At 50.5% G+C, this 221628-nt stretch overlaps 14 protein-coding genes across 42 annotated transcripts; 9 read left to right on the top strand and 5 right to left on the bottom strand.

Moving 5' to 3' along the window:
• Positions 1–7411: 7411 nt before the first annotated feature.
• CDK3 (cyclin dependent kinase 3) lies at positions 7412–11846 on the bottom strand. The gene is made up of 7 exons (XM_049813203.1): positions 11719–11846; positions 10672–10749; positions 10189–10309; positions 9481–9651; positions 8953–9054; positions 7933–8136; positions 7412–7537 (listed from the first exon to the last, which is right to left on the bottom strand). The coding sequence occupies exons 1-7, from the start codon at positions 11844–11846 to the stop codon at positions 7412–7414; spliced, it is 930 nt and encodes a 309-aa protein (XP_049669160.1).
• Positions 11847–13861: 2015 nt separating this feature from the next.
• On the bottom strand, positions 13862–18425 carry TEN1 (TEN1 subunit of CST complex). 2 transcript variants are annotated; one of them, XM_049813217.1, is made up of 4 exons: positions 18340–18425; positions 16371–16477; positions 16091–16248; positions 13862–14768 (listed from the first exon to the last, which is right to left on the bottom strand). In XM_049813217.1, exons 2-4 carry the CDS (start codon positions 16454–16456, stop codon positions 14632–14634), a joined length of 381 nt encoding a protein of 126 aa, XP_049669174.1. In that variant the 5' UTR covers positions 16457–16477; positions 18340–18425; the 3' UTR covers positions 13862–14631. The 2 variants fall into 2 exon arrangements, with proteins under 2 accessions (XP_049669174.1, XP_049669173.1); XM_049813216.1 differs by having other exon boundaries at positions 18270–18364.
• A 23-nt stretch (positions 18426–18448) lies between these two features.
• On the top strand, positions 18449–38968 carry ACOX1 (acyl-CoA oxidase 1). 3 transcript variants are annotated; one of them, XM_049813175.1, is made up of 14 exons: positions 18449–18639; positions 19765–19924; positions 25695–25855; positions 30695–30802; positions 31320–31439; positions 32004–32119; positions 32324–32493; positions 32825–32987; positions 33715–33905; positions 34149–34328; positions 34977–35082; positions 35166–35309; positions 36205–36411; positions 37433–38968. In XM_049813175.1, the coding sequence occupies exons 1-14, from the start codon at positions 18525–18527 to the stop codon at positions 37481–37483; spliced, it is 1992 nt and encodes a 663-aa protein (XP_049669132.1). In that variant the 5' UTR covers positions 18449–18524; the 3' UTR covers positions 37484–38968. The 3 variants fall into 3 exon arrangements, with proteins under 3 accessions (XP_049669132.1, XP_049669131.1, XP_049669133.1); XM_049813174.1 differs by lacking the exon at positions 25695–25855 and adding an exon at positions 28742–28902; XM_049813176.1 differs by lacking the exon at positions 18449–18639 and adding an exon at positions 28742–28902 and having other exon boundaries at positions 19812–19924.
• Positions 38969–40880: 1912 nt separating this feature from the next.
• On the top strand, positions 40881–57637 carry FBF1 (Fas binding factor 1). Of its 7 annotated transcripts, none has more exons than XM_049813154.1 (31): positions 40881–40999; positions 41687–41807; positions 42143–42170; positions 42865–42906; positions 43239–43329; positions 43766–43826; positions 44342–44392; positions 44532–44676; positions 45231–45311; positions 46096–46209; positions 47083–47236; positions 47463–47596; positions 48037–48139; positions 48258–48653; positions 49320–49397; positions 49663–49757; positions 50471–50529; positions 51298–51342; positions 51434–51568; positions 51769–51869; positions 52310–52516; positions 53041–53148; positions 53467–53606; positions 53888–54006; positions 54138–54260; positions 54665–54850; positions 55601–55777; positions 55978–56115; positions 56219–56351; positions 56678–56847; positions 57441–57637. In XM_049813154.1, the coding sequence occupies exons 2-31, from the start codon at positions 41805–41807 to the stop codon at positions 57522–57524; spliced, it is 3501 nt and encodes a 1166-aa protein (XP_049669111.1). In that variant the 5' UTR covers positions 40881–40999; positions 41687–41804; the 3' UTR covers positions 57525–57637. The 7 variants fall into 7 exon arrangements, with proteins under 7 accessions (XP_049669111.1, XP_049669112.1, XP_049669108.1 ...); XM_049813155.1 differs by having other exon boundaries at positions 46111–46209; XM_049813151.1 differs by having other exon boundaries at positions 40882–40999; positions 46090–46209.
• Positions 57638–58229: 592 nt separating this feature from the next.
• On the top strand, positions 58230–62899 carry MRPL38 (mitochondrial ribosomal protein L38). Its single transcript, XM_049812404.1, has 9 exons — positions 58230–58321; positions 58546–58725; positions 59324–59452; positions 59536–59744; positions 60128–60200; positions 60770–60815; positions 61197–61355; positions 61741–61877; positions 62248–62899. Exons 1-9 carry the CDS (start codon positions 58255–58257, stop codon positions 62382–62384), a joined length of 1137 nt encoding a protein of 378 aa, XP_049668361.1. The 5' UTR covers positions 58230–58254; the 3' UTR covers positions 62385–62899.
• A 1885-nt stretch (positions 62900–64784) lies between these two features.
• TRIM65 (tripartite motif containing 65) lies at positions 64785–69851 on the top strand. 3 transcript variants are annotated; one of them, XR_007507491.1, is made up of 7 exons: positions 64785–65378; positions 65881–65976; positions 66051–66284; positions 66770–66941; positions 67271–67351; positions 68192–68546; positions 68725–68811. XR_007507491.1 is itself a non-coding variant. In XM_049812402.1 (7 exons), exons 1-7 carry the CDS (start codon positions 64938–64940, stop codon positions 69255–69257), a joined length of 1629 nt encoding a protein of 542 aa, XP_049668359.1. In that variant the 5' UTR covers positions 64794–64937; the 3' UTR covers positions 69258–69851. The 3 variants fall into 3 exon arrangements, 2 of the variants coding, with proteins under 2 accessions (XP_049668359.1, XP_049668360.1); XM_049812402.1 differs by having other exon boundaries at positions 64794–65378; positions 68192–68263; positions 68725–69851; XM_049812403.1 differs by lacking the exon at positions 68192–68546 and having other exon boundaries at positions 64803–65378; positions 68725–69851.
• Positions 69852–71377: 1526 nt separating this feature from the next.
• On the top strand, positions 71378–81632 carry TRIM47 (tripartite motif containing 47). The gene is made up of 6 exons (XM_049812401.1): positions 71378–72096; positions 73961–74056; positions 74621–74851; positions 75441–75636; positions 76349–76423; positions 77666–81632. The coding sequence occupies exons 1-6, from the start codon at positions 71386–71388 to the stop codon at positions 78289–78291; spliced, it is 1935 nt and encodes a 644-aa protein (XP_049668358.1). The 5' UTR covers positions 71378–71385; the 3' UTR covers positions 78292–81632.
• Positions 81633–83943: 2311 nt separating this feature from the next.
• Positions 83944–92133, top strand: WBP2 (WW domain binding protein 2). Of its 2 annotated transcripts, none has more exons than XM_049812636.1 (8): positions 83944–84055; positions 85859–85967; positions 86503–86638; positions 88208–88300; positions 88605–88721; positions 88948–89070; positions 90225–90301; positions 90479–92133. In XM_049812636.1, exons 1-8 carry the CDS (start codon positions 83997–83999, stop codon positions 90530–90532), a joined length of 768 nt encoding a protein of 255 aa, XP_049668593.1. In that variant the 5' UTR covers positions 83944–83996; the 3' UTR covers positions 90533–92133. The 2 variants fall into 2 exon arrangements, with proteins under 2 accessions (XP_049668593.1, XP_049668594.1); XM_049812637.1 differs by having other exon boundaries at positions 83956–84060.
• Positions 92134–95468: 3335 nt separating this feature from the next.
• Positions 95469–116544, top strand: UNC13D (unc-13 homolog D). Of its 4 annotated transcripts, none has more exons than XM_049811413.1 (32): positions 95469–95616; positions 103270–103302; positions 103575–103682; positions 104075–104134; positions 104401–104467; positions 104551–104728; positions 105093–105137; positions 105577–105645; positions 105844–105913; positions 106257–106361; positions 106697–106789; positions 107048–107151; positions 107416–107533; positions 108140–108264; positions 108537–108627; positions 108924–108980; positions 109320–109417; positions 109645–109696; positions 110611–110741; positions 111083–111203; positions 111795–111938; positions 112132–112230; positions 112646–112852; positions 113027–113095; positions 113438–113517; positions 113752–113857; positions 113932–114003; positions 114126–114209; positions 114508–114628; positions 115223–115346; positions 115629–115834; positions 115946–116544. In XM_049811413.1, exons 2-32 carry the CDS (start codon positions 103270–103272, stop codon positions 116050–116052), a joined length of 3144 nt encoding a protein of 1047 aa, XP_049667370.1. In that variant the 5' UTR covers positions 95469–95616; the 3' UTR covers positions 116053–116544. The 4 variants fall into 4 exon arrangements, with proteins under 4 accessions (XP_049667370.1, XP_049667368.1, XP_049667367.1 ...); XM_049811411.1 differs by lacking the exon at positions 95469–95616 and adding an exon at positions 97360–97433; XM_049811410.1 differs by lacking the exon at positions 95469–95616 and adding an exon at positions 100910–101114.
• A 5409-nt stretch (positions 116545–121953) lies between these two features.
• On the bottom strand, positions 121954–165212 carry UNK (unk zinc finger). 5 transcript variants are annotated; one of them, XM_049811417.1, is made up of 17 exons: positions 165074–165212; positions 146285–146494; positions 144440–144616; positions 143866–143996; positions 143599–143734; positions 141909–142026; positions 140829–140913; positions 138795–138937; positions 137437–137484; positions 136385–136585; positions 132053–132121; positions 131184–131358; positions 129935–130036; positions 128254–128442; positions 125140–125237; positions 124307–124564; positions 121954–123900 (listed from the first exon to the last, which is right to left on the bottom strand). In XM_049811417.1, exons 1-17 carry the CDS (start codon positions 165169–165171, stop codon positions 123745–123747), a joined length of 2394 nt encoding a protein of 797 aa, XP_049667374.1. In that variant the 5' UTR covers positions 165172–165212; the 3' UTR covers positions 121954–123744. The 5 variants fall into 5 exon arrangements, with proteins under 5 accessions (XP_049667374.1, XP_049667372.1, XP_049667375.1 ...); XM_049811415.1 differs by having other exon boundaries at positions 125140–125321; positions 165074–165211; XM_049811418.1 differs by lacking the exon at positions 165074–165212 and adding an exon at positions 162069–162088 and having other exon boundaries at positions 125140–125321.
• A 3793-nt stretch (positions 165213–169005) lies between these two features.
• Positions 169006–170834, top strand: LOC126043788 (histone H3.3A). The gene is made up of 4 exons (XM_049812643.1): positions 169006–169135; positions 169658–169799; positions 169884–170037; positions 170134–170834. The coding sequence occupies exons 2-4, from the start codon at positions 169672–169674 to the stop codon at positions 170260–170262; spliced, it is 411 nt and encodes a 136-aa protein (XP_049668600.1). The 5' UTR covers positions 169006–169135; positions 169658–169671; the 3' UTR covers positions 170263–170834.
• A 356-nt stretch (positions 170835–171190) lies between these two features.
• LOC126044021 (uncharacterized) lies at positions 171191–179089 on the bottom strand. Of its 3 annotated transcripts, none has more exons than XM_049813129.1 (16): positions 178551–178640; positions 178025–178132; positions 177868–177940; positions 177565–177721; positions 177420–177465; positions 176436–176494; positions 176294–176329; positions 175189–175241; positions 174780–174912; positions 174485–174681; positions 174218–174263; positions 174052–174117; positions 173485–173544; positions 173240–173357; positions 172985–173079; positions 171191–172144 (listed from the first exon to the last, which is right to left on the bottom strand). In XM_049813129.1, the coding sequence occupies exons 1-16, from the start codon at positions 178585–178587 to the stop codon at positions 171755–171757; spliced, it is 1674 nt and encodes a 557-aa protein (XP_049669086.1). In that variant the 5' UTR covers positions 178588–178640; the 3' UTR covers positions 171191–171754. The 3 variants fall into 3 exon arrangements, with proteins under 3 accessions (XP_049669086.1, XP_049669087.1, XP_049669088.1); XM_049813131.1 differs by having other exon boundaries at positions 172006–172144; positions 173240–173322; XM_049813130.1 differs by lacking the exons at positions 177868–177940; positions 178025–178132; positions 178551–178640 and adding an exon at positions 178860–179089.
• A 156-nt stretch (positions 179090–179245) lies between these two features.
• GALK1 (galactokinase 1) lies at positions 179246–184423 on the top strand. 3 transcript variants are annotated; one of them, XM_049812900.1, is made up of 8 exons: positions 179246–179426; positions 180216–180405; positions 180740–180859; positions 181383–181564; positions 181937–182118; positions 182347–182517; positions 182955–183117; positions 184227–184423. In XM_049812900.1, exons 1-8 carry the CDS (start codon positions 179250–179252, stop codon positions 184296–184298), a joined length of 1257 nt encoding a protein of 418 aa, XP_049668857.1. In that variant the 5' UTR covers positions 179246–179249; the 3' UTR covers positions 184299–184423. The 3 variants fall into 3 exon arrangements, with proteins under 3 accessions (XP_049668857.1, XP_049668858.1, XP_049668859.1); XM_049812901.1 differs by having other exon boundaries at positions 181383–181518; positions 182367–182517; XM_049812902.1 differs by lacking the exon at positions 182347–182517.
• A 1078-nt stretch (positions 184424–185501) lies between these two features.
• ITGB4 (integrin subunit beta 4) lies at positions 185502–216263 on the bottom strand. 6 transcript variants are annotated; one of them, XM_049812826.1, is made up of 41 exons: positions 216200–216263; positions 210047–210138; positions 209657–209739; positions 209035–209136; positions 208384–208588; positions 207745–207841; positions 207121–207292; positions 206184–206447; positions 205698–205787; positions 205402–205524; positions 205084–205251; positions 204724–204800; positions 204358–204569; positions 203966–204069; positions 203697–203795; positions 202915–203041; positions 202655–202774; positions 202047–202153; positions 201687–201720; positions 201040–201228; positions 200401–200504; positions 199891–199949; positions 199227–199250; positions 198922–199070; positions 198662–198841; positions 197927–198075; positions 197366–197570; positions 196307–196467; positions 195756–195936; positions 195398–195535; positions 194665–194847; positions 194330–194461; positions 193110–193310; positions 192019–192192; positions 191356–191529; positions 190258–190407; positions 189398–189586; positions 188965–189120; positions 188346–188510; positions 187767–187883; positions 185502–187159 (listed from the first exon to the last, which is right to left on the bottom strand). In XM_049812826.1, the coding sequence occupies exons 1-41, from the start codon at positions 216226–216228 to the stop codon at positions 187017–187019; spliced, it is 5628 nt and encodes a 1875-aa protein (XP_049668783.1). In that variant the 5' UTR covers positions 216229–216263; the 3' UTR covers positions 185502–187016. The 6 variants fall into 6 exon arrangements, with proteins under 6 accessions (XP_049668783.1, XP_049668784.1, XP_049668787.1 ...); XM_049812827.1 differs by lacking the exon at positions 216200–216263 and adding an exon at positions 214974–215530; XM_049812830.1 differs by lacking the exon at positions 216200–216263 and adding an exon at positions 214694–214737 and having other exon boundaries at positions 210047–210135.
• Positions 216264–221628: the final 5365 nt, after the last annotated feature.

A 221628-nucleotide genomic window follows, 5' to 3' on the forward strand; every position in this document is an offset into this window, starting at 1 on the left:
AATGGCCCACATAGTGGGCACTAGGTTTGTCTGCTACACTCGAGGTCACAAACTAACACTTCTTCTGCTTTTTTAAACACCAAATTGGCCCAGTCTCCATGACTATGCAAATAATGACTACTCCCCAACGTTTCGTGCCCTTTGACAAGCAAGACCTTAGCTGCATCAACTTCCTTTTGCAAACAGCTGTCACACCAGTGTCTGGCAAGCGACACCAGATGCCACCATTCCTTCGTACAAGTATAGCAAATACACAAGACCCAGGGTTTACAGGTTGCACAAGAGGTACAAACTATTTCTGTAATAGGCATTTCCTTGTACCCGCTCATAGAGTTCTTTTCTGCTTATGTTACTCCTTCTCTGTTGTCTTGGTCCTTTTCAAGAGATTCTCCACTTTGCTGCTCAGACGGCTGGTCTCGGTGATCCAATGCAGGCCTCACCGCTCGGCTGGGCACCCACACTGGACCACGATCTGTGGAAACGCACATATAACCTCGACCATTAAAGATCACAGGAACAGGTCCCTCCCAGACTCCGGTGGCCGGGTCTCTGTACATCACTTTAAAATGAGGCAGGGTCGTTGCGTTAATTAAACTTCAGGTTTTGATGATGTACAACCACTGGCAGTTCTTCTCGATCACCCATCAGACACAAATAATTCAATGTGAAAAGTGTTCGATACAGTCTCTGCTGTGCATCGGTCTCTGTTCCCTTTTGTTTGTTCAAACAGTCCTTTAATACTTGATGAGTACGTTCTATGAGTCCTTGCCGTGTTGGTGAATGTGGAATTCCTGTGGTGTGCTTAACGCCCCACTTCAACAAAAATGTCCTTAATTTTTGACTAATGTATGCAGGCCCATTATCTGTTTTGATTTGCTCAGGTACTCCCAATACAGCAAAACAAGCAAGCAAATGTTTATAGACATGATGTGCCTTCTCACCAGGCAAGGCAGTAGCCCATATCATTTTTGAAAAGGTATCAATGGTGACGTGCACATACTTTAAACGCCCAAATTCTGGGACATGCGTGACATCCATTTGCTATAATTCTAATGCCTTTAACCCTTTTGGGTTTACTCCTTGCCCTATTCCTGGACCGTGGCTCCCACATTTAGGACAGGCTTGGATAATAGAGCGGGCTTTGTTTTCTGTCAACTCAAATTGCCTTTTTAATCCTTTAGCATTTTGGTGAAAGTTTTCATGACTCTGTCTGGCTTGTTGGAATTTGTCTACAGAAGGCGCATGACACGCTGGACTGACCAGGCTATCAGCAAGCTGATTACCTAGCCCTAGTCCAAGATTACACTGGTGACTACGCACGTGAATGATACAACAGGCCGCTGTTCGTTGAGCCAGTGTAGATTTTAACTGGATAAATAATTTTCCTAGCCTAGGGTTAGTTGTTTCCCTAAGCAGAGCATCTTCTAGTCGTGGTACCACACCAGCTACATACAAAGAATCAGTTACTACATTTAAGGGATCATTCAACCAGTTGGTTAAAGCCCAGACCACTGCAGTTAGTTCTAACAAGTGAATCATGGGTCTGTCCTTGCAATATATGTTGGCACCATCGACCCTTCTCTTGCCAGACATAAGCTGCTCGACACAAACGTTTTCCTGCATCTGTATACACTGTAATCCCCTCAGCTAATGGCTCCTTTAGAACATTAGTTTTCTCTAGCCATTGATTACATTTCAAGATCTGCCATAACTTTCCTTTCGGTTGCTGTGAATGCACCTTCCCACTGTAGCCCAACAAGGCCTCCTGTATGGGAGATGCATTCCGTAGCCACCACTCTAAATCCACAGTGTTGACAGGTATACTAATATTATGTGGTTCCTGTCCTGTCATTTCAATAATTCTTGTTCTGCATTTCCGTATTAATTCACCTACTGCTTCTGGCCGTGTTTGAATGCTAAATTTTGGTTGTACACATAAGAATACCCATTCTAACACACGAAACAAATTGTCACTAGATTCATTAGGGGCATCAGTGCATTTGTCAGTGGCACGGATAGACGAACTGCAGGATGGTAATTCCTCCTTCTTGTTTTGCCACTGGCAAATGATGGCATGTGGTGATTCACTGGCATTACATATTAGTAGAGATAGAGGTAGGGCCAAAATGCGTCTGGCTGACCAAGCTGCTTGTAACTTCTGTACAATGTGTTGTAATGCTGTTTGTTGTGTCGCAGACAAGCTGATGATGGCGCTGGGATGTTGTCCTCGTGAAAGTTCAGTTAAGGGCGCAATTTCAGTATTCGAAATACCAACACAATTGCACACCCATTGGATGTCTCCAAGTAGTGTTTGTACGTCAGTTAATGTATGCAACTGGGTCGTTAACTCTAATTTCGGCAGTCGGATTTTCGCATCAGATATGGACCACCCAAGATATTTCCAGGGGGCGGTTTGTTGTACTTTTTCTGGAGCAATAACGAGTCCCTTGCTCGATAAGATAGTAGTTAGTTGCTTCAGAGAGTTCTCTGTAAAAGGTTCTTGTTGACAGCAAAGAATATCTTCCATATAATGGTAGATTATCGTGTTAGGCCATTGTGCTCTGAGTGGCTCTAATGCCCAGGCTACATATAGTTGACACAACATTGGTGAATTTTTCATGCCTTGTGGTAGAACTACCCACTCGTAGCGGTCTGCAGGTGCTGCCTTGTTTATAGCTGGTACAGAAAAAGCAAGTCGCTGAGTGTCTTGAGGATGCAAAGGAATGGTAAAGAAACAGCCCTTTAAATCTACAATAAGTATGTGCCATCCTTCCGGCAACATGGCGGGGGAGGGCATGCCTGGTTGTAGGGCTCCCATAGATTGCATTTGGTCATTTATTCTGCGTAAATCATGCAAGAGGCGCCATTTTCCATTCTTTTTTGGAATTACAAAAATAGGGGTATTCCACAGACTAACAGAGGGTTTAATATGGCCAGCTGCAAGCTGTTCAGCTACTAATTGTTTTGTTATTTGCAGTCGCTCTTCTGCCATGGGCCACTGGTCAACCCACATGGGCTCATTAGTAAGCCAAGTCAATGGTGGGTTGGGCGACCGCTCTCCAGTGCCCATGACTAAAAATGGTTCGTAGTCAATACGGCTCCAATTTGACTTAGAACATCTCGGCCAGTTAAGGCTTCTAGTGTTCCCGGTAATTGTAATACGTATATTTTAAGACTTACTTCTTGTCTTTCAGGGAAGTGTAGGCACACAGGATGTTTACTTACATAGGGTGTAGACTGTCCTCCGATGCCTGTGATTGACGACGTGGGCAATTCTACAGGCCAGCACACCAGCCAGATAGATTTGTTTATAATTGTGATATCAGCTCCGGTGTCTAACATGGCGACAATTTGTTTAGACAAGTTGTTTTGAGACAGACCTATGTTCATGGTGGGTCGATGATCCATCCTGGTAGTAAAACATACTGCAGGTCCAGTGGAGCCAAAACCTTGATCTCCATGATAACTCTCTGATTCCGGCGAATGACAAAGCGGGTTGTTCAAAGCCACTATTTGTGCTATTCGGCTTCCCTTCGGAACAAACAGAGCGGGGCAGATGGCATAAGCCATAATATAGACACATCCGGTATAATCAGCATCGATAACTCCAGGGACGACAAGCAGTCCCTTAACACCTGCGGAGGAACGCCCTAACAAAAGTCCTCCTACTACACTGTCTTGGCTAATTAAAGGCCCCATTGCATTACTGGGAATTTTATGAACTTCAGTACTGGTGAGAGTGGCGTCTACTGCAGTCTCCACGTCGACTCCCAGGCTGCCCCTGGTTGCGGCTTGGTGCTGTTGCAAAAAACCTTTGTTTCGCTTTGAGGATTCATTTGTTTCTGCACGTGGCCTCTCTCTGTGCTCGCTTTCCAGTTTCCCGTACAGGCTTTTGTTGAGTGGGTGTTTTTCTGACACTTGTCACGCCACACCGCATTACGACAATTAAGCTTGGCATGTCCAGTTTCTCCACATCGAAAACAACTTCCACGGAAAGGTTGATCCGAGCACTGAGGGCGCTTTCGTTGAATGACATCTGCAAAAGGTTGGATAACTTCTCTGACTGCACTCTGCACTGCTGCTGCAACTGTCTCATTTTGGTTTTGCGCACCAGCTCTTTCTACTCTCGATAACATTTCTTCTACCCCGGCACCTTTTGGCAAACTGGCTAGGATTTATTTTGTAGTTTTGTTAGCATTGTCAAAAGCCAATATTCTAAACTTTTGTTGTTTATTTTCGTCGCCTAAGTCCAGATGATTCATCACCGCATCCCACAGTCTGTCGATAAAATCGCTATATTTTTCGGTGGCTCCTTGTACCACAGTCCCAAACGAAGGAACAGAAGATCCGGGTAAACTAAGAAAGGCGTCTAGAGCAAGTTGTGCTGATCGTTGTAGCAAATTAGCGGGAAACGTTAATTGTACATCTAAATTTGCATAATGCCCCTCTCCTGTGAGCATTTCTGCTGTCACTCCATAGAGTGGGTCTCCTTGTTCTTGTCATCGAGCTGCCTCATTTACCACTCGTTGGGTCCACGAAGATCCCCATCACAAGAATTGTGTAGGGGTTAACAGCAGCCTCATTAGGCTTCGACAGTCATGTGGGCACATTAAATCAGCAGAAAAAATCCAACTGACGATCTGTTGAGTAGCTTCAGATTTTACTCCATATTGCGAGATGGTATTTCGGGCTTGTTGTAAAATTCTCCAATCGTGTGGTTCCCATTTTGCAGTGCCATTGGCTTGCACTACCGGGCAAGCTAGAGGTGGGGCACCTCCCAGGTTGGCGGCTGCGTCTCTTATGATGCCGCTCCATCGTGTAGGCCTTACTGGTGCCGGTGGGCCTGCAGGGCAAGGTGAGGGGTTGGCTTCTTCTCGTCGCAAAAAGGGGTTTGTTGTTGACGATCCTTGTTTTAGACGCAGATCTAAATCATCGAGACGCTGGAAGACCGTTCGTAGCAGCCGATCCGTATTGTCTTGGAGTGGTTTTTCATGGCCGCCGCTAGGTGGGGTCACTGGAGCGGATGAATCACAGGAGGGCGGTAACGGTGGGTACGGAGGCGGAGCCGAGGGCGGGGGCCGACATCCTTCTCCTCCCACCTCAGGAGGCGGACGGGGCGGTGCCGGCCACGCCTCCTGGGGCGTTCCCCGGGGCACTACTTCCGCATGCGGCTCACAGCTCCGCCTCGGTCTAGTGGCGGCAACTTCCGCTTTTTCTAGGTCCTGCGGCGGGCCCGGTGCCACTCCCGCTCTTTGTGGGATCGGGACAGAGTCAATACTTGCACGAATCTCGGCAGCCGGCTTACATATAGTCCCGGTCATCCCTTTTACTGCCGGTAACCCAAAAAATCGTGCAAAAACCCCGGGCTTAGGATCATTGTCTTTAGGTTTCTCTGGGGCTGGCTCAGGAGTTAACATTTGGGCCGCGGCACAGGCTACTTCTCGTTCTGCTTTCATGGCTTTCAGAGTCTCTAATACTGTTCGCCATAACTCGCGGACAGCTTTTATTTCCTTTTTGTCTTTCTCGTCTCCAGTTATAGTTTTCTGCCGCATTATCTCCCCGAATTCACGCCATTCCGTAACAGAGAACAACATGTGCGTGTCTTTAAAGCGATCCCATCGCTGTCCTAATTTAATCAGTTTGATGAGTTGTTTTACCGTTGTCTCGATCCCTCTCCTGGAGAGGATACTTGCGAGCAACGTCGCTGCAGCTTCTATTTCCATCGCTGCGCCTTGTCCTCTGGGAGATGAGAAGCCACCTCGAACCATGTCTGCTCTGACGATGCACCCAAGCAGCACTCGTCCCAGCCGTTTTAGTTTCCCACTCCCCTCCTCTCGCTGCTTTACCGCAGTCTCGGAGAATTCAGTCGTGCAGAACCATCCTCTGCTACCAGATGACGGAGTGGGAGAACGATCATACTCATATTGAGACTCCGTCGTTACTCTGGGACTGTCTCCTACTCCGTCAGGAAGCTAAAGGACAACAGCTTGGCTTTAGGCAGGCAGGTCTTGTGTTGAGAGGGGCTTTTTCAGGAGGCACCTAAAGGTTTCTCTCCCCTGTGCAAATTCTCTGGTATCTAGTAGGTGAGGAGGGAGGTTTGTGCTACAGCCAAGATGTGCAGCCACCTCACTACTGCATTGTTTATCTGTCATGAAACTCCAGGAATTTGATAGCTTTGGAGAGCTGTCAGATTATGCTGAGGTCACTTCCTCGGATCACTGTTATTAGGAGAGCGCGTGTCTGCACATGTGTGAAAAACAGAAGCGCAGAAGTTTGGCTTCCCTAAGTTAAAAATATCTCTTTTGAGTATTTAAATAAGCAGAACATAACTCTGAACTGGTTTGTGGCAACCTTTGATGGAAAGAAAGCACAACTTGCCATACCGAGGCAGCACTGGGCTGCAGAACCATCAGCCCCTTGTTCCACAACAGAACTGAGAGTATATTTCTGTACCTGCCAAGTATTTGAGCTGGAAAAGATAAAAGAAAGAGTGCAGGAGACGATGAAGGGAAAAGAGCTCTGTGGAAAAAAGGACCTGCCAGACTGTCCTGCATCACTAGCCTGATGGGCCACACCAAACAATAAACACTGAGGTTTCTGAACAAATGACAAGCCTTTATTTTTTTCTGCACTGAAAGAAAAAAAATGAAGATGTCAAAACCACACCAAAAGTTAGTGAGAATTCTCCAAACGTTTTAACAGGAAAAAAATTTCCAAGACAATAAAGCAAAGGAAATAGCAGTACATCTGGACTGATGATGGAAAGCCAGTGTTCTAGCTGTTACTTTTTCCAGCCACATGCAACAAGTGCTTTATGCTGACTGGATCTTTTGGCTTCTTGATCCCACGTAAGGCACAAATTAAGACACCTGATAGTGCTCTTCAGCTTGTGAAACAGCAGAATGTCAGCTCTGTTAAATAGCTCAGATTAAACAAGTTGTCTAGGGCTGACAAGCCCAATCTTTGATAACAGCAGCAAAGGGCTGAGCAGAGAAGTGCTCCCCTACCCAAAGTGGAGCTCCAGCACACCCTGGTGTCAGAAACTGCCATTGACAGAACTGGGGGTGCTCCAGTGTTGGAGAGACAATCACTGTGTGTCACTTTAGCTCGCTGACTAATGCAAGGACAACCTTCTGAAAGATGCTCGCTCTTCTCTACATTTCAGCATTTTGTGCTGATAAATACACCCCACCCTTTTGCACATGACCTCTTCAAAACAGCTCTACTGGCTGTAACCTAGACAAACTTTCCCCCAGCAACAGGCTGAGAGTCTCTAAATGCAAGAATGTCCCCCTCCAGGCTCCTCAGGAGAAGTGAGACCCTGGGTCCCAGCCAGCCCCTTGCTAAGTCCCCAAAACTAGATCTGCAGTGCTACCCAGAGGTGCAAGTGCATGGGGAGAGCTGTGTCTTCTCATCTGCAGTGTCTCTGCAGCACACGCTGCTCTTCAGGGTTCCGAGGGCTTCTCCAGAAGAAGTACTTGTGATTGAGGGCTGCCTTGGCTGAGATGCGCCTGCTGGGATCATACAGGAGCAATTGCTGCCAAGAGAAAAACCCAGCAGATTTAGGATTTTAAAACACAGATGACTGATTGCCCCTGCATGTGGCTGGGCCCAGATGCAGATGTTGGTCCTGCCTTTTCCCCTCTCTGGGCTTCAGGAGTAACCCACAGCTGAAGTTACTGGGGGGATTATGCTAGAAGGGTTTCTTGGCCCTGAGTGTGGTGGTTTCCTAGAGGCACCTGCAATGACAGTCCTGCTTGAGAGCCAGGACTGAGCCCTATTCGATGATGCGGTGTTTCTGCAATGGCAGAGATTAACATTAGAGCCAGATCAGCTACGCTTCCAGGTAGATCACTCCCAAATATTCCTGTTCTTTGCCCACTTTGAAAAGGTCCTGTCTGTCCCTGGGTATTGTTCTGAGCTCTCACTCACCACCAATAAGTCTCTACCATCTTGATCTAAGTTGGGAACAATTTCCTTCATCTCCTTCCTTGCCCACTGGGGAAAGTCGTCCTTGTAGTCAGGCATCTGGGTCACCCCAGGCCAGGTCGCCTCAGTGGGAGTGCCCAGGGTGCGAAAGATCCGGAAGAGCTGATCGATCTCAGAGTCCCCAGGAAACAGGGCCTTTCTGGTCACCTGGGGGGGGGGGGGGGAAGAAAAAAAAAAAAAAAAAAAGCTAGTTCCCACCATTCCATCAGCTGTGTGCCCTATTTCCTACTACAAGCAACCCTTTGACCCAGCAGATGTAAACAACTGCACAGACAAGGGCAGTTACAATGCAGCGATTCTGCCAGGCAGTGGTTGGGAAAGTCACGGTTGTCTGACTGCTTGTCTCCAGCTCCTCTCCATGGGTCCATGCTCCCCTGAGGCTGTCCCTTTTTCAGCCAGTCCCTTATCCCTCTTTGTCTTCAGTTTCCTAACACCTACGCTGGCAGACTAGCTTCTTCCCCACCTACTTGTGCAGGCTCTGCTGCTCTGCAGCTCGGGGGCTTTGGGAGCTAGGGATAGTGCTATTACACTGCAGGAATAACAAGAGTGCTTCAGAGTGGAGTATGGACCCCCTAGGAGATCTGCTCTGCCATGCTCTGAGTGTGCTAGTTCTCTGCAGCCCACTGTGGGGACATCTGCAAGAGAGTCATCTCCTCCCAGGATCAAAATGCTGCAGCAACAAGACTGAAGTTACCCCTTCTGCAAGGAGAGGCATCACATTCCCATGTACCTGGAACTGCAGCTGGACTACAGAGGGTTCTTTGCCTCCTGTCAGGCCACTGCTGGTGGCAATTTCTTTCTGAGCCCACAGCTAAGGGTCAGCTAACCCTCAGGTTGGACTTCCCATAAAACACACTGCAGCACAGAGTATCACAGATGTTCTGTGTCTTGTTCCTCTTTCCCCACTTCCCATTGCAGCTGCATTCCCCTGCTCATTAAAGAGGCTATTTAAACCCATTCTACCATTTCTGCAAAGATGCAGCCGATGCTCCAGATATCCACAGCAGTCGAGTAGTATTTGCATCCCAGCAGTATTTCAGGGGCTCGGTACCACAGAGTCACTACCTGGTAAGGAACAAACAAACAAGCTTTGTCTAGTTTCCCTGGGTGAAACTAGAAGCATGGGATCCTGTCTTCTCTTCTGTAATGCAGTAACTGTACAAATCAGAGTGTGCCAAGACCATGCTGAATTAACAGACACCTTAGTGACAGCAAGGCTGGGTTTAACATCATTCTTCAACAGGACACTCTGGAACAAATAAATATACCCTATGCAGAGACAGAGGGAACACAGCTTGCAGACGGGCTAGGGTAGAAGCAATCAGCATATTTTGTGGGGACATGAGGTAACCCCTTAGCTGCAGGTTATGTTAAGAGCACATGCCTGGGCACAGCTGTGCCTCTGTTATGGCTGTGTAACTTGTGATGCTGCTGTTCACCCACTATGGATTCTGTACCCCACTCTCAGGTGGCAGGGAGCCTCAACAATACCTCATGAGTGTATGTGCGCAGGGGGACTCCAAAAGCTCTTGCCAGTCCAAAATCAGCCAGCTTGATTGCTCCTGCTTCGTTAATGAGCAAGTTCTGTGGCTTCAAGTCCCTGTGGATGACTCTGTGTGAGTGGCAGAAGCTCACACCCTGCAGCAGCTGGAAAAGGTAGTTCTAAGGAGAGAGGAGATTTCAGACAAGGCCACGATGAAACCACTTTGAAGGCTGGATTGTGTGAACCAATAAACTTTTAATAATTTTTAGACCTGAATGGGAAAAAAAGACCTTGCTATAATGCAACACCAGGCTTGCCGGCCACTACTCAGAGATGCACACAAACTGTTCCCACCCTACATGGGGACAGAGAGACTCCAAACCAAGCAGTGGCAGTCCCTTCCACCTATCTATTACTCTGTACAAAGGCAATTAGCAAGAGATCCCTCAGTTGTCCTCTTAACAGCAGTTTGTTCTGCAGCAAGATGGGCTGGAGAGCCTGGAAACAGCTGAGAAATAAATGCACTGAGCGATAGTGCCACGAGGTTTTCCCAGCTGAAATGTTTGAGATCTGAGAGGTTGAATGCCTCTAGCCAAGGATGAATCTCTTCCAGATGCAGTCTGGGTAAGAGCAGCTCGGTGCTGGCTCTCCCCAGCAGAAGGCAGCAAGGACACATGCTCTCTGCTCTGCCTGTTAGCACTCCTTTCATGCTGTACCTTGACCAAGCTTAAAGGAAGCTCTCCAGTTCTGGATGAGTCCATGTATTTCTTCAGGTCCTGATTCAGATACTCAAACACCAGGTAGAGCTTCTTCTGGCTGTGTATGACATCCAGAAGCCTGCAAAAGCAGTGCAAGTGCTCCCTTCAGTACCTTTCAGCACCTTTTCCAAATCTTTGCAAATACCCAAACATCCCTCCCCCCACAGATGCCTCTGTTCTGTGAGTCCCTTGGAGCAGAGAGGCAGATATAAAAGCAGGATCTAGTATGGGGCAGAAGTGGCTTGAACCAGCTTGTGTTGCTTGAGTGCAGTGGCAGTGCTGTGAGCTATTGCTGAGAACCAGGGAAGTGCAAGTGATTCCTGTATTTTCCTGTTTATTTTGCTCTTGTCTGTGCAGTCAGGGAAGGACAGGAAAATCCCTCTTGCTACCTGAGCAGGAGCTCATCAATGAGCTGGTGGGGAGGGTTAATCCATGTCTTACCTGACTATGTTGGGGTGCTTCAGCTCCTTCAGCAGTGAGATTTCTCGGATTGCAGTGCTGGGGACGCCCTCCGTCTCCCTGTGGCAGAGATGGGCCGTATGGCACCCTGTCCCCCAGTGGGATCCCACAGCCCATCAGGGTGCTGTGTCCCTTCTCCCTTCCATTGTACCCCATCGCCTGCCCAGGGGAAGGTCTCTAACACTGAGCACCCCGATTTGGGATGGAGCCGTGTGTGGGGTGGGCTGGGGCTAGGCAGGGGGAAATGGAGCTGTGGGGAAGGAGAGGGAGGGGGTGACCTAGGCAGTGCAAGCTCTGGGGCAGAGCTTGTTTGGGAGCACCTGAGGGCACATTTGGAGAAGCAACAATGGTTTAAATGTCAAAGCCTCGCTTTTCAGAGGTGGGGGGGACATGAAAGCTCTTTGCCCCTCAGGCAGCCACCTCCACTGTCCTAAGGGGCCACCGTGGGGTGCAGTCCCACCACCATGGCCCCCAGTCCACACTGACACCCCTCACGGTGGAGACAGCCCAGGGCCTACCCAGGGGAACAATAATAAACTTTTATCTTCTCAGTCCCCCCCACCCCCCGGAGGGGCTGAAGCTCACCCTGCTGGGAGGCTGAGCCCTGAGGGAGAGGCCGCCTCCCAAAATGGTGGCTACTTGCCCCTGACCTGCACCATAGAGCCAGGGCCAGGTAGCACTGGGTCAGGCCCTAGCTGCTTGCATGGGCCGATAGAGACATTGTTTTCCCTCATGGCAGGCTTTTTTGAGCCTCTCACACCGTTTTGGACACTAGGCTGGGCTCAGGGCCCTCCTGCTCACTCCCATGGCAGGGCTGGGGCACAGCTGGGCTCAGCTGGCGGCCATCTCCCCACAGATGGCACTGCCGGCCCCAGAGGAGCCATTCACCTTCCTCACCCCCCCTCTCGCCTTGGCACCCTATTGCCACTGCGCTGAGGAGGCAGCCGGCCTGGCACCATGGCGGGCCGGCTGGGTGCTGGGCTGGGCCGGGCCATGGCAGCCCCAGGACCGGGGCTCTGCCCCACTCACGAGTCCAAGCGGATCTTCTTGAGGGCCACCAGCTGCCCCGTGCGCTTGTTGCGAGCCTTGTACACAACGCCATAGGTGCCCTCCCCGATCTTCTCCACCTTCTGAAACACCTCCTGGAAGGCATCCATGGTGCTGCCTCAGCCTTGCGATGGCAGCAGGGGCGGCTGGCACTGCTTTCTGAGGTAAAAAAAAAAAAAAATGGACCCCACCCCCCAAAACATGCAGGTCTTTGCTCTCCCTGTGTGTCCCCTGAGCTGCTTTCAGGGTCTGGGTCCCCACTTGCTTCCCCCCCAGCATAGGGACCTGCCTTGAACTGGAGCAGGCAGACAGGGCTGCCTGGGCACACTGGGGGGTGTCTGGGGGTGTGGGGATTGTCTGGGGGGGGCTTTGGACAGACCCTACTTACCAAACACGCTGTGCACCAACTGCTCAGGACTGGTTGCTTGTGACCCAGGTTGTGTGGAGCACTGGCTAAAAGAAAAATAGAGCAAAATGGATGTGAAGAGATGCTTTGGGCCTGCGGGAAAGGCAGCAGGCACTGCACAGGGCCACTGTGCAGTGCCTGGCATCAAGGGGATGCAGTATGTAATTAAGGTTCCTTGGGACCTGCTCAGGTCAAAGACACACCAGAAATGTCTTTTTTTGGGCGGGGGGGGGTTGGGTGGAGTGGTGTGTGGGGGGGTTGTTTGTTTGTTTGGGGGTTTTTTGGTTTAGTTTTTTGTCTTGCACAATTGTCCCTTGAACCTTCCCACTGTGAGCTGCGCTGCTTGGTCAGCCTTTTGGAAGATGTCCTTGGCGGGTGGGATTAATCATTGACTTGACAGCTGACAGAAAACAAGATTAAAAAAAAGAGTATGCATCGTGGCACCAGGAAAGGCCATCATGGCCACAGGAACTGTCTTCTGGAGGGCTTGGGGGCTCCATGTCTCTGGGTGGGCACAGCAGGACATGGCAGCTGACTGGCTGTGTGGGTCCACAGTGCAGACCCCAACTTTTAGGTGATCTAAAAAGGACTGATGGAGCCCATTGCTGAGCCACCAGCTCAAAATCTTTTTTCAATTGATGCTGATTTTGGCAGTTTTTGAAAAAAAACAAAGCATGGTTGCTTTGTGGCTGAAGGGGGATCCACATGGCCACAGCAAACTCTTGTGTGGGTTCTCTGGTGGCTTGCGAAGGTTGAGTTTCCACTCACATTTCCATCTGGGGTCATTGCTAAATTTGTTCTCTCTTCCTGGCTGGTTGGGTTTGTGGGTGTCTTTTTTCATAACACTTGTAGGAACCTGGTATTTTGGATATTCCCAGTCCTGGTATCTTGGATATTCCCAACTCTCTGGCAAACATGGCCATTTGGATAAAATTTAAGCAGAGGGAGGAAGATAGAACAGACAGGATATGAGGTATAAACATAAACACATCATGACAGAGTCATAGTTGTCTCTTACAGTAAAATAGGTTAGAATCTTGAGATCATGTCTTTAGACTTGGGCTGAACAGAGAGTTTACTGAGTCAGGGCTTTTGGATCTCCATAACCGCATGGAGAAAAACATAAGGCTCAATTATGATTAAAGCTTGTAACAAGCACTGTAATTACTGAGCCATCTCAGGCCCTTGAATCAAGCCTGCTGGTAGCAGGTGACTTTGCCAACACCTGTTGCATTTTGATCTGCTGCTGTGCATTGTATGGCTTCAGTCCTCATTTTCTGAACATTTCACCAGAGTATCTGAGCAAAAAGCCGAAAAGGCTGCAGGTGGCTGAATTCCCCTGCAAACCACAGTCCCAGCTCACTCCAGGTCTGGGGATTCCTGTAGCACAGAAGACTCCTCTCTCTTGCACTAACATTTTACTCTCATCTCACGTTACTGATCTTCTGTCTTTTTGTTGACGGTTTAATTCTGCTAGGTGGGCCTGGCACCAGGTTCTTAAACCAGTGGCTCTGATGCAACTTCATCTCCTCTTCTTGCAACTTTTTCAAAGCCAAGCACTTTGTTACACACCCAGTACTTAGGAGAAGGAAGAAAATTGCACATCCCTACATTTTCTTACATCATCCATAGGGTCTCTGCAGGGCCTAATACATTTGCCTTAGCAAGAAAGAGGTTTTTAATCAATAAAAAGCGAGGCTGTCTTCTGTTTTCATCTTTATTTAGGGAAATATCAATCAAAACCTTTACATGCTTCAAAAAAATAGTGATTTAAGGTCTCCTAAACTTAAGTTGTGTGAAGGAAGAAAGTCAAGTGGTGATTCTCAGGGCACTGCAAATACTTATTTTAGAGCTAAAGTCAATCCCCCCTCTTGGACACCAGCTCCTGAAAACCCAAAGAGGCAGGTGCTACTGAAAATAGTGACTCTTTGTTCTTCTTGTTTCTTTCTTGGTCAGTCCAGGTATGTGAGTGTTTTGCCAGGAACGCTCCCATGTGGCAGCTGAGTCATGGTAACCAAATGCATGGGCTCATGGACCCACAGCCACACAGGGCTAATGAACCTTGCGCTAATGCCCTTTACCTCTGATTTGCCAACAGCCTGCTAATCTGCTGTGCTTTAGTAGTGGGTCTGGGTGTGAACTGTTTAACTCAAGATTCGGAGGCTTCTCCTTTTTCTGACATCTCCAAGCCTTGAATTACAAAAGGACCAGTATAACTCAAGCACTCCCTTTCCTTAACCACCCTTTCAAACAAACAACAAACCTGCTTCCCAGACTTATTTTCAGTGATGACACCTGGCATGAACGGACAACCCACAGTCACATACTGACTCACGGTCTTCAAGTGTTTCCCAGCTTAGTGACTTCACTTTGCTATGTGCCATGGCGAAAAGTAGTATGTTGCAAATGCACCTTCTAAATTTACTTTTAATGTATTTGTTGCAAATGGTAGTGCAAGGACCAGCATATGGCTGGTCTCAGAGCTGCTGTCAGGATGTGCTCTTTCCCATCCGCTCCTGCCTCTCGTTGAAGTATTTCCTCTGCTCCTCTATGGCTCGTTCCAGCAAGGGCACATTCAACCCGTCCACGCAGGTCAATATTCGTGCCTTTACGACGGGACCTTCACCTGGGAATATGAACAGGAAGTTTCTGTAAAAAGAAAAACAGACGGAGCAGCTTGGAGGCAGTGAGGTTCCCTCAGGCAGCATATGGCTCCAGCTGGCCAGATAACCATAGCCTGAGAACGTGCAGGAGACCAGACCAGCTGCATGCTTTCATCGATGTGAGCAGCGGGCCCGGGAGCAGGTTAACTCAGGGACATGCTTTCCCTCTGCCCTGTTGGCTACAAAATGCTGGTGACTGACACTGCACTCTCCTTGCACTGGGCAACACTGAGCCCAGGACATGGTGGTGCCGGTGCCTGCCATGCAGCATCTGTGCACTTTGTGGCTGGATTAAGTTTGGGTTCCCCTGTCTAAAAAGCATCAGGGATGGGCTTAAGCTCATTTCTGAATGCCTCTGTGCAGACAAGAAGAGGACAGAACAAAGCTAGGCTTAGAAGAGGCTCAATGCTGACTATAACCCACAGTTCATCGGTGGCACTCAAATGGTAACACAGAGCTGCACAAAAGGGGCCAAACCTTGGTGACACAGCCACATCTCAGCCTCCTCCCCTTCCACCCCGGCAAAATGGGGCCAACTCACTCCCAAGCTGTGTTGACTGAAATAGGATGTCTTTCTAAAGGAATTTTGCAGCAGAGGCTTAGCAGGTCACTCACAAGATGCCACGTGCAATGTGGCTTTCCACATGCCACCGAGGATTTCAATGGCATGAATGCGACTGCTTGTTAACAGGTGTGGCCAAGACAACACTTGGGATTTGCTTCCCAACCCCACAGCCCAGCCCAGATCATGGCTCCCCATGCAAAACACTGTGCAGCTGAAGTAACGCTCAGCGCACCCCAGGAAAGGACAACAGGGTGCCCTGCATGACAGAGCCTGCTTGCATTCCTCACGCCCCATGTCTGAGGGCAGGGATATAATTAGAGACTTTCAAGGATGGCAAAGACCAACCCAGCCAGCTCGCAATGAGGTATTGCTGCAATCAGCCACGTTTGGAGCAAAGACGATGTGGTGGCTGGCAATGGTGCCAGAAGGCCTTAGCACAGGTTTCACATGCTCAGTGATGTTGCTGAGGCGCTTCCTGTTTCTAACAAAATCTGTGCCAGAGCCCCAGATTTTCACCAAGATAAGGGTGGCTCTTCTCATGGTCAATGGGGAGAGACAGGCTGCTCCTGTCCTGAATCACCAGAGGCAGCCGTGTGAGATGAGCCTCCCTTGGCCAATGCTAACCTCTTGCACTGTGTCTCACCATGCACTCAGGGAGCCACGAAGGAGCTGATGAACCATGAACAGCAGCAAAGGGCTGCAGGTTCTGGGAGCATTTACCTTCCCTGTGTTCAACTTCTCCCAGGAGCATGTAGAGAGATCCCAGCTGGGCTTGGAATGGCTCCACAAACTCGGTGTCGACAGAGACCCGGTACTGAGTTGAGTGGTGCTGAGCAGTGAGAACAGCTTCGGACCGGGCCAGGTCATAGCAGCATAACCTGGGAACAATTGATTTGGGAAGCTCAGCAGTGCAGGGGTACAACAGTTACAAACACAGGGAGGAGGGTCAGCCAGTGAAGGAAAGGCTTGGTTTGCAAGGAGAGCGAGGTACCCTTCTCACCTGCCAAATGTCCTCAGCGCCTCCCCCTCTGGCACTGAGCTGTTGATCTCCCATGGGAAGTAATAGACACCAGCACTTGGCAGCATCTCACACCAGTGCCGCTGGGCCTGCAATAAAGCAAAAGATGTGAGTTCATGCCACCCCAGTACCTGATCCAGATACTAGGTGACACTGCCCCAAAACTCCTTCCTTGCCCAGGGTCCCCCAAGGGGGCTGCAGGAGCTTCACAGCTTCCCTGCTGAGCCCTGTTTGCAGCTCAGTGCCTATGCCAAGCCCTGGGCATCCTGGCATAAAGTGGGGCTACCTTCCCCCACCACAATCCAGCGCAAACAGCAACAGGCAGCCCACCAGAACCTCCAGGTCTCCCCCAGGATATGGATGGGTTGAGAAAGGTTGAGGAAGTGGGAAAAACGGTGACTGAGAAGTTCAGAGAGTGTGACGGACCAAGATGCAGGAACAGATCCAGCTGCTGAGGTGATGGGGTACCATGCAGCAAGATTCACGGTATGATCCTGAGTCTGTTCTCATGCTGCAGGATAAGAAATTCTGGCAGTGTTTGATCCTGCAGCTGGAGAACAATTACTTGGACACAAGCCAGCCTGGTTTCCTCAGTAGTCTAGTAGGGTTCAGAAGACAGCCGTGAGTGAGAATGATTCACCCCAAGACAAGACTCAGGTGGGACCTGCTGGGAGGTCCAGTGGTGGAGCAGGAGCAGGGCTGGCACAGGCAGGCCAGCCACAGCACAAAGCACACAGAAAAGCAGGAATGCAGAGCAGCTTCAGCAAGATTTTAATTCTGCCCAGCCAGTGCTGTAGCCAAGCCGCTAGCTGTGCCCCAGAGTGGTTTCTTTTGGCATGATTTTCTCTCCGATCTCCCTTGCAGGGTGCCTGTGTTTGGCGCATTTCCGTGCTCCATTTACTGCTTTTCTCTCTGGTTTCTTGCACTGCTGGGGTTTCTTGCACCCCCAAGAGCTGCACAGTGGCCCAGGCAGAGACTCCTGCAATTCAGACAGGTGGGGCCACTCCAATGGGTTCAAGGACCCCCAGTATTGATTACGCAGCCATGGAGACATGCTGAGCTGCAACCCTGTGGCTTTAATGTGTGTGGGCTTGCCCACCCCACATTGCTCAGGGGGCTGCAAAATGCCCCACCACCATTCCATGGAGGACTGCTGTGGGAGGCCACTGAAACCAGCACAATCCTGGCTGACCTAGTCTCTGCACATGCCTGAACTCCAGGTCTGGCTGCCCTGTGGCCCCATGCAAGGCTGTGCACACCCACGGCAGGCTGCAAAACCCCTCTGGCAGGGTCCCAACCAGCAGCGACAGAATGGGCACTCTGCAACCCCCTGCATCTCTGCCTCACCTAACCCAGATTTAAAGAGCAGGTTCAATTCTGGACCTCCTGAGGAGGGCAAAGGTCATCCTGTATCACTCAAGTTTTGCTCCTGAATCACGCTGTGCAGCGGGACAGAATCAGCCAGGAATGCGAGATGCTCAGTGTGCATTTAATGCACTTTTTAACACATGCCCAACCCCAGCTGCAATGTGCTACGTGCCCATTCAGGGCACCTTTTAACGCACGTGCAACCTCAACTACAGCATGTTACGTACACATTTAATGCACGCTTGGCCCTAAGCGCAGATTTATATGCAGATTTAGCGTATTACCTAATGCAGTACTTAATGCCTGACCAAACGCAGCATGCTACATGGGCATTTAACGAACTGTTTATTTAATCAACTATCAAATGCCTAGCTGCGGCACGTTACGCGCGCACTCAACGTGCTATTCAATGCATGCCTAACCCCAAAGGCAGCCCGTTATATGCACGCCCCATGTTTTACTTAATGCATGCCCAGCCCCAGCTGCAGCCCATTATAGGCCTATTTAGCGCACCGTTTCACGCCCAGTTTAAAGCACGACGCCATGCGCGCCCTCCCCAGCTGCAGCCCGGCCCGTCCCTCACCGCTCCGCCGCCTCTTCCCGCGGGAGGTGGCGGTCACGTGGCCGGGCGCGACGTCTCCGCGGCGTGACGTCACGGGGAGCGTGACGTTGCGGGGGGGGGGGGCGGGGGAGGGTGTGGATCGGTAGAGCCGAGGCCGGTACGGGCGGTGGCGGGGAAGGGGTTGAGCGGAGCCGACGACGACGACGATGATGATGAACGCGGACCTGCGGAGGGAGCGGGCCGCCGCCACCTTCCAGCCCGAGCTGCTCACCCACATCCTGGACGGCGGAGCCGAGCGTACCCGCCGCCGCAAGGAGATCGGTGAGGGAGGCCCCGGGCGTCCCGCCGCCTCCCCCGGCCCGGTCACTCCCGAGCTGAGGGGAGAGTGTGAGGGGGGGGGGAGGGGGGTCGGGGGGCTGCAAAGGAGGAGGAAGTTTTAAGAGAGGGAAAGCGGGGGGTGTGGGGAGAAGGGGAGACCCGAGAGGGGGCCTTCGGGGAGAGGGAAATCGGGGTAACGGGGCGGGGGGAGCCCCGGGGGTGGTGCGGAGGTTGTGGGAAGAGGGGGAGCCGGGAGGGTGTGGGGAAGGAAGAGCTTTTGGGGAGAGGGGAAAGCTGTGAGGAGAGGGCTTGCAGGTGGGGGGGGGGGGGCTGCCTGCAGGAAGGGGTTTTTGCTTAATGGGTTAGAGGGGAGCAGGAGCAGTGTGATGTCCCTGATCCCCTCTTCTCCCCTTCCCAGAAAGGATTTGGGGTGGTCCTGATACAACAACAACCTTTTACCTCTCTTTCCTCTTCCTCCAGAGAGTAAGGGGCAGCTTCCTGTGGGCATTTTTCTTGGGCCCTCTCCCCTCCTTTTTCCTTCCTAGTATGCTCTTGCCCAACAGTACAAATATGACCTCTTTCTCACCCACCACTACCATGATATGTGAGATTAATGAAAAACCTCCATCCTCTTTCTTTTCCCAGCCTGCGCTAGGGTGGGACTGTCAGAGGCTGGTGGTGTGTAACTTGCGTGTCAGAGGGGACACAAAGTTGGTGGCCTCTGGGCGCCTTGGTTTCTGCTTGGCATATTGGCAATAATAGCTGTGCCCTTCTGCAAGGAGTTGTATGGGGATCAAAGTTCGTGAGGCAGTCTGATGGCAGTAACGATGGCTATTTGAGGTTGTTGTTGAGGGGGCTGCAGGTCTTGCGTCAGTAAATTAACCTCCTGCCAAATCCAGAGTGCTCTGAACTTAGTGTGGTTTGTGTGCGGAATGGGAGAGTGCCCTGTTGCTAGAGTCCTTCCCTCCAAGAGCTTTGACTTCGTTCAGATTTCATTAACTTTTAACTTTAATTTTCTGATATCTGTACCTTAAGGCACAGCAAGTGAGATGCTGAATTGTTTCTCACCTGCTGTCTGTTGAGGTTTGTGGAAACTGAGTTTGTTTTCCTCTTCTGTTCTGTCCCTAGAGGCTTTAGTTATTAATGACCCTGACTTCCAGCATGAGGATTTGAACTTCCTGTCCCGTAGCCAACGCTATGAGCAAGCCATCAGGAAGAGCTCTCTGATGGTGATGAAATTAAGAGAATATGGAATTACAGATCCGGATGAGATCTACTGGTTTAAAAGGTACCTAGCTGTGGAGTTTATTTCTTGTATGTATTTTGGTCATCACCAAGGACATTAGAGTTGTGCTTTTTTCATATGTTTGCTGTCCAAAGGAAGTTAAAGACCTGTATGAAGCCCACTGAAGTCTTGGCTTCAGTGAATTTCAGATGAAACTGTGATTTCCTGAATATTGTGTTTTCTTAGATTTTTTTACTAGAAATACACCATTAGTAATTACACCCTTTTTTATTATAGATGGTGCAGAAAGTAAAAAATGGGATTTGCAGTCTGATTTGTTTTTTTCAAAAGCAATAAAAAATATACTGAAATATTTGCAACATCATCAGATCTATTCAGATTCAGCTGCTAATGAAATCTCTTAAAGCTGATTACTTCACTTTGCACTTAGACCTAATAAAGTTGCATTACAGGCATACTTGAAAATGTTCCAAGGTAGTGTATAAGTTCTTGTTTATAACTATCTGTCCTGTCTCCCTCTTTCAAGCTCCTGGTATTATAGAGGTTCCCTTTGACCTACAGGCTTTTTGTTGTATCTGACTTCCTGTTTATCTGACAGTATTACCCTTGGATTAAGTTAATAAAAATAAAACTGTCTTTACATCTGAGTTTCGTTCCTTCCAGCTTGCAGGGAACTTAGTTCTTGACTTTGACATGTTTCTCCCCTTAGTTCTATTAAACTCATTCTGATATGATCAAACAGAAACTGTTCTTAACAGAGAGATTGCACAGCTCTGGAAATCTGGATGTAATACAATTAACATGGCACAGTAAATGATGCACTGGTAGAATCACAAGCCCCCTCTGACTGGATTTATGGAAAAGCTGTCATTGGCCTCAGGGCATGAATATTGGGACTAGTTAGTTAAAATCATCTTGTTTGCTGTAGTTTTAATTTCAAAAAAATTGGTCTACACTGACCTGTGTCTTAAATTCTCATGGAAGAAATGTAAATGTTCTTCTGAAAGTTGGCATCAGTAGACAACGATAACAAGAAAAAAGTTCAGTGACTGTATTAGATTATTCAGATACTGCATGGCAGAAGTTAATAATTAATTTTTCCTACACAAGGGTTGTTGGAGGTGACAGGGAAGTTTCTTCTATTATTTTTATAGGGAAAATTCAGAGAAGTCCATCCAGTATATCAGCTGGCAAATTTCAACAAAGTTTGCAATGTAAATGCTGTCTTTTGGTAGCAATACTGACAATATTTTATGAAAATAGGACTTTTTGGAAGTAGTCAAATGATAGATTCTAGTTTTGTCTTTCCATAAACTTATTTGGGAGTTAGCAATTCTTAACTTTAAATGGATGAAAGCTTAGTATTTCATATAGGTACCAAATAATACATCCATATCTTATGTGATATAAATAGTCAGGTCTGACTAGTCAGAATTCATGATCCAAAATCAACTAAAACAATGGGGAAGGCACACTTTTCAGAGTCAATTCTAATTGCAGACATTCAGGATTTCAAAAGATAATTGCAATTACTTTAGACTGACTGTATTTTCCAGTGTCTTCTGTAATAACATGTAGAAGAATGAAGAGCGGTACATACGCTTCTTAATCACAAGTTAGTCAGGATTTGAATTCTTTAATGTCTGGTGTTTGCAAGGGAGGATATTAGCTTACTGCTGCTTAATAAATGGAAGAAATGAAAGATTATTTTTTCATCCTTTGATTTCATTTGCATTTTAACACCTGTCCCCACTTTCTTACCTGCTGAGTGTCAAACATTTTTTAAACTTAATGAACTCCACCCAACTTGCAAAATTAACTTTATTTCTATCACATACCCAAACATGCTAATTGGTGCTAACTAGAAGAGACTTCATTTGTGTAAAAGCTGGCCTTGAGAAATTGTGTTTGGGTTTATTCATTTTTCCAAACTGAAAAATTGAATGGATATGGTCTTGTGACATGCTGTGAATGAAGTTTATGAAATAGATTGAAGTCCTTGATTCAGATGTCAAGCTGTGTTTATTGTGATGTACCATCAGATTTTTACATATGGAAGCTTAAGATCCTTTGGCAATAATCCCTCATGCCTTGTGACTATCCCCAAACAGCAGGGACATATTTATTTACATATGCAATTTTTGAGAATTTTGAGCCAATTTTTTTCCTGTAGCTTTTGTATACTGCCAGAACTTCACTAGGTAGCTTTGTATCATGACTGACCAACTTTATAGCTTGATTTATGAAAGGCAAGGAGAAATGCTTCTTCCTTTAGCTGCCCTGGAGATACACTTAAACAGTTGTTGCTGCTGTGACATGTCAAACTGAATGCTGCTCATTCCTGTTTCACAAAGGCTTTGTTGGACTCCACAACATAAGAGAATCTATTAATTAAATTTAGAAGCCATTTTAATTGCTTCTTATCTAGTCAATTCTTCCTGTGTCTTAACATGTGTCAACACAGCAGTTGCTGCTGTGACTACAGCTTTTGAAGGCCAGAAGCCTTAAAGTGCCAATATTTAAGATTTCTTTTACGGTCTAACTGCAGCAAAATTTAAGTCAGCATGAAAAATGGGAAATTGTTCTGATGTGTAATGCTACACAGCTCTTTGAAGAGAGCAATCTGGTCAGTTTTAATTCACCTTCAAGTTTAAATAACCTTTATTGAGAAAAATGGGATTAAATAAAGAAGTGAAAAACAGTTGGGAGAAACTGGGTCACAGAAGAAGAGAAGATCCGAGAGCTGCAAGTCAATACATGATTCTTGTGTTCATAAGCATTGCATGAATGTGCACTTTCCCTGTGAGAATTTGCCCTTACTTCTCATTTTGACACTAAAGCTAGGACCTGGAGTAGCTTTCAGCAAATCAAACCAGGAAAAACTGTAGTAGGGGCCCTGCTAGCCACTGCTAAATTAATTTGGAGTGGATGAGTCTGACTTGGGTTTTCTGATACAGCTAGAAAAGTGAGTTCATTTCCATAGCATTTGTTAACTCTGAAGCCCAGTAAATACAGGTCAGACATACCTCCTGCTCCTTCTCCACTGAGGCAACCCTTCATGTTCTTCCTTGAGAGAGTTACCTCAAGAACTGCAAAAAGCTAGAAAAGTTTGCTTGCAGATTTTGCTTTAAAGTTACTGACCCTATTTTGTGACCCAGTTCTGCAGCCTGAGAATATCTTTGCAATTGTTCATTTAGCTTTGGAGTCTCTGAAAACAGACTTTGCTTCTCTTTTACTCTGTTCACTGATAGATATGCTGTCAAACTCATCTGTCAAATACAAGTGTATTTTAGTACGTGGGTGGCATTGGATGCTGTGAAATGTGGAAAGATCTATATTGCCAGAGTAGCATATTACTATACATCTTCTCCTGTAAGTGGATTTGGAACTGTAGCCCTCCTCTTGACTGACTGATTGTTGTAGCAAGTCTGACTTCAGACCAACAAGGCGATCATTGGTCGTTGATCAAAGGGCTAGTGCTAGATGCAGCTAGCCACATTCGGTCTTGATGTAGCAAAGTACTTGAACAGTTACAGGATGCAGCCTTTGGAGAACAAGCTGTATAGGTAGTGGGAGATGCCAAATAGGAATGCAGAAGTTGGGAGGGGAAGGAGTAAGAGCTTGAAGAAAGAGAAAGAAGGAAAGAAAACCTGTTGTTCCTCCCTTCACAGCCAGTACTTCTGTTTGCACTGTGTCATGAGGAAAATGGGATTCTCTGTTATTCAAGTTGTTAAAAGGCATGTTAAGAAAATCCTAATCATTCAGTGCGGAGTATGCAGAGACAAAAAGTTTCTGCTGTAAATTAGCTGGCTTTCAGTTCTGTGTTCAGCCTTGTTAATGCAAGAAGCCGTTAAAATGCTGCATGTTTAGTTGGTGAAATAGTATGACCTTCTGACACAGGGATATTAAAGTATCCTCTTACAAAATGTCATTCTTACTCCTATCAGAGAAGGTGCTAGTCAAGCATGAAATATCTGGCACTTGCAATTGAACTTAGTGATAGGCAGTGAAAGTTGCTGGTGTGACCTTTAAGAAGACTTTTTTTTTGTAGCGTTGCCTTCAAAGAAGCAGTGTCTGACCTGGTTTTTCTGACAGCAAAGCATGTGTTGTACCTTTTTCACAAGTTTCTCTCAATGGCTTCTGAAAAATATGCGAAGAACTATACAAGCTCTTCCCAAGCTGCCCTGGAACAGTGTATTTCAAAGTCGGCACTCTTTTTCTCCCTGTAGGTTTGTCCTTTTTGGGCCCAAGGAATAGACGCACAGTAATTTTGCTGTAGCCAGTGAGGAAGTAAAGGGTGCTACTATTGCTATATGGGTCCTGGACTAAAAGAATAACTCATGTAGGAAACTGTAAGAATGCTGAAAAATATTCCTTCTCGCTGTCCTTGTAGCATTTTAAAGCCCTCGGTTACCCTGATAACTTTGGCTTTGTAAACTTATGCTGCCATAGGCAATAGAATGTTTTCTGGTAAGAGAACTGTCTGCCTTGATTCCAAGAACTCTAGGCACTGTACCTGCATTCACACCAGCTTAAAGCACAGTTGATACATTAATCACCAGTCTAGATTACTTGATTACAATAGTTTTCCTCTGGAAAAATCTGTGGTTCTTTCAGTCTTGTCCATTTAAAACCCATTCCATTTAAAATAAGTGTCTTCAACATGCAGTTCAATGGTGTCAAAGAAGCTTTGTCCTGCTTTCTCTCGCCCTAAGGCTGAGCTTCACAGTTTGTATAGGGATCTGGTTTTGAATTATCAATTATTTACTCTCTGCTCCCACTCATTCCAGGCATGGTGTAAAATGCCAATCACAAATGCTGCTGTAATTTGACAAATTAGATGCATAGCATCCGCTATGCAGTGCAGATCTGTGTTGGCAACAAACTCTTAAATGTGCTCCCTGGGCAGGTGTTAATACCTCAAGATGGAAGGTTATATTTCCCTTGTAGGTGTCTTGGGTAGGTGGCAGAGAACTTTTATGTAGGTATTTATGCAGAGTGCTCATTTTTTCCTCCTCCATCTTAGAGTTCGGATGCAATAAGCATTCATGTTCAGTAGATTGAAGATGAATAAACTGTTCAGACTGCAGAATGTTGAAGGGAAGATGCTGTCATTTGCTACATAGCTTTTACACAGTGAAATTTTCTGGCACGTTTGCGTTACAGACCTTGTTTTAATTGGGAATGTACTTTGCCTGCCATCATGGCTACTAAATGAATAGAGCTTTCTGTCATGAAATAATTTCTGTTGTGATGAAGCACACCTAAAATGTCTGATTTTCCTTGCATTCCCTCCAGCACTAGCCTGTAACAGTAATTTTAATTGAAGGTGAGTTCCTGATCTCACAACTGATAGAACCAGCTACAGGTAATACAGAGCGCTCCTGACAAGCACTTGCTCACCTAAGAAGCCTTTTTCTTTTCAATACATAGTGCTTCTAGCTAATAATGGCATAGTTCTAGGCTACCAGCAGCAGTGGGATTTATTCCCACCAAGCCTGAGAGAAGGGGGAGAAAATAATTTGGTTTTCATGTCCTCAGTTTTAAGTTCCCCATGAATCTTTGTAGAATAGTATTTTTTCCAGTTACATAGCAACAGCAGGATTCATGGGGTGAAGAAAATGCCTGAAAGAAACATTTATTTCCCCATTAGCATTGCTTCTGATGCCTCTATATTTGGAGGTTGCTTGGAGGACAAAAAAGGGTTGAAATAAGCAGAGATTATTTATCTTATGCTACAGTTGGAGAAAGCCTTTCAGGATCACAGTAACAGTAAGACTGAGATCCAGATCCCTCTATTTCTCTCCTGTAGAATATGCTTGGGCAATTTTCCTGAACCTTTCGGTCTCCACTTCAGCATGTTTCAAAAAACCTTAGAGACACAAACGACTGATGCTCAGAAGGAGAAATGGCTGCCCCTGGTCCATGGAGTCAAGATAATTGGCACCTACGCCCAAACCGAAATGGGACATGGTTAGTTCCCTTCAGGGATCAATGGGTAACCTCTTTTCTCTAACTCCAGTTTGTAAATTGATGATGCTCGCTAGGTAAATCTCAAAGGGGAAAGGTAAAATAGTTGGGTTAACTGTTGATATTTCCTGCTCTGTAGCCAGACAGCTGCTTCATTTCACATCCCAACAATCATAGAGTTAGTTTTTTCTTTTCCAGAATGCACCTCTTAGCCGATAACTGATTTTGTAGTTGTTTTTAAGCCCTGGGAGTCTGAATTTCACTTGAACTGGTTGGAACATGTCAGTCAACAGTACTGTGGTTTTTATTTTTGCCTGAATTTGGGGCATGTGTATCTCAGAGTTCTTAGTGCACAACTGGCCTGCATAAACAGGTCAGAAGTATACCTTTAGATGCAATGTAGCATGGTGAGATTGTACATTTATGTTTTTGAAAGTAAGGTATGCTTTGCCCCAAGCACTTTTTTTCCAGATGCTACTCTGTTGCAGCTATACAACTTCATGGAAAGACCTTGGTTTCAAAGAAGAAAAACATCTTATTCCTACTATTGTTGAAAATGACTTTCACTTCTTCAAATGGAAGAACATTTAATGGAAAACAATCTTTTGGCCCAGAACCTGGAATTACGGTGGTTAGATCCCAGCAAGAATAGTTTAACAACAAAAGACTCCAGTGCTTGTGCTGGCATCTAAACTTGGAAAGCATGATATGTACAAGTCTGGACAACTGCAAAAGTTAGATGGTAATGCCAATTGCCTGGCTGTTCAGTTACAGCTACTTATGGTAGCTGAAGTGTTTGTAGAAGATGCAATAGAAGAAGTTCTGTCATCTGTTCTACTTGAGGGAGATGGAGTGAGCAAACCTAGCTCAATACCAGAAGCTGAGAGACAACTGGATGGCAACAATAAATGCCTGCTGACCTTGTTTGCTTTTTCACACCAACTTCTTTAAATCAGACACACATCCACACCGAAGTGATTTGTTTTACTTGCTATTTCACATTAGATCATTGCACTTTCTTGCCTGGTGATGGTCTGGTTTACTTATAATTCTTGTGGTGTTTGATGGTAAAATTAGTATTTTGACACTTAATAGAACTAATATGGTGATAGTATGGTAAAGTAAATATGCTTTCCATGCTGAATAATTAAAATGCAACTGTTTGGCATTCCTGCTGTGAATGTTGACTAATTGTCACTAAGGTCTGCTTAATTTAAGCTGAGCTTAAATTTAAGCAAAATAAAAATCCTGATGCTTAGAAACTGGTGATGGGGAAACAGACCTCTGGATTATTGAATTGAATCCTAGCCTGCATGGGTAGTTACTCAGTTTTATCTTGGCGAGTACCTACTTGATAGCCTGTGTTGATTTTAACCTATTCCATAGTGAATAAGTCTCGAAAAAATAAAAGAAGGAAAAAGCACGAGTAGCACAGGGCTGAAAAGGAAGCAAAAATAAGTAATGAAAATACTGTACAGTTTCTACCTGGTTTATAGTTATTGCTAGTAAATAAGGATTTTCTTTCAGTCTTTGACTGTCAGCTGTGTACTTCTCACTAGTACTGAATTCACTTAAAATCTGGTATTCCTGATAACTCATTAGCCCCCTGTTGAGCTTGGTCATTGTTAGTCAAAAAGCTTAGAAAACATTTCTACTGGGTTTATTAGTTGGTTGAATTTATTTGTAGGTGCCTGAGAATATAAAGGAAAAGAACTACAGTTCTTAGGAAGCTCTAGGGATAGAGCTAGTTCATAGTAATGTGTGTTTAGAGGTAACGCAAGAATGCATTCTTCCCACTTTGATAAGAATGCCAACTGAGTTTGAGCTAAGCTCAGATCAGTGCTCTTTCCATAATGCATATCTCATATATTCCTGTTAAAGACCAATTACATTATTTCATACACAAATGGGCCAGATGGACAACCTTGTAGAGAAGGTACTGATCCTCAGTCTATATCTCCAGTATTTTAATACTGAAAGCTATCAATATTTAAAGATTTAACAAGCATTTAATTCTTTATATCGAAAAACTTAATAGACCACTTAACAATCTAACAGTGGTGTTTGACAGAACTTGGAGGAAGAGTAGTTCTAATGAAACATATTTAATTGGAGAGACTTTGTGCTGGTGATACACAGGTTGAAAAATGTTGGCTTTCTTTCCAAGTTGTTTATGTTCACAGCTTTGACTTACGCATGCAGAGCACTGTCTTTTTAAGAGAGCTTTTAAAAATAGTAGAAGTTGAAGGGAGTTGAGTTGGAATGTAATATACACTAGCTGTGTCTGATCTTTAATAAATAAAGTAGTGAAGTAGATAGTACAGACAGCTAGGACTTTCCTTTTTTAAAAAAAGAAAGTTCAGAGAAAACCTAGCTCATTCAGCTGGATAAACTGGGACTTCTACCAGGTTCTACCCTCAAACCATGGGGGGGGGGGAAAAAAAAGTAGACTTCATATCTTTGGGTGAAGGCTTGTTTCATCCGGCCAGATCACATCTCAACAGACATTCTGACTCGGCCTGTTTAACTTAGGGATGCTCTGGTTTCCAGACCATAGTGAAGATCTGGTCTTTGGTTTGGATTAATCCTTTTTTAAATCAATCATGGTATGTAAAAAATATGGGAATATTGCAAATGCATTTTATGTCTGATTAGAAAGAAATGCATTGCAGCATGTTTATTTCAGACTAAGTGTAATTTCTTACTATTCAGGCGTGAGAAAAGGACAGTGCTCTGGCTTTCTAAAATACACGTGCCGAATTCTGATTTACACATGAATAATTTTTTTTTCTTTTTGTCTCTTCCTGAATCTCCACCATGAATCCTCATGCTTGCTTCTCTCCCATAACATTCCCTTCACGCTCCCATCCCATGACACTTCTTTCACAGCTTTGTTCATCGTGGACGGCCTGAGCCTCTGGACCTTCATCTGGGCATGTTCCTCCCCACCCTTCTCACCCAGGCAACCCCAGAGCAGCAGGATCGCTTCTTCATGCCTGCCTGGAACCTGGAGATCATTGGCACTTATGCCCAGACTGAAATGGGCCATGGTACAGTACATTCACTAAATGCTATTTCTAAGAATGGCTTTGTGTACAAAGGATTCCCTTGCCTGGGAAAAATGGTGTGTGTTTACCCCACAGTCTTTACACATGCATTTGTGGCTACAGGGAAAAGTGGACTGCCTCTGAAATTTTTAATAGATCATTATGCCACATGCTGCTTGCCCTTTTTTTCTCCTATGGGAGAGTTTGATGTCTGTAGTTCTATATATGAGCATACAGAATGCCCCTCTTGGGTGAATCAAACCAGTATAAATTACTGCATATGGCTATGGTGATGTCAGTGTGACGACATCTGTTCATTTCTACACTTACCATTCTTTCCAGTGTGATTTCTGCTTTGCTCTACTTAACATTCAGTGTGAAGACAAAAGGACAGAGTTTTAAGGTACTGAGAGAGATGCCAAAAAAAAAAGTAAGAGCTGCTTGTCACCTTGGGACTGACCTTGGATCAGAGAACACATGGATGACTTGGTTCCGATGCTCATGTTTTGTGGGGAGCTTTATTCCCCCAGTTTTTTAGTTCACTCCCATGTGTTCTTTTTAATTGGACCATGAAATGTCTTTTTTTTTTTCCTTCAAATTCTCTGTCTCAAGTAGACTTTGTTCTTCATTGCTATTCCTTTGCTTTCAAGCTTTGAAATGGATTTTGATAACTCCAGCAGTATTGTGATTGCAACGCTTCTAATCCAAGTTTCAAAGGGAGGATACTATGCCCTGGGAAACTTTTATTTTGACATCTGAGAGTTTCAGATGAGAATTATTTTCTGAAGGTGGGCAGGATTCACCTTTTGTGCTGAAGTGAAATGTAGAGACTGTATGAAGCATAAAGTAACTGCAAGTCTATGGAGAATCTCTTGCAACTAGTGAGGTTTGAAGATCCTTTACCAGCAAAGTAAATCTGTGTTAAGCTGCCTGTGGAAGTCTACCTTTAACTCCATGCTTTGGAAACGTGGTTGCATCAAGGTGATATCCTTTTTCATGTTGACGCTCTTGTGTAGAGTCACTGGCTCTTGCCTTGCTCTGTCAGTCCAGACTATCAGGAGTGTTCACAGCTTGTCTAGTTTAAGCAAGTAGGGCTGGTGATTATTATTTTTTTAATTATTATTTTTTTTTAACATGCATGCATGGACAATGCCACTGCCAAGACAGGTGTGTGCGAAGTAAGGAGTTGGGAGCAGAAGGCAAATACTGTTTCTGGAATTATTACCTTCATCTTTTTGCAATCTCTTCATCTACCTGCATCAGTACCCTAGCGTATGCATGCCATTACTTGCTGTCTTGGAGCTAATGGATGATCTCGTTACTGTTCCATCAAGTGAGGAGAATGTAGGCCTGATGAGGGAATGAAGAGACGATGGGTACCACTTAATTCATCTTGTTGCTGAAAAGTATATGATTTTTATTTTGCAATTTAATCAGATTTCAGTTTTGGTGAAATCCAGGTGAGCATGTTTTTGTGGACCCTTTTAAGTGAGAAAGGGCTTCTGGTGTGTAATAGCAGAAAGGTGTCAGATTGGAGGTGCTTGGAAAACTAGCCTTAGACCACTGGGGAAAAAAACCAACATGTTTTCTAAGAACTGGCTTCAGGTCCCAGAATATGGTCTGACTCTCACTTGTTCTTCCTTAATTGATTGATATTTAGTCCTTTATATAGCCTAAAAGCAAAGTTAAAATTTGTACATTACTACTGGAGTTCAACTTTCCATTGTCCAATTCTGTCCTTGTGTCTGTTTTGTGACTGACTTTCTGCCAAAACAATGTGTTTGCTTATTTTCAGGAACTCATCTTCGGGGTCTAGAAACTACAGCTACTTATGACCCTGCTACCCAGGAATTCATCCTCAACAGCCCCACTGTGACCTCCATTAAGTGGTGGCCAGGTGGACGTAAGTGCATCACTGTGTGTCTAAATCTGGAAGATGTATGGAAAAACTTAGGGAGGGGATGTCGTGTATTATATCTACATAATGATGATTGAAAGTTCATCCAAAGAGTTGGCTGAAAGGCAGTTACTCTTGCACAACAAGTAACAGACTTACAAGAGCCTACTAAAACTTTGGATTATCTGTGTGCTCTGAATTGTTTCTCAGAATCATTCACACTGCATGGATTTATTGTAATTTTTGATCGGTTGTATCAAAATCTTTATAGTTCCTTCAGCTCCACTGGCAGGTTTGCCAAGGACTTGGTATTGTATAATCAAGAGAATCATATTGTGCAACTTTCATTGACTTGAGCAACATTGTCTAGCTGTAGAATTCAGATGATAACCTGTGTTGTAAATCTGGTTTTCTAACACATAATCTGGTTAAGGTAATCTCAGATCCTGCTTTAAGGAAAGAGATTCTGTGTATATAAGTGTTTGACTGTTTGTTTTCCTTCTGACTCCATCTCCTTTTGCAGTTGGAAAGACGTCGAACCATGCCATTGTTCTGGCTCAGCTCTACACTCAGGGCCAATGCAAAGGGCTGCATGCCTTCATTGTTCCCATACGGCAGCTGGGCACCCATGAGCCTTTGCCAGGTAAAAATGAATGTTAAGGGTTTAGCACTCATGGAATATGTTAGATCTGTTTCTCTCCAGCTATATACAGCTGCATGTGTCTTTTTACTGTACATGACTTATTTCACTAGCTGATTTCAGTGAGTAGTTGGTAGGTCACAGGGCTTAAAGGTGTATTTCTGATTGAACTACCACTAAATCATCTTTCATGTCATGCTTTCCATATGAAGATTAGTTTGCAATTTGATTCTGTCCCAGTGTTTTCCCGCTATGCATTCTGGGAGGCAGTGTGTCCTACTTTCTGAAAGGGAAAGAACACCTTTCATCATTGTCTAGCTAGAAGTGAGCTGGATGATCTCTAGAGACAGCTCCCCCAGTGACTGGGTCGTAGGACTGCACGCAAATTATGAAGATCCTCATGTTTTGATGTCCACTTTTCCATCAAAGAGATTAAGGTCCTAGTTAGCTGTTACTCCTAACAATGCCAGAACTTGCTAGAAAACTGACCAGTCTATTGGAGAAGGCTTGAACCTCTTGTGGGGTTTAGTTCCTATTTCTTAACGCACGTGGCTTTGTCTGTGGCAGGTATCACAGTGGGTGACATTGGGCCAAAATTTGGTTATGATGAAATGGATAATGGCTACCTGAAAATGGACAACTTCCGAATTCCTCGGGAAAACATGCTGATGAAATATGCCCAGGTAAAGCAGTGAATTTCAGCATAAGCTGTTAGAAATGGACATTTCAAATGCTCTTGTGTGGTTGAATAGCATGCCAACAAGATTGTAGGTTGCTTGTGAGTGCTACGTGATGAGTTTAGAGCTTGCCATGTCAACATGTAAAAGGGAAGAAACTTTGAAAATCAACAGGCTGTTTTGGGTTTTTTTTTTTTTTTTTTTTTGTAGGTTGAACCAGATGGCACCTATGTGAAACCACTCAGTGACAAACTAACGTATGGGACCATGGTGTTCATCCGATCTCTCATTGTAGGCGATTCAGCTCGCTCCCTGTCCCGGGCTTGTACCATTGCCATCCGCTATAGTGCAGTGAGACACCAGTCTGAGCTAAAGCCAGGGTAAGTGCCATGAAATAAAAGAGCAGCCTTAAGTGCTGAGGGAAAATTCTCAAATACTGGAGGGAAGAGGGACTGTGGTTGATGTTGTTTGCTTTGGCACTTGATAGTTTCAAAACACTGTTCCATCCTGGGAAGTGAGTCATCTTTCATTCTTGACTTCCAAAATGCCTTCCCCCACTGCCAGAGGCTTTTGCTGTATGGTCTTAGATAGTCTGGCTTGATACAGATGCAGCTTGTGTTATCCAAGTGAAGAACCTACTTAGAGGTGAATGGGACTTCTGCAGCACTTTGCTAGCCACTGGCATACTAACTCATCTGTATTTTGCTCTAGGGAACCAGAACCCCAGATCTTGGATTACCAGACTCAACAATACAAACTCTTTCCTCTCCTGGCAACAGCATATGCTTTTCATTTTGTGGGAGCCTACATAAAAGATACCTATCATCGTATTAGTGGAGACATCCATGAAGGGGATCTGAGTGAGCTGCCAGAGGTACTGTGTCCTCTGGAAGTCAGAGGGGTGTTTGTTGATTTTATGTAAGGTTTCTTTACAGCGTGGGAGAAAAGACATCAAGCCTTTTTGGCTTTCACTCATGAGACTTATTGTAATACTTTAGATTCAGAGATCCCAAGCCCAGTATGTGCTGGTGACTTTTACTTCTTTATTTGCACTATTCATTTAGCAGCTCTTTATAAAAAACAGGGAGTAATGCACAGTGAGAAAGCTACTGTGAATATATTTTTTTTAAATGTGACTTTTCAGGAATGATGGCATATTGCTTGAGAGTGGAGTTAAGACTGGTCTTATGCTTGTGCTGTAGCTTCTTGATTGTTCTTCCAAGTGACTAGGGTAGAACTGGTGTGTTGGTCAAAGGTATCAGTACTATACTGAGAGGTTAGGGTTGTAAAATGTTAGTTTTCAGTTAGGGATTCTGTCTGAGAACGTAATGCGACAATAGGCAATTGAAAACAGTCTTGTACATACAATGCCTAGAAACAGGAAGAATGGGGTACTTGGAAGTCTTCACATGTACAGAGGTTTTTATATAAACAGTTTGGCTCAGGAAGGAGTTCCTAAAAGAAAAAGAAGACCCTATGGGACTGTGGAAGGATGGTGTTGACTCTACTTTTTTCTGGGAGCTGCAGTACTTGGCATGTATGTATGCAAGCTAAGAATGGAAAATAAAAAAAACTAAACTGGCTTTGCTTTTGTCCCTCAGCTCCATGCACTGACAGCAGGGCTGAAGGCATTCACTTCCTGGACTGCCAATGCTGGTATTGAGGAATGTCGGATGGCATGTGGTGGGCATGGCTACTCTCGATGCAGTGGCATTCCTGACATCTATGTCACGTTCACCCCGTCCTGCACCTATGAGGGAGAAAACACAGTCATGATGCTGCAGACAGCTAGGTATGGTAGCTTCTGTCTAGAGACATTCTTGCCGTGGCATTATGATCTTCGTAGTTGAAGTGATGAGCAGAAGAGTATCCCGTTACCATGAAATTGGTCTTTTATGTTTCTGTCCCTTGCCCTATTTTTGACAGAAAAGTATGCCTACAACTATTCTTTGCTAGTCTGACCCTAAGTAAGATGACTTATCTCCATTCAAACAACTCATGAGTAAGAGTTGCTATTTGTTGTTTCTATTTTCAGATTCCTTGTCAAAAGCTACACCCAAGTTAGTTCTGGGCAGCAGGTTACTGGCATGGTGTCCTACCTGAATGATCTCTCCAGGCAACGCATTCAGCCACAGCATGTGGCTGCTAGGTCTGTGGCTGTGCGTATCAATGATCCAGTCAGCTTGGTAGAAGCCTACAAAGCACGTGCTGCCCGGTGAGTTCACACGTATAAGACTGAGCCAAGCACCAGTAAAATTGTGTGTGTTGGGAGATGGTAGTGATGCACTGCCCTGTTAATGTTAGATTCTCAAGGTATGGTTTACAAAGCTTTGCTCCATGTGTTGCTTTCAGGAAGTGACACACTTTACTAGATTGAGGTCAGTGTTAAGTGTTTTGAGGTTACAAGAGGCTATGTACAGCTTATGCATAGCCTAGATACTCTGCTCTGTTCCATTTTGAAACATCTTTTTCTTATTTAAATGTGAAATATATTTGAGTGTGCAAATACCAACATTGTTCAAAATGCTCAGAGATCTATCTGAAGAGAAACAATCCTGATATTAAAGCCTGTTGTGAAGAAAGTGTGAGAGTAGAACAGATGCCTATGTGTGAATAGGTATTCAGGCACCACATATGTGCTGTCAAATGTCGTCCTACCCTTCTGTAGCAGTGTTCTAGCTGCAGCAGTGGTGATAGGGGTTTTAGAGCCACAACTGCTCATTCCAGGCAATGTATTCAGCCATGGCACATGACCTCTGAGTTCTTCTGATGTGTTAGACTGAAATTCATATGAATTCAGTGCACATAATCTTGTTAATGTGGTGTTACTGTGTAATCTGTTTTTCTTCCTTTTATGAAATAGGCTTGTAGAAGCTGCAGCAAAGAATTTGCAAGCTGAACTGAACCACAGAAAGAGCAAGGAGGATGCCTGGAACAGAACTTCTGTTGATCTTGTGCGAGCATCTGAGGTCAGTGATGTGCCTGGTAAAGAAATGTGCTATAAGAGCTGCTCATCTCTTCATGAACCTGATTCACCTTTAATTTCTTGTAGGCACACTGTCACTATGTAATAGTGAAGCTTTTCACAGCAAAGCTGGCTGAGATTAGTAATGCGGCTGTCCGTGCTGTCCTGACTGAGCTGTGTCTCCTGTATGCACTGTATGGGATCAGTAAGAACACAGGGGATTTCTTGCAGGTTGGTATCTTTCTCCAACACTTTAAATCTCTAGAGCCAGAGTCATTGTTTGCAAAGATTTTTAAAATGTAAAGCTGCACAAATGCTTAGCATAAGGTCTTGACTGTTGACTTCCAGAAGGCCGTTAGCAGTGCAGGTCTGATGGAAGGCTCTTGGCAAGTTTCCCTTGTGATCTGCCAAAAGTGGAGTTGGATGATAAATGGTAACATAGATCTGTCTAGGTTAGCTTAAATGTTTTCCAGTTGGTGACCAGGTGTTGTATGTTAAAAAACAAGGAGTTAATAAAGGAGATGTAAGTTAGACATGCTCTGAGAGCTGTATGCATTTGTAAATTAGTACACAAAAGGGGGATATTGTACTCCAAATCTTAACCCATCCTTCAGTGAATGGGCTTGAATTGTCAGGCATTACTTTTCTTCTCTTCATTCTTTCAGTTTGAGAATGTTATTTGAGCAGCAGTGTTTTATTTTGTCTTCAGGGAGATGTAGTATGTTTTTTCTTCCCATTTTCCTCTTTGCTGCTTACCAAAAAGTTCCCTGAAACCAGAAAGAATTTAATATACACATAAGTGCATTCTTCAAGAGAACTTGCTATTGAAGTTAACATACAGCCACTCTAAAGAATGAGTGCCCCATCAAAGAAAAAACAGCTAGGCAGTATGGTAGGCTATGCTGGGCATCTCCTTTTGCTTGTACACTATGGCTAATTGCCAATTTGATTACTTAGCACTTCAAAATAAAAACCTAGTGTTTTATGAACAGCTGCATTTTTGTGGGGGGGAAGGCTGACCTATGTTAGACTGTAGGGGAAGGGAAGGTTCTTGCGACTTGTGTACTCTTCTGATGATCTCTTTTTTTTCTCCCCTCCCCTCACCCCCCCACCCCCCCTCCCCAAGGCGGGTATTCTGACTGATGCCCAAATTACTCAAGTGAACCAGCGTGTCAAAGAGCTCTTAGCTATAATTCGTCCCAATGCAGTAGCGCTGGTAGACTCCTTTGACTTTCATGATGTTCATCTTGGATCTGTGCTTGGCCGGTATGATGGCAATGTCTATGAGAACATGTTTGAGTGGGCAAAGAAATCCCCACTAAACAAAAGAGAGGTAAAGAAACCTTATTTCTTCATCTTTAGGTCATGTGTCCAGAGAAATAACCTGATTTAGGGTATTTTTATTTTGATTCAGTGATCTTGGCATGTAATTGATGAAGGGGGGGAGAAAAGACTAGTGGTAATGGACCAAAACTAGCAACCTACTTCTGCTCCTCTGCTTTCAGCATACCTTCTTCAGTTACTCTCCCATGTGTACCTCCCATGCATCCCTGTGGGATACTACTGAGTTTCTCAGTTGAGGGAGGAAATCATACTCTCCCTAGAGAAATAATTGAATAATCTCATTCCATTTAAAAGAAATTATCAATTGCTGTTAATTCTGCTTAGTGACAGTAGCTGTGAAAGCCTTACCTGTTTTCTGGCAAATCTTTCAGTGCCTTCAGGCAGTAGTAGTGACTGGAGAAGAAAATAAATTGCTCTCATGTAGTACTTAAGTGTCAGGTGTTGCATATCTGCCCTAAGGCTGTAGCTACAGCTGAGTGAATAAAAGAAACTGAGCTGAGAAGAGTCAGTGTCCCTCTTCCATCAGCCAAAACAGAACTCTAAATCCTGTCTTGGTGGCCTTTACTACCTTTATTTGATTTGGACAGCCTGTCTCCTACGACAGGCTGCCAGAGGCTGTGATTGTAGTTAAATCCCACCAGAACTTAATTTTTTTTATGCTTATGAAGTCAGTGGGGCTTAGGAGCTTCTTTACAGTCCCCTTAGGAAGCCTCTGCCAGTTTTCTTTGAATTAAAATGCCAAAGAATTGTCTGTATGGGTATAAAATGTCTTGCATTCTTTTTTTCTTACAAGAAAGGTAGTGGGGAAGCTATTTGTTTTGGCTTATATTCTCATTCTTTCTGTCATATAGATGCTCAAATACAGGATTTAGCTGGCTGGTCTTAAATCCCCAAAGTGCCTCTGATTCAAGTTTCCTTAGTATAAAAACACACTGCAAGATGTAAAGAGCTGAAACTGTTTTAAAGCTTAGCCCTGACCTTGTTGTAACCACTGTCTTGTCCTCTTACAGGTTCATGAGTCTTTTCACAAACACCTGAAGCCAATGCAATCCAAGCTGTGAAGCCTGCTGTTTTTTTAAAATGCACACTTTTTCTGACCTGAAAACTGGGTGTTTCCAGCCTTTCTTCAGGCACCTAAATCAAACCTTTCAAATCCTGGTAGCTGTAGGACAGTGAATAATTGTAGCCTTTCTTTCCACTTCTATAAATCAAGGAGGTGTTTGGGGAGAGTGCATAGGGATTGATGCCTGTTTTTAAAGTGCAATTATAATGGTAAAATTAACCTTTTAAAAATCTGGGAAAGCTTTATGGATTCATACAAGGATTGCTTTGGTGAAGCTGCTAACTAGAGAGAAGTTACTGTCAGCTGGAAAGGTAGCAGGATTTTACTACTAAGTAGTTAACAACCCTCAGGCAATAGCTTCTAATGAGCAGTTTTGTCCTGCAAAAAGCATCAATGTCTTGATTTTTATTTATTATTATTTTTTTTAAGATTAGCACCATCTCTCTCCTTGCTATCTAAAGCCTCCTCCATAGTTTTGTGCACATGAATCTGCATGTGGCACTACTTTCCTGGTGTAGCTTTGAAGCTCCTTCTCTGGAGCTCTGTTTTATTAATCTTTCTAGAAGACATCTTCATGTTTTCCGATACATCCTTCTTTCACTGCCCTGCAGAAACTCCTTTTGCCTGTGTGCCATCTTCAACACTGGCACCTTACTCTGTTAATAGGAAGTCAAAGGAGAATACAGTGATGCTGCTCTGAGGAAAAAAAACAACTAGTAATAATCAGCTAGGTGCTGATAATAGATGTTCTGCCCTTCTTTTAACTGTTAGTATTTTCATAGCACTATCTCAAAGCACTTTACAAATGTTACTTATGGTGATTTGATGTGAAAAACCACATGTAGTGGTACAAACTGCAAATTTGACCTGGAATGATGAAGCCAGTATTTGAGGGCAGAAATCAGTTGACCAAGGTCCTTGGGTCTTCAGATTGTTCTGGGATGTTCTTCTGGTTTTTAAAGGCATTCTTCAAGAAAACGACAATCCCAAGTGAAGTGTCCAGATTTTTTTCCTACCCATGTATTTCCAAGGAGCTTTCTCTGATTTGCTTAATTTTGTTTTTATATTGACTTGGGACTTGCACAGTGCTGTCTGGATTTAACAGGTGAAAGATTTAGCTTTTAACAGAACCTCCTGATACCCAGTGAAATCAGTGCAACCGCAACTAAGCAAAATCATTGCTGTTTTTCAACACCAATAACTCTGTCCAGTAACAATAAAACCTCTCTTCACAACAGATAAGAGCAACTTTGAGCTTAAAATGGTAAAAAGCTTCAACATAAACCCAAATCCTGCAGTTCTGAGGCAACATCTGAGAAGCAGGTTCTCTGACAGCTTTGGTATCTGTTAGTCTCTAATTTTGGATCGCTTCTCGTGGATGAGTTTTTCCTGGCACTAACAATGATCAGACACAACGTTTGGCTCCACTCATAGTAGCTGAACAGAAAGAAATGTTTAATTTTAAATAAAATAATCAAACTTGCCTTTTGGCTGCTGAGTCTTTCAGGTTGAATGGAACCACTGCTGTTCAGGATACCAAAGGAGGCAAAGGGCTTTGCCTTCTGTTTATTCAACAGAGCAGACTGCTGACCTGGGGAGGGATGTTGGATGAGCAGGTTAAAAATATGCTAATGAGAACAGTACTAGCTAACTGTATGTACAGATTTAATAAATTACAGAAATGTGTTTTCAGACAAAATGTGTTTCTTTCATGCATTGCTTTCAGTGGATCTCAAAGTAATGGGTGAAGTAGAATGAAGTATTCAAAAGACCTTAAATTAGTTGGATTTTATTTGTCTTATTCGTAGCCTGACCTTTCTGGCTTTGCTGTGCAGTGTTCTAGGGCAGCCAACCCAGTCCCACAGCTATCCTTGCCTCTGCTGCTGCTCACAACCACAGGAAAAATAAAACCTGTAGAGAGCAAAGCTGTCTGTGGTACATTGCTTGGTAACGTTATGGCTCATAAGCCAGCAGAAGCTGGTTGATCACTGCCAACATCAAACATTTAACAAGTGTTTGACAGCAGAAGCTATAATTCATAGAAGCTCTTTCTTTAAAACTGTTCCCCCTGGTTTTTTGGAGTAGATAGTGATGTAACAGCAAATGCTGTACTTCCTTGCTGTTGGTGAGGATATTGCACACTTTTTTTCATCTTGCTGCTGTTAGTGGTAGGTAATACCCGAATGCCACAACCTGGTATGACTTGCCGTGTCTTGTGGTCAGCAAACAGTGTTTAAACTCTGTCAGATGGCCCTGAATCCTCATTAGGACTCATCCATCTTTTGACAAAAAGTGATGGTACCATTTCCACGAGTGTTGAGCCTCTTCTGCTCGAGTAGAATGTACAAGTAATGACACTTGTAAGCTACACCATTCTCCCTGAAGAGTACTGAAATGAGTGGTCTGTGACCATGTTTTCCAGTCTGATTTGAATGTAGGACTTTCAGAAATGCCACCTTTTGGTGAAGACTTCAGAAGGAGCCTATGTTGCCAGGTGGACTGGCAGCATGCATGGTGAAAGCCACTAGTAGATGGGTCCACATGTTATAAAATCTCAAAGGCAGGCACTTCCCCAGGGCTTTTCTGGAAGTAACAACTCAAGTACAAGCAAATGAGGCAGGAGCAGGCCTGGCTTTGTCCTGTACCCGGCTTTGGTTAGCGTGAGGGGTTTTTTAACCTGAACTTCTAATGTTTCCAATTAGCTGTTTCCAGCAGTGCTGGTGTGGCTCGCTGCAGAGGCTGCTGTAGTTGGATTTGCTAAGTCTTGTCCCTTTGGAGCAGTGGTTACTAATTAAGTTCATCTAGTAAACCGTCCCAGGTGGGCTGCAGGCAACAGTTCCAGCCGGGCTGTGCCAGGTGGCAGTGCCAGGTGGGGTATTCATGGCTTCTCCTGGGGGTCCCCGGACCCGGCCTGTATCTCCTCCTGCTGAGCTGGAAGAGGTGGCTGCCGGCTGACCTGGCACAAGGGCTGTGCTCTTTGGAGCTGTAATCCCCCAGCGCCCGGACTCCGGCTGGCGCCTTCTGCCCGAACTAGGTTCTGGGTGTCTCGAAAGGTGGGCTCTGATTGCTCCTTATCAATTAAACAAGACAGGGCTGTAAAGCCCAGGGGGGCTGATTATTTGTGCCAAAACCGGCCCGCTGTCTTTGAAGGCAAGTCTTGGGGTTAGCAAAACCCCAGTCCCGGGCTGTCCTCGGCCACCCGGAGTCCCCCCGAGGCCCCGTGGGGAAACAGCACAAGCCTGCCGCTGCTCTCAGCCCTTCCTGCCCGGTGGCCGGGGCGGGTGTTGTAACCGTCGGGCACCTCGCACCGCCCGAGCTCCTCCCGCCACCTCCGGGGCGGGGGGTTGCGGAGCCGATGGGAGCCGCCGTACCCCGGCTGCCGGGGGGCTGTAGTTCCCGGCTCTCCCCCGAGCCCGGCGGAGACTACATTTCCCATCGTCCCTCGAGGGGAGGGGACGGGAAGGGACGGGCCTTCCCGGGCCGGGGCCTGCGGCTTCCCCGGGGCGGGAGCCCGGTGTGTTGTGGGCAGGGGGTTGCGGAGCTCCGGGGGCGGTCGGGGGCGGCCGGGGATGGCTGCGAGCGGGGGTCCGGGACGCGGCGCCTGCTGGGGCGGGATGCTGGGAGGCAGGGGGGCAACGGGAGCGTGGGGGGCCTAGCGGTCGGAAACCTGGGGGGCTTCTTTCATCCCGAGAGGTGGGTGCACCCCTCGTCTCCAGCACCACTTCGTTTTCTGCGTGGGCCCCACGGCAGCAGCAGCCGTCCCGCTTGTTTGAGATTCCCCCCCCCCCCCCCCCCCCGGGTGCTCGGGACCCAAAGAGATGAGGTTTCCTTCCCCCCTTCCCTCCCCAGCCCCCCCCCGGGGTGTTCGCCAGGCTTTGGGCACAGCAGGAGCCACCCCCTGGGCTCTACTTGGCTCCACACAAGTGGGGCAGAGCGGGTGGTACTTGTTTCCCTCTCGGGTTATTTTGCAGAACGATTTCTTGGTGTCGTTGTGATATTCCCCACACAAACTGCTGCAGGAACGCAAGGCTGTTTTGGGGAATGGGGGGGGTGTTTTTAAGACTCGGATTGAGCCTCGTTTAGAGTGGCTTGGGGAGGTCCGAGCAGCACGGAGCCAGCCTGGCAGGCTGCAGAGGGAAATTGTTTAAGAGAGGTGCCACTGGCTGTAACAGCAAATCGGAAAATCCTCCTCTCCCTGCAGGTAGGAGGTTGGCGTGGATGTGATCAACGGTGTTGGATCCCCCTCGGCAACGTGGAGGTGGAGGTTGGAAGAATCTGCAAATGGACTTGCTGGAGCAGGGGAAGGCTGGCACGCCACGATGGTGAGTGTGATACGGTACTAAGGCAGGCCTGGGAAATCCAAATTTGATGCTCTGCCACCTCTGCTTGGAGGCAGAAGTGATGCCGAGGGCCGGAGGCTTCTGCCCAGCTGGCAGTCAGGAGGGACTGTGCTCACTGGCGTCTCTAAAGTTGTCAATATCTCTGTGGTTCCCCCACGTTTCATGTGCCATTTCCCAAACAGCGTGAGCAGGAGAAGGGCTTCACTGTTGCTTATGGGATGCTCTGGAGAAACCTGCCTCTGGCTTTAGCGTGTTTTAAGAAAGTCCAGGTCAGACCTGCTTCATTTTCTAATGAGAGAATTTGTCTTTCTCCATAGGCTACAAAACCGCAAAAGAGTTTAAGAGGTACGTATACTCACATGCTTTCCTTTTACTGTCCGTAGGTGCTTTGGTCTGCTGGGAATGTATGGGACAGAAGAGGGGGGACACTGGGATCAGGTGGCAGCCCTGGCTACTGAAATGTTTCATGATCCTTGTGTGAAAGCTACAGTTGAGTGAGTTGTGTCATTCCTGAACCAGAGATACTCACTTGCCTCTCGCATCAAGTGGATTTGCTTATTGGGGTCCTATATTCCTTTCTTGTGGGCTTTCCCAAATCCAGGGGAGAATATATGCATTTATTTCAGTTCTTCTCCTCACCTAATCCCTAACTGCTTGTTTGGAGGCCTCTTGCAGCCCCTGATACTGAAGCAGTGCTTTTGGGGTTGCCCAGGGGCTCTGAGATACTGCAGGGTGAGAGCTCACACAGTAAGTGCTGCCTGTGGCCGGTGACTAAGTGAATAGAAAGCAGCTAGCTCACTTCATAAAGATATCCCATTTCTGACTAAGTGAAGACAGATCTTTTATCCACAAAATAGTGGATCAAGACCTGGGAGTTCTTTCTAGACCAGCAAGAAAGGCCTTGTGCTGTTGATGCTTGAGACCAAGCCTTTATTCTTGGACGATTTCAAAAGTGCAAGCCGTGTTGAAATTGGGAGCTTTTTTTACACCTGCTTGGTGAGCACACCTGCCTCAACACCTTTAATTTGTCTCATTTCAGGTTCTATTGATGATGTGCTTGATGACCTCCTGCGATATGATGGTAAAATGAATCTTCTTTGCAACTGAGAGGGCAGCATCCTTGTATTCTTACTCCTCTCCTGGGAGCAGGAGGTGCTGGTGCAACAGCCATTGATCTCCAAGGGGCTCCAGTTGTGAGGGAGGGATGAACCAGGCAGCAGAGCGGAAAGCAGGGTATCCCAGAGTCAGAGGCCACTGTATAGGCTGGACATCAGGTTGGGGAGGTGAAGTGAAGTCCGTCTCCGATTAAAAGCCTCTGCAGCTCACAGGGAGACAGCAGATCCCCTTTTGGAGTGCCTAGAGTAGGAATATGCCTGTATCTATCAGCCTAATCTCTCCCTGTCTTGTTTCCAGATGAACCCCCCGTTACATCTGCCAGAGCTTCCCAGCTGGCTGGGGGCAGCAGTGGGAGAGCCCGGGGCACCAGCTCACAGGCCAGCAAGAAGTGAGTGCTTTTCAGACGTAGCCTCTCCCACTTGGAGATCTTTATGTGCTCCCCAAGTCCTTCTGACCTGCCCCATCCTCAGCTTCTCCGCCTCGCTCCCTGCCCTGATAGCAATTGCCTGGGAAAGCAAGTTACCTGCGATGCCTTTGGGAACTGGGAGCCCAGAGCCTGAAGCTTTCCAGCAAGAGTTGGGTGCCCCCAGCCCCATACATCTTCTGTAAATCTCCCTTATGACAGGTGCTTGCTTAAATATAGCAGTGCTAGCACTACTGTCTTTCATCCTAGTGCTATTCTAGCCTAGTTTTCTGTTGTATGATGTGGCTGCCACGGTGTGCCCATGCGGTCCCCTCCACCTCCCACCAACTGGCCTGGCTGTCCCCAGGGCACCCTTGCCAAGCTCGCATGTGGTGCTGCTAACCCCCGGCTTGTGTCATAGGTCCTTTCTAGAGGATGATTTCTTCAGCAAATTCCCTGCAGAGGACATCAAGGCTGCAGAGGTGAGCCCAGATTTCAGGAGAGGCCCTGGGTGTCCCGAGGGCTGGGGCTGAGCCAAGCCAAGGTTGCTCCTGGTGTCAACCCCATCCAAATCAGCAGTGGGATAACAGGGATGAACTGTGAAGTTTGAATGAAGACATAACCCCTCTCCAGCATCCCTGTGGGGTGGGGAAGATGGGACAGGGGAGTGGGTGGATGGTGGGAGAGGGTCTTCCAGGTGCCCTGGATCAGATGGAGCAAAGCCAGGGGGGCATGTGCTGCTGCAGCCCAGCCTTCCTGGGTACACTTCGGGCAAAGCAATGGCCCTGGGTTTTCCTGATGCTTCTCCCAGAGGCAGCAGGACCTCAGCAAAGGAATCAAGGCACAGGGTTTCCAGCAACGGGGCCACCAGGAACAGTTGGGCATGTATTCTTCCATTCCATAAAATGAGGAAAACCAGGGGCTGGAGCGTGGAAGTGAGGGGTGAGGAGTTTCTGAAGGCTTCTTGTCTCTGATCTCTGCCCTCCTTGGCATGCAGGGATCCAGTGCCTCCGATGCAGACCCACAAGCTCTGCTGCAGACCCTAAAGGTAAGTACATAAATACTCTCCATCTCAGCCCCCCATGCACTGCAGCCATGGCCTTCAGCACCAGCCTCCAAAGGGAGAAGTAGCACTGAGGCATTAGCAGCACTCACCCTACTCCCATCCTCGTCCAATTGCTTTCCAGGACATGGACGACATGGAAGCTGATCTCCTGGGAATATCGAAACGCACTTCTGGGCCAGGGAAGACAACCGTGAAAGGTCCTGGGAAATGTGACTCCGTGGGAGGAGCAGTAAAAACCACAGGGAAGGTGCTAGCTCCTGAGAAAGGTAACAAGGAGATCCTGCTCTTCTTTTCATAGCCTGGTTCCAAATGAGCAGCGGGTATTTTCTTCCAGGATAGGGAACAAAAAGTGGATTGGTTCCCGAAAATCCTTTTCCTGGTCCTCTCTGGGGCTGTCCCAGACACAACATGTTATTCTGGCCATGTGTTCTTCCTTGGGAGATCCCTGGCTTAGCCTCTTGTCACGGTGGGGTAACAGTAGCAGCAACAACGGCCAGACTGCAGCCTCCCACCAAACACCGTTTGGCCATTCACTGCTGCAGGTCAAAGACCAGGGATCTGCTTGATCTGTGTGGAAGGAGAGCCAGAGGGGTTCCATGCCAGTCTCTAAACTGCCTTGCTCTTCCTCAGACCCTTTTCTCCTTCTCTGCCTGCACGGAGGCCCTTTTAGAGAGATTCCCACCCTGTAGGGCTGTGGGGGTCCTGTGTGTCACAATATGTGCTTTTAGAGGGCTGCTGCCAGAAACATGACCTTCAGCCGGGTGGGACAGGGACATCTCTGCCGCACCTTGTCTCTGAGAGCCACAGCCTCTCTTTCTAGGAGAGTCTGTACCTATGATGGAGAAGAAGCCACTCTCATCCCCCCCTGCTTCCCGACAGTACAAGAAATTTAACTTTGAAGGTAGGATGTTGCTTCACTTCAGCACATAGATGCATGGGGGCAGCTGAGGACTCTGCTCTTGCTCTTTGCCCATAGCTTGCCTTTTCTGTTAACTGAAGGCTTGGCTGGTTAATGATACACAGTCCTTCACCCCTACAATGCAGGTGCAAATCTATTCCTTCAGGGGTGACCAAAGGAAAAAAAATACAGCTCTGTGTTTGAGTCCTTCCCCAGGACAGGGCTGGGAGACAATTCCTGGGGGTATTTGCATTTTCACATATGCTTTGTTCTTTAGTGACTGTCTGTGACACTTGGGAGCCCTTGTGTCAGAAGGGATTCTGTCCAGCTTCAAATCGGGGGGTGGGGGGTGTATGGCAGTTTCCTGGCACAGCTGAGATCTGGTTGTTAAACCCTGTGCTTTAACCAAGATCAACATCTGTTAAAATCACTAATGGGCTTTAAGTGATTTAGGTGGGCTTCCTTCTCCCCTTTTTCTTTGCCTAAACACTGTTCAAGCGTTAAAGCACCCAAATTTTGACTTATTTTCTTCTAGGAGAAAGAAAATGTGGAAAACTGAACAGAAATGTAACTCTTGAGTGTTTGAAGTTCAGGGAGACTCGAGGGTATCCCAGGTCCCTGCAGAACCTGCCTTCATGGCTTTGGGCAGATATGGTCTCCTGTTCCCATGTGCACATGGTGGGGAATAGTGCTTAGCTTAGTGCAGAACTGTTTTTCTAAATTACATTGGTTTTGTTTTTATTATTATTCTCCTTTTCTGCCCCTATGGGGTAATTCCCAGATATAGATGATCCTTTGGCAGGGCTTTTGTCTGATGAGGAGCAGGATGCTCCCAAGAAACCAGCTCCAACAGGCACTAGAAGCAGCTCTGAGAAAAAAACAGAACAGAGCAAAGAGAAAGGTAAGCAGGGTTGCTCGGTGCATCCTCTTTGTATTAAATGAATCAGCAGCCTGGATTAGTTTATGTGAGGTCCAAACTGATTAAATTGAAAACTGCCTAGTCTCATCTCTCATTAACTAGTATTGTCATTTATAGAGCAACTTGGTAACAGGGTTAATTGTGGCACAGGTCACTGAGTGCTTGATATTTCCAGTGTGCCACAGGTTACAGAACTGACCTTTCCTTTCTGGGAATGGAGACTCAGTTCTTACCTTTGACCTCATCCAGCCTGTTCTACACATTGCCAAATGAGAATAAATTTTCTGGGTCAGGATTTGGGTGGCTGAGAGTATCACCGGTCTATACCAAACCACAGCTGGGGCAACCTCTGGGTGGGATCCAGCTGCCCTGTGGCTGTGTTACAGGCACTTACCCTCTTGTTCCTGCTGCAGAGATGCTAATGGGTCTGATAGTCCCCTAAAATAGCCTTTCGCCCCAATAAATCCACTCTGGACACAAGCAGCAGCTGGTGGGTTAGGGCAAGGACTAAGATGCATCATTGGAGCAGGGACTTTGGGCGAAGGGGGACAGGAATTATCTGACTGGAAACTTGCAAAGCTAAAAAAGCTCTTGGTGTTAACCAGAGCTGGAAACCCCAGTGTTAGTGACACCCAGCAATGTCCCATCAGTGGACGCATGGCCACAGACCAGGCAGTAGTGCATTGCCACTTTGTCACTTCCTGTGAGTTTTGGTCACTGAAAAGAGTTATTTAAAAATTACTTGTAAATGGTCCTGAGAGATAAAAGCAGGCAGGGCTGCTTTGATCTGTTGTTAATAATAAAAAAAAAAAAAGCCCTGATCAAACCTCCTATCATGTGTGATCCCATCCACAGAGCCACCCCCACCCCAGACACCCCTGCACACCATGAAGCCAGTCCGGAGGAGGGAGGAGCTCACGTTTGAAGATGATGGTGATGACCTGATGGATGCACTGGGATTTGGCAATGGCCCTAAAGGAGATGAGAAGCAGGGAAAGGCGGCAGAAGAGTAAGGGCAATGAAGAGGCAGTGGGAGTAAAGCAGGGGATGGCTTGTGTGTTGAGATCATGCCACTGTGACGGGTGGGGGATGCTGGAATTTCTGCCTGTGGGTCCCAGAAAGGGGCAAGGGCAGCCTTATTTCACAAAGAAGAGCCAGAGCATCCTGGCAAGGATGTGAGATGAGGGACAGCCCTACCTCTTGAAGAAACCCATCTGCTGCTGTGTCCCCAACAGAGAGGAGCTCCGGCCAGCCCGCTCCAAGCTGGACGAGTTGCTGGGACGAGGTTCTGTGGCCAAAATCCTGGAACAGCCAAGCATGGGACAGCACAGGGAGTTCAAACTGGATAAGAAGTACCAAAAGCAGCCAGGTGAGCACAGCTGAGGATGCAGGGAAGGTCTGCAGAGGTGACAGAGTTGGCGTGGGACAGCAAGATTGATTTCTAATGCCCTTGCAGGGAAAATACCCTTTCTGTAGTGGTGAACGGGGTTGCTAATGGGCTTTCAGTCAGCGCTGGGACAGGGGGAAGGTGGCTAATGCAAAAGTGGTGTACTCTGCCCTCGTGGCAGCCTGGGAGCATTTGCACAGTAGCCGTAACTCAATTGCCTTTGGACGTGGGCTGATTCCCAGCAAAGAATATTTTCCCAGCCACACTGAGGAGGCATGTCACAGGTTTCTGGGGAAGATGTTTCCAGCTGTGTTTTCCCAGAGGCAGCAATCCCAGTGGGAACTGCAGGGGAGGAGGAGGGCTGGTGTCTTTGCAGGCAGCTGCTCTTCTGGGCACTGACTCAAGGCTGCTTGTCTGAACAGAGAAAGAAGAGGGTCGGGACGAGGAGGATTTTGTCTTTGGAGCGTACCAGCCCACAGTGGCATCCATGCCCGAGGGCCGGCTGGCAAGGAGGCAGTCTGTGAGGTATTGTGCTCTGCGTGTGTCTGTAGCTTCAGCCACCAGCCGTGCTGCCCCTGCGGTGGAGCAGGCAGGGTCCCCAGGGTCCCCTCATAGGCAGGTATGCCACTGCTTCTCCTTGCAGCAGGTTTTCAGCCGAGAACAGCAGTGAACCGAAACCAGACCCCCACTCCAGACCTCCTCCTCCAGCCCGCCGGAGCCCTGTGCGGGGCAGCAGGGCTGGAGGTGACTGGCTGGGCTTGAAAGATGAGGATTTTATGGATTCGGAGCCGACGTCTCCAGCAAAGGCCAGTCCCGTGGTGAGCTACGCCAGCCCTGCCGCAGCCAGGCAGCCTGGCCCCACCAGCCAGCTCCCAGCTGCAGAGGAGGCAGCAGCTAAACCCGACCCGCTGGAGGAGGAGAACTGGCTGAGCGCTGCCTTATCTCGCAAGAAAGCCCAAGCACAGGCAAAGGCCCAGGAGAGAAATGTCAAGCCCTTGGAGGCCCCAGGTGAAGGGCTGGATCCCTGCTCTCCTGTCAGGTAAAGGCAGGGTTGATGGCCCCAGTGCTCTCATCTGCTCCATGTGTAGCTTCTCCAGCAGGGCCTCTCAGAAACCCTCAGCTCAGATTTAATTAATTTTAAGCACTGTCTTGTCTCGGGTTGGGGTAATAATGTGGAGCTTTCTCCCACTGATCCAGCCCACAGTCCCATCACAGCTCGGGGCTCTCCTTCCAGTTATGGCCAAGATTGCACACACTGCCTCGGGTACCGTGGAGCTGTCCTGGATCAGCACGCCCCCATGAGCTCCCCCTGTACTCCTCATTCCCACCTTCATTCCCCTTCATTCCTCCTAGTACCAGGCAAACCACCTCCTCCAGCTGAGTTTACATGGATGCAGGTTCAGACTTGGGCCATTCGAATGGGACTCAGAAGTGAATTGCAGATAAACAGCCTTGTGTCATGTGCCGGGGTGTGTTAGCTGGGGCTGCTGCTGCCCTGGGGAAGGGGGTGGATGCAGCAAGGAGGAATGCCAGTGGTGGAGGTTTTGAGGCATCTTTGCTCCCTCTGCAGCCAAAAAGCTGAATCCTGCCACAACTGAGTGGGACAGAGGCTTTCAGCTGCATGGCAGGAACTGGTGTTGGGGGAAAGGATCTTGGTTTTCACTGCCTCCTCGGCTCTTCCACATGGGATGCGTTTTGCTTGCAGCCAGCCAGCCACCTCCACAGGAGCACCGCAGCAGGCAGCTGCCCTGCAGGACAAGGCAGCGAATGCAGATGGCTCTGGGTAAGGTCTCCTTCACCTTTCGGGCATCCTCCATGGGAGAGACATCCTGCAGAAAGCCGTCATGTGTGTGAGATGAGGGAACGGGGCGGGCTGGGACCTCTGTAACTGGGAGGAAAGGCAGCTCTGAAGGATTGTTGGGCTCTTGACTATTTGATCACAGTGGGACAGCCAAGCTTTAAAGAAATGCCACGCAGGATAATGTCTGTGCACCTCTCCCTGAGCTGTGACACTGCTGTGCATCACTTGTGTCTCTGTGCCCACACAGGCAACTGGTCCCTTGGCTCAGCCCTGCGAAACAAGCCTCAGCTCATCCGTCAGAGGCTGCAAAGGCGGATCCCTCCAGAGATGCCAGCGCCCTGGGTGTGTTTCGTGTGGTTGTACAATTTGGGCAGCAGTATGCAGAGAGGGTCCCCCTGCCCTAAAAAAAAAAAAAAAAAAAAAAGGGAAAAAGGTAGGAGCCACAGCATCACCCTTGGCCATGTGAATGCTGCCCAGGCTTTGACCAGCCATTGTCGGAGTGGGCTGCCAAGCTGCAGGATCTCACCATCCCCATTTCATGGCACGGTGGGGACATCGTGTTGGGGCACACCGAGCTCCGCGGTGCTGCCTTTGGGATTTCAGAGGGCTGCAAGGGACTTGCTCTCTGAGCAATGGGTGGGCGTAAGTTCGTGCTGTCCCTTCTCTCTCCCCCTTCCTTCCTGCTGCCCCCACATTCGTCCCCACTAGTGCCGTGTGCTGGAAGACCACCTCCTGCCCTGGGCTGAGGCTGTGCACCAGTTCAGAGGCCACTGAAAGTGGTTTAGGGGACCCAGCCTCTTCCCTAGGTGATGGAGGTGGAGAAGGAGCTATGCTTTGCCCCCACACCCACTCTGTAGAGCAGAGTCCCCCCATTGTGTGTGTGGTGGGGTAGGTGTGCAGGTATGGACAAGCCAGTCTGACCTTCTGTCCCCATCACCAGCCTCCAGAGTGGAGCAGGACCCTTCTTGCTCTGCTCAGGAGACCCAGGCCCTCACCCTCTGGGAGGGGATGCTTCCCATTGCCATATCTGAATCACGGATTTGTTTAATTTCCAGTCCCCACATCCTTGTTCCCAGAAGAGAAGGAAACACAGACCCCTGCCATGCTTGCTCAGGTAGGTCTGCTGGGCCTGTGCCCCTGAGAGGTGCAGGATCAGGGTGGTGATGGTGAGCCCTCCTATGCTGACTCACCATCATCCAACTCTCTCCGTGCTTCTTGGACAGGAGGAAGGATGTGTGCCACTTTGCATCTCTGGGAGCCTGTGTTCAGGGAGGCAAAGTGTTTGGAGAGCCCCAAGATGCCACAAGTTGTATTTATCAGGCCAAAGCATGTGTGCTATGGATGCTTTGTAAATCATGTGCATTTACAACCCTGCGTTGTCTGAACAGCATTTATATAGTTCCCCAGACATATATATATATAAAAAATATTAATTAGACAACAGAGGCTGCAGTTGGTAAAGGACTTCTTCAGCTGTTTTTCCCCAGTATGGTGGTGATGTTCTGAGATTTGTTTCTAGACAACTGAAGGGGAAGCAGAGCCTCTGACAGAGAGGGCAGCTCTTGCTTGGTCTTCGAAGCCTCCATTTCTCACCTAACCGGGCCTCCTTACCCTGCCCTGGTGGCAGGACACACGCTGTCTCTCAGAGGACTTGGTCCTAGCCTTGAGTCTGTCCCCAGAGAAGTAAGAGCCCAGCATGCTTGTGTCTGGGGTAGGGGCTACTGGGTATCACCTGGGAAGAAGAGACCCAGGCCAGCAATGGGGCTGGAGAAGGGCAGAGGAGGGACTGCAGTAGGCTGGGCATGGATGGCCATTCCCAGGCTAGGAGGAGATGTTCTCCCCAGGGCTTTACCTCCCTGAGAGCATCCCTGTGTCTCTTCAGGTTACCACACCCAGGGCACATCTCCAGCCTGCCCCGCAGCTGCAGGTGAGGCACGTGCCTTCATTTGGATGCTGATGGCCACACCACAAAGCCACTGATCCTGAAGGGCCTCAATTTTCTCTCTCCATCCCTATAGGCAGAGTCCCCAGCCCTGGGCTTGCTGCATGAGAGGAGGCTGGGGGCTCCCACAGCCCAGCTCTGCGAGGATGCATCAGGCTGTCAGGCAGCACTGCTCAGCACCCAGGCCCGAGTGGCAGAGCTGGAGAGCCAGGTGAGCCTTGTCGCCTGCTGGATGGGGGATCATGGGTGACCCAGGGGGAGGGGAAGGGGCCATGCCCACTCCAAATATCATCAGGGTGACAGGAGAGAGGAGAAACCTTCCTGTCCAGAGATGCCTATGGCCACCAAGTGCTGCTGTAGGAGCTCTGTCCCTGGGACAGCACAAGGACCTTCTCCTTGGGTGCCTGGCAGGTCCGGACGCTGGAGCTGGAGCGGACACAGCACAAACTGTTGCTGGAGAGTCTCCAGCAGCGGCACCAGGAGGACCTGGATCTCCTTGAGAGCGCCCACAGGTACCAGCCTCTTGCCTGTGCTCCCCTCCTCTGTCAGGTCCTTGCCTACAGCCCTGTCCATCCCCTCTGGGGTGGGAGTGCTGGAGCATTTCCCAAATCCATCCCTGGGGTGGGCAGGCATAGAACCGTGTCGATGTGGACCTGGTGGAGGCAGAGAGCAGCCCCATGGGTGAGCCAAGGTGGGGGTCCACTCTCACCAACACTGTCCCATGGGTGACAAGGAGGAGGGGCCAGTCCCATTGCCAGCATGTCCCTAATGAGGGCACCACACTGGGCAGTAGCAGGAGGGTTCACGGCTCAGACTGCGGAGCGTCTGCGTCATTCCCCATGCACGCAGTGACACTGATCTGCTCCTAGATCCCTGTGTGCGCTTTGGGTAGAGAGTGCCGGGTATTGCCATGAAAGCAACACTTCTTCCTTGCTGTGACCTCTCCGGGCAGGAGCCGGGTGAAGGTGGTGGAGGAGACCTTCGGGCAGCGGGAGGAGAGGCTGCGGCGGGAGAAGGAGCAGCTGGCGGCTCAGCTCCTGTCACAGAGCCAGGATGCAGAGCAGGCACGGGCAGAGCTGCTTGCACAGCACCAGCAGCGTCTGGCAGCGCTGGAGCAGCAGAGCACACTGGAGCTGGAGCGGCTGCGAGAGCTGCAGAGGTGAGAATGGCACGAGCAGCTCGCATGCGGGGCTAGTACCCCCGGTCTAGGCAAAGGAACCAGGGAATGGTTTGGGGACATGGTGAAAGGAGAAATCACATTCCAGAGGCACTGAGTTGTGGACAGCTGGGTGGCTTTTGGAATGGGGATTTGCTTTGTAGGTGGACACAGGGAGATCTGGCTGGAGACATCATTTCAGAGTGAATGCATTGTATTTTGAAAGATGCTGAACCCAGTGTTTTATTTCCCCCAAATCCCTTTTATTCAGGTCAGTGAGTCACTGATGTCCACATAGTTTGGGTCAATGAGAAATCGATTTCTGGTAGAGAAGCCCATAAGCCCCAGATGTTGTCCATTGCAAATGTGGATGCCTGTCAGTGAGATGCCCCATGACAGACCATCATGCCAGCTCAGGTCCTGCGACCTGGTTCTCAGCCCCATGACCAAGCCTCTTCCATGGTGCCTGTCACGGTGAGCACTGGTTTGTAACAGCCTATGGTGGGCTCCTGCCCCATGTCCCACAGAGTGTCTGTCCAGGAGATGCGCAAAGACCATGAAGAGCAGCTCCAGCGGCTGAAGCGGCTGAAAGACCAGGAGATTGATGCGGTGACCAGCGCCACTTCGCACACCAGGTACCAACCGCCAGTGTCATATCCCCACATTGGTCCCTGACCGTGGTGTTCCCTGTTCTATGGAGAACCAGCCTCGGACCATGGTAACAGGGGCCATCCCCTCTCCCACCTGCTGCCTCGAGGGACGCTGAGCTGTTTAATATCTGTCAGTACTCCCGTAAGCACCAGCTACATCTTCCTACTGCTCTGCTATGACCCAGAGAGGTTTGGGACAGGGCTGCCCAGCCTTTGGCCCACCACACCACACATCCTCCTCTCCATCGCAGTGTGATGGCATGTGTCCCATAGGGGTGAACCTCCCCTTGCTCCTCTCCACAGGTCTCTGAACGGTGTCATCGAGCAGATGGAGAAATTCTCCAGCGACCTGCATGACCTCTCTCACAAAGTGGAGGCCACGCACCACACCACCTCCCAGGAGCTGGCCATGGGGGCACAGCAGCGGGACAAGCAGCTCAAACGTACGTCTGCTATTCCTCTGCACTGAAACGGCTGTGGGGTCTCCCCAGGGCTGGGGACACCCAGAAAATGGGGAGAAGTTGCTCCAAGTCAGCCGGCGACTGGGAGCTTTGCCTGCCTTGGTCACTGGACATCTCGGGGTCTCCTCTTTACAAAACAGTGTCCTGGGGATGTGCAGAAGGCGACGAGCACAAACGCATGCAGTTTTTCCATTAATATGGTGTGGACAGAGGGGGGCTTCCTACCTCAGGCTGCTCATGACCCTGCTGCTGCCTCTCCCCAGTGCTCCAGGACAGGCTATCGCAGCAGCAGAGGGACATGGAGGAGGAGCGGAGCCGACTCCAGGAGGTGATTGCTAAAATGGAGGCCAGGCTGGGTGAGCAGACTCGGCTGCTGGAGCAGGTGAGCCCATGCTGTGTCCTTGGCCCGGGTCAGCCCTCCTGTCTGGATATGGGGTGTATGTCTTGCCCACGGGAGGTTCCTGGCCTAGAGCCTGTGAATGGCATCTGTCTCTCCTCTGTGACTGAACCCAGGAGCGATGGAGGGCGACGGCAGAGCAATCCAAAGTGGAATCACTGCAGCACTCGCTGGAGGAGCAGCGGCGAGTCATGACCCAGCAGCTCTCCATGGAGCGAGCAGAGCTGGAGAGGGCGAAGGTGAGATGGGACAGACATCTCCAGGTGCTTTTCACATGTCTCGTGAGCCTGACCGGGGCTGTGCTGCAGTGTGTGGTGGAGGAAGGAGCTAGATGCTGGGCTGCAGCATCCTTCCTCTGCCCTCTCTCTCCTCAGTCTCACACCCAGTCGTACAGTGAATCACAATCGGACCAACCCTCTGGCATGTGGATGCAAGAGGCTGCTGTGCGCATGCATGATGCATGCTGGTTCTTGAGGAGCATGGGGCCAGAGCTCTCCGTGCAGGGTTCACGCCAGGTGCAGTGGGCTTGAACCAGCCTCTAGATGTTGTGTGGAGTTTAGTGGCAGGATGGGTTAGAGGAGAAAAATCCTACAGCGAATGGGACTTAGTGCTTTCTCTCTCCCTCTCTTGTGATGCTCTCCAGAGCGCTTTGCTGGAGGAGCAGAAGTCGGTGATGCAGAAGTGCTCAGAGGAGCGACGGAAGCTGGCAGCTGAGTGGGCTGAATTTCACACCCGGCAGCAGCTGAGCAAGGAGTGGATGGAGCGCGATATGGACCGAGTCCTGCAGATGGACTCTCAGAGAGAGGGCACCATCATGAGCCTGGCCAAGGTACCACAGTGGAGCCCCTTTCTGTGGCCTCCAGCACTGCCTGGCAGGCTCACAGATGGGTCCTGCCCACAGGGGAGACGTTCAGCACTGCCTTCAGGTGTTTAAGACAGAGATGTCACTCCAGGTGGTGAGAATCAGGCTGTTCTAGGAACAGCCTCCACCAGCCTGTTTTAGACGATGACTGAAGCATCAGTTGCCCCTGTCTCTCCCCTTTGCCTGTGAGGAGTTTGGGTGGCCAGACCAGGCATAGCTGCCTCCATTGTAAGTCTGGTGAGAGGAAACCCCTGTGGTGGGTTAAGCAAAACCTCCCCATGCCGTGGGGACATGTTCAGAGCCAGTTCTGCTCCCCCCTGGGGCTGTCTAGCGGGGATATGTAGCACAGACAGTGCAGCAGAGCTGCATTTTTAAGGGCTACCAGGGTGGAAAATAACCATTTAGGCTGGGTATTTCCACTGCTGACAAACTGCTGTGCCTTGAGCATGTTTTAGGATGTGCAACATGATGAGGGGCTCTGTCCTGTCTGGGGAAGGAGTGTGTGTGTGTCTGTACAATCCCAGCTCTGCCAGCCCTGGTCCCCAAGGGTGGGTGGGTGAGGGCACTGCTTGACTACCTGGTGATGTTGCTCTGCACCCCAAACTGGCACACATGAGAAGCTCAACAGGGGCAGATCTCTCCCGTCACTTGGGAAGATGTGAGATAGTGTCCAGGACAGGGCAGATAATGCACTGGTTTCCTCTGTGCCCATCCTAGGAGCAGGCAGAGCTGAAGATCCGTGGCCGTGAGCTGAAAGCCAAGGAGGAGCAGCTGGAGAGGGACAGGGAGCTGCTGGATGAGGCCTGGCAGGAGCTGAGGCTGGAGAAGGAGAAGGTGAACGGGCTTGCGCTGCGCATCCGGCAGCGGGAGGAGGAGATTAAAAGCATGACCAAGGTAAGCAGAACATCTGCACTGCAATTCACAGCTGTACACAGGCTGGCAGCAAAGCTGGGGTTTCACAGCCCTCCTAAAGTTGTGAATCCTCATCTTGTCCTGGGAGGGGAATAAGGCGATGTATGAAGGAGCCTTGCCCCAGGGCAGTGAGGGTCTTTGACCCCAGCCTCCCCAGCCTCCCCAGCTGCTCTTCCTTGCAGCTCTCATCCCAGAAGTATGAGGAAGGGGAGCGAGCCCTGCGCGAGGCATGCAAGATAGAGTCTGAGCACCAGACAAGGCTGCAGGTCATGCAGCAGCACTTGGAGCAGCTGAAGCAGCAGGAACAGTGTCTGCACCAGGCAAATACCCCCTCGCCTTCCCTTCCTGGCCTGGGGCTGCTATGCCAAGGGCCTGAACCTTTGCCAACAGCTTCTCTCTCCCTTTCTCCTGGGGATGGGGCAGGAGCGGCTGAGCATGGCTCACCAGAGGAGACAGCTCGAACAGCTTCGTGAGGAGCTGCCCAACAACCCCATGAAGCTGCTGACTGCAGACCAGGACCTCAGTGCCCCTACAAAAGGCCTCCCCAGCATGCTGTGTAAGGATTCCTGCATGCTGCTGATGGGAAGGGACATGCTGGGGGGCAGCTGCACTTGCATTCCACTTCTCAGGAGGCTTGGGATGTTCCTGGGTGCTGTTTTAGTTCCCCTGTATATGAACTTCAGATGCGAGTTGGCTGCCTCCTCCCCTGAAGGAGCTCAGTGGAGCTCTCTGAGCCAGGGCAGTACCAGGAGGGGGGAGAAGAGGCAGGAAGGGAGAGGCAGGTGGGTTAAAGCCTGTTTGCACTGCGAGGTTGGGGAGGACAATGTTGCAGGGACATGCAGGCAGCAAAAAAAAGGGATGCTCTGTTGTCTCCGTCTGCAGTTCCTCTAACAGTGGCAGCATCGCACAGTCAGGCTTTTATTCCAGGCTTTCCGCCTCCTGTCAGGGTGCTCCCTCAGCACAGCCCAGGGGGTAGCAGGGAAACCCTGGCCATGGCTGGCCCCACCGAGCTCTACGCCAAACTGCTGCTGTTGAAGCACAGGGCCCAGCAGGTGAGCCATGGGAGACCAGGGCTGGAAGGGGCTTCAAACCAGCTGGGTGGGAGCAGGGCTGGGTGAAGCCTGATTTGAGCCTGATAGCCACAGGGTGTGGGGTGTCTCCTAAATAATTACTGAGCCACTGGGCTGGGCAGGCTTGCAGAAGCCATGGACACCTAGAGGAGTGATACCAGAAGCAAGGACGGATGGATCCTTACCGCTTGTCTCGGGTTCATTGATAATGTCCTTGGCTTGATGGGGTTACCCCTCTCCTCACCCCATCCCTGGGTGGGAGAAGCCAGCTCTGCTGGGCTCTGGTTTCATGATGTCCCCATCCTCCTATCAGTCCCCTGCTTCTCTGCTGGGTCCTTGCCCAGGCAGGGATGCTCTTTGAGGCTTCCTCTGTGGGTCTCGCTCAGAGTGTGAGTTTATGGGCCCTGGGGGGGTAGTCCATACACCCCAGGGGGTATCATGGATGGGTACCTGCCCACCACTGACTGCATGAAGGAGGGTTTGTGATACTTCCCTCGCTCATGAGTGACACCATGGACTGTGACCCCATTTCTGTGGCACGCTGATATCCATCCCATCCATCCCTCTCTTCTCAGGACCGTGATTTCTTAGAGGATGAGCAGTTCTTCCTGGAGACCCTGAAGAAAGCATCCTACAACACTTCATCTCTGTCAATCTGAGGAGGTGGCTTCCCCACGCACTACCCACAGGATGGCTGTGTCCGTCTTCACAGGAGGCTGCTGTGCCCTCCACATGGGGGAGGAAAACAAACAATAAATAATCCCAGTTCTCAGCTGAGGAACTATCCTTCTCTTTAAAAACAATCTCGGAGTGTGAAATCTATCCCCATGGGCTGTGAAGCCACAGTTTGTCTGGTGTCCATCCCGCAGGATGAGTGCCACCGGCTGCCCAGCGGGCACTGCTGGGGGGCAGTTGCCCTCGAAGGGGGGATTCAGTTGGCCATGCTGATGGCTCTTGGACGGGCAGCTGCCTGCTGCTGGGCTGTGACAACCAAAGGCGTTAGGGAGGATCACAGAGGTTTGGCCGGGGTTCAGCAGCACCCCGAGGATGTTCCACAGCTCACAGGCAACTCTAGCTTTTCCTTTTTCCGAAGAAATTTGGCTGTTGTGCTGAGCTTTACCTTCCCTCCCTCCTGCCCCGGGGTGGCAGCAGGGCCGCCCTGCTCCCTTCAGCGGGATCTGCCCTGGGGACAGAGGAGCAAGGGCGGAGATGGGGAGGGGTATTTGGGGCGAGGGAAGAGCCCGTCACTCGCGGGGGGATGTTTCTAGTCAGGCCCTGCTCGAGACAGCCCCGTTGCTATGGCAGCGAGGGGGCCTTCCATGCCAGGCGCGGCGCAGCCCGCCGTCGCTATGGTAACGGGGGGGCCTTCCACTGAGGGCGGCGCGCACCATGGCGGCGCCCTTGCTGAGCGCCGCGCTCTGCGGCGTCCGGGGCGGGCGGGCCTTCGGCACGGCGGGTGAGACACGGGCCGGGGAGCCCCGGTTCCCCACGAGTGGGCAGTGGGAGCCGTTTGGAGGGGAGTGGGGGTGGGGGGAGAGCTCTCGGACGCCTGGGTTCCCCAAGCGTGTCTGGCGGGGATGGCACCGGCCCGGGACTGCGCTCCCGCTCTCCGCCCGGCCCGGGCTGCCTCGGCCTCGTTTCTTGCTCTCTGTGTAAAACGGGACCGCTCTCCGCTTCCAGCTGCGCTGTGCAGGCGGGCAGCCCCGCTGGGACCGATGCCCAACGAGGATATCGACGTCAGCAACTTGGAAGCGCTGGAAAAATACCGCAGTTTCACTCGCTACTTCAGGCTGGCGGAAAAGGAGAGCAGGAAGCCCCGGTGGTGGAAGACGTACCGGCAGCACACCAGCCCCCCGGCAGGTACTCCTGGAAGGAGCTGCACCTCACGGGGTTTTGTTGCTGAAGGTCAGGAAAGCTGTCGTTGGGGCCACGGGTTTGCCCCAAAACCTGCCCCGTAAAGAGCTGCTGAAGTGCTTTGGCACGAGGTCGGCTCTTTTCTGATACAGAAGTTTGTAGAGCACAAGTGTCTTCAGGGGAAATAGATGGCAGTTTTCCAGAAGGAGGGAGACTGGCCAGGACCTGCCAAAAGATGTGGAACAGTGTAAAGAAGCGATTACTTGGAGCCCCACTAGTATCAGAGAAAGCAGACCAGGACCTAGAGCTTTAGACCTGCAGCAAATAATACAGTTTGGCTGTTCTGCTGAGCAGCCGTAGAGAGACCAGGCCTGCTCGCTAGCTGGCAAACCTGTGGGTCTGGGAGTGTGAGGAGTTGGGGAAGGAGGAGGGAACAGAAGGGTGGAGGTGCAGAGGGAAGGCAGAGGTGGTAGAATCAAGTCTCTGAGGTCTTGAAGTTTGCATCTCTTTCATACACTCTCTAACATTTTGTAGGGGTTTTGTGCTTGGGTATTTTGGGTATTCACATTTTTCACTTTTATGATTTTTTTACCCCTTTCTGAAGAGCCAAAGACCGACATCAGCCTGCCGCGTGATAAGCTGCTGCGGGCAAAGGAAATCAAGGAAAGAAAAAAGATCCTGAAGGAGAACCATCAGAATGCCGAGATGGAAAGAGCAGCGCGGCTCCGGACTGGTCTGTGCCCTGCCACCTCCTCTCCCTGCCCTGGCAGCTCTGGGTGCCCAGCTGCTTCCTGCAGTGTTTCTCTCTCCTTGCAGTGCTGATTCCCCTCGATGAAGTCAGAGCTGAGTGGGAGAAGACCAGTGGCCCGTTCCACAAGCAGCGTGTAGCAGAGCACTGTGGGATATTTCGTGACTTGTTCAAAGGGGCCACATTCACCCCCTGGGTTACCTTGAGGGTGGAGTACAGCCAAGAAGATGAGCACTTCGTGCCAGTCTACTATGGGAACATGGTGACTCCGTCAGAGGTGTGTGAGGAGACCTGGGAACAACCTCAACCCCTGGGAAGCCTGTGTGTTTCTGTCAGATGCTTCTAATGGGCATTGTTTGTTCTGGGGGATTTCTTTTACAAGGGCATTTCCTCTGTGATGAAGGAAATATGTTTCTTGGGTATGATAAGGACAGAGCTTTGCAACAGGATTGTTGTCTGCCGGCAGGCTGGTGTTTATTAACGCTCCGGGGGGCTCTCCAGGTGGAGCTGGATTACTCGGTGGCATGGCTGTGCCCAGTCTGTGTTGCATCCTGGCCGTGCCCGTAACAAGTTCATGGTCTTTGCCTTGGGAATCATGATCTGTTCTTAATGGTGCCTGTTGTTTGAGTGATTTACATTCTCTTTATGTTGCTCTTCTAGGCTTCCAGTCCTCCTGCAGTGTCATATGAGGCAGATAAAGGCTCCCTCTGGACTTTGCTGCTCACAAATCCAGGTAAGTAATGAGTTCTTTAAAAAAACATGTTTAAACTGGGTTGTTTGATTCTGCTTTTAATTAGCTCCTGTTTCGTTTGGCTGCACAGCCAGAGATGATGTGATATCTGCTAAATAGGGACATAGTACTTATGTAGGAAAGACTGTAGCCTCCCCAGATCTCTAGCAGTTGAGAGATGGGACAGTGATACAACAGGACCTGTGTCACAGTGTAGAGGAAACAATTCCCTGACTCCCATCTTTTGTTTATCCCCAAACTCTTCTCTCCCTTGGCAGTCTGCCTAGGAAGTAGGTTAGCTGACTCCGTTCACCCTGAAAAACCAAGGCGCAGTGAAGTGAAGCAACTGACCAAGAAGTCCTTTTAATCTTGGAATTATATCTGTAGAGTTCTTTGCTCCTCATTTTAAGCTCAATCCTATAAGAATGAGTTACTTTTGTGCTAGGAAAGGAACGCTGGGAGATCTCGAGCTGCCCCCTCCTTTCAAAGCGGGTTTGGTCATTTTCACTTTGGGGTTGATGCAAACACCAGGGTGTCCCTAAGTCACTTTTCTCTGTTGTGTGCGTTCACAGATGGACATTTAAGAGACACGGACTCGGAGTACCTCCACTGGCTGGTGTGAGTACTGCACATCAGAGCCACGTGCTGCCTTAGCTCTGGGAAAGCCCAGGCGGATTGGGCAGAAACGACTCTTGGGAATAAGAGTTCGCTAAGGCGGTTCCGTGGCTTTCTCTGGTGCTCCTGCCATTGGCTTCTTTACCCCTGTGTTCTGGGTCCTGCTAAAGATGCAGTAGTTCCAGGTGTTGCTGCTGTTTGGCATTCAAATCACTGGGTGTGATTTTTGTTCCAGTGAAAGCAGCCTCTACTATCTGTTCACTTGTCAAACAGGGCATAAGTCATGTCAAAACGTAGCACAGAGTGATTTGCAATCCTGGGCGTATCTGCTGGTCCTAATGGAGGGAAATGAATATATAGCGAAGTAAACTTCTTTGTGTTCAGGACAAACATCCCAGGCAATGACATCAAGTTGGGTAAGGAGATCTGCCATTACTTACCCCCTTTCCCTGCCATGGGAACTGGCTACCATCGCTTCATCTTCCTCCTCTTCAAGCAAGACTGCCCCATAGATTTCAGCGAGGATATTCGGCCGATGCCATGGTAATTCAGGCTCTCACTGGGCAGTTTCACGCTCACTTGGCTTGGCTGTTACTGCTTGTTATGATCATGTGCTTGTTACTGCTGTAGGAGAGCAGTTCCTTTTAATCTGCAGGATTCTTCAGGGCTGCTTTGAGTTTGTGTGTCACCTGAAGCTACAATCCCAGCCCTGCAAGTCCTGTGGCTTTAAAACAGGCTGTTAAGTTGTTTGCCCTGCCTGGGGCAGAAATGTGCACAGAGCTGGAGAAGCTGGGAGATTTTATTCTGGTGGCTTCCTTTTCCACCTCTGTTTTATAAACTCTGGGGTGATGTGGGGAAGTAGTTGCCTACCAGGCTGCTGCAGGAAAAGAGGTTCACCTCGGCTCTTGTGCTTGTGTCTTGTTTCCAGCCACAGCCTCAAGATGCGAACCTTTAGCACGTTTGACTTCTACAGAAAGCACGAGGATGCAATGACCCCAGCAGGGCTGGCGTTTTTCCAGTGTCAGTGGGACAGCTCTGTTACTTGGGTCTTCCATCAGCTTCTCAGTAAGAAATGCAGTGTGCGGGGAGGGGGCCTGTTTGTGGGCTGGGACATGGCCCTGCGGGTAATGCACAGGGACAGTGAGCAAGCTGTGGCTATAGGCTCTTGCCTCATCCTAGCACCTGTCTAGGATCTGTTACAGCACAGACTGGGTATTTATTAAGCCATCTTCCACCAAACTAACAGCAGTCTGAGGAAACAACCTCTAAAAGACCGTTTTGTATGAGCATTTTAAAATAACACCAAGAGCCTTCACCAAGGCCTGCTTGACCAGCCCTGGTCTCGTGTGCGTGTGGGGGCCCTTGCTGCTGAGGGGGAGGGCCTGGGCTTTGAATCTGTGCTGTTCTACTAATGTTCTGCATCGCCCCTTTACAGATATGAGAGAGCCTGTGTTTGAATTCGTGCGGCCGCCCGTTTACCATCCTCCACAGTTAAAGTTCCCGCGCCACCAGCCTCTGAGATACCTGGACAGATACCGAGACACCAAGGAGCCCACCTACGGCATTTACTAGGGACCTGGCCTTCTCCCGAGGCACTCTGGTGTACGCTGGGATGCCGGCCTGGCAGATGAGGCTGCTGGGGCTTCCCTGCATTCACACAGCTGTGCAGCTGGGAGCTGCCTGCACCTCTGGAGGGAGACAACAAAGTCTCAGCCCCTTGGCTCCCAGTTCCCCTGTGCTGGCAGTGCTGGGAAGTGTGCAGCTGAGGGCAACAAGCGTTCGCAGTGCTGGCAGCTGTGTGATCAAAAGGCTACTTAAAGAGGACATTCATAGATGAAAGCAAATCTATGGCCAGGCTGAAATCTTGCTACTGATTCTGTAGCTGAGCTGATCAGTAAGGGAGGCAGGGTATTGTCCCTGAAGATGATCTGCCTTGCTTCTCTGCAAGGATCACAGTTCTCCTTTTGCCTGTTTATGGAACAAACAGAGCCAGGCCAGCCTGAATTTCCTCCTCTTGCAGCACTGCGGTTCAGGACTGTGTTGGCTTTCATTTGTGCAGTCCTCTTAAAGAGATGAGTCTGATTAAATGCACTCTGAGCGATGCTGGCAGAGCTGTCTTTATTGGGAAGAGCTTGGTATCCTGACCAGCTGGTGCAGAGCTGGGGAGCTCAGCAGGGTGCAGGGGAGAAGGGCAGCCCTTTACCTGGCCTGGGTCGCTTTCCCCTCTTGGATGTTGTAGGGTGGGAAGTGTGCGGTTAGGCAGGTGGTAGACCTGCACAAGGTCAGATCTGTGGAGCTGGGTTCTCCCAGCAGCTACCCAAGCACGTGGACCTCGGTCTCCTTCCCCTCACTCCCGGGGTAGCATGTACCCGATGTGGATAGGTGGAGCAAAAGCAGATCTGCAGAGCTGCCGGGGTTGAGGCAGACTTGCGGTGGTGGCCTGGCACTCTGCTGCTGCTGATCCTGTACCCAAGCTGTGGAGAGACTCTGCTTTCTACTGTGCTCTGCAGGGCTCTTTGTGCATCCCTCGTTGACATCTTTAAACCCCCAAATACCAACGTGCTCTTGCTGTTGCAGCTGCCTGTTCCCAGCTCTGGTTCCTGGTAACCTGAGGTTCCCATCTTCCTCAGGAAATAAGAGCCCCCAGCAAAGAATGAGATTGAAATGCCCCCCTGCTGCTGTTGCTCAGGGCTGTTACCAGCTACGCCTGAGCTCCCTGAACTCTTCTCCTGCCCCAAAGGGTTCTGGGGTCTGGTTTAAGCTGGGGTGAATTAGCTGGTGGGGTGACCACGGTGGGAGTGCAGGTGTCCTGTGGTTCCAGGCAGACACACAGGTCATTTTACACCCCTCTCTGAGCTTTGAATAATTAGTCAGAATTTCCAGATTTGGCCCAAATAAATGTTTTGGAGGCTGAAGATATGCTGGGACATGCAGGGAATTGTGACAGATCCCAAGTCACCTACTGAGTACTGGGGTGGTCTGCAGGGTGGCTTTGAGCCTGCCCGTGATACAGAAACTGCTCTGACCCCCCAGCAGCCCACTGGTGAGCGCCCCAGCTGCAGCACAGACCTCGACCCCACTTAGCCTCGCCTGTGCAGGTGAAAGCAAAGCCGCACATGTGGGGAGGCTGCAGAACCGTTGTAAACCGAGGCCGTCCTGCCAGCATTCAGCTGCCTGGGAGTATGTGCACAAGAGATAGCATGTCTGCGAGGGTAAGGAGATAAGGTTTGGACTGGAAGGTTGGGAGCTTTTTCTCCTTAAGCTGAACTGTATGAAGACAAGGTGAAGGTATGCAGTGCATGGACACCACAATCGCCTCCAGGCAGAAGATTCCACCTGCCACCTGAGCAGGGACTGATTACCCAGGTTTGGAGTACTGGTGTGCACGGGTGTTGCAGGGAACTTAGCAGGAAAAGGAGTGGTGGGTGTGCATGGGGGCATGTACAAACAGCAGGAGCTGTAGTTTAAAATGGAAAGATGCAAGGGCGGAATGTGGCCCTGGCCGGCTGCTGGCATGTGTCACAGCCCTTGTCACTGCGGAGGGAGGTGACATGGCTGTAGCAGCAGTGGGTGCCCCTCTCTGCTGGGTCCCAGGCTCACAGATGCCAGGAGCGCAGTACTGCGCCGTACTGCTGTCTCTTTGCCGGGGAGGACTGCCGTGCTCTGCTTGGGGACCACCCCTGGCAGAGGTGAGGATGCCGTGAAGTTCCCTCAAAGGGCAAAAAAGGAGTGAAATCAAATTGTACATTGTATGTGTGCCTGTGCACAGGCGTTCACAGAAATGCACATTGCTCTGAACCTTGTCAGCCTCTTGCGTGTGTCTCCCTGTGCTGTCACTGCAGCGTTTCATCCTCTCCTGCTGTGCTTTGCAGCTCTCCCTGTCCCAAGGGGGGAGCAGCTCCAACCCTCCCCATCTTCTCCCCAGTGTGTGGCACAGCCGGCATGGCCAAGGACCGAGGGGCACCCACTGGGTGTCACTTTAAGAGCATGCCTGGCTCGGAGCCCTGACCCGCCTCTGGGCTCAGCGTCACCATCTCTTCCTCCTCTGCACAGCTGAGTTTCTATTTCCTCGGCTTCTTTTGCTGGCTTCTTTCTCCCATCACCCCAATCCCTGGCGCAGGCAGGATGGCATCTCCCATCTCGCAGAAGCTGGAGGAGAAGCTGGTGTGCTCCATCTGCCTGGAACTATTCAGGGTGCCCGTGACCTTGCCCTGTGGGCACAACTTCTGCAAGTGCTGCATCAGTGACCACTGGCAAAAGCAAGAGCCTGCTGGGGTTGAGAAGGGCTACACGTGCCCCGATTGCCGCAGGACCTTCGAGCGACGCCCAGAGCTGGAGAAGAATGTCACCCTGTGCAGTGTGGTGGAGGTGGCGCAGGATGGCGAGGCGCGGGTCTCGGGCTCAGAGAGGTGCGAGGTGGCCCGTGGTGAGCTGTGCCCACAGCACGGGCGCCCGCTGGAGCTGTACTGCGAGGATGAGCGGCGGTGCATCTGCTGCGTCTGCACCGTCCGGCAGTGCCACCAGCACCAGCGGGTGCTCTTCGAGGAGGAACGCTCTAAAAAGCAGGTGGGGACGATGGGGGACAGGACTGGGGTGACGAGTGGGGCGAGCAGGGGGAGTTGCAGCAGCTCGGACACGGCATGACATCCACCTCCCGTGTCCCGTGCACTGCTGTGGGGACATGGTGTGCCTCCATGTGCCGAGCTGTGCCCATCCTGAGCTGAACGGGGGGCTGGTACGGGCTCTGGTCAGGGAGATGCCACCAGCACCCGGCTGCTCCCCGAGAAACCAGGAGCTGTCTGGAGCAGCAGAGTGCTGGGTAAATCCAGCAGCACTGGATGAACAGTGCCATATGTGTTTGTGACCCCCCCCTGATCTAGAGGAAACAGCTAAAAAAGGGGTGAAAGACAGCACAGGGTTTCAATTCTCAATGACCCTGGATGCAGCCTCTCCCTTCCCAAACTACCTCCTTCCCTGCGAGCCTTGTCCTGCAGCCCTGAGAGGGCTCTCAGGGGCTGGGTGGGCAGCAGCATGCTGCACCACAGGATGTTGGTGTCTTCCTTTGCAGGCCCTTTTGAAAGAGTCCCTGGAAAAAGCCGAGGAGGAATCGGAGAGGATTGAGCAGGCAATGCAGGAGCTGGATGAGCGAACACGCAGCATCAAGGTAACACCGCTGCTGCCTCCGTGCCGGGCGCAGGGGTGGGAGCGTACTGGCTCTCATGGCTCTTTCCCATCCAGGACTCCTCTGAGGGGCTCAAATCAGTGATTCTGAGCAAATTCACCTACCTGAGGAAAGCCCTGGAGGATTTCCAGTGTTGGACAGTGGCCAGGATTGAGCAAGAGCAGGCGGCGGCACTGGGGCGCGTGGGGGAGGACTGGAGCTTCCTGAAGGACCACCTGGACGTCCTCAACCAGTACAGGGAGAAGGCTCAGCGCCTGCTGGCCTGTCCTGACAACAGGACCTTCCTCCAGGTACCATCCCGGCTCCGTGTCACTCCCCTCACCTGGGTGCTGCTGGCACCTTTCAGTAAGGGCAGAGACATGGCTGACCCCTTCCCCGGGGGGATGCATCCTCAGCCCGGCTCATGGATGTGATGGGGCTGTGGGGAGGAGCTGCTTTTGGAGGGGGTCCCTGAAAAGTTGGGGGGGCGGTGCTGGATCAGAGTGGATGATGCTGACTGCAGGGCCATGGGCAGCATCTCTCACCCCCAAACTGTTCAGCAAGGCTCTTCCACCATCAGCAAAACACAGATTCCTGTGGCATGGCCCCTCTGCTCCCCACAGCCTCACGCTCCCCTGGCGACTGTCCCCTGACCCCATGCACCAGCCGCAGCTAATGGCAGATGTTTTGGGGATGCCCCCATCACACACTGGGGAGATGCAGCATGTGCGGATGGGATTTGGAGCTGCCGATCCTCCCCAGGCCAGTGCGTGGTTGTCTGTGTGTCTGTCTGCAGGAGTTCCCTCTGCTCCCATCTCCAGAGAGCCCAGAGGCACTGGTCCCCATGGAGTTTGATGTGGCCACCATGGTCAAGCCCCTTGTTGAGATCCTCACTAACATCTCCAGGCTCCTGCTGGAGGACCTGCCCAGCTCTGTGGCCCCAAAAGCCCCAGATCCCGTTGACCAAGGTAACCTTCTTCTCACAGGGCCACCCCAAAGGGCTCCAAGTCATCCTGAACCACAGCCTGGCCCGTGTCACCATGCTGGAGACGCAGCTGCCAGGCACAGGGGGTTGAGATGGGGTCACGCATCTATGGTTCAGCAGATGGGTATCAATGGGATGGAATGAGCTGGGTGGCTACCCTGTGGCCCCTCCTTGGTGGCAATGCCAAGCCACGGTGACACGTGTCCGCTCCCAGGCTTAGATACAATGGACTTCCTCCTTCTCCCATCAAAACCAGGAAGGAACAAGTTTTTGGGTGGCATCACTCAAAATACCTGTCCCCATCCTCCACAGGACCGGTGCATCCCCAGGAACCGGCGGTGAAGGTGGTGGCTCCTCTCCCCGAGTGCCAGCTCCGAGCTGAGCTTCTGAAGGGTGAGGAGCATGTGGGGGTCTGGCAGGACAGCACCCCGCTGGGGTCCCCAGCAGGCAGAGATTTCACTGGGCCGGGCTCTTCCCTGGGAGGAGGGTGGTTGTGGCTGCAGGGACAGGGACTCCTTCTGTGGCTCTCCCAATCCCTCTCCCCAGATGCAGAGAAGGGTGGTGCGGGGCCAGGGCACATGGGCTGGGGGACACTGTATGGCCAGGAAAGGGCTCATTAGGGGGATTAGCGGCACCAGGGAACACTTTCCTGTGGAAACTGGGGTTGTTGGTGCCCAGCACTGGATCAGTTGCTGCCTCGGATCTTGTCCTGTCTCCTTCCCTCCTTTTCACCCACCTTGGGCGTCTTGCCTGGGCAGGAGCAACATGCCTGTTCCTGACAACCCATATTGAGACGCAGCGCTCTCCCGCAGGCAGGCAATGTCAGCAGCTGGCAAGCGAGCACTCACAGGGAGGTGTGGTGGGCTGCCCCAGCTGCCCTGCATGGCACAGCACCAGTCCAGACCCCTGCCTGCAGACCCCTGCCTGCAGACCCCTGCCTGCAGTCATTGCTCTCTACCCAGGGATATGTGCCCAGCGCTCCCAGCCACAGTCCTTCTTGTCCCCTTCCCTCCCTGGGGCCATCCCACTCCCATTCCTTTGGGATTTCCTCAGTGCTCCTTTTCCCATCTCCTCCCTGATAGGAAGAGGGTTGGATAATGTTTAGGGTATGTTGGTCATGTCACTTTTGCCAGGGAGGCAATCGATGCCTATGGGACCTGTAAGGATTCCTTTCATTAGGTCCCACAAAGCATTCTCAGGGTTATTAATAGGAAAACAAAATGTTATTTATAGGCAGCAGGCATGAGCCTAGCATAGCTGGCCAGGCCGGGTTGTTGTGGGAGGAAGGTGAGGTGCTGGTGGCTGGTGAGTACCCGCAGCAGGGGGAGTTATCGCAGCCCGTGCAGAGGAGAGTAGCTTCTCGCAATATCATATTTGCTCACTTAATGCCCGGTTTTCTCCCTCTCTCCCCACCCACGCTCATATTCTTTGCTCTTAAAACCAAGCACATCTCTTCCAAAATGACGGAGCCACCGCTGCTTGCTGGCTGTGAGCTGGGCTGTGCAAGGACTGCGTGAAGTGTCGTGTCTTGGAGCCTCACCAGCTATTTCTGGGCTGCTTCCCTTCCTTCTAGCAGGCGGGTGGGCAGGTATTGCATCTCACCCGACTCCCCTTCTACTCCAAGCATGCTGTAACTTGTTCCCTTCTATTTTGGGAGCCAGCGCTATGCAGTTTAAACCACATCACTATTGAGGGGGGGGTTCACACCACGGGCGTAAAGGTCTGATGAAGCATTTCAGCCCCATCCATGCCGTTACTCTCCCCAGACCACCGCAACCTGACCTTCGATCCCAAGACGGCCAACAAGTACCTGGAGCTGTCAAAAGGTAACCAGAAAGCCAAGCACAGCCCCGGCGCCGTCTGCGGGCAGCAGGAGCAGGGATCTCGCTTCAAGCCCTGGCAGGTTCTGTGCACGCAGGGCTACAGCCATGGCCACCACTACTGGGAGGTGAAGATCTCCAGCCACTCCGTCATCCTGGGGGTGACCTACCACGGTCTCCCCCGAGAGCAGCAGCAAGGTCACAAGTTCAATATCGGGCTGGACGGGGGCTCGTGGGGGCTGCAGGTGCGGGAGGATTGCTACCTGGCCTGGCACAAGGGCCGGGCGGAGAAAATTCAGGAGCAGCTGTATAAGAACCTGGGGGTCAGCCTGGATTACAGCAAGGGGGTCCTCTCCTTCTACGGCCTCGGGGAGAGGATGCAGCTCATCTACTCCTTCCACAATGTCTTTACTCAGCCCCTCTATCCTGTCTTTTGGCTGTGCGAGGGGCGAGCGGTGACGCTGGGCCAGAGGGACTAAGATGGAGTTGCCGTGCTGCACCGTTAGCTGGGCTGGCAAGCCCCAGGCTGGTGCCGTAGCTGAGCCACAGCCAGCGGCTGTCATGGTGCGAGTGCCACCCCAATGCCGAGGTAGGAGTAAGGCGCGGTGTTTTAATGAGAGCTGATGAGGACAGACGTGCAAATTAACCCACTCTAATTTGCATATACAAATATCACTCTGGGGACAAAAGTTAGGGTAGGGAAAGGACGCAGGGCTAAGGGCTGTGCCCTCACGGTGGGGATGAAGCCCCCAGTCACTGTGCATGGGGGCACGTGTGGGTGCCTGTCGCTGCAGATGAGGCAAGGGTGGGGGATAGGGAGGGTGCAAGAATGAGGTTTTTCCTCTTTCTCCCATCCTGGCCTGGGGGAGATTTGGGGAGAGGAGTACTCTGGAGGGGGTTGCTGCAGCCACAGAGTGCTGTGGAGCAATGCGGTGGGGGCCCTGTGCTCCCCCAGCCCCACATGCAGGCAGGTCCTGCTCCCCCTCCCTGCCCCCTCTTGCTGCTCTCGGATGTAGCAGAGCTACTTTTTGGGGTGTTGCGCTGCAGTTGCTCTTTGTACAAAGCTGCTTTGCCCAATAAATCTCTGTTTTCCTACCGTTTTGACCTCAGTGCTGGTGGGAGCCGAGGGGACCAAGCAGCACTGGGAGGGGGTGAGTTGTGTGCTCCTGCTTCCGCACCCATCCTTGCAGGGTCCCATCCTGCCCCTCCACATCCTCGGGGGGCCAGCAGCAGGGACCAGCCTCGTGTAGTGACCAGCTGGCGGCAGAACTAGAAGGTGCTTTATTTATAGTAGCACTGCGATAAGGAAACCTGGTTTCCTACAGCTCTGCCTCAAGGTTGATCTGGCACAGAAGAAAATCCAAAGCTTTGATTGAAGCTTTTCCAAGGGCGAGGCCTCAGGTCCGGCATCTCCCCCCACTCCCACGGGGATGCTGGTGAGGACTAATGGGGTGAAACTGGGCACTGGCTTCAAAGGTGCTGGGGAGGTGCAGGCGTACACATGGGGAATGAATCACATCAGCTTGTTCCCTTTGGGGAAAAAAGGCTTAAAAGAATCAATCCACTTCTTCAAGGACAGATGCGATTTGTCCTGCCATGCTTCCTCCTTCACTCCACACCTCCCTGCTCCTCCCAGTCCCATCCTTGGGTAGGAACTTGGGCCGGCATGGATGAAAAATCGTCTGTGTACCTTGCACAGGAGGTGTCCAGAGATCCCATGTTTACCAGGCAGCTCCCCATACAGAAAGTGCTTTGGTGTCTCCCCATCCCTGCCTGGTGCCTGCCAGCTACTGCTGGCCCTGGAGCAAGAGGGGAGAGGGGCTGAGCCAGGACCCGGGCACTGCAGTCCTTCTTGGGTATGGGAAGGGCTGATATGGGTCCATGGGCACAAAGGCTGGCAGGAAACCATCTGCACCTCTGTACTGGGGGCGGGGGGGGAGCTCAGGACCCTCCATGTGGCCCCAGGGTGAGGAGCAGCTCTTAGCGGGCAGTGGGGTGGCAACAGGTTCTGGGGCAGCAGATCCTGGGGAGTGGGGGATGCTCACGAGAGGCAGCAAACCCCCGGGAAGGGGATCGGAACGGGCTGGCAACAGCTTCCCTGGACCGGAGGTTTGGGGGGTGTGCAGCAGCTACCCCGGGGGTAGCAGCACCGCGGGGAGGGTCCGGATCCCAGCGGGGTCGATCCTTTAGGAGGTCGTAGACCCTGGGTGGGAAAACAGGACATCCTCAGCAGGGTGGCATCCCCCCCGGGAGTGGGGGCAGCTCTCCCCGAAGGCAGCAGATGCCGGCAAGAGGGGACCTGATGTCCTGCGGGGGGGGGGGGGGGGGGGGGAGCAGATCCCCGGGAGTAAGACACACACCCACACCCCCCAGGGGACGGGTGATGGAGACCGGGTTTGGGGGGGGGGGGGGGTGTCAGGTCCCCCGGGAGGCAGCAGACCCCCCAGCAACGGCGGGGAGCGGAGCCCCGGCGCGGCGGCGGCGGCGGCAGCAGCAGCTCCGGGCGCGGGGAGGCGGAGCGGGCGGGCGGGGCGCGGCGGCCGCCCGCCTCCCGCCGGGGCTGGGGCCGGGGCCGGGGCCGGGGCCGGCTGATCGGGGCGTTCAGGGATGGAGACCGCGCCCGGGAGAGCCCCGCCGTCCTCCGCCGAGGCGTTGCGGTTGGCGCTGGCGGCTCCGGGGTTGCCCGACGGCCCCTTCGGTTGCCCCATCTGCCTCGACCTCCTGAAGGACCCGGTGACGGTACCGTGCGGGCACAACTTCTGCCAGGGCTGCCTGGGGGCGCTCCGTCAACGGCCGGGCCCCCCCGACGGCAGCGGCGGGGCGGGCGGGGCTGCCCGCTGCCCGCTCTGCCAGGAGCCCGTCCCCGCAGCCTTACGGCTCCGCAAGAACCGCGCCCTCTGCGAGGTGTTACCGCTGCTGGCGGCCGCCGCCGCCGCTTCGTCCCCCCCGTCCCCAGCCGCCGGGTCCCCGATGGCCCCGGGAGCCGAGGAAGAGGATGCGGCGGGGGAGGAAGGGACGGCCGTGCTGTGCGACGTGTGCCCGGCGGGGTCGCGGGTGGCGGCGGCGCGATCGTGCCTGGTTTGCTTGGCCTCTTTCTGCGGAGCCCACCTGGAGCCCCACCGCCGAGCCCCCGCTTTCCGTGCCCACCGCCTGGTAGCCCCGCTGCGGCGGCTGGAGGAGGGTCTCTGCCCCCGCCACCTCCAGCCCCTCGACGGCTTCTGCCGCGCCGAGCAAACCTGCGTCTGCGCCCGCTGCCGCGCCCACGAGCATCGCGCCCACGACGTGGTGCCCCTCGAGCGGGAGCGCGAGCATAAGGAGGTGCGTGGGCTGGGGTGGGGGTCCCCGCGGGGATGGAGCCGGCAGGGGCTGTGCCGGGCGGGCTGGGTGGGGAGGGTGCTGCACCCGTGTCCCCACGCAGGACCTAAGCCTGCCACGGGGGCGTCTGTATGGGGTGCAGTGCTGGCGGGGCGTCTGGGGTGGGGTGGGAGGGGTGCGTGCTGCGCCCGGGTCCCCACGGGGGACCTAATCCCCGCGTGGGGGGCGTGCAGGTGTGGCACTGGTGGGACTCCGGCGGGGGTGCTGCAGCCCTGTCCCCCACGGGGGATCCCGCCCCGGCGCAGAGGGACGGGGTGCTGTGCCATCAGGGGACCCTGCGGGGTGAGGACAGGATGGGCAGCCTGGTACAGGCATTAGGGGCAGGCCCACTGCCAGCTAGCCCGTGGGGTTTGGTCCCGCTGTGGGGCCGAACTTCGCGGTCCCCGTGGGTGTAGGGCTAGGGGCGAGGGCGCCTGGGACACCCTGCAGTGGCCGCCCCCGCGGTCACGGGGCACCCGTCTTCTCCGTCTTGTTCCCACAGCTTCGTCAAGGCGGTTTTTCTCCGTGCGCTGGCAGCCTGCCCAGCCGCTGCTCCCGCTCCACCAGCCCTTTGTGTCCTGGCGTTTTGGCAGCGGGGGTTTTTCCGTCACTCCCATTCCCAGATGCGGCTGAGTCACCTCCCAAATTCGCACCCACCAGCCTCCCCAGGAGCCGGAGCTCCGAGCCTGGCACAGTGCTGCCTTCCTGGGCACTGCTGCCTTGAGTGTGTGGGGCCTCTGCGGGGCTGCAGGCAGATGGGAGCCTGCGAGGCTCGTGGTGTGGTGGCATCCCTGTGCTGGCATGGAGCATTTGGGGACCTTGCGGGAGTTTGCTTTTTCCCGGGGAGAGCCCAGGGGCTGCAGATGGGCTGGCGAGGAGCACAGCGGCAGCCCCAAGCCAGCTCCCACTCCATCATAGGCTCTTGGAGCTGCAGGAAAACCCTTTTGCCGGCATTATTAGTCATCAGGTACCTTAAAATAGAAAGCGCCTGTGATCCCAGCCCTGAGGAGCTGCCGGGCCTCAGCAGGCGCTGCTTTATGTTGCCTGTACAGCCTCTGCGGCCACTCTCTCCCCCTGCCCTCATGGCGCGGGGTGAGAAGGATGGATGGGGAAAGCATCTGTCCCCTCCCTCACCGGGCATGAGCGCCGCAGGGAGCTGGGGCTGAGCATCGAGGTGGGGAGCTGCCCCAGTTGGGGAGTGCAATGCTCTCCTGGCTCCCGAGGGACCCGTCCTCGTGATGGGCAATGGCTGGCGCTAACAATAGCACGTCAGGAAACGCCACGTTCGGACGGTGCTTCCTTTGCAGCCACGCAGCACCCCGTGCTCCTGAGCTGGTTTGCTTTGCTCCTAACGAGAAATGTCCGGGGGACTCAGCGCTATGTTTCTGAGTGCTCCGGGTCTGCCTTTCAGCTTCCACACCAGTCCCAGGTAGATTTTTCCCAGCTTTGGGACGCACACGAAGAGCACGCGGCTTAGCTGCGCTTGCTGCAATTGCTGCCTGATGGTTTTGCTTTCGAATTCCTATTTTGTTTGGTTTCCGCTGGGACTGGGATGGGGAGCGTGGAGATAGGCACGACCCTTTGCAGCCTGTCTGCTCCTTTAGTTTTCCATCTGACTGAGAAAGGATGTTTGCAGGATGGATGTTGCAAGGGAGGAAAACAGGAAAACAACTTGCGTTTCCCCTTGCACCCTTCACCCGAAGCCTGATAGCAAGGTCATGGTCAGCGAGGGGGCTGCGGGTTGAACTTAGGGAGAGGCTGGGTCCCCTGCGCCTCCCTGCCACCAGGATCAGGGGCAGAGCTCAGCGTTTGTCCTTCGTGTCCGCAGGCCCAACAAGCCAAATTCCTCAGCGATGTGGAGAATGAGCTGGAGGAGCTGGCAGTCACCATTGCGCAGGCCAAGAAGATGGTGGAGCTCATTAAGGTGACTCTGCGGTGGCTTCGCTCCGTTAGCGCAGCTCTGCTTGGCCAGGGAGTGGAGGTGAAGGGGCCGTGAGCTTTTGGGATGTGTGGTCTCTACAGGTGGTGCTCACAGGGGAGCAAGCTCTCCGTAAAATGATGGTGGCCATGGCAAGGATCCCTGAGGATTCTTGCTCCTCATCTCTGCTAACCCTCACGGTATCTCTGGTTGCTTTCGTTTGCAACCTGAAAGGAGGAACAGGGCAAGGACTATGCCAGGGCATCTGCTGGTTCCTGCACCTTCTCTCCCCAGGCTCACGGGGGTTTTGGTCCCCTTTGGTCCTTGTGCAAACACATCACTTCACTGTCTGGGGACATGAGACGTGGTAGAGCAGTAAGCAGCCGTGTCCAGCCAGATCCCTTGACACTTGGGTTGTAAAATGCTCTGAGCTCTTGGGTGAAAGGGGTTACAGGGTGTCAGGGGGACCCTGCAGAGCTGAGAACTGGGTGCTGGGCAGGGGACAAGGGTGCTCTCCCGCACCATCGCCTGCGGGAGGTGACCCCGACCCCTCTCTCTCTCTGCGCTCAGGGCGCTGCCATGAAGGAGAGGGAAAGAGTCGAGAAGCTCTTTGCAGAAGCCTCTGAGGTCCTGGCGACCTTCCAGAAGGAGGTGGCCGGTTTCATCGAGGATGGGGAGCGCTCCATGCTGGGGGAGGCTGAGGCCGATCTCCGCTGGAAGGAGGAGAGACGAGCCAAGCTGGCCCAGTGCAAGCAAAACCTGGAGAACGTCCCCAGCACCGACACCATCTACTTCCTCCAGGTGCCTGGGCGGGATGGGGCGAGGAGAAGGAGCTGATAACATTGTCTTTTGGGGGTTTTGTCCCATTTCACATGGAGCTGGCTGCCAGGAGCCCTGGGATGTGAAGGCTACAGAGTCTCACTCCTGTTGGCACAGGTCTCCCCTCCCCACTCCTGGGGGGGACTGGGCGGCCAAGACTTTGTCCTCCATCACCCCCACCTCTACCCTGGCCATGACTTGGGAGAAGCTGTTGTGTTGCCCAGGCTGGGTACCTTGGTGTGGGGGGCAGAGAGCGAGAGGTTGGGGTGCCCCACTGCCCTCATCCAGCATCCCACCCTCCCCGGCAGCCCAGTGAAAGGAGACCTTTTTTGGGGGCGATGCTGCTCCATGCGAGGTGGGCATGGTCTGGGTCCAGGTTTGAAAAGAGGCAAAGACAAGGCGCCAGGAACGCGTGGCCAGGAAAGCGCTCTCCTCCCTTATGCAAGGCCGTCCTTGGGCCAAGTCCTGCGAGCTGCCAGTTCCCAAATCCTCCGGGGCAGGGTGGGGTTGCGGAACAAGAGACAACTTTGGCTTGTTTGAAACCTCCTGAAACTCTGTCTTTTTGGCTCAGGAATTTCAGGCCTTAAAAGTAGCCATGGAAGAAAACCTCTCCCCGGCCCTGAGCTTCCAGAACGAGCTGAACTTCACCAAATGTACCCAAGCCGTGGGCGCTGTGAAGGATGTGCTGTCCGCTGCCTGCAAAAACCAGTGGGACCACTTGCAGGGGAAAGGAATTGATGGGCTGAGTTTCCAGGAGATGGAAGAAGGTTTGTGTTCACCCAGCCCCTCTGCCCGCAGGTCATCCCGTCACCCTCCATCCTCCCCGCGTAGGTGGGAAATGCCTGCAGCCTCGATGGCTCCTGCGAGTGCTGGCCCCACTCCCTTCAGCCTTGGAAGCTGCCCGGCACGGTTGCACTGCATGTTGCACAATCCCTGTCTGGGCTTACGCCTCGTCTTTGAGGTTTTATGAATTTTTCCACGGAGACCGGAGACTGGAGAGGCAATAAACAGCCTGGGAGTTAGGCAGGGCCCTGTGGGAGGGGGCAAGTGGCCAAAGTGGCCTCCTGTGAAAGGGAACTCTTTCTTCCCAGGATAGATGATCCTCTTCATTGGGCAGGCTGTGGTCTTCCAAATCTGCCAGGGTTAGAAAACCACCGCAGCAGCTTTCTCCCGCGCTCTCTCATTTAGCCTGAGCTCTCTCCTCTCTCTCATTTTCTTGGATGCCCGTGGGAATTGCAGCCGGTTCCTTGCCCCCCCCGCCCATCTCCCTGGGGTGGCAAAGGTGGCATTTGTCCTTTCCCATGTCCGAGCTGGCAGGAATGTGCAGGGGGAGCTGGAAATGCTGGCTGGGGGCTCGGAGGCCACAGCAGCTGGGTACCATCAGGCTGTCGGCCAGGGGGGGCGATGCTGCAGTAACACCCTTGTTTGTGGCATCGTTTTCTTTGCTGATGACAAACCCTTCTGTCCCTGTCTCTGCAGCATTGGCTGAGTCCCGATTTCCAGACAAGTCAAACAATTCCGCCTGCCTGGAGAGCCGTGATTACTTCCTGAAATGTAAGCGAGGGACTTCTGCTTTGACAGTTGTTGCTAAGGTCCATCTTCCCTTTCCTCTCTCCCGGGCAGCCGGCTCCTTCCCGCATGCCCGGCTGGCACTGGTCCCGAGCCGATGGCTGGCAGGAGCACTGCCGCCATCGGAGGAAATATTGCTCAGCTAACAAGGAAGCCCCCTTGCTTTCCTGACAACAATCATAATCTGTTTTGGTGATATTTTTTTTCCCTTGTCTGTGGTTCTGTTAGGCCAGCTGCCAGGGAGCCTGCTGCTGTACCGTGTAATTTTGCTGCTTTCCAGCCCTTGACAAATTGGATCCCCTGTTAGATCAGAGTTTGTGCATCAGCCTTGTTTGCTGCAGAGCAGCAGTCTGATGAGGGTCAGCTTCAGCAGCAGCAAGCAGAGGGATAATTCAGTGGCTGAGCAGAGACAGTGGGGCAAAAGGGGCTGAGGCTGGGGGGTGCAGAGCTGGGCTTGGGCTCTAACACTCCACATGTCCCCTCTCGGCCTTACAGGGGATGTGGGGTCACCTACTGAGATGTCCACAGGGGACAAGATCTGCCTTGGTGGCACTGATGCACCCTGCTGGGAGCTGGGCAGCAAAGCATGGGCTCAAGCGAGGTGTGCTGTGCTGCTGCTGTAGGATTTGGACACGCCATGGGTTCAGACCTGCAACGCAATTGGCAGCGATGCATGTCCAGGGCTGTTCCCGCTGGACATGCCCTCTGTTTGGGATCCAGCGGCAGTTTTCACGTGGCCCCACATGTTGGGGGCTGCCTCTGCTCCCGTGGGAGCCATAGGGCAGCAAGAGCCGACCGCAAGGAGCAGTTGGTTTGTAGCCATGATGTGCCTGGCTGTTCTCCTGTCTTCTTGGGGTCCCTCCCTGCTGTGTTTGTCTGTGGTTGCCTGAAACCTGCTTTTATATGGGATGTTCCTACTACCACTCTACCTACATTCTCCAATGTCTGATATCATGGTTGGAGCTCATTGAGCAGTTCCTCTGCTCTCTCCTTTGCCCAGTTACCTGTATTCATCCTGCTTATGGGAGTGTCATCTCTTTCAGCTCCTTATCCTCATCGGCTGAAATTGGCCATGGGATTTAAAAGCATGGGGACAGAGTGATGGTGGAAGTCAGAAAGGATCGTGCTCATCACCGAAGGCTGGAGCAGGGGATCAGAGCGGGGAGGGCTGGGGGGATTTCCTCCTGTTTCCCTCCTCATCTTCATGTCCTTTCTTGCCCCACACAGTTGCCTTCATCATTGACCTGGACAGCGACACGGCTGACAAGTTCATCCAGCTGTTCGGCACCAAAGGGGCCAAGCGGGTGCTGTGCCCCATTCCCTACCCGGAGAGCCCGACCCGGTTCATCAACTGCGAGCAGGTGCTGGGCGTGAACCTCATGAACCGGGGCAACTACTACTGGGAGGTGGAGCTCATCGATGGCTGGGTCAGCATCGGTGTCATCGCTGAGGACTTTGACCCCCGGGAGTCCTACAATCGCGGCCGGCTGGGGCGGAACGAGAAGTCCTGCTGCCTGCAGTGGAACGGACAGAACTACGTGGCCTGGTTTGGTGGCTTTGAGTCTGTCATCCAACAGCCATTTTTCCACACAATCGGGGTCTTCCTGGAGTATTCGGAGAAGGCCCTGACCTTCTATGGAGTCAAGGACTCCAAGATGACCTGCCTGCAGCAGCTCAAGGTCTCCCATTTTGCCAAGGGTCAGTTCGACCCGTTCCAGAACAAGATCAACCACCAATTCGCCTCTCTTTTCTTGTGCAAGCTGAAACCAGCCTTCTTCCTGGAAAGCGTCGATGCCCACCTGCAGATTGGGCCACTGAAGAAAGATTGCGTTTCGGTGCTAAAGCGTAGGTAACTGCCCGGAGAGCGGGAACACGGGAAGACCCAGAAAAGTCTCTTCTGCGGTGTATTGCCGCCGTCACGGCTTCTCTTTGGTAGCGTTATATTTCTCTGTGGCAGCCCTCCCTCCTCGCTCTGTGCTGTTTGTGACCCAGGGATGGATGAAGCCGTCTGGCGGGCAGAGCCGCGGGCTGGGAGCCAGGAGGTAGCTGGATCCGAGTGCTGGCTCTGCCGCTGGGCTGCTGAGCGAACTTGGGTGAGTCTCTGTGCTGTTCCCTGCCCCTCGGTTTCCCTTTCTGGACATCAGGGACTGCAACACAGCCTTTCTTGGTAAAATGCATTGCTCAGGAGAAGTGCCATGTAAATTTGCATCTGTATCTTGGCCAGCTGCCGGGCTGCCTGGTCCCTCTCCTTAATATCTGCTCACACTGCCCTGGCATCTTGCACTGATGCTCTGCTTTGTGCCTTATCTTGGTCTCTGTGTCGCTGCTGCTTTTTTAAGCGCTGGCTCATCGACACCTTCTGCATGCTCCTTATGAAGTGCCTTCGAAGTAGCAAGCCCAGCACGGACTGGGGGAACCCCCAGAGCAGATGCAGTCGCTTCCCTGGTGCCCAGATCACCGTAGTGCCTTGGTGTGGGTGAGCAGGGTGCTCCAGGGTGGCTGTGATGCGGAGGAGCCTGGCTCGGTGCAGGGGCGATGCTGCGGTGACACAGTACCTGTCATTGCAGGGCTGACCACCCATTAGTACTGCAAATATGAAATGAGGATCTTTGCCCTCCCTTGCGCTGCGGCCGGTAGATATTTTGAATGCTGCTCTGTGGCCAGGTTCATTTGGGAAAAGCCATGGTCCCGCATGTGTTGGAGCCCCATGGCCATGGGGCTGTTCCCCATCACAGCCAAAAATCCCAGCTGGGAAAGGGGAGAAACCTCCTGCCGAGAAGCAGCGGCACCATTCCTGCCTTGAGATGGTGAAGCGAGCAGCACAGAACAGTTTCGAGGATGTGCTTTTAGAAAACACGTTCTTTGGGAACTGCTTATCAAAGCTTTACAGCCAAATTCTGCCCCCCGCATTTTAGATGACCCTACAATTTTAGGGGATTTTAATACTGTTAAATTCCCAACTCTTACAGTACCCTGGGCACACTTGAGCTGTAAATATACCCCTTAGCTTAGTGAGTTTTTTAAGTGACAAAGAGGTGCTGCGAGCATGTCCCAGAGGCAAATGGTCTGTTTTAGGCACAGCTGTGAAAGCATTGATAAAAAGTGCAGCATCAGTCAGTTATTAAATGACTCTTTAGACTCTGGCAATAAGTAACAATTAACAAAAAATACTCTCAAGCAAGTGTCCTCGCCGGGAAAGGTGGAAACTTGAGGCCGAGAGCCCAAAATGCCAGTTCACGTGTCCTAAGGGAGCTTTTCCAGAAGAAAAATACAGAAATACCGCCTGTAAGGGTGGCACAGTGCAGCCCCTGTCTCAGCACAGTGTGCCTTTCCACAAGTTTATTTTTTCTGGGATTAGTTTGCTACCTACCTCCCGAAGCTTGCTTTACGGAATCATGGTGCTGTGTAATATATACCTAGAAAGAAAATATATTGGGTCAGGTTCTTCACTGGCGTGAGTGAGTCAGTGATGACGCATCAACGGTCAACAGGGATGGAAAATGGCCCATTTAGCTAAATATATTAAATATATATATAGTCCCTAAAGGATAAGCTAGAAATCATAGTAGTATATTCAAGGGGAGCCAAGGGAAAATAGTGAGCGTGAATAAAAAGGCAGCCACAAAGCTGAGGTGTTTAAAGTTAAAGCCACATTTACATAAACACCAAGGCTTAAAGAGCTCCTTTACTGTAACTTGTTTGCCAGCGCTGTCAGTTCCTGCCGGCGCGGGAAGAGGTGCCCATCCACAGCAAACGGTCGCTGCTGTGGGCTCTCATTTGAGGGGCTGAAGGGTCCGAATGCAGCTCCCCCTCCCCAGGGCAGGGCTGGTGAGTTGGTGTGGGAGGGGGACCGCTGGGATGTGTCTGCAAATCCCTTCTCTTCCTCCTCCTCCGCATGTGGTGACTCCTAAAATGCTGCAGGCGGTGGGAAAAGGAGAGGTAGGGCTTCCAGAGTGAAATCTTCGGATGAAATCTTGGCCTCTCCCGGCCAGCGGGAATGCTGCCTGGAGCTCTGTCCAGATGGGAGTTCACTCCCCGTGTCCTGAGCTCCTACCTCAAAACCGTTTTGTTTGGCTCGTGCCAGTCACTCTCCTGCAAAACTCGGCCTTTGCACAAGATGTCAGCGGTGACATAGCGCAGGCGTTGCTGCTGTTTTGCTAACACTGGAGAGGACCTGGTATCAGAAATGCCTTACCAGATAAGAAAGGTAGAGACGTGCAACAGTCCGTGCATGGTCACGTCCCGAGAGGAAGAGGAAGGTAACCTTGATCTCTGCGGCACGCCTGCAGGAAGAATTCTCACATGCAGGCTCCCATCCCGGCTCTATCTGCGACCTAAATCTCATTTATTCAGGCAAAACTCCCACCGTTCACAGCAAGGAGTTTTGCCAGAGTAAATACAGCCATTCTGGGCCTTTGCCCCATTTCATTTTGCTGTAGGCGGATTGATTGCTCTATGGGGAAACCCATGCTCAATCCACGCATCCCACCCTTCTCCGTATTGCCCAATGCACAGACACAAGTCTCTGAACTCCTTCAGGGTTTGGGATGGTTCGGAGGGATCCTGTCTTTCCCTTTCCATCCTGTAACCACATGGGAGCAGCTCACGAGGACATGTCTGGTGTCCAGGCTTTGCTTCTAGTTGTGCCACAGCTTTTGCTTAATCCACCTCTGCCCCGAGAGCTGGGATGCTGATACACAGCTTTGTGGTGGGTTTTGAGGGCTCCTGTGGATGCGATGCAGTTGGGAAGTGCTACCCAACCTTCTCCTTCCTGCTGCTTACTTTTATCCTGATTGGAATCTCTGTAAATCCTTATGGTTTAGGGCATAAAGCAAATTCTGACTGATTTAAGATGGGAGCAATCCCTCCGAGGTGTTGGACCAGAGCTTGCTCTGTGTTGCCAATAATTTGGGGTGTAAACTGGAATGATTAGGAAATGTGCGCTATGCTAGCTCTGGATTGCTGATTTTGCTGCCAACGAAGGGCTAAATGTGGCGTGTGATGAGTTTAGATGGATAGATAGCACTTGGCAATTTAAACATCCTTTCCGTGTTCCCTTGAGTTATTTCTGCTGTCACAGAGTGTTCCTCTTTTTAATTAGGATTTTTTAAATATAGTTACAGTAGAGTATTTTACAGTGTGTGAAAAAACTGTAACAGAATAATATAATGATGTTAGAGACTATGATTTGCCATTAAATATTATACAGACATCGCTCTGGGTTGTCTTTCCTTTAAATACCAAACTGTTAGAGTTGTCCCATTATCTCATGTTTACTTTTCTGTGTCCTGTACATCTGGCATAAAATAACACAGATTTTATTTTCCAAGTGTGTCTAAGGGAATTGTGCCAAATACACATTTTTTATTGCTCGACTGTAAAAGGAGCGGAAGAATCCTAAAATCCAATAACAATATTGTCAGTCCTGGGCAATTCAAAACAATGAATTGTCTCAGTTCTCTCTTCTACCTCTGTCCTCAGCTTAGAAATAACAAAGATGAATAGATTAGGCACTTTTTCCTTAGTGTTTTCAGGTTTTAGAGTATAAATTTCCAAAGTTTTCTATGTGACGAGGAGGTCTAGAGCTTCCCATGCATGCCAGCACTTCCACCGGCACTTTTTTTAAATGAAGGCTGCATTTCTTAATACCAAATGTCAGCTGGACCTAGGAGAAAAACATTATTCGGTGAGTCTTAGTTCCTGCGAGGTGGCAGTGTTTCAGCTGGGCGCTTTGCTGGAAGCCGAGTGGATGTCTGCTACTGACTTTAATAGGAGAGGAATCAGGACTGTTTGTTACAACCATTTCTTAAAAGGGAAACTTACAGCTTATTGAAAAAGCGGATATGAAAAGCACAAACTTGCTCTTTTCTTGCCAAGAACCGTACAGATTATGTCACTGCATTTATTTAAATCTGGTTTCCATTATTTAGTTTTTCTGCTTTTCCCCCCACACCCCATCTGGTTCTCAGGCACTCAGACAGGGCTGGGCTGCAAATCCTGCAGGGAAAAGCTCAAATCCATATAAAAAGATACTGTTTAGGATAATATATGCTCTTAATATATAGTTGTATATTATTCATATACAGTTGTCAGTTATTGCTATGAGGAGCCCTTTGAAACAGTTGATTAGTTTTGCAGGGCTCCCATTTTTAATGAAATTATGCAATCGTTAATTTTTTAAGAGTTCCTCCTGCTTGCGCCCCTGGAGGCAGGAGATTAGACCCTTACTGTAGCTCTGCAAACACCGCAGATATTTTCCTGCTCCCAGATTCCATCCCTCCTTCCAGACAGACAGGGTCCTGACTTGTTTATAGGATGACTGGTTAGTCCTTCCAGTTTTTACACTCTCCGATGTAAAGGGGTAATTTTAGGATGTGATTGATTCCAGCATGGAGAACAGCCAATATCAGGCTCAAAAATCCGTTTGCAAGCATATGAAACATGAAGCGTGCATCAAACATGAATTACAAAATTGTTGGAAATGGAGCAAGCATCTTCGCTGTTTAAGGGGCTAAGACTCATTTTATGTGCAGTACCACCAGGTATGTGGGATGATTTTTATTCTACTTTACCAAACATCTGAATTCTGCCCTGCCCACCTCCTGAAAGCCCAATTTTCTCTCCATTTCACTTAATTCTGGGGTTTTCCCTGGGAGATCCTGCCAAACAGCGTTAAAATCACTTGTGGTTGCATGGGATGTGCAAACAGCCCCTTCTTGCGTGCAAAACTGGACAGCCTCCTAGGGAAAATGTTTTACCCGCTAGTGAGCCAGCCAGGAAATGTCTTCAGGATAAAAAATGAGGTGCAAACAGCAGCAAAATACAGCATTTTAAAACAAAACATTGATTTGAACACCGTCAGGGTGCTCGGCGAACTTCCACCCGTGAAGCGCCGCTATGCAGGACCACCCTTGCGAGCAGAAAAGCCAGAAAAACTGCTGCCAAGATCAGGCAGACTCTAAATAACTTAAATTATTTTATTATATATGGTCAGCAGGACATGTAATGGGATGATTAATGGGTCTATAAACACACAAGAGAGCTCTCCCGAAAAGGAGACTGACTCTTTGGATTACACCTACACTTATGTATTAGAAAACTGAGAAAGCTGAACAAAACCTAAGCTGGCTTGAGCTCAGTAAATTAATATTGATTATAAATGGTGGGGGGAGCAGGGGCTGGAGGCTGTGGATCTCCTCAGGGATAGCAGGTCCCAACTGCGGCTGGGCCTGCTGCACTTGGGCTTTGGCGGAGGCAATGGATGTGGTGAGTGAGGGTTGGGGAGCCGGTTTGGGGCTGAGCGGGGTTGGAAGTACCCCTCAAACCGGGCAGTACCCGGGCCGCCCGCCATGACACCCCCCCCACCCCTCCTCAGCAGCCGGAGGGGTGGGGGGGGTGTCATGGCGGCCGGCGGGCGGCCGGCGGACTACAACTCCCAGCATGCGCCGCGCCGCGCCGCCCCGTCATGCCTCGCTCCTTCGTGACGTAAGAGCCCGTCTCCCGCGCAGGCGCAGAGTGGGCTCGGCGCTGTGAGGAGGAGGCGGTGGCGGCGGCGGCCATGGCGCTCAACAGGAACCACTCGGAGGGCGGCGGCGTCATCGTTAACAACAGCGAGAAGTGAGGTGCCATCCCCTTCTCCCCTCCTCCGGCCGAAGTCGCCGGGGGGGGATAGCGGGAAGCTGTTTTTTCACCCACCCACCCCGCCCCCCGCCTTTCTTCCCCCTCAGGGGGAGCGGTTGTGGGGGTGGGGGGTGGATTAACCCTCTCGGTGCCGGCGTGGTTGAGCTCATCTTCCCCTCTTTTCCCTACGGGGGTAGGGCCTGTATATAGCCCCCTAGGCCTCCCCGGTGGGGAGCTCTGCTGGGCCTCACCCGCGCCCCCCCCCCCCCCCATCCCGCTCCCCTCCGCAGCCTGCCTGCTCCCCCCCTTCCCCGGCTTGGCTCTCGCTGCTGTTCCCAGCCTCTCCCCCGAGCGCTCAGTGAGAGCTGGCGGAGCTCAGTCCCCAGCCAGGTGATTCTGTCCTGGACCCAAGCCTCACCCCTCTCTCGCCACCCGGTACTGCGGAAGAGCTCGGGTGCTGCACCTGCAGTATGCCTCTGTTCAAGAGCTGCCGGCTTGGGAAGCGCTAGGCAGCCTGCCCGCTTTGGTTTGCTGGGTTCCTTGCGCACACCTCCCCTCCGTGTGTTCGGGAAGGAGCAACAGTGTTGGGGAAAAGGTGCTGGGATATAACCATGGAAACAGAAAGCCTCCACAGAGCTGCCTCTGTCTGGATGGCAATGGGCTGTCCTCACCCTCTGTGTCTGCCAGTGTGCTTTGGTTCTGACGTGGCAGTTGCCTGCTTCTGGGACAAAGGAGTAGTTTATTCTTCAGGGCTTCTTTCTGTGAGGCCAGTTAAACATTGGTGTAGGAATTCTGCACCTGACTTCCATTTGGGTTGTGACCCTTCTTAGAAGAACTTAGTAAGATCAACTCTGGGGCTTAAATTTGCATTCACTGAAACAAACAACCGTGGTAGCTTAACGTGTTACTGTTCCCAGTTGTCAGCCTGCCTTGGATCAGGGGTTACCTCTCATGTGGCAGCCCGGGCTGCTTGTGGTGGTTGATTCAGCTGATACGCTGTAGCCTGAACAGAGCTGCTGGCTCCCATGGCCTTCCGGAGCTTTTGCTGGAGGGACAGGCATTTGCTGGGAGAGAAGGCAAAGGCAAGTGACTGAGGATGGTAATGCGTAAGCTGCCAAAGATAAGGGTGGTGGAGGTTTCTCCAGCTTTAGGGATTAGAGTCCCTAATGTGGATGCTGTTATGTTAATACAACTTACCTGCTGTATCCATGCAAGGGTATTGCACGGGTTTTAATGAGGTCAGTTTCAAATTGAGAATCAAGGAGTCAGTGCAGACAACGTGGGTTAATGAAGTCTAGTGGCAAAAAAGGGGAGTTCCTCTTGATTGTGTTTTTGTGACAGAGACGCTTAAGCTGTGGTTAGACCTTCAACAGCCATGTTGCATAAGCCAGCCTGAGCAGTTCCTGCTTCAGCAGTCCTTCCTCTGTTGTGTTACTTGTGGTGAACCAAATTAGGGAACTGATCCAGCAGAAATGCAACACAACTTACAAAAGAAAATAAAAATGTCTTGAGATCTTGATCAGTTCAATTGACTAGATTCACTGCCTGGCTATGCAGACAGCTGTAGCTGTGCCAGCACACTGAGGAGGGAACACAAGGCTGAGAACAAGCAGCCAGTACTACTTAAGTTGCTACTGCCAACAAAAAAAAAAAAAAATGCAAGCCAGACTGATTTTGTCTGCTGAGCACTGGCTTGAGGTTAAAGGCAGTTTTGGTAGGTCAGTAAACTCATGCATATTGCACTGCTGCCTTGAGCTGTAACACTGTAACACCGTGTCTCCTCTCTCATCTTGTTTGCAGCGTTTTGATGACCTATGATCATGTAGAAATTACCTTCAGTGATATTGAACCTATGCCAGATGCCTTCAAAGGGACCAAGAAAGGGAGTGTTTTCTTGACTCCCTACCGAGTAAGTAGTAAAAGGCTTTATGTTGTGTAAGGAGATAAGGGCTCTTTGCGATTCTGTATTTAAATGTCCTCAATGCATGAAAGTCAGGATAATCTACTATCCCTTGAAGTATGGCTCATCCTCTCCCTCTGGGGAGCATTATGAATTCATTGCATATCCTATCTATTTGTCAAAAGATAATAAATCTGATTAGTTCTTATACAGGCAGCTGTTTAGTCCATCAGGCATCTTCAAGATTGGAAATTAGCAATGGTCTGGAAATGCAGAATGCAACAGCACAGCTACTAAATTATAGCTGTGTGGAGCAGTGAGTTCTCTGGAAGCTGGAAGGAGTATTATCTGAGCAAGAGTAGTCTTTCTGGAAGGCTTTATTGCCTTGAGGCTTCAGTTTACCCTTGTGGCTGTTCTGTGTAGCTTTTGGCTTGCAGAACTGATGAGGAGCTTCAGATGTGGGAGGGAGTCTCTTCAGATAATAAAGCGGGGCTGTGTTTCCTGTTTGTTTTAAATACTCTTTGTAACGTTATTTTCTTTTCAGGTTATCTTTGTATCAAAAGGAAAGGATGCTATGCAGTCTTTTGTGATGCCCTTTTATTTGTTGAAAGATTGTGAGATTAAGCAGCCTGTCTTTGGAGCGAATTATATTAAGGGTACAGTGAAAGCAGAGGCAGGAGGTACGTATAGAACAGATGTATATTCTGTATCTTGGTTCAGCTACACAATTCATAGCAAAGTATCCAGTGTAACTGAAACTGGATGCTGACCAAATGGGTTTTTACAGTACTGCTAAAATGTGTTTCTTTCTTTGAAACTAGCAGCTAAAAATATTCCCCTTATCTGCTCCCTGTACAGTTACAATGAACAGATCTGTTCTGCAACCATCTCATTCCTGCCCTCTGTGCAAAATACTACGTTCAATCAGCCAAGTGATCTCACTGAGTAGACATCAGAGCAGAGTCAGCAAGAGCGAGGATGTCATTTTGCTTTGGTCCGTTGGGGTTACCTGCTAATTCTGCATCCAAGTCCTCCTATGCCAAAGACTTGTGATCCTTTCTGGATCTGTTTGGGTTTTCAGGTGCAGATCTCCAGAGCGCTGTTCTCCATCATCAGTTTCTTATGCAATTCAAGGAGAGGCATGCTATTGCTATAGTGCATCTTAGCAGTAAAAATGACACTTGGAAGAAAGTGGACTATCTAGAAATTAGGGAATCTTCAAAGGGTGGTTTCATACTATGTTTGATGAGAAGATTGTGGTAGACATTTTCAAGAATAATTTTTTTTTAGTCACTATTTTATGCTTCCCCTTCTTACCAAAGGCACGTAGTTCAGTAAACTTTCATCCCCAGCTTGATTTAGTCTAGTTGTGGCACTGAAATCACAGTGCAGTGCTTAGGAGACTTCAGTCTGTAATCCTGAAGTCAGCATTGTGGCTTCTGTGTGGGAGCAAAGTGGGACTATCCAGTGTGAGAGGAAGCCTGAGCAGTAATGACACTCTGTAAACTGTATGAAGGGCAAATGGCTTTAGCTAGATCTTTGTGAATTTTCCCCAGAGGCTATCTTTTTTAATGAGGATGTTGCTTTAACAGCCATGAGAGTCTGGTTTAGCTCAAAAGGCTCTTTAATCTGCATGTCCCTGTTTCAGCACTGACACAGCTTCTGCTTTGATGCATTGTTGGGACTCTGGGCTGTGCATGTTTTTCTTTTTTAGTCTGTAATATGAGATGTCACTAATTTATTTTTTATTATCCTGACTTGAAATATCTTCCATAGACTCTAATGGATTTATGCGGACCATGTTTTTCATTAAGCTCTTTCCTTCATTGGGCACTCAAACTCCCAAACTAATTTATAGCTGACAGTTAGGTGTAGTTGCAAAGGCTTTTTAGCAAACGGGATTAACAAAATCCCTGTCTTCTGCACTAATCTTATACAAAGCTAGAGCAAATCCAGTGCTTCTGATAGCTTGGTCTGTCGGCAGCTGGTGTGGTAACAGGCACAACTTTAGAAAGCTTTTGAAGGTCTCCCTCACTGATGTTTCTTCAGGTGTCTCTTGACCTGAAAATACCCCAATGTCAATTTTTCAGATAATAGGGTAATTCTGCCACTTTAACTGCATTTTTTTTGTGGATTTTTGGGATAAGCTCTTTAAAGAATTATATGCAGGGCATCTGTAGATAACGCATGGAAGCTAAATAGCATCAAAACAGCTTCTTGGTTCTGGACTCTGTTTTTCCTCCCTGCAGGCGGCTGGGAGGGATCTGCCACGTTCAAGATGACCTTTTCAGCTGGAGGCGCTATTGAGTTTGGGCAGCGTATGCTGCAGGTGGCATCACAAGGTACAGGAGTCTGGTGCTGTCTGCCAGACAGTTTTGTGATTTCTGGAGGCCTTGCCTTCATCTCGCAGCAAGGGCAGTTTTAGGTTGCAGCAGGTTGGATTCAAATCCGTGTGAGTTTCAGGCTGTATCTGGAACTTGCTTGCTTTAAAAAGTACTTTTTTTCACATCCGGTGAACAGCAGATTTATTGGGATGGAGCTTGTTTGTTTTTCAGATAAGAACTCTTTAAGTTAGTTGAAGTTCTTGGCCTGCATATGATGCAGGCTTGAAGTTTTGATGAGGTTAACTTATCTTTACTTCTCCAGTCTCCAGAGGTGAAATACCCAATGGAGCTTATGGCTATTCCTATATGCCAAATGGATCCTATGCTTTCGCACCAGCTGCAGCTAACGGGGGCTATCCATACCCACCACCTCCTCCTGGTAAGTCTGGGAATTGAGGATGGGGATTATTCCGGTTAGCAAGAGTTAAAATAGGTAAAAAGGGGAAGAAACACAAATTTTACATAGTCTTTTAGATTGGATCTGATGCATTGTGCAACTTTTGTTTCTGAGCTTAATTATATTTGCTTTTGGCTTCTTTTGGCTGTATACTGTGACCCACCCAAAGGAGTTAAGTCTTTTGCTGTGTTATTTCCTTTCCTGACAGAGTTCTATCCTGGCCCTCCTGTGGTGGATGGAGACATGGGTTACATGCAGCTTCCACCCCCACCGTACCCAGGGCCCATGGAACCCCCCGTCAGCGGTCCAGACCTGCCCACCACTCCTGCAGGTAAGCAGTGTGTTCAGGGGAATTAGCTCACAATGGTGTTGTTACCTGTGAAATGGACATTGTTTCTTGTCTGTTATCTCTCGGGGAACTTAGAGTCAACTTAGAAGGTCCACTCAGAAGTCAGAATTGTTTAGGAGAGGGATTAGGGAGCTCCCCTAATCTCCAGCCTTGTATATCCATCTCAGTCTGGAGGTCAGCCTGATTCTCTCCAGGGTAGATACCATTAGCGGATATTTTGCAGCTGGATTTATTCTTCTTGTGACAGAAAAAATACAGTTTGTGATTTTCCTGTTGTGGTAATCCTGCTCTGATAGATGAATAAAAAGAAATTGATGGTGGAATGTGTTTCTAGTCCGTTTCAGTTAGCAAATGTGGCTTTGGTGATATTTGCTCCCCCGTCCCCCATTTCACTCTAACCTGATTACTTTGGCTTAAGCAATATGGAACAGAGGAATAGACGGTAGAAAGGAGCTGGGGAAATACATCATTTTCATTCATTTGGGATTTATCAAAATTATTTTGAACATGATCTTAAAAGGTCTGCATGTGAAGGGGGGAAAGAGCTTTTGCAGTTGGACACAATAGATCTCTTGCAGGTAAGGATATTTGGATAAGGATTTAACTTCTCTCTTTGGTTTGAATAAACAACCAATCATCTTTGAATTATTATTTGGAAAGTGGCACTGACCCAGATGCTTGTATAAGATTTTTTTGTTCTGCAGAAATAGAGGATCTGGATTATCTTCATAAATTACCATCTTTAAAGTATGAGTCCCCTGAGCTGCTATAAACTTGTGCTGATTTTTGTTTTGTCTTGTGTTTTCACTCCCAAGAAGGATGGCTTATTGACTGCCTTTTTAAGGGGTATTGTCTGTATTCAGGCAGAACAGCTGTTAGCATTTATTTGTTGGCTAACAGGCAAGTCCCGGGTGACATTTCCAAACTAAATCTTGGTCTGTTTCACTTCAGACTTGACAATCTTGTGGCAACTGTAAGAGATAATGCACAATTGTGTTGTAGCTATTTTGCAACTCAGCATTGGTCAAATAGTGCTCTGTTAGTAACACTTGATGACCAGGAATATGTGGAGTTTTTGTTTGATTGTAGAAGTTTTCTGTGTGTCACCAAATCTGTAACTTCTCTTTCTGCGACAGCTGAAGCGAAGGCTGCCGAAGCCGCTGCCAGTGCTTACTACAGCCCAGTCAATCCACATAACGTCTATATGCCCACAGTAAGTTCCTGTATTGTCTCTGTTTGCAATGTGAGCCCAAGTGGGTATTTAGCCATTCTCTTTCTCAGTGACACAGCAAAGCTTGTCTGAATTGATTTTGGTGTTTCGTGTTTTGGAGTTTTTGGGTGTGTTTTTTCTTAGCCACGAATTGATGTTCTTTTATTGTCTTTATTTCAGGACCAGCCACCACCTCCGCCATACTTCCCACCAGAGGACAAGAAAAACCAATAAGCTAACACAGAACTCTCCACAACTCATTGCTTTCTTACCTCCCATTTTGGCAGAATCCTGGGGCATGGTCCATAGCACTGAGGAGTAGAGCCTTCCCCCAAGGCACATAGCTTTCATGGACTCTAGTGGTAGATAGAGCAGAGCAAGGGGAGAGATTTCAGCAGCCTGGGTTACCTGGTAGAGCTCTGAGGGTTTGCTGTCCTACCGCCAGTATTCCCTTCTCCCCGTGTGCAGCTTTGCTAGAACTGGAGGTTCTCTTAATCTGGGATTGTTTCACTTACATCTGTTTCTTTTGATACTTAAATTATACCTCTTTGGAGTAAGCAGCTGCTCCAAACAGTCAATTAACATGCTCATAATGTGGAAACAAGGCTTTTGGGGATGGGGTGGGGGGTGTCTTGAATTTACCTTAGTGTGCAGCCGAGAACATCTCTGGACACAGGGATGTCTCTGGGTATTCCTCTCAACCCAGAGTATCACATTCAACTTTTCCCTCTGCTACTGAGAAATGACTTCAAAGGGAACCTTTGGTATCTCAGAGGAAATAGATGTCTGTTACTTTTTTCAGGTATCTATTAAACTTTCTTGGTCTTTTTAGCAAAGTTATTCCTTACAATTGTAGCAAATAATCCGGTAGCCCTCCAAATTTTCCTGCTGTGCACTGTGTATGATGATGCTGCCAAGCTTCCCTTAAGAAAACATACTACTCTTTACAGGGTTGATTAGTAGCATCTAACTAGTTATAGATCATATGGGAACACTAATTTTCTGTTGTCTCTTTTCCAGTTAGATATGTGGGCTTGAGATCACTAAGTCCCAAATATTCTCTTTGTAGTCTATAATGCACTTTTTTTTTCCTTTGCTGTAACCCAAGTTACACTTTTTGGCCAGTGAAGCATCTTACTGCTGTGATTTAACTGGTGATTTAATAGCTAATGGGGAGAAAATCGTTGCTTTACTTCTGACCTGGTAGCACTTGAGAGAATATGCAAAATGTTGGAATAAGCTGTTAGGTGCAACTGAGCTGGTCGTTTGAATGTTGTTTAATGCTGTTAGCATTCCTGGATCAGCTGTGAATTTATTTCCCGGTGTCTTGTACGTGGGCTCCTTGGACTGAAGGTTCAAGTGTTTTCCTTCCACAGCATTGATTCATTAATCTCATTAGCAACAACTCTAGTATGCAGAACCTCTGCAGGACTGATCAGAATCCAGGTTGGAAAAGTTTGCATTGTACAAAGCTTTGCACAAATCAGACTTCACTGACTTCTGTCAGCTGTGAGAGAGGAAATCCTTCCCAGCAAGTGTGAAGAAAGATCGTGTGCTAGGAAACTGCTGAGACTTGCTGCATGCAGCCTGCTTGGAGAGAAAAAAGGTCCATCTCCTTGTTTTCTTTTTGTTTGAGTCTAGCTGATTAATCAAATTGCTACTGTCTGTGCACTGACTTTTCTAGAATTGCTACTGCAGTGATGTAAAGAAATGGTTATTTTAAAAAAAATATTTATTTTGAAAATGTTTGATTAATATATTAATGTGAAATGACTTTTGAATGCGGATTTGTTTTGCCAAGACTGTGAAGTAAAGAGAAATCAGCTCAAAACTTACAGTGTGCATTTGTCTGTGTGTGAGTGGGCAAACTTGATGGTGACTTAGCTTTCGGGGGGGGAGAGAGAATTAAACAGCGAAATCACTTGGATTTTGTTCTTGACTAGTCATTGATGACATCAGTTGCTTGATTTCTCTTGACTGGCTTTGTGAAATGAAAATAAGATGTTAAAATCTCCTAACAAATGCCCATTTTGCAATTCCTGTTGTAAACCAGTGAGGCGGCTGCTTAACACTTTACCCAGATGTGTTACCCAGATGTTTTTTCCAGACCAATTGCCCATGTAAAAGTTGTAACCTATTGCTAGAAGTAGTTGAGGGACACAGCATAGTTGTTGCTTCTAAAATGTGTCTCTAATTAAAAGCAATCCATAATTCTATCTTTTTTTTTTTAAGTGTGCTGAGATACCTAGGCAGTTCTGCTCAGTTAGGTTTGAACTCTCTAAGGTGGTGTGGGTAGCTAGCTCTTCTCCGTGGAAAAGTGGGGAGTTGTTACTCCAGCAGCATGAAGTGCTCCTCCTGGATGTGCTCCAGCAGCAGTGCAAGAGCTGTTACTCCTTGTGTGTGAGCAACGTTAGGTGTGTCAGTGTAGTTTGGCAGCGCAGGAGAGGAGGAGTTCCACGCGGGATCTGGTCCTGTGGTTACTGAGATTGGGTGAGTCCCTCTGGTTTGCACTGACGTGTCAAACAGAAGTTACTCAGAATCTAGTCTACAGGTAACATCCAAACCTTGCTTGGCTTCATTCCTCTTCCCAGCTGTCACTAGCTGCCTTAATTCTTTTGAACTCCCTGATAACTGGGGTGGACATCTTCCAGATTCTGTTCTACATCACTTTTGAGTCTCATGTCCTCCCACATGGCAGTTTTACTGCATTTTAAGGCTGGCTGAGCCACTTGGGTTTGTTTTCTGTAGCAAGAGGTGGGTGGAGAAGGAAAGCATTAAGAGATAAAATGTTACAGCCTAGTAAGAACCTAATAAATCCTGTTTTGTGAATTAAATTACTTCAGATGGAGGTTTCCTAAATCACATCAGTCCAAGTGTAAGATGCTGCCTAAATCTCTCTGTACTCTTCTGTTTTAAAATGGCTCCCTCCTAGTTACCCTCTACTCCCGGATAAATAATCCTAGAAAACAGACTGCGTGAAGTTTCCAGGTTTCTTGCCCAGCACCACTCACTTTGCAGCCTTCATGCCAACAATCAGCACAAACCCATGAGTTTTTTTTAAAAATCTTTCCTCAACTAAGTGTGCTTGAGAGGAGAAACATTTAGATATCTGCTCTGTTGAGAACTTGGCTCCATGGTTCAAGATAACTGTCTCTTACGCTACTGTGGACAAGTGGTAAGATCTGCAATGAGACCATGAGGTTTGCTGCCTGGAAAAAGGAAAATATGTTGAGAGGATGAGTCAGGCTGGAATAAATGAAATATTCCTCTCCTCGACATGGGTATTAGTGAGCTAAATCAGCAGCTTTTGAGCTGTGAGCTTTTTACAATGGTTTGTTGGTGAATATGTCAGTCTCTCCAGGCTAGAGCTTGGCGTGGTCTATGGGGAGGTGAGAAGGAGCGAGCCAAAATAGAGACTGATTGTGGTCGTCTTGGTGTGCTTGGAGCACGCTGATGAGAAGTGAAACGCATTTTGGGAATGCTGAAGCTGTGGGGACAAAAAGGCTGGGCAAGTCACGGAGTCAGCAAGGCTCACGCAGTTATTAGGTTGAGTAAAGCAGCACAATTCAGGAGGGTGCAGATTTTGGCCAGAATCCCTGCCTCGCTTGTTAAAACCTGAAAACCCAGATTTGGCTTAGGTACTCAGCACTCACTGCCATCTCCCTGATGGGAACCAGGACCTGTGCTCTGCTTTGGAAAGGGCTTAGAGAGGGCGGAAGGGTCAGCTGGTCCTGATGCCCACGTAGATTTTAAATATTAAAGCAGGGAAGTGCAGTTGAAAGTCTGCTTCAGCTCTGGAGGCGGGGTGGGAGTAGGGCAGGAGGAAATGTTGTGCATTAATACATCTCCAGATTTGGTCCATGCTTGAATGAATGATTCTGCAGCAGAAAGGCTGTCATTTGAAAGCTAGATCGGTACCATTAAATTCCAATATTTGGATAGTACTATACTATTGAAGAAAAAGAGAGGATACAGGGAACAGTTGGTGTTGGATACAGTTAATCTTTTGGCATAGACAGATTTTCTAACTACCGTGTACAGTTCTGTCTTCTTGATATGACTGAGGCTTTTCATTTGAGAAGTCACCCAGTGCACCCACCTTGTGCCTGCTTCCCCACTCTGCATACGCAGCTATTTCCCTCCTTCACAGGAGTGTGGTGTAACTAGGTATTTCTAAAGTGCTTTGAGATCTTATGCAAAAAACTGTTAGTGCAGGAACTGCAGGTACTACTTACAGATTTCCTACTATCAGCCCTGAAATCTTTCTGGATATCCCTGGGGGCTGGGGAAGATCTTTACACTGGAAGGATGGGGCATGTGCGTGCTTGCCCAGGATTGCCTCCAGCTGAAGGAAGAGACCAAGCCCTCTTCCTCCTTCACACCATTCTGCCCAGATTTTACTTTGAACACTCCTGCTTCATGTGACCTATTACCCCCCCCCCCCCAAATTAAATCATTATTTTGCATTAATTCCTTTATTGCTGGGGGGATGTCCTTAGCGCTCATGGGGACCGTGGCCAGTGCCTGCCTGCCCCATGTGTGTGTCTGTCTCTTCCTTCGGGGACCACGAGGACTCCCCGCTGCTCTCTGAGCAGTAGATGGACAAATTGCATCTCTGCCGCGTGATGGACACCGTGATTTATGAGCTAGGGCTTGCAGCACCAGCTCCCTTCGCAAGAACTGCTGGAGGTGGCAGGAGCCGTGGGACGAAGTTTGGACTCAGTTGTTCGTGGAGCAGGGCCAGCCCTTGCCAGTGAGTGCCTCGCGTTGGCCGATGTGGTCACAACACAGGCACCTCCAGCTGTAAACAACTGCCAGGTTGGTATTAGAAGATGGGTTTTTGCTAAGACAGGCTGTGATAAAGAGGTGGTTTCAGGTTTAGAGCTGTACAAGTCAGCCCAAGTGACAAATGTGGGGGTTTTTTGTGGGTTGGTATGAAATGCCGGGACATGCAGGGCAGAGATCTTTATTTTAGGCAGGGGTTCTCTTTGCAGCCATACCAGGTATTACTCACCCGTCTGCTCTCTTGCGTGAGTCAGCTCAAGGAGCTACCATCATGAGACTGAACTGGAAACTGGTATTTCAGCACCCTCCTTGCTCAAGGGCCGTCGCTGTGCCACCGAGAGAGGCCACAACGGGATGTGAAGAGACCCACAAAACGGCAAGCAGGAGTGGAGACTCATACCCGCCAGCGGGGGCTGCTGGATCTCATGCCTCAGGGTGCAAACAGACTGGGATCCCTCTCTGCTGTGTCGTCCTAGCCGCCCATCTGCCATTTCTTACACATTTCCTACAGCCTCCGGATACTGGAGCAAAAGGTATCAGCTTGCACTCCATTTGCGAGCTCAGTTCAGCAGATCCCATCTTTCTAAACCTTTCCTTTCCCTTGCTCTGATTCAGTCTCTCCTCCTCCTCCGTGTACTTTGCTCCGTAAGGGCTGGGCTCTGGCTGGGACACGGTCACTCTCCCTGCAGCGCAGATCGGCTGCAGTGATATTGGTGTTTTGGCGTGTCTGTCTGGGATCCGCGGGTGGAGTTCAGCCCTGCCCTGCTGCCTCGTCCCATGGTCCAAGCGTGCAGCTCTGCAGAGTTTGGTGGGCTCCTCAGGGGGCTTTGGCACACACGGGGGAAAAGATGGTGGTAGAAAAGCCAGGGAGGGACTGTTTTCATGCTGAAGCTGGTCAATAATTTGGCATGTGTGCTCCAAGATAGGCACTAAGGTGCTTAATATGCACCGTGGGGTATGCCTGGTACGCAGGTGTCAGCCCCAAATTTTTCTGCCTTCACAAGCATCTACGCTGGTCCCTGCTCAGCTCACGTGCGTGCTGTAGGTCCTGCTGCTCTGAGCTCAGTGCCCCAAACCAGCAGATGAAATGACCTTGACATTTGTGTCCCCCCCCTTTCCTGTCCCGGCAGTGAGAGCTGCCACTGCCCCGGCCCCGCAGTGAGGGGATGAGAAATCCAGTGGCCGACACTGAATTCATCTTGCCGGGAGAGGGAAGTGGATGAAATATTTGCTGCATACACGTAGCACATGGCAGTGATGGAGAAAACATTTTAAAGCTGTCACGGCGTGCCCCAAGCCAAAATGAATGGCATCTAGGTCAATACATGAAGTTTGTGACCTCCTAAAGGACAAGGCAGGCTGCTGCCCGGGGGGGGGCTGTGCTCTCCCCCTGCCTTGTGCTGCCGTGCAGGGAGCCAGACGCAGCATTTGAGCTGGGATGGTGCCCGGGCAGGTCAGCCCTGTGCTCTGGGTCCCAGGGGGATGGCATGGAAGCAGGGTCAGGGTGGGCAGGACACATCGTGCTTTCGCCTTTGGGACCCAGCCAGCTCCCTGGGGAGCTGGAGCAGGGTCCGGCAGAGCTTTGCATTGCAACGGTGTTTCCTCCAGAGGGGCTGGGTTCTGGCCGGTGAAGCCCCCCCCAAGGGTGACTGGGGGTGCTGACTGCCTCATGGGCAGCGCGGCCGGAGTCATCCTCACACCATGGAGCTGGCAAGTCTCGCGCCCAACCCGTGCTCCTGCCCGGGGCTCCCAGAGGAACTACAGCTTTCACAACCGCCCTGCCCTGTGCGGGTGGCTGGAAGTCTCCTTTGCTCTTCCCAGAAGGATGGGCTTTTCCTTGATGTCCTTCTAAGATATCCGAAATGGGGTGGTGGGGGTGGGGTGCTGTGCGTCTTGCTTTTTGCTAGGTGCATTCAAAGCGCTTGGGAGAGCCTCTGGAAGGAAAGATGTGGGGTTAGGGCAGAAATAACTGGAAGGCCCTGTAGTAGACAAGGAAGGGAACTGACCGACATCCCTCTTGGGTAGGAAATCACTGGTCCCAGAGCACACAGCACCGGCAGGTCCCCGGGGAGATGCCCTGTCCGGGCAGCCCCGAGGAGAGGGAGCAGGATTGTCCCTGATCTTATTTTGAAACCACCTTCCTCTCCTCCGCGCTGTGCTTTTACTGCACGCCTTGCCAAACTCTGGCAGGCACCGCCTGGTTTTGCAGACTCATTGAACCCGCGTTTAAAAGGAGAAGTGAGGGAGGGACATGTTGAAATCAATTTTTTTGACTATTTGCCTGTTTCCAGCTGAGACACTGAGATAAGGGTGAGGGCAGGCTGCGGCTCCAGGATTATCAAGCCAAGAGGTAGGGAGATAAACTGCTGTTAATGCTTGCAGAGGGTCTTTTCATACCAGGTTTTCTTTTAAAGGGAAGATAAGATACACCTTTAAAGAGGGTGATAACGCTTATTCTTTGGAGATATGGTCTGTCAGCAGCACCTATAACCCTGTGCATGAGTGAACTGTGGAATTTATTTATCCTAGGGGCAGCCTGTAACCCCGCAGGGCTATAGCCCTGTAACATGTAAGGAAAAGGGTTTTCCTTTAGGATGAGTTGTTCTTAAAAGGAATGGAGGGGTTCACTCTATATTGTGCATATATATGGTATGTGCCCGTGGGTAGCTATTTTGGGGGGCAGCTTGATGTTGTGGGGAGGGAGGGCTATTTTAGGGAATGCTGACCCACTCCCTTTGGAAATCAAAGTCCTTTTAGTTTTCCTGACTTGGGATGGCTGGGATGTTTTGCAAGGTCCTGGCTAATTGTCTGCAGGTTTGGGGCATGGAGTTTATGGGGTTTGTATCCACTAATCAGAAATCTCTGCTAATTCTGGAGCTGCTTTATAGGTCTTTTCTTATTGTTTTCTGGACGAGGAGTAATTTGAGGTGCAAATACGATGAGATATGTGAGCTCAGTGATTTTTGTCACCGGTATTTTGTGGAGCAGGTGACTGCTAATAAAACCCAGGGGAAAAAAGAATATTTGCTGTTATTGAAACAGGATCACCCAGTAACTCTCCCTTTGCATACACAGAGGCTCAAAACCATGCGAGCCCTGCACAGAGACTGTTTATAAAGCCCATGCTGGCCTCTGATGGGGGATGTGTGCTGCCCACCCTGCCGGGCTGTGCCTGAGCATTTCCAGCCGGAGCTGCAAACCACCCACTAGCAATGCAGTGATCAGCTGGGGAACTTTCAGGGGAAGTGCCTTTTGACAGACGCTTCCACGCTGAAGCTGAACTTTTCCTCTTTAAAGCCTGCAAAACCCCAGGACAGCCACTGGGTCCTGGCTGGAGAACGATTGCCTGGTGTGTAGCAGTATTTATGATTGCACTGGATTTTATTTCTTCAGCGTTACAGGGAGGTAGATCTGAGGATTAACTAAACTCATAGCAGTTGTTCTCTCTGTGCTGGTTGAGGTAAGACACTTTTCCTTGACCCCTGTTATTTTTTGTTGGCAAGAAACAGCAAAAGGTGTGAGCAGCTCAGGGGTGCTGTGTCCGCGTCCTGCCTTTATCTCTGTGGTTGCTCTTTGCTAAGCCAGATTTTGCTTTTGCAATCAAAGCTAAAAGCAAAGATGACAGCAATAATTTTCAAATACCATTGTGCACTTTACATCTCTACTTCCCACTTAGAACATTTTGCAGTGGAGCACAGTGCTGATGTCCCAGATCAATACACAGCATTTGTGTGTGTCAAGGGAGAAGGATGCAGAATAGAAATCAGCTCCTCTGCTGTCCCCCTCCACCAGCAAGGGAGGAGATGCTTTTAAACTGTTTGTTGGCCCAAGGTGAAGCGAATGCTAGGCTGGTCAAAGTCAAGGCTGAGGCTACCAAGGGCTGGGCAAACACCTCCGAGCATCTCTGCCAGCAAAGGGGATGGGAACCCTCACCAGGCTTGGGGGCGACCAGGCGGCTCCATCGCCAAACTGGGGAGCGCAGAGGAAGTGATGCTGAAGCCCAGTTCCTCAGGGCTACTGTGCCGGTACCTGGGGGCAGTTACAAAAGACCCCTCCTGACATAGGAAAGGCAGAAGAGTAACGAGCAGCTTTTTTCAGACCTTAGGGCATGAGGCTGAAAGATGGCTGCGAGAGCAGGGATGGATTTCAGCTTTTTGGTGTCTCGCTGTATCTCTGGATTTTTATTCCGTAGATCAGCTCAGTATCCCCGTGCCCCTGGCAACTTGCTGTGCGTGTGCTGTGCAGCCTCTCATGGCCCCAGTCCTGTGCTGGCTGACCTGGATAAAGAAAACCTGATCCCCACATCGACCCGCTGTCAGTGCCAGCAGCCCTTTTTCCATCTCCTGGTCCCCCAACTTTAGGGAACGTCTTTTGCCAATATAACCTGTCCTTACAGGGTTTCAGGGCAAAGGGAAATTTTGTCTCTCCTAAAGCAGCTAAAACAGTGCAACCTGCCTTAATTAAAGGACTAGATGATTGCAAGGATGAAAGGGGCTGGCTGCCTGCCTCTCCCCTGTCCTCCTACAGGGATGCTGCTGCCAGCATCCTCCTGCAGCTCTTTGCAGCCCTGGTTTGAGCCAGCGTGCTGCAGGTACCTCCATGCTATCGGAGTCACCTCTTTGCAATGCTTCTGTAGTTAAGGGGACAAACTTCCCAGTGCAGTTTTCCATGGTCGCGGTTTCCTGTTCGGATTAAGCAGAAATCCCTGACGGGCTACACAGCAGCACTGAACCTGATGTGGAGCTTCTGCTCCCTGCATTGCATCCGAAGCATCTTCTTTTACGGCTTCCAGGAGTGTCTGGGGGCCAGAAATAGGAAGGCTGGAAAAAACAAAACCCTCTCTCGATGGGGTGTGAAGCATCAGCCGTGGTTGTAGCCCTGCTTCACAGAGCCTGTGGCTCCTCAGCAGCCCCAGCAGTGACATGCAAGTCTTGAGCACGGGCCGATGTCTTTCCCCGGGCTGTGGGTCTGTCTGCTCAGCAGCAAATGCTTACACAGCTCAACAGCCCCTCTGAACCCGAGGCTGCTCTTAGCTGTGCATGTAAGTACGTTAGACATCCAGGAGCAAACCAGCTCTTCCCTTGGCCATCTCCTGCAGCTCTTCCTGATGCTCACTGTGCCTTCCCCCCTCCCATTTGCCACCAGCACAGACGTTTTGATAGGGATCTTCGAGGGGAGGGCACTGCTGCTGGTCTGTGATAGGCAACTGCCTTGCAAGTTGCAATCAGATAAAGTGTTTACAAGAATGAAAGCTGACAGTAAAGCATAAGTTTTTAACACCGTTTCCTGCTGCTTTTTTTTCTCAGTAACCAGCTCTGCCTGGACAGCCTGTTTGGGAAAAAGGCCACGTGCCCTTTCCCATCGCCATCCCTGGCACATGTGCTAACTTCATCAGTTCTCAGCCCAACCTTGTCCAATGTGTCCGAGTGCTGCAGGGATTTCCCACCCTGCAGCTTTTGCACTGGGTTTTAAATCCCTTCCATCCCCTGGGGCTGAAGATGACTTTTGCTTTCTGCAGGGTCCCTGTCTGCACTCACAGGGGATGATGGCTCCCAGATACACATCAGAGCTCAGCTCCTCCATGTTGGCCCCTCCATCCTCCCCACCGCCCCCTTTCCCTGCTGGGCTTTGCCTTCTCAGGACTATTTCTATCCACTCGCGCCCAATTCCTTGTTCATAAATAACAGCAGGGACTGGATGCGCCACTTTTCTTTTGCCCCCATCCCATTTGTGCCACGAAGTCGCCATCGCCGAGGGGCTCCCCGTGCAGGATGGGGTGGTGGGAAGCAGGGCTGGGGCGCCTGCGTCCCCGTGCTGCTCTCGAAGGAGGCCTGTGCGTGTTTCCGCTTGCTAAAATGGCCATGGCGAGATAAGGTCTGTGGTTTCCTTTGAGCATGCGAGTGAGGGGGAGAGGCGGCAGCGGCACACAGAGCTGCAGCCGCTCCCCTGCCCTGAGCTGAGCCTCCCCCCCAACATGGATGCTGCTGGCGAGACCCCCATGGGGACCCTCCCTGGGGAAGAGATCCCCGAGGTACGTGGCCTTGACCCTGGGCGGGGGGCTGGGGAGTGTGTTTGGGGGGGCTGGGGAGCGGGTTTGGGGTGCAATGGCCCCAGGGAGAGGGTCAGGGCGGCTGTGTCCAGGGGACCCCGGGGTGCAGAGCTGGGTGCTGAGGCTGTAAAAGGGGAACGAGAGAAAAGGGATCGAGTCCGTGTCCTGGCCAGGAAGCTTTGCAAGGCGTGGGGGTGGGGATGTGGGGGTACCATACCCGTGCAAATGTGCACCCGAGGGCTGTGTATGGGGTCGGCCGCAGCTCTGTGCAGGCGCCGAGGGTCCCCCCCTTAGCTTGGCTACAGCTTCCCAGTGCCTCCCAGCCCCTCTGGGCTCCGCGCTGCCAGCAGATCCCCCAAAGCCCTGCTCTCGGCCAACCCAACGACCCAGCCCAACTGACTTCCTCTGCAGCGGCCGGACAGACGGCATCCCTCTGTCTGCCCCTGTGGAGATGGGACTCGCAGCTCTGCACGCCTCTGCCCGGCGCTGCTGGGAGCGTGTGGGCATGATTCCCTGTGCTGGACTCTTGGGATAATCTGTCCTGGTGGTGTGTCCCCATCCAGCGACTTGCCCTCCCTCCCACGTATCACTATCTCTGCAGCCAAGCTGCCCTCCCACACTGGCTACGCTGCCCCAGCTAACGGGATGGCAGGGATGCTGGTGGCTGTATCCGGACCTGGATTTAAGCACCGCTCCCGGATTTGAGCTGGGCTCTTGGCGTGGGGATTAGCAGCAGTAAACACATCCTGGTGGCTCAGCTCGGCTATAGCTTAACTGGTCCCGTGCGCATATGGGTGAGCATGAGGGTGGAAGAGTTGAATTTAGTCCAGATGGCCAGGGGATTATGCCAGCCCTAGATTTGCCATAAGCAAATGTTAATGTTCCAGCTTGGGGTCGGGGTTTTTTTACTGTTAGGGGGATCCTAAGGTCATTTTGGGGCCTGGGCTGACCTACAGGTAGAGCTCATCTGTCCACCAGCCCTGGCTGTGCAGGGCGCTGGGGCCATGCTCGGCATACATCCCTTGGCACAGAAAGGACCAAATTAATTTAAAAAAATTTCATTATAATTTTTGGCATCAACCCCTTGCACTCGGAGAGGCTCCAGCACTGGGAGCCATAATGGATGGCACAGGGGTACCCGTCCTCCTCCCTCTGGCTGCATCACCCGGCTTGTGGTGGTGTCAAAGTCACCATCACCCAGCCAGGTTCCGCAGCAGGAACAAGTCTTCAGCCGTGGTGGTGGTTGAATCCAGACTGTGGTTAGAGAAGCAGATGCAGGATGGGCTCAGCCTTGGTGTCAGGGAGGGAAGAGGGCGTGAGGATGGGCTGAGAGCTGGGGTTTGCCAGGGAAAAGGGTATTTTTGGCAGAGGTGATTTGATCTCCCAGCTGGCCCCATGCAGCTCTGGGATGAGTGAGAGCTGACATTTGAGGCAGGGGACAACAGGGGCTGCGTGGGCAGTAGGACTCCCTGGCCAGCCCGGGGCTGAACACCACTGGAGCTGGGCTGTGCTTCATCACGTGGCACTGTTTTAATTTAATTGCCTTTTGGAAAGTAAATGTTATTGCTGGTCATCCTTCAAGTGGGGAATGGACCTTCAGCTCAACAACGAGCAAGGCACAGTTGCAGTGGCGCTTGTTTTTCTTTCTGGCAAGGGGACTCAAGTCACAAATCCCAATGGCTTTTTGACATCTCCTTGCCCATAGCTGTCTTGCCCAGCCTGCAGCTCCTTGCTGCGCTTTGGCTACCTGCCCTCTGCCTTGGCCGCTTTGATCTCCAGCCTGGTCCTGCTGGGCCTGGCCGAGCCAGTGAGAACTCTGTGGGGTGAGAGGTGGGTGGCTGGCTTTTAAAGCCTCTTATGGATCACCCCAAATTGCTGTTGCCATCCTCGCTGCCCCCTCCTCAGTTAACAGGGCTTGGGGGCGAAGCCCCTGTGCTGCCCCACTGGTGGGTGATGGAGGAAATGGTCCCTTGGCCGCAGGGTGTCTGCAGGGTGTCACAGCATCCTTTGGGGTATCCCACCCTGATGGACTGTGGCTGATGCCACCATCCCAGCTGCCCTGCTCTGCCTGGCTGTGGTTTCCTCCTAAAACCACCAAGAGACCTGACGGGAAACCTCTCTGCTTCTCTTTCTCTAGATGGATCTGTCCCACCGGTTCTCCAAGAGAGAGGTATGAGCGCGGCCCCACCGCGGTCTCCCTTGGTGGCACTGGAGGGGCTGGCAGCGCTGCTGGGGCTTGGGGACATGGCTCAGCTCCTGAAGATGCTCCCCAGGGACAGCCAGTGGTGGCCAGACAGGGTTGGATGCTAGTAGGAGGATGGCAGGGAACGGCAGGGAACTTGGGGAGCTGGGTTGGGGAATCATCCCACTCATGCTGGGGGATGCATGGAGCAAGTCCCCACTGGCCTGGCCCCGTGCGAGGTGTTGGCGCTCCCCCTGCAGCTGGCCCTGCTCTATGAGGAGGTCCTCTACACCATCCTGCACCGCCTGGGCAAGCCCGAGCAGCACCACGTCGCGGACGCCCAGGAACTCTATGCCTATGTGCAAAAGGTGGGTCCCCACCTCCCTGATGAGGTCCTCAAAACCTGTTCCCTGAGACATCCATCCTCCCAGCTAAAGGGGATGGTGGGGGGCACTCAGAGGGAGGTTTTGACAAGCACCTTAAAAGATGTAGCAGCAGTATCCAGCTGGAGGGCTGGGACAGCTTATGGCTGGGAAATATTAGCCTTAGGGATAAATATTTATCTTAAGCTCAGGATGGTGGGAAGAAGGCTCTCCCTCAAGAGCTTTCAGCTCATCCCCAGCCCTTCTGCTGGGATCTTTGCTCCTATCCTCTCCCCTTGAGCTGCAGTTGGCTCCCAGGGAGCGGAGGGAAGTCCCTGGCTGCTCTCCAGCCACCATTAACAGGGCAGCATCCATTACCGGCCCTGATATCTACACAGGCTTTTGGCATGGATGCGGAGGAGCACAGCGTCATCATGCAGCAGGTCAAGGAACTGGAGGTACGCAGTGAGATGGTGTCCTCCCAGTATGCTGCGGCCCAGGGGAGGGTCCCCACATCGGGGTGGTGCTGGGGGGCTGCAGTGCCTCTCGGCCCCCGTGTTCGGGCTTTGGGGTACGGGGTGCGCTGGGCTGTGCTGGGGGAGTCACCCAGGAGCTGTTTGCTGTCCTGAGCGGCAGCTGATGGTGTGATCCTGCTCGAGCCCCATCCTTCCTCGCAGGGTTGGTGATCCCCCCGCATTAATCATTATTTCTTTCATTCTTCCAGAGCCCAATTTTCTGCCTGAAAGCAACTGTGAAGGAAGCCAAGGGGATTTTGGGTAAAGACGTCAGCGGTAAGTGGAGATGGGTGGGTGTCCCATCGGAAAAGGGACAGCCGCTGCTCTCGACAGGGATTTGCATGCTTCTGCCCTCGCAGGGTTCAGTGACCCATACTGCCTGCTGGGCATTGAGGCCAAAAGCCAGGAACCGGCCCACCCTGACCACAAAAAGCGGATGAAGGCTGTGGTCAAAGACCTCATCCCTGAAGACCAGATCCATCGCACACAAGTCATAAACCAGACCCTCAGCCCGGTGTGGGACGAGACATTTATCCTGTAATATACCACCCCTTGGCTTTGCTCACTGGGGGGCTGGAGGGGTTGCCCAGGGCTCTTGGGGGTGGGTGGGGGGTTTCACCACTTGCCCCAAGCGGGAGCTGGGGCTCTGCCAGGGCAATGCCTGCTGGGGATTGCCAGGCTTCAGGTCTGACCCCTGCAGCAGGTCCAGGGAAGTGAAAAACAAAAGCGTGGCAAAAATCCTTCCGTCAGGGCTCTCCCACCACTTCGCCAGGCTGTGCGGGGTGGTTTGGGGTCTCCCCCAGGGAGGAGCCTCCTGCTTGTAATCCCCAGCCGTCCTGCCTGCTTGCTGCTGGTCCCTTGGATGCTGCACGAGTAACGGCATCCCGCTTGTGCCTTGCAGGGAGTTTGAAGACACGGAGACGGCCAGCTTCCACCTGGACATGTGGTGAGCGGCAGCATCCCCAGCCAGCGACCCTGACCCCTGGCCCTGAGCAGGGTCTTGCCTCCCAGGAGGCTCCCTGGGGTGGTCCTTCAACCTGCACACTTTAAAAAGCCCCAGAAACCAGCTGGGAACCCCTTTCTCCCCATCACTTTCTGGTGGAGCAGTGCACAGTGCAGGATAACAACCAGTGTGTGCAGAGACCCCAAGCTGGCTTTGCCCAGGCAGGGCTGATCCTGAGCCCTGATGTTATTTATGGAAAGAAGGCATGTGCTTGCAGATGTTGGCTGGACAGCTGGTTTTGGGGGTGGCCTCAGTCCTGACACATTCCCCCACCTCAGCACCTTCCCTTTTCTGCTGTCACTGCAACTCCCTGAACTGTTTTGCAATTGCCTGAATTTCTTCCTTTCCCCGCCATGGTGGGTTTTGCTGCCTGCCCTTGCAGGGACTCGGACACGGTGGAGTCGGTGCGGCACAAGCTGGGGGAGCTGACGGACCTCCATGGCCTCAAACGGTTGGTGCTGGCATGGCCTTAACGGCTGCTGAGGAAAGAGGGTTTGGAAAATGCTTATTTGTCTGCTGGATTTTAAAAAGTACCTTTGGAAGGAGGGAGGGAAGGCAGCATGTCTGCATCACCCTTCTTTGCCTCAACCACAGCTGGATCATGGTTGCAGGAAACCTTTAGACCCCTTCCTTCGTTCATGCCTTTCAGGATCTTTAAAGATGCTCGCAAAGACAAAGGGCAGGATGATTTCCTGGGGAACGTGGTCCTTCGTCTGAAGGTGAGCGCTGTGATGCATCCCCTCCTCCAAGTTGTCTCCCCAGGCACCAGTTAAACCTCACAGGGTCTGGGCAGGATCCCAGTCCCGTGGCAGTACTGAGCTCACCCAGGATCCCAGCTCAGAGCTGCAAAATGATGCTAGGTCCCTCAGTTCGGTGGCAGGTGCCCCAGTCACTCACAACACACTCACTCAGTGATTATACATCTTTTATTTTTAATCCAATACTAGAGTTACCCAACACAGCACCTTCCTGCCCCATTAACACAGTGGGACCTGGTCCCTCTGTGGCATCCTTCCCCCGGGAAGGCTGCCTGGACCTTCACCCTTGTCTCTGTGGGTTCAGGACCTGCACTGCTGGGATGACCAGTGGTACCAGCTGGAGCCACGGACGGAGACGTACCCCAACCGGGGACAGTGTCACCTGCAGTTCCTGCTGACTCACAAGAAGGTAGGAGAGGATGGGGAAGGGGATCCCTTTCCATTGCCTTGGCAGGATGGGACAGCTGCCTGTCCCCTGGGGCCTAATTTGGGGTCACGGATCCCTGCCCCAAGACCAGAGGTGCCAGCACCAGGGTTTGTGTGTGCTGGAAACCAGCTCGACCCTCCCCTGAGCTCCATGCCAGCATGGGAGCCTTGACCCTGGTGCACCTGCCCCCCTTGGCTCAGCTTCAAATGGAGCTCTCTGGCCCCATGCTTTTTGGGTTCCTGTGTTCCCACTCTGACTGCATCCCTATGTGTTCAGGCGAGTTATGGTTATTCCTTCTATGCCTTGTCTTTTTTCAGAGGGCCACCACGAGCAGCCGGACACAGCCGAGCTACACTGTCCATCGTCACCTCCTGCAGCAGCTGGTGTCCTATGAGATCCTTCAGCACCAGGTACCGAGGAGAAGAAGCGGTTCTCCAGCAGCTGGGCTGGGGTGAGGGCTTCCTTCGGAGCCCACCATGCCTGACGTTGCTGCAGTGTGATGGAGAGGAGGGTTATGATGATGCCTGCCTGTGCCTGGCATCCTTATGGGGCACCCGTTCCTCCCGTGGTCCTGCAAACACATCCCCTGCCTCCCTCAGTGCCTGTTCCCCTCCTTGCTCAGCCCAGCTTGCTCCAGGACACCTCACCCTCCTTTTGCATCCTTGCAGGCTGGCAGCATTGCCTGGGATGGGGAGCTGAGCAAGCATGCCAGCACCGTGCTGTACCTGCACGCCACGCAGAAGGATCTCTCTGACTTCCACCAGGTCATGGCGTGAGTACCCCACACCTGGGGAGCCACGATACAGCATCGGGGGGGGGGGGGGGTGTCAAGGGCCCCGACACCTTCCCTGGGGGCCATCTGACCGCAGCCGGTCTCTCCCATGAGCTCAGCGTGGCTGGTATTGCCCCCAGCCCCATGAGACCTGGGTCCTGCCCCTGCAATCCCAGCTGTAGCCGTGGCTGGGGGAGCCCCACTCTGGCCGCGGGTGACCCCCCAGGCCCCAGGGACTCAGCCCAGCCTCTGTCTCCTCCCCAGGCAGTGGCTGGCGTACAGCAAGCTCTACCAGAGCCTTGAGTTCAACAGCAACTGCCTGCTCCACCAGATCACCAGCATCGAGTACCAGTGGGTGCAGGAGCGCCTGAGGCCAGAGCAGGTGAGGGGGCTCTGGCACCACAAGGAGGGCAGAGATTGGGGAAACATGTCCCATGCATCCAACCCCGAGCCTCTCATCCTGGCTCCTGGGGCCGTTTCCCTCGCTGTGTTCCAGGAAGGGCAGGAGCCTGTGGGGTACAGGGGTGCCAGGGTAGCTGGAGGGCATTTCTGGGGAGAACCAGCCATGGAGACCAGGGCAACCCATGGGTGAGGGAGCCCTTTTGCCCTGGGGATTTTGTTCCCCTCTCTGCGCAGAAGCCCTTACCCTTTGCACCAACATCCCCCTCCATTACTGCCATCAAGTCAATCACAACCCCTGCAAAACTTAAATATGACCCAATTCTTACTTCTCCCAACCTGTTTTCCTAGGGCATCCCAGCACCCTGCTGAGACTCTGAATTTTTCATGCATAGCAATGAGATTTAAGTGCAGAGCTCAGTTCAGCCCCTCGGGCAAGAAGTTACCCAAGGCATCACGGGCTTTTCCTACCCTCAGAGCAGGCTAGAAAGGAACGGGAACCACCAGCTCCCTTCGCCACAGTGCTGCGGTCCTGCCGGCATCTCTGTCTGCCGCTGAGGGCAGCATGTGTTTCCCTCCTTCTCCCCAGAAAGCAGAGCTGGCTGAGTCCTTCCAGTCCTTGCTGACTTATGGGGTCTCCCTCATCCGGAGGTACCGCATCATTTTCCCCCTCTCTGTCCCGAGGTCCACAGAGAGGCTCCAGTCCCTGCTCCGGTGAGTTGAGCACTGGTGCCAGCTGTGCCTGGGGTCGTATGGCTTGGGCACCGTGATGGACAAGCCTGTAAGCTTGAGCAAAAACTTGCGTGAGCCTTTTCTGCCCCTTTCTAGGCTGCTGTGACACTTGTTCTGTCCCATCCCTCGTCCTGGGCTCCCCATGGGGCATGTTGTTGGGAGGGGAAGGTCTGTTTGGGTAGGGTCTCTGGGGGGGGAGGTGGTTGTTTCTGACGGGCTGGTGCTGGGTTTCACTCAAGGTTCTTGTTCTGCAGGGTCCTGGTCCAGATGTGCAAAATGAAAGCTTTCCGTGAGCTGTGCACGCTCAGCCCCAACCTCCCCCAGATGGTTTCCTCGGCGCTGAAGGTAGTGGGACCAGGGCTCTCACCCTCCCCAGCCCCAGGGAGGTGGGACCCTGCGGGTCTCCCTTCCCCTCCATCCCCTGCCCAGTGCCCGCACCTCAGCAAAGCCACGTGGACCACTGTGGCTGGGGGTGGGGGAAATACCTGCCCCTCTTCAACCTGGTGGTCCCAGCCTGTGGTTCCCACCACATGGAGCTGGGTCCCGGCCACAGCCAGGGGACAGTGAGAGCGAAGCAGGTGACAGAGCTGGCCCTGCTCCTCCTGCTTCCCTGCCATCACACCAGGACTCCTCTCTTGCAGTCAGGCACAACGGAGTGGTTTCACATGAAGAGGCAGCACCTCAAACCCATGGTGAAGGTCAGTTCCCACCTCTGCCTCACTGACATTATAAGCAATTTGCTGGGCTTGGGGGTGGGATGCCCGGAGGGGATGGGAAGATAAGGCTGAGATGAGGCTTCTCCAGTTTTCTGATACCGTCAAGGCATTTGGGTTTCTAGCTTAAAATACCATGAGCCATATTACCTGCAGCTGCCAAGGTGCGTTGAAGCTTAAGGCCTTGGTGCAATGCTCAGGAGAACAGGAGGTGGTGGTCCCCAGCCCAGACATGCAATCAATAGGAATAAATCAGATCAGAATGGATCCCGGGTCATCTCAAAATCATTGAGCATCCAAAACAAGCTGTTCCTTCCTTTGCAGAGCATGGAGGAGAATGGCAAAGCCTTGTCCAGACTCCTCCTGGAGGTGGTAGGAGATCTCCAGCAGTGCCAGAAAATCTGGAATAAATTTTTCATCAAGTAGGTTTCGGAGCTTCATCGCCCCTCATCCACCTTCCCTAGGGTCAAGAGCAACAGGGCACTTTGATGCCTCATTCCTTGGCTCTTGGACTCCTCAGATAGTATCTGTGGTCCCATCTCTGTCTCTTAGAGCTGTACTGTTCTCACCCTTATGGCAAGGGCATGGCCTGGGAGGGTTTGCTGGGCTGGGGCTGGCAGGCTCCTGACTGCCCGGTTCTCTCTTGCAGCACCTTGAAGTTGAATCTCTTCTCCATCGCCTACCTGGAGCTGGAGAGCCTGGTGAGCAAATCTGTGCTGCTCTGCACTCATGGGACTAAGGTCTAAAGCCAGGCTGAGGTTTTTCACCATGCTTTAGGTGGCGACTGCTTGTTGCAAGCCTGGAAAGGGAGCAAGCCAGGGAAACTCTCCATCTTTCCCTGCATGCCCATCAAGTGACTATCATCTGCTTACTTAGAATCATAGAATTATTTAGGTTGGAAAAGACCTTTAAGATCATCGAGTCCAACCGTTAACCTCACACTGCCAAGTCCACCACAAAACCATGTCCCTAAGTGCCACATCAACACATCTTTTAAATACCTCCAGGGATGGTCACTGAACCACTTCCCTGGGCAGCCTGTGCCAATGCTTGATAACTGTTTCAGTGAAGAAATTTTTCCTAATATCCAATCTAAACCTCCCCTGGCACAACTGGAGGCCATTTCCTTTTGTCCTATCGTCTGTTACTCAGGAGAAGAGACTGACCCCCCACCTCGCTACAACCTCCTTTCAGGTAGTTGTAGAGAGCGATAAGGTCTCCCTTCTGCCTCCTTTTCTCCAGACTAAACAACCCCAGTTCCCTCAGCCACTTCTCATAAGACTTGTGCTCTAGACCCCTCACCAGCTTTGTTCCTCTTCTCTGGACACGCTCCAGCACCTCAATGTCTGTCTTGTAGTGAGGGTCCCAAAACTGAACACAGGACTCGAGGTGCGGCCTCACCAGTGCCGAGTACAGGGGAACGATCACTGCCCTAGTCCTGCTGGCCACACGATTTCTGATACAATCCGATGAATCTTCTGAAATGCCACCCAAAAGGAAGAGGAGTCCCCTGAGCTCACCCTCACCACACAGCTCCAGAGAGCCCCTAGCAGACCAAACCTTCGCGGCCGGACCCTCACTAACAGTTGTCCCCCCTTCCCTTGCTCACTGCCAGGTCGCAGAGCATGTCCAGGAGCAGTTGCGCGAGGTTGACAGCAGCATGTCCAAGCCCACGGCCGAGAGCCTTTTCCAGCTCTACATGAACCTGCAGGAGCTCTATCAGATGAAGGACTTCCTCCCAAAAAGGTATCCAACTCAGAGAGAGGAGAGATGCCAAAGCAAGGGAATGAGCAGTTAATGGAGAGGAACTCTAAATCCTTCCCATTCACCTACATCACTAATTACACACAAGGCAAACCAGGCTGTTGGTGTCTGGTGTCAATGTGAGCATCTCCAAAAGGCTTTCAGGCTTGTTTCTGAGTGGGGTTGATGGAGACCTCAACTTCCAGACAAGGGGACGTTTCTCCTTAGCACGGTGCTATGTGCTGCCTCCACCTCGGGGCAGTTTCTTGTATGTGAGAGCAAGGAGGGGGGATGGCCCCAGGCCATTGCTGTGCAGCTGGAGAAGCTGGTGCCTTCATCCACAGGGATGAACCTCTGGCTCTGAGCAATTTCCACCAGTGGTTCAAGGAAGCTGTGCCCCAGTGGCTGCAGAAGGCCTACACCATCGCGCTGGAGAGAGCACAGAGAGCCATCCAGATGGACCAGGTAACGTGGGGAGAACATTTCCCTCCGTCCTTTGAGGACACTCCAGCTCCCTTCATGCCTTGCTGCTGTGCCTGGCTCACAGCATTGAGACCAACATGTAGGTGCCACTTGGAGCCCAGGAGTGGGCTGGTTCCTGTCCCAAATGCGTAACAAAGGATGTGGTCTCCTGGACTGGTTGATCCCACCCTGGCCCCACACCGCATCCCCGTGCCCCTTCCCTCACTGCTCCCTGGCAGCTAGAGCAAGTTGATGAACCTGCATTTTGGCCATGCTGTGAGCATCCCCTTCACTTCTGACCTTTAGGAAGAGGGGAGGGAAGGCAGCCATGGGGCTGCGGGCTCCTTGCCCTGCTCTTCAGTGTGATCCAGCAATGCTGGGTTGGAGTATGATGGAGGACAGCCTGATGCAGGGAGCTCAGGCTGCTCCATCCATCCTCATCTCCTCCACTCTCCAAAGTGACTGGGTGATGACACTGGGATATATGGAGCTGATGATGGGCCAGAGAGCTCCAAAGTAAAGGAGCAGCTCTCCTGCATGGGATGGCTTCTTTCCATACAAGCTAAGTTGCGTTTACTTTCTCTGCCCTCTCAGCTGACGCCCTTTGGGGAGCACAACAAGCACAGCACATCCACCGTTGACCTGTCCACCTGCTACGCCCAGATCGTGAAGACCTGGCAGCAGCTCAACTGGCCGGACCCTGAGGAAGCCTTCATGATCATGGTGAAGCTCGTGGAGGTATGTACACTGGCCCCTGCCAGCAGATGCCATGCTCATGGGCATCAGCAGCCAGAGTTTCCTCTCCTGCTCTTGGAGATGTGTCTCCATCAATGGGGCCAGTGTCCCACACCGATGTGGCGGGGTCCCCTGGCCCTCTGGTGGTCCCCATGTTGCCCAGCTCAGGCCCGTTGGCTTCTTCTCTATCCTGCAGGACATGTGCAAAATCGCCCTGATGTACTGCCGGCTCATCAAGGAGAGGGCTGAGGCTCTGTCGCTGAGTGAGCAAAACGAGGGTGAAGCGGCCAACAGGGTTGGTATCGGGGCAGGGTCCACTGCCTAGGGAGAAGCAGGATTTGGCCATGGTTTTGGGCTAGAGAGGGAGACAAGCTGCTGAACACCCAGCTGACGTCCCCGGTTTGGGTTTCATGGGGATCAGCTGGCCCCTGATATCCATAATCCTGGAAAATCAAGAGGGAAATGGTGTAAGCAGGGGGAGCAGGATGGGGATGGAGATGGAGGCGGGGTTAGGGTGGGGATGGGGATTGGGTTGGGGATGGGGATGAGGATGGGGCTGGGGACGGGGACGGGGATGAAGATGGGGACGGGGACCGGGGTGGGGACGGGAATGGGGATGGAGATGGGGATGAGGATGGGGATAGGGAGGGAACCAGCAGGGGATGCACCAGGGAGTGTGGGACACCCTGTAGCAGACACACCTCCTGCAGCTCTGCATCGTGGTGAACAACATCAAGCAGCTGCGGCTGCTGATCCTGAAGCTGCCATCACAGCTGGACTGGGCGCATCTGGAGCAGCGCACGGGGGCTGTCATCGACCGGCAGCAGATCCAGAACACGCTGCACAACCAGCTCGATAGCACTGTCTCCTGCCTGGACCATGAGGTCCAGGATGTGGTGCAAGCCCTGGCCACCAAGGTGACCACCTGCCACTGACCCTTTTGCCCCTCGCCTGGCCTAAAGCGGGGAGGTTTCACCTAAGGGGACCTGGAGTCCATAGTGCTCCTGGGATGGAGACAAGGTGGACCTGGGCATGAAGAAGCTGGTGCAGAGGGCAAATGCTAACGCCTCCATGTATTTCTCCCTCGGCAGCTGGAAAAAGGCATTGCCAGACACATCCAGGAGCTCTCGTTTTCTAACAACACCCGCGAGCCGGAGGACGTAAGTACCTGGCGTGGTCTGTTCCGTCCCATTTTTTCGGGCAGTTGTGAATAACCCTTGCCTACTTGGTGGAGGCCCCCATGACCCTTCCCCACCTCTCCGTGCCCCATGCCTGGGGCATGGGACACACCAGCAATGGGGCCTAGACCTCCATACGCTTCATTTGATGCCAGTGTCGGCAGCAGGACCAGACTAGGCACAGCCTGCCTACATCCTTGCTGTGGGGAGGAGCCCCTCTGGACCCCCTCCTGCTCTGCTAGCTCTGGCCAGCAGCTCTGCCTCTCTCCCTGCTGGTTAGAGCCCCCCTGTGCCCTCCCCAATGCCCCTCTCCTCTCGCTGCAGTCCATCATCCCACTCATGAAGTTCCTGGAGTCAGAGCTGCAGTATCTCAACGAGCATCTGGTTCAGGAGAACTTCAAAAGGTAAGCGGGGCGCTGGGGATGCATGGCGGATGCCAGCAGCGTCACCGTCCCTCAGCAGGAGTGTCCCCCCAGCCCCATGGGGCTTGGGGACTTCCCACTTTGGGGCTGGCTGCTCAGCCCAGTGGGATGAGCTGGTTCCCTCTGGGGCTTTGCAAAGCCCCTCGGCCGAGGACCGAAGCCCCCAGCCCACTCCCCTGGACACCCGCTCACAGCCTTCCTCCCTCACCCCCGCAGCCTTCTCGCTCTTCTCTGGCATCACACCTTGGCCGTGCTGTCGGCAGCCACGGCGCAGCAGGTCCCCTCGGCTCAGCACTACAAGAAGCTGCATTGTGCCCTGAAGGTACCGGTGGGGGACAGGGGGTCCCCAGCAGGGATGGGTGTTTGGATGCCAGCTAACAGCATCCTTCTCCCCAGAGCCTGGAGCTGTGCTTCCATGCCGAGGGCTGTGGGCTGCCGCTGGAGACCCTCCACACTGCAGCCTTCCTGGTACGGGGTACTGGGGATGGGGAGGGTTCCCAAGGGTTTTCTTTGGGTGCTCTCCAGGGAGGGCAGCCCCAGGCTGTGGACACATCCGTGTGCTTGACCATCACCTCTCGTCCTCCCCGCAGTCGCTGGACACCCACCTGGCCCTCTGCTCCGCCACCAGCCGCAAACTCATCCAGAAATACTTCAGCAACAGGATCCAGCAGCAGGTAGGAGTGAGGATGGTGCCCCCAGCCCCTTCCCACATCCCACCCTTGCACACATGAGGCTGCCTGGCGCAGCCTGCCTGTGGAAATGTGGGATTTCCCCACCACCCTCCCAGTCCTGGGGCTGTTGGGGCTGGTTTTGCCCCAGTGCTGGGCAGGAGGGTGTTCAGTTGCATCCCAGAGGATGTCCATCACCCCCCCGGTACCCCAAAATGCCTGCTCAGCCTCCACCAAACCCTGGGCATCCCCTCCACAAGCATGCCAAAAGGCAGCACCCTTATTCTTGTATCCCACCGCTCAGCTGGACACCAGCTCGGAGAAGTACGGGGCTGTGACAATCAAAGCGCTGTACCGCCCTTCGGAGCAGAAACTCCGCGTGGAAGTGCTCAACGCCGTCAACCTCATTCCGTTGGACTCCAACGGTGGGTGTGGGTAGGCCGGGGAGACCCACTGCCCTGGGATCCCCTGTCCTCATTCCCTGATATGCTCCTGGGTAGAAGAGATGCTGGCAGTGCTTGGAGTAATGGGACTCTGTCTTGATTTGCTTTTGCATTCAAAGAGGTGGATTTGGGGAAGAAGCAGGAATTATTGTTCTGGTCCAGGGTGGTCCAGTGGGATGCGGCAGGCAGGACACTGTGCCTACATCCCGCTGCCTTCAGTTTGTGGCACAAGCCAGCAGCCAGGGCCGGTGGCTTTTTTCTGTCGTGCGATGGCTCAGACAAAAAAAAAAAAAAAAAAAAAATGCCAACGTGACAAGGGACAGTGTGTCGGGCTGGCTGTCATTTGGGGAGGTCTCCAGGAGAGGTCACTCCTCTTGCAGCCACCAGTGGCCGATCGATGTGTGGGCAGGGTTGGGGATGTTCCTGCACCCTCCCAGGAGCGTGGGGTGGGGTGGGCTGGGTGGTGGTGGTGAGGGTGCCCTGACACCCCCCCCAGCCAGCCCAGTGTGTCCAGCCACCCCGGCTGGCCGGGGCAGAGGGGACGGTGGGATGGGGCTGATGTCTGCACCCCACCAGGCTCGAGTGACCCCTTCGTCCAGCTCACCCTGGAGCCCCGGCACGAGTTCCCCGAGGTGGTGGCCCGGACCACCCAGTGCAAGAGGAACGAGCTGCACCCCCTCTTTGATGAAGCCTTTGACTTGTACGTAAGGGCTGACACCCACCGGGACCCCCCCAGTCCCCCGTGCTTCAACTGAGCCCCTGCTATGGGGCTGTTGCTCTGGGATCTGGGTCCTGCCCTGGGATTTCACCCCCTGCACCCCACTGGGGGGTCAGCTGTGGGGTCCCACGGTGGGAACTGGGGGGGATTGGCTTCCCACGGAGCATCACCCTGGGGAAGCCTGTTTGGTCCCTGGAGGGAAGGTTGAATTTCGGGACAGAGGGGTTGGGATGTGATGTTGCCTGCATCCCGTCCCCCTTGCAGCTTGATCCCCCCCGAAAAGTGCCGGCAGGAGGGGGCCTGCCTGCTGCTGACCGTCTTCGACTACGATACGCTGGGGGCCAATGACCTGGAGGGCGAAGCCTTCTTCCCCCTCTGCCACCTACCTGGCCTCGATGCTGATGAGGACCAGGCTGATGTGGGACGGGTGCCCCAGACCCGCCTGCCCCTCATCCACCCCAAACCCACCGGTACGTGGTGCCACGGCTGGGCTGAGTCTTGCCGAGCCCCCACCAGCCCTGTGGCCTGGGGAGGGGGCTGCGGTGAATGTCTCCCACCATCACTCCCCTCCTCTCTGGCAGGAGACGAGATCCTTAGGCTACTGGAGTCCAGGAAGGGGGACAAAGAGGCTCAGGCCTTCGTTAAGCTCCGCAAACAACGAGCCAAGCAGTCCAAGGAGACGCAGTGAGGGAGACAGAGGAAGAAGGTCCTGAAATGAGGGGCTCTGGACAGTGGGACCCCAGGATTTTTGTCAGTGCTGCAGCCAGAGCTGTCAGCAGGGACCCAAGGGATAGAGGGGGTCCCTGTGGCCGCCGCCACCTCCCAGCGCCCATCTCACCCCCACCTTTGGGTAGCAATGCTCCCATGAGGCTGGGGAGGGTGGGCACATGATATTTCAGGGGCTTTCTTTGCCTGTCTGGACTGACAACACTACACGGGGGGATGTGAAAGTGTGTGGCTGTCCCTGTCCGTCCCCCATTAGCTTGTCACTGCCGCATCTCCGGGCCACGTCCCCAACCATCCCGTCTGCAGCACTGCATCAGGGCGATGCAAACACATCGTCATTTATTTGGGGTGGGGACAATCCATGGCCAAACCTGCCTCTTTTTTTTTTTTTTTTTTCTTTTTTCTTTTTCTTGTGGATAAGCCTCTTATTTTAAATTAAAAGCACTAAAGCTGATGCGTGGGCTGAGTGTGTGCAGGGAGTGCTTTGGGGCAATGGCCCTGTGCCAGGAGCAGCTGTGGCAGCAGCGCGGTGCGGTGGGACAAGGCATTTGGGGAATGGTGGGGGCTGCCCCTCTTGATGGGTTTAAGGCAGGAAGGGGCAGCCAGCTGCAGGATTCCAGCGGGGAGGTGATGCCACACGAGTGATTTTGTCCAAGTTTCCCACTGGAAACAGGATGGGGAGCTGGGATGGTGAGGAGCCTTGCACCACTGGCAAAGAGCTGTACCGGCACTGAGAGGCAGCTGGGTCCCTCACCCAGGGACTGGCAGCACCAGTTCGGCAGTGGCTGGCACTGGCCGCTGCTTTTTCCTCCCTTCCCAGCCTTGGCTGGTCCCTGAAGGCAGCGGAGTCTTTGGCGAGAGCTTGGCTGGGCTGAATTAGCCAGGCTGTTTTCCTCTGCAGGGAATCGGGTAGCATCGTTTTTGAGTTATACGCTATTGCAAAATATCACCTACACCGAGGTCTAAATCAAACAGCTGGGAAAGCTGCCGCAGCCCAGCGGTGCTGGAGGCAGGTGGGGCTGAGCACGCAGCACGGCCGGTGCCCGTCAACCTGCCGATGGAGACGGGTTTTGGCCTGTGAAAGAGCCTGACAAGACAAACATAAGGCCCAGGTCTGGCTCAGGCACTGCAAAAGGCTTTTAGGACAGGCAGTGCGTGGTGATTCGAGGATAAAAAAAGGGCCCCAGGCAGACATGTGTGTCCTCAGGGCTGCATGGTGCTGGGTGAGAGGGGACGGGAGCAGGAGCCATCCTTGCCCAGCCTGGCATTGCCAGCTCCGGGCCTGGCACACCCCTGTGCAGCCAGTCAGGTTTTTGTTTTTTTGTTTGGTTGTGGTTTTTTTTTTTTTCCTTTTTAAAAATGTGCATAGCTCTTGTGTTTTTGTATTTTACAACGGATCCTATCGACCTCAGGGTGCCCACTGGAACTGAGGGAGCCTGGGCGCTTGCTGGATTCTGGGCAGCAATAAACAGCATTGCAGACCCGTCAGCCAAACCACACGGCACTTTGGGCTGCCCAGAGCCCAGACACAGCGGGCAGAGGTCCAGCGTTGCCCCCAGCTTGTGCCAGGGACCTGGGTCCCTCTGGCTACAACCCACAGCGGTGGGCAGCTTCGCAGGGTGCATCGCATGTGGGGTGACCCAGGTCTAACAGCAAAAATGCCCAGTAGGGCAGGTGGTTGCAAACTGTTGGGTTTTTGCAGCTTGTTTTAGCTGCACTTATTACTAATTATAAATCTGGAGCTCCTTCTGCCCGCACCCTGCAAGGGGGTGGCTGGGTTTGAGCTGCAGCACGTCCCTGGGAGCCACTGTATCTCAGGGAATTAAAAGCATCACCCTCCGGGCTGCCCGAGCACCAGATGCTTTCTTGGTGGGCAGAGCAACGGCTGGGTCAATTCAGGTCAAGCCCTCGATGCGGGGGTGGTGGTGGGGGGAAAGCTCCTTTGGTATCTGTGTGACACGGCCAGGCGCGCTCGAACCCACAGCAGGAGGGATTAAGGCGCTGCTCGCTCACAAGGAAGCCATTTGCTGGCTTAAATTACTCTTTTCAGTCCCCCCTTCTAGCTCTACAGAGAAGCAAGATGCCAGAGAAGGGTCCCTGCTCAGGGAGGAGACGCTCGCTGTCCCGGGGCATCATTTGCTCCCAGAGAGAGGAAACCCCAAGCCTGCACTCTGCAGCTAATTTGGTGTTGGCACCTGCTAGCAACCTGCCTCACGCTTTATTGTAAGGCTTAGCTATATGGGGCTGCAGGTTTGAACATGGTTTTAAGCTTATTTTTAGCCATATGTTTAAAAATTGCTGTGCTCTAACTTGCTCTGGGCTGACCATCACCCAGGTGTCCTTGCTGCAACAGACAGCGTGTCCCAGTGAGCAGGTGGCATGGGCTAACCTCTTTTGAGGTTGTTTGCTCTTTATTATCCAAGGTGTTTTAGCTTAATTTTTCCTCAACTCTGAGCAGTTGTGTGGGTCTTTTCCCACCCCAAAAGAAATCATATCCTTTACAGAGAAGGACTAATAAACCTTAAACAAGCAGAGTGTAACTAACCCCAGGGACCAGGAGAATAGCCTAAGTGTTAAAAAAATAAGGCTTGAAGCACAGAAAACCAGCTCCTAGCAAATGCAAGGCTGAGGAGGAAGAAATCCCCATCATCATCATCCTGGTGAAGAACCTTGATACAGGCAGATTGCTGCAACACATGAGGGAAGGGGGCAGGCGCTTACATCTACCAATTTTATTGTTACCAATCTGTAATATAAATTGGGTGATTTGGATTATTGTTGTGATTGTACTAATAGCAAGAGACTGATGCATCTTTGAAGCATTAATTAGACCAAAAATAAAAGGTAATTCTTGGATCCGTATGTAAGGCGTTCTTTTGGGTGCCCATGCATGAAACTATGCATGTAACGATTTAAATGTTCATATCCCCTGCAGTTGCACAGGCACGCAGGCGCAGACAGAGCTTACCTTGGCCCAGCCTGGCTCTTGCAGGAGATAAACTTTTATCTGGGTGATAAAAGCGCTCTGCTCTGTGGCTTTGCTATTTCCAAAGGAGTTTCTGTCCCACCTAACTGCACCGCATCGATTCTCCCCCTCTTCCATTACTACACCTTGATCATAAAGGTAAAGGACACCCACCCGGAAAAAAGGGGCTTGATCCAGAAGGGAGCTCAGGAAGAAATTATTCTTGGTCGTGTGAAAGGGAGAAGGCAAAATTGGCCACAGATCTGTTGTTTTGAGGGCTCCACTGCACAGACTTCTCCACACCTCCCCAAGCTGCACATACACCCCGGGCATGCATGCGCGCACACACACACGCACACACTGCTTTATTGTATTTTTTTTTTCTTAGCAAAAAAATAAAAATTTATTGTCCTCTAAAAAAAAAATCCATCCTGCCCTTGGAAACTGTGACACAGATTGAGTTCTTTCCAGCCCCACATGCAAATTCACTCTGCCAAGAAAAGAGTCTAAACCAGGTTTCCGACAGCCAAAACACATATTTACAGAGTACGAGAGAACGACAGCTGAAATCACAGTTCTATACATGGAATCAACAACACGTTTTACACACCACCGATCACCATTCTGCCAACTTCTACACGGACTAGGGGCGCTTCTGCCCAGTGCCCTTCCTCCTGGGAAAAGCAGGGAAGAGACTGGTCAAGAATTGCCACCAGAAATACTGCAGTGTGTATTATTATTATTTGTTTTTAAATGTATACTGTATTTATTTTGTTTTAACATTGGAAGCTACGGAATGGGGAAGCCCCAGAAATCCCTCCGATGCAGTCACTAGATTGCAGGAATACTTCACCTTTAAAATACTAGGTTTTACATCAGTAACATCTATTTTGCTGTTGGCCATCACTCCAAGGATTATTATAATTCTGGAGGAAAACACTGGTAATATTCTTCCTTCTCAGATAGGGGAAAAGGAGAAAGAGAGGAGGTTCGGAGGGTGGTAGAAGCAATGAATTACTGAGTCCATTGACCATTAGGGGCTTTCTCACAGGGTAAGGAATTCTCTTCATTGTCTCAGCTGCACAAGCCTTGCAAGTGGCTCAGGTTCAGCTTCAGAGATGTACAGAAAGTATAAAACCCTTCGGCAGCGGATCAGCTGCAGCGACTCCCTTCGGGGTGGGGGGCAGGCGCAGAATCTGCTTAAGGAAAATGATGTGCTCCAGCTCTGAGACTTTCCCCCATCCCTCCTGTGCCACTGTGTCTTTGCCACAGCTGGCATGCAGCTACATCATCTAAGGCCAGAAATGATCTAAATGTGGTCCTGTCGGCCCAAAGCGATGCCAAAATTCTTTAGCTCCTGGCTCTCGGCTACAGCTCTAGCCTTGCTTTTTGATATCTATCTACCCAGGATAGTGTTGTCTTAAGCCATCTGCTTCTATATTGTTTTTCCATAATAATGTAAAAGTTTGCTGACTTTTAAGATACTGTGGTTTCACAACACAATTAAGACTCCCTTCCCCCAACTCTTAATGCAGAAGTGTCTGACCTTCACAATTAGTCACCAAGGTCAACACTTCCAAAGCTCCCAAAAATTCAGGGAGGAAAATGTCATTGTCCAATAAGGAGTCTGTGTGAAGAGGCAGGACCCAGACATGTTCACAGCTGTTAAGCAAGAGCCTGCTGAAGTGCTCATCAAGAAGCCTTGTGGACAAAAAATTTGTTTTGAAGCTTGACTCTGCCAAAAAAGCCCCCTTGGTTCTGATGTGTTACTGCATGTCCTGCAAAAGGGAGTTCCTGCTTCAGAAGGAAGCTTGACAGTACATTACAGGGGCTGTACTTACTAGCACCAGGTTTATTTCAACAAGACTTTTTTTACACCATACAGAAGCTGACCACAGACTCTTCAGCCTTAAATGCAGTGCTGTGATTACAGTTCATCGTTCCTGCCTGGGGCAGGCAGTAACAACTGCTGGGAGTGGGTCAGAAATGCTTCCCTTTCCACCTGCTCTTACCTCACTTGTTATGAAATTGTCATATAAGTGGCCCCCCCACAATATTCACAAAATATGCAAAGATGAAGTTCTCTTTTCCGTCTGATGCTTCAGAAAATAATTCACATTTCAGATATTTATTTTTTTTCAAAGCAGCAAACAAATTCATAGAAACCTAAATTTAGGAAGTATTTCTTAAAGAACCAGAGGAAAGTGAGAAACAGCCTATGTGCTTGTGCAAAGAGAATGCTGAGATATGCTGGGATGGGCGCAAGGGAAGGGGCTAGTGCTAATTCCTTCAGGCTGTTCTGCCATGAGTACAGTGTGGCAATGGAAAGTTAAAATTTAAGGGCCACAAGCAGGTGAAGTTTTGAATTCTTTGGTCCTTCAGTATAAGTTTTAAAACAGAAAAACTGTTTTACTCGAAAGGAAAAACATGCTTTCTCGGGCCTGGAATTTTCCTTGTACCCCCTTGTCTAAGCAATGTGCCCCCACAGAAACCTGGGGCAAATATCTCTTCCCCCTAGACCCAATAGCCCTGCATTACACCACAAGTGGAAGTCCCGCTGAGACAGCTAGAGCTGCCATCAGTGGACAAGTTTCATCTGAAGAGAAGGGACAAAGTGAAGAGCCCCTGTGGTAAACTGATGCAGTCACACAGCCAGGTGCCAGACAGTTCTGAAAAAAGAGGGTTGGCCAAAGGGATCATCATCCTGAACAGTCCCACAGGGAGGCAGGAGAGCAGATAAACCACCATACTAAAAACAGTAAGTGTTACAAACCAATAGGCAAAACTGGCTGATCAGCTCTGGTTCCTATAAATATTGAAGACCTGATTCAAGAGTTTATTTCCTATGATTTAAGTTAGTTACAAAAACTTTTTAGTAAATTTTTGTCTTCACTGGGCTTTGTCCTCCTCCCCCCACTTTTTTTTTGTCTTCCTTTTTTTTTTTTTCCTAAAAAAGAAATGTTCACGTATTTTAATAAAAGGTCTTTCCTTAAGATCAGACCAAGGCAGATGCACTGCCCCATGGCACACACATTCAAAGGCTATAACCAAACAACATAGCCACAATAGTCACTCAACAGTGTCTCTCCATAAAAAAATTTTAAAAAAAACTGATGCTAGTTACAATAAAATACACATGAAAAAAAAAAAAAGCATTTTTACCAAAAAACCCAAAAACAAGTTAATGGGAAAAACATAAAAAAAGAACTACACAGAGCTGCACTTAAGAGATCATCTGGGAATGCATATTAACCCCTTCCATGTAAAGGAAAGGTGGAATTATGGAAGCAAACCTAATTATGTCTTTGCATTAAATATGAAGCTTTCTGAGAGGCTCTGGTAAAAATTCAGTTTTCCTACAACAGTGGGCTGCTGGAGGTTCCAGTGCTTTTCCAGGTCAGGGAGGGGTAGCACAGGCAGCATCCCTGTGCAAAATAAAAGTGTTTAGTCAACTGAGTGGCCTTTTACTTGAGATCCCAGCAGGTTACTGCAATCCACCTGATGTAAAAATCCAATGGACACACTGCTAAAGAAAGTCACAGGAAAGCTCAGCTACTGGACAGGTCTAAGCTGGTGGCATTTCTTTGTCACACTGGACTTTCCCCGTCACCACAGGCATACATGATCTCTAGCATCGGGGCTTCTGGACCCAGTAGTCCACAAACCATTCTTGAGGTGCTGACACAGGCAACATCAACTCTGTTCAGTAAGCGTCTTCAGACTACCTGGAATTGTTTCATGCATTTCAGCAGTGACTATGAATCAGGTCCCTGTGGCTAAAACAAAATTAATCTCATCTGAAATGGTGAAAAGTCTCTAGACAGCCACCAGACAAAGGGGTGTCTGGAGAGAACTAACCTCTGCATCCATATTTCTTTCATAAAGGGTTTTAGCTGATAAAAGGGCAGTACTTCTAAGGCTACTCAGACCTGGCACATGTTAGCTGTATCAGCAATGAACACTAGTCACTGAATTTTGGGGCTTGGCTTGCTCTAGGTCCAATACATTTTTTTTCCCTCTTTTCTTCTTTTCATACAAATATACAAAGAGTGTAAAAAAAAATTTAAAAAGCGAACTTTGCTGATTAAATGACAGACAAAGTTCCTGCACATTCAGAGATCGGCAATGTGAGGCCCACCAGGCAGGCACCCAGCAGAGCTTCCATCAGGGAGGACGGCTTTAACCAAGCTGGGTCAGTGAAAGAGAGGGAGACTGAAGACAGGAACAAGTCATTTCAATCCACCTCGATCCTCCCCATGATCTCAACTCTTCCTCTGGAAAGCACATGGAAGCCCCTCTTGCCCACTCTAAATCCTTCTGGAAATAGTCAAAAATTTGTTATCACCTAAATAGAAAAGAGGAGAAACACAGACTCTTTGCAAATGGCCCTTTGATCTGTATTAAAAACAGCTCTCAAAGTTCCTCAAGAGTTAGAATTAGTGGGGCACAGGTGAGGGGCAGTTTAGATACGGGATGTAAAATATTAAAAAGTGCTCTGCAACTAGTTTTTGTTTTATGTGTGTATGTGCATGTGTGTGCATATATATACATACACAAACATGCACATACACACACATATACATATATATATACACATACATATATATATGTACACATACATATATATGTACGTATGTATAAAGTTAAAAAGTTCTATACGATATGATTAGAACAAGTGTCCTTAGAAGGTCACGACTGGAGAGAGTGGGGCCTGTTGGGATGGCAGATGGGGCACTCGCCCTCCTCGGCGCATGTTTCACACAGCACTGCATGTTGGCACGGTAACACCACCCGGTTCTCCTCCTGACACTTAAGGCATTTCACTGACTGCATCTGAAATACCGCCTGCAAGAGAAGGGGACAGGGCAAAACATAAGCATCAAAGTCACGAAGCAAAGGGGCTGCCGTCCTGTGCTACGCAGTTTTGGGAACAGCAAGGAGGCAGCAGGGGAAGGACTTGCAGCTGTCTGCCCATTCATCTTCTGAAGCAAAAGCAACGCAGCACAGCATGATGTCTTTTAGGACCTTTAGGATCAAGAGAGCAGCTTTGATTGACTTAAACTCTGTACTTTACGCACAAAGAAGATGTAGGTATTTTCCCGTGAGCTGGCTAAAACTCACTTTGGCTACATCCACATGGAATTGCTTTGATAGGCTTCTGATTTCTGGCTGTATTAAAGGAAAGCGAAAAAAGCTGTGATCTGTAGGAGCAGAGGAGCAAAGCCCTGCCCTGCAAATCCCTGGCACTCACCTTATCAACTTTCTCCAGGTTTGCCCGCAGCTGTTTCTGAAGGGTGTAAAGCGAAGAGAGAGAGAGTGTTTCCAGGTCAGAGAAGGAGCGCAGAAACTGAGGGTCCTGGCCTGTGTGGATCCTCTCCAGCTCCTCCTGCAGCTTCTTCACTTGCAGCTCCAATGCTTCCCTCTGCTCCCGGGCCAGTTCACATTCCATGTTAGCTGTGTTGGCGCGATCATTTGCTTCCTCTGCCTCCTTTTTCCAAGCATCACAAGCCTACGAGTTCCAACAAAGAGGGTAAAAGAAGCAGTCTGAAAACTCAGTCAGCCTCCAAGAGAGGATCCCAGGCAAAAAAAAAAAAAAAAAAAAAAAAAAAAAAAAAATCATCTATTTCCATATACTCCTCACCAGGAGTGTGTTCTGTCCAATCTGCTCTGTTCCCAAATTCTGAAACTTCCCTGGAGCTTTGCTTCAAAGCACTTCCATTCCAGATACCCCATCTGCTTGGGTCGTGGTTCTAGATATTTGGGTCACACTGTTAAGGGTATGAAGTTTGCATACTAGCAAATTGTCATGGACCTAAGTCAACTGGCAGGTCTAAGAGACTGTAAAGCACTTCAGTGCATCTGTTATGACACCTGGCCTTGCGCATCCAGCATCTGAACACATCAGGCACAGGGATTCAGTCTCTCCTTCCAAGGCAGAAGAAAGAATAAGAAGCTTAGGAGAATCTGTTTGTAAAACCTACAGCTCTTCCCATCACCTCAGTGTATGAAAAGCTTCTCTTTTAAAGGCTGACACCCTCCTACTTTACACTCCCTAATCCCTCTTCCCAGGAGTTGCTCAAGTACCTGTTTGGCTTGTTTCCAAGACTCTTCCCACTGCTTTATTGTGCCGTTGGCTTCATCCAGTTCTTGTCGTAGCCGTGCCAGCTCCGCAGCACCTGGACCTGACAGAAATGCAGGTGAGGTACTGGGCGAAAAACTCCCCGAAGCAAAGTGTTCCCATATGCTGCTGTTCATCCCATTTAAACCTGTTTCACAGGGAAATAGAGAGGGTTATGTCACAGGTGCTGGCAACTTCCCCATTTCCTCCCTACCCCTGTGAAATCCAGGATTCAAAAATATGTACATAGAAAAAAAAAAAGATCACCTTAAGAACTACTTTCATCCCCAGGACCCAGGAGTCCATCAAAGAGGGACTTTATAGGGAAGTCTCACTCCATTAGGCCTCATCTTTAATAATACAGGGAGGACCCAAGAAACTGAGTGGAGGCAACTTTTGAACCAGGCTGGTTTTAGAAGCATTGATTTTAGAGCAGAGCTGACTATCAGCTTTTAGAGCAGAGCTGACTATCAGCTTGAATCCCCCTTCTCAAATGACAACCTCTGAACTTCTTACTACCTTCCCACTTTTCTGTGCAGCACAGCCATCAGCACTGGTGAACAGATTGGTTCACACAGCCAACCCAGGTGGTGCTTCCCCTCACACTATACCCCAAGAAAAACTTCTGGTTTGGTCTCCTCAGCTTAGTGCTTAGAAAAGCAGTCTCACTTCCCAAACAGTGAGACTAAAATGCGCCAGCGTCATTACTGTTTGCATATGCAAGAAACAGCACTAACTAGAAAACCCTGTTTATAAACAAGTGGAGGCGATAGTATATACAGCAGCTTCATCCCCTGCAGTGATCTAGCATAAAACTAGTGATTGGCACCAGAGAAGACTAACTAACCACTTCCCTATTTTAGCTTGTTCAAATAATTTTTCCTTTCAGGAAGAAATTCAAGGCTTAGGAGACAAAGCAGTAGAAAACCAGTTGTAAACAAACCTGGCTATTTTTCACAGACTCCAAGGTTTGTACTTTTTTAATAACAAAAATATTTTTACTTAAAATAAGCATCCACACTTTGCACTCAGGGGAGGACTAGTAGGAAAAGCTCATATCGAGACAGAGCTATTGAGTGAAGTGGACTCTTTGGCACACAGACATGCACCAGTTTGATGTAGCAGTCATTTTCATTTAGTGGTGCTCAACACTGGGTGTGGACATTCCTAAACCCAGTTACATTTGATAATTCATCTTACAGCAGCCAAACTGACTGTGTTCTGCAAGCAAGCCCTGGGGCCAACGGCCTCTGACTGAGGGCTAACCCAACACCACTTACTTCCCATTTAGTGCCAGCCAAGACACAAACAGCTGCAAAAAAATACAGCTGAGAAATAGTAACTTGTCTTCACTAAGGACTTAGGTGCATTTACAAGTCATTTAGCAGAGCAACAAGGGCTCTTCACTGGCTCAGGCCACTTACCAAAGATCTATTTCAGCTCCTCTGAACCTCAACTCACATTTTGTTTTTAAAGCTTCAGTTTCCTTGAAAGGGAATCTAGCACTATGCAGGATCCTGGCAAGCCACAAATTCTGCCATAATGCTGACCAAGCTTATCTCGTCATTTCTTTTTACTCCCTCTTTCCACCTGCTGTTCTCATTTCACATTGGAAGAAGCAAGCCCTTTTGGTCAGGAATGCCTTCTCTGCACATTTTGCATCCAGCACAGTGGGAACTAGCCCAGAACTAGGTATTTTTAACTCAATTGCAATACAAATAAGTAATAACTACACACACTACACACTAACTTACGTGCATTCAGCAAGTCCCATGGAACAGATAGATTCCAGATTCCCAATTGCTAGATTACTATTTAAATATCTTATCAAAACCTCAACAAAAATAGTTTTGTTGTATTAAAGGAGAACATCTGACTTTTTTCTTAAAAATCAAGTATTTAAATGCATTTGTGAATTTCCTGCATTTCTTCAGTTTTTTATTTGTATAACTATACAGTCAAGACAAATGTAACTGCCTGACTTGTTTCTTCAGAAATAAAAAGCAGGCGTTATCAGCAAGTTTTCCTTTTCTTATTGAAACTGGGATGAACAGCCAGCCTCAACACTAATTAATAGCAGAGATGCCCTCTGATGTCTCTTATTACAGTAATTGTAAAAGCTGTTAAAGCCAAACAAATAGCAATTGCAAGGCATGGAAGCATGGTTTTGGCCTATGCAAACGAGGGATGCATTTACACAGGTGAGTGCATGCAGAATAGGTTACAAAAGCATGTAATAATTTTATTAGGTTAAGCTGAATATTCAAGATTAAAGCATATCTCAAATTTGAAGAAGCATTTATGCCTAGTATCAATAGAGAGAACTAATTTACTGTTACTAACAGAAATGAGCAGAGTGAGTGTCACTGTAGCCTTGAGCCCAAACAGTTTTATTTCTCAAGTTAACCTTGCATCTTGATAAAAAAAACAGATTTGGCCCCTCAGTTCCCATTTCTGCCTGATACAGCTGAAGCTCCAAAGCAATTTATCTTCCCTTCACAGTCCCTCATACAGGAAACAGATCCTCAAGACAGGGTGGGGAAAGGAGCAAAGGGGACAAAGCTGGAACACTAACTTTTTGCAAAGTCCATACTGCAAAACTGCATGCAGAGTGCCAAATAGGAGAGATAAGTACAATGACCCTAGCCTGCTCTAGACCTCCCAGAAGCCAATCTGACCTACAAGCAGTCCCAAGGGCAAACTGCAATCCCCACCGTAACTAAGCAAAGCTGAGGACCGAACTCTTGAGTTCTATGTAAAGTGAAGTCTCCGCACAGCATTGGTGGCAGGAAAAGGCAGAGCTCTTTACACTGAAAGGCATCATCAGAGCAAGTCACTTAACCTATCTGTCCCTTTTCCTGTGCTTAGATACATGGGAAGCAGAGGGAATTGCTCCCTTGTACACAAGGTATTAGCCAATTTTTGGCAAAGCAGCTGCTAGTACTGTTGCTGTTCTCATGGGAAGAAGAGATACAAACGGCAGCAGTGAAATAATACATTAAAATTAAAGCTAACTTAAAAGAAAATACTTACATGGCACAGACAGGCATGTACATGGGACACACACACTGTGCATTTACCTAATGATCCATGAGAAGCTGATGTCCCCAGGAATGTGTTTTCTGATTGGCTTAAGTGTCCCTGGGGCTGATGAAGGAAATGCGATGAGAGGCTGACCGGTGGAGAAGGAGAGGCAGAGTGAAAGGAGGCAGAGCTTCCAAGGGACCCGGGGATATTTACAGGAGCAGAACTTTGCAGCAAACTCCCACCTGGACAAAGAACACACAGAGAGGATGGCTATGTATGACCGTGAAGTATGGGCCCAGTGCAGGAGTTCAGAGCAGAAGGTGTTAGGTTCCCTTTCTACTCCCTAAGCCCCTTGGGATTCCCTCTGCTTCTCATCATGTTTCATTCCCCTCTCAGCCTTTATAAGGAGCACTGAAGCTGCCATCCCATGAACCACATAGGTCAAGACCCTCCAGAGTTCAATGGAATACTCTTTCATCGGCCAAAGCAACAAAAGGTTTTCTGAGCAGAGTTCAGTCCCTATCAGTCTAGAGAAGATGAATTTGGTATATCTGGTTAAATACTTTGTAATGAAAAATTCACTTCTAAAACATGCGCCTCTGCCTTTAATACTTCCAAACAACCTGTAGTGAGAAGACTACCATGCTGAGTCAGGTCATTATCTTAACCACTAAAAATCAGTGACTAGCTTTAGTCACTTTAGACATAGCTGAGTGCCCGGATCTATCAGTAATAAAAACCCCCAAATAAACAAAAGCCCAGCCTCCAAAGACATCACACTTCCATTATATAAGAGCTCATTCTGCCTGTCACACACACATTGAGGGAGAGTTCATCCCTGCTCCCCACTCTCTCCTGATCTCCCTCCTTAGAAGATCACCAGGTAACAACACCCAGACCTGATGTGAACAGAGGGAAAAGCAGTGTGGAGGATCTCGAAGCCACTGCAGATGGGTAGCGGCAGAAGCAGGGCTATCAGCAGACATGCACAGTAAACTCTCCGCCCAGGCTCTCATCTTTGGCAGGGAAGTGGAAGTGATATTCTTTAGGGTTCCTTCCACAGGTGCCTTACTACCTCAATACAGCTCCAGGTAGTGTAGTTCCCTTGGAAACCTTCAGACAACCGAAGTTTGCTCCCATTCAAAAACCTGTCATACAGCCAGAAACTACAACCACTTCTAAAAAGTTATGAGACACTTCATTTACCCCTTAACACTCAGAGACAGGTAGAAGAGGCCTTAGCCTACCTCCACATATTAAGATGAGACAGACATTACAAGAATCAAATCAGCAGACCATGACGACACTCTGTGACAGATGGATAGCATTACCAGGTCAGTGAGTTTCCTGTTACTGCTAGGGAGAGTCTTCTGCTTAAGATGCAAATAGCTATACTTTGGCCTGTTTTTAAAGGTATCAGTTGCCTTCTACAGTCTACTTGCACACTTAAAAAAAAAAAAAAAAAAAAAAGAAAAAAATCAAGCAAGTCCCATTCAGTCTCAAGAAACATCCCCAAGACACCTGGGCCCAATGGCAAGAACTCAGCTCTGCTAGTCAGTAAGGGCAAGCTTTCACTTCAAAGATGCTCAGCAGTTGCCAGAGGTTGTTATAATTGCCATTTTAACCAATGTTATTTTGGAACTGGATTTAGAACTTTGTTGGGCTGGCTCCACTGAGGTGACTGGGCAACACTGCTTGGCAGAAGATAAAGAAAGCTCTGTTGCTTTCATGTACCTATCATGATGCCACTCGTGTGGGGCACTGTGCTGCTGTCAAATGTCTTCTCCAGGGCAGCCACTCCGAATTCATTCAGGTCCAGGTCATCCAAGGCAGACTCTGCCAGACACAGAGGTACCAATTATGTTATAAAGGACCAACAACTTCAAGAGATAGGATGGCCCAAAGAGCCTACATGCAGAGGAGCCTTCGCTCTCTATTTGTCAGTCTGCACGGCCCTACTCTCCGCCCTGTGCAACACTGTTCTTAAATAGTTTGGCAGAAGTGTCATGGGCAGCTTTTCAGTTCAGGTTCTTTTGCCTGATCTGTTCTTTTTGTCTCAAAGTATTCCCAAATGTTATAGGAAAACAAAAATTTGATGAAATAACAGCAGTTCCCATAAGTCTTCCCCAAACTGTGCCTTCAAGTCTGTCCATAATATGCAGTAACACTGGCTTATAACATGTCTGTGTCTGGTTTGTGCTTTATCCATACTTTGGTGAAGAGCCACTCAAAGAAATACCAGTAGAAGGGAACACTTGAAAAACATCTCTGAGGTTCAGAGATAGGGTAAAATAAAGAAAGCTTATGAATGCCTGCAAACGTTATATCTATTTGAACATGCCTCATCCCTAATCATGATCAATATAATTCCATCCCACACATGCCCACTCATTTCTATTATTATTTTTAACAAATTAGTGAGATCACCTAAAAAATGTTAGATTAAAAAAAAAAAAAAACAAAAAAACAAAAAAAACCACAGGTGACCAAAAACCTGTACCTAAGAGGAGTGATTCCACTCTCTGGACTCTCCCATTCTCCTTTTTCTTACAGCCTCTGTCCTACACTATACGAAGGGCAAGTCCTTACAATCTACCTGGTGGTAGCCCTCACTATAAAATTGTCATTTAGAATATAAAGGGTTGTAACTGTGGAAAATGCTCCTGTGATTTCCTGCCTACTCCAAGACCTCTTTGTCACTTTGACAAACCTAAAACTAAGGCCCGTTACACCATCTGACATTCTGAGTAAGCGGCTCAGAGGCCTTCTGTTGGTCCCGTGGGTGAATTTCATCCATAATGACCTGCAGAAAACATCAGATGTGTCACAGTCACAGAAAAAGCTTACAGCCTCAGGAATCTGCCAACACTGACAGAGACGAAAAACTGGAGTTCGCTGGAACACCCATGCTATTCCAATTCTCATACCTGGTGATCCACGTCTGAGGAAGCCCTACTAGCATAAGTAAAAAAGGCAAAGTTACCTATGACAGACTCAACGGTGTCACTGGTTGGATAGAAAGGAAGGGCATTGGCATTCATGCCTGGTATGCTGCTGGTGCCGGCAGGGCTTGGTGGCGTTGCAGCCAGACTGGAGGTGATACTAGAGGAGATGCTGGATGTCAGCGGGCTTCCCACTGGGAGAATACCCAGTATGTCCTGAAACAAGAATTTTAAAAGGGAAAGAGGTAGGAAATAAGACATCTTTATAGAAGAATCCCTTCAGAAACATGCAGGAATGAGCCAAAGATCAGTAGCAAACCTGTTCCTGCCTGCTTCCAACCTGACAGATGGCTGGTGCTACTACTGGGCTGGGGGTGGGGGAGAGATTAACAGCTTTTCTTTAATTTCTGCCGACTGTTCTCTGTTCTGTCCCCCACCCCACCCCCCCCACCCCAGCATTACAAACATCCTTCAGGCTGCCCCAGAATTAACTCCTGTGACCCACAGGTTGCATGCAATCACAGGGATGGGTCACACAATCACTCACTCAGACTTAGTTCAGCACACGACTTAGAACCTGATATTAAATTCTCTTTGCCGAATCCTTGAACTTAGATGACTCCAGAGATCCATTCCGGCTCAATTTTCTGTAATTTGGAGACTCTCTCCAGCACAGTCCAAGCCTATGAATCTATCCTGAATTCACACAGCTCTAGCCATTCACAAATAACACCTCCAGCAAATCATCCCATCTTCATAAAGTAATCCCTCAAGCTGAGCATCCCTAATGGTGTCTGGACTGTCATTTACTCCCTGCAGAGTTGTCTGGATCTGCAGAGATTTCTCATGTCCTTGTCTGTGGTGGTGCAAGCACTGAGCTAGGTTCAGAGGCCTGCTAGCAGTACTGTACCTGTTTGGGCTGTAACAAAGGTTGCTCCTGGCTCCTGTGTTCCAGTGAGTGGGACTTCATTTTTGCTTGCTGCAGTAAAGAAACAGAACAAAAGATAAGCAGAGGGATTAGCAGCAAAATTAAAAATGGCTGACCGCTGGTTTTGCAGAGGCCATGGGAAACACACTCCCCTCCTCTCTTACAGCCTGCTCTGGGCACTAGAGAATTGGGAAAGCATAGCAAACTGAAAACGCTAAGTAATTTGCTTTCTGTATACCAAGACATCACCTCTAGAGTTATGCAAAGACTCGTCACCATTACACTTTCCTTCAATGCTGCTGTAAGTCCTCTGTGGGCACAAAGGACATCTTAAGAATGAAGGCCAAAAATTATTTATAGTAAGGCAAAATAATTAACTCATCAGTCCTACTAGTATCTAAAATAGGGCCAGAAATGGTGGGAGGCACACTATATTCTTAAATTATGTAAACATTTTTCAGCTTTGGGAAAACAAAGTACGTAGATGGTTTTACCTCAAACTCTTCCAACTCCGAGCTAGGATTGCAAAGTAAAACTTGGTGATAACTAGCCAGTTTTAAAAGCAACATCATCAAAACTGATTTTTTAAAAAATCCGTCCCCCATCCATTAATATAGAGAACTCAAAGCTATAAAACATAAGTGAGGTCAAGGCTGCCTGAATTACAAAACTGCATGAATGCCAACATACATTTAGAATTCCACTATCCAGCCTAAAAATTTAGCTTAAGGACCTTCCAGCACTATATCCTTAACGGAAATTAACCCTCTTGCCTCACAACATCAGTCAATTCTGAGCTACAATAACCAGAGCAGGGAAGGAAGTGGCCTCATGAGCATGTCAGCGTGTAACGGTCTGTTCTGCAGGCCTTGCTCTGTCCTCCCATGCTGCTACATGCATAAGGCACAGGGAGATCAATCACACCCTCCGGGCACAGAGAGGCAGCAAAAAAGTGCTGAGAGTCAGGGCTGCTTGTTTACTCACTCTCCAACTCCCCAGTCCGAATCAGAGACATATTCCAGGCACAAAATCTGCTCAATCTTTTTTTTTAATCGCAAATACAGGCAGTCACCATCTCTACAGGGGAGATTCAGGCATGATGTACAACAGCAGTGCATGAGATGCCACACTGACTTGAAGTGATACGTCTTGACTTTTTGGCTTAAACAGTCTTATGAAAAAGATAAATGATTGCTGGAGAGGGATGACATAATCAGACAGGCGAAAGAGCAGCAGCAGAATTCATCACTTGGTTTTACTTAATTAAATCATTTTCTCTGCTCAGCTGTACGCCTATGGCCAGATGGGAAGGTCAAAGCCTGGCAAACAGGCAGCTGAGATATGGACGCAAAGATCCTTCTGTGGTAGATACCATTCTCTCACACTTCCCTAAACAACATACAGTGTGTTTACATACAGCAAAACTACCACTGAACCAATCAGGCTTGTTTTCCTTTGTGTGCAGTAGATGCATTACGTTAGTGCATCTGTGTGTGTCTGATAACACGCCTGCTACATTATCCAACACATCCCTACCCTGTTTGACACTCATCTGAACACAAGATGTGCTATCAACAGACATCAGGAGCTAAAGTGAAGGCACATACGCAACCATTCCCCCCCCACTGAGAGGCTTCCTGCCAATGTAGCTAGCTGGTTCTGGTGCAGTTAAGTCTTACTGGAAGGTTTTTTTTCTTCAAGGAGGAGAAAAAGTGAACAAATTTCTAAGCTAGTCCCAATTCCCACTGCCTTGAATTCATGTAACACCAGTGAAAAATGGAGCAAACTGACCATCACCTCCAAGCCAGCCTCCTTTAGCTATGAATAATGTTAAAAAGGGCATACATCAAGACAGAAATTCAAAGGGCAGGCTGAAATTCTCCAGCTCACTCTGTTGCAGTCAGGGAAGAAAACAGGGGACATAATTTACAAGTGAAACTGAATGTTTTCTGACCAGCATGGAACAAACCCACTGTACTGCGTGTCAGGACTTAGGAACAGCTCCTGGTCATGACACTCAAGTCCTTCCAGTGCAGCCAGCATTTTTCCAGCTTGCCAAATCTTTCGGGACTCAGGAAAAGTATTTTTAGCTTTAACTGCTGGCTCAGCCTTACCACAAACTATGTGGAACCTATTAACACAGGAGGTGCATTTTTCATTCTAATAAGATAGAAACTATTTGTACTAGTTCTACAGAGGAAAAATGACAAGCCTATTGCAGAGCTGAGCCAGAGTGTCTCTTAAGTCTTCAAATATGACTGCACAAAGGTAAACGCCTAATTATTAGTCTAATTTACAGGGTATATGAGAATCTCTGGTGCCCACTGCAGCCAACGGGAATTACATAGGATTTTTAAGAGTATGTAATTATAGATTAAAAGAAAATTAAATCAGGACACTTATGAGACACCTAATTTTGTCTGTAGAAGCCTAGCGTAAGGCAACTGTGATTACTTCCATCTATATCTTAATAGCTATTTATTCCAGTCATTTAACACAGGTTTTTGCTTAATTAAAGCCACATAAGTAAGAAGCTACCTGAATACAGTATCTTTGTAACACAGCCTGGACTTCAGACACAAATGCTCATCATCCGGCCTTCCTTTTAAGAGTCCTATTCATCCTCCATCCCCTTTCCCCTGGCTTAGGCTTGCTGCCCATTTTCTCCAAAGCAGGGCCTCCCTGGCAACCTGCCTCTGCTGGCAGGAAACAGGGGTTCTCTCAGTCCTTCAGCTTTGGGTTCACTCCTCCTTTGCAGCAGAGGCAACAGAGAACGAGCACATGTTTTTTCTTTTGTTTCTAAACAACTGCTACAAGCTGCTGTGCCCGCAAGAAGTGCCAGGATCACAGCATGGTCTGCTCTCTACCCCCAAAGACGCGTTGCATCAATTTGCAATTTCCTAAGCCACATCCACATTAAGCAAGACAATGGAAGCATTTATAAGAAAGAGCACATGCATATAGCTTAATCTGTATTTGTCACTAAATCATTTTAATTAGACTAAACAGTGTTCAAGACTTGTCCTACTGCAAAGTTTGGTCATATTTTCCCAAAGTTGTAAAAATAAATAAAACCCACAGAGTCTGCTTCTAAGTCCAACTACTTTATGCAAGATCTTGTCTGGATGGGATATTTCCACTGTTTTCTCACAGCAGTGCAATACTAATGAAGCAGTATAAGCTTATTAAGGCTAGCTTCTTTAATATTACAGACAAGAGTTAAAACGTAGCCAGGTTGAAAGCAGCACTTCTTGTCATCTGTTTTCAAGCAACGTAGACCAAGTATTTTTATTCCTTTTTTTTATTTATTTCTTTTCTTTTTTTTTTTTTAAAGAATTTGCAGGAAATATTTTTGCAGGCACCTCTTCATAAAAGTAGCTATTTCTTCCCCTAAATTGAGATGTTGTTCTATTACATTTACAAACCCAGTGAGGAATAAAAACTGAGACCCAAGCTCTGGGTTGGACTCAGCTGACTTGAAAGGGATGGTGCAGAGAACCTATTAATTGCAACATCAAGAAAGGAAATTCATAGCAAGAAGTTGACTGTGGAAAAGCTCATGTGTGGCAGAAGAGATGGAAGAGACTGCTCTAGGCTTAGGGAGCAGTCTGAATAAGGCATGACACCAAGAAGGAGAAGACTGAGGAAGCAGCAAGGCAAGACTGGGATATCCAAAAGGGATAAGAGGGAGTGTCATTAGAGATGTGGGTTGGGTAAGATTGCAGAGGGTTCTTCAAATGAGAATGAGGAATTCAAATTTAATACAGAAGCCACAGGAGAGAGTCAAGGATCAGAATGATAAAGCCAGAGAAGCAAGAGATAACTAACATGACATTTTTAATACACCAGAGAAATGAATGGTGAAAACAGAGGACAAACCAAGTCACGGAGATCAAGGTAAGAGTTCGGAGTGAGAACAGAGAAGGAAGGATGAGTTTCCATGAGACAATACAGCAAGAGAAACAGCAACTTCTGGCAAGGACCTAAATAAGGAAAAAGAAAGAGCAAAAGTGATATGTGGGAAGCTAGTCAGGGTCAACACAGGACAGAAGTTGTGAGGGATTAGGAAAACAAGCAGCAGCTCGACTTCTACAAACTGAGCGTGTGATGGCAGCTAGGCAGACAAGAACAGATGTAAGATGGAAGAGACTGGAAGGGAGGCTGAAAACAACAGCAGAGATCTGAGAACTGCTAATGAGAATAGTGCTTTCTCATTTCTGTTCCTTGAAAAATAAAAATACATTCGAGCTAGACTGGGCAATTTCTCATTCTTCCTCATCCCCCCAACTCTTCCAGCCAATATTCCCTACTAACCTGGCATTTGAAACTCTTCAAATACTCGGCCCCCACCTGATCTTCTCGCTCAAACCCCGGTGCTTTCTTGTAGCTGCCGGCTGCTGTTACTGAGTCTGGAGGAAAACCAATGGTCTCCAAGCTGTGTGGCTTTCCAATGGCACCAGGAGGAGACCCACATATATTAGATGGGCTTCCGAGACTGCTGTTCCTACAAAGAATCTAACAGAAGGAACAAGTGTCAGGAAAGTACAGCTAGCCAGTAGTAAAAACTCGAAGAGGAGAGAGGCATCCCAGTCTGACAGTCAACACAAGCATACAAGCTTCCAGTGAACAGTAATTAAAAACTAGGAAAAAGCTCCAGTAGATACTGGATTTATAGTCCCACAATTATGGTTTTATTGTCATTACTTCGTACTGGAGTGCAGTCTTCTAAAAAACAAACTACATATCTAGTGACGTTTATTCTTTTTGAGGCCTCAGATGTGACTGATCAAGTTTCCAAACCTGACCAAAACTCTCTTCACTTTACTTAGGCCACAGTGGATCCTGTCTGCACTCTGAGTAGTAGTGTGAAGCCCAGAAAGGTGCTATGGCAGTCAGAACAACCAACCATATCTGAGCTACGTGTAATACTGTATCTTTTGCTTTCCAGTTGGAAATCTGAAAGTTTTAATGCAGGCACAAGCCAAGTATCAACAGCTGCATTAAAAAACCCAAGGATTTCCAACAGTTCCATTCTTTAGACTAATACCAGGGATCACAATCACATGCAACAAGGCTAGTTTTGCACTGTAGATGAAGCCACAGACAGCAGCAAAGGAGATTAACATGAGTTTTAGAGAAAGTGCCTACCTGGATCAATGCAGATACCCCATTTCTCTATTTGCCAGCACTGGCAAGCATGACTGTGCTTCAGACATCATTTAGACAGCTACTGCTACCACAGGTTCAAATGTGGCACAGTCTGGGCTGGGATTAGAAAGAAGGAACATCCTACAATGTTTTGATTTTATTTTTATACAGACATTCTGCTGTCCATGCTTCCCTACAGTCGCAAAGATACTACTCACTGTGGTGGAGGTGGGGCTAGTTGGCAGAGTTCCTGATTTATTCCACACCTACAGTACAAATACAAAACAGAACAGGCCATGTGAGGCTGGCTGCTAGAGGGACCTTTTTCTCTGATTAATTCATCATGTAAAATGATCACCAGCAAAGCCATATTTGTTTGCAAGCTACATGCAGATGCCCTGTGGAGTGATGAAGTCACAGAAAGACATGTGTTGCTGTTTGGCATACATCCAAGGATTAGGAAAGACTGTTTAAAAGACTAAGAGCTTGAGATAGAAAAGACCTAAATGGTCTATTAAGTGGAAGATACCTTCAATTTCACTGCAGTTTCCAGAGAATTTAGATGATACATTCATAAGATGAAAGGGGTTTGTTTTTTACTGCTTTCCACAGTGTTAGTGAAAGAAAAATATTATGTCCAGACTTCTCAAGATCTGTTTGGAATTCTAGCTGCAATCAAATTCAGGAGAACTATGAACTATTAGGTTGGCTTTGGCACTAATAAAATAAAACTAGCAGCTTCTCTTTTCAAAGAGGGGGAATAAGATCAAACAGAGGTCCTAAATGAGTTCACCTCATTCTGACCAGTTTCATATGAGTTAAACTCATGTCATTTTACCTTCTTGAAACCTCGACCAACCACTTGAAAAGGTTGCACACCTTATCAACAGTAGTGCAAACAAGACAGACTTAATGGACAAAAAAAATCTCAGCAAAAATGAAGTGGTCTAGCATTCCATGGTCATCTTATATGTCTGTGTGTATCTCTTCAGCATTTAAAGATCTCCCTTCTTGTATGTTCAACTAAAAATAAAGTACTACCAACAATTTGGGGCATTTCTCAAACATATTCCAGAGTTTAACTATCTCCAGAAGTAGGAGAGGGAGGGAATCAAGGATATCCTACAATGCAACACACAATATGCACAGGCTAAGCCTCTGAGATTACATATGTAAACAAACTCGATTGTAGTTATGTACTTTAGACGTTATTGGCTCACAGCCTTTAATGAGAGTACTTGGAAACTAAGCCCAATATGTACCTCCAGACAGGAAGGAGTTGGACTTCATGTGCGGATGTATTCCACTTTCTTGAAAGTACATCAACAAACTCTGCACAGAAGGGAAGGCTTAGAAATTTTATAGATGAGAGGACGATACTAAAGACACTGAATTGTATGTTCCAAGCAGATAGATCCCCTCTGAAAAGTGTGGAGCTGAGATCTAAAAGAAAAATGCTATATCCTTTGGGCTTTTGGATAACTAAGATTTCTCTTCTTGGGAGAAAGAAGTACAGTGACACAGAGAAACCCAAATTTATAAAATATAGACAAGGCTTCTCCACAGTTCTACATACATTGCTAAGGTCTGGGGCATGTGGACTGGAAGGGCTGACTGGAACAGAATCACCAGCTGCCGATGGCATATACATCACAGGGCCTGTCTGTGTCGGGCTAGACACAGCCGAGGATTGCTGTAAGTCTTCACTGAGCGCAGGCTCTGGAAGAAATAAAAGCACACATAATGTTACTCAAAGCTGTACAATTGCAACAGACCACAAGACATTTAGGAACAAGAACACCTAGATATTCTTGAGAAGAAGTATTCCACAAGCCCCTACTTGCAAGTATAGAAGCAAGAAGAAACCTTATCTGGCAAACAGCTACTACTTATCTAATATTCCTTACATTGTTACTGTCATCACTTGTACACTGTGCTGCTCTTTAGTCCATTTAACACTGCTCCAAAATTATCTTCCCTGCATGAACTGCGTGTTATTCATTCAGCTGTCTTGAACTAAGCAGAGCTTCCTTCATTGCTAGGCACAAAGTTGATGGGTGCATTATAATCAGCTGAGGGAGATAAGTTTCCATCTGCGCTCAGTACAAACCATTATAAAAAAAAAAGTAACGTACATAGAAAGGCATACACAAAAAGAAAGTGTCACTGGCTTGAAAGGTAAAGTGGAGATGCTGTAGACTTGTAGTATTTACATCTAACACAACTCAGCATCTTTACAAAAACCATATAACTGACACTATGCCTGTATCGCAATATCTTTAAAGTATTAGTTTCAACACATTTCTTGCTAATAATCAGCAAAACTCATGCTAAGAGCAGATAGGATAAACCGTCTCCTGTTATTTTAATTGAATTAGGCCCTCAGTGTTCAGCTTGCTAAGAAAGGAGTAAAAGCTACAATTCTGTACAACAGCACAAGAAGTAATCCCATTGGAATGGCCTAACTGCCACAGAATGTTACTCTGGCTTTAAAGCAGTATAGTATCAAGTGCAGTAACCTTGTTAGGAATAAGGCATCTCCTAAACAAAAATATTATGTTATACACAAGGGAGTTTGCTAAACACTGTTTTTTTATCAAGATTTCATTCTCTCTTCAGCTTGTTGGATCATACTGTATAGTTGCATTACTATGTTTTGGGCCACTACAGCCCACAGCTCTAGCTATAACTACTACTTGTTGACAAGGCTTCCTATAAAAGGAACTGCATAACCGGTAGAGAATTTACTCTCACCATTCCTTGACAAAGGCAGCAGTTACTAATTCTACCATTTACAAAGGATAATCAAATATCAAAGAGACTTGCTCAAGGTCATGTAGTGACCAGTATCAGAGCCAGTCCATTGAATTCCGAGTAACCTGCTCTAATTGCTGCAAATTCAACAGTGAGACTGGAATACAGAAACCAAGTAGGAGCCATGGGACCAGGAGCTAACCATTTATCTATGAATGTTAGTACCCACCTGAATATAGAACTTCCACAACCAAAACAGCATCACTAGTTTACATTTGATGAAAGTGAGGATTGAAATAATGCCCCATAAATCAGGGAGCTATTGAGAAAAAGACAATCTGAGGAAAAGCGGATAAAAAAGCTGCATATTTTTCTTCTCCAACCTGACTTAAAGAATCAAACTCTAAGTAAAACTTCTTAAATAGTAAAATAGTATTTAATTTTTAAAACTGATCAATATATTATCTAAAATTAGCAATTTTATCCTCAGCTTTTTAAAATACAAAACTTCACAATTTAGCTAGGTACAGTTCATCCATGTATAGAAGAGAAGCAGCTTTCTCTGTTTCCATCCTCCTACACTGAGCAAGCAAGAGGGAACAGAGGGAGATACTTCAAGAGACAGTGCAGTTGAGAGCTAAGGGCTGAGTCCTACAGACCACCTACTGCCTTCAGCTCTGCCAACACCTCCCACACTAGCACGTTTTTACAGGAATTATCAAAATTAATACTTTGGTTTTGAATATCCTTCACAGAAGCTCTAGTTTAGCAGCCCTATATTTTACACTATCTATTTTGGCCAGAACCTCTCCATAGCTCAAATATCGATGAAAGACGAGAGAAGCAGCCCACGTACGTTCTACATGTGCAAAGGCACAGAAGGGTCCTCGGGGACAGCTGCCAGACTGCTGCATATCATTGCATTTGGTGGATTTGTAGATCTAAGGATGGGGAAAAAAAAACAAAAGAACAAAAAAACCAGACATGAATAGGAAAAAAACAGTGACCGGCAGCCCAGGTACAAAAGTACTACGGAGAGACTCGACAGCAAGAGAGGAACACAGATAAGAGGCGCAAAGGCCAGCAGAGTTCAGGGTGACCATTTCAGTGCTTTGCTTCCAAGTAAGGAAAACCTGCTATAGTTATGGAAACACCAGAATATGCTCATCACAGCTAGAGCTCACCCAAAGATCAACCCATCACACATCAGCTCACCCAAAGGTCACCATTTGCCATAAAGTCCCTCACTCTCACCGGAAGCTCCCTGGATATTACAAATAGTAAAAGGTAGAAAACAGTTGACAGATGACAGCACAGAAAGTTACAGCCACGTGTTTGCAAGGAAAATAACAAACCATTGACAATGATTGTAGGAAATGGATTATTCCCCTTCCCCCCAGTTTGACAGGTGGTGACAATGGTTACTTTGCTGATACAGGCTCAACAAAGCTTTTCAACACTGTAACATGAAGCAGACTAGGACAAGGTCTTAATTACAATTTCTGTAAGGATATTGGAATACTCTGGGCATGCTCACAACTAAAAGCTTGGTGGTTTTTAGCAGCAGTTCACGGTTATCTATGGTTTAGTGCATTCATCATTAACCAAGAATTTTTCCTCAAGGAAACAGATGCTGTATGCTTACCAGCAAACTTACATCATGCTTTCAAAAGGACTCCCATACCCGAGACTGCTCTTACACTTGGGTTTTCCCCTACCTTTCTTACCTCCTCCCATACAGTCTACCTAATGAAAAGGGACCCCTGTAAAGCAGCTGATTTTCAGCTTACTTCCAACATGCAGTTTCTCTATAGCCTAGGACCACACTGCAAGCAGCCCACATACTCTCCCAGCTGGCACACTAATTTACTTCACAGGACTGGAATGCTTTTGCTTTTCTAGTCAGCTACCAAATGGAGTGAGCAGGTTACTGTACCTCTGGATGGAACTGCTGTTCTGTGCGAGTGTGGCAGTATTGGCATGAGTCTCCATTTTCACACTTACTGGGATCTCCCCACTCATCTCCATGTTTCACACTGGGACATGGCGAAGATCTGTGTAAATAAGGTGGCAGGAGAATGCATCAGACTCACAAACATGCTTCAAGCTTTTCTTCCTCCATCAGGAGGCAGGTTTGCCTGCCCACCCTCAGCTGTACAATCTGTTTGGCTGGCTGCTGCTTTCCCAGCCCCCACCCTGCTGCTATTGCATCTTCTTCCCCTTCCAATTTCCCAATGAAAGAAACATGGCTTAACTCCCCATCTGAAACCGAATACAACCTGAACCAACATAACTTAACAATATTAGCAGCTGATGTGATTAGTGTCAGAAATGCTGGGTCTGGTTTCTGTTTTGGAACTGTACATTCATAGAAAGTTAATAAGTTAATTGGCTAATCCTAAAACACATAATACCCTTACAGTGGTATGTTACCAGGGTTATAGTATGGCCATGTGGAAAAGGGGCTGAGTCAGGTCACTGGGGAAAAGGCAAGTCCATTTTTTTTCTCCCAGCCAGGAACAGTTCTTTTTCCCAGTTCTGAATTTTTGTCGTGACCTACTTCCTTTGCTCTTCATGGTCTTAACCATTCCCTCAAACAACAGCAGAGGGAAGCAGACAGCAGCAGCAGCAGCAGCCGCCTGCATGAAAGGCAGCCACATCAGCTGGGGGTGGGGAAAGCAACACAGAAGTGAGTGGAGATCAGGAGGGGAGAAGGTTTCACCTCTTCCCTTCCCAAAGGGCCCAGGCAGGGGCAGAAAGCACATAGCTGCTGCCTGAATACTGGCTTAGTGTTTCTGTTTCTCCTGAAAGTGTTGGGATTAATGTTCCTTTGATTTTTATTTGTTTAAATACGGGACTTCGGTGCCAATTCAAAAATTTCTGTGAATGTTGGGGGTGGGGAAGGGAAGCAAGAACATCCATGGTATTTTCTCTCCTGGCTTTCTGGTCTGCTCTTATGTTTTTCAAAAAGGAACTAAGGAAAAGCCCCACTGAGACCACAACAAAAGCTCTGTTGTGTTGGAGGAAATGAGGGCCTATAACTTGGATGAAACGTGTTCAGGGAGACACTGCATGCTGAAAAATCCAGTGACAGCTGAGTGATGAGAACACCCTGGTGCCTCAAAAGCACAGTCTTTAGCAGTTGGTTAGGAATGCATGTCCAGCTACAGTACTGGTCACACCGTGCCTCACGATTCCCATCACCAGGCACACACAACAAGCAGCTTGATGATTCTGAATCCTTTACCATGAAAACACTGTTGTGTGAGTTTGTTTCTAGATGGGGATTAAAACTTTCTTTTGTTTTCTTTTTCCTGCACTGCTTTCTAAAGCAGGAGTTTATATGGCAAGGGCAAGCCAGACACAGGTTCTGTTTGCTATAAAAATCAGAGTTGTAACATGATTTAGCAACAGTCATTTATCAGAGTTCCTATATACGGGAAAACTCCTTGTTTAATTTGTTACCCTTCTCCTAGGCAGAAATAACAGTCCATCACATCTGTCAGTACAGGCCTTGGAGACACACTAAAAAGCTATCTAGTGGACAAAATCCTAGATCCTTTGTTATACATTTCTACTACATCTCACCACTCAGCTGGGAAATACAATATCCAGGACTGCGGTACCTGTATTTGTGTTTTCTTGGGCTTCTTCTTCTGTCTTTGCTATTGTGGTAGTAGGGACAGGCATAACCCTGGCGACAGAGACGGGGGGGTTTCTTACATTGTTCTGTCTTGTAATTTCCCAACACATATGTTGTATCTGCAAAAGAAGCAACCAGTTAGTGGGAGATAGATCATGATCTATATTTACTATACAACAGCTTTTGACAGGAGCAGGCACTCCACAAACACCAGATTTTTCCAGCCCCACAGACCCTAAGTGACACTCACCTTGCCACCTTGGCTCCTCACTGAGTATTTTCTCTATCATAGCATGGCTGGCAGCAACTGCAGACTGACCCTCTATGCCACCTTCTGATGTAGTCTGACCATTCTGCAAAGCCTCCATTGCCTGAAGCTCCCTTTGTGGACAGAGTTAAATGAACATACAGACTGAGCAGATGAAGAGATAGACAAATGCGTATAAAAACTGACATACTGGAGCATCTTAACAACTCCTAAGCAGGTGCATTTCATTCATGCATTTTTTTTGTCAGAACATCTTTAGTTGAACAGCAACTGCATTACATGTTCTTCATTCCCTGGGAATTCCAGATGCGTTATTTTGAGGCCCTCCCCCCCAGTCTGACTCCAAACCACAGCACAACTCGTTTAAACTGTGGTCCCTTCCCCCATTTCCAGTATCCTCCACGGAGATTTTGTAGATTTGTCTTATTAGGAACACACATATCATCACCCCAACCCTAAGCAATTCATGCTGAAGTAGTACTGTCCTTCAATCATCTGACTTTTCATTTGGGTAGAGAAATTACCTTTTTCATTTACAGCCCCAACCTCTACTAACCTGATGTCATACACTGGAGAGCGTAGGTCATGGGGCCCATGAGCAAACGCGCAGTGGACTCCATTCTTCGTGCAGTTTCCCTTGGAGTCTGTCTCATGAATACAGATTCCAGTTTTGTAGTAGCGCAAGTGATACCTTCTCTCTGTGTCTCCAGTAGTTCTATGCAAGAAGGGACATCTAAGGTACAGAAGGAGGAGAAGAACAAAGTTTAGTCACACAGGTGACTCAACACTACCAGAAGACATATTGCCGATACAGGATGCTGCAGTTAACACCTTTGCTAACTCTGCCCCTTCTCTTATACTGCACCTTCCAACACTACACGGAACCCCTAAACCTGTCGCTACTCAGTATATAACAGTTTCCCTCCCAAAAAGACGACTGGATTATTAAGCCAGCAGCAGCTTACTATTCTAGTTTAGTGACTGCCAGGGATCTGTAAGAGAGCAAGGACACTGTCAAGGTGTTCTGATATACTAGCCATGATTGAAGGGACATCACATGGCACATACAATTTCCTCAGCAGCCCATCTAGACTTCACGCTGCTACTGTTTCCTGCTGATGTACTCCTACAGGGCTGTGACAGTCTATCTATAGCCAGATGCATCCTTTATGCAGAGCACAGGACAAGAAAGGAGAATTACAACACTACCATTTTAACTTATGTTTTGTTTCCCCTCTTCGGCAGAAAAAGAATAATCTACACTGAGAACTAAAAAAAGAACAAAGATGGAACAGGTGAAGTTTAGATATTGCAGCATCAAGCTAAAAATCAGCAGAGTTCCGAGATGGCAACAGTTTTCATTCAGAGTTTGAGTGAGATATGAACCAGTGATCTAGAAGCCAAAGCCCCCACATATCCTATTTCCAGTCCTTTCCAGTTCTTTTCTAACAATGAAGAAAGTATTGAAACTGACGCTTCAGGCTGGGGGATTATTCCATCCTGCTGTAGTCACAAGTTCTTTACTTAATCGGGTAGTAAATAAAAAAAATTGTTTTCCCGATAAATAGCATTTTTCTGTGTGTTTATACTGGCACCGCGAAAGGGAACTGAAATTCCATCTTTCTATAGCATCTCTATATAAAACACTCCCTATATTTGACCACAGTTTGGCTACACTATTTATTCTTCCATATCTGTCATGTGGCTAAAATTATATTACTGGGTTAACCCTTTAATTGCTGGTGTCTGCCACATGCACAGCAGAAACACTTGCATCTCTGCTCCAGTTAAACTTACCACAGTCACAGGGAGAGAAGGCACAGTAAGACAAACTCTTCCTCATGTTGCCTTATTCTGGGTACCTGTCATTTCCCCACTGGCTTCTTAAAAGTTTAGGAAGACAAAATAAACTGGCAAGTAACTGATACAGTTTAAAAAGCTGGGGATAGATAATTCAGGGGGCAGACTAGACAACAAAGCTCCTCCTCTTTCTTCAATCTGTTAAAAACTAAGCTACCCTGCTAGTGAGCAAGAGCTATTATTTGACAGGCAGGGACTTTCTGAGCAAGAGCTATTATTTGACAGGCAGGGACTTTCTGAGCCCATTCGTCTGTGAGCTGTTTTTCCCACCTCAACTTTTCTGAAGATGCCAAGGCTCATGAGGACAGTGAACGATGCAAGAGGCGAATTCCCATCTAAGTGACCCATAGTATCATCTCTGCAGCAGGCCTGGAGCACATGGGTTGCTATTACAGTTTTTACATCTGTTCTCATGTTACGTATGTTACAAAGCTGCTTTACTGCTGACTTGCCTCATCTCTACAAGAACTGGCTGTAATCATCACCTGGACTGATCCCAAAAGCCTAAATGCCTGAAAAGCAGGGTGCAGTCTTTACTTACTCATCTCCTTCTGGGCAGATTCCTGTGGTCTCGTCATACTTGGTACAGTAAATGTCAGGGCTGTAGTTAAATGTACCGTCCCGGCGGCGGATAGATCTGCGACGACGCTGGTTGACAAAGTGCCAGTGGAAGCAAGTGTAGGGCCGGTGCTGAGTGCACTTGTGCTGCACGAAAAGAGGACACTGCTCCGTGCGGAACTCCTTCAGGTAACTGCAGGCAGAAATCCAACAGCAGGAGATTAGGACCAGGATGCTGGTCAGAGGCAAATATCCAATCACCCTGCAGAGTCCAGGCCAAACTGAGCCGCATCCATCACAGAGATGCCTGCTGTCCTTCCCACACCCTCCCCTGCTTTCACTCTTAATAATGGAGGCTGGAAGCTGCTGGTTGTCTGCAATGGGAAGATATCAGTTACCAGGCCAGTTAACACAAACATGAATGCTAACAATAGCTGAAATAGTTTTCTATTGTGCCTTTGCATATCATTTTGAAGAGGCTTTTTAAGAGCTTAGAAAATAGTTTGTGAGAAAATAGAACTCTTAAGTACCTTTCTATCCATTTCTATCTCTAAATCTGTGACCTATCAGGGCAAAAGGAGGTTTCCTTCCTATATGTTCAGTTCAAAAAAAAAAAAAAAAAAAAAAAAACACACTTCCTTGTAGCCATGTTTAAACCTTCAAGTTACTGAGAAAGGTTTTTAAAAGACTCTTTCACACCTCATCCTCTTGGTTTAACTTGGCTTCTTCAGTGCATGACTGATTATGAAATTAAAATTAATCAATTTCTCTCTTGCAATCTGGTGAATTCAGGACTCAGTCTTGAAAAAGCAGGATAACTATCCTCAAAGTCCTGCACGTTTATGCTGTTTTAATTTTAATATGTAATTCTCTGAAAGTACGTGTCGTCTTTTACCCTGAGAACTAAAGAAGTCACAAGCTTTTATTTGTGACACTAATAACAGTCTCTAAACCCAGATTGTAGAGGATTACAAAATGGTTTAGATCAACATAATGATCTGACTGTGATCTGTGTGTAGGTGCTTACAAAATCCACACTGCCTGAAACCCACTAGCTGCCCTGTATTTATAGGGAACATATGAACAGTTCAAGTAGCTCAGACCCAAATCCCACCAGGTTCGGTCTCAGAGACACCTCCAAGAACACAGAAGGCCCAGAGCATTCTGGTCTCTTATGTTTGGAGGTCAGCGATTAAACAGCGAGTAACAAAATTTGTTGGTCAAAATAAAAGTGCTAGTATTCTGCTGGAACCAACAGGATGATATAACAGCAGATGTAGACTCATTTTAAACTGCATATGTACTCCAAGGCAACAAAACGGAGTATAGGAACTTGTCAAGTATTCATTCCCATATTGGACAATCTTTCTATCATGTTTCTAAATAAATAGAAAGATGTCTGATGCCCAAAGGTGTATTTACAGATAATATCATCATGCTAGATTCACTCTGAAAGCAACATCTGTAAATAAAGCCTCCTTTCCTCTTTACCCCTGGCTGAAGGGAAAAGCCTCAGGAAAATGCACAAACTCAAAGAGGTTTCATTTGTTTGCTATGAAGAGAGAATATCACTGACAAGAGCTTTCCTACATTGGATTTTGCAAGCATGAAAGGATAAAAGCTCTTCCTCCTCTTCAGCCTCCAAATACTCCAGACTTGCAGGTTCCACTGCTTTGGATCTGCGAACCTCAGGGCTGGAGAGTCTCTGCAGGGGGCTGTAAGCCCTTTTCAACCCAAGCCCATCTGTCCCCTGCAATCCAGCATGGCTGGAACAATATCTGCATTGGGGCCCAAGGCTTAACATCAGAAAAATAAACCACAGAGCCAGCGTGCAGAAACAGGTCTGTTTGGAGTAGGTGAGGGCTAACAACATCACTTTGTTCCCTTTTCACCATTCAGATGGAGATCCCTACTCCAACCACAGCAGCAATTCATCTGAAAACTGAATGCCACAATAAAATTAATCCATTCTTGAAAAGCTAAACTGTTGGACTACGTACAGTTGTAAAAGGTGGAATTCCACAGATTATTTTATCAGCACACTAGTAAGACTTAGAACAAAAGTGACTGTAACAACATTTAGGTTAGAAAATTAATTAAACTTAAGCAGCATGATACTTTGCCTGTCATCCACAGATACTACACAGTCACCAACCAGTCCCTTTTATCCATACATCTCCATGTACACCTTAGAGACATGAGATGTACATTACTCCCATTTTACATACCAAACTGCAAAACAGCTGGCTACGTGCCCTGGTCAGTATCGTACAGCAATCAGAGTTTGTGACAGAAACCAAGAACATTTAAACTCCTCCATCTTCACTGAAGTGAGTCATCCTGGGCTTAATTTGAAGAACAGCATCCTGAACCTCTTCAAGGCTCTGGAAACTAAGGGGAGATACCAGGCCTACACAACCTGGGTATCGAGTCCAGCACTCCAACTTCTAGTGATAGGCATGTAAAAACCACTGTTAAAAACCTAGAATTTAACAACTGCATGATCAACCCGGCTTAAACAGCTTCCCTTTAGCAAGAGAGTTTTAAAATGTACACACTGCCTAGGGATTTTGGTCTCTGGAGTGTCAATTGTTGCTGAAGAACATTTGAAAATTAATTGCATTTCATGATTGGCTAAACTCCCTGGAGAAACATTTATTATAATGTAAATGAAAGATAATTACATAAGTAAATGGTTCACCTGAAAAGTGTTTAACACCTAACTTGCTTCATCAGAAACTCATTCTTTAATGCTGTCTATTAAATAAATGATCTCTCACTCTTAATTTCAAAGTAGTCCTGCAAACAGGTACCATTGAGCTCCGTACAACACATTAACTGTGCATGATCACCTCTGCAATAGACCCAACAGAGGAAAAGGAGAGTTGTCACATTAAGTCAGTCATTTCAAGCCTTTCAATCACTGCTTTGGGTTTTTCTCTTTTTCAAGCCACTATAACATTTTAAATCACCCTCCTCTACAATAGCCTGAATGGTAAATTGCCTTACAGCCCTGTATTTTCTTGATTTGTGAAGTGAGTTTTGGCTCCTCTGGGAGTGCATGGACCACTCAACCAGCCACTTTGTATTAAAATATATGAAAGGCATCTAAACCACACGTGTTTTGGGAACATAGAAAGGATACACAGACCACACTACTGCAATGTGATGTCTCACAAAGCAGAAAGCTATTAATATTTCAGTAGCCTCTTTGCAAAGGCTCTAAACAAAAACACACAAAACACTATCATGACAGATCATTCTGGTGTCAATGGTCTCTATAAATTTTTTCCCCAGAACAGCTGAGAAAAGGAATTTTGGAACGACCCTTGAAACTGAAAACATGTTGATAACTGGTACACATTTCACAGCATGCCAGCCAAACGCTGTGTCTGTACAGGAAAAGGAAATCCAGCAATGATAACTTGCATTTCTCAACTCCTCTCTCAGGAAACTCTACAGCCCCCACATGAGAGGCATAAGAATTATTACCCCCATTTTATAAAGGAGTTACTTCTATATTTATCTAGAAAAAAACTCAAACCAAAACAACAAAAAAGGTGAAACTAATCAGTCTTGTATTGGTCTACTTTACATGCACTTTCTTTTGTATGTGTGTATATGTCATTTTCAAACCCATATAATTTTTTTAAAAATGGAAACCACGTAACACAGCCTTCTTCCGATACTACATTAACATCAACAGCAACAGCTGAATTCCTGGAGGAAATGTTATCATTTTTGAGTTCTACTAAACAAAGACAAATGCAATTCTAAACAAATAGGACAAGACTGGACAGAACAATGCAGATCAAAGTCTGCAGCCTGAATTGGACTTGTTGCCGAACAGAACGGCCACTACTGGAAATGAAAGCTTCTTTCACTAGGAAGACAAGAGGAGAGGTTCTTAGACTAGCTTTGGGAACTCCCAGAGACCGACAGGAGTGGCAAGTATTAGGAAAAAACCCAATGCTACATTGCTGAAATTCCACTTCCTCTGGGGTGGGATGTGGGAAGGGGCAGTGCAAGAATTTACACTAGTGGGGAAACTGCTAACTGTCTTTAATTGCCAATAGCAGCTCCACTCTCCAGGACAGGGCAGCAAGTGTTTACATCTGCAGCTAGTAATTGCAGCTTGTTCCCCCTCTGCCCTGGAGGAATTGAGCAGCCATCTGCTCTGGGAGCTGCATGAAAAAGCATGAGGGGAAAAGGAAAAAAAAAATAGCACTTCCAAACACTACCACCAAAAAAAAAAAATAAATTCCAGACCTAGAAAGGAGGAGGTAAAAAAAAGAGAAACCAAGAAGAAATGCTAACCTAGAAGCTTTAAACTCAAGAATTGCAGCCTTGTCCTGGTCACATTCATTGCCTCCTGCTGCAGAGATCTCTTGCTTTGCTGCAGCTTTACTGGTCTGGCTCTGTTCATACTCAGTGCACTCAAGCAGCTCAGCCTAGAGGATACCTGCATCCGTACTGCGTTCCAGGACTGCAAACTTCCTGCCAAAGTTGACACAAGTCACACATGCAGTGGCATGAGCTCAATTCAGGAAAATATGCTGGTAATGCACAAAGACAGCCGAGTTCTAAATTCCTCATGAAAGGCCTTACCCAAAGCTCCCTGAAATCACTGGAAGATGGACACTGACACCAAGAGAGAAGTGTCTGCTTTGTAACAGAGGAATCAAGAAGACTGGGGAGAGAAACAATACTGAGGAGCATGGAAATGAAAGGATTAAAACCAACTCTTGTTGCTCCCATAATGCAAAGCTAGGCCCTCCTTTGCTTGTGACACCCAAATAGCTTGCACTATTTGAAATTTTTACGTAGGCCCCAAGACAAGCTCCTCTCCTTTGCAGCCCTCCTTGCTCCACCCAGTCAGTCCCCTTTCTGCCAAAATTCCTCTCGGGCCCAAAGAGAGCACTGAGATTCATAAATAGGATCTGAAACTTCTGCAGCAGTACGACACCAGAGAGAAAACCATTAGATAATTATTTGGCTAATCCAGACTAAGACACTGTCTGTAAATGTAGGACAATAGTGAGATCCAACACCACTGTCATCTAGATTTCACATACATGTGAATGTGTGTTTACACCCATGAAACTATGCTACAGCACCCTTAGTAAAGGCCCGCATTGAGCGATTCGTACCAGTGCTGTTTATCTGGTGCTAGCCCAGTGTAAACTATGGACATCTTTTACACTAGCGGGCAGGACCCTTCTCAAAGCACTGGCCACTGTCAGCGGGGCTCCATCCCCGCAGCTGCTCCTTGGTCACAAGAAACTAACCCAGAGAAGGTAGCCCAGGCCATGTTCAGACAGCACAGGTTCTGGTCATTTCTGTAAAGTCCAGCCTGGTATGAACACTTTACCTAATTATTAGCACTGATATTAGGAATACTAGTTCAGGGCTGTATAAAGATTCTTAGTACTAGCCGCTGTCTAAAACAGCACATGGAGGCAAATCTAGTTAAGAAATCTACAAAGAAAGTGGTTTCAGGTTTTTTGTTTGTTTTTTTTTTTTTTTTTTTTAAACCAAGGCTTAAGTTCCTGATAAAATTTCAGATATCAGGAAGAAAATGCTCTTCTGCCATTACCATTTATTTTAGTCCTGTCTGCCTTCTCTCAGCAGAGGATCACACCAGCAAAGGTATTAATTTCATCAGCACAAAAGTACACGGGAATGCTGGGGACTTTTGCCAGCACTTTTATATCGGTCATGTCCTGCTGTTTCAGTCAGGACTGCATGAGGTCATAGACCTCTCTGTAAAGTTTCAGGTGGTCCCAGTTCACCTCACTTGTAGACAGACATCCTTCCTGAAAAATGCAGCCTGAATGACAGAGGTCACTGCTCTCAGGTGCTCATCAGCTTTCCTTTGCTGCAAGTTCCTATTGGCACTGATCTGTCCAGACAGCAGGATGGAGAAAGTTTTCCTAATTCAGTTTAGGGTAAAAAAAAGAAAAAAAAAGAAAGAAAGAAAAATCACCAGCTTAGCTTTCAAGTTTAATTTAGTGGTTTGAGCTAACACAGATAAAATTATCTGAAGTAAACCAGGGTGTGCTTACCCAACTGACTGCCTGCAAAGTAGGCAGCATTGCAAAACCCAGGAGAGAATATCTAACCATGGATATAGATGTTTCTAATTCAATAATTCTTATCTATTGAAAATATTTTCAAAACTGCTATTTTCTTCTTAAGCTCAAAGAGCCACCCCACCACAAGAGGAAAAGAGCTGTCCATATTTAATCAGCTCTCTAAATTCATTTCACCCTCATAAAATTTTATTGCAAAAGATGATATCAGACACACTTTAAGTAAGAAGCCCATGACTCAATTATTTTCTTTTACTGAACTGTGGTATTCCAATTGAAATGAGTCAGTGGTGCATGACAGAATCTACTTATTCCAACAGGATACTCAATAAAAATCCTGCTAATGCACCTTTCGTTTAACATATCATTACTGATAGAGAAACCCCATGATATGCAGTTCTGACATTGCTTAGGAGTTTTTGCTCTTAGGGCAAAGAAGATGTTCCAGAATAAAGGGGGGTGGGGGGTGGAGGAAATAATGGGGATTTAAAGAATAGTGTTGTTCCAAAATAATTCAGAGAACGGGTTTGATACCAGCATTCCCATGACATCTTAGAAAATGCTGTCATTTCAATGCAAAGCAAGCTTCCTGACAGGGAACATAGCCTTCGACTCTCAAGATTTCTTGGGATTTGGGAGAAAAAAGTCAAACAAACAATCTAACTTCATAGGAGTTGTAGTTCCTTGTTCCCAGGGGTGGACACAAGGCAACCAAATCCCTCAACCAACAGCTGCAGACTACTAACAGCCTCGTTTACAGCCTGCCTAAACCTCTGCACGGAAATGTTTAGCATCCTTCTAACAAGAGCAGTAGTTAAGACAAGTCTGTTTCAATAAACAATATTTTTTTTACTTACTTACTTTACTTACTTACTTTACTTACAATTTTTTTTTACTTTACTGGCAGATGTAACCTAATATTGAAACAGAGCCTCACACCAATCACTGCTGAATATCAAACAATAACAAACACTTTTAGCAGCAACCTTGAAGGTTTTCATCATGATTTCAGGCAAAGTTCTGACAGGTTTTACCAGGAATCTTTATCAGTTACTGTGGCTCACCATTATTGGATATTTCCCCATTTTCCATATTTAATGATATTTTTGTAAATAACCTCAAAGATCTGACCAAACCCTCACACTTCACACCAAGGCTTTTGCCTATGCCATGCATCACTTGACACAAAATGCAAACATCTCTTTCAGTACATCTCAACAATGATCACTCTATCTGCCTTTCCACAACCTCAACAGCCAGGTGCAGTTTTGTAAACCTTGAAAAGATTAGAAAGCATTTAAATCTCAAAGAAAAATATATGGATCACTTTATAAAAACAAAAGGCTGACTGTGAATGCGGGGAAGGAAAAAAGGATGAGGAAAAAGTTTCAGTAAGCTCACATCTGTCAAGAAGATAGACTTCACATGCCTCAGTGTTTTCTTTATCACCTAAATAAATTGAACCATCAACTGGAAAAAGGTCACACAGCAGACAGCACTGTGTGATTTTAAAGCTGTTAGATTTCCCCTTCTCCATTAGAGCTTGACAATAATGTCAGTCTAAGGGCAAATAAAGTGAGAGTTGTAGAGACTTATTACAGATGCATGGAGTTGGGCTTGTTTGGTTGTGGAGGTTTTTTTGGTTTAAGAGTTCACATAACTCGTTGTGTACCTTAGTGCACCTTAGATCAGAAAGACAACTGCTCACATCCATAGCCCACAGCTCCCCCACTTTTCGCTACAGAAATAGGTAGGCAGCAGTCAAGTTTTCCTTTTTCTAGGCATCTGATCAATTTAGCAAGTAAAGTTGAGCTGGATGCTTGCAAATAAATGCTAAAGGATAGTGTGTACTGCAGAAGCTTAAGTACAAACTGCTGGATTACAGAAAACTAAGGATAACACACCAACAAGTACAATAGTCATATTCAACAGTAACCTGATCGTTACTGTAACTCTATTTCTGGATTTCAAAGATCATGGGGTGGACAACAACGCAACTAATTCAATTCAGCCACAACAAAAGATCTATCTACTACCAATACGTTTTAGATAAGAACTTTGACTGCAAAAGTTCATGCTAAAAATGACACGTGTTGGCAACAATCAGAAATGATCAGGACATTTTTCAGTTAAAAGAAAAATGTCAGACACAAACAGTTGTGTCTTGTCTACACTGAAAACCTAAAGAAAAACAAAGAGAAACACTACAGCATGGTGCCAGCCCATCACAGGAAGACAGCCTCGCACCAGTTTCAGGCAAAACATTGGTTTCCACAGTTATAGCAAAAATGGCTCTGTTTTGAGAGAAATAACCATGTTGTAGCTAAGTAGCTCACCAGTGCTGTGTCTTGATGAGAAAAGAAAATCAAGGCTTTCAACTCAGAGTTAACTCAATAAAATGAACATTTATCACATTTGTGAACAGTCAAGACACAAGCTCCACTGAACTACAATTGCATTACAGTCTGCGGGTGTCAAGGAAAAGAGGTGCTTGTTCAGACTTCCCTCGAGCTGTGCATCCCTTAGGCTTGGCATACATCGAGTTGTGTCATTCAAACCCGACTAATAAAACACTTTGAGCCATTTTTTTGGCGGTGTGCTCTCTTTAAAAAGCATAAACTTGTTGCGTCAGTGGACCATGAAATGTATATGATCAAGCCATACCAATAAAATCCATTTTAAACACAAGTGTTTGTTTAAACAGAGCTTTCACCTTTTTTAATTAAAACAATCCAAGCACAGGCATATGCAAACACTTAACTGCACTACATTTCAGAGATGCTTCCTTAAAAGCCATTCAGCAAGATCCAGAACTCTGCATAAAGCCTTGAGTTTACATTCACATTTCCCCGAGTTTGATCTCTTTTTTCCCCAAATTAGTTGGCCATGAATGCGTGTTACTTGACATGACCTCAAAATTAACTAAGCATTGAGACAGTTCATGCAATGTTTTAAAAACACAGCCAATGTCTTCCCAAGTTTAAATGACATATTTTCAATTTGACACTGGTGGTTTATGTGAACAACACAGCTGTGCCTAAAGTACACCTCCCTGTTTTCAAACATGGACCACCCCCAATTGAGACAACCCTCATCACCCTGTGGGTTGGTTTCTGCTCTACAAACTATTTCGCTGCCAGTAATTCTTCCCTACAGCACCTGTGTAAGTGCTGAGTCTATGAAAACAGGATCATTCTGAAATAATTATTTTTCAATAACATGTGGGTTGAGCCCAACTGTTTCAGTGAAAATATTGCCTCTTACCGCGTCCAGACAGCTGTACACTGTTGAAGATTATACCTGGTTTAATTGTCAGCACAGTATATCAACATGTGCTTAAATATGAGCAGTTAAATATTTTACTATTAATTACTTTGCAAAAACATCCATCCACAGACTTGTCTATTATGGTCATTTATTCAGCTTATATCCTAATAAATTTTCTATCTCCTATTAACTGGATTAGATAGGTGATGCTTCTTTATCCTAGCGTTAGTCTTTGTAGCCTCAGATACATGAGAATGTCTGCAGAAAGGCAGTGTTCAAATGGAGTTAACACATCAGGTTTGCTGTGCTAGACTACAATGAATTAAGGTCTGAATAATACACTGATGACCTGTGCTGTAAAAATTAAAGTCCCAGCTTCCAGTAAAGTTTTCCCACACTGTACTTCTCTCACCATCAATTCAATCACTAACAAAGCATACCGAGTGCTAGCAACTGTAGAAACGCTAGTGAAGGCTGGAAACAGGGCTGGGCCGTTTCAAAACTTGTGTTACTCACTCTGCTAGTTCCCCAAAACAAAACATCCCACATGCAAAAATTCGTAAAGTCTAATTCAGAAAAATGTTATTTCCATACATGCCATTACATAGCTCAGGGTTTCAGTTACAGATTTTTATGAGCATGTCTAGGTAGCTAACCTTTAACATCTTGTCTCACAAGAGGTGCTTCAGAAACAGAGCACAGTAGCCTGCCTTCTCGTAACCACACCAAGAACCCTCATGATTTAAAAAACAGCTCGTAGATCAATTGCAGCCCCATACTCACAACAGTTTTAGGACAGTATGTGAACTGTTTGAAGGTCTATACTTACACTGGACCAAAACCAGAAAACCAAAACCCTGCAAGAAATGACAGATCTATATAGTGCTCTCATCCAGACCAATCTACATTTGAAAATGAAATGGCATCTGCTTCTTCTCAGGTTAAATGCCAACCACATTTGCAGCAGCCTCTTTGGAAAAGGCTTACATTTGTGAACAGACATTTTCTGTTGTGAGTTTGAAACAAAATACGGTGATTATCTAACAAGCATGAACCTGCATCCCATAACATATGTGCCAGCACAAAGATAGAAGCCAACTCTTACTGGTTGATTTTGAAGAAATCAATGTTAGCCATTCAGTCGATTTTCTTTTCCATTCAACACTCAAATCAGACTTCATCCCTGCCTGCTACAGCCCAGTGGACTCTTTCGACACTCCATAAGGCAGGCACATCTCAGAATAAAAGTCCTATATACTCAGATAGGCTGGTCCAAAGAAGCACCATTACACAACCCTACACCAGACTGAGCTTCAAACAGGTAGGCTGACATGAAGATGTATACCAGCTCTCCCCCAAGGGAAAAGTAGTCAAATCCCAGGCTTCTCATTTTCCATTTTGACTAATCAATACATGAATAAATCTGGTGGCACTCTCAAGATATTTTAACTGTGCAAACAATATTATTATTTTTTGTTGCTGTAAAGCTGCACAATTGCCCTGAGGCATCTGCTGTTTTTATTTCGGCTATGATGGCAATATTCAAGTGCTATTAATGAAGTCTCACAGTCTATTGAAACTTAGAGGAGAAAAATCACCTCTGAGCATATTGGGTGTGGACCGACAGCTTCTTTTTGAACTGTGGTGACATGCTGAAGATGAAGGCTAACAAGTATAACAATACTGACTTTAATTAATTCAGATTTTTGCAGATATTCATCAGGTATAGTTTCAAGAGACTAATTCCCTTTCCATATGTGCATGACTGCTTATTAATCTAAAGAAATTCTAGGCATACAATGATAAAAAGCAATCCAACTTTAATTTCTTAACTGTAATTAACAGTGCCATCATTCTCAATAAGCCAGTACGCTCTACTAAAATGTATTTACAATTTTTGACCAACAGATAGCTAGGGATGAGCTAAGATTTTTTTCTTGTCTGACCACAAACTCAGTGTAAGCTCCTCTTCTGCCAGTGTTCGGACAACTATATTCAGTTAAACATCTCCGACTTCGAATAAGAGATAAGAGTCAGGCCAGTATCCAGCATCTCAGTAAGCTAGTCCTTTTATTGCCATCATTGTACTTTAGCACTTAAAATTGAAATATTTCTTTCAAAGAAAACCTAGAACTTTTCTTGTTGTAACAATAACCTTCTAAACCTGAATGAACGCTACGGCAGGTTGAAGGTGTGTGACTCAGAAGACAGCCTGCAACAAACCTAAGGGAAGAAATTGTTGGTATTCATTTTAAGAGAACATTCATTCCAACTGATATTTCAAATGTCAAACTGGTATTAACTGCATCAAGCACTGATCAAAATACACAAGACAGAGATTGCTGAGAAAATTATCACAAGCATCTAAATTGGCTGTCATCACTAGGTGGAGTTTGAGAAAGTACAAGCCTTTAGCATCTCCTAGAGTACCCTTCTGGTGAGGCTTTGTATTTTTGATTGCCCTGATACAAAAGACAAACTCTCTCTAAATAAAGTAGAGAAAAAAGGTAGCTAAGAAACTGCACTTCCTCTACAGCCTGCTGCCACATATCCATTCATTAATTTAGGACATTAGGGGATCTGCTGACTGGCTCTGTGCATAGCTTTCAGTAACAACTTTTTACCTGATTTGCAAGCGATCTGCTGAATGTTACAAAAAGTTTATAGAGTATATAAAGCCTTTATAAGATAGCAACCTCTGTGATTGTCTCCTCTTGTAGTCCACGATTTCATCAAGATTTACTTTAAGGAGTTTTTAAGGAGGAAACTAACACAATATTTAAAAAGCAACAACAATTGGACAAAAAAATTCTTAAAAAGTTCAGATGTAGGTCATTCCATTAGGCGAAGTGATGGACCAGGTAACTTCTCACCATCTCTTTCAGCCCCGTCTCTTGTGCTTTCAAAAAGATTTATGAAGTTTTTAGAAAGCAAGAAGAAAAAGTTAACAGAAGGAACAAAACACCACCTCAGCGTCCTCTGAAAAATGAACATAGCTCTTAGGGTCCTGACAAGCTGGTTCTCATGAGCTTCAATGCAGCAATTTAAGACATGATTGCTCCAGCTCTTTATTTTGCTCCTCTCTCAGAAATTACAGCTCCTTATGACAGGGTTAACAGAAGGGAATGTGTGCCTGCTCTCTGGCTGCCCCAGTTCACAGCCTGGTATATTAATACAGTCTACCAGTGACAGTTAGCTCATGCTAATATGCTACACAATAAGCATGATTAACTGATGTACTGACACATTCCCTCCTGCCACGTTGTTACAGGGGCAGTAACATCCAGTGAACAGCTAGGCAGCAATGCTGTAATGCACTGCAGGAAGATTTTCTAGAGGACATTGGTCAGACCCTTTGTAATGAGAAGGCTGCACATTTCAGCTGCTCACAGAAATTAGAAAAACCTTATTCTGGTGGAAAGAACAGTTCTAGAGAAAAATCAAATACTGAATTCCAACAGAATTTTACTTAAAATATAGCCACAAAATATAAAAAATATTAGACAATAGGTAAACCTACAGAATGAGAAAAAGTGATATAATGGGAAACTCTAAGCTCTGAGGTTTTCTAAAAGAATTATCAATGTTAATTTTGCCTCCCATGCCACACAAAATTATTCTATATGCTAATGTAAACAATGTATAAACATTATCATAGTACTTTATTTTAAAATAAAAAACTGAAAGAACCATTTTCCAAGTTGGAACAATTCTGCATGACTGAATCCCTCTCCTCTTCCACAGAGTTTCTGATTTTTGAAATACCAAGCCTTGCCAGATGATAACTAATTCTGAAAATGTCAAAGCAGTACATGAAGCTTTTCACTCTGCAGAATATCTACATGCCACCTATAGAGCAGTTACCTATATGTGAATTACCTGCCACTTTTGATATCCAAAAGTACTCACTTAAGTGTAAATGTAGCAAGGAAACCACAGCTCCAGTCTCACTGCAACACAAGGGAGAAATACCTTATTGCCTCAACACATGCATTCATCAGCAGGACAGCGCAGTCCTGCACAGAGCCTGTACTGATGGGGCCAAACTGCCCACTAGCCCGTCTCTCAAGCTGCAGTCTTTCAACACTCATCCTTTGAAGAACCAAAAAATCTAAAGTGTCATTTTTCAGTGTATGTATTTGGTGGTAAGCACATACTGTGAAGGCAGCACATACTATGAAGGCAGCTCTTCCTGTTCACACTCCACTACTTTATACATCCAACTTCCTGTAACTATTCACACTTCCTAATAACAGTTCGCAGTGGACTTGTATTCAGTGAAGTTTACACAGCCTTAAAAAAGAGCAATAATAACCAGCTTGTACTTCCCTGATAAGCTGACATTTACAGGTAATGATGTAGCAGGCTGCTCGTAAGTCCCCAGGTTAGAAGTACTGACTTATTCTGTGCTTTCCTAACTATCTCCAAGGGTATTACCAAACCTGAAACCTAAAAATGCATGGGGGTTTTTTCCCCCGCTGTTGCTGTTCTTGTTTTCTGGGTTGTTTGTGGGGTGTTTTGTTTGGTTGCTTTTTGTTTGTTTGGGTTTTTTTTGTTTAAACAACAGGGCTAGTTTCTATTTTTGTCTAAGTCCATATCATCTTATTGATCTAAGGGTTGTGACCAGTAAAACAAAAGCAGAATTAGGGCAACAGTTTTTTATTTTAAGAGTTCTGATGGTTTAAAAAGAACACAAACCGTTTCTAAAAACAATTTCAAAAGCCTAAACATATTTGCTAGGTTGTGAAAACCACCCAGTTCAAGCACATCAAAACTATAATCTAACAGACTATGCAGACAAATGCTACAAGGGTCCTAGAAGAGCAAGCCACTTAGGAAAAAAAAGCAACAACTCTGAAAAAGTGTTAGCTACACATCTGGTTTTGGGGTTTCTTTGCACAGACAGTCAGTCTGCACATTTGAGATCAGACATGCTATGTTCCCCTTGCCAGTGATAAGACACTGTCCACTGATAAGAAGATAAGGATTACTCTACTATAGCTACTACAAATGCTTCAAGGTGCATTTTTGTGTGCCATTGGTTTTGAGTAAGAATTTAAACATAAGATTTTGAGATACATAAGACTGTGTGTGCAAGCTCACCATTGAAATCCAAGTCCACCTATGAGCTTGCTATTTTTATTTCTTCTTCACCCCTATTTCTACCACTGTCCTAATCAGAGTTCCTATTTAAGGCTGAGAAACCACCAGACAAGGCACTACTCGACAACACGCCAAGTACAAAAATGTCTTTGATTTGAGCTATAACCAACCAGATTTTCATCCCCACTTAAAAAGTCCTTCACTCAAGTGCACTAGTCCTTCTACCTCTAAATGGCTGGCATCAAAATGGTCGCAAGACAAAGCTTGGGTGAGTGCAAGCCAGCAGTCACTAACATGACAGCACAACCAACCGTGTGGATGCAGTTCTAGCTACTTACAAGGTACTAATACTTCAGGAATTTCCCACAATTCCTTCCCTCGTGCAAAAGGGAAGACAAGTTTTTTGTCTTTTATGCTGCAATCACAAAGCTTATCTTGCTGTAGCACAAAGGAGGACAGGATGAGCTCCCAGGCATCTCGGTCCAGAACTCAAGTGAGGGTACAGCCTGTGGGGACACGGAAACCTGAAGTTTATTTACAGGATGGCTGTTCATATTTAAGATGGGCACACTCAAGAGAATTATCTTGAGTAGCTATGATCTGGGTTATGCTCAACAAATCTGTATCCCAAAGAGTTTATCACATAAATCAGAGCATTTTCGACGCTGCTTTTGAGCATGTGTACTTTCAATAAACTAGAATGAAGGCACTCTTCGTTTTTTTTATTAAATAGGTTAATTTATCTTCACCTGAATATTTGCTTTCCTGCAGAGTTATTAAACTGTCTGACTTTCAGGTGAATGCACAGTGAACAAAGGACTGCTCTACTTTCACTTATCTAAATTCTGCCAGATCAATAAATACCCAAGCAGTGGATAGGATCTTTACAATTCACAATTAAAGAGTCCAGTCTGAAAACCAATGAAGACATCAACAGCCAAACGGATAGACTGTACCAAACAAAACTACACGATAGTACTCAGTATCTACAACTCCAAGTGACCAATTGCTTGCTTTCAGTTTCTTTGAACTCGGCCTCTATCCACATTTGTAGATAACACATTAAAGACAGAGATAGATACACACAAAAATAACCATGCCAGCTAGAGCTAAAAAACGGTGCAAAGTCAATAGTCAGTTGAGGTTTGACAGACAGAGCGTACCCAAACCAAATCCACTTCCCACTATGAGCAATCAACTAACCCCTGCACAGAACATCGCCCAAAGTAGATCAAAGCCATGCCAGCCCACAGGTACCCCAGAAACGAGCCCATCTCACCCCTTTGTTCTGAGGAATACACTGACCTCATCCTGCTACAGGAGCTGCGGGATCACAAGGAACAGCCACATGCAGAAATCTCTAATCCAGCAACCCAGAGAGAACACAACAGCAGTTGTTGAGTATTTCATTACTCGCTTGAATTCTACAAACAGAATACCAGATCCCCAAATGAGAAACACACCATTCATAATTAAATAGCAAAATTTGGCATATACCAGAATGACTTGGTCTCCAGGAGTATCTAGCTGCATGCTACAACTGCTACCAAGGACACAATTGAAGGGGTTTTTTAGGCTCTTCTTCCGCTAGCAAACGGTGCCAAAGGTGTGAGATAGCATCACTGATTTTTTTTTTTTTTTTTCCTCCAGATTTTCTTTTGCTGTACATCTAGAACAAATGTAAAGGCTTCCTGAAAGGATCTAGAAATGCAGTTCAAAGTACCTAAAAATCTCATGCAAGTAATACCAATAGTTTAGAAATCTACACTAATACAGAAATTGGAACATTTCCTAACAAATACAACCAAAACTTTCCAAGACAGAGATCCCCAGCACCAGATTGCCTGTCCCCAGGGAACAGCAAAGTATGGAGATAATTAAGCTTACTTGAGTTTACAACTTGTAACCTTCATGTCATTTTAAGGAAACAAACTATATTTAAGGAAAAAAAAAAGGAAGAAAATATTTACATTTTGACAACATACAACTTGTTCACATCAACGACCACCACGTAAGTTCCCATATGTTATCAGAAGGAGGTTTACAGTATGATGTGACCTAGTGTACAAATCCAAGACTTTCAAAGTATGGCTCACATCCCGCTGTCAGCACTCCGCAGCTCCCAAACCCATCCTTCACTTATGGTTATTCAGCTTCTCCACAACTGTTTTCACTGAAGTATTTTTAGCATCCATCTGAAAATACAAGTTCTACCCTCTGGAAAGAAGCTAATTGCACCAGCACCTTTGCTCCACACGGTCCCATTTTGGTCCTCTGTCCTTTTCAGCTGGCAGGTCCCAATCTCCCTTCTCCCATTTCTTGAACTCTTTCTTCCACTGTTTCTTTCCTAATCTTTGATATCCTGGTTTCCATGGTCATGCTTAGCCATATTATCACCTTTGTCTTGCCCTGCATAGCATACTTACAATCTCTCTACCTCACCTCCTTGCCACCTGGGGTTTTCCCCGTCTCACTTTTGACCGATTGCTTCTCTGTTGTTGGTGTCGCTCTACCTCCCTCTGTACTCCACCAGGACCCTCTTTTACCACTACAGCAACAGTTCTATCAGACTCCTTCATGCCAGTTTCTCCTATAAAGCTGTCAAACTTTAACTGCAGACACCACCAGAAACAAAGTAACCTATAAGGCTGCACCTCGCCAGCTCCCTGAAGATCACAACAGAATCTTCACGACAGACATAAAACCTAGAAGCCCTCACTCTGCCATACACTTGGTATTCTGAACAGCCTCAAGGAAGAGGATGTCAAATAGCCTGTGATCCCTGCAGCAGGCATATGGGTTGTATGGATCCATGCCTCTACATTTCTTGCAGCTCTTTTCATGCCCTGTATCATAGTGTGAACGCAGGGAAGAAGTCCATCACCAACCTTATGAAAACGCAAACTAAAAGAACACAGGCCACACTCTGAACCTGCCCTTCTCATCATGGGTGGGGGCATGAACACAAAGGAGAGATATGGGTAATTTATACAACTTTTTTCTGTATGCGGACAACACCCTATAATGATAAGGGTGGACAGTTTGGCGCACATATTTTTTTCGCAAGGAACAGTCCCAAACTTTTTTAAGGAGGATAGGGAACACCTGACCTACTTCCATCTATTACATGTCCATCGCCAGCCCATCCTCACAAAGACAACGCTTACTCTCAATCCACCTCGTTATCCCTATTGGAAAAGGGGAACCGAATGTCATTGCCACAACTTCCAGCCCAAACAACTTATCACAGGCCAAGTTCACAGAGCGCAAGCTCCAGGAGGTCGTATATCCTTGGGACAACGCAGTGAAACGGCATTTTTTGCTTAGCAAAGCCACATTCCAGCAAAAAAGCCTTCACTGAGGCACCGTCTCCAGTGACAGATGCGATACACACCAACTGTGTTTCCTTCACAGAGGAATCCCACCCGAGCGGTGTAAGTAAAGGTGGGAAAAGGACAAGCACTTCTCGTGATTTTTGGGTAGCATTTCCCACGGGGGCCATTTCTCACACACGCGTAAAACATTCCCGTAGCTTGCTCGTGGGCAACTTCTCCAAGACGCCTGTCCCGACGAGGGACCCCGCGACACGCCACCCCTGACAGGCCTGCAGCACGCGAAGCGCGCGCCAGCGGGGTTTCGGTCCTGGGGGGCCGCCACACAGCACGGCACCCGTCTCCTCACGCCTCCTCCCTCCACGGGTGCCCGAGGAGCCCCCTCAGGGGCTGGGGGACCTCGGTGACAGCAGCACCCGGGCAGCAGGACCCGAGGAGCCCGACACCCCAGACCGCCACTTCCACGCCCGAGGTGACACACGCGTGGGAGGGGTGGGGGCTGCCGCCCCGCCGTGGGGGCACGCAGGGGGACCCCCGCCAAGGGGGGACAGGGTGGCAGGGCGCAGCGATGACAGCCGACCGGCAGGGGCCGGACCTGCCATGGCGGCCGACCCGCCACAGGGGCCGGACGCCCCCCCCCCCCCCAACGCCAACACCACCAACGCCCCGGGGGGAGGCCGAGGCCGCCGGTGCCCCGCCGCCCCGGTGCATCACGGTCGACCGCGACCCGCGGGGGGAGGGGGAGTCGCTCATCCCCCGCCCCGCCCCCCCTTCTTCTCCTCCTCCTCCTCCCTCCCTCCCCCCCCCCCCCCCCGCAGGCGGGACCCGCCGGCCCGCGCCGGCTGGGGCCGGTTCCAGCCGGTGCCGCGCGGGCGGGCGGCGGGTCTCCGTGCGCGCGTGCCGCACGCTGCCCGCTGACGTCAGGCGCGTGTTGGCGCGCGGGCGGGCGGGCGGCGGCGGGGAGCTCTCGCTACGTACGTGTAGTGCTGCGGCTTCTCGGGCTGCGCCTGCAGCGCGCTGGCGGCGCTCGCCGGCCCGGCCGCGGCGGGGCCGCTCGCCACCGGGCCCTTGGACATGCCTCCTGCCTTCCGCTCCCGCCGCCGCCGCTACCGCCGAGGAGACCTTTATTATTCACTCTGCGCGGTCCGCACGGAGGGCGCCGCGCGCAGGCGCCGCCGCCGCCATTGCCGCCCCGGTGCGCGGGGCGGGGTGGGACTTGTAGTCCCGCCGCGCGCGCGCCCTCCGCCAACCCGGGACGCGGCGGGCGGCGGCTTCCGGCCGGCGGGACTACAACTCCCAGGGGCGCCCCGCGGCGGCGCGGCCCGCCGCTTCCTGCCGCGCGGGGGACGACGGGACTTGTAGTCCACGGGGGAGGACGAAGGGCCTCCGCCCCAGGGCGCCCCCCGGCGGCGGGGCGGGATGGCGCCCGCCGCGAGGCCCCGTCGCCGGGTCCGTCCCTGAGGAAGGGCCCGAGGCCGGGGACGGCACCGAGCCCCGGGGGAGGCACCGAGCCCCGGGGACGGCGCGGCCCCCTTCAGCCCGGCCCCTCCAGGCAGGCAGGGAAGGGTGCGGGGGAGGCTGGGCCAGGAGGCCTGCGAGAGGATGGGGAGTTATTTGTGGCAGGCGGCCTCACTTCCTTCCTCCCCCCCTTCCCTCCGCCTCAGGGACTGAACGTGGACGCGGGAGCACGGCGTCCCGGCCAAAGGGTTATTTTAGTGTTGGCATCTCTCATCGCTCCCCGGCCTTCCCCACCCACGGGACAGCGCCGTCCAGGAAGTGCCCGGGAATAGCACTGCAGTCCCGAGGAGGAGGAGGAGGAGGAGGAGGGAGGAGGAGGAGGAGGAGGAGGAAGGTCCAGCGAGCCGTGTGGAGAACCTACCTCCGAGTAGGTGACACCAAAGGCCCCTGGATACTGGGTCATCAGAAGATTGCATGGGCTCCCTGTCCTCCCCTGGGAGAAAATCCCCCCCTGAAGGAGCCGTGTCCAAGGAAGCGGCTGAATTCCCATGCGAAGAGCGTCCTCTGTAAATTAACTTCTCTCCCAGGGGAGGAAATGATACGAGTTTCTTTTAATAGGACTTTGATCTCTTGGGCTCCACACAGAACCGCTTCCCTCGCTGGGATCCTCCAGCTGTGTGGTAGAGGGCAGCAAGGATTTATAAGGCAAACACCTTTTTTTTAACTCTGCCAGCACGCGCAGGGTGAACGGTGTTAATAATAAACTTTCAGGCCTGGTCTGCGTGCTGCCTGTGCAGCTGTTTTGGGGAGGGAAATAACTTTTTTCAATTCTCATTTACACTGATTCTACTGCAGGCAGGCTTTTACCGGGGTAATTTAATAGCTCTTCCCCTGCGTTTGCAGGAATAAGTCATGGGATATCAATACCTTCTTATTCATCTAACAACCCTCCGCGGGAGGCTGGAGTACTATAATTATGCAGCTCTTGGTCATGTACGACAACTTTTCATAAGTCAGTATGTGTGGAGGTATTTCAGTTAATATCTATGCATACACACCTATACACCCAACACAACATCACTGTCAGTGATGGACCTGCAGAAAAAACCCTTCAATTATCGACGAATGACACTGAAAACACCACCAACGTGCACTTTGTGCACAGAGATTTGGAAACCATGGACTGGAATCCTTGTACACTGATGTTTATGCTACAATTTGGTACTGACACTGTTTCCTCTTCCAGTTCTCCATTTCACAATCGGGGCAACTCGACGCACACTCTGCCATGCAACAGAGAAATGTTTAGGACGTGCCAGGTACGCGTGCCCAGGGTTCACTTACTTCCATCTTTGCGCACGTCCTCATTAATGTGTGCTCGTTTGCTCTCTTCGGCTTTGGTGTGTACAACTTTCCCTCAGCCGGTTTCATCCAAGAGGATGCATAGCTTTTCTCCAGACTTGAAGAGAGCAAAAAACCAAAAGTATCGCTAAAATTAGAAGCGTAAGCAGCCATTGCTATGAAAATATGGGCAAGGAAATACCTCAGGAGCCCCTCAACTCCTGGTAACAAACATTAAGCACTGGTCTCCTGCCACTAGTGACAGTGGCGTACGCTCTTAAAAAGAATAAATTTAAAGTATATGCTGTTATCCTCAGAACAGGTTTCTAGATTTCTTCTTGCCAAGCGTAAGCAACTCAGGTGAAAGGGGAATTCTTTCCTTTGGATTTTCCAAAACATGTACAATGCAAAGGACTGTTTACCGACACCTCCCAAGTCATTCCACTGATGCGCAGCTTTTTGTCTCTGATAAATAATTAACATTTTCCTTTCCAAGAGAGAAAATTAACCTGAAAATGAGGACCAGAGGAGAGCAGACGATGGCCCTGCGGCAGCCCCAGCCTGGGCACACGTGACGGTCCTGTCGCACCATATTGGTGCGTGTTTGCTTGACTTACCGGAGCAGGCGGAAGAGCAGGAGACACGCTCCCTACGTGCCGAGCTCCTGCGCCGCGGCAATCCTCGCTCTGCCCGCCGTGCCGGGTATCGGCCCGAGAGAGACTTACGCACTGGGAGAAGATGCAAAACCTCATGCAAAGTCTGGGTGACTACAGCTGCGCTCCAGTTTGCGGAGCTCACGGATACCTTTAGGAGCGGTGGTTAAGCAGGCGTCTGCGTCGCTATATATTCTGTGCGCTACAACTGCGGGGCATTTGGGACCTGTTCTTCCTGATCGCGGTACCCTTCCCATGGGGGCAGGGACCTGCCTCCGCTCCCAGCAGTCGCTACAAAGACAATGAAATAGTCATATAGAGCCAGGTGTAAGTTAAGGCAGCAACTTCCCCCGAAAGACAGTCTTTTTATTTAATTGCCATTTATCTTCCCGGATGCTACCAACAGGGAACGCGGATTCTGGCTTTCTACTCGCAGTGAAACTTTGCAATTTGCTTTAGTGTTGAAGGCGACCCACGAGGTCAGTGGGATCTGGGGAACGGAGGCGCAGAGGGGCACGGCCGCAACCCCTGCCTGCTCCCAGGCCGGCTCCCAGGGCACGGCCCGTGCTGGCCTTCCCAGGGCCAAGGGTCAGACCCTCCCGGACTTTTTTTTTGGGAGGGGGGGGGGGGTCGCAGACCAGCAGGGCTGCCCGGTCCGAATCCGAAGCCCGATGACGAGCGCTCCTAGGCTGCGGCAACGATAAAACCGGGCAAGAAATGCCGGAGGCGCTGCCAGAGCCTCTTCCCTTGCCAGGGGCTTCGCTCGTCCCCGCCGCCGCTCGCCAGCGCGGGCCCCCAGCGAATCGCCACCCACCGGAGGCTCCCGCGCCTCGCCCGAGGGCCGCCGCTCCCCGCGGCCTGCGCGCTGCGGCTCCCGGGGGAGGCGGAGGCGGAGTGTGTGTCTGTGTGTGTGTGTGGGGGGGGGGGGTCCGCCGTCCCCCCGGGCGGCCCCGCGGCCTGGCCCGGCCCTCGCCGCTCGCAGCCCCCCGCCAAGCGCCTCCGCACCACACGGCCAGGAAAGGCGCTTTCTGGCGGGGGCGGGGGAGGGAGGGGGGGGCGGGCCGGGAGGCGGCTGGGGCCGTCGGGGCCGGCCGGGGGGGTGCCCGGGGGAGCCCGCCGCCCCGCCGCGCCCCGCCGCCGCTCGCCCCGCTCCTATTGACTTCCCATTGTGGAGCTTTGCAACAAAGGGTAGGATCCAAACCGTGCCCCGTTTCGTCCAATCAGCGCGCAGAGCGCCCGCCCGCCGTCGATTGGCCCCTTCTCGCCTCACAGTACCCAATCGGACGCCTACTTTAACAACCAATCAGCGGCCGGGCACGCGCCCAATCAGCGCCGAGGAAGCGGAGCACGGCCTTTGTGTGTCGTGACGCCACGGCGCCGGCGGAGGTCCCGGCCAATGGTACGGCGCGCTGCTTCCAGGCATTGTGAGGTCACCGCGCCGTGTGCCGCCCCCGCTATAAAAAGCGAGTCCCCGCGGCGGGGAGGGCGCAGTGAGGGGGTGGCTGGGTGCGGAGCGGCTCGTGGCAGGAGCAGCGCAGGCTTCGGTGCGCAGCGCTACCGGCACCGGTGCTTCCTTCTTCTCCGAGCGGTAAGTGGCGGGCGGCGGGCGCGTTCCGTGGAGGGCGGCGGTGCTGCGCGGCCGTTGGCGGCCTTGGTTCCTCCTAGAGCCTGGCGGGCAGGCCGGGCCTTGCCTACGTGCCCTGAGTCACGGCCGGTCCCCATCCCCCCCCCTCCCCCCCTCCCATTCCCTTCCCCCCCCTCTCCGCCGGGGTGGCCCGGGAGGAAGCAGGAGGCGGCGTGACTCAGGCCGCTTCCCCCGGGGAGGGGAGCGGCCGGGCCACGACGCGAAGCGGGGGCGGAGGGGGAGAACCGTGACTCCTCCTTCCCATCCCGGGGGAGGCCGCTGGCCGCCTGCCCGCCTCAGCGGCGGGGGAGGGGTGGGGGGAGGTGGGCAGCTCGCCGACATCTGCCGCTTCTGGGACTTGAGGGGATCGGATGGGGCGGGGGGAGGGGGACGGGTGGGAAACAGCGTGTAGCCGGGCTTGGCGGACCGTGTTGCCGCGGGATTGGGGAGAGCTGGACCCCGTCTCACGCGTGCCTGTCTCCGTAGGTAAGTGAAGAAAAATGGCCCGTACAAAGCAGACCGCCCGCAAGTCCACTGGGGGGAAGGCTCCGCGCAAGCAGCTGGCCACCAAGGCGGCCCGGAAAAGCGCTCCCTCTACCGGCGGCGTCAAGAAGCCTCACCGCTACAGGTAAGGCCGCCGGCACGGCACGGCCCGGCCCCGGCCCCGGCTCCTGCCCCGGCTCACCCGCTCCCTCCTTCCTCCTCCACCCAGGCCGGGCACCGTCGCCCTCCGTGAGATCCGCCGTTACCAGAAGTCCACGGAGCTGCTGATCCGCAAGCTGCCCTTCCAGCGGCTGGTCAGGGAAATCGCCCAAGATTTCAAAACAGACTTGAGGTTCCAGAGTGCAGCCATCGGTGCGCTGCAGGTATTGCTAGCGGCCTGCCGGGCCTCGGCGCTCGCGGCGCTGAGTGTGCTTCGCTGAGGGTTTCTAACGACATTTCTTCTTGTGCTCTTGAAACAGGAGGCCAGCGAAGCATATCTGGTGGGTCTGTTTGAAGATACAAACCTGTGCGCCATCCATGCCAAGAGAGTCACCATCATGCCCAAAGATATCCAGTTGGCTCGCAGGATACGGGGGGAGAGGGCTTAAGTGAAGGCTGTTTTTATGGTGTTTTGTAGTAAATTCTGTAAAATACTTTGGTTTTAATTTGTGACTTTTTTGTAAGAAATTGTTTATAATATGTTGCATTTGTACTTAAGTCATTCCATCTTTCACTCAGGATGAATGCTAAAAGTGACTGTTCACATAAACCTCAGTGATGTGAGCCTTGTTGCTCAGGAGTGACAAGTTGCTAATATGCAGAAGGGATGGGTGATCTTTCTTGCTTCTCATGCATGTTTCTGTATGTTAATGACTTGTTGGGTAGCTAAACTTGTAAGGTACTAGAATTGATATAAATGTGTACAGGGTCCTTTTGCAATAAAACTGGTTATGACTTGATCCAAGTGTTTAACAATTGGGGCTGTTAGTCTGACCATACATCACTGTGATCAAATGTGGACTTTTTTCAGAGGGTGAAACTACAAGTCTTAACCACAGTGTAACTTACAGTTTCCTAAAAACGTAAACCTGGCAGCTATAGAATACACTATGTGCATTTATAATAGCTATTTTATATATTGTAGTGTCAACATTTTTAAATTAAATGTTTTACATTCACATGTGAGGAGTCTTTGTCATTTGGTTTGTATGGGCTTGAAGAAGCTTCCTCCTCCTGGCTCTAGTAGGTTAGCAGTAGATGCCTGTAATGCCAGACTGCTGCTGTGACAATTTTGTCTGTCAACAGAATGGAGAACTTGCTCTGGCCACCCTTGGAGGTTTTTGGAGGCTTGCTGTAGCTTGAGTCACTGCTCTTGGCCAGTGAGAGCAGAGCTGAGCCCTTGCAGCTGTGGGGTAGAGGCTGAATAGGCTGACTTGACAGGCTAAGGCTAGGCAGCAGCCTTTTGAGGGGGTGGGAGGGCTTTTGTGGGTTTTTTATAAAATCTTAACTGCTTATTGCTGTCAGCTGTTCTGGCACCACTCTAGAGCTAAGCTTTTTTCTTTTTTTCTCCTCCTTTCCACTAGGTGCAGGGGCAGTTTATTTCTGTGGCATGACTGGTCTGCCCAAAGCAAAACTACCAGTTTGTTCCCTGGGCTGTGTTGGGTGCTGAGTGGGGGGGGTGTGGCTGCAGCCCCCGAGTTTCTGTGGGATCTGGCTGTGTGACTAAGTCCCAGTTAATAACAGCAGCCAGCACTAGCAGTGCAGGATGGTATGTGAGTGGAAAAGCTAATTATACAACCTGAGAGCATATGGGCTGCTAAGCAAACTGGAATGGGCGCTCAATAAGATTCTCATTTCCCATCTAAGCTTTTTTGATGAAACAGGATTATACACTCCGACCTTCACTTCAGAACAGCTCTTTGGGCTCTGCTGAGACAGGTCTGGTTTTCTCAGCAGTGCCTCTGGGAACAGCCCTACCTTGTTATGTTGTGGTAGAGGAAAGCTGCTCAGGCTGCATCTGAAACACAGGTAATTAACATTTAAATTGAATTGCAAGGCTGGCTCTCCTCAGCTCTTAAAGAACGGGCTGCACTAGTACAGCTAGAGTTGGCACAGAAAAGTAGCACAGGGAAGTAGTTTAGCCAGCTCATCTTGATTTATTTCAAAGAAATTAAAAGTGCCATGGCAGAAGTGGCATTTCGGGAGGAAGAACAGCAATGGTTTATACCAGAGAGCGGGCGGTGAGTCAACACCGGCCGTCCACGCAATTGTTTGCAGACCGGACGTGTTTACAGCACTTCCTTCCACAACGGCTGCCTGAAAGCAGTTTGAAAAGGATCCTGACTCCTGCTCCCTGGAGCCGGGGCCTGCCTCGCTCGGAGTGCTGCCGGGCGGCCGTGTCGCAGGCGAAGGCTGGACCACCGGAGCTCGGGGCTGGAGCCAGGGCTCTCCCTTATCAGACAAACCACTCCGTGTGTTTAAATCCTGCAGCTGGAGGAACGTGCGCTCCTTACCATGCGTTCTTACACAACTTCCTCAACGCCCTTTCCTACGCCGCTCCAAGTGTGCTTGGAACAAATGTAGCCCCCCCTGTTAATACCATTATCACATCTGCCACAGAGCTGCTAAAAACATGTTCTAAAATAATCCAAGATTAGGTTTGAAACAAGCATTTTCCTCACTGCTAAACCTGTAGGGAAAAAGATTTCCTTGCATCTACATTGTAAACTTAATTGCTTTAAAGGCCTGGATCAAAGTTAAGCACTGTCTCAAACTTCGGTTGAGGCTACGTGATCTCGGGTAGATCACCTGGGCAGGTCTGTCCTGGGGGTACAGCCTGCCAAGGGGACAGCTGGCAGGGATGTTCCCACAAGAAACCTGAGGGTCCTTGGGTGGCCTGGGAGCCATGCAATTTGGGAAGCATCACACAGCTTGCATTTAGGCAGGTTAAAAATAAGAATTCCATGTGACAGGGATTTATGAATGCTTGCTTTGGTGCTAAACTGCAGTAGCAGGCTGGGCTCCTGCAGGAAAAGTATGTTTCAAAATAACATCCCTCGAAAACAATGTTTCCTCCAAGTTCTTAGTGGAAACAATGAACCATCTGGGTATGCCTAGAAGCTGTTTCTTAAAATAAAATCGTTGTCTAGCACTTAAAAAAATAAAACCAACACACAACACAAAAAACAAACCCACCAGAAAACTGTATCAAAGTATCTATTCATCTTAGTAACCTCAATAAAAAGAAATTAAGCTAGATCTTGCATGTGGTGGACCAACAACTCTTGGTATTCCACAATCTCACCGTGAAGACATAAACCCTTCCCTTACCGATTCTCCCGATGATTTCCTCGCATTCTTGCTCAGAACTCGATGCAAACACCAGACAGTCGAATGTGCTCCCGTCAGGGCTCTCCGGGGAAGCGCTAAAAATGGAAACACGTACATTAGCCGGCAGAAAGACCGGCTCTGAAAGCCCAGCCCTGGCTTGTAACCACACCAGAGACCCCGCGGCTGGTCTGGATGTCACTTGTTTATTTTCTAAGACCCGTATCCCCCCTCCCAGAGCCCACGGGCAGCACTTACGCCACGCAGAAGGCGAATAAATTGCTGCTGTCCACGTAGCGTCCCACGCAGGAGATGGTGGGGTAGGGGTAGCGGCACAGGACCTGCACAGAGGACAGGAGGGAGACGGTGTTGGGGGCTGCAGTCCGTCCCCATCATCCCCGTTCCTGGTTTAAACTGGCCCCATAACCTCTGCAGCTGGGCTCCCTGTGCCGCAAGATCGGCAGCCTCGGGAGTCACCCTGACCTTGGGCGTTGCTGACTTACCTTGGAAGAAGTCTTCTCCTGTACGAGGACTTCTGCTTCCTTCACATCAAATAAAACCTCCTGAGTGGGGAATGGAGGGGAGAGAAACCCCAATCGTCACAGCGTCTGAGCTCTATTTTTAATAAGACACTTACGAGAGAGATTATTCAAAAGCAGAGGTGACAAAGCACAGTCAAGCACAGCTTTTTTTCAAGGAGTTTTCTCTGTGCTGCCCTTTTTTTTTTCACCACCCGGTGCTCTCGCACTTGAATCTTCTCACAAACAACTCCCCAAAGGCTCAAGCAACAGTGACCTGAGCCCTAAAGCACCCTGGAACCAGGCTTAGCCTCCCCACAGTTTTCCAAGTGCTTTTCCTGCACGTGGTTGTATTTTATTTTTTTTTTCCTTAATGCACTTTCCTATCCTAGCTGCAGAAAAAAAACCTCGCAGGGATGGGGGATGTCAAATACTCAGCCAGGCCAAATGAACCTGAAGCCATCAGGAAAAAACATCCCCGGGCAGACACTGTATTTCTCTGCAGTTTTATCGCCAAGCCCTTCCCGGGATGCCCTCAGCCCCATCGCTCACCCGCGCTGCCGAGTGCCTCTCCAGCACGGCGGGGATGGCCCGGTCCAGCACCTCTTTGCCACCGTACTGAAATGGAGCGGGAAGGAGGGAATAACCCACCAGCACGTGAAAAGAAACCCAGAAGAGACAATTTAGCCCTAGGCACATCTCTGGCCCATTGCCTCACCTCCCCAGTGCTGGTTCGGCCCAGGTACCGCAGGTTGTAGAGCAGCCTGGGGAGAAAAGGGCTTGGGGGCACCAGGGCAAGAACCCTGAGCATCCCCCTGCTGCTTTTTGCAGGGGAAGATGCTCACAGCCCCTCACCACCCCCAGGCCACAGGAACAGCTTTGGCCTCACGGCCTTGAGCGGAGACCAGGGATATTGTGGGTAAGGGGCTGTCCCGATGCCAGGACCCCCAGCCCAGCCTGGGGGTCCTGGGCTTGCCAAACCTACCTGCCCCCCTGCAGCCTCTGCGACTCCCCCTCACCCCTGCGCCGGGGGCTGCGCTGGAGCTGGAAGCGGGGCTCCTTTTCCTTCAGGACCTTCAGGTAAGGCAGCAGCGGCTCATAGACCCCCCCGTCGTGCCACTGCCACCGCAGCAGGCGGAAACTGAGCGGTTGTCCCTTCAGCTTCTGCAGCATGGCCCCGGCCTGGAGGGAGGGTGGAGGAAGCAGAAGGGAGGATGGGGGGGACAGACAGGAGAGGGCGAGATGTGGGGGGGACACGCCAGCCCTCTGTGCTCACCCACCTGCCCGCTGTAGGCGTTTCTCAGCGAGCAGCCGTTGATCTCGTCGAGGATGTCGCCGGCCAGCACCACCTCGTCCACCTCCACCTGGCTCTCAGGGAGCACCTCTGTGACAAAGACTCGGCCGTCCACGTACCTGGGGGTGCAGCCAAGCCCCAGCTCAGCCGTGGGGACCCAGCCCATCTCCCCCAGCCCTTTCGTACCATCAGCGATGTTTCACTGATACAAGGGGGCAGGGAAAAGCCACCCCACAAACAGCAGATACTGGCGAGGCTGAACCGATGGGGAGAAAAGCACCCGAGACAACCCCGATGCTCTCAACAGAGTATTTCTCTCCCCTTTTGGGGGAGTTTTGAGCATCTTGGTGTCCAAACCCTGCTGCAGAGCAGAGAGGAGGATCAAGGTCTCCTACCTGAGCACCATCCCCAGCGCTCGGCACGGGACCGTCTCGTAAGTGACGCACACCTGGAAGAGAGTGGCCGGTGACAGTGGCCCTGGCAATGGCCACAGGACACCCAAGGAGCATGATGAGGATGAGGGGGAGGATGGGCACCCCTTGCCCTGGATCATTTCTGGTACTGGTGCCAAACCAGGGCTTCGGGAGCTCAGGGAGGGAGAGACCGGTCCCCAGTGCCCCAGGCTGGGCTGGGACCATCAGTGGCTGCTTGACCCTGTCCTCTCGTGGGATTCGGCTGTGCCCAGACCCTGAAGGGACAAACCTGCTAGATGGATGGGATGGCAAAGCATCAGGTGAACCCTTAACTCAGTGATGAGCCTTCCTCCCTCATCCCACGTGTCCCCACGCAGCCAGGGGAGCGCTGTTGCCCCTCCCCAAAGCCGCTGCTGTTCGCAGTGGCTTTTATTGTCACATCATATTAGCCAGGGACCTGAAACACGGCCAGTTCGGCTGGGAGCACTTGCTCTTAGAAATGCCCAAAAGCCAGCAGGATCCCAGCCTCAGCAGCAGTGCCGTGGCTCGGCGCATGCCGTAACCAGCCCCAAAGCCACCTTGAGCTTTTTGGGGGATTCTTTTGGGTTAAAAAGGCAGTGGAGGGATGCTCTTCCCTTTTAAAAAAGACATCAAGGTGTCCCCGGCATTCTCAATAAATGCACTGATATGTCCCTGAGCAAAACCAAGAGCAAAAACCAGCTGACACATAATCTGTGTCAGCCCAGGGAAATGGGGATTTTTTGGCAAGAAATCAGGGAAGGGAGCATGGGAAAACTTCATTTATATCAGCAATTTAGGCCTGGGTACTACTCAAGCTTGGTTTTACTCCCAGGAATGCTGGGATTTGCTACTGGTGACAGTGCAGGCACCCGGCAGGATCCAACCTCGGTGGCAGAGGGAGCTCTGCTCGTGCTGGTGAACCTGAGCCAATTCACCCCTGGCTGCGGCCGGGCAGAGAGTTGTGTGGCAATCCCTCCCCACCAAATCATTCCTTATCTTCCTCATTTGACTTTTCAGCAAGGGCCACGCGGCAGAAGGACGGCTCCGCGGAGAGACAAGCTCTTACCGGCAGCAGCCAGCTTTCGTCCAAGAAGCTGCAATTCTGCAAACAAAGGAGCTTCAGCGCCATCAGTCCCGGCGAGGAAGGGGCCGGGGCCCCGCGCCAGCAGCCGTGTGCCAGCCACCACCCCGCCGATTTGTCACCGTACCTGCAGGTCCAGGGAGAAATCCATCTCTGTCACCACCAGCAGCAGCGAGAGGAAAGGCTCTGCAGAGGGATGGGGATGGAGAGGCAGCATCACCACCGGGTTCCCGGCAGCCACAACCTTGCGGGGACATGGCAGAGGTCTGAATAAAGCCATTTTCGGCGTAACTAATGAGCTCTGGGGAGAGAGGCCCTGAAAGCATCCCAGCACCGTGGCACCCAGGCTGCTGCTGGAGGATCGTCCTGGCCTCCCGCTGCCAGCATGGGGAGAGAAGCACTGCAGCTTGATGCCTGATTTCCCCAAATTAAGACCAAGGCTTGCAGCAAATGCTGCTGACGAGCAACTTTCTCTCCATTCCTCCCCTTAAATGCAAAGCGAAGCTGCCCGGGCTCTCCTGCACGAGCCTTACAATTACACTGATGGAGAGCTGCAATCTGCTCACGCACCAGCAGCGCGGGTGATTTATAAGCCATCTAGGTACGGGTTTAACACGGAGTTATTTATCATAATCAAAAGATTAAAGGCTTTCACCCTGGCCTGCCCCCCTCCAAGCAGCACGGCTGCAGATGGAGTGGTGCAGCTTGTCAAGGTAACGCAGCCATTTACCGCACCGAACCCCCCGTGTGACCCCTCACGCGGGACCGCAGCCTGCGCCCAGCTGCCAAGGGCTCCCCTCGAAACTGGACTGCTGGCTCTGCTTAAACCAGCATCCTTGGTACAAAGAAATAACACAGAAGACTCTTCAGAAGCGGTGTTCCTATCCCATGACGTTAAAACCAATCTTAGATGGATTCAAACCATGTTTAAATATTTACACCTCTTTTTCCATCACTGCAGCAGCATATTTAGATTTTACCACTAAGTTTGGCTTAGAAAAATCATGGAGGATTATTTTCCTCCCCCTCCGCAGCAGCGCGGTGCCATAACACCTGCAACAACCGCCCCTGGGTTGGGTTACATCCCGCTTCGGAGGAGCCACCGTCCTACCCAGGAGGTCTTCATTGCCGAGGATGGAGCTCACCGGATCATAAAACTGAAACAGAGAAACGCCACCGTTAATTACGCTGCTGTTTTGCTCCCCACCACCCGTGGGTAGCGGCTCCCCCCACAACTTCCCCACCACGTGCTGCACCTCCAGGAGCCGGGGGGTCTGTGCCAGCTGCCGCACAGCCGCTGCCAGCACCTTTCCCTGCAGAGCCAGGCGCAGAAAGTACCGCCCGCGGCCCTGCGCCGTCCGTGCCTTCTCGCAGCTGCCCGCTTTCTGGATGCTGATGGAGAGAGGGCTCGGCCTGTTTGGGGAAAGGGGAAGCAGCTCGGGGCTGAAACTTTGGCGGGACGTGGGAGCATCCTCCCTGCACCCTTTGGGATGAGCACGTCATGGCGGGTGTTGCCATGGTTCAGATTTTCATCCTCGGCTTGACTCGGGGCTGCTCACCTGCCACTGTCCCCCGTGGGAAGCTGCTCCAGCCAGTGCCAGTAATCCCGTCTCCTGAAGCCCCAGGCTGGCTCTGTGGGAGAAAGGGAGACCGAAGCCCCTCACCGTGGGCACCGGGACGCTGCCACCCCCCGCCCGGGCACGAAGGACCACTCACGTCGGAGCCCCTTGCGCAGGATGCACTCCAGCAGCTGGCAGAGGGAAGCGAGGTGCGGCGAGGTGTCTGTGCAGGGCCCCCCATCCTCCCGCAGCCGCAGCACCCCACCTGCGGTGAGGGGAGCATCAGCACCCATGGGTGCCCCAGCTGGGGGTGGGGGTGTGTGTGGGGGGATACCTATGGGAACAGCTCTGCTTACAGCCCCAGGGAGGGTCGCTGGTGCTGCAGGAGGTGCCCGACACCCCGGCAGGATGTGACCCACCCCGGCTGCCCGCAGCCACACCGCACAGAAACTCAGGTAAACTTCCTCAAAACCGAGGTCAGGTGCGGTACCGAGGGGGGAAACACCCGCTCAGGCGGCAGAGCTGGCCCTGCTACGGCAGCCCCCGGCCCGGGGAGACCCCACCCGGCCCGGCCCGGCCCGGCCCACGCCGTCAGTCCGGCCAAACCGGTGCAGCAAGGGGCCGGGCCCCGGGGCGAGGGCTACCGGGGGAGGCAGGTACCGGTCCCGGGGGGCCACGCTCACCTTTAAAGGCGCTCAGCAGCGGCTCCTTCCTGGCCATGGGCTCGTCCCCCCGCCCTGGGGGGGGTCCCGCGGCGGCTGCGGCCGGGCGGGAACCGGGAACCGGGAAGGGGCCGGGCCCCGCCCCGGGAGCGGAGCAGCCCGGCCCCGCGGGGGTGTGAAACCTACACCGGCTCACCCTCACCCGCCTCTGCCGCTGCGTGCGGTATCGCACGACGGACATCGCTATGCGGGCACATACGCACACACACATATATGTATGTCCACACACTTACAGCACATCGGTATATATATATACATCTACGTATGTACCTGTACATTACGCATCTCTAACAGAGCCACCGGTGCATATATATACATACGTATCTGTGCTTATTATATTAGGAGAACGCAGGCATTGGGATAGGGATATAGATATATGCATTAAAAAGTCCCAGGTACCGGCACCGCCACAGGTACGTACACCCCGGGGTGCGTATAGGTGTGACGCTCGTCCTGCCTATAGGGATGTACACGCACCTACAGCGGTTCCGAGGCCGCAGCCAGGGACGCGCACGGCCCGCGGGAAGGGGCTGCGGGGACCGGGAAGGGCTCGTCCCCCCGCCCAGCTCCTCCGGGGCCCCGCGGGGCCGCGAGTTCGAGTCCGGCCGCCGGCGGAGCCGGGGCGGGACCGGGGGCGGTCCGGGGCGGAGCGGAGCGGCCATGGCGGAGGCGGTGGCGGAGTCCGGGTCGGTCCCGCTGCTGGCGGCCGCCCGCCGGGCTCACCGAGCGGCTTTCGGGGGGGCGGCGGCGGCGGCGGCGGTGGCGGCGTGGGCCCCCGGCCGGGTCAACCTGATCGGCGAGCACACCGACTACAACGGCGGCTTCGTGCTGCCCATGGTAAGGGCCGTGCTCCGCCGCCCCGGTCCCGTCATCCCTCGGCGTCACCCTTCCGGGTCCCCCCCTGCAGCCTCCGGGGATCCCCGGGGGCCGTCTCCCCCCCACCTGCCCCAGGATGTCCCCCCCGGGATCCCGCCACCGCGCCCGGGACCACCGGAGCTCGGAGCAGGACCCGGAGCATCGGGGGCAGCACCCCGCAGACCGGCTCCTAACTCACTGCAGGGGGGATGCGATTCCCCCGACCGCCTCTTCGAGGGGCTGAAACCTCTTTTCTGCAACCGCGTCAAACAATTTTCCGTTCCTGGAGAGCGATGTTTTGGTGGCAGAGTTGGTTCGAAGCAGCTGGGGCTTCCTGCCCTCCTTCGGCCCGGGGGGGGGGGGGAAGCCCCCGCTCAGTCCTAAATAAACCCACAGCTAATTATTTTGAGGCCGAGGAGCGTGGGAGCAGGTCAGCTGAAGTTCCCTGCAGGCAAGAAAACTTCGCGAAGTCTCTCACGTCCTCGTCATGGGTTTCTACTCAACCCTGGCACTGAGCTGGGGTGGTCGGTCACAACATTTCAGTGCTAAGACTGACCCTGCGTGGCATTAAATAGCCAGAAAGTTTAATGCTGTGATGAGTCAGAGTTTGCGGTGGGGGCTGGCACCTTCACATGGACAAAATTAAGGGTAATGTGTTGGGTGCTGCCAGCTGTGGGTTGAAGCAGCCACAGCTGTCCCCTGCCACCAGTGGGGATGGTCCAAGGAATGCCGTGGGGTCTGAGCCCACCTTCCCCACCCCCACCCCCCCAGGCCCTGCAGCTGGGGACGGTGCTGGTGGGATCCCCCACTCAGGACGGGACCATCTCCATCCTTACCACCTCGGCGGAGGCAGACGAACCCCACAGGGTGCAGTTCCCGGCTCCCCGCCAAGGCAGTCCTCTCAGCCCGGGGCAGCCTCGCTGGGCCAACTACATCAAGGGCGTCATCCAGCACTACCGGGGTAAGGCCCGGGCTGCCGGGTGGGTTAGAGGTCCCCTCGTGTGAGGCTGGTTCTTGGCACCTGGCTTTTGGTGTGCTCCAGGGGCTCTTCCAGTGCCGGTGCAATCCTGCAGCTGCTGCCGGGACCAGGCTCCATCAGAGATGCTTTCAGCTCCGAAGACCCCTGTGTTTGGGGAGGGGGATACCTGGGTCACACTCTGCCATGGGTCGCCCTGCGTTTTAAAGCGGGATATCGGACAGGGGCTCCTCTCCGTCAGTTCCCTGTGAGCTGTGGGGCAGGGTAGCCCCCAGCCCTGTAGGGGCTCATGGCCCCATCCTCCCTTCTGTTCCCACAGGTGGTCCTGTGCCGGGCTTCAGCGCCGTGATAGCCAGTGACATTCCCCTGGGTGGGGGCCTCTCCAGCTCGGCCGCTCTGGAGGTGGCTACTTACACCTTCCTCCAGCAGCTCTGCCCTGGTAAGGCAGCAGCCGGTTCTGGCCCCGGTGCCTCTGTTCCCGGGTGGGAGCTGGGGATGAGTGGGGTGCCCTTAGCAAGATCCTGCAGCCCTTGGGGAAACGCCACTGTGGAGTGGGTCACAACCCCCCGCCGCTGCCGGAGCTGGCACTGCTGTGGTTGTGGGGCTCCCCCAGCTCACCCAGCCTGATCTGCCCATGCCTCCAAAGCCCACAGACCACCCCTGGGGCTGGCTGGGGGGATGAGAGGATGTTTCCCTGGAAGCATGTTCTCCCCACCCTTACATCCCCCAAAATGGAGACATCTGAGACACCAGTGTCAAATTATCGCATCCAGCTGGATCCAGGGACCCATGCTGGCACAGATGCTGTGCACTGGTGCAGGAGCAAGCACCTGCAGCTGATGCTTTAGCAAAAGCCATTCCATGGGAAAACAACCCTTAACCTTCGTGTTTGCTCCCCCTGCTCCAGGGCAAGGGGCAAAGGTCCCAGAGCTGCTAACCCGCATCTCTCTGCTCTGGCACAGATGATGGTGATTTGGTAGCCAAGGCGCTGGCGTGCCAGAAAGCGGAGCACACGTTTGCTGGCATGCCCTGTGGGATCATGGACCAGTTCATATCCGTGATGGGCAAGGAAGGCCACGCGCTGCTCATTGACTGCAGGTCAGGGCTGAGTGCCGAGCTCGCTGCGCTGTGCCCACCTCCTTGGGTAGGTGGGGACAAGCTGGTCCCGTGGCCATGAAATAAATGCAGGAGTGCAGGGAGGGGTTAACGCCTGAACCCAGCCGAAAATCTCATTGCCGGGCTGGGACTCCCTGCATTTTAATTCCTGCATCTTGATTCCTCCTCCCGCATCCTTTCTGCTACTTGCCTGGGCTGTCTTTCCCGCGAAGTCATTAGAGTCTCTTATGGGACTAATAATTGGGAGGGAGTGAAATGCTCGAGCAAAATCCTAAACCACTTGGACTTTGCCTCAGTGGAGGCAGGAGCTGCCTGCCTGCCACGTGGCCTCACCCGGCTGGCCGAGGGGTGGAGCGGGCAGGGGGACGGGCACAAGGCCTGCGCTGAGCTCTCGCTGCAGGTCCCTGGAGACCGTCCTCGTCCCGCTGACCGATGCCAGCTTAGCCGTCCTCATCACCAACTCCAACGTGCGACACACGCTGACGGGCAGCGAGTATCCCACGCGCCGGCGGCAGTGCGAGGAGGCGGCGGCGGCGCTCGGCAAGGCCAGCCTGCGAGATGCCACCATGGCCGAGCTGGAAGGTGGGGACAGTCCCTCCCTTGGCTCTGGCCACTCCTCAGGGCAGCAGGACCTTGGTGCCCCATGGCACGGGCTGAGACTGTGGGGCAGCACCTGGGACAGGTGGGTGGGTGCACGCACTGGGATGGGACCGTGCCACAAGTAGAGAAGCTCTGGCACAGGATGGTTGCAGGATGGTGGCCGTGCTCATCTCCAGCAGCATCCCGCAGACCTGGGCGGCTTTGCTGCAGGGGCATGCATGTCTCTGCAGCGGCCAGGAGCCGGCTGGGCGAGGAGGTGTACCGGCGAGCCAGGCATGTCATTGGTGAGATAGCACGGACGGCCCAGGCAGCGCAAGCGCTGCAGGACAGGGACTACGGGATGTTTGGGAGACTGATGGTGGAGAGTCACAACTCCCTCAGGTGAGGATGTACCAACCCTCGGGCAGGGCAGGCTGGGTCAGGGGCACCGGTGTTGAGTCCTCGTGGGGTTCCCTTGGCTGTGGGTGCAGCACTGAGGGCAACCAGAACCATGTGCTGCCTGGCATCTCTCACGGCTCAGCCTGCCGGGGAGTTTTAAGAAAAGCCCCACAGGCTTCTGCATCAGGGGGTGCCGGGATGAGGCAGCCAGTCACATACGTTGCAGACACGTGCTGTTTACAGCAGTGCCCAGTGCTTGCAGCCTTGCTCATGTATATGTGCACTTATAGGCAGAGAGCAGGACTGGGATTTGCGGCATCCTGCATTGCTGCAGTTTCCTATGGCAATGGGTGCACCAAGAAGTGTGTTTCAGCTGTTTGTGGTGCAGGGGCTATGGTCAGGGTGCAGGACAGGGCTGATCACGAGTCTCCTCTCTCCAGGGACGACTATGAAGTGAGCTGCCCAGAACTGGACGAGCTGGTAGAAGCAGCCCTGGAGGTCGATGGGGTTTATGGCAGCAGGATGACCGGGGGTGGCTTCGGAGGCTGCACAGTGACGCTGCTGGAGGCTGGGGCTGCAGAGAGAGCTCAGCACCACATCAAGGTACACAGCAGAAAAGTGCCAGGAGATTGGCTTGAAGATCCCAAGGAAACACTCAGGGGCACGGCCCAGGGATGCCATCGAAGCTGTGCTCCTGAGGCACTTGGGGTTGCTGTAGCCCACCCAGTGTTGCTCAGGGATAGCCCCAAGTCTGTTCATGCTACTAAGCTCTTGCAGGCAGTTCAGCACCGTGCTGGTCACAGAGCACTGCCCAAGGACCTTACTGCATTGAGAAAGTGAGCAAAAAGGTGCTGGGTGAGCTTCAGGAAGACTAAATCTATCTAGGGAAAAGTAATCCAAGCCAAGCTTAGGCAATGCTGAGCTTAACGTCAGCAGTCACAGCCCAGGAAAGATCTCAGTGCTGTCATCAATGTTCTTTAAATCAGAAGCTCAGCATACTGGTAGCTGAAAACACCAGCAAAATGGGGGTGTCAGGAAATGGGGGCTGTGAATGAGGCAGACCTTCATTTTGCTGCTATATGAGATCATGGTGCAACCTGTAAATAGTGGAGGGGGAGGGGGGTAAAGAAGGGGCAGAGTAAGATGTCTGAAATGAGGAGAGACCAAAAGGGCTGCGCCTCTGCCATCTAATGAGAAGCTGGGAGAGAGGGAATGTGACCAGGTGTTAGAAAACAGCAAAGAGAATAGATAGGGTGAGTGTGGAACTGACCCTCAAATCCTCCAAAATAAGAACCGGTGACCACTGGATGAGTTAGGACTAAAACAGAGCTGAGGCAGCACTGTGCAGAGCTGGCAGTGAGTTTTCTGCTGTCGCCAGAGGCTGTGGAGGTTGGCAGCATCAGCAAGGTCAGAAAGGGGGTGGAAAAAGTCACAGAGAACAGTCCATAAGGGGCTGCTGAAGGGTCAGCTTGGGTATGTACTGATAGCCTCCCTGCACTGTGCTATGGGTGGACCAAGGGACCCCAGGCAGTGGCCAGGACAGCATGCTGTCCCCAAAAAAGCATCCCATGTGGCTGCTGTTGGAGCAGTGGCTGGGCCAGATGCACGGCTGGGCCTTTCTCCCCCTGGACCGGCATCCCCCAGCCTGGCCTCTTGCTGCAGCGTAGTACAGCCCCAGAGCACCAGCACTTACTGCTCCTCTTGTCTCCTAGGAGAAATACAGCGGCACAGCCACCTTCTACCTCACCAAACCCTCCGGAGGGGCAAAGGTGCTGCCCTTGTAGAAGACCCACCACCTCGCCTGGGCTGGGATCGCCTCCCTCCGAGGGGTGGCTGCTTTCCGCCCTTCGCAAAGGAATCAGTTTGTCTGTCTGCATCATTTGCCTAATAAAAGCAAAACGTTTGCACAGTTCTGTGTCTGCATGAGCTGAGCTCCGATGCCAAAGTCACTGGGGACCTTTCCTCAAAGGAGACTGCTTTAACTCCAGTTCGCACTGGTGTAACAAGCCATTACCGGGGACGTGGGGTGCAGCACCCTGCTTGGGTATCTGCTTCTGGCATGTGTCCTTCATCTGCTGCTGCAGATGGAGTGTATTGTGGAGGGGGGATGGTTTTTTTTAATTTTTTTTTTAAATAAAAGGGAAGAGGCAGACTGTAGAGAAAACATTTATTGAGTGCAATAGGAAGCCATCTGCTCAAACACTCACTGTCAGAGTGGGCTGCTGGATCCACCTTGGAAAGGCTGAAACACCACCAGCCCTAACAACCAGATGAAAATTAAAAAGTGATGCTGTTCTAGTGCAAGGCATTGGTTAGGTGCGCAGCCGCCTTGTGCGTGGGGGCGGCGTGATGCCCTGGAGAGCAGCAGCTGACAGGCTGTGCTCTTCTCTTGGATAACAGGATAGTCTTTGGTTAAAATGCATGGAAGTGGGGCTCCCTTTTTAGGCAGATTTCAGTGTTTTATCCTGGACCACAAAGCACAGGGAAAGGGTCATGAAGTCCTTGTGCAGGAGGAGACACGTCAGCTGGAGAGGAAACTCCAACCACAAAGGTGAGATGAGAACTGGGAGGCAGGCAGGCTGACGCCACTGGTCCTTGCTCAGGAAAAAATAAGTGCTTCTTGAAGGCACAGTAAAACCGCAGGGCTGGTGAAGTACCTCTTGAACCAAGTTCAAAACTGACCTAGCTCCAGCTGCAGTCCTGGAGATTCCTGTGGACTTTACTCACCTACATGCGTCTTTGGCTCAAACATGTACAAGCCCTCCCCCTCAAATGAACAGCCCAGAGAGGAGATGGAGCTCTCGGTGGTGTTAGTGCTGGAAAGTCATCTTCTGAGTCCGAAAAAAAAAAAAAAGGAAAGGAAAAGAAAAGAAAAAGAAAAAAAAAGAACAAAAAAGCCAAGGTCCAGCATCAGATCAAAGCAGTCAGGCAGCGCTGCCAGGGAGACCAGGCAGCTGCTGTTTGGGTTGGAAGCTCTAATCCAACAGCTTTTTTGGGGCAGGATCCTTGCTTTCAGCAGGCTCCTTGCCTGCTCCCGTGCAGCTGAAGCACACCAGGGCAATGCGCTGCTCAGCAAGACACGGAGCCCAATTGTTCTTGCTGGCAGAGGGCAGCAAGATGCCAGGCATCATGCCCAGAGCCAGGAAACGAGGTCCAGCAAGGTCTGAGCTCAGCCCTGCACCCAGCATCGTGCCAGGACAGCTAAAGCCGAAGGCTGAAGAAGGCCCAGAGCCTTGCTCAGGATGATGAGAGAGACCCTGCTGTTCCCAGGTTTGCTCTTCCTTTTGTGTTTACTGAGGGATCACAGGTCCCTTTACGGACGTTGTTGGTGGGCAAAAGGGCTTTTGAAAGATATCCAACACCACCTGCCCAAAAATCTCACACTCTCCACATCAGCCATGTAAGAAATCCCAGGCACCGTTCCTGCCTCCAGGGACCGCTGCCTGGACTATCCCCATCCCTCATCTCCAGGCAGCTCCCAGCCCTTCTGTGTGCTGTGGCTGCAGAGCACTTAGCTGATGGATGCTGTGCAATAAGCAGGTCTGGTCGCTTGCAGCCATCTGCTGAAGTCTCCAGTGCTGGAGAATATAAGGCACAAGTCAGAGTCCACCAGCTCATCAACATGCTTTCCACTGGGTTTAGTGGCCTTTGGATCAAGCCCTTAACTAATTTCTTCCAGTTATTCGTTTCTCAGCAGCCAGAGTCCCAGTGTAGCCTCCACATTCAGCATAGATCTCATCCACCTCATTTTTTTTTATAAAATAATAAAATACATTTATATATATTTATATATATACTACGAAAACTGTACAGTATTGTATGCAAAAATGCATCAGTGGCCATCATGAGTAATGCTATACAAATGAAAGACTATACTTTGCTATCATGGTACCAAATGTTAGCAGTGAAGGACAGACACAAATAGGTGCAGTAAGAAAGCATAGGTTACCCCAAACCCCTGCCTTGCAGCGCTCATAAAAAAACCCCAAACAGAGCGAAATAACCATCTCCAGTGGACAGACAAGTTGCCGGAGAGCCTGGAACAAAAATGGAAATGGTGACCCTGGGATCCTCTCAAAACTGAGGACCTGAGAATAAATCATTCTGTTCCATTTATCTGGGGAGGCTGGAGCCATCGAGACACCCGGATTTTGGCAGGTGTATTTGGTTGGATGGGCGTTGAAGAATGGCATTGGAGTGAGCGGTGATTGTTCATGGAAGACATCCCTGTGGACTCTGCAGAACTGAGTCTATGCAGAGCAGGACAGGGTGAACAAGCCCTGAAGGATGAGCACACACCTGATGACCCAACCGTGCCAGAGCTTTGAGAGCGTTGGGCTCCAAACGAGAGGTCCAGAGCTTGAAATGCCACGGAGGGTCTCTGCCCACAGGAGGAGCTGTCGAGGCACCGTGGCAGTGTCTGGATGAAGCACCCTGGGATCATTCCACAAAGTCCTGCCATCTGAACACAAATGTCCCGCTGGCAGGCAGCCTGCCCTGGTTCAGGCCTCGTAGAACTGCCTCTCCATCTGTTTGGTGAGGGTCCCACTGGACATCACGGTCCGGCTCACAAACTCTTTGGTGACCTGTTTGGTGAGGGTGCTGCTGGCGCTCTCCACTCGCTGGGTTGTCATGAGCATGCCATCTGCAACGAGAAGCTCAGTGGTCAGGACACCACACTAAGTACGGGGTCACAGGGAATAGGATTTGCTTTACCTAATGATTCCTGACAGAGGCTTCTCCTTAAATACCACTTTCACTGATGGAAAACCTCTCCAGATAAAGTGATTTGGTACTTTGCTATGTCAGTCAATAAGATGGACCTCCTGACAGCTCCCAAACTCTCCATGTTGCAGTGTGAACCCATGAGTCCATGAACTCAAGTGGGACAACATGGAACAACTACACTGATGTGATTAAAGATGGTCGTCACACTTCCCTGTTTTTTCCTGCTCTGAAGAGATCTAACCTTGGAGGAAGAGCTACATTTTGGACCTTAGTGATAGTCCTGGGGGACTTTGAAAACAGCATTCCCTCTGTGACTGGGCAGCACATGGGGAAATGACTGCAACTGCCCCTGGGGCAGAGCACAGACATGGTGTAGGAAAGGGTCTGATCATCTTCATCAGTCCTGCCTGATGGGCCCTTCCTCCTTGCCTTTGACACTTGAGGTAAAAGCACCCTCAGACCTCTGGACAAGCAGAGTTATCCTTTGCTTTCAAAGGCTTTCAAAGCAGACAGCAAGTCCCTACCCGTGAAGTGGGGATCCAGAGAGGAATGACTGATGCTGGTTTTGGTGCTGTATTCGGTGGGGAAGTTGTACACTTCTTCCCTCATGTACTGCTGTCCTCCAAACTGGGAGAAAGTCCCTGGGGAGAAGGAAAAGGGATGAATCAGCCAGGAAACAACAAGGAGCTTCCAACCCCTCAACCCTGCACAGTGAGCACCATCAGTGAGCTCAGGAGGTTTCTCTTGCTGACATCAGAGCCAGGTTTAGAAGGAACTGGGAGGACTGGGAAGGTCTTACACCTGTGCAGCATAAGAAGCTGCCTCCAGGTATGTGTACAATCAGGCATAAGACAGAAGCTTCATAATAAATTAAACACTGGCAGGTTCTCATGATCCTCCCTCATTCAGTGCATCAGGGTGGGGACAGTGCTCACAAGGCACAGTGCTCACAAGGCACAGCTTTGTCTTCATGGAAGACAACGTCTCCATGTCTTTCGTGGAAAATGGAGTCACCACCAGAGATGGAAAGGGACTCCAGGAGTTGTGTTCCCTGCTTGAGAGGTTTCTTATCTTTGCATCTCCACAAAGACACAGTACTGTACCTCCATCCTGAGATTCGATGGTGATGATGCCTTCTCTCTCTGGCCCAAAGCCTTGGGTGGTCTTGGCTTGCACTTTGAACTTGTATGGGACATTCTCACTCAGGTGGGGCACAGTCAGGGTAGTTTCTGGATTGTCTCCTTCGACATAGATATTCCTGGGCTCCCCTAATCCACACAGACATACCAGCGGTGAAGACAGACAGGAGTGACAGTCCCTCCAAACACACTCCCCCCCAACTCTGGCTGCTCTCTTGCCTTTCCCTAAGCTTTATGCCACCCACAGACCCTATGGTTGCACTCAGTTCTACTAAGGGTTAAGACAACCCTATTTTAGTATAGTGGTGATCCTCAACAACCTCCACTGGGTTTGGGCTGTAATAAGCTCCAGGTCCTTCCTCTTCCAACCACATTTGTTACACCAGACCATGCAATGACACAGGGCGTCAGGGTCCAGCAGCTCCCAGGCCTGGAATCAGCCTCATGTCCCCACTTTGTGTGCACCGATATAAGCAGACAGCTTTGTGGCTGGTCCCAGCAAAAATGTAGCAAGTTGCTGCCTTTGCTGGAGGCATCTTGTGCTCTACATGGGGAATTGGGCTTCTACAGCCTGATACCATACCTCCTCCATGCAGCATCTCACAGGTGACCATGTAGCCCAAGATGGACCCATTGGGCTTGCGGGGTCTCTCCCAGCTGAGCTGCAGGGAGTCAGGGCTGAGGGCAGTGAAAACCAGTGGTCCAGGAGCACTGGGCGTGCTCAGTGTGAAGGGTGAACCTGCAGGGGTACAAGCGAGAGGTCAGTATCACAGAAGGTGGCGAGAAGGAGCCTGGGAGGGATCTGCACACAGCATTTATGAAACAAGATAGAAGGTCTCAGCTACCTAGACAGCTAGTGGAAGGTGAGTACATGGGGAAGAAGGTTCTATTTCTAAATGAAAGGAAGGAAAGAAGAGCTCAGGATGTGGTAAGGGGAGAGAAAAAAGCAAGGCCAGCACTGTAGATAGCAGCAGAGACATGAATGCCGCCCTTCTCCTGTCCCCCATCCACCTCACCTGGTACAGGGCTGAGTGGGCTCTGCGGGTCCACCTGGGACTCTATGGTGATTACTCCTTCCCTTTCGGGACCCCAGCCTTCCTCACTCTGGGCCTTCACCTTGAAGATGTAGGAGTGGTTGGGTAGCAGGTCCTCTACCACCACCGAATTCTGGCTGGGGTTAGGGATGGTGAGTCGGTGCACTTCTCCTGGGACACACAGGGAAGGAGAACATCAGTACCGTGCTGCAGGCACAAAGACAGAGCCATGGCTTTTGCCTAAACTCTTATCTCAAATGAATTGCCTGGAAAAATCATCCAGGCCCCCTCCCCAGCCTTGCCACCAACAACTAGTAGTGCAGGACGAGGTGTTCCAAAAAAGGCTTGGGACAAACAGCTTCTTGAAAACTCAAAGATTTTCAGCCAAAGAGAATAATTTTCACTAACACTGCCCCAAGTTTCATGTAAAAAGAAGAGATTTGCATTTCAATCTTTCCTTCAAGTCCAATGTGATGAAAAAACCTTCAACTAAGATGTTGGGGATGATGGAGAATGAGGCTAACATTTTTTGGAGTAGGGGTGACTCCACAAGCAACCCCAGAAATTGTCCCCTCAGTAAAAATGGGGAATGAGAGCTGTGGGGTAGCTGAGACATTTCCTCAAGGTGTATATAGAAAAGGCAGAGTTGGGGCCAGCCCCTGAATCCCAGAACACTTGTGGTTGGAAGGGACCTCTGGAGGTCATCTGGTCCAACCCCCTCTGCTCAAGCAGGGTCACCCCGAACCAGTTGCCGAGGAGAAGACCCAGACCAGACTCTCTACCACCAAGAACTCCCACCACCGGTTGCCTGGTGGGCACTGACTGGCCACCTGTTCACTGACCTCCATTGAGGAGCTGGTACTGCACGCTGTAGCCCTGCACCTCCTTCTCGCAGTGCGGCTCCTGCCAGCTCACCTTCAGGGAGGTGGGTCCCAGGGCGGAGAACACCAGGCGTGTGGGGGTGTCAGGGACACCCAGTGGCAGCCTGGAGTCTAAGGCAAAAAGGGAACATCAGGTTGGAGATTTGGGGGCTGGGGGGCTAAGGGGGCTGGGGGAGAGGAGGGAGTGGCACACACAAGCGTGGGATGGTCCTGATGGTCTGGGGAGAACGTGGAGAGATGTCATCTCTGCAAGCTGGCCCATCATGAGGGGGGATGGCTGGCTCTGCACACCTACAGCCCATGGCCTTGGGGTGCCAACCTTGGGTGGGACAAGTCAAGGTAAGCTTCATGCCCCTGTGGTAGAGAGACCAGAGCATGGGCTTGGGTGCAGCGTTATGGCCCTCCTTGTTCACCCTGAAGCACTCTGTCCAGTCTGCCAGAAGCTTCACAGACATCTTCAGATGCAGCTTAGTTAAGACTGGCCCTAGTCTACAGCTAAAGCAGCCCAACATCTCCAGGGACTGTTCAAGGGAATGGGGGCAGCTGGGACCAGGACTGGCTGCTCTGGCTCCCTCCCAACTCAGCCCACTGGGACACAAAGCTCATGGCGAGCACAGCAGCCTCCCAGGTGACACTCAGGGTCTGAAGCCCCCCATTGACATGGGCTTTGGCCAAGGAGCTTGCAGAGAGACATCTCGTATGGAGCGCATGTCCTCCCCCAGAGTCCTCCAAAGGCCTGTGGGGTAAAACTGAGAACAACAAGCTTGTTAGGAATGAAAAGGACAGGGACAATGAGCTGATCAACTCGTTAGAGCATGGTGATAGTGGTGGTGGGTGTTAATCAGCCCAGGTGGGTTCAAACGCAGCTGAAGTCACCTGCAAATGGAAAGGTGATGTGATGGAGGCACAGGCCAGGTCAGGAGGAAGATCAGTGCGGCACACAGCAAGCCATGGAGAGAAGGTTTGGGGTGAGCAGTGGGTGGCAACAGCTCATGGATGGTCGGTGGCTTGGCTGTTATGGGATGCATGGCTGGGAGGAGACACCGGACAAAGCTGTACCTATATACTTGCAAATCCCTGCAGACCCATCAGTCATGATTATAGAGTCCCGAAAGCCAGTGCTGGGGTAGTAACCCTTCACCTTTGCCCTGCTCCTGAAACCCACATCCCGAGGCCGTGGGATTGTCCTCCCAGCATCTTCATGGATGGGAGGGAGGAGTCTCCCCGGGTAATCTACAAAAGCGGTGCAAGAGAAAGAAAGAAACACCATTGGAGACTTCAGAGTGGGTTCAGCCTAGGTGCTGGCTCCTGCAGAGATGACTTTTTAAGTCTCTTTAAAGAGACTTTTAACAACCTGCTGTCAGTGCCAGCTGATGTACACATGTGGAACTGAAAGGCAACCATGCTGCTAGATAGAGTAAGAAGAAGAGACAAATGCTTTTCCTGGAATGCCCTATGGTGTGAGGATAAGGATGTAGCTCCCGTTCCTGAGTACTCTGGCACGTGGGGGATGGGAACCCTTTCCAAACTGGTCTGGGAGCAGGATGGCCTTAGCAAAGCACCTACACGTCAGTGATGAGGACATGACCTTCCAGATCTCTGGTTCGTAGGCCCCCTTAGCTGTGAACACAGTCCTCACCCCAACAGGACTTGCAGGGCATGGGTCTGAAGACAGTCACAGAGGTGGAAGGGAAGGACAGGTCCCATCACCACGGTACTCACCGTGCCCCATCAGCATTGTGGAGTAGTCTCTTGTCAGCGAGGAACTCCCCAACACCCTGTGCTCCTGCTGCACGTGTGAAGTCAGCTGGTGGTAGCTGGCGTTCGTTGTCCTGGTCAGCGTGCCGCTGCCACTGCCAGGGAAGGAGAAGTCCACTCGGCCATTCAGCAAGTGCTCTGTAAAAGAGGGCACACCGTGAGGAATGTGGCTGTGGACAGGGCTGCTGCTCCAGTTTCCATGGGGAGGAAGCAGGAGGCATCATGGTGCACCCTGCCTTGGCTGCATTCCAGCTTCAGCCACTCTGGAAGGTTGTTCTGGAGTGCTACATCTAGAACAAGCCACAACCACCCAACGCGATGATGCGGAAACAAACAGGTAAATGGAGACTTTGCTCTACACCCAGCACCAGAGACACCCATGGTGCCCAAGGTAACTCCAGACCTCGGCCTCGCTGGGGCACTGCCTTGTGGTTCTCGCCACGTTGTCTCACATCTCTCCTTAGACGCAAGCAGAGGTTTATAATTTCAGATTAAAAAAGAAGGCAGAAGAAGGAAAACAGCCCTTTATGGAGGCAGTTTCTCCAAATCTCACTCTGGATCCCATCTCAGCTGGATCTGAAAAGCAAATTCTGCTCCGTTGTTCTGGTCCTTGACAAACCCCCATCCCTTCCCACCAGGCCAGGAGAGAGCAGCTACCCATGAGAGAGTGATTTCTGTTTAACAGTCCAGCAGATCTGCCCCAGAAGCTTAGGGCACTTAATTAAGGCGAGAAGCTGCCCTTGGAGGTAGCACTTAGCAGGTATCATCTGAGTTTGCTCCTGCCTTGAAGGTCCAGCCTTTTGTAGAAGCAACTTGCTAGCAGGCTCCCAAGTCCATGCCGAGATGGGGGTTACCTTGACACTCTTGTGAGCAGACACACCAGGACAAAGTTTTGAAGCAGACTACAGCACGTGAACAGTGCATCACGCCAACACGAGGATGGGCACACAAGGGGAGGAAGGGGACACGTGCTGGGGTAGACCCCAGCTGCCGGCCCCTTGGCCCAGAGCAGGACGAGACAGGACACTCAGTGCCGTAATGAAGCCGTCCTTCACCTGCTTGGGGCCGGGGCGTCCCGCTCCTCCTCAGGCTGCCAGTAGCCACGTCGCTGTCCTCCTCGTGGAGGAGACCCTCGGTGTCCGAGGAGAAGCGGCTGCTGCCAGAGAGGCGGGGAATGGTTTCAGGTGGGAGCCTCCAGGTGATGCGGCGAAGATCCAAGTCTTCTCCCAGCAACTGCACATATTTCCACCTGGAGCCTTTTGGGACAATGCAAGCACTGGTGTTGGCATGATCTGCAGGGGACAGAGTGGGCTACCCACCACCTTCGTGCTGCTTGCTGGGGAGGGGAAGGGGCAGGCGCCAGTGGGAATGACACCCGTTCACAGCCCGTCTCGCCAAGTGTTGGCTGATGAGTTCAGGCGGTGCAACCATTGTGTGACTGGTAGATGGAGGATGGTGGGAAGGTGACATGCACGGGGGTTCCTCAACCCCAGGGCTGTTTTCCAGCCCTGTGTCCATCATGACAAAAGGCGAGAGTCAAAGTCCCACCACACGCCTGTCCCTGTCACGAAGAGTCTGCAACAATTGTCCTCTGCTCAGGAGAGGTTTCCTCACTCCTTGATGTGCGCTCAGGATGGCCGGACTCTTGGTGTTCCCATTACCTTGCTCTCTGAAAGGACCAGGGACTCGCTCCTGGATCCCAGGCTCTGGAAAACCACCCCAGCAAAGACCCTCCAGATCCTATTGACAAGCCTCATCATTCCGGCCCGTCTTCCCCTCGTTGTCCCAGTACCAGACAAGGGAGCCAGCCTCATTCAGAGAGTGAAGTGATGGAGGAAGAGAGGCCAGTGCCTTCCCAGCACTTGCTGAGTTCCCTCCTGTTGGCTTGGCCAAGACCCTGAGCATTCAAGGGACTCAGAGGTCTGTGCCTTGCCAGTGCTTGTTTGCTGACAGTAACTCTTGTGGTCCAGCCAAATGGCAATAGAAAGGGAAGATGAACAGGGAGGACCATGAAAAGCTCCTCTCCCACCCCGCGCTGAGATTTCTCTTTGCCTCATGGCTAAAACAAAGAGGCACTGGTCTTGTTTACACTGTGGCTAGTCAAGTGTTCCCATGGATGCTGCTACCATGCTTTGGAAAGGCTGATCTCCACCATCTCTGTGACTTGGATCTCCCCATCTCTGTGAGGAGGAGAGGAGTAGTGAAGCTCATTGCTGAAAGCTGTTAAGGAAAATGAATGTTAAAAATGACCTTTGCAAAACTCAGAGCAACGTACCTGAATCATCAGAGACACTGGGACGCTTGCTGCCAGCTGGAGAGCGAAGCACATCTGCGCTGTACATCAGGTAGCTGTCATAGTCCTCACCTCCCTCTGCATCAATGATGGGGACATCAGGGATGATGGGGACTGGAGGAGAGGTGGAAAGTGCCATTAGACAAACAGCTCAAAACCACACAGGCCTCCCGCGCCCAGGATGGCCTTCAGCATTCACCAGGGTGGCCGGTGTAGCAGAGCAAACAGGTTGTGGAGAAGCAGCCGGGGTGATGGGGAGCACACCCCAGCACTGCTCCTGCCCCCCTGCTCCCCACCCAAGCAGGGCAGTAACTCACTGGACATTGGGCGCTTGGGCTGCGTAGCGAGGTTGATGGTGGCTTCTCTCTCAGGTCCCCAGCCAGCACCATTTCTGGCCTTCACTATGTAGCGATAGGGCTGGGACTCCCGCAGGTTTTCTATCAGCACCATGCGCTTCTTTGGGTCTTCAACAAGCACCTTCTTCATTGGGCCAATGGGTACTGCAAATATGGGTATGCCTGTCACCCACAAGGTCACGAGACACAGAGGACCCCACAGCACCCCACCCTTGGCCAACAGGCTTGGTGACGTTTGGTGTCAGGACATAGCCTGGCTCTGGGACAAGGTGCAGCAGCTATTTGGGCTGCTCATGACAGGCAGGACATCTCAGGGAAATTCCCAAACTGAATGCTGAAGTCAACCTACAGCAAAGGTCTCCTGTTGCTGGTGTGTCACCAAATGGCATCTTCCTGGCACCCTAGCCCTAGGTTTAGACTGATGAACTAAGTTTTTAAGAGGAAACCCAACACAAAACACTATGGAAGTGAATGGGAACTGAGAGCCTCCAGGCTTTGCAGGATTAAATCCTGAGAGGTGATTTTTCTGTACTCCTTCCATCCAGTAGTGACCCCTCCAGATCCCAGTTTTCATAGGAAACATGCTTGGAGCCATTCTGGTTCTGCTGCTGTTTGGGACCAGCCCCACTTGTGGAAAGCGTACTTTAGCCCCTCAGCCTGGCTGGACTGCTCCATTCAGAAAATGAGCTCTTACCATTTTCCTCATTGACGAGTCCATAACTGACTTCGTAAGCTGTGATCTCCCCATTGGTTTCTGCAGGCTCAGCCCAGCTCAGCTGTGTCACGGTGGAAGACACAACATTGAAAGCCAAGCGGCCAGGCTCACTGGGGACTGGAAAGGCAAAAGGAAAGAGTCCAGGTTACCGCAAGTCGGGAGCCAGCGCACACAGATGCCCAGAGCTCCCCGGATCCCAGCTGGGTTGCAGTGGGAGCCACTCAGTGCTTGTCCCCAAGACCAGCAGAAACTCCAGGCTGGAGCCCTGACCCCATGCTGGGTGCACAGGCACCAACTTGTTCCCACATGGTGGGAAGCAAAGTGGAGAGTCGCTCACCATCCTCAAGCGTGCGGCAGTGGATGATGTCGGAGTAAGCCCCTTCACCCATGGCGTTGTAGGCGCAGACTTGCATCTCGTAGTCGCAGAAGGGGTAGAGGTTACTCAGCTCTGCTGATGGTGCTTTGACATCAATGAGACGGGCTTCTGACTCAGGGTCCCCTTGGATCCAGTATTTCACCTGGCAAAGCAAGAGCAAGCCATGATTCCCTCAGTTCCTCACCATAATGGGTGAGAAATTCCCCATCTCTTATTAAATCTTCTCTGGGAAAGCCAGGGTGTTGTGCCATTCCTCTGAAATGGGAGGCCAGAACAGTCTGGGCATTTCATGATAAGTGATGGAAAGGGAGATGAACCCACCAGGAATCTCCTGCAAATCCCACACCCACCCAGCAATGGTCCCTTAAGGATGGAGTGGGCCAGAAGGGAGGGGTGAGCTTTCTCCCTCATTTGGGCATCTTCTCCCCATCCCTTCAGTACAAATGACTCTGTGTGTGAAACACCTGCAGGATGGGACCCACACCCTCCCCCGGGATCCACTCACCCCTTACCTTGTACCCCAGAGGTTTTCCAGGTGGAGGAAACCAGCTGAAGCGGATTTCCCTGGAGCTGAGAGCATGGGCATTGGGATTAAGTGGTGCACTCAGGCGGCCTTTGGGGGACTGGGAGACCTGGCTCAGACCAGCCATCGAGGGGACACCATCCACCACCTCTGCAGACACGAGGAAGAAAGGTCACATCAGTGCTAGTCCCCCACATGGCAGGAAAAGAAGGAAGCGTGCTTCTCCCCAGCACGGTACAGAAGGGAAACTGAGGCGCTTGGTGATGACATTCCCCAAAGCCACACAGCAAGCTGGCATGAGAGTCAGGCTCAGACTCCCCAAGTCCTGCACCTCCTGCTGCTTCTCACAAGCTGCCCAGGTAGGAAGAAATGAAGAGACCACCTTCGCGCCTCTGAAAATCTTAAGCTCTGTTAGAATGTATTTAACAACGCTTCAACAGCTTGATCAGTTGCCCTGTGCAGCCATGAGAGAAGATGGAGAGGGGCAGAGCCTTCTCAAGTCACTCAGTTTCTTCTGCTGGAAACCCACCAAGTCCAGCTGAGAGCTCTCTGGAGACTCTCCAGATCCAGTGCCTGCCCCTGAAGTGGTTCTGGTTGGTCCAGTGACAAAGGACTTTCTGGTACCCGCAGTATTCATGACCAGTACTGTGACAAATACCTTTACATTATCGACCCACTTGATGACAACCCATACAGTTTTGCTTGTCCAGCCACAGGAACCACCAAGCACAGCTCGTGGCAAGTCCCACATTGCCCCTATTTTTATAGCTTTTTATTCAAATCCCCAAAGAAAAGGAATGAAAATTCCACTGTATTTCCTTTTGCGAGGTAGATTAGCCATCTTCTTCCCACCCACTGTCTATACCCACTAATGCCTCTAGAGGGAGGCCCAAATCTACCAGTTGGAGCTGGAGGAGCCTCCTCATTGCCGCTTTTTGGGTGAGTAGCAGGGCTGGAGCTCCGTACATCACCTCGGGGTGGGCTGGTCCGGCGTGGGGGTCCCACACCCCCTGCTACCATTCCCCACCGCCTGGCTGCCAGCCCCTACCTGGGTCGGCGATGGTCACCGTGGTCTGGGGGTATCGGCCAATCTTGGCACCGTACTTGGGATGGAGGAGGTCGATGGCGAACTGCTTGAGCTGGCAGTTGTGTAGGAGGGTATCTATTTCGGTCAGCTCCAGCAAGGGGACCTGCACCTCCTTTCGGGTCTCCCCAGGCTGGAAGACCAGGTCACCCTCTGTGAAGATGTAGTCCTGGAGGGGAAGGAAGAGGTGCGAGATGATAGCCTGCAGCATCCATGAGAAGACTCCCAGAGAGTTTCTCCTTGTCTCCCAGTGAATCCCCAGTTGCCTCCCAGTGCCCACAGCTCAGGGGGCAGCTGGTACCCTCTGCCTCAGGTACAGGCAACCTCTCAGATCCCTGAGGCACAGGGAAGAAAGGATGGAGGGGAATGTCTGTCCTTGTGCTAATAAGCCTTGGGTCTCCCCTCTCCCAGCCACATCCCATTTGAGCCTGATCAGCTGCTCTCCTGCAGCCCCAGGTTCAGTTCCTTCCCAGCCCTCTGTGCCCACTCGTTCCTGCCTGCCAAGGCCAGGAACACCACCCTTACCCTGCCATTCTTGGCGGTGAGATCCCGGGTCCTGTAGGTGACTTGGGATTTCCCGTTGTCTATGATCTCCCGGAGGACAGGGATCTTGGCCAACTTATCAAAGCGGCTGTGGGAATAGGCTGGCTGCAAGAAGGTGATGAGGCTACTGGCTGGAAGGGGCAGGAGAGAAGGAATGTGTAGAGCAAATACGTGAAGGATCACATTACAAATACACAGGTGTCCTCCCTGAACAGAGTTCCTATCAGCCATGGGTGTGAACTGTGTATGAAATATTACCGTATGGGCTGGAGACGTTACCACTCCTGACTTGTGCTCCCTGCTCAAAACAACCAGGTGGGAAGCAGAGGCAAACTGCTGGGGACATTCACCTGCCCCAAGCACAGCATAACAGCAAAGAGGTCTTATTTTACTCCAGTGGCCTATGAAGTGGAGCAGCAGAGGCATATAGTCAACCCTGGACCTGCCATGGAATTGGTAGCACCTAAACTTGTGATGGTCAGATGTTTGGGTCTCTGCCACAAGGGATGATGACCCTCCTTTGGATGCTTTAAAAGATGCTCTAGTTTAGACTCCAGTGACTTAAGATAGGAGTCACCAAACAAGTCTCTCGTCTGTGATCTGGGTGAACTCAGATACACAGCCTGCACCTTCCTTAGAAACCACATGGGTCCATCTGGACATGGGACACTCAAACACAAACGCCCTTCATCTCGTGCCATGGTAGCAGCCCTTCACCTTGTTCTTTGATGATGGTGATGTTGACAAGCCTGCGTCCGATCTCTGCGATGCCGGTGGGGACATCAATAGCCTCCACCTGCAGCTGCTTCTCATCATCATCATCCTCCCTGATGAAGAGCGGGACACGGACATCCACCAGCTCCACGGCCTCTTGGAACTCCACCATCCCATGAGCATCTAGGGCAAGGGACAATGGTGAGAGGTGGGAAATGGCCCCCCCACCCAGCCAGGAGGCAGTGCTGGGCTCTGCTCCCTACCTTGGTCTGAGGTCACAGTGTAATAACCCGGTGAAACCTTCAGGTCATTGAAAGCCTCGTGGGAAACATGCTTTTCCATCACTTTGATGATCTCTGGCTTGGCTGAGCGAGGGGCGGTAAGCACTGTGTCCACAATGGTGTGGTCCTGCCTGTGACCGGTGGGAAGAGAAAGCTGGGTAAGAGCTGAGGCCAGGGTTGCTCATCTTACATAGCAGCTAGTGAGTGCGTGGGGCATTCAGTCACCCCACACATTTGTGTACAAAGAGGGAGAAGCAGCACAAGTGAGGGCTGCAAGTTCCTCTTACCTTTTCCCAGAATTGGGCTGTAACCTGGGGGGGGGAAAAAACCCAAAACCTGAATCAGAGTGACTAACGCATTTGGGGAGATAAAGTTCCGCGTGAATCACAGCCCTGTGCAGGTCTGAGCTGCGGCAGCTGCCCTGCAGGTGCCAACCCATCCTGCAGAGCCTGTGGCCCCATCACATGTTCCCTCCTGCCTGCCTGCTCCCTCCAGTCCTGGGTTTCCCAATGCAACAAGGAACATGCCCATGGGGGAGATCACATCGGGTCAGAGCTGTGGGAAGGGGATAACACTCCCTGCCCAGGGCCAGCATCCCCAGACTCCTCTGTCCTACACCAGGCACTCGTAACTTTGCACAGGGCTGAAACTTTTGAAATCAACGGGAATTTTCCCGTTGAGCACCATGCGACCAGGATTTGTCCCTGTCTGTAGACAGAGTCTCAGGTCCAAAGCCAGATGGGGCTGAGATCACCTGCACAACTGGGTTGGCTCTGCTTTGCAGCCCTGGGTGGGTGAAGCACTGCATCGGGCTTGTGTCAGGGATGTCTCACAGACCATGCTCCCTCAGGGCATCCCGCATTTCACACCCCAGCCCTCTGCTCCGCTCCCTCATCAGCAGGGCCCTGGGGGAACCCTGCCCCGCAGGAGGTGTCTCCCCCAGTGACTCACCTGAACTTGGTTTGCTGGAGCTTGTGGCAGCCGGGGATGTGCTTGAAAACGTCATTCAGCTGCAAGGAGCAAGAGGGACTTTCACAACATATCCTTTGCTGAACAGGGATGTGTTCAGCAACCAGACGCTGCTGCCAGCAAACACGAGAGCCCTCTGGCCACCCCTGGGTCCCCCCCCCCCCCGCCCTGCCACACCAGGCAGAGCCCACCACAGTTTCTCCCCAGGACACGGTAAGACGCTGCAAACTGAAGCCGAACAAAAGCTTCAGACCAAATGGCCCAAAGCAAACCCCAAACCTTATCAACGTGATGTTCTGATAATTCTCACAAGTGTGTTCTTAAAATTTGTGCGTTCTTTCAGAAAGAGGAGAAATTGCTTCTTCCTTTCAAAAGCTGTCTGGGTTCCCAGGGAAGGAGCACTCCCCCTTCCCCAGCACACTGCAGACACCCCCTGAGCGTGGCTGTCCCTCAGTCCCACATCCCAAGCCCCCCTCATGCCCAGGCTCATACGTTCTCTTCCACTTCCTTGCGCAGCTGCTCGCACTCCCGGGTGTCCGGCTTCACCAGGTTCTGCGTGAAAAGTCGAGTCAGCCTCAGAGACAGCCCGTAGGGAACTGGAAAGAAAAATTCCCAAGTTAAACTCCTTCCTTCCTGGTCAGAGAAATAACCCAGCCAAAAGTTGGAAGCATGGGGACACGCATGATGCTCGTTGTCCAGATCCTGTATCGCTAGCACCCAAACCCCATGGCACCAGCAGAGAAAACCCTCTGAGAACTGGAAGGCTAACTGGGAAGCGCTCTGCCAGATCCGGCAAAGGAAACAGCGTCCAGTGGTGGCTCTGGACTGATGAGGCAGCGAAATCAAGGCTGAGCTAATGAGACTAAGACACATGCAGCGTACATCCACCACACAGCCAGGCTGTCAGGAGGTCTCCAAGGCTACCACCTGTCCTGCTACTGGCCTGGACACAGCAATGTGCTGCTCAGCTTCCCCCAGGATGGAAGCAGATAAAGGAACAACCCCCCTTGCAATCAGGCTTGGAGGTAGCACCACGGCTGCTGCAGCTGGGGGCTGCCACCAAGGGTTTGTGTCCTTTTACAGCACCGCCAGCATCTCCTCTACGCCCTGTTCCTCAGATGTGGCACTCACTGAGATCTTTGGGGTTGGCAGCAGCGAGGGAGGTGAAGCCCTGCTTGTGAACGTTGTTGTTGATCTTCCAGCGGACTATGTCCCGGCCTTTGAGGGACCCGCTGCGGACCATGGGAGTGTCCAGGTGGTCAGAGGACATGAGGCTGTGGCGAAGCATGTAGTGGTCCTCCTTGAAGCCAACAGTGCGACCTGCAGAACCAGGGGCAGGGTCAGAGTCTGGGCAGACTGGGACAACGCCAGCCGTCAACTTCCCGACACCGGAGACTTTGTTCTGGGCAATCTTTAGGGCTTCCACCATGCTAAGGGTGTTGGGATGTCAGGAGAGGAGTGCGGTGGAGAGGGCAAGGGGTGTCCATAAGCGGGGAGAGCACATCACAGCAGCTGGACATTACAAGGGACACTGGTGAGGGGACAGCCAGCAGCAGGATTCCCAGTACGGCACACCAGGGTGTGGGGGCAGAGAGGAGCAGTGGAGCAGCAGCTCAAGGGCTCCTTGGCTCAGGCTCTCTGCTAGGAACTTTTCCTCTGATCTACCTCTCCAGCTCAGAGAGGAGGAGGAGGGACGCTTATCACAGCATGATCCCCCCAACCCGGGAAGGCAGCGAACCCCACAGATCCCTCTCCCCCCTAGTTCAAAGGGCTGGTACCTCGTGCACAGCAGGGAAGCAGGGCCAGGCAAGCCTAGAAAACAAGTGGCCAAAGACACAATCACTTTGCAGCCAAGGGCAGAAATCCCCTTGTCTCCAGCTGGGAGGATTCAAATCAGCAGGGATGGGTGGGCAGTGGATAGATGGGGCTCTGGAAGCTGGTTTTAGCCAGATATCCCTTCAGTGGGGGAAATCCCACAACAACTCGTGTCGGCAACAACAGAGTTGCTAGATACAACTGGGACCCAGCCCGTGCCAGCCTGGTCATGATGGAGGCTGGGTGGATTCTGAAAATTTGCCGTGTTTTTGGCCTTTATCTGGTCCTCTCCCCAGGCTAGGGCAGCTGGCCGAGGCACTCACCTTGCAGCAGGCGCAGAACTTCCAGCAGAGCAGCAGCAGCAGCCCCAGGAGCAGGATGAGGAAGATGAGCAGCGGGATGAGCCAGAGGAAGCTTCCCGGTGGGCACTCTGCAAGCGACAGCAATGTCACTCGTGGGGATCAGCCCCCTGTGTGGGGTGTGCAAGGAGGGAGTGGGGAGGCAGGGACAGAGGGGAAAAGCTGGACCACAGCTCTTTAAGGGATGGAGCAGCCCGGTTAAGCTTGGAAACTCCTCTCTTGGTGCTCACAACAAGAAGTGCCATTCAGGGAGAACTATCCCACTTCTCTGCTCACATCCAGCCATCCCAAGGGGCTATTCAGCACCTCGCATCAATCCCTGCCCTGGCCAGCAGTGAAAAGGCACTGATCTCTAAAGGTGCTGGTCTCTGAGGATGCTACACTCCACTCCTTGCAATTCATGTGACAGCCAATGTCACCCACCCCTGTCACGCAGGAAGGTGGGCAGGTGCAGCTGGCCCTGCCCAGGGCCACAGCAAAGGGACAAAGCGGGGATCGGAGGCATTCTAGAGGAGGGCACTGCTGGTCCAGACCCCAGGCTGGACATCCCCCCCTGCTGGGTCCCTGCTCACCTTTTTTCTTCTGCACGCGGACGGTGGTGTTGGGGAGGACGGTGGGGTCTCCCTCCAGGGTGTAGTGGTACGTGCAATCGTCCTCCTCGTCCTGGAACGAGCAGTACTCGCTGGCCTCCTCTGCAGAGAGAGAGGGCACCGTTGCAAAGTCATCAGGACCAGGAAAAGCGTGGGGAGCAGCCCCACACGCACGCACACAGGGCAGGGCCCACAGGAGACACACCACACGTGTCTGCACCCAGCTCCGCTTCTCCAGGTACCTTTCTTCAGCTCTTCCACCATCTGGATCTGGAGGTGGCACGCGCTGCAGTTCCCTTTCGTGTTGCCTGTTCCCCAGGCCTGGCAGCGAACGCAGTCCCGGATGCTCTCGCACACAGCCTGGAAGCCCTGAGCAGAGAAGGAAGGTGGGATGGTCAGGAGACAGCCCACGGGGAGCAAGGAACGACATCACCTCCGAAAGGCAGAGCTGCAGATGCAATGCTGCATCCTCACCCCAGTTCCCGGGCAAGGTCAAAAAGAGGAATCACAGAGAACAAGCAGCTAACGAGGGATTTATAAGCCCAGGAGCCCAGCGCAGCCAGCTCCAAAATCTCTTATGGAAACAGCCTGCATTTGGGCAGCGATTAGATCTTCTCCAAGGGTTTTAGGTGACCTTTCCATAATACAACCAAGCCAGCTTTCTCCACTCCCACTGTGGGATTAGCCCATGTTTGTCAATGGGGAAACTGAGGCACCAGACCATGAAATAGTTTTTTTCCAGTCTTGAGGCAAATCAGAACAAGCCAGGAGCTGAGCCTCAAACCTCTGCCCTTCACCAGTGTGCAGATAAACACAGACAGACATTCAACAGTTGCTGCTGGTAAACCGGAGGACAAAGAAAGCCTGCGGCTGCAAAGCAGCTCCCATACCAGACCCTTCCTGGCCACTGAAGGCAGGACAGGCTCAGGATTTTGCTCGTGACTGAGATGTGCCTTCCTTCCCCGGAGGCTCTGCACGGGAAGGAGAAGTGATAAACCCAGAGGGACACCAGGCTGAGCCTCACCAGGGAGTAGCTGATTTCGCAGGTGGAACTGGTGTACAGCGAAGCCTTGTCACAGATGCATCTGCCGCATTCGCACCTCCCATGGTTGTTGCAAATGCCCTGGGAGGGAAGAGGTGACGGTGAGCATCCGAGAGCAATCGTAGACACGCAGCGGCACTGGGAATCAGCAAGGTGCCAGCTCCCAGTGGCCCTGAGCTTTAGGCATTGGGTTGATTTGCAACAGCCCTGCCTGGTTTGGTCGTCCCTCGTGCAGGCAGGGCAGGACCTACCCCTCGACTGTCGATGCAGGTGTCGTTGCTCATGGGACACTCGCAGCCCGGCCCTTCCCAGCCGCTCTCGCACACACACGCGCCCTTGGAGCAGCGACCGCGATCTGCGACACGAGAGGAGGAATTACCCAGGGTCCAGTGCTGTGCCACCCCCCGGCCCTGTCTGCAGCTCTCCTGCTTTTTTTGGGGGTGCAACGGGGCTGCAAACAGACTCCGCAGCATCCACCCTGCACATTTGCAAGCACAGAGTCCCCGCAGCCCACCGCCAGTCACTCAACCCCCCGTGCCAGTGCCACCAGCCCAGGGGACACCCAGCCTGTGCCACCAGGACAGAGCAGGGCACAGCACATCCCACAACTGGGGGACGCTGGGGGCGGCGGGGCCGTTCTCACCATTGCAGAGGAAGCCGGAGGTGCGTGGGCACTGCAGGACGTCGTACTGACAGAATGCCCCGTCGAAGCGCTGTGTCAGGTCCTCGGAGTAGCACTGACACTTCCCGCACAGGCACTCGCCCCGGCCTGAGCAGGGCTCCACATCCCCAGGGCGGATGCAGGCTTCGTTGTTGGGAGACGATGCCGGGGAGCAGTCGCACGTGTCCCCTCGCCTGGTGGGGAGGAGATGGTGCTGAGAGAGGCAAGAGCAGAGCGCAGGACAGCAGGGTCCCAGGCAGGATGCCCAAGGTACAAGTGTGTGTCACTGTTGGTCCCCAGACCCAGCACAAACCCTGGGAGGCGTACGGAGCTGGACAAAGTCCTTACCAGCCCGGGTGGCAGATGCATTGTCCACAAACAAAGTCCCCGTGGAAGCTGCACTTGCGTGAGTTAAACTCTTGTTGCTGTAAGAGAAGAGAGACGAGGTGTTGCCGAATGGGCTCAGCTGCCCCCAAGACCATTTCAGGAATCAGAAAGGCAGATTTGTTTTGCCCACAAGACCAAGCTCTGCCGTAGGACAACAGGCCCAGCTTGGTACAGGTAGTGATGAAAATCTCCTTGGCCAGGCTGAGCCTCTGCTGAACGACGGTGAGGGGTTGAGCGGGACCCACAAGTGCCGGCCAACGCGTTCCCACCCCAGGCTGGCCAGCAGGAGGACATCTCTCTGCAACATGCACCCCCACATACCTGTTCACAAGGACACACGTCACAGATGACAGAGGCTGTGACTTTGAGGCTGTCACTCAGGGACGTGGGTTTTACGTGGATAACTCCCTGCCGGTCTTTCTCAGGGAGGCTGCAGACATGCTGCCCACCAATGTACTCAAGTGCCTTCACGCGCACATTGAACTTGCCCTGGAAGGAAGGGACATGCCGCAGGGGTGAGCCAGCTCTGCTGGACCACAGCTCAGCCACACTGACCCTGGGTGAAGAAGGAAGGAGGGACGCAGCGGAGGGCTCAGCCCCTCGCACGCACGTTCTCTCCAGGGCCATCCAAGGACTTACCACTTCCCCACGGGTGATGTGGAAGGAGCCAGACTCTGTCTTTTCATACATCGAGGAGGTGAACTCTGTCTTCATGGCTTTGGGGATGAAGTCAGCTCGGATGTCCATCTTGGAGCGGATGCGCTGAGTGGCAAAAGATAACCACAACGTTGATTTTCAGCAGTACAGCTGCAACCACCCCATGGCCTGCCCCAGAGGGGCCGCATCCTGCCTCCTGCCTGCTCTCCTGGGCAGGAATTGCCTACCCTCTCTGCCTGCCCTGGGAGCGAGAGCAAAGCCCCAGAGAGTACAGTTACCTCAAAGGCTGTGCGGAGCAACTCCACGATGTTGGAAGAGTCCTCCTGGAGCACCCCGATCTCAGAGATGGGGAAATACTTGCGCAGCTTCTGCAGAGAGAAAAGAGCCCCCTGAGCCAAGGCCTTGAGCAACCTCTTCTGGCACTGAACTGGGCTCTGCTTGGAGCGGGACTTGGACCGGAGACCTCCAAAGGTCCCTTCCAACCTAAATTACTCTCCAGCTCTGTGTCCCCACTGATTTACAAGAAACAGACACCAACATGGGGAGACCTGTAGGACCCCAGATTCCTGCACCCAGTGATACAACCTGAGACGTCCCATGACCCAGAGAAGCTCCCCAACACATTGTAGCAGCCTTCCAAAGCATAAAGGTGTTGGTTTAGCACTTGAGGAGAGAGATGGGAGAACAGCCGAGCTGCAGGCAGAGGGGCAATGGTCCTGGAAGAAAGGTAAGCCCACATGGCATTACCACCATGGTCTCCTCACCTCATAGTAGCTGTAGGAGTGGTTGGTGACAGCAAAGATGGGGATGATGTTGTGTTGGCCCAACAGGCGCACCAGGGTGGGCACCGAAGGATAATCCTGCTTGGTGTCATACACGTAGGTGCCATCGGTGTCTAGGTGACATTGCTCATCGTTTCTCGCCAGGATCCCTGCCAGGACGTTGGTACCATCAGCTTCATAGTGAAAGGCAGATTCAGTGGAGAACACGAGCAGGTGAGTGCTGTCCTTCCTCCAGCCAATCTTATCCTACAGCCAGGGAAGGGGAGAAGGAACCATTTTCTCTGTGCCCCTCCAACCACTGCATAGCCATTTGGCAGGCCAGCACTGGCAGGAGTTGGAAAACCCAAGGGGCAAGGCACCACCTCCACTTGGCAGCAAACGCAACCAGCTACGTGGCTGTGGGAATCCAAGCCAGCAGGTCTCCGCTTCCCCCACCTGCACTCCCAATGCACAGGATGTTTCCCAGCAGCTCAGTGCCAGGCACATATTTGTACAGGGGGCAAGCCCATGCTTTTCTGGACATGTTTGGAGCTGTGCTCATCCCTCAGCCAATGGCCAAGCCCAAGTGGGCTGTTTTCCAGGGAGCAGAGTTTCACCACCGTAGGCACGCAGGGGGACAGAACAAAGAGCACATGCAGGGTGCCCAGCAAGCAGCTCCTGTGCTGGGGATCAAACACCAGAGATACACACACAGATGGTCTAAGACCTAGGAAAAATTGGGAACGCAAAACAACTCGGTACCAGGAGCATGCGGCTGGGAGGGCAAGAACCAACTGTAGCTGAACGTATAACCTGGGCTCCCTGGCTGTCTCGTCAGCTGCCCAGCATGCTGCATTTTTGCTCATCACCCAGTATCAAGATCCACTCATTAAAAACAGAGCCCTGCCCACACGGCTCCTGCATGCCTGGCCACCATCACCTTGCAAACAGCTGTCTGCAGGATGGCATCAAAGCCACCCTCAGGGGCATCCAGGTTGCCAGAGATGCGCTCTTTCCTGAGCTCCTGGCTGAAGTAGTTGATGTTGCTGGTCAGGCGGATGACGTTCTTGAAGGAGAAGGGGGAGTCGGCATTGTTCCAGGGCTCGCGCAGCCTAGGAGAGAAGGAGGGAGCAGGGTTTTTGTAGGGGACAGGAGCAAAGGGATGCCTGGGTGCAAGGAGAGGAAGGATGGGGAGGGTACCCAGGGGGTGGGGAGTCCCTCAAGGGAAGGCATGAAGTTGAGTTAGCAAGCCATCAGCACTGACAGAAGGGGTGGGAGTAGTAGGACGGATGAGGGCAGAGATGGAGAAGACATGACATGCAATCTGTCGTGGCAGGGTGGGGAAGGTATGGAGGCGGAGGAGGACACTGCTGATATTGGCATGCTGCTATAGCAAGCCCTGAGCACGGGGCAGGGAGGCCAGAAAAGACACTCGCAATGAAAGGAGAAATGGATGGAGGCTCTTACACTGCAGACAGAGAGGATTAGGAAAGCCATGTAGAAACAGATGGCACCTGCCCTCCCCTCTCTGCTTCCACCCCAGGGATCCACTGGCCTCACTCACTTCTCAGGTCTCATGTCTGTCTGAGGGGATGAGACTTTGTCCACAAACTTGCCGAATCCGATGGTGTAATTGGAAGTCAGGGCTTGCAGGAACTCCGCTGGGAGGAGAGGAAGGGAGGGAGGAGTGGACACATGAATAAAGAGAGATCTGTGAGGTTGCTGCTCCAGGGAAAGAAGTCCTTTCCTGGGCATCTTCACTGCTGGTCAGGTCTTAGATAAGACTCCCAAACTATCAGTTCTTCAGCTCTTTAGGCTTGGGGCTTGCCTTTTTTGGTGTAGAAACCTATGCCACCTTTGGTAGCCCCTCTCCAAGACTGGAGCTTCTGCAATAGCACACACCACACCTATAGATTCAAGCTGCCAAAGCCACCGCACAGATCAACTCTGCAGGGCACCAGCCCCCACGCTGGGCTGAAAGGAGAGAGCACTCGTGATGATCCCTGCAGGGCCAGGAGAGACATCCCCCCCACAAAGCAGCGATAGTAAGAAACTCTAATTAAAGCAGATGCCTCTCAGCCCTTTGCCAGTTGCATCCCTTTCTCTGGTGCCGGCAGAGAACTCGCAGCTGTGGGCAGGAGTGAGCTGCCTGCCTTCATCAGCAGAGGAGCTGGCTCCTCTCTTCTCCCAGCTCTTGTCTCACCTAGGTTTTGGCCCATGCTTTTAAGGTTGTCCAGATCATCAGACATAGAGTAGGAGAAGTCCATGAGGATGTAGAGATCCACAGGGCTCTCCAAGGGCTGGAAGACATCCATGTTGAAGCTCATCTCCTCCCCAGCTCGCAGCCTCATGAACATGCCCTGGGGGGACACCTGTGTCCTCTGCAGGGCCGTGTTGATACTGAAATTCTGTGAAGAAAGAGCGATGTGAAGGAGATGGACTCCATCTCCTGCGCAGATGCAATGAGGCGGAGGCAAGGAGCAGGGAGATAAGTGGGAAGTGGAAAGGCAGGGATGATCACACTCCCTTCCCTCACGTACAGCCAAGGACCGAGGCAGCTGCCCCCGTGTCAACACGTGCCCAGCTGGGCGCCTCCTCCAGACCTTGGCATTTTGCTTACATCTGTTTTGGCCGAAAAGCCACCCCAGCCCTAAGCGACCAGGGCTGGTTGCCAACAGGTTCATCAGCTAGCAAAGGCAGAGCATTGCTTTCGAGTAGACCCTACATAAACAGAGGTCTAGACTTTGTATTTTTCCTGCTGAAGACTCTAGAGGAGGATGAAGGATGAGAAGGACACTGGGGAAGTGGGACCCCTCAGAAGCAGTCAAGCAAGGGCTGTCTCCCCAGCGCCCACCTGCTGGGTCCGCATCTCGCCCCTGGTGTACACGATGCTGGCTTCCCCACAGCCGTACCGCAGCAAGTTCTCCCGCAAGTCACAGCGAGACTCTTCAAAGCTCTGCCAAGGGGGCAAGAATAATATTACAAGCCAGAAAGCAGCAAATCCTCTGTGCGAGGGGAAAAGGCACTTGTCAGGAAGCAGGGTCCTCCGCTGAGACCATTAGCGAGCCTTTGGGAGCAGGAGTGGGGCAGAGAGATGGGGACGAGTCTCGCACAGAAGAGCCAATGCCCCCCAGCAGCAGGGAAATGTGACCGCCAGTGAGTTACTGGGCTGTCTGGGATAAGACTCTCCCTCCACCCCTTGCACACTCTGTTTCAGAACTGGGACACTGGCATTTTCTCATAAACCCCTGTATTCCTGCAAGTTTGCCCCAGACTCCCCTTCCTCCCCATTTGTCCGCACCAAAGAAACCCCACATTTTTGTGCTTCCCATCCAGACCAGCTCTTTGCAGAGAGAAGCTGGAGCCAGAAGCTGACCCTGCTCTCAGGTCACTCTCCCGGCTTTCACTGGGGGTGGTGGGATCCCTCTGACAGAAGGATGGGAAGCGGAGCCCCAGGCTCTCCTGCAAGGTCTCACCTCATCGGTACAGAAGGAACATTCCTTATCCACTCGGATGCACTCGGTGCAGCTCTTTGCCCGGGACAGCACACAGCGGTTATCTACCGAGAAAAACCAGGGCATCAGGAATGGAGGAAACAGAGCGAGCTGTGGGAGGGCATGAGAAAGGCTGAGCCCATTCCTGGGGGAGTTGGTGGAGATTTTGCCTGGGTGGTTAGTGGAAGCTGGCTACAAAGCAGCAGTGGGGTAGCAAGAGAGGGGCCCCAAATGCTGGGGAGATAGAAAACAGTAGGAAAGGCACACAACAGGTCTTATCCGCATGAGGACCGACGTTTCTGGAGCCCAGGAGGGGCGTGCACAGTCCCCATGGGGCAGCACCAAGAGGATACCGCAGACGGATACACTCACTTTTGCTCCTTTGGCAGAGGCCGGTGGCACAGAACAGGGACAGGAGGAGCAGCCCGGCACATGCCCGTGGCAGCACATCCATCCTCTTCCTCCTGAAACACATGGATCGCTACATTGCGGAGAGCAGAGAGATGGAAACGGTCCCAGAGATGATCTGGGCAGCTCCTGCAGAGGCTCTACCCAGCCCTGCCAGCGTGGGACAGCCTTGCCCACCCAGGGCAATCCGATGCCTGGAAGCAGTCTCTGATCTCGGCAGGGCAGGGCACAAAAGCAAAACCGAGAGCGGCTCGTCCTCTGATCAGGCACCTGCGAAAGGCTCAAAGTCCCCAGCGATGCCAGGGCAGGGCAGCTGCTGTGCCACAGCACCCCTGTGCCCTGGAGTTGGGGTGCCCGGCTTGCCGGGTCCCCTGCGGCAGCGGGGTCGGTGCAGGCAGCCAGAGCCCAGGCTGCTCCCAGCCGGAGCCCAGCGCTGTCCGCACGTGTGAGAACCAGCTAGGTCAAGACCTTGCTTTTCCTGGCAGGTTAAGGAAAAAAGAGAGGAGGAAAACAAAGCAACTGTCTACACCTCTCCCCCAAAGCAAAACAGACCCCTCCCTTCAGCTATTTCCTATTGCACTAAGAGTTTCCAGGATGGTCGAACCAACAATAAATAGAGGGTGAGGCCTTGGGAAATGCCAGGCTTGGAGCTTTGGAGCTGTTGAATGAATCTGTGGTCCTAAGAGTCTGGCAGCTCCAATCTGTCCTGTTCAGGGCAGCAGGAACCCCTCGTGTGGATCCAGAGGCCAAATCCTAAACAGAGTGAGCCATTCTCCCTGTACCCACGCGTGACTGAGAAAACTCAGTGCCATCCAGAAGTCAGCATTTGGACATGGTAAACAAAAGAGACAAAGCTGGAACTCGAGCTCTGTGGCTGCCATGCTGGATGGTGGCTCTGACTCTGGCACCCCAGCAGGTCAAGTGAGAGCAGTCAAGGCAAAATACTTGGTATAAAGGCAATTTTAAAGCATCTCCTTTCTGGAAGATGCAAGTGTGAAACATAAGATGCAAATGGATTGTCTTATAGCTTCTTACTGTGCAAGCCCTGATTCTAAAAAAATGAAGACAATGTGAAAACCACTTAAAACAGGGAAGGAAAATAGAAATAGTTGTTGCATGCAATGAAGATGTCTGGGTTCCCAGGGGGACATCCAGCACACAGACTGGTCACTTGGTGACTTAGCTACTAACAGCCTGACCTGGGGCCCAGGCAAACCCTTGGAAAGACCTGGTCTAGCCTCAGCAGCACTGGATCACGCTTGGCCTTTGGATCCTGCATCAGCTACTGAAGCCAATGGAAATACACTGAACACACGAAGCCGAGCACTCGCAGAAACCATTGCGGCACAGAGCTCCAATCAACATAGCATCGATGCCAGAGGACATCTCCCTTGGTGTTTGCACTTTGTTCTCCATAATGGTCACTGATACACGGGTAACAAATGACAAGACATTGGTATCTCACTTATCTTGTCAGTTGTGCCCAAAGGGATTTACTGCAGTAATTAATGCCCCATAGCTGAAACGTGAGAAATACAGAAATCTCAGGGCAGCATCTCTGCAGGGAAACCCAGGGAAGCTTTGCCATTCGTCTGGACCTGGTAGCCAATATGCTGATTTTCTTATGGATAAAAGGTACCAGTTGACCAAGGAAATCTCTTTGCTTCCCTCCTGCAGCCCCTGAGCAGAGCTCCCTGCAACACCGACCCTCCCCAGCTGAGGCTCTTCACAGGTTTGTCTTGGGGGTTCCCCCCAGCCAAGCCCCAGCGCTGGCTCTCAGGCCAGCAGTTACCCTTGTCCCTGGACATGCCCATGACCTCCTTCAGCAGAAGTCCTTGTGCCACTACATGCTGGCAAACGCTGTGTCCCTCGCCACTGAGAACGGTGGGTTTTGGAGTCAGGAAAATCCCTTTTTCCCTTGTTCTGCCCCAGTAAGCCCTGCCAGCCACAGTGACTAGTGCTACAGAGACGTGGGGAGATGCCAATTAGAGGTGAGATGAAAGGGTAGGGAAGTCCTTTGAGCCTGTTAAGGGAAAACACAGCAAAAACATCCCCTGAGCACTCGGCAAATCCCATCTTCCATCATAGTAAAAGCCAGGAGGAAAAGATTGAGTGCAGGGGACCAGGTTGCTCAGCTCAGCTCACACACCCATCTTCCAAGGTAGCCTCAAAGCATAGACCTAATTCATCCTCCTTTAATCACGAGTCAAGAAACAGTCACCAAGGGATGGATGGGCACGCCCTGGGCTTTGGACGCATAAACTGCTTGTCATGTCTTTTCAAGTGCTGAGATAAAAGGCCATAAAACTCAGCTCGGTATTAACGTCCTGTTGCCCTGTGAGCTGCCAACCTCCAAGGCTTTAGCTGGGCGGTTGCCAGTGGGCAGGGCATTGGTGGCACAGAGCACCGCTGCTGCCACTCGGCACTGCCAGCTGCAGGAATGCAGCCCGTAATATTTCTGCAAAAATATGCGAGCGGCCATCCTTTGATTTCAAATGTATCCTCTGGGAGGGAAAAATGCCACTTTCACTTTGGAAAAGCTGCAGGGGTTGGGTTGAATTTTTCACGATGACAACAAAAAAATGCCGCTCAGTTGTGCAAAACCAAGGAATGAAGCAGAGCAGCTCCTGGCTGCACGCGAACACCCTACCCCTATCCCAGACCACCATTCCAGCATTTCCTCCTGGTCTCCTCCCTCTCCCCCAATCTTTGCCTGCACCTCAGCACAGCCAACACACCTGCTCCAGAAACACCCCTGGAACCCCCGAGCTTCGAGAAGCCCAGGCTGGGTACCTCATCCCCAAAACCCAGGGGATGCTCCAAAGAAACCACTGGAGCAATCAGACAGTGAACAGGGTTGGAGTGGCAGAGCTTCATCGCCCTGTCCCGTTCCGTCCCCACGCCATCCCAGCAGCTCCGTACTGGGAAGGACAAAGTTGAAGCCGGGCATCGCCCCAGAGCGGATGGGGGAGAAGGACCAAGGAGCAGATTATGACAAGCCACGAGCCCTTGGTGGGAGCCTGGTCCCAGGTGCCACACAGGGGACACCCGGCAGGTCGCAGACACAGGAGTGGGAAAGCGAGGGAGATGCTTGAGCTCCCCTGTGGGCTTTGCCTTTTTTGTGGCTACAGACCCCCATCCTGCCGAGGGGTGCGCTGGGGCTGTGTAGGGGACTGACGCCCTGGTAGATGAGAAGGCATCTGGAGGAGCATCTGCTTGCCCGCGTGTGCCGAGAACGGCGCTTGCAGCCTGCTGGGGCAGGCAGGTGGTGCTGGTCACCATGATCAGCCTCAGCACAGGGCTGGGGGTCCCGAGGGAGAGCTACTAGCGATGGAGGCAAAGCAGAAAGGCAGCTGGGTGCCTCCCCCCAGACCCCAGTCCCCTGCGGGCAGCACAGTGAGAGCCGCAGTGGCTCATGCAGACTCAGTTCTCCCAGGGCAGAGCTGCGGGCGCATGGATCAGGGCCACAGCTCACGCTCTCTCCCTCCCCGGGCTACTCCCTCCCCAACACACGCGGTGACGCAGAGCTCCTGAGGACCGTGCTCCAAAACTTGGAAATTATCAAGCCAGATCCCCAGAAAACTACCAAACGCTTGACCAGCAAATCAAAGCATTGCTTGAACATGAAATCATATTTGTCTTTGATTTTGTTTGTCTTCCCTATCCATTTCCCCTCCTTCCCCAGGTGTGCCTCTGCAGCCGGGAGGCTCCATGCCAGTGTCACCAGTTGTTGTTTCCAGTGAGAAGGGGGATCTCAGCTCCCAGATCAAGCTCCAGACCCCGGACACAGTCCCTGGCATCCTCCAGCAAAGAACAAAACACAGCGGGACCCAGCCCGGGGACCCACGCGGAGCTGCTGAGAGCCGGGGAGTTGCCGACACCACCCTGCGCAAAGGGCCCACGGCTGCAGCACCGTCTCCTCCTTCTGCCCTCCGGGTTCGGGCAGGGGGGAGCCCCGAGGAGCAGGCAGGAAGGTGGGGACCCTGCCTGCAGGGCTGCCCAAACGCCAGCACAGCCCCAGGACCCTCCTGTCCCCCTTGCGCATCCCCACGTGCTGCTCCCAGCACATTATCTGCTCCTTTGGCCCCACAAGATGCCTTTCCTCTCCCTCCTCTCCGTGGGTGCTCCTCAGCCCTCTTTTTCTCCTCCTAACCCAGCTCCCTCACACCAATCCTTCCATCCACCCATTTCCCTATTTTTCATCTGTTTCAGATCCACCGGCTCGCAAATACCCCGACACCTGCAATTCAGCAAAGCTCACCCCGAACCCCCACACTCCCATGGCCTTTTCCTCCGGGGACACCCCCTCCCCTCGCTCCCCGCCGCTCTCCCCTCGCAGGGGGGGTGTTGCACACAAGCCCCCCATCCTGCAAAACAACCTCCCTGGGTTCAGCAGGTCGGAACCACCCGCAGCCCAGCCGACTGCCAGCTGTTTCACCCATGAAAGCTTTCCCTGGGTGTCAGCTCCAAGGCACAACCGCCTTTTCCCCTGGAAGCGGGGCGGACGGAGAGGACGACCTTTGAAACCCACAACAAATGGTCCCCAAAGGGCTCTGCTCTGCCTCACCACCCCACAGTACCCCCACCTCCACGGCCCCCCCACCCAAATACCTTCAGAGACAAAAAATGCCCCGTGCAGCCTTGCAAAGCTCTGCTCGGTCACGAGCGTTGCCCTTCCCAGCCGGACGAGAGGCACAAGACGGCGTCCGGCAGCCAAAACCAGAGGAAAAAGGGGGAATGAGCAGGCAGGGAGCTAAGCACCCTCGCTCCATGCCCTGCCTACCTGCTGGCACAAGGAGCCCTGCGCTTTATTTCACCCCCCGGTTAATCAACACCGCGAAATTAAAGCAAGCTGGACGCTAAAGAGCACAGATGAGTTAATTCCACAAACCTCATTAGCGCTGGGTCTGACTCAGTGTCCAAATCCTCTGCTGCAGCCTGAATAGAGGCACCCACACACTAAGCCAAGAAATTCTTCCGAAGGCAGAGGGGGAATGCGCTGCTTCGCTGCCGCGGCTCAATTTCCAGCCTTAGCTTTTTTTTTTTTTTTTTTTCTTTCTTTTTTTTTTTTTTTTTCTTTTTTTTCTCCCTCCTCTATTTTCTGTCCTTTTTCTCTTTCCGGTTAAACGTCAACTTCCAGTCCGGCAGAGAGGGCAGACAGCCCGCGATCCCACATACCTCCCCGCTGAATTCTGTACCCTCCAGTCAAATATCAACTTTGTTCTCGCTCCCCTCACCGGCCCGGAGCTGCCGCCTCTCCCTCCCGGGGGGCTGGCGGGGAAGAAAGGTGGGAGCCACGATAAATGAGATTGGATCCCAGGTGAGGACGAGCTTTATCCCAGTTGGGGAAGGAGGAGGGGGTGCCCGTGACTCAGGGGTTGGCATTCCTCCCTCGCACACCTGGACGAGCAGGCACAGCCCGCACAACCGCCCGGACCCTCCCTCTGCACAAACACCATCCCACAGGAAAAGGGCCGAGCGGGTGGTGGGAAGGTGCCTGCCACGCCGAGGGTGCGTGGAGGGGTCTGCGGGCAACGGGCAGCGTGGGTGGCATCGGCTGCTTGGCTTCACCACTCTGCTCCGGGCAGAGCCGAGGGTGCTCCCCAGCCCCCCTCGCCAGGGTTTCTCCTCCAAATTTCCCACTGGCGTGATTTGGGGGTGTCATCCCCAGCACCTGGGTAATGCCAAGTAAATTCTTGCCGCGACAACAACCGCCCAGCTGCCGAGCCCAGCCTCGGTACCTTGCTTGCAAAGAGGACGGATCCGCATCCCGCTTTATCCAGAGCACGACAGCCCATTCTGCATCTGCCGTGGATCCGGCTCGTGGGTCAGTGCAACCCCTTACAGCACCGTAAATGAGACCCGTCCACACCTGCTCCTAGTGCATCCTACCATGGTCCAAGGGTGCAAAGAGCAGCAATCCCACCACTGTGTCCAGCCTTTCTGCTAGGCTGGATCCAAAACCCCTTCCCCAGTCCAAGGAACAGCAGAGGAGGGTTTGGAGTTCAGGTGAGGTTATTTTTTTTTTTGTCCCACAGGACCCTTTTGCTTCAGAGCCTGGGGTTTGTCACGGCTCAGACCCAGCCACAGCTCCCACGGTGCAGAGTGTACACGTACCAGAGCAGATGCGATAGCAGAGGCTGCATTTTAGCTCCCCAATAAATCCTCACAAGGAAAACTGCATCCCCTCAGCTTCAACATGAACAATAGCAACAGCCAGACAAAAAAAGTAGCATATTTCCTGCCTGCCTTGGAGATTAGAAACATGAGCAGGGCAATTTTAGTCGCTTCGTTATCAATATAGCATCACAGAGGCTGCTGATCGACTCCCTAATGATGGTGACCGAGCATTGATTCACATGAAAGTGAGGAGCAGGATTCCTTTCACTACAAGAAATAGAAAGCTCAAGTAAATATGTGTAAACTGATTAAGCCCCAGGAAAAAGGAGGATGTGCTCATGCCATTAAAAACTGCAGCAAATGGGAAACAGGCAGGGGCGCAGCTGAAGATGACCCAGGCAGTTTAAGTCTGGTATTTCCTAGTTTCGGAACACTTGACTTGGCAACCTCAGCATTAGCCTGGCCCTTTTGGAGATGCGATTTCCTATATTTAAACCAAAACTCTGAAGATTAAGGGGGTTTGTTGTTGGGTTTTTTTTAAACCACAACAGACATTTGCTACAATATGAGAGCTGGAACATGAAGCTCTGATGCTCGAGCTACAGCAGCGGCTGCTGGCGAAGAGCAGATCGTTACTGTTGGGGGGCTGAAGGCAGAGGGTCCCGCTCTGCCTGGGGGAGGCACAGAGGCAGCAGATGTTGTAGAATATTGCAGGTGGAAAAAAGCCGAGCTTCAGACTCCTGAGTCCAGAAGAGAGCTTGTGCTGGTGCTTGCAGACATGTCTGTGCACCTCCCCTGGTCCTGTCCACCAGAAGCACCCAGCTCCTGTCAGCCCCAGCCTACCTCCCACCACCACAGATCTCCTCCATTACCACTGGGGTAAGCAATGCTGCCAGGCACTGGAGTTAAAAAAGGCAATTTAGGCTACAAGCAAGAAATATATTACTAAAAAATAGTAGGTCAGTGGTGGTTCCCCAACAGGAACCCTAAAGCCAAGCAGAAAAGCTTGGGAGCAGCCAGCTTCCACCACGATATTTGGTGTCCTTGGTTTCTGGATGTCCTCATTTCTTCACCTGAGATGGAGGACGTTTATGTTCCCTCCTGTAAAGAATCTCTGGTCTCACCTACAGACACTCTGACAGCCCCAGGGCTGCCTGACACCATCTCCCTCCCCTTTGTCCCACCAGCCTGGAGCAGCAAGGCAGGACCGGCTCTGCTCAGCATCTCCAGCTGTCAGAATGAGCCCACTTACTCACCTTGGGTGCTGCCAGAAAAGACAAATTTTTTTTTTGCGCTTTTTAAAATTTTGCACATTTCTTTGAGACATGTTCCCCCCCCCCCCCCCCCCAGCCCCTAACAGATCTCCAAGCACACAGAGCTTGAATTTTCCCAGAGACCAAGCTGCATTTAACTAGACATTTGCAGGGCTGATAAAAGGCACTTTTCTAATAACAAGACAACTCCACCGTCAAATTAGAAATTCTTAGTAAATGGTCATAAGAATTTAATAGGTTTTCACTTCATCTTGTCTTTAAAAAAAAAATATTGTTGTTTTATGGGTTGCCTTTCAGGCAACTTCTCCAAGATACCTCCAACCAGGGAGGAAGAATACCTGGTGAGCTCAAGTTTTTGCCTTTGTTGATACCTTTTACTCACTGCTGGCTAGATCAGGCTTTTGCTACACAAATTTGCTGTTTTGAACAACAGAGAACAGGGACTTCAGAGAGGAAGGATCAGCAGATTTTGCTGCAGATGGCTCTACCAAAGCTCACAGCCACATACATGGTGGACCTCACAATTATAAATCAGTGATTTTCTGCTGTGGCAATGTGGCCTAGAAATTTTTGCCCTAGGGGTAAAAACAAGTCATTTTATAGCTCACACTAAATTATTGCACTCTCTGCTGAGACTGCCAGTCCAAGTACCAATTACTGATAATTACAAGTGATTTTAGGGTTAATTCTTTTCTTCTTTTTAATACCATGACAGCTTGTACAGAACCTTTCTTCTTTCTATCCTGCCACTGTAGTGTGCCCAGAGGCGGCTCTGGGGCTTTTTCTAGGTCTCTGTTGAGCGGTTACAGCCAAGATTCTGCTGCTGGAACACTTTTATTCCCTTTTTGAATTCTGTAACAACACACACTGCTAACAGAAAAATAAATACTTGATCCCATAGCTGCACTCTACTCTGTAGTGGCAATATCCTGCTATCTGGCATAAATTTAAGGAATGCTTAATGATATATTATTAATGTACATTAACGTGCACATAATTTATTGCACTAAATTAATGCTTAATATAATTACCCAGGTAATTAAAAGTGCAAGATGAAATCCTCCCATATTCTCTCCCTCAGCCTTTCCCCTAAGACAGCATTAACTACACTTGTCCATTGTTTTGCAATGATGTTTCTTGTCATGAACACATACCTAAAGGAAAATCTTTGCTGAACATCGCTGATGCCCATTTGCCTCCAGCACGGACCAGCAGCAGGAGGCGAGTGGCCCACCGAAACAACACAAGAGGAAAACGTTAGTAAAGGATCTAGGATAAAACTTCAGCCTACAACATTCCTAACATCCATCCAGGGAAAACAGGACCTTCCAGGGTTACATTAGCATCTTACCCAGCTGCCAAAGGGCTGAAAGCACACTGATGTTGTGTTTGAAAGATTTAGCAAGATAGCCCACCCTTCCTCCTGGTTTGTGTTGGCTGGCCCTATACAAGATATTCAATAGCGTGGGTGACAGCCTTGTGAGGAGCCAGCCAACACAAACCTGGAGAGAAGGTGGACCGTCACCTTTTGTCATGCTCTCCAGGCGCTACAAGAGGCTATGCGAAGAGGAGATAGGTTAAAAGTACCAGTAACTTGACCTTTTATTGCTGCACCAAAAGGCAGGCTCGCCTTCTTCCCAATGCTGGTTCATACAAACACGGTAGAGGACAGACAGACAGACGCCTTCTACGTGAAAAGGCAAAACCTTTTCTTGTGAAATCCTGATGCTTTGCTGTTTACTGGCAACTGAAAGCACAAGCCCAGCCCCAGCCAAAGACAAGTTTCAAATAAACAAAGACTAAATATTGGAAGTCATCAGTGTCCATGGTTCTCGCTTAGAACAAAAGGAAGGAAGTAGAATATAAACAGTCAGAGGAACAGCAGCGCACGACAAGGCTCGGAGATGGAAAACTGCTCTGTAAGAAGTGATGCATGAATATGCTGGTGTGTAAACATTTCCCCAAAGGAAGAGGAGACTTTGGTGGAACCTCACTGCCCCTTCACGGGTCTTGCACCTCAACAGCAATTTATTTCTTTTAACATTAGGCAGTCTTGGAGAGCCCTGCTGAAAAGCATCTCTCTTTCTCTGCAGGTGACAACTCTGGGCTTTCCTGGGTTCACACTATTTAACAGGGGCAAGCAGCCCATACCCTTTGATAACTTTCTGGGCACATTACAAAGACCATCTGTTTAAGGGCCTGTGTAGAAAACTACAATTTCTTCTCCCTTGCAATGACTAAGAGCTGGAAAGAAGCTTATGCAGGTGTCGGCTGGCCAGACGCCGGCTAAAGCAATCACCTCCACGCTGCTAGAGGCGACTGTGTCATCGGCAAAGCCTTGGCAAGAAAGACTTTTTCTTTTTTTTTTTTTTTTTTTTTTTTTGTCTCAGTAAATAACTCTCATAAAACAGACAGTACAGCAGCAATCCAACTAAAACATAGCTTCGGGTGCTCACATTTTACGGTTTGAGGTGTGGCTGGCAAGTGTTGCCCCTCCCCACCTGCTCGTTCGGTTAGGCAGCACCCAGCGAGACATAAAATAAAAAGCAAATCCTGAACACACAAAATCCCTTCCCACAACAGCATCAAAGGAGGGCAGATCTCTAAATCACAACAAGCAAATAGGAAAGAAAATCGACACCTCAGGGCATGGAGGTGGGAGAAGAGACTTCAGAAGGGAGGGCAAGAGCAAAACTAACTCTGCCAAGGATGACTTCATTACAGCAGCTCTCCTCCCTCCACTGAGCAGACCAGCATGGCAGAGACACACGCTCAAATGTGGAGCTTCAGCTAAGACAAACCTACTCAAGCTTGGAGACACCCATGCTTAAAAAGATGGTAAGCGGAGAGAAGTCCCGTGGTTTTCAAGGAACATGAGCCTGTAATTCTCAGACTAAGGAATAATGAAAGTGGGACCGATTTTACTCTCCTGGATACAGTTAGTCTCCCGTTGGGAGGAGAGGTAAAAACGAATATCTACAGCTTTTAAGAGTTAGAAGTGCAGCCTGAGCAATCACTCTTGCAGCAGCATAAAGAGTAGTGCTTTAGCCACATAAGCTGCAAGTTTGCATTAGTGCAGCGCAGATGCAGCTTGCAGCTCTTAGGGGCCAATTAAAACACAGGCACTTAAACCCTCAGCTGGTCCTTCCAGCCCTCCTGCACTCAGCGGCCATCACACAGCCCTGGTATGATCACAGCCATACAGATTTCTAAGAAGCAAACTAGTCAAATCTCCCATTCGAGGGCTTCAGGCCACAGCTTCACGGGCCAGGAACGGATCCTTTCCACTCAGGACATTGCTTTTGCACACCTGAAGCTCCCTCCACCTTCCTCTGGTGCACTGGCTGACCACAGCTCAGTGCAAGCCACCAACATGTACAGTCATGTTCTGAGAGGTAGGAAAGAGGCTTTTTCCTAGAACTGTAGTTTCCCAACCTTTGTATCCATCTATTACTTCCGATAGCAACACGCAAGATAAACAAGAGCAGCAAGCTATTGTACTGGCTGCAAGTTTGTTATACAATGGTTGGCATCTCCACTCCAGCTTTTTGGAAAGGAGAGAGAAAAAAAACCAAACCAAATCATGCATGTTTCAAGTTGCTTTCTCCACTGAGGATAGCAAACACTCAAGTCATGAGAGCTCAGGAGTTAGCTGCCAGAGTGCAGCCCAGTTCAGCCAGGTCTCTTGCAGAAGCCTGTTACTGCAGGAGTTTGAAAACTGCTGCTCCAGGTGCCTCGGCCATCTCTGCTCAGCACGCTTCAGCAGAGCTAGTTTTAGGAAGTTTTCTCCTTATTCCTCTCTGTAGCATCATCAAGCCCTGCTGATCAGCATTTTCCCATTGCTCCAGAGTTGCTGGACATCATCTCTGCCAGCTGCGGCAAGGCAAGAGCTAAACAAGCAGCATTTCTTAGCTCTGGTCATAACCTCTGCAAAGAAATCCAGAGGTTTGGAATGACTACAGATACTGCAGAGCAAGAAGGAAGAGGGCACGAGGAAGGGGTGGGGTGCCAGGATGTGTAATATGAATAAGATACTTGCATTTAAACAATGTTCAGTAGCTTCTGTAGTTAAATGATTCATCCCCAAGAACTTCAGCAGCTGCCCTGTCACGTGCTTTAACTGGTAAGATTGGTTAAATTAATGTAGTCTCA

Source organism: Accipiter gentilis, chromosome 10 (assembly GCF_929443795.1).
Source record: "Accipiter gentilis chromosome 10, bAccGen1.1, whole genome shotgun sequence".
Lineage (NCBI taxonomy): Eukaryota > Metazoa > Chordata > Aves > Accipitriformes > Accipitridae > Astur > Astur gentilis.

Excerpts from the sequence above, each read along its gene's own strand:
- CDK3 (XM_049813203.1), bottom strand. The coding sequence starts at position 11,846 with ATGGATGCCTTCCAGGAGGTGTTTCAGAAGGTGGAGAAGATCGGGGAG. Across the intron at positions 9,055-9,480 it reads TGCGCACATACACTCATGAG|GTAGTGACTCTGTGGTACCG; the intron begins GTATTGTTGAGG and ends GTTCCTTACCAG. Across the intron at positions 7,538-7,932 it reads ATGGTAGAGACTTATTGGTG|CAATTGCTCCTGTATGATCC; the intron begins GTGAGTGAGAGC and ends TTCTCTTGGCAG.
- TEN1 (XM_049813217.1), bottom strand. The coding sequence starts at position 16,456 with ATGCTGCCAAGTGCTGGTGTCTATTACTTCCCATGGGAGATCAACAGC. Across the intron at positions 16,249-16,370 it reads GCGCTGAGGACATTTGGCAG|GTTATGCTGCTATGACCTGG; the intron begins GTGAGAAGGGTA and ends AATTGTTCCCAG. Across the intron at positions 14,769-16,090 it reads AGAAGTTGAACACAGGGAAG|GTGAAGGTCCCGTCGTAAAG; the intron begins GTAAATGCTCCC and ends TCATATTCCCAG.
- ACOX1 (XM_049813175.1), top strand. The coding sequence starts at position 18,525 with ATGATGATGAACGCGGACCTGCGGAGGGAGCGGGCCGCCGCCACCTTC. Across the intron at positions 25,856-30,694 it reads CCAAACCGAAATGGGACATG|GAACTCATCTTCGGGGTCTA; the intron begins GTTAGTTCCCTT and ends GCTTATTTTCAG. Across the intron at positions 34,329-34,976 it reads TACAAAGCACGTGCTGCCCG|GCTTGTAGAAGCTGCAGCAA; the intron begins GTGAGTTCACAC and ends TTTATGAAATAG.
- FBF1 (XM_049813151.1), top strand. Across the intron at positions 53,607-53,887 it reads GCGGGACAAGCAGCTCAAAC|TGCTCCAGGACAGGCTATCG; the intron begins GTACGTCTGCTA and ends GCCTCTCCCCAG. Across the intron at positions 56,848-57,440 it reads TGAAGCACAGGGCCCAGCAG|GACCGTGATTTCTTAGAGGA; the intron begins GTGAGCCATGGG and ends CTCTCTTCTCAG.
- MRPL38 (XM_049812404.1), top strand. The coding sequence starts at position 58,255 with ATGGCGGCGCCCTTGCTGAGCGCCGCGCTCTGCGGCGTCCGGGGCGGG. Across the intron at positions 58,726-59,323 it reads GCACACCAGCCCCCCGGCAG|AGCCAAAGACCGACATCAGC; the intron begins GTACTCCTGGAA and ends CCCTTTCTGAAG. Across the intron at positions 61,878-62,247 it reads GGTCTTCCATCAGCTTCTCA|ATATGAGAGAGCCTGTGTTT; the intron begins GTAAGAAATGCA and ends GCCCCTTTACAG.
- TRIM65 (XM_049812402.1), top strand. The coding sequence starts at position 64,938 with ATGGCATCTCCCATCTCGCAGAAGCTGGAGGAGAAGCTGGTGTGCTCC. Across the intron at positions 65,977-66,050 it reads AGCGAACACGCAGCATCAAG|GACTCCTCTGAGGGGCTCAA; the intron begins GTAACACCGCTG and ends TTTCCCATCCAG. Across the intron at positions 68,264-68,724 it reads AGGTGAGGTGCTGGTGGCTG|ACCACCGCAACCTGACCTTC; the intron begins GTGAGTACCCGC and ends TACTCTCCCCAG.
- TRIM47 (XM_049812401.1), top strand. The coding sequence starts at position 71,386 with ATGGAGACCGCGCCCGGGAGAGCCCCGCCGTCCTCCGCCGAGGCGTTG. Across the intron at positions 72,097-73,960 it reads GGGAGCGCGAGCATAAGGAG|GCCCAACAAGCCAAATTCCT; the intron begins GTGCGTGGGCTG and ends TCGTGTCCGCAG. Across the intron at positions 76,424-77,665 it reads CCGTGATTACTTCCTGAAAT|TTGCCTTCATCATTGACCTG; the intron begins GTAAGCGAGGGA and ends TGCCCCACACAG.
- WBP2 (XM_049812636.1), top strand. The coding sequence starts at position 83,997 with ATGGCGCTCAACAGGAACCACTCGGAGGGCGGCGGCGTCATCGTTAAC. Across the intron at positions 85,968-86,502 it reads TTTTCTTGACTCCCTACCGA|GTTATCTTTGTATCAAAAGG; the intron begins GTAAGTAGTAAA and ends TTTTCTTTTCAG. Across the intron at positions 88,722-88,947 it reads ATACCCACCACCTCCTCCTG|AGTTCTATCCTGGCCCTCCT; the intron begins GTAAGTCTGGGA and ends CTTTCCTGACAG.
- UNC13D (XM_049811410.1), top strand. The coding sequence starts at position 101,058 with ATGGATGCTGCTGGCGAGACCCCCATGGGGACCCTCCCTGGGGAAGAG. Across the intron at positions 109,418-109,644 it reads TGGAATAAATTTTTCATCAA|CACCTTGAAGTTGAATCTCT; the intron begins GTAGGTTTCGGA and ends TCTCTCTTGCAG. Across the intron at positions 114,629-115,222 it reads CATTCCGTTGGACTCCAACG|GCTCGAGTGACCCCTTCGTC; the intron begins GTGGGTGTGGGT and ends GCACCCCACCAG.
- UNK (XM_049811415.1), bottom strand. The coding sequence starts at position 165,171 with ATGTCCAAGGGCCCGGTGGCGAGCGGCCCCGCCGCGGCCGGGCCGGCG. Across the intron at positions 137,485-138,794 it reads ATGCCCCAGACCTTAGCAAT|GTGTGGAATAAATCAGGAAC; the intron begins GTATGTAGAACT and ends TTTGTACTGTAG. Across the intron at positions 136,586-137,436 it reads CTAGCCCCACCTCCACCACA|ATTCTTTGTAGGAACAGCAG; the intron begins GTGAGTAGTATC and ends TCCTTCTGTTAG.
- LOC126043788 (XM_049812643.1), top strand. The coding sequence starts at position 169,672 with ATGGCCCGTACAAAGCAGACCGCCCGCAAGTCCACTGGGGGGAAGGCT. Across the intron at positions 169,800-169,883 it reads AAGAAGCCTCACCGCTACAG|GCCGGGCACCGTCGCCCTCC; the intron begins GTAAGGCCGCCG and ends TCCTCCACCCAG. Across the intron at positions 170,038-170,133 it reads CAGCCATCGGTGCGCTGCAG|GAGGCCAGCGAAGCATATCT; the intron begins GTATTGCTAGCG and ends CTCTTGAAACAG.
- LOC126044021 (XM_049813129.1), bottom strand. The coding sequence starts at position 178,587 with ATGGCCAGGAAGGAGCCGCTGCTGAGCGCCTTTAAAG. Across the intron at positions 178,133-178,550 it reads GCTGCTGAGCGCCTTTAAAG|GTGGGGTGCTGCGGCTGCGG; the intron begins GTGAGCGTGGCC and ends CCCTCACCGCAG. Across the intron at positions 176,495-177,419 it reads CGGCAATGAAGACCTCCTGG|AGCCTTTCCTCTCGCTGCTG; the intron begins GTAGGACGGTGG and ends ATCCCTCTGCAG.
- GALK1 (XM_049812900.1), top strand. The coding sequence starts at position 179,250 with ATGGCGGAGGCGGTGGCGGAGTCCGGGTCGGTCCCGCTGCTGGCGGCC. Across the intron at positions 180,406-180,739 it reads CGTCATCCAGCACTACCGGG|GTGGTCCTGTGCCGGGCTTC; the intron begins GTAAGGCCCGGG and ends CTGTTCCCACAG. Across the intron at positions 181,565-181,936 it reads CGCTGTGCCCACCTCCTTGG|GTCCCTGGAGACCGTCCTCG; the intron begins GTAGGTGGGGAC and ends CTCTCGCTGCAG.
- ITGB4 (XM_049812826.1), bottom strand. The coding sequence starts at position 216,228 with ATGCAGCCTCTGCTATCGCATCTGCTCTG. Across the intron at positions 209,740-210,046 it reads CCTCTGCCAAAGGAGCAAAA|ATAACCGCTGTGTGCTGTCC; the intron begins GTGAGTGTATCC and ends TTTTCTCGGTAG. Across the intron at positions 188,511-188,964 it reads TGAGATGCTGCATGGAGGAG|GGGAGCCCAGGAATATCTAT; the intron begins GTATGGTATCAG and ends TGTGTGGATTAG.